A 244,827-nucleotide genomic window follows, 5' to 3' on the forward strand; every position below is an offset into this window, starting at 1 on the left:
TCAGCCTGCATGTTAAGTTAAGCTCCTCGTATCATTGATATATATGGTTGATAAAATTGTCACCCCTAGCTTTAAAGGGAACAGTATGACCTTATTTCCTTAATATGTATTTTGAATCTTGAATTTGATTTCAGGTAATGGATTTTATAGAGCAGATGACAAGTTCTCACAAGCAAGAAATCGTGGACAGTGGGGAAGATATCGAAGGATGGATGGAGGTCTTTTCTGTTTCATAAATTTTGATTATACTTGCTTTATCTAAGTCTCCCGACTTGCTCTCTGAAATTTTATATTTTTTGTCTTAAGGTATGGATTGTTCCATTTCTCAATTTTATTTTATTTGGTAGCAGACTTCTGAGGGAAAACTTGGCTCAGGTTTGTTAAAGTTGATAAATTTCAATGCTTTTACTTTATTTGAAATTTTTTCTTCTACACAGTTAGTCATTTCTTAATTAATATTGTTTTCCTCTCTTTTTTTTGTTTGTTTGGAAAACAACCAGCCTCTGACGCTGCCTAATTATTTTGTAGTTTTGTCTCCCAAAGTTATTGAGGGGCTGCCCTGAAAGCCTACAGTTTCTTGTTGAGTATCTTCAAGAAAACAAAGGTAAGAATCTTAGTTATTAACTTTTGTAAAAAGCAGAAAATGTTTAACATTTAGGAGCAAAGCTGGACTCTCTCAGGGTACACACAAGCTGGAAGAATTGAGAAATACAGGGTTTGAATTTCCTCAGTGGGAGAACATCTTAAAAAATAGGTGAACTCCAAAAGTACAGTTAAACAAATACTGGTGTTAATCAAGTTAAAGACTAATTCACATAAAATGATTACATTTTGAATTTTTTAGGAGTAAAAGAAAGTAACCTTGGGACCTTGGTTACCTGTTTAAAAATTGCTCGTTCATCAGGACTAATGGATTTTTATAAGACAGACCAAGAAAATGCTTCTTTTGGACATGGCTCATTGTGGTGTGGGGTGGTTCCAGAACAGCTTATGAGGAAGGCATTGTGTCATTTGGATGATCAGGTGTGTTGTGATCATGAAAGATGTAATTTAACTGACTGTGTACAGTTGATTCATGGTCACTCGTACTGTCAAGGAAAATCATAAATTAAAGCTTTTTTGGGTAATAAAGAAATTGAATTGTCAGAGGATAGGAGGAAACTGAGGAAAATACTGTCCACAGCTGGAGAGGAGTTCAAATTATTCTGAGAATTGGTATTTATTGAGTATGAACTTCTTTGTTGCAAAGTTTTTTGGGGTTTGGGATTTCATATGTGGTTTTTCTAATGAGAATATTGTAATTTATCTTGGTATAAAGTCCTTGAAGAAAGCTAATTTGCATCTAGTTTAACAGGGGTCTCTGTTTAAAATTTTTTGGTTTTCAGCCTAAAACATTTTAAGACCACAATTCAAAAGCAAATATCTTTTTGTCATATTCTTAATTAACATTTTAGTTTATAAAGGCCATAGACTGAAAAGCAAAAGCTCAAACTTAGAAATAGATTTCTAACCAGTGTGAATTTCGACGTTGGTTACTCTTCCATTTTTACCCTCAATTTGGTTTGAAATTTCATCACCTCTGAGCATCCATTTTATGGCTCTACAAATTCATTTGTTAGATTCGTATTGATGCCCTTGGACTGCTGTGTGATTCTCCACGAGCAACAGAGTTGATTACAGAGCTGGATTTACAACTGCTTCAGCTCTTTATACCACACAACATGAACAACCAGGCACCTTCCTTCAGACAACAAGCTAGAACACATCTAAAAAGGGTTGGTTGTTTTGTATATTCTGAAAATCTATTATTTAATTTTCCATTTCTTGTACTTGATTGATCATAGAAATTAAGTTTTGAGGCTAGAATTGATGAGGCTCAATAACCAACTGCTTTTTGGGAAATGAGCCCAACTACTCATTTAAAGTCTCTTTTCTTGGGGGAATTATGACCAGACTTGAGAGGGCAGCAGAAATCCAGCCGAGAAGTACTATGCAATAACTACATAACTTAGAGCATCAGAGTGCAAAAATCCTTAGGTCTAGGATTTGACTCCTTATGTGGAACTCAGATTTTGTTTGTCTCAAATTCTCTATAGTTTTGCTGAGTACTTGCCACATGTATGCCTACCTTTTCTTCTAGTTGCTAATGAGACTGAAAGAGTGCATCAGGATATCTAACAAAGCTGTTAAAAAGATGAAAGATATCAGTGAGAAGAAGCAGTTTCATGAACAACAACTCACTTTCTATTGGGTAATACTTTTTTTATGTTGCTATGATTCAACATACACATAATGTATACATCACTATTTCAAAATAATTTTGTAATATCACTGTCTTGTTTCAGACATTTCTGCAGTGGTTTTGTGCCTATCAGTTTGATTCCTTGTTCCCAAGTGCATCATTTACCCGTCGCACAACAGCTTTGAGCAATTTGATGCTCATCAAGGACATATTTGGTTTTAAAGAAGATGATGGTACATTTAGACAGCTGCTTTCAATTAAAATGATAAGTTATTCCTTAACTGGCCATATGCAGGCCATGAAGTATTAAGCTGAAATGATACATGTAGAGGTTATCAACCTAATGATATAAATAAATGTTAAATCCATGTTTTATCCCTGGAAGTGATTTGTTTGTGAATTGACATTTTCTTTTGGATTTGCAGATTCTATAGGGAAGAGTTTTAATATGAGTGAGGTCATGTCCCCAGATAATATCCATATTCTTCTGGATTGCCTGAGTGATTCCTATCAAACCAACAAGACAATGGCATATGACTTACTTGTGGCATCTCCCTCCAAGCAGCTGCCATTTCAGGTATGTATACATTAGCAGCACTGGTGGAATATTTTATTCATTATCACTCTGATAAAGGGCTATGGCTCAAAACGTCAGCTTTCAAACTCTTTACAGTGGCCAATTTATGTTATCGCCACAGTTGATAATACTAAATTACCTTGATATACTCTCCCACTGACTCAGCACCACAGTTTCTTTAGAAATTTACCCCCTTTATTCCAAAAATGGTTTGTGAGGAGGACATGATTAGGTCACCTCTAATAACAATTATAATAATAATAATAAAACTTTATTTAAATGCAATAAATATTTAAAGCAAGAGGCTTGTGGGGTCATGTTGCAACAAAATTATTATGACATAAATAATATTAATAAATAATGATATACATAAATTTATCTAAACGTTGATGGCCAATGTTTTCTTTGCCTGCTGCTAGTCTTTTATAATTGATAAAGTTGATTGGTTCATGGTTATGCTTCACTTTGATGAAGCATCATGCTTGGCTGTGATTGGTGTATTTCAAAGTGTGTTTCTTTAGCAGTCTGTTGTTGTATTAATCTCCCGTTGTGGCCTCTTCATCGTGGCTTTCATGTATCTGGAATTTCTTTTCCATCTACCCTGTTGATATTGTTGAGATAAAGTTTTATGTGAACAGCTTCTTCTACCCTGCATGGGTAACAACAACATATACCTCCTTCACCTTCCCCCTCCCCTCTTTCAAGTCTCTCGCATGTTTAACAAGAAAAGGGAACTTATATTATAAAAAAAAATATTAACATATACTTCACAAAGCCTGACTTGGTAAAATTCTAACTCGTTTCCTTCAGGAAGAGAAGTCTTTGCTTGCTTGGCAAAGCGTGATTGACCAGTTAGTTTCCAGTCCTCGCGCAGTGGATGCTTCAAGTGCTGCAACATTGCTTACCCTTCTGGTGGAGAAGTGTGAATTACCGCTGACATTTGTTAAATCTGAGACTGAACAAGAGTATGTAGAATCGGAATCCAATGCAACATGTCCACAAGCCCTGAGGGTGGTGAAGTATCTTACTAATTTGCTCGAGTCACATCGTTCAGCTGCTTCAAAGAACCTGTATTTGACTGGCGCCCAGGCTCCTATGCATGGTGTTCTTTATTGCCTCAGAGCAGTCCTGGGTTACGTCTCATTGAGGTAAGGTTGGGGCTACAAATGATAAATTTTTGTCTTGTTTAGTCAGAAAAATGACTTGGCGCAGCAGTTAAAGTTGGCTGTTCGAACCGACTAGTTATCACTAAATACCTAAAAAATTGATACAAGAATAATCGTGTACAGTGCCATCAATTGATTTATGGACACTTACCTACTCACACTAAACATTGAATTCACTGTGACACCGAAGTATTTCAATTTGACGGTTTTTTTTCCATTTTAGCTCTGTTTCAGACGATAAACATTGGCAGAGTCTCATCTCACATTTAATAGAAAAGTGTATTTGTACAGCAGACATTGTTTCCCCCGTTGTTACGAGTTCATCGCCTGAAGGATTTATGATTTATGATAGTGAAGGTAAATATACAATTATTGATACTGTTGTACACTGTGTACAAAGAATATTATTTCTTACGGACTGGTAAACTACCGCCTCCCTCAAATGAAAGGTGGATCCTTGGGGTATCCTCAACCCCATAGATAGAACACTGCCTGCTTGGCTTGCAAACCCCCGCAAAATAGTCATGAGTTTCCATTCCAGGCACCCCTCAACGCTGACAAGATCAGTGGAGGGTTGCAAGAGGGAGAGTGGGGAATGGGAACGCTTGTAAACGCCCAGGACTGTCGAGGAATAAACTGTTTGGGACGGAAGTTGCATCGTTTCGTGTGAGCCTTCGCTGGTAACAAAGACCGCAGAACGGAAGAGCCCGCCGTGCTGTAGCCCGTCAACTTTGTCAATTGTCATGTAACTGAATTAAAATGTTGTAGGATATTCAGTGAAAACTGGGGCAAGGTATCCAATGAAAAATGACAGAAACAGTTCAGGATTGATAGATGTGGGAATTTAGATAAAGGAACTGCACCATAAAAAATCGTCATTTTAGTTCTTTGGCAATCTCTTGTAATGTCTATTTAATTGTTTCAGACAACACAAACCAGATCCCTCAACAGTCAGTTTTGGAAGAAAGTCATGTAATGGCCCCTGCAGCCCAGATTCTTTTGGTCTGCTGCTGGAGGACCATGAAGGAGGTAGCGCTGTTGTTGGGAGAGCTGGTTGAAAATGCTCCAGTGTATCTTGAAAACAGCAAGCATGGTTTAATACCTACAAAACAGGTACTTCAACCAAATGAAAAATTCAGTAATCGTAGCTTAGTTTTCGTTTCGCTTCATCGGAACTAAAATCTGGAATCCAATCGAAGAAGAATTTGAATCTAATAGTCGACTACTTGTCTCAAGGATTTCTTAAAATAATCCATCTTTAATGGCAATCGATTGTACATAAATATTTTATAAAGTTAAGTGAAGGAGTGCATGCACAGCCTTACGCCATTTTCTGTTTGTTTGTTGGCGAGTGCTTGTTTGTAAGTAGGTGTATTTCTTATTTTTTTCTGTATTTTAACCTGTTTTTTAACGTCTTACCTGGGCGCTTGACTCGACATGCATAAGCGTTTTACAAGTGGGTGAATCGAAGTAGTACAGGATCCGCCCTCTCGCACAGTATTGTGCCGTTAAACATCAGTTCTCCAGTGGAGAATTTAGCCACATTGAATACTAATTCGTTATATACAACAGAAATATTTGTCACTCTATATGTCATTCGCTCTCACATGTCATTTGTACCAGAAATAACACCGTACAACCCTTAAATGTTTTCAGATATGTAACATCGGAGACTTTTTCACTAAAGTTCTCCTGACTTCAAAGCACAGGGGAGCTTTTGAGTTGGCCTACACTGGATTTGTGAAACTTTGTACAGTGTTGTGGAGGTATAATACTGCACATAGAAAAAGAAACATTAAATTTAATGAACTAATCGAACTTGTTATGTAGGACCGATTTTCAATTGATTGTTGAAAGTAATCCGGGATTTGATTGATTTTGCTTTACTGTGCTCTGTGATTGGTCCAGAATACTCGCACCACCATCTCAACCAATCAGATGCAAAAATTAAAACCGAATGCGACTTGCCCACTCGCGTTTTCCCGGGCTTTGGACAGAATTCTTGTCTTTGCTGTGAGTTGTCATCAATTGGCTTCTTGTGACATTTTCCCTCGCTCTGATTGGTTGTTGTGATTACTTTGGTTCTGGTTTTACGATTCTCAATTGATAAGCGCTGTAGGTAGGAGCAATTAATTCAAAATAATTCCTATTATGTCTTTACCGATAATAGATGCATATTAGAGACGAAAATATTCAAATAGGAAAACTGCATCTTCTTTTTTTCCACGTAGGAGTACAGATACAGAGCTTTGCGAGTTACCAGCGCAGTGGCTCCAGAAGTTATTAGAGGATCTTACGAGTGATTCACCTTCAGAAGCTTTGTGTGGGACAAGGCGAAGTGCTGGTGTGCCTTTCTTTATTCAAGTAAGTTCAGTTATTACATTAATAGTCTCTCTAAAATGTTCTAAAATAATTACGGAATCACCTTTTAGTGGACTCTTAAGTCTTGCAGCCTGTTAACGTCGTCTTCCAAGCGATTTTACCCTGGGAACAAAGTTGGTAGCCTGTGTGAGGCAAAATTGTTAACCTCAGGTTGACCAAGGTGCACATCATACTAAAGAAAGAAATGTTTAGGCTGACCTGACACGTGACGTGCCTTAACGTAAGCAGATCGTCAATAACTCGACCGGAGGAGTGGTCATGAAACCTGGCTATTTTTAAACATCGTGTTCCAGAGCTTAAACACTGCCTCAAGGACACATATTTCTTGTCGGTAGCTGTTAGCTGTACAGGCTGATCTAAAAGTACCAGGGTTTGTTGCACAGCGTTTTACTGACTGATACTCTATACTGCAGGCTATTGTGACAACTGAACCGTCTGCTGCTGGAAACAAGTGCTTCAGACAAGTCACGGCTGGTAAGAGGCCTTATGTAAAAATTTTCCCATATCCTTTTCCTCGTTTCTTGCTTTTCGTTTTCTGAGAGTGAAGCTTAAAGAAAACTTTGAGCTCCGAGCTCTTTGCCTAAGATTTTATTGTGAATTTAAAACAGATCTAGTCTTGCAGTTCTTAAGCACTTAAAATCCCTTTTTTCCTTAGAATTATTGCAGGTTGCTGCCAATCCCACTGACATTTCCAGGATTTCTGATTCAACCCTTCCACAGGTTTGCTTTGAAAAATTAGAATTCAGCTTTAGTTCTAGTTAGTTAACAGTAACTTCTGATGAATTGTTATCATGGCTCCGTTTCCTTCCCAGGTTCACGCTTGCAACATCCTCCGCGCCATATATCGTGACACCAAACTTGGCGAGGCCGTGTTTCCTTTTGTGTCTGAAGGGGTAATTGTGGCCATTGATGGATTCCTCTCTGAAAGTTGGGCAGTAAGTACTCACCTCTGTTGTCATCAGACTACATTTTTGATGCTATTGTTTGATAATATTTTGATATTTGCAGTACGTGATCCTCATGATTGATTTACATAGGTACGGAACTCGTCGACTATGCTGTTTAGTGCACTGGTGACCAGGATATTTGGAGTGAAGCGAGGAAAAGATGAACATTCAAGAAAAAACTGGTTAGAAATTGAAATCGTCTAGTTTTTTTGTCCAAGCTAACAGAAATGAGGCGCTCTTTTTGACTTACTTCCCTCTGTCGCTTGTTTGCTTTAAAGTCAGTTCTTTCAGTCCTCTTTAATACAAAATCTGTTTTTTAGCCCTGGAACAGTTTGTGGTGTACAGCGCCTCTCGATTATGTCAAGGGTTGTAATAGCAACCAAGTAGCGTTAAAAAAGATTGACTTATAGGAATAAAAAAGCAACATAAATTGGAAAAGACCTCAAAATGCGGGAGAACGCTACTGTATGAATCTAGGAGCTCAAAATTTCTCAGAGGAGCCCGAACCTCCTTAGGAACAAGAGGTATCCTCTGTCTTCAAAAGTACTCGGCTATTTGTAGACTAGACTACCTTTAAAGTCTTTAAACTCTTTATGGTGGCTAATTTACGTTTTCAACTCAGTTGTTATACACTAAATTACCTGTTAAACCTGTTATACGCAGCACAACAGTTTCTTTAGAAACTTAACCCCTTTATTTACCTATTTGTACCATTTCTTAAAGAAAACTACTCTGTTAAAACAGGTTGGTTGTGTTCCCTCAACACTTCTCAACTACAACATAACATTTTTACGTGCACAACTCTTGCAAATTTTTCGTTGAATGTTGTTTGTTTCAGTATGACAGGAAGAGAGTTCTTCTCCAGATTTCCAGAGCTCCATTCATTCTTCCTCCGTCATTTGGAAGTTGCTTGTCGAGGAATTGAAAGGTTTGATTTTCCTTAATAACTCGAACCTGATGTTACTCTGCTGTGTGAATCACCAGAGGTGTACAGTAAACCGAAAGCAACAGATACTTACTCCTTAAACCGTTTTTTTAGGGAGGAATAAATCACTAAAGCAAGGATATCGTTAACCATCTTATCTCATCTTCACAGGGACACCATCCACGCTAGCATCCATCCAGTACTTGTTATGTTGGCTCGTCTGTATCCATCACCTATGGATGGTGTTGACTCTACACTCAATATGGCGCTGTTTGTACCCTTTGTCATCAGGTGATTCCAAATAGATATTTTACATTTAGCAATTTGTTAAAACTCTCAGATGCATAACTGCAGATGAATATGTCTTCATTTCTCAATACCTCGATTAAGGTCACTTTACAGTATAACGTCCCAAATGCTGTCTTGTTTCTCAGTTTCTTATTTGGGTCATTTGAGCCTTTCATCTAAATATTATTATTTATTTTTTTGTTGATGGTATGATTTATTTCCTGTCATGGAGATACGTTTATCGTAAGAGTCTTATTTGTTTTTCAAATGCTACAAAATCTCTCAACATAGAGTGATTTCAGTTGAGAGTCGCAGGGAATCTAAGCTGAAGCTCAGCATCATTACTTTTAGTTGTAGAAAAAGTTTGGTTATGAAGACCAGGATTATGTCAGCACGTGCTCTTGTTCCGTTAGTGTCCGGTGATCTCTTGATTCAAACTCTTCAAGAGCTTTTCGTTTCTCTTCCAGTGAGGTTAGTAGAATAGATAGCAGCAACCTTGTTCGTGATTTTGTTTCAACAGCAAAGGCAAAAATGATCACCAAGTAACATTGGGTTGCGAATTTTCCTGAATCCATTTAATTAATCAATTTACTGTGTCAAATATGATCATCCAATGGGTGCGGAAACCTCTTTTAGTATGCTATGTTTTTGTATTTTGTATTTTTAATTTTTTCCTTAGTTATCGCTGCTGCGACCTTATTTATTGTAAAAGCATCTCTCTTCCAGCTTTCTCCTCCCTTGTATCTTAAGTTCACTTATCTTAATGCCATTGCTTTAATTTTTTTAAATTCGTGTAGATGTAAGAATTCTCTCGAACAACAGTTTTTTTCACATGTCTCATCAGGTTCATTTTATTTCACAGCTCAACTGGTGAAATAAGACAGAATCATGTTCATGGAACTTTACTCCATGTAAGTATTAAAAGAAAAACTCGCTTTTGACCCATTGAGACCAATATCTATTTCTTCTTTTAAGTGTTTGGCATTCGATATATTTGACCGTGAACCAGGAAGACTGAGTCTAGTTCGCGAAGACGAAGCTTAGAGGTGATGAGCAATAAACTTGCCTACCGTAAGCGTTGTTTTTCGAAAAAAACTTGTTGATACAGCACCTTTTTATTTTTTAATGGCTCTGAAACAAGTATATATTCGACCAGTGTTACTTATATCGTGTTCTTTAATCATGACTAATATGCAGTTTTTTTGGCTTAATGCACAGATTTTTCATTTATTAAGTGGCCACGCCCTTGATGCAACATTGTCCGCCACAATTAAGACGAAGATTGTGACCAATGTTCTTCCTCAGCTGAAGCATCCGGCATGGCTTGGCACACGGTACGTGGCTGGCTTTTATTTGTATGATGTTCTTCATCGATTAGGTTTCTTATTTTTTTTCACGAATAATCAGGTTTTGTGCTTTATTCCTTATCCTTATGTCAAGTGGCTCATAATTGTTGTTGCTTTTGTAGTACTAAGCGACAAGGAGCATGTATACTCCTCCCCGGATGGAATGCCAGTCCATCGCCGGGCTCCCCTTCTCTCCCCCCCCCCCTTCCCTCGCCAGAACATTTTTTCGGTTTCCTCTAAAGTTTACGAGCACTCATTTTTACTCATAGGTTGAAAGTGGCACTGTGCATGGAAGTGTCTTACTCAAGAACTAAAAGAAACCTTACTTTGCGTATTCTTTACTGTTGATCATTTCTTGGACAATTATTAATGTTTTACATACTCGGGCCTGAGAAATCCTTTAATTTACTAAAGAGAGTTAATAAAGATTTCACGGAAAACCTACTTGCAAGTAATTGCTTGCATACGTGGTTTTTCTATTGTGGAAGTACGTTTCGTTATGTCTCATAATCTCTCTGTAAGACTCTCTCCTGTTTTGTCCTTTTTTGTCTTTTTTTCTGGCAGGTCCAACCCCTGTGCAGTGTCAAGGTCAGTTTTCTTGGACATTGTTCTTCATTTTGTAGTGGACTGGTCTTGGATCGATCTCCCAGGTATTTTTTCTATTACTTTTTCACTCAAAACCTCTTTTAAAATGATTGAAATGTTAAGTTGCGTCAGCATATTGGCCCATGATTAGTCAAGGTACCCATCTGTTTTCAGGCAGTGCAGTCAATGTATTAAAGTTAACCTTGATCAACTCGACAGTGTCACAACTCCTCGAGATATCTACACTGATCGACTTAATCTCGGCCATTCAAAACTTATCCACGAAAAGTAACAGATAAATGCATCTTGGAGCACACCACTTATGCGTTGTTAACACCTTACAAATATTTACGGGTGGCGTTCTCTACTGCTTTTGTTTCAGACGTATCTAAGAATGGCTTGCTTAGCCTGAAGCAATGGTTTGAATGCGTAGCAATTGAGGAAACTGTGAAAAATCAAACGTCCTCAGCCGTCATTGGAGACGTTTTTGTAAAGAAGTCGGCAGCCGAGATATTTCTCAAAGCGTGCGAGGAGTTACCATCTGCTCCTAACAGCAAATCTCGCATACCAGTAACATCACAGGCTCAGGGTGATAACCAGGGCTCTGCTGAAAACTTGGTAACCACGGCTAATTGTTTTGAAGTGATTCAACATCTCCTACAGTCTTCAGAATACGAAGTGCGACTGGTTGTACTTCAATTCATCGTCTCTCACTTGCCCTCTAAAGAGAACACTGACTTTGAGACTAAAGCTGAATTAGAAGAGAATACCCCTAATGAAAGAGAACATCGCTGGATATTTTTGGAACTTGAAGAAAATATAAAAAGCCAGTTGTTTACAATGGCTGTGAAGTCAGAACATCATGATGATTGTTTAGTACAGGTAACGACTCAGGAAATCTCCGAAGATCTTGAATTGTTGTATACGACACACAAGAATCCTTCGACATGGAAGAAAACCACAAAATAGTGTGATGTCCAGAATAAACAAATGTTTCTCGGGAGGTTTAGGAGGGTATCACAGCTAATTTAGTTGCTGGTGCTTCTGCTCAGCCCAGTCTACGGTTTTAGAACCTAAAGCTATCTGTAATGTAGGTGAAAATTCTGTTTCCCGGGCACAATATTCATTTATTAAAGCGGGCGGGGGTTACAATACAGTGATGAAACCGTAACTTTTTCATCTTCCAACAAAGCCTTTTGACTTTTCGCTGTTACAGTATCATGCTTGTGCTAGACAGGAAATGGACACTGGAAAGTTTTGTTGTCTTTCCTATTGTTTGGTTTTTTCAAATTACTTGTTACGTTTTTATCTACCGATGTTACTTTTTGATTAACAGGTCTTTCAAGCCTTGTACAAACTTCCAGACTCCTTGTCTTTCCCTTGGAAACTGTCTTCAGGAGATAAAGTCTCTTGTTTTCAGGTGGGTGAATGTTAAGTGAAAACAATTTTATCTAGAGAAGATGATCAGTTCCCCATTTGAAAGATGTAATTATTCAAAGTCAGGTTCGGAATTGAAAATCTATCTTCATGGCTAAAACACAAATTCTCACATTGTGAGTTCGAATTTATATGGGATTTCTGCGGGTAGTAGCAATTTAACCTATTTCTTCGCATGGTTTTTTGAGGTGAGATAGTTATAGCCTTATGCAACACATTTTCATGGATCTATTGTAAAATAATCTTACGTTATACCAATAGGATGCTATTTGTTTTTCTTTAGTGCTGGAAATTCGTTGCAGACCTTGCTACCTCACCTAGTCAAAGGTAACTAAGACGTATTACTTTTGGAATTAACAAAACTGCATGATTTCTGTTGGCCTCAGCCCGATAAACGTTTTATATTTCAATGCAAATTTCAACCAATCAAGCTCTCCTCGGGTGGCAACGGAGACATTGGTTAATATATACTGGATTTAGTCTTCATGAGTTACATATTCAGTTTTAAATATTTTGTAATCGTAGCTCAATTTTTATGAACTGTGAATGGTATAAGATCCTAGCATAATGCAGAACGCTTGTCGCATAAGAACTTTGTTATGGCCTCTCTCGCCATGGAGTTGTTGGTAGCCCAGTGGTCGAGCATCGGAGCGAAAATCCCTAGGTCTGGGGTTTATTTACTTGTGAAGGAACCAGATTTTTATTCGTCCCACGTTCATTACCAAACGTATAACAGCTTTCTCTTTTGGAGAAATCGTGACGCGATGTAACTTTTTTCCCTCTTCTACTTTACTGCGTGATGTTTACAAGGAATTTCCTTATTTCCCTAGGGATGATCTCAAGTGCTCGCTGTTAACGTTTTTGTCCAGGATGGTTTCTGTAGTACATGGAATGACCAAAAGTGAGGTAACCACAGTCATATGTAAGGTGAATATCAGAGTTCTAAAGGGAACTCTGCTGTTGGCACGGGAAAGGACTGTCTCAGTTTTGGTGTCTGAGAACAAAGGATAGTTTTAAGTTACATGAGTTACCACTCTAAAAAGCACTGTGCTCTCTCGAGATCACTTTGTGGCGAGAATGAACCAGATTGGTCTTTGAATATGGCCTCCAATCTTCTACAAAACTTGCTGTTGATTCGAGTCAAAGTCTCATACTCATCGAAATATCGTGTTCAAATAACGTCTTTATACCATGAACAGTATTCATGGTATAAGTATAACTTTTTGTTCGGAACAAAAAGTAATACTTATACCATTAATACTGAACATCTCGTTCACAGGATGAACTCAGGGGTAGAGGTGATTAAAAAGTATTTTACTTTACATTTTAGGACCCAACCATTGCTATGGAAGCATCAGAAGCCCTTTCACAATTCTCAAATATAACTCTGCATACGAGTTTACCTTCTGAAAGAATGGAGCTGCGGCTATGCACAGCACAGGTCCTGGGCGATACAACAGTTATTGGTGTGATGGTGGATTTAGGTACAACTTTGAGTGAGTAAGACAAATCACCTTCGTTATTTGGAGTTCCATACCATCAGGACTGCTTGTCTATGTCTACTGCGGACTATCAAGACTTCAGTTGGCGACATAAAGACAAAGCTTTTTCCAACGTTTTTCCAGTCAAGATGTAAACTTTTATTCTTTTTGGAGGAGGGGGGATCAGGATTGATGTCGCATTGATCCTGTCAATAATATTTTTTCCTCTTTCCTTTAAGGTGACGTACGCTTTCATCTGTGGACTGTTCTTATAACTCTGCTTCAGGACGATGAGCCCCTGGTCAGAGACAAAATGTCTTACGGGTTTTCTACTTTGTTACAAGTAATTGAGACCTCGACTGTGGGTAAGTGAAGAAACTGAAACTTTTTGTTCAAGCGAACGTCGAATGACCAAATCATACTTAGCAGTGGACATGTACCAAGTGGATTTTCTCGTCCGGTGTCTCTGCTTTTTCCTTTTTTGATTTTTTTGTTTGTTACAAGGAAGGGAAACACCCCGTAGAAAACACCCTTGTTGAAAGACAAGGAAACAACAACAAAGTTAGTTTATTTGTGACGTCAGGATCGGGAATCGGACCCAGGCCTCTACGGTTAGAGGCGAGCATTCTCATCTCTGCACCATCTGTGCCCCCCCCCCCCCCATCTTAAGATTTTTTTTCTGAAAACCTTCTTATAAATTTTGTTCTGTGTGTTGCAGTTTGTACCTTACCCTTTGGAAGTTTTGCCGTAGTTGCTCCTCTCTCACTTGAGAATGCCATGTTTTGTGTGTGGTCCTTGTTCTTTGATGAAGAACCTGTGGCTTGTGTGTTGTGGATGTTGGATTGGATTTGTGGCGACCTGGTTTGTGACAGTGAAGACTCTGATCAGGCAACTCTCATTTCAGACATGGATCGTCTCTTTGAAAAAGGACCTCTCAACATTTATTCTGAGGATTGTGTTGTGACGCAAGTGGCCTGGGAAACTGTAAAATATGGAATGGAACGGAAAAACGGATGTGCTCTATTGACTCTTCAGCAACACAAATCAACACTGACTATCTCCTTGAAAGAACGGTTGGAAAATTGTCTCTTATTCCTTGAGAATCTCATGTTAAATAACTGGAACGTTCCTGCAAATTTTAATTACTTTTATCGAGGACTTGTTGGAATTGCTGTAATCGCCTTGTTAAAAGAAAAACTGGAAGAAGGAATTGCTTCTCCTCTGACGAACAGAATTGATGCAATAGTTCATGCAGTTAAAAAACCTTCTGATACTGGAGGAATTTTATCTCACCCAAAGACACAGAAGTGCCTTGAGGAATTAAATAAATTTCTTACTTCTTGAATTACTTAGGATACATGGTGTATTCGTGTGACACGACCTACAATCTGCTGCTTAAATGTAATAAAAACAACAGATGTTTTTAAGATATAATCTATTGTCGTTGCTGTACCTTAAACATATGACTGTTACCAAATCCTTTACAGCCGTTCCATGGGATGTCCTACTGCACTCCCCCGTCCCCAAATAAAAACATACTCATCTTGAACATATATATAAAGATCAAAAGACGAAAGAGCTGTCATTTAGATTGTTAAGACTTCAAAATCTTGAATGCTGATGAAACTCAACAAAATCGATTTGGAACTTTCCTTTGATTTTTTACGCTTCCGTCCGACCTCAGACGCCTGCGTTAGATTTCGGCCGCCTCCGTCTGATTTTGAACGCTTCCATCTGTCCTCGGACAGTTACGTCCGATTTTCGGACGCCACCGTCTGATTTTGGTTACGTCCAAATTTGGACGTCTCTGATCGACTTCGTACTCTTCGCTCTGATTTTGGAGAGTTGTGTCTGATTTCGAACGCTTGATATTCCTTGGGCCGACTACTCCTTGAATGGAACGATTAAGGGACATTTCAGGTAGTCTTATACAACCGATAGGAGAATAAGACCTCACAAGAGGTGCCTAGAAGTCCTAAAAGTAATTATTTTGCTGGCAGAAGTAGATCATTAGGATCCAATGGAAAATCAAAAAACGGGTTCAAAAGAGGGCTCCGTGGAAAACAAGTTTGACTATGACGTTGTGTTACTGGATATTGAAGGAACAACAACGCCAATTTCGTTTGTCAAGGTACTTGATACTAATGTGGGCACACTTCGCTATATATCAGTAAGATATTCAATTTGGTAAAGCATGCATTATATCAAATTTAAAATCCTCCTTAAAAACAGCAAGAATGGTAGCTCATGCAAAATCCCTAAAATTATACAAGCCTGCTGGTAAATTTGCTGGATATGAACAAGTATTCCGAAGGATCAAGCTCGCGTGACGTGGACCAACAGGTGATTTGAAATTCAGCCACGCACGCCAAAAAGGAAAGTTTGGACTGGATTTGGAAACAAATGATTTATTTGAGACAGCATGGCACCTATTTCTTTCAAAACATTTAGCTTAGTAATGATGATGAGTTCGCTTCTGTTTTGGCCGACAGGATGTTCTTTTTCCATATGCAAGGGACAATGTACGTGCCTTTTTAGAGAAATCTTGGGGAACTGATCGGTGTCAAGAGGATGTGAAGGCTTTGAGAAATCAAGTATACTATATAGAATTTTATTGCATTGTGTGTAGCATATATCAGACAGGCTTGTTTGTAATGTGTATGGTTAATGAAGTCAAAATACTTTTTAGACTATACATGTATCAATCCAAGATCTTATTAGTAATTCTTCTTATTGTCAGCTGTACAACTTGTTTGACTGAAGTTCAAAGAATTTGGTATTGAGTCAACTTATAATCCCCTTATTGACATTTTTCTTTATTCTTGTCATTTGTCTGCTTGATGTTGATATTGTGAGGAGAAATTCTGTCTTGGTCACTCATGGGAGTTGAAGGGTTAAAGATTTAGTCACACTGACTGCAAGCTGGAACTATAAGTGCACAAAACAGACTGATTTTACATGAATATTTTACAATTCCAAGGCCAAGAAAGACAAAGATATGGAAGATGTTGTTTTAATTCCAGATGAAGAGGAGAATCTTTCTCAAGATAATTCTTGGATAAGGTATATACATTATTTAATTTGCCTATACTTCAAGTATAAGATTATAGCACAGTCAAACATCCAGTACTGGCCATCTCTCTGCCACAGGCACTTACAACCTCTCAATCGCAGTGATCATAAAAGCATGTATATCCCAACAGGCCTGCTTCACCTGAACTTTAGTTTTTCAATGACCCTGTGCATGTTTTGGTAAAATTGTAATTGGTTGTTGTTCCAAAGGTTGTAGTTGTGGTGAACAAGCTTCAACCATGTGCAGTGCAACCATTTTGTTTGTTTTATTTCAGTAAGGAAACCATCATGGATGCTGTTGTTGCCAATGTCATCTGGCAGATGAATTCAGATAGAAAAACAACTGCCTTAAAACAACTCCAAGGCCATATTTGGAGAAAAGCATTTAATGATGGTTTTATTAAAGGAGAGTAAGTAACACAATGTTCCATGTTGTTGCTAAAGAATTTCAAGCAATTTGAAGATGATTACTTTTTGTTCTAAACTACCAAAATATTTCAGAGTTTTTTTGTAGCATTTTGAAGTTTGAGAAGTTTATGACTGTCACACTGTTGTAAACCACTTTAATACAGAAAGGGTTTTTCTCATTTGATTAAACTCTTAATCAAAGTGTGTTTTCCTGATTTACTGCAGGGTGTTTGATGATGTTGTTACAGCATTCAAAAGATGGACTTCAAACAAAATCAAAATTTATATATACTCATCTGGAAGCACAGACTCTCAAAAGCTTCTGTTTGGTAACTCTAAGTTTGGCAACATTTTACAGGTTAGTTTATTGGTTTACCTTAAAAATTCATAAAATTGAAAAAATAATTTAACACTAACATCAGTTTGTATATTCTCTCTACTGTTCTCTAAACATTTCCTAAGGTGCTGACAAAGAGAATTTATTTAACAATCCAGAGCTTCTTTAGTTGGTGATGATTTCCTTTACTCTCATGGCCTTAATGTGTGATTTGTGAGTGATATTGTAAGGAGAAATTAGATGCTCCCTGGGCTCAAAGGGTTAAATCAATGCAAACATAGAGATGAACTAGCGTTATGGTGATAAATATTAACATACATGAAAAAATTACACGCATCTGATCGGCTGAAAATTAGTGCATTTTTCATATAACATGTGCAAAGCTGTAACACAAGTGCAGATTCCAAATAATCTGTCCTGACTTTCTAGGATACATTTTTCATGTAAATTACTAACAAGTAACAATGCAATTTCTCATGCAATTTGGAGTAAATAAGCACAAATTTTAGAGGCTACAATTTTCTCTTACTTATTGACACCAAATTGCACTCAAAATCATGTTGTTTCCTATACTAATTAAATTTTGCCCTCCTGTTGTTTCACAGTATATAAGTGGACATTTTGACACCACAGTTGGAGCTAAAATTGAGTCAGAGAGCTACAGTAAAATTGCTGATGCAGTAGATATGAAACCCTCAAGAATTCTATTTATCACTGATGTTGTTAAAGGTATGTATTCCACTAATAGCAATATTTAAATTGATCACCGTAATTAGGTCTCCTGTGCTGGGCCTTGATCTTTGAGGTAGATTGTGTGACCACTTCAAGGAAGGTTTGCACAAAAGGCTCTGTGTTAGGTTGACCTTATGGTTGAACCAGGGAGGGGTCTCTGGAGTGAACTTAAGTGCTCATCAGTCATGAGAAGCTGTTGTTAAGCCAGAATTATTAACATTATATTAATTTTGTATTAATTTATTTGTCTTCTACAAAACATACACAGAATGTGAGATGAATTGATGTCCATGAAATGTACCCCCTTCACCCTCCCCCTTCTTTTTTTTTCATAGGAATTGTGGCTCAAGGAAATCTCATGAGATCCATTTTCAAAATTAGTCTTTCAAAATAGAAATAGTGAATGTCACTTGCTACCTATTAAACTTGAACAATTTAATCTTTAGGTAAATGCCTTGTTCTAATTTAATTTAATTTATTTCTACCCAGAATCAAGAGCAGCATTTAAGGCAGGATACAGAACTGCTATTAGTGTTCGGCCTGGCAATGCACTATTGACAGATGAAGATAAAAGGGACTTTAAAGTGATATCTACATTTGATGAGTTATTTGAAGACACTGAAGAGCTGAGTCATGCAACAAAGAAATCAAAAGTTGCTGATTGATAATTATTTCTGTGAACCTTTAATATCAAAGAACAAATGGTGGTGGGGATTTTTCCTTGCAAGGGAGTTAAGAAAGATGAAAGGCACTAAGCTTGTCAGTCACAAGACTGCATCTGACTCAGTCCCAGTCCTTTGGGAAGCATTCAAGAGGCGAGGTGCATGTGAAGGAAGATGGGAAGGGGGTGAATCTCCTCTCTCTCCTCCCCCTTCCCAGGGACCCTTTCACATCTGTGGTGACTGACCTAGACTGCATATGAAAAATAAGCAACCACAGGAGGGAGATCAGAGGCTGCATTGAAACTGATGATACAAACTCAACCAACTGAATGCTGAATGTTGTCAACAGCAGGATGATTGGATCTGATTGTTTGGTAACAACCCTAATTCAATAAAAACCGATTACATAGAAATGAATTTTACCTGTTGCATGACTGGTTTAGAACATCTTAACTTGTTCTCAGAATGAAAAATGTGTAGACATTTTAATAACTTGTTCTGTTACACTCATGTGGAGGGAATCTGATGCTGAGAGTTCTCTAGTTAACACAAAGTGTCATTTTAGACTGATTTCTTTCTCTGTGGTGTGTCAGGGTTTTTCGCTCCAGCACCTAATTAAAAATACCCAAACGAGGATTTACACCTGATTGGTGAGGATCTCCTTGAAGGTGCTCAGTACAATCGCAGTCACCTTCTAGTCACCCTGGATGGTTCATAATTGCTTCAATGTTCAGATGCTTCCCTCACTTGGAAATTACCATCAACTTGATGCTAACTGAGCAGTTTCTTTGTTGTGTTGTCAAAATTATCCTTCATAGTCCTTGTGCTCCAAGAATAGATAAATAGAAAATAATGTAAGCTTATTTGGTGTGAAGATAGAGGAGGAGATTAGAGAATCAATTTTTGCTGAACCCCATATCCTCCTCTATGGGAGTGTCTCCTGGGATCAGAACAATCTTCTGTTTGTGGTTTAAAGAAATGTTTGATGTTTGTAGCTGGGAAGGGAATTTTTGTTTGTAATCAAGAAAATCACATCATGGCTTTCAGTTTGTTTATTTCAAATACCAGCATTTTTGCCGTTAGGAGTGGCTGAATTTTTCCTATGGTGCCAGCAACTTCTATAAAAATCATATCAAAAACTTAACTAAACAACAGCCAATCTGAGACACTAAAAAGTATCCACATCCATATGGCCAACATTGTTACCAGGGTCTTCTCCCCTCAGGGAGGAAAAGAGAGGACCCTGGGAACGAGGTTGCTATAGGACTACGTCGTCGTGACGTCAGTTACGATTCAAAGCAGCTTCTTCCAGTTGGACGAAATATCACGTGTGAAGAGATTTAAGGTTAAACCTTTCATAACTTTGCTGTGTTGAGCCGTTCTGTCTCGCGATTTCTTAGCACCCGACGTAGTATCTTTCCACTAGGTGATTTTGGTATCTGATCAATAAACTCCACACCACCCCTGAGCTTTTTCTGTGGTATCACTCTTTTAGCCACAAATTCCATTATCTCCTCTGACGTCACAGAACCACGACGAACCACGAAAGCCTTAGGGAGCTCTCCGGCTTCGAGATCGGGGACGCCGATGACAGCCACGTCGTCAACGTTTGGATGGGAAATCAATAAAGCTTCGAGTTCGGCCGGCGGAACCTGGAGTGCGGTGCGGAAGACAAAATAGATCTAATTAATAACCTGATTTACGTTACTTAACTCATTGGAATTTCATATAAAGAATAAATTAATATTGATAAGCGCCAGCTTTTTCTTATGAGTTGCAGAACTTGCCTGAAACCCCTTGTACTTTATAAGTTCCTTTATTCTATCTACGATAAAGAAGTGTTCATCCTCATCATAATGTCCAATATCTCCTGTGTGAAGCCAGCCATCATTGTCAATTGTCTTTGCAGTGGCCTCTGGGTTTTTTGTATATCCTGAAAGAAAATTCCGACCAGTTGAGCCTACAGAACATTCAGAATTTTTTTTTTGCGCTTTCACTGCCTCCGATAGACTGAGAAACAAAAGATTTTTGCTTGTTCTGCACGCTAAGCGAAGAAAATAATCTCGGCCTTTCATACATCGCCTTCCACAGCAGCCACGAGCAAGTTAATCAACAGTTACTGATCACTAAAGCGTTTCTTTACTAGTTAAAAAATTATGATAAAGATAACTAGCACTTTTTAAAAACAATAAAGTGCTGGAAATTTTGTCAGTCTTAGAAATGGCTGACGTTGCTACATCGTTCCCATGTTCTTTTCTTTCACTCCCGACGAGCAGCCCACCCCCTCCTCCCTAAGGCCAAGGGCGACAGTATGAAAGAGGGCTGGGGACGAGGTAGTGCCAATAAAAATTTCTCAACGAGGTTTAACTGCATCAACAACAGTGCACTTATCAAGCCATCTATGATTTCCATGTGATAAAATTCTCACCCATCATAACCAAGGGACCTTTCACACAGATTTCTCCATCCTGGTTTGGACCGAGAATCTCTCCAGTTTCAGGACTGATGACCTATTGACATAAAAAGAAAACAAAGTAACAACACTGATGTTAAATCTCACTTACTAAATGTGTTTTATGAAATTGTGTGGATGGTTCATGTTAGAGGTTAAACAATGCTGTGTTATCTCCCTTAAAGAAGCTATCGATGAGCTCACCTTACATTGCAGGTTTGGCAATAGTAGCCCGACGGATCCAAATTTGGTTTTACCTTCAGCTGGAGTGCAATGGGATGCTCCACAGAGTTCTGTCATACCGTACCCTAGGATAAAGAAAAGAAAAAAAAAACGCGAAAAGATAGTCATGCAAATGTAAAAATAGTTTGCACAATTAGTTATAGAGACCAACTAACCGATAATATACATATCTTATTGGACGTTTTGGTACTTAGTATCGCTGAGTATTTTACGAGTTGTGCCGTATTTTGACGAGCCCGCAGGGAATCCACCGAAAGGCAAACTCTCAAAGACATGGGTGAGCTCTAAGCATACAAAAAAAAGAATTTCCAAAACTACATTTCATTTTCATCATCCGACTCAATCACATGGCGACGACGCTTCACAGGAATTACTGGCGGAACTTGAGGAGCAGAAGGCTGTGAACCAATAACGATTGAACGCTTGTTAAATACGGCACAAGAGAAGGCAAGTGTACAACATCGCGGGTATTTTTACTCCATTCAAGCGTTATTTGTACTCTACTTAGTGTGGTTGGATAATCAGGGATTAATCCCGGTGTCTTTAGCATGAAATTAGCAGTGTCATTATTGAATTTGGGGAACATGCGAGATTTTTATTAATCTGGGCCATGCCTTTTTCTTGAGGGTACTCATATGCGCCGAGGGACCCTACTCAGATACCCCTTTCAGGCTCTTCAGAAGAGGACACGTCTCTAAGGTAGACCTGCTGTCTTTTGCAAAGGTACGGTCCCCTGTAAGTAATTCGGACCTTATTTTATCCTTTTGGCTGAATTTTCTTCCGTTTTCTAACCTTGTCTTATTCTCTTGACTTGAGTAAGCCGTTTTAACATGGCTGTCTCCAGCTCCTTGCCAAGAGGCGCGGCCCCTGAGTTCACACGCTCCAAGCTTGACAAGTCGAACTTATCCACCAGCGGATGCTTGGCCAAAAACAGAATGAGCGGTGGAACAAGTGGGGCGTCTGTTATCTGTCACGGATAAATGGCGAATGAGAGAAATTAGAGTTGCCTGGATAATAAATACCGTAAGTTAAATAAGTTACCTTGGGTAAAATAGAAAATTTCTCTGTGCGCTCCCAGAGCGTTAACCTCTCGGTTTTAAATGAGGTGAACACGTCTTAGTTGTATTTGCAGCCTTCTTATTTCCTTTCGTTCTAGTTTTTTATGGGGCTCAAGTCTGCGAGCACGCGCGGTACTCGGGGCCTATTGACCACCCAGTCAGAGACGGGGGGGGGCGGGCGGGGAGGGGAGAGGGGCGCAAATGAATCTCACAAGTGAAAGATAATATAGGTTCTCACTGAAGTAAACGAAAACCAACCTTGTAATCTTGCATAACTTTCAGGAATGAGTCAGGTTCAAAGCGCATCATGACCACAACCTTACATCCAAGTTGTAAACATCCTCCCATCATGCAAAGCAGGGCGTAGATATGATAGAATGGGAGTAAAGTTAAGACAGCCGAATCCGCGGGGAAGACATCACACGAAAATAGAACGGACAGCCCAGCTACAAGATTGTGATGTGTTATCATGACACCTTTGGACAATCCTGTCGTTCCACTCGAAAATGGCAGTGCAACGATATCCTTCTTTGGATTGATAGACACAAACTCCGGAAAAGCTGTTCCATCGTCAGCGAAAAAGGACGACAACGGCTCGCATCCTGGCGCCTCACCTACAACAATTACAGAACGAATTCCTTCCAATGCGGCAGCGTCTTTGGCCTTTTCTGCCAGTGGGGGAATGGTAACAATGTATTTTGCTTCTGATACTCGCAGCTGGCGCGCTAATTCCTGGGACGAGTATGAAGGATTGACAGTCGAGACTGTGCCACCCAGAAAAGCAGTGCCGTAGAAAATTATGGGATATTCGATGACGTTTGGGAGGAACATGGCCAGGACGTCTCCTTTCTTGAAGCCACGTTTGGCCAATGCTGAACTAAATCTTTGCGTCAAGTTTTTAAGTTGTTTGTAGCTGTAGGAACGCCCAGACAGAGCATCCACCTTGTGAGTAGAAAAAAAGTTAATCCAAAGTACAACTGAAACGCAAACATAAAGAAACTTAATACTTCTGTGAAAGGAAGATCCCTTCACCTCATTATTTTTTCCTCCAATAAGACTTCTTTTGTATAAGCTTAAAAACTGAGGCTCCATACCCTTTTGGCCGCAAAAGATTGAAACCAGTTTCAAAGGTTTGTGGAGAAAATTGCTCGCACAGCGCAAGGCATCACGCAACGGCAGGCTGAAAATGCTTCATATGTTGTGACCCAAACAACAATCGTCACGTAACTTGCGTGACAAGTTAAGAAGTGACATGTAAGGTTAAGTTTCATTTAAACTGAAAGGTTAAAAAGCGATCGTTCGAAACTTCCACTTTTTAGATGACAGTTTGCCTTTAAACTAGATAGAAATATAAATAGATAGCGATCGATCCCGATAGATAGATATACTGTATAGATGTAAATAGAAATTTATTTGCATATGAACAAATTGACCATGGCCTTTTGATTCAAAATCTTCGCTATCAGACAGATTGTGCTAAATGTGGAATACTTTTATGCTCTGTTTTAGGGAATATACATAACGGCGTAATATGCGACTAACACAGTCTATATACTGTAGGATTTTACGCCACTAACTCAGTCGGTGATTAAATTATAATAAATTAAAATATAACTAAATTATATTACTGGCGCAAAATGTTACATATGTATCACCGACTGGAAGAAATTACGCCGTTAGTTACTGGCGTAAAATCTTCCATATAAGACTACCGACTGAAAGAAATTACGCCGTTAGTTACTGGCGTAAAATCTTACATATAAGACTACCGACTGAAAGAAATTACGCCGTTAGTAACTGGCGTAAAATCTTACATATAAACACAACCGACTGGAAGAAATTACGCCGTCAGTTACTGGCGTAAAATCTTCCATATAAACACAACCGACTGGAAGAAATTACGCCGTTAGTTACTGGCGTAAAATCTTCCATATAAACACAACCGACTGGAAGAAATTACGCCGTTAGTTACTGGCGTAAAATCTTCTATATAAGACAACCGACTGGAAGAAATTACGCCGTTAGTTACTGGCGTAAAATCGTACATATAAACAACCGACTGAAAGAAATTACGCCGTTAGTTACTGGCGTAAAATTTTCCCTATAAGACAACGGGGCGACCCTAAAAGCTGGAACGGTGGAATGGCGGTATGGCGGTGTGGCGGAAAATGACCCCAAATCCTAAAACACGGAACGGCGAAAAATGACCCTAGATCCTAAAACATGGAATGGCGGAAAATGACCCAAATCCTAAAACACGGAACGGATGTCAGGGCATGTTGCACAAATTTTGTACAAAAACACTCGAGCGCGTGGCTCATTCATCCCCAAAAGTCGCACAAACCAAACCAGGGATCCTCGACCGATAGCCTCTTTTGTGTCTCGCAACTGCTTCCATGCGAATAGTGGTAAACGCCATGAGAAATTCCCGCGCACGTGACACCCAGCAAACCTCTCTTCACCAAGTGTTACTCAAGTCCCCAAACTTATTCGTGGATGAAAAAACGCTCGTATTGAAGGGCTCGTAACGAGGGCTTGCTCTCACGCTAGTCTAAATTTGGAGCTGGGGCTGAACGTTGTCATATTTTGAGAAGCCTGAAAACGTTCCTGTGATGTTCTCACATTTACAAGCATATGAGATATTACTGTTTCAATAAATCAATGTAGAATTGACCAGGAAACGTATCAAAGCTACAATTGTTCATTGTAATGTGGTATGTCAAGTTGGTTTTCACATGCTGTGAGACTTTTTATGGCGCGACTAAAACTCATGGCAAATTTAGCATAACAAAAGGTAACTAAACAGGTTCACAACGCGAAAACGCAGCTATCTTTCATGCATAATGGTTAATTATTATTTATACCACACAGTAAAAGGAAAAAAAATTAATAACGCTTAATTTTAGTCACGCGCGTTATCGTCGTGGGGATAAATGAGCCAAGCGCTTGGTGTCTTTGTACAAAATTTGTGCAACATGCCCTGACATCCGTTCCGTGTTTTAGGATTTGGGGTCATTTTCCGCCGTTCCGTGTTTTAGGATTTGGTGTCTTTTTCCGCCATTCCACCATTCCACCATTCCACCGTTCCTGCCTTTAGGGTCACCCGGTTGTCTTATAGGTAAGATTTTACTCTAGTAACTAACGGCGTAATTTCTTCCAGTCAGTTGTGTTTATATGTACCAATTTAAGCCAGTAACCAACGGCGTAATTTCTTCCAGTCTGTTGTCTTATATGTAAGATTTTACGCCAGTAACTAACGGCGTAATTTCTTCCAGTCGGTGATATAGATATGTAAGATTTTACGCCAGTAACTAACGGCGTAATTTCATTGTAATGTGTTATGTCAAGTTGGTTTTCACATGCTGTGCGACTTTTTATGGCGCGACTAAAACTCATGGCAAATTTAGCATAACAAAAGGTAACTAAACAGGTTCACAACGCGAAAACGCAGCTATCTTTCATGCATAATGGTTCATTATTATTTATACCACTTATTTATATGTAAGATTTTACGCCAGTAACTAACGGCGTAATTTCTTCCAGTCGGTGATATAGATATGTAAGATTTTACGCCAGTAACTAACGGCGTAATTTCTTCCAGTCGGCAAATTACATACTGTAATATTTTACGCCGTTAGTTAACGGCTTAAAATCTTACATATATATACACCGACGCACTTAGTGGCGTAAAATCTTACAGTCTATAGACTGTGTTAGTCACATATTACGCCGTTATCTAACTACCGCTCGAATCGAATGAAAGTCGATAAAACGATCTCTTATGAAAACATTTCATGAGGGAGTATGCAGAGGATCAATTGATTCGATCCTTATTAATGAAGATAAAAACTCTGCAGTACGCAAATGTTTTTAGGTCGGCTATTTATCATTTTCTTATCTATACTTTCTGAGATTTAATGCTTGTTAACCTTTCTCATATGATCAATATCAAAGCGCAACCATCAAGGAATTGCGAAACTTAGTAAAATCAAATTCTGGGTCGCCTGAAATGATCTTGAATCATGAAGTATACTTACAAGCGCAGTTTTTTCGCCAAACTTATCAAAATTCTGGTAAATGAACTGAGGCCAGGACACATCTTCTGGGATTAAAATGTCTGCGTACTTGCTTTTAAGCGCCATTATCCAATTACAATGCTCGCTGGAAAACAACTATCCAGTTACGAAATATTCGTAAGTGTCCTGTGAAGTGCCCTATGTAACCAGGCGTCACGAGACAGTCAGCATGAAATCAAGAGAAGGACTCGGCCCAAAGAGGACGGTTTACCAACCATGGAACACGGACTGCGGGAACGAATGAAACTTGGACCTGAAGTTTAAAACACGGACTGATTTTTTTCTCTTTAAGACCTGTTCCTTAAAACTAGAAGGACTGAGAGAAAAAAATTCACAGATTAAAGAAGAGCTTCAATCTAAATAATTTGATATAATGGTGACTAAATTTGCTATGTTTGCTTTAATTTCACCAAGAAGCTTGACTCGACCTGAGTGACGCCATAGTTTCCCTAACAAGAGAATTACCTGCTTCATTTCATGTTACTGGTTCTCTGTTTTGTCTATTATAATCTTGACATTCCGCAAACATAACGAGCGCTTAAATTGTTGAATACAGTGCAATTAAGCTTGTGCAAGGGACTGAAAAAAATTGAACATTATTTTGTAGTTCGGGCTGTGACTATATTGCAAGGTATCAGGCTTTTTCCACTTCATGTATGTCGCAGTTGTCATACATACGATTTCTTATTCTCACTTTCCGCTTAGATTTGTTCATGAATTTGGGTGTATACTGATCAAAGGACGTGGGGTTTATTGCCCTCATGACGAAGAAGAAGATGCCGTATTTTGCTAGCGGGGAACTAAGCTGGGCCTATTTGGGCGATTTTAGTTTGCACACAAAAGGAGTAAAATTTGCTTAAATTTCAAGATGGCGACCGCAGTCTTGCAATGAACCGACTTTAGTGATCAACTCTCTTCCATGCTGACTTCCCGTAATGCCCTGACTGACGACCAAAAGAAGAATACGCAATGGGAAACAGGTTGCTGTATGTTTGAGTTTTATTCAAACTGAAAACCTCAAGGTGTAAATAACATGAACGGTTTATGAAGCTAATTGGATCGAGTTATGTTAGAACCGTCACACCAGCGTGATGTCGGTTGCTAAGCAAGTCAACCTGATGTTAGAAATCATCTGGTTGTTCAAGGAACGAATCAAATTTTTTTTTGTTTCCTTTGAAAACATGTAACTTCAATTCTTTTGGAGGACGCAATGACTATGACAGTTGCGTCCAAGGCATGAGTTTTTGTATATTATTGCTATACATTTTTTCATAATATTGCCATATGTAGAAGATTTGAATAGATAACCCTAATGTTCATTGCGGCTACTGAAGGATATTTTGCGCGTTCTTGGTGAATTGTTTCGTCAATTAAAAATTTTTTTCGTGTGTATTTTGTACAAATGTTTATGCCCTATGTTGATATGAAAAGGTTATCTTGAATTAGCTCGACTATCCTCGATGTAGTCATCCGTGTTGAGTGAATTGTCTGTACCATAAACATTCTTTCAAGCCCGCGCCGTTTATTAGAGAGGAGGGCTTTTTAGAAATTTGAAGTTCTATTCACGGGGGAAGGGAAATAATTTTAATTGCCATAACCACACTCAAAAGAGCGCTAATGGTAAGAAAGAGATTAAGGATAATTTAGATCTCGATCAGCTTAGTTATGTTAAATAATCAAACAGCAACTGGATTTTGGAGCCACACCCACGGCAGTTTTAGCTACTCCTTCCGAGTTCCCGTTCGTTACTTTCTTGTCTGCGTTTTGTCGCACGCTTCTTTTAAAACTTCTTTTTCTCGCACCCGAAGGGCTCTCGACTTTGGAAAGTTTTTTCAGTCTGTCTTTCAGTTCTCGACGAAGAATTTTGCCGCTCAATGACTTTGGAATCTCATTTATAAACTCCACGCCGCCTCTCAGTTTTTTGTAAGCTGCTACATTTTCATCAACAAATATATGGACATCCTTTTCAGTGAGTGTGACATCAGCTTTACGCACCACAAAGGCCATTGGCAGCTCGCCTTCCTCTGCATCCGGAACTCCAATGACTGCTGCATCCTCTATGGCAGGATGTGAAATAAGGAGGGCTTCAAGTTCAGCCGGGGGGACCTGGAAAGAGCCGGATATTGAAATCACAAAAACCGAAGAATTATTACTAATGCAAAAGGCAATTAGTCCGTCAGTGATTCAGTCAGGTGGTCAATCATTTTACGTTTCCATACCTGATATCCTTTGTATTTTATTAACTCCTTAACTCTGTCAACAATAAAAAAATGTTCATCCTCGTCATAATGTCCAATGTCTCCTGTGTGAAGCCAGCCATCATTATCAATTGTCTGTGTAGTTGCCTCTGGATTGTTGAGATATCCTGTTGATAAGAGGGTTAGTTAATAAATAATAAAGAATTCATTAGTTATTAATAACTGTATCTCTTCGTGAGACGATATTGCCGCTATGCACGTATTAACTTAGTGTACGGCCAGGGTATTGGTGAGTCCTCTTCAGATCAATTGGCAGGAAGACACAAAAATTTACTCAGGTTTCTTTACTTGCGAAATTTCTTTTTCACTATATTGTCTGTTCTAACCTTTCATGACTGTTGGTCCTTGGACACAAATTTCGCCATCACGACCAGGACCTAGAGCCTCCCCAGTCTCCACGTCAACCACCTACGGACGAGAATAAGATAACTCTTGGATCGAGGGAGTAATTGTGGGAATTTTTAAATACCTTGCCTACGCCTTGCCCAAGAACAAAACGAAACGAACCAGCCAGTGCTCGAACCCAGGCCCCTCGAGCCAGAGTCCAACAAGCTAGCCGCTGTATCATCGTGTTCAAAGGGGAGTTGGGTACGAGTTAGAGGATACAAATTAAATTAATTCATGGAATCAGCTATGTTCACATAATATCTTACCTTGCACCGTAAGTTTGGCAGTATGCACCCCACAGAACCGTGTTTGTTGTTTTCTGCAGGAGTCATGTGACACACCGGGCTTAGCTCGGTCATTCCATAACCTAACGGGGGGAATAATGAGAAAATCATTTTCATAATTCAAATTTTAACATACTTGAATTAGTGCTGTTCAATTAAAGAGTTCATTTTCTAAATATTCCCGCGAAATATCGTTAAGTATCTAACTATTTCAGATAATGGCTGAATTTTGGATGCACTTTCCTAGAGATGTAGAGAACTCATGAAAGTTCCCTCCCCCCCCCCCCACAAAAAAAATTCTTAAAGACACCTTTTCGCCATAAATACTGCATACACATTTATCATCAATTCTCCTAAGAGTTACAAGGAGAGATTATGACTTAAACGGTCAAGAAAGAGGGAAAAATAGTTCTACATTTAAGCCTATTAATCATATTTCCCTCCATTTTCAGTTAGCCCTCATAACTTGCTCGAGTTCATCCATCTCAGCTGAAAACCTGTCCACAACGCATTTTTCGATTCCATTGGAAGTCAGAAAACTGCCATTACCATTACCATTGCCATTATCAGAATACACTTACCTTGTCGCACGCTGCTGAGGAGCGGAAGTCTGTCCATTAGAGCTTTTGAAACTTGTTTTCCCAAGGGAGCGGCTCCATTTGTGACTTCAGTCAGATATGACAAGTCAAAGTTATCAACGGAGGGGTGCTTAGCTAACAAGAAAACCACAGGGGGTACCGCGGGAAGATGGGTCACCTGGAAAATGGAGAAAGGCACGGTAAAACGTCTCTAAATTACATGTTATGGATCATATTCACATCAAAAAAAGCGATAAAAAAATCAAGAAGACTAAGAATGATGACGATTTAGACCGATGACAGGAGACAACTCTAAATTTTTGTGGCGTTACTTTATAACTAACCTCATAGTTCTCTAGTGCGTGTAAAAACTTATCCCGCTCAAATCGTGACATAGTTATGATGGTGCTTCCACAATGAAGACCCATTGACATTATAGCCACCATTCCGTAGACATGAAAAAACGGAAGAAATGCTAAAAGAACGGTTGTCTCGCTGAAGCTTAGAAAGTCTTCTGTTCGCATGATACTTCCGCATGAGACGAGATTGTAGTGAGTGAGCATAACCCCCTTGGGGTGACCCGTGGTCCCGCTTGAAAAGGGAAGAACCGCTATGTCTTCTTTAGGGTTTACTGTGACGTCAGGAACGCTAGAACCGTCATCTTGGAGGAGGACTGAAAGCGACTCACATCCGTCGACGTCACCGATGACGAACACATTCTCTCGTCCCAGATCCTGCATGGCTTCTTTTGCTCGATGAACCAACTGGGGTACGGTAAGTATCCATTTGGCATCAGCCAGTTTTAATTGTTTGGCAAGTTCTTCGGTTGTGAAGAGTGGATTTGCTGCAGTGATTACACCCCCTGCCTTAAGCACACCGAAGTAAATTATGGGAAACTCGGGCAGATTTGGTAAAAACATGGCAAACACGTCTCCTTTTTTAAATCCTCGCTTGTTTAGAGCAGATGAAATAGTTGTGCTCAAATCCTTTATTTGGCGATATGAGTATGAGCGGTCGGATATGGAATCTCTCTGTCAATAGAAGAAATATTTCAATTATTGACTTATTTATTCAATATTACAAGTCTCTCTTAGGAAATAGATAACTAAGTCGTATTATCAAAGATTCTGTGACAAATTACTCCAACGTACCCGAAGGCTTCGCGTGACATGACATTTTCTCTCGTTACTACAACCAAGCAGGAGTAAATCTTTTCACAACAAAACTGCTCAACGTATTTGAACAAAGTTTCTTCACGAGCCAATTTTTTTTCGCCTACGATAATGTTTACCTCTATATTGTTTTGTAATGCTGCAAAGAGAAGAAAAGGTATGAACGGATAATTTTACGCGTGTTTTTTTTTTTTTCGGAGGAGCACTTTTAAGAAATTTAAATAAGTTAGTTAGCGAGGATTTTGAACTTAAACGAGGAATGATCTTAATCCACACCTATTCAGACTTTTTCCCCTCTTTACGACTGGCTAGAAATCAAGTAAAATTTTATTTGTTTTAGCGCTGCAGGACGCGCGTTTCACTGCCCGCAGGAAGATTTGAAACAAGTCGTAGAGAGGTTTGCCTGGGGTCTGGCACTAAACCTCTTGTCGGTTCATGCAGCTCAAGGCCTCATAATTTACCGCGGTCGAGGAAACGCACGTACTGAAGAGTTAAAAAACTAGGGCCTGTTCAGAGGCTATATGTAAAAAGGAAAATAATGATAAATGATAGAAGACTCACGATGGCTTCCCTGTCCGCGTACTCATCAAAGTCTTGAAAAATATATTCATTCCAAGACAGATTGTCTGGAATCTCTACATCGGGATTTTTACTTCGGATAACGTTTTTTTCGTCTTCGTTGTTTTTATTTTCAGTAACTGTGGTTAGTCTTGTCATAACTCTCGCCTTAAGCTCTCTTCGTAGTATTTTACCGCTCAAACTTCTTGGTATTTTATCGATGAATTCCACACCGCCTTTTAATGTCTTATGCGGTGCCACTCGCTCTTCAATGAATTTTATTATCTGTTCTTCAGTGATCCTTTCGTTGGTCTTCTTTACGACGAAGGCTTTTGGAAGTTCACCTGCCCTTTCATCTGGGACCCCGATTACTGCAGCATCCTCTATGGCTGAATTAGAGATGAGGAGAGACTCGAGCTCGGCTGGAGGAACCTGGGAATTAGGAATAGAATGAACAAGAAAACTGAGTCATTTATGTTGAGGAGATAGAGAGGAGGGGAGGGGGGGGGGCGGGGGCGGTGAGTGGATGGCTACAGGATCAGGACAAACTCATCTGTCACTAAACGGAAATAAAGTAAGTTGAAGAAAATTTATCAGAACCAGTCCCCTGCTGACCGCTTTGGTGCAAAAAGAGGAAAACAAACCCGATTTGACTTTGGGACTACTGAGAGCCTCGTGCAAGAAAAAAAATCAAGCCAACAAGCAAATTAAAATGTAAGTCACCTGAAATCCTTTGAATTTGATAAGTTCCTTGAGTCTATCGACAATAAAGAAATGTTCATCGCCATCGTAATAGCCGATGTCCCCCGTGTGTAACCAGCCATCTGCATCAATTGTCTGCGCGGTGGCTTCTGGATTGTTAAGGTACCCTGCAGAGAGTTGGGGTTACTAAGACACAGCGTTGTAAACCTTGCTTTAAACTGGTCGTGAATCATAATCAGACAAATAATCTTAGTAGATAGGTCCTTACGCTAGATAGGTCCTTACGCCGTATAATTCTCACTGATGAACTTAAATGTGCTTAGAATGAAATTATATGATAGATTTCTCTTTGAAAATACCTTTTAACAGCATTTCTTTTAGAAATCGTTACTTTAAACCAGGTAGAAATCACCTTCAAATTCCTTCTTCAAATTAAAAGGATAACATTTAAAATTTGATGTAGATTTGGCATTAGGAGTAGTTTCCAAAATCAGTTTAATTTGGGATATACCTTTCATAACAGTGGGTCCTTTGACACAAATCTCGCCTTCCTTATTGGGACCCAGCTCATCACCATTCTCAATGTCAACAACCTGGAGAGAAAATTAAAATATCATTTTAAGGACTGATGTCCTTTGCAACGAAAAGTCAGAGTGCTGTACATATTGTTGTGACCAGATTTGTGAATTGCAGATACAAACGAAAGCAGAACTGTTCATGTTTCCTTAGCTTCATGGTTTAAATATGAAGGGAATTTTTTTAAAATAAAAGTTGGACAAATATGACTTACAACTATGAAAAAAAAAGACCTCTCTCGTAGTTAAAAGAGGGTTTCAAATGATAACTTTGGATTTTTATTAAGTCTGTAAGTTAAAGTGGTGAACAGGCATTAGAAAAAAACGCTGAAAAGAATATTATTCATTAAGAGCTTTTTTTTAGCCTTTTTCGGAGCTGCACTTACCTTGCACTCAAGATTTGGTAGCAGCATTCCCGCAGATCCATTTTTAATCTTATCAAATGGTGTCACGTGAGATGTAGGACTCAACTCTGTCATGCCGAAACCTAATCAAGAAAAAAATTATAAACTTGTGTCAAACAGATGTAATTAACTTCTTGGCTACGAATTTGCCTCAAGTAATTTTATGCTTGTTCTCTCTTTCTTTCCTATTTCACTGTGAAGTAAGCTCATGGAGGCACTGTGGATGTAAGCTAAGAGAAGAGGGGATGAAAGGATTCTGTCTTGTATCGAATGAGACTTCTGCCTCTAGAATCAATGTTTCCTCAAATATTCCTGTATTACCCACCTTGCCGGCACCATTCCATTGATGGAATACGCTCCTTAAGCGCATTCATTAATTCGCCTCCAAGAGGTGCTGCCCCAGATGTCAAATCCTTCAAACTGGACAAGTCATATTGCTCGACAAGTGGACTCTTAGCCAAGAATAGCACAATTGACGGTACAACAGCTGCATGGGAAACCTAGCCAACGAAACATTGATTTAGAAGGTAAACTCAGTGCTGTGGCCAAATGATCCACACTGACGAGGCTATGCGGGATATTGTAACATGAATGCTGGTCCTCTGAGGGTCAAACCCCCCCACCACCACCATTTTCACCAACCGGCATTTCTTCAGGTGGTATTTAGCCGGTAACCATTTGTACTCCTGGGTGGAGGCACTGTGTCTTACCGAAGAACACAACATAATGATCCGGCCAGAGCTAGAACCTAGACCTTGTGACCTGGAGTCGTGCACATTAACTCTTAGGCAACCGCGTTTCCCATTCTTGACTTAGAGAGAGACAAGCAGGGGGACTGGTAAATAGCAAGGAAAAAGAGCTAAGTTAGTGAGGATAAACGAAAGGAAGGAAGGTAAGACGCAAACCTTATAGTCTTGAATGACCTTGAGGAAGGACTCTGGTTCAAACTTTGGCACACACACAACCTTCCCACCTTTAAACAAGGCACAAGACATCGAGATAATTTGTCCAAAAATGTGGAAAAAAGGTAACAGGCCAAGTACGACTGGCTCGTCGTTGTTTAACATGAAACTATCATGAGTTACTATCGAAGCCTCTGCAATCAGATTATAATGAGTAAGCATTACTCCTTTTGGAGGACCTGTAGTCCCGCTCGAATATGGCAAGCAGGCAACGTCCTCCCTCGCGTTGATCTCGACATTTTCCGGAAAATCTTCTCCTTCGTCTTCGAGCAAAGACGAAAGTGACTCACAATTTTCGGCCTCTCCAACAACGTACACTGTATTAATTCCAACATTCGAAGCGCCCTGCTTGGCTTTGTCTGCAAACAGTGGAATTGTTATGATAGAAGTAGCTCCCGCATCACGGAGCTGGTGTGAGATTTCGTCCACTGTATACAATGGATTTAGTGTCGTTACGATCCCTCCTATTAAAAGAGTACTGTAGTAAATTAACGGAAACTCTGGCATGTTTGGGAGCATGATGGCGAAAACGTCGCCCTTCTTGAAGCCTTTCTTTGTAAGGGCCGACCCGCATTTTCTGGTCAACTGGATTAGCTGCTGGAAAGTGTACGAACGGCCTGATGGTCCGTCGACCTGAAGAAAACAAGAAACAGAATAAACTGTACAATGTACCTTGAAATTCTGCCCAAACTATCTCATGATACATGGCCGCATTTTTGAAAACAAACTTGCTTTCTCGACCACGCTTGTCAGAACCCGTTGAGTTTTTTTTATCCTAAAGGGCTTCGTGATTCTACGTATGAGCTGCTTCGAAGAGATACATACTAGAAGTTGATTGAGCTTATTGTTTTCTTGAGGAGTAGAGTACACACTACATAAAACCGTTGTTAAGAAATCTTTGTCTTTAAAAGAAAAATAAGCGCTTTACACCACCCACGATAGGATCATTGTGTTCGTGTTACTCTGTCACGTAATATGCCAAATTCTGAGTCGATGAAGGAAGCGTTTATGCAGGGAATCCACTCGGTCAATAAGGTGGTTTTCATGATATCGTATTAGTAAACAATTACCCAAGGACTATCTATCTGTAATAAACTAATTAAAATATAGAAAATCAAATAATATAAAATAGCGATACAGCAGCAATCGAAATACACCGCTGTTAACAGCGGGACTTTCTTGGTCAAAATAACATTACCATAGCAACAAAAACGATCTAAAGTGATACAAACAGCAGTAAGACAAGTAGCAATTAACTGAACACAAACGTTGCTGCAAGTTATTTTAAGTGTATTTTAGTTACTACTTAGTTAAATGCAGAAGACGATTTTATGGTGCAGGTCCTAATTGGTTTTCTGTGAACTTTGAATTTATTCTGCACGCTTTTTGCTGTAATATTGCGTGTGCATAAAGTTGATAGAGTTTAAAAACAGTCGATTTCCTATGTCAGACCCGTTAGAAATGACATTTGAGGTGTATATAATTTTTTTGGTTATGAGAATGGGGGATTTCTTGTTCTTCCGTACGAAGGACTGCAAATGATACATTTAGAATCCGTCAGAGAAACAGAGTTAGAGACCCAGAGCACAAGAAACAAAACAAACACCTTCGCTGCGTCTAGAGTTAATCGTAGAAGATTAACAACGCTTTTTACAAATATAAACACGCACATGAATTGCTTTACCGACTATGATTAATCCTCAACGGGGAATCGATTTTCTTCCATTTCGTTCGACTTTGTGAGAATTAATTCAACGATTATTTGATGACCAATTCAAAACACCTTAATGTGCCGATCAAAGTTGACCATAAAATCATAACAATTGATTTTACTTCCCATGAACAATCTGTTTACATACTGCATCGTTCACGAGTCCTAGAAGTTAAACGTGACTTTTCACTGAACAAGACCTAGCAAATGACAGACTAAAATTTAATCCCGTTTCACTGATATACTGTACTCACAATGGCCGTCTTGTCTCCGTAGTTTTCAAAGTTTTGAAATACAAACTGTGGCCACGAAAGATCTTCAGGAATGTGAACGTCCGGCACTTTGCTTTTCACGACCATTTCCGCTTGAGAGTAGCACGTTTCAAATGAACCTGACACTGTATTACACTTGAAATAAAACGACCGTCAGTTGATGGTTTTCAACTACGTGGGTCAACTGAGCGAAGTAATCTGACAGGCAGTTTTGCTGATGTGATTTTCAGTTTTCAAGCATGAATTAACAGTGGCTATTGATTGGGTATTTGACTTATTGTTCGGTGTGATTATGCAAAATGAAGTCGTAATTACACTGATCATTTAAATTCGCTTTTCTCAGCTTGGACAAAGAAACAACAGTTAGCTGGTTGTCACGGAAAGTAGATGTAAACAATTTTGAAAAGCTGAAAAATATCTATCCATATTGAAGTTCGTGTTGATTTTGGCACCTCTTCCTACTGAAAACTAAAGATCTTGAGGTATCACTTAGTCACGATCAATATTTATCACAACATTTGTTTTAAACCGCTTTTAATTAAATGACTGACAGAGAACGGTGTACTTGAAAGTGTTAACGTCTAGGAAACCTTTTTAGCCGAAGTGTTGGGTTTGCGCTTCGATTTTTTTAAATCAAGTTAAGAAGGCAAGCTGTCACTGATATGGTGTTATTTTATTAAACGACAATGAAGAATCACCAACATTAGCGAATTACGTGTGAAGTCTTCTACGTGACGTGATCCCTTGGTTAAAAAATGCTAATGAACAAATCCTGGTGACGCCAAACGAGTAGTCGACTGGAACTCAATGAGTTAACCTCACATTGCTCGGGGGCTTTGTGGGTTTCGCAATGGTGGCCGGTCACGGAGAGATCGCTGCCATTTTGTAAACCAAAGAGGTTCAGAGACGAGGTTGAAGTTGGGGAACAGTGCTTGCGTGATAACAATTAAAATCCAGAGAATGCGAGCTGTTAATGTTCTCTTATTCAAATTCATTACGTTTGTTTATCAGTGAAAGGAAGAAAACATGGGCCGTTGGCCAAAGGCTTGCAAAACACCCATGATCTTAAATTTCAGATACCTCCAGAAAATGATGCTTTTTGCACTCATTTTGGTAACACTGAAATAAAATAATAGGGATTCAGTTTCTCCCTAAATGCATCACGCGAATTGAAGTCATTATCCATCGCGATATCTTTCATATTTAAAGACGTCAAGCCATCATCTTTTCACTTCACCCATCTTGCTGAAGTTGAATGTTTTAGAGACCTGATGATGATGAGGAGGAGAATCTTTTTCTTTTTTCCTTTTTTGGTTGAAACAAATTTTCCCTTCTACACCTTAAAAGAGAGGGAAAACTGCACTTATTTCTCTTGAAACGTGCTTACACGTGGTGTCTTTGGTAATTTAATTATTTCATTTTTTCTTCTCGTTCTATAGATATCCCTTATTCGTTTCCTGTGGTCACTCGTGCCTGAGGATAAAATTCGTACCTTTGTCAGCAATGAAAAAGGAATGAAAAAGTTAGCCTGAGATTAGATCTAAAGAGTAGAGTGTTGTGACAGAGGCACAGCGGCAAATATTTAAGATCTATCCCATCATGTCAAATGTCAATAAAACTTACACATACACTGTGATCGTGTGCAACTTTTGCCTTTTTTTTTAATTAGAGAGAAACAAATTCCGAATATAAAAGCAATTAAGATATTTAAACAAGCAAGTACTTTTGTCATTTATTTTAAACGACACTAAAGTAATTAAAAATGGTTGAATGGCTTAAAAATTTCTTTAAATAAACAGGAAGAGGAAACTAGAGAAATTTAAGTATTTCTTTTGTCGTTGCAAATATTGAAATCGATACATAATATCTACAAAAGCTCTGATGGTTCAACCTAAATGGCGGTTTCGGGTAAAAGAACAGTCCATGACAGTTGGTTTTGCTTTGAACATTCTAACACAGCAGATGAAACAATGGCCGTCATCACGATAGGCATGCAAGCCAATTTAATACGTAAATTAATGTTGTGTCGCTGAACTTTTCTACCTTTTCATATAAAAGAAAACCAATGATGAGATGTGGAATTTATTTTGTTAAAATTTTTAATTTCTTGGTATATACCATTCCACTAAACGATAGGTTTTTGACAGAGTAGCGCGCTCACAGTATTTCTGTTATTTTATAACTGAAGACAATTAAACATTGGCTGTTATGGCAGTGGACCGGTTTTTTTTGTCATTTTTATTTTAAAGAAAACTTTTCGTTGTAGGTCGGAATGAAATGTGGAATTTATTTTGTCATTTTGGCACTTATTAGTTTCTACAAAAGAGAAGATTAATTTTTACCAATTCAATAGATATTTAGTAATTAGAGAGACAATATGGAATTTATTTTGTCATTTTGGCACTTATTAGTTTTACAAAAGAGAAGAATAATTTTTACCTATCTAATAGATATTTAGTAATTAGAGAGACAAGAGCTCTGCAAGCAATAATTATGAAAATTGATAAACAGTACACTCACTGCTTGGTCTTATATACGTGTCCCCATTTCAATTTGGGCCGCACATTTAAGAGACAAACAGGTAAGAACCATTTGAGATAAATTGTTCGTGCTTTATCTGTGGAACGCCCATAAGGTCCTTTTACCAGTAACAGTTGGTAGCTGGAGCATTAGATAGGTAGAGTTAATAACGTCAAAAATCTTTTTTTACGATCACAGTTTCTCTTACAGTACTCCTCAGATATTTCCAAGATCATGGCTTCAACTGAGATGAAGATGTTTTTTTCCTGTGTTATTCTGATATTCGCCAACGTGATAACGGCTACATTTCCACAGGTAAGACAAGAGGAAAAACTATTCATAATATTCTGTAACTCCAGACCACAAGCGTAAAGTGACGAGTTGCGAAAACAGAGTGTCTGGGGTTCGGCTCCTTAGTGGAAGCTTAAGATTTTTCTTTATCCAACTCCTTTGAGAAAAAAACACGGATATCCTTCTATATTTGTCGACACAGCTTGAACTTACACCCACTTTCTTTACTCACTTGTGTCGTTTAATTCCCTTCAGTAAGAGGACGCTAACTGTTAATTTTAGGCATTGCCATCTGTTTCAGCCATTGTATCTCACACGGCTTTTGCTGTCTGGAATTCAGAATCAAGTCTATAGTTTTATGTTTGAAAAATTAAATGATTAGTCTAGATCTTTTCCAACAGAGAAGGTCAAATGTGGATTCTTAACTCGTTGACATTCTAAGAAAATCTTCATCGAAAAAAAGACTCTAGAAAAGAGAAAAATTAAGATTTAGTCATGTTCTCTCGAAAGCAGGTGAGAGAATTTCATAATTTACAGTATAAAACGGATGCCCACTAATTCTACGTTATTGTATCTCCAGTCGAAGGTTTACGCTCATATCGAGGCCATTAATAAAGGAAAAGTTTCCTATCAGGCTGGACAAGGTTTGTTGAAGAGACTTTGCTAACAAAAAAGGACTGTGCGGAAAGTGTTCAAGAACTTGCAAAAAATAAAAGGAACAAAGACACTTGCGTAATAACTTTTGTGGTTGTCGCCTAACATATGCGACCTAGTGACATTCTTTGCCGAAATATCTTCGTCCGCAATTAGTAGTTATTGTAAAGTGTTACATAATGTGATAGCATGAGTGTTTCTTGGCTCTCGAGTTCCGTAGCGGTTCTGAAGGATTTCGAGATAAGTTTAGGTTTAGATCCGATCCGAAGGGTCTCAGTAGTAGTGTAGTGTAGTAGTTTGGTGTTTCGTCCAACTAAGGTTGTTCTATTCGTTTCTTATTGCTTTAACAACTTTCTCAATCTTACTAATTTTCGCCTCGAAAATTGCCTTACAGTGATGAAAGACTGGACTTTGGCAAATACTTTCAGCCAGCAATCGGGTGGCATGAGATACAGTAATGGACAACTGTGTGTTCCTACCGCTGGACCGTATTATATCTACGCACAACTATACTTTCACACCAAGGGGAGGGTGGAGATTCGTAAGAATAACAAAAGGGTCACTATGCTTCAACCAGCTGAAGGCACAGGTTACTTACCCCTTTATACAGGGGGAGTGTTTCTCTTAAGAAAAGGTGACGTCATATCGCTACATTCGAATGACAACGTCGTGATTTACATGTCTTCTGCTCACACTTATTTTGGGGCGTTTTTGATTTGACCTTCACGCTAACATGTAAAGTCTAGAGAGAAATTGCACCATGATTTCAATAAAGGATACAGTCATATTAAAAGGGGTCTAATTGTTTTTAGTTACGTTGTGTTGTAATTCTTACATAAGACCCTGTTCTTTCAAATCTCCGAAAACTACCTAGCTAATCTTCAGTTAAAGTCAGTTAAAGGATTTATGGAATAAATCGTCTTTGAGGGTCATTGACACAATCTAAGCATCGACAGGTTGATAAGCTCAGTAAACGGTAAAATCCTAGACAAAATTTGCGTTTTGTCTTTCACTTGAAATTTAAAAAATGACTCAATTCTTTTACTTTTCGATTGGCTCTGGCGCTTTGGGCTATTATAATTTGACTTGCTACTGTGTATGTGGTTGTGTGAGATTGCGAAATTTCCCTATTGCTTCAGTGACCGTAGTAGTATTATGTGATATCCACCACATTTAAAACGATTGTCTCGGCACTAGCGAATTTCTTTTAAATTTGAAAGCCCCTGTGGGTTTTAAATCTTCTTTTGCTTTCAAAGCAGCAAAAAACATTCATGATCAAGAAATGAAGATTGTAGTTTTTTTTAGTACATGGTATGGGGGAGGGTGATGGTGTGGGGGGGGGGGTGGAGGATGAAAGGCAAAAGAGGATATTCTTTGTTGTGTTCTTGGATGACAAATTTCGTTTTCTATAGGTCATCTTACGAAAGTTGTTCTTCCTGTCATTTTTAGCGTCTATCACAAATTCTAACTCTGCGCTTCTTCCCTAAAAGAGTAAGAGGTGCTAATAACATAGGTTCCTCTTTTAATATGTCTGCTGAGTTCGTAGTCGACAAGTTTGGTGTTTCTCATTCTTAAATTGTTGTTTTTATTCTTGTTTAAGGCAGTTGATCACAATCACATTCACATGGTTCAGTTTTTTATGTATTTTTTTTATAAAAAAAAATCTCTCTTTGTTAGCGTGTAGAGTGGTGTGTTACTCGCGCCAATCAGATCGCCACATTAGGGTTTGTATCTCACACCAATCAGATTTCCGCATTAGGGTATGTATCTCGCACCAATCAGATTTCCGCATTAGGATATGTATCTCGCAACAATCATATCACAGCATTCCGATATCATGCACCAATCACAGCGTTTGGGTATTGTTTTTGAGTTATTTTTTTTGTCGCCTCGTGTGACATCGTGTTTGATTGATATGCAATGTTAAGAGGTGTTTTTATTGAACAATGATTTTTCTACGAAAGATGGCTGACTTTTTCTCCTTGGTGATTTGGTTGCAGTCAATTTCAGAAGTTTGGACAATTGCAAGTGTGTTGCAAGGTGGATTTTGCGTCATTATTGGCTGTTGAGGGAAATTTTTTGGGCTGTTTCGAGGGTAATTTTGAGAATACTAGACGAATGGAAATGTTTTCGATGCCTGTAGAAGGTGATCTTGTGGTGTCGTTTATGTTTGGCCAAGGACGAATTCAATGCCATCGTGAGCATGTTTATTTGATTCTGTTATTTGGAATGAATGATTTACGGAGGTAAGTTAACATTATGTGATCTACTAATGCTGAAAATATATCAAGTCGAAGGAACAGTTTTGGTCTCGGTCCGCATTTTGTCAACAAAATAAACACATATCGCTTAAAAGATGATACTACGGACCACGTGGAAAGCTGTCAATGTTTCTCGAATATTGCGCGTGTGAAATATTCAATAGTGACGTCTCATTTACATCCATCTACATCTACTTTTATTAAGTTGGTAAAATCTGTACAGGCATCACACCAACCAACTCGCACGCAAAGTGAAAAGACTGTATGAAGGCTTGAAATTGTATTAAGAAAGATTTTGATCAAAAAACGGACCAGGAATATTCCACAATAGTGCAAATAATCGTGAAAGCTGATCACGGAAAAGCGATTACGTGACGCTCAGTAAGTTGTAAGATGACATGTTATCACATACCAGACGAAAAAACGTTTTAAATTCTCAGTCTGCATTTTGTACCCACCCTGCAATCTGCACTCTACATTTTGTATCTGGTCTGCAGCCTGCAGTCTGCATTTTGTACTAACAATGAGGTATCCGTGGCACCAATACAGTTTATTTTTGGTTACAGTTATTCGCACAACACGCACAATCTACCACAAAGTACCTGTATGTGAGTTAATTTGACATTTTCGTTCTTTTCCGCGTTAATACTCTTCTTTACTTTTGTAAAAATGTGGACATTACTTATAGTGTTTCAATTAATCCACCCACCCGAAAAAAATAACTTTTCCATGCATAGCATGCCTATGTTCTTATAAATGATGTCATATAATAAGGGGGGCCTCACAGCGTTTGGGTATTATTTTCTTGTGATCGATGTCATGGAATTAGGGGGGCCGTGCACAAAGGATGACGTTAACCAGAAATTTTGGACTCATTTGATAAATGTTGTGGTTGTGGCCTTCGCAAGAACCTCCTCGATTGAGGTCGAAATTTATGGGGATATGAAAAGTTCGCGTTTATTTTTATTGTATCATTTTAAAGTTGAACGTGATTTCCGCCTCTTTCCCACAACGCACACACCTAACAACTTACATTCCATCACGTACATGAACAGTGGGGAATTTTTTACGCGCCTGAATTGTATTCTACCGATCAAATTTCATTTAGCCACATTAGACTTCGCTTCATCACATGCCATTTCCTTGTAAACAACCTGAATTTTATCACGTATTCTAACCGCTTTATCCAACCCCACTGAAAAAAGACTCACCTGGAACTTAATGCTACTGATAGCAAATTTTCCACGCAATTCTCCTGCGTTTTGACTTTTCTTTTTTTGAACAGTAGGAAATTTTTTACCTGCCTGAATTGTATTCAACCAATCAAATTCCATTTAGCCACATAAAACTTCGCTCCATCAGATGCCATTTCTTTTTAAACAACCTGCATTTTATCATGTATTCTAACTGTATTATCCAACCCCTCTAAAAATATCCCCTTGAAACTTCATGCTACTTATAGAGAATTTTCTCCTGCGTTTTGACTTTTCAACGGATAAAATTCGCTTTTAGTTGGACCTCACCCAATCGCGTGTTAATTCCTTGTAAACAACCTGCATTTTATCACGTATTTCACTCACAGATAGCAAAGTTCAGAAATGCAACAACCAATTAAGGAGCCCTCTTCGAAATTTTATCCTTTCTCTTGTTCAACGTATCTTTACTTATTCGAGATCGCAATATATCTTTGGGTAGAATAGAATCTATTGGAGATACAACAGTTTCATTTTGCTTTTCGTAGTGAAATTACATGGAATTGTATTTTTGAGGCGTCTAACTATAGACGAATAATTCTGATTTTCTCAATGTCAGAGGAAATCAAAATTGTTGTAAACGCAGTCACTTTACTTGACTCTTTCGCAACAGTTATCTGGTCCCGTCACGCAATGGCTCTCTCTCCAACAGGAAATAGAGGGCGTTGTGTGACGAGACCAAACAACGGCTGCAAAGGAGACCACAGTAAACGTGGTAACGATGCATTTTATTTTTGCTCAGAAGTAATACGGTTTTTGCTTAGACAACAGAGACAATAGACCACCAAATACCTGTGTGAGTTAAGATAAATTAGGCTTTTTCTCTTTCTCTTATGCGATGTTTTTGTTCCAACAGAATTAATAGACAAAATGATTCAAGAAAAAACAAACAGGTAGACAAGAGATTTTCTTCAAAGAGAGACTGTTTACCGGTGACTAGGATTCTACCACGAAACAATGGCACTTTTTTGGAGGAAAAATTTGAATAGGTTACGCGATCAAAAAGCTGTGTTGTATCATGCAGGGAACTCGTGCTTTTTCACATGGGCGATAAGCAGTACCGCTGGATGTTGTTGATGTATCAGGGCTTCAGTCGGAAATTCAGTGGTTCCTGTTTATATTGTGACCGCTGTTTCTTTGGGGATTTGTTGCTTTGTTAAAGATTACAATACAACATAACCTTTTTGATATCATTCTATTATTATCGTGGTACAATTTCCTTCAAGGCTTTTACGCGCTTTTGCGGTGAAGCTCACTTAAGCAGAAATGCTCCAAAGTAAGAGTGAGCAGTCGCCATGTAAAGTGTGACAGGTGTCGCGGTTTGTAACTCTATGGTGTCACCAGCCTCTAGATAAAACGCTCCCCCTGCATAGTGGGGTCCTTCTGGTACGTTGTGGGAATGTTGAAGCATGGTGATAACTTCGTGGTGATTCTTGAGAATCAGCACTCTCCCGCTGCTGCGAAAGTACAGTTGTGCGTAGACATAATATTCTCCATCTCGAGGCACAATCAGACGTCCATGACTGTACGTCATGCCGTCTTCGAGATGGCTGTGCACATTTCCCGCATCCCAGTCTGTAATCGCTGTAAGGAAATTTTCGAGTTGAATATTAGTAAAACTGAGAAAGCCGTTGAAGCAACAAGGAAAGATTGAAACAACCTTGCCCAACCGACCTTGCCCAACGCCGTAGTGAGTTACTCTTCTCTCGGTGGCTTCGATGTGAGCCAGAGGCTGATAATAGTCCTACAATAAGATAAAGAAACGAGTATCAGTTTTACACTGTAGAATATGAAACTTTCTTACCCACACTTGCGGGTGCTTGACTACATCTCAATTTTCTAAGACTGTAGGATTCCTACGTCTTATGACTCCCGTTTTCAAATTCTCTTTTGAAAAAGATTTAGACCAAGCATTTATTTTTGAAACAAATGCGAGACTGTTGAACTTGATTATGAAAGATAGCAAAAACTGTCTGTGATAGAATGGTGGAAATAGATAGCAATACCTGAAATCAATAGTTATTGTCCCCTTATTGAAGTGAACGAAAGACATAAGTTATTAAAGAAAGGTGATGAAATATAAGCTGGATTGTCAATGAAAAAATATATGAGTATTAACTTCTTACGAGTGAGGGACAAAGAAAAAAAATCTAACCTCCAACGGGGAATCGAATCATGAACCTTCTGTTTTCGCAATCTGACGCTTTATCATTGAGCTACAGAAAATTATGAACAATTTTTGCACTTGTCTTACCTTTCGCAATCGACCCGCTTCCACGTTGGTGTATATCAGAAAAACACAAGACAAAAGAATCTTCACCTCAAGAAAAGCCATGATGTTGGGAATATCTGAGAGATACTGTGGAAGGAATTGTGATTGTTCAGAAGGATTTTTGCACGAAATTAAAATAGCTTTCTAGACGAAACCTTACACCAGAAACTGAACTTGCTACTAGTTTCCTCTTTTAAATGTAAGACCAGAGCAATATGTCTGCTGTAATAAGATCTCCTCTCTTAACGATCGTCTGAGAATTGTCACAATACTCTCGAATTGCGATATTAACATCCATTTTGCGGGAAAGCGTACTCCGACATCCGTCGGAAGGAGGTCATCTCGGGTAGATTTCCGATTACAAAATCCGAGTTCGCCCGATGTTGTCTTCGTGATGAAGGCCCTATTTAGCATATTAGACCCGCAAAACAGAGTAGAAACGAACACGCGCTTCGTTTTCGCTCATGACTTCGTAATAGCCGTAAGATATTTGCTTCTTTTTTTTTCGTTGCTTACCTTTATTACAGACTCCACAAAATTTCTGCGATACCTCCTTTTCACGGATGGCCGATTACAACTACAACATAGTAACACCTACACGAAATCTGTCAAAACTGAAAAAAAACTTATTCTCGGAACTTCCCGTTAATTGTTTATTATCAAGATAATCGTCGAAGTGAAATATATCTATGTAGTAATTTTTATCTATGTAGAAGTCAGCTAAAACAATTTTTTTATTCCCGAGAAACTGTTTCTTGTAGATCTTTCCCTAAGTACGCTCTTGCGTTTAGAATTGAAAATCCTCATCTAAATATTGTAAAAAATATTATCGTAGAATATTTTCAATAATGATCATGGCACAACGCAGATAGAGAAAATGTAATAGGTGAGACAAGTCACGGATTATCCTTGTCGACAAAAGTAATATCGCCTGCTACATTATATTCAAACTTAATCTCCGTCCAATCGTGGTAATGTAAAATTTTTTTATCAATTACCATATTAGAAATAACAATATATCGCTTAAACTCTGAACGTAACTGCGTTAAATTTATTTCAGCAGAAATCCAGAGGTTTCCGGTGTTTTAAAATCCTACTTTTGACAGATTTCGTGAAGATGTCATTACGTTGTAGTTGTGATCGGCCATCCGTGAAAAGGAAGCGTCAAATGTATTTTGTTGAATCTGTCATATAGGTTAGCAACGGAAAAAAAATGCAAATATCTTAACACTAATACAAAGTCATGAGCGAAAACGAAGTAAGTGTTCCTTTCTACTCTATTTTGCGGCTCTAAAATGCGAAATAGGGCCTTCATGACAACATCGGGCGAGCTCGGATTTCGTCATCAGAAATCTAACCGAGATGACCTCTGGTGTTTTAACATCCTCCTTTCGACAGATTTCGTGGAGGTGTCACTATGTTGTAGTTGTAATCGGCCATCCGTGAAAAGGAGGCATCGCAACAATTTTTTGGAGTCTGTAATATAGGTAAGCAACGGAAAAAAATGCAAATATCTTGACGCTAATACGAAGTCATGAGCGAAAACGAAGCACGTGTTCGTTTCTACTCTGTTTTGCGGGTCTAATATGCTAAATAGGGCCTTCATCACGAAGACAACATCGGGCGAGCTCGGATTTCGTCATCAGAAATCTACCCGAGATGACCTCTCCTTCTGACGGATGTCGGAGTACGCTTTCCCATTTTGCGACTGTATGTACTGGAATAGTATTTTGCATATGTATTGGGAAATATTCCTCGCACAGACGACTAACGAGGGGCTAAGGGACACTCCCATATTAAAACCATAAACAAATTGGAATTTTTTTACTGAACTCACCTTTGGAAAGGCTTAGACACAAACAGTATGAACTCGGCCAAGTAATGATTATATTTGCTCGATAAGCTCCCAGTTATACAAAACGCCCTTTCCAAACTTGGAAGCATCTATTTTCACACACCAAGGCATCAGTTGACGCTAAAGCTTAGAAACTCAGCCTAGTGTGAAATATTATATCTGAATTAGCTGGCGAGTCGACCAAAGCGAAGGAGAACAATGTGCGTATACTTTTTGACTAATAATTTTTAAATAGTGCCCCCTACTACACAGTTACATAAGTTTTCAGAATCTCTCGATAGCCATTGCCAGTTGTGTCTTAGTGCGTAGGATTGACTCAAACGTGAATAGAATTAAGCCCCAGGCAAAAAAGAACATTGTTGTAGCGCTAAATATGGAGAGCTTTTGCTCTAAGTCAAAATACAACTAGCACGAAACCATCCACTCACCCACAAAACATATTTCATTCTCTCCTCCTGGAAAAAAAAAAAACCTGAAAGTTTTCCGCATTCACCTCACCTTTTTTTCCTCTCAATGAAACAAGAAACTGGTGATTACGAGCGCGAGTAACTCAATATGCCGCTAAGTCAGTGCATGCTAACGACTGGAAACAGCTTTGAACAGACTCGTTTTGCAATGAAGCTCTTTGTGACACAAAATTTTGTCAGGAACTATATAGTAAATAATCGCCCTAAATTTCAAATGCAATCAGAAACATGTTTCAATCTGAGAACGATTGGTAGGAGTTATTTTAAAGCTTTAATTTCTATGCAATGTTTCGTTTTGATAGTTCGATACAAATCAAAAACATTAGATCAAAGCTTCTGCCGCCTTTTATTTCATGCTGTTAAATCTTCAAGGTCATTGACGATCAGTGGCTTTATCTACCTGTTTGTAACAGATTGTAGAATGATAAATCACCCAACCGTTTGCCGCCTTTTATTTCATGATGTTAAATCTTCAAATTCATTAACGTCAGTGGCTTTATCTATCTGTTTTTAACAGATTCTAGAATGATAAATCACCCAACCATTTGCCGTCTTTTATTGTTATGATAAATCCTTAAAGTCATGGTCGATCAGTGGCTTTATTTATTTGTTATTAGCAGATTCCAGAATGATAACTCGATAGACCATTTATCTGTATATCTTTTATTTCACGTGCGTGATTATTTCCTCTCTTGTTATGTTAACCCTTAAAGATCAATAAAATTTCAAAATTTAAGTAACCTTGCTTTCATACCGCTTCCCTTTGCGTTCTGAACCTTACACTTATGCTGTTTGCTCGTTACATTTGTCTCGACAGTGTCTGCTATTTTCAAGGAATAACCCCCGCCTTTGAGAATTAAATCTTTAGTTGGGGATAATGCAGTTCGCTGCAAAGTCGGGCTAATTAGTTAGACTCACTTCTTTAGCCATTAATAAGACTCTGGGCCAAAAAACAATAACCTTATGATTTGAGCGACAAATTTAGAGAGCTATTGCTTTAAGAAGGTTCCATAGGGTTTTTTGAACGTGCGAGATCTGGGTGCAAATATAGCACGAGCTTTAAAAGTACCAACATGCAACACAAACATGGCGGCTCGATACAATCGCACGATTGTTAAAAGGTGTGTTAAAAACAGTTGAACAAAGTACATTTTTTATGTGATGGAATCCAGGGTTTCCAGCAACTACACCCGTAATATTCATTGGCCTTCTATGCTTAAAAAAGAGGTCAACCGGAAAGAAGACACCCCAGTAAGTAAGTAAGTAAGTAAGTAAGTAAAGTAAAAATGGTGAAACAGAGAATTAACTCTGAAGTGTAAATTAAAGTGCTATTTAAACCCATGAATAACCCATTGGGCGTTAGCCCTAATAAAGGGAAACAGGGAACCACACGAGGCAAAGAAAAAATCTTTTGACCTCGGTGGGAATCGAACCCACGACCTCCGGATTAGATCTACCGTTACTCTGCCGACTGAGCTACGAGGTCGCACAGAGAAAGTCGGGGACGATTTAGGATGGTGAATCGCGGCGAAGAGAAAGTAAGGGTACATATGAATGTTGTGCCGCGTAGCACTGGGAACACAAATGGTGAAACAGAGAATTAACTCTGAAGTGTAAATTAAAGTGCTATTTAAACCCATGAATAACCCATTGGGCGTTAGCCCTAATAAAGGGAAACAGGGAACCACACGAGGCAAAGAAAAAATCTTTTGACCTCGGTGGGAATCGAACCCACGACCTCCGGATTAGATCTACCGTTACTCTGCCGACTGAGCTACGAGGTCGCACAGAGAAAGTCGGGGACGAGGTCAAAAGATTTTTTCTTTGCCTCGTGTGGTTCCCTGTTTCCCTTTATTAGGGCTAACGCCCAATGGGTTATTCATGGGTTTAAATAGCACTTTAATTTACACTTCAGAGTTAATTCTCTGTTTCACCATTTGTGTTCCCAGTGCTACGCGGCACAACATTCATATGTACCCTTACTTTCTCTTCGCCGCGATTCACCATCCTAAATCGTCCCCGACTTTCTCTGTGCGACCTCGTAGCTCAGTCGGCAGAGTAACGGTAGATCTAATCCGGAGGTCGTGGGTTCGATTCCCACCGAGGTCAAAAGATTTTTTCTTTGCCTCGTGTGGTTCCCTGTTTCCCTTTATTAGGGCTAACGCCCAATGGGTTATTCATGGGTTTAAATAGCACTTTAATTTACACTTCAGAGTTAATTCTCTGTTTCACCATTTGTGTTCCCAGTGCTACGCGGCACAACATTCATAAGTAAAGTAAAAGCTTTATTAATGTGTCAATGTATTTAGTTTTCACAACTAATTGGGGACACGAAAAGAAATCAATAATTGGATAAATAAATAGATAAGATAAAATAGAATTATTTACAAATAGGAAATTATGAAGGATGTATATATAATTCATGTGAATAACATGTATAAATTGTGCAATGAACAATAGTTATATAAAAGGTGGTCTCTAAGAGTTGCACAGATTACAGCAGCTATTGTTGTTGTTTAAGAGTGACGCTAGGTCTTTTTTCTTAATTTTCTTTTCAAAAGATTCAATATTCAAGGAGCCTTTCAATTTATTATCCAGTTTTGACCATATATGAGGTCCTTGATATCTAAGAGAATGTTTTCTCTGGGAAAGGTTGCGAAAAGGCGACAGATTCGAAAGTCTATGCATGCTCAGATACCGATCTTGACGAAGTTCGATTCCATGACGAAATGTTTGGCCTCAAATAAAATAGAGATCTTTCGAGTAAGATTTATCGCGATTCCTTCGGTGGAATATTCTAAGATTTGCTGGATCGTTAAACATATCTGTGCCCTGCTGAGTTCGTAATCCACAAGTTTGGTATTGCTCACTCTTGTAAAAATGTTGTTTAAATTCTTGTTAAAGGCAGTTGATAACAATCACATAATCGCCTTAAATTAAAATGCAATCAGAAATATGTTTCAATCTGAGAACGATTATTATGGGTTATTTTGTCGCTTTAATTCCTATCCAGTGTTTAGTTTTGATAGTGCGATACAAATCAAAAACGTTAGACTTATAGCTTCTGTCGCTTGCGTTCCATTATTGGGATTCTGGTAGAGAGAAAATCTATATCCAAAAAAAATTAGCTAGTCTTTGTTTAAGACTCCAAAACTTTTTGACCTCCCAGGGCTGTTTTCCATAAAAATCACTGGACCTATGAATGCTATTAACTACTAACAGATTCTAAATTGCAGATAAATCACCCAACCGTTTGCCGCCTTTTATTTCATGATGTTAATTCTTCAAGTTCATTAACGTCAGTGGCTTTATTAATCTGTTTTTAACAGATTCTAAAATGATAAATCACCCAACCGTTTGTCGACTTTTATTGTTATGTTAAATCCTCAAAGTCATAGTCGATCAGTGGCTTTATTTATTTGTTATTAACAGATTCCAGAATGATAGCTCAGCAGACCATTTGTCTGTATATCTTTTATTTCACTTGTGTGATCATTTCCTCTTTTGTTATGTTAACTCTTAAAGATCATTTGCGGTCAATGAAAATTCTAAAGTTCAGAAACCTTGTGTTCATACTGCTTGCCTTTGCGTTCCGAACCTTTCACTTATGCTGTTTGCTCTTTACATTTGTCTCGACAGTGTCTGCTATTTTCAAGGAATAACCCCCGCCTTTGAGGATTAAATCTTTAGTTGGGGATAATGCAGTTCGCTGCAAAGTCGGGCTAATTAGTCAGACTCACTTCTTTAGCCGATAATAAGACTCTGGGCCAAAAAACAAGAACATTATGATTTGAGCGACAAATTTAGAGAGCTATTGCTTTAAGAAGGTTCCATAAGGTTTTTTTAACGTGCGAGATCTGAGTGCAAATATAGCACGAGCTTTAAAAGTATCAGTGCAAAACAAACGTGGTGGCTCGATCGATTCGATTGCACGATTGTTATTTGAAAAGGTGTCTTAAACACAGTTTTATTTGATGGAATGTAGGATTTCCAGCAACTGCACCCGTAATATTCATAGGCCTTCTACGACTAAAAAAGAGGTCAACCGGAAAGAAAACACCGTGGGAAAGATTGCAAAAAGGCGACAGATTCGAAAGTCTACGCATGCCCAGATACCGATCTTGGCGAGGTTTTATTCCATTACGAAATCTTTTGCGACAAATAAAATAGGGATTTGTCGAGTTTGATTTATTGCGTTTCCTTCAGTTGAATTTCCTAAGATTTGCAGGATCGTTAAACATATTTGTGCCCTTCATTGTGCCTGTTGATAAAAGTAATTCATACGGGACCAAATTTGAGATGGAGGAAGAAAACACAAAGCGACAAATAGCGAGGAGACTGCCTTTGTAACCCATTTTTTTCGGCTTGTTAATGAGCGACAGGACAAGTTTTACAAATTTTGAAAATTTTGAGAGATTTTATCGGAGCAAATTGAAGAAAATCAAAGGCAAAGCCAGATTATCGCTGGCGAGCGCCTCCCTTTGTGGAGCTTAAGCTTCATGATAACGAAAATCGTTTTGATAATATTTACTACAGCAAACGATAGCACAAACCTTGCTCAATGCCTTTGATGGCTTTTAGTGACCTTGAAAAGCGAAAAAATAAAAATTTTTTAGAAAAATATAACGCTGGCGGGCGCGCCAACATTGAGCAAAAACCTTACGAAGCCTCGTTAAGTCAATTTATGACCAGCACAAAACCCACTCACTCACCCACATCCACACCCACAAATCTTCAAGTACATTGACGATCAGTACTATCAGTGGCTCTCTTCATCTTTTATTGACATAGTAGAGAATGATAAATCAGACAACCGTTTGCCGCCTTTAACTTTGGTTTCTTTGGACTAAAGTATCTGATTAATCTTTTGTTTAGTCATGTTGAAAATATTCAAGGTCATTATCTTTTATTAACAAATCTAGACTGATAATTCGGTCATATCCTTTATTTTACGAAGGTCATCGTTTTCTTTTTAACTCATTCATTGCGCAGCAATGGATAAGTTATTGTGGAGAGGAGAAAACGGCGTTTGCAGAAGTCTGTGTAGTCAAATGTGGCAGCTTGAGCAGAAATAGCGGAGGTGACGTAATAAAGTGGTTGAACGTGAGGAATGCTAGCCATGTAACCACCCTGCCTTAACAGCAAACAAACCTCTTTCTGGATGATTGCGAAACACCTCGACGGAATTTTAATTTTTCAATGTAGGTACTCGATTTTTCGGTAAATAAATCTAGTCGAAATAATATTTCTCCTCCGAACTGGGCCCGCGTCTCGCGCTTCATGCCCGTGAAGGCAGATATATTTTAAGAATTTTCAACTTTGTCTTTCACACGTCATTTCTGTAAGTAAATTTGCTCTATGTGCCAATTCACTACAAATACACAAAAAGTGAAGTAACCTAGAATCTTACCAAAACTGTTTTAAAAACGCAAATTTCGATCAGGTTCGACGGTCGCGCGTAACAAACTGCCGAACGTTCCAACGGGGAATAGAGGGCGATGTGTGACGAAACCAAACAACGGCTGCGAAGGAGACTACAGCAAGGGTGGTACCGATGCATTTTATTATTGCTCAGAAGTATTTAGACAATAGAGCACGATATACCTGTGTGAGTTTAGATAAATTAGGCTTTTTCTATTTCTCTTAAAGTGAAGTAATTCGATATTTTTGTTCTTTTGAAAGTTATGAAAACATTAGGAACACAAAGTGTCCCATCTCGACCTACCCAGCTTAAAGAATAATATAGGTATGCTACGCATGCCTATTTTTTAATTCCATTCCCAGGTCCAGGGAAGGGGAAATTATTCGAACAGAATTAAGAGACAAAATGATTCAAGAAACAAATAAACCGGTACAGAATCCAGGAAGACAAGAGAGAAACTTTTCACCTAGGACTAGGATTCCTCCACGAAGCAATGATACTGTTCTGAAGGAAAACCTGAACAGGTTACGCGATCAAAAAGCTGTGTTACATCGTAAAAGGAACTCGTGCTCTCGTACACGAGGGATAAGCAGTACTGCTGGATGTTGTTGATACATCGTGATCTTAAACGCCATATTTAGTCAGGGCTTCTATTTCGAAAATTCAGTCTGAAATTCAGTGGTTCCCGTTTATACTGTGAACCCTGTCTTTTTTTTGGATTGGTTTTTTCGTTGAACATTACATTACAGCATAGCTTTTTGATATTATTCTATCCGTTTTTGATATCGTGGTACAATTTCCTTCGAGGCTTTTACGCGATTGTGAGAAGCTAACTGTATCAGGAACGCTCCAAAGTAAGAGTGAGCAGTCGACATGTAAAGTGTGACATGTGTCATGGTTCGTAACGCTTAGGGTGTCACCAGCCTCTGGATAAAACGCTCTCCTTGCATAGTGGGGCCCTTCCGGTACGTTGTGGGAATGTTGAAGCATGGTGATAACTTCCCGCCGCTGCGAAAGTACAGTTGTGCATAGGCATAGTACTCTCCATCTTCAGGCACAATCAGATGTCCATGACTGTATTTCATGCCGCCTTCGAGATGGCTGTGCACATTTCCCGCATCCTAGTTTGCAATCGCTGTAAGAAAATTTTCGAGTCGACTATTAGTAAAACTGAGAAAGCCGTTGAAGCAACAAGAAAAAATTGAAACAACCTTGCCCAACTCGGTAGAGAATTACTTTTCTCTCGCCGGCCTCGATGTGAACCAGAGGCCGACAATGGAACTACAATAAAATACTAGTTTTATACAGTAGAATATGAAACTTTCTAACCCACATTCGCGGGTACTTGACTACACCTTAATTTTCTCAAGACTAGAGTTTTTGTCTATGAATATTTCTATAGGATAACCTACGACTCAATTTTTCAAATTCTCCTTTGAAAAAGCCATGATGTTGGGAATATCTGAGAGGTACTGTGGGAGGAATTGTTCTTGTCCAGAAGGATTTTATGCACGAATCTAAATGGCTTTCTACACGAAACACTACACCAGAAATTGAGCTTACCGTGACTAGTTGTCTCGTGTAAATGTAAGGCCCAAACTGGGAAAGCAAGCAATGTTTGCTGAAAGAGGATCCCACTAAAGACAAATTTGGTTGAATTGAAGAGCAATTAAGATATTAATCAAACAAGTACTTCTGTCAATAACTTTAAACGACACAAAAATAATTAAAAATAATTGAATGACTTAAAAATTTCTTTAGGTAAACAGGAAGAGGAAAGTAGAGAAATTCAATACTTCTTTCGTCGTTACAAAAACTGAAATCGATACATAATATCTACAGAAGTTGAAACAAATTTTTCCTTGTACATCTAAAGAGGGAGAAAATTGCACTTATTGCTTTTCAAATGTGCTTTCACTTGGCGTCTTTGGCGGTTTAATTACTTCATTTTTTCTTATCGTTCTATAGATATCCCTTATTCGTTTGCTGTGGTCACTTGCGCCTGAGGATAAAGTTCGTATATTTGTCAGCAATGAAAAAAGAATGAAAAAGGTAGCCAGGGTTAGATCTAAAGAGGAGAGTGTTCTAACAAAGGCACAGCGGTAAATATTTCAGATCTATCCGATCATATAAAATGATATCAGTAAAATATATTAAAGTTCACACGGCAACCAGGTGGACAATCAGACATAGTTTGAAGCTACACTGGTTTGCAGATTTAATGAATGTAACCGAAGAAGTTACAATTCATAGACCCAACGTTTCGACACTCCTGTCTAGTGCCTTCATCAGGGGTGATCTAAACGCTGCAACAAGAGGTCCTTTTATATGATCACTAATTAGCGGCCTTTTTTCTGACGAGGTGTAAATAAGCGTCAGGAAGCAGACCGCCATCGTCACGATTTAAAGGAGCGTGGGCGGAGTTAATGTGCCAAGCCTCCAAACAAAGGCGCTGGTGGTAACGCCGATTAGTAGTGATAATTTTAGAATTATCCCACCCAATTGTATGGTTGGTTAGGCAAGTATGCTCCGATAAAGCTGAATTTTCCTTTTTGCAAAAAAAACCGCTTTTTGGTGCTCTTTTAACCGTGTACCAAACTGGCGTTTGGTCTGTCCGATGTATTCGTTATCACAGTCATTGCAAGGAATAGAATAAATGGCGTCGGTTCGTTGTTCTTTCGTGACAGGATCCTTAGGTTTGGCGAAAATATGCCCCAAAGTCTGAAAAGGTTTTTGAGCAACTTTAACGTTGTGGCTATTCAAAATTCTCTTGATGGGTTCAGTAACACCCTGTATGTAAAGAATAACAGCAAAACCAGTCGCTGGTTCTCTTTCATCAAGAGCGTTACTATTTGTAACTGGTTTTTGGCAGTTACGGAGAAAAGTTTTTGTATAGCCATTTGCCTTTAGGACATTGGAAACATATTTCCTCTCCTCAGCCTTCGAGTCGAAACGTTGGGTCTATGAATTGTAACTTCTTCGGTTACATTCATTAAATCTGCAAACCAGTGTAGCTTCAAACTATGTCTGATATCAGTAAGTTTGTGAACGTGTAAAACTTTTGCATTTTTTTAATTAGGGAGAAACAGACAAATTTGGATGAATATAAAAGCAATTGAGATATTAAACAAGCAGAAACGTTTCTCAATTATTTTAAACGACACTAAAATAATGAAAAATAATTAAATGGCTTAAATTTTTTTTAGGTAAACAGGAAAAAGAAAAAAAAAAGGAAATACTTTAATTTCTGTGAAATTAAAGTATTTCTATTGTCTTTACAAAAATTGAAATCGATGCATAAGTTCTGATGATTTAACTCAAATGGTGGTTTCGGGTAAAAGAACAGTCCATGATAGTTGGTTTGGCTTTGAACATTCTAACATAGCAGATGAAATAATGGCCGTCATTACGATGGGCATGCAAGCCAGTTTCATACGTAAATTAATGTTGTGGCGTTGAACTTTTCTATCTTTTCAAATAAAAGGAAAGCATTGTTAAGATATGGAATTTATTTTGTTATTTCTCTGCAACTGATAAGTTTTTACAAATACGAAGATTATTCAAGTTACATGCCACACTTTCTATCGGTTTACCAGCGTAATAACCCACACCGGATGTTGGGAGAACACGAAAACAATGTGTGAATCACGAGGCGTAGGCGATTGCATAATTTACAAACTTTTCGAGTATTCTCTCTTCATCCAAAGTAGGTTATTACGCCGGTAAACCGATAGAAAGTGCGGTTTATCGCTTTAAAAAATAAACCTTTAATTTCTTGGGATATATTATTCCATTAAAAGATACGTTTTTGACAAAAAAAAAAACGCGCTCATTTTATTTCTGTTATTTTCTAACGGAAAACAATTAAACAATGGCCGTTATGGCAGTAGACCGGTGAGTTTAATCTTAAATGAATGTCATGTTATTACAGTTTTTGTCATTTTTATTTTAAAGAAAACTTTTCATCGTAAGTCAGAATGAGATATGGAATTTATTTTGTCATTTTCTGTGGGACTAATTAGTTTTACCAATGAGAAGATTAATTTTTACCTATCCAAAAGATATTTAGTAATTAAAGAGACAAGAGCTCTCCAAGCAATAATTAAGACAATTGTTTAAAAGTTTAAAAAACCGATATCGAATAACAGTACACTCATTGCTTGGTCTTATATACGTGTCCCCATTTCAATTTGGGCCGCACATTCAAGAGACAAACAGGTAAGAACCATTTGAGATAAACTGTTGGTGCTTTATCTGTGGAACGCCATAAAGTCCTTGTACCCGTTGATAGCCGGAGCATTAGATAAGTAGAGTTAATTACGATCACAGTTTCTCTTACAGTATGTCTCAGATATTTCCAAGACCATGGCTTCACGGAAAGGAAGATCTTTTGCAAAATAGCGAGGAAACTGCCTCTGCAACCCCTTTTTTTCGGCTTGTTAATAATCGGAAAAACAATTTTCTCAAATTTTAAAATTTTGAGAGATTTTATCGAAGCAAATTGAAGAAAATCAAAAGCAAAGCCAGATTATCGCTGGCGAGCGCCTCCCTTTGTGGAACCTTAGCTTCATGCTAACGAAAATCGTTTTGATAATATTTACTACAGCAAACGATAGTAAAAACCATGCTCGATGCCTTTTGATGGCTTTTAGTGACCTTGAAAAGCGAAAACATAAAAATTCTCTGAAAAAACATAACGCTAGCGGGCGCGCCAACCATATGATTGAGCAAAAACCCTAACAGAGCCTCGTCAATTCAAGTCAATTTATGACCAGCACGAAACCCACTCACTCACCCACAAAACTGTTTAACCCGGCATGCCACCAAGTGGCCTATTTTATAATTCTCAAATACTGACTAATCTTTTGTTTCGTCATGTTTAAAATATTCAAGGTCATTATCTATTAATAACAAATTCTAGACTGATAATTCAGCCATATCCTTTATTTTACATAGGTCATCGTTTTCTTTTTAACTCATTCATTGCGCAGCAATGGATAAGTTATTGTGGAGAGGAGAAAACGGCGTTAGCAGAAGTCTGTGTAGTCGAATGTGGCAGCTTGAGTAGAAATGGCGGAGGTGACGTAATAAAGTGGTTGAACGTGAGCAACAGCTAACCATGTAACCACCCTGCCTTAACAGCAAACAAGCCACTTTCTGGATGATTGCTAAACACCTCGACGGAATTTTAATTCTTCAATGTAGGTATTTAATTTTTCGGTAAATAAACTAATCAAAATAAAATTTCTTTCTTCTCCGAATTAAGCCCGCGTCTCGCGTATCATGCCCGTAAAGGCAGATATATTTTGGAAAGAATTTTCAACTTTGTTTGTCTTTCAGACGTCATTTCTGCGAGTAAATTTGCTCTATGTGCCAGTTTTTCATTTGCTCTAAAACGTACTACTTAACAAATAGAGAAGCCTTGACTGTGCTCTGTTCTGTTATAAAGCACTTAGGAAGCGGCTAGAGCACTCAAGAAGTGGGAAGAAACACTCGACTACGTCTCGTGTTTCTCCCTACACTTCTTTCGTGCTCTAGCCGCTTCCTAAGTGCTTTATAGCAGAACAGAGCACATTCAAGGCTTCTCTATTTGTTTTATAATAAAGAATCCGTTAAATTACCCAAGAAGTACTTTCAATTTTCAAAACAAACTTTATTTCCAAAGCGAACAACAGTGTCGTCAGCATGCTCTATACTCTCCTAAAGCACGCTACAATATACCAATCGGAATCCTTGTTAGAATGGTTCAAATAATCTGATTGGCTGTACAAGACTAAAGCTGTAAAAAGTGTCAAACCATCAAAGTTCACATTCTACGATAATTTACAAACTAAAATAGTTCGGCAAGTCAAATTTAACAAGTCTCTAATACAGAATCTTGAAGTGAAATGTTCAGTGAACTTCAGCCGAGTTATGGCTCATAAAAACACGCGAGTTTTTTTCCACATGACAAGGTAGAAAACAAGCTGTTCAAGGCGAGTGTTTTTTGAATGAACGACAGCTGAATTCACCGGAACATGAAGATCGCTCGTGATGACAGCGCCGCAAAACTCGGCTGCAGTGACTGATGTGAATTGTCACTCAACGTATCGGAAAGGATATCAGAGCAAGCTCTTATTTTTTCATTCGAAGGGCGGCCGATGTAGTTTCCGAGGTTTGCTTTACTGTGATGACCTGAGATCGCCATGATGAGCGAGCTGCGATGAACTTCAGCATGATCATATTCGCTCAGACACCGTCATGATTAGTATGAATTTTAACAATTATGTTTTGTTCTGTTTTGTTTTTGAACACTAAACTTTATATACTATAGGAGTGTTAGCTGTGTTTGATTTTTATTACCGTACGTAAGCTTGCAATCTAACTCAGCGTGAAAATCTTTAAAACTCGGAATGTTTATTTTGTTTTTCCTTTGAGGATTTTCGTATCTGCCCACGTTTTAATAACGTAAATTACGGCGCCTGGTATGTTTACAAACCTTTATTTGATTCTTCTGTTGCTACTTGCCGGCTCGCTTCAGTTCCGAAATTTCACTTTCAATAATCGGAAAAAAGCTAAAAAGAAGTCCCAGGAAAGGTCGAACATAGTACAATTGGCAGATGGCGTGACAGCTTTAGCTCACCGCTATGCTCTATACTCTCATAGAGCACGCTCTTTCAACCAATGACAGCGCGTGTTATATCCGAACTTTATTATAAAAATACACAAAAAGTGAAATAACCTAGAATCTTACTAAAACTGTTCATATCAAACTTTGCCTATTGTTATGGTTGGGATTTTTTAATACAATGGGCCTTTTGTTATCCATCCTTGGGGACTTTTCTATTTAGTATCACGAGCTTTTACTCGGCTTGATTCGGATTCATTCGGCAAATTGTCGGCGATGACATTTTTCCCCAGCGGTAGTCTACTTGGGAAAATTTGAACAGACTAACAGAGGGTTAGTCAGTAATTGTCCAGGGTAACGATTGTCATACAGTGTTTGAAACGAGCGGACCGTTAATGTATTTTCTCTTGAAGTAACTTCCTCTGACTTCTTCAGAAGCAAGATAAGCCGTCAGTATAAAATAAATTGGTATTCAGCCGCTTGTGACATAATAGTTTGTTTTCAGTTCATGTTTTCACGGCAAGGGGCCGCGAGTAGCTTGGAGTGATTGAAAATGCGGTCTAGAGCTTATAAGCCAGGACAGGACGCAGTTAAGCTGTGTTCGCTCAATATTTGTTTTCCTTAAGGCCCGTTTACGCAGGCAGGCCTTAAATACAGTAAGGACTGATCGCAAAAGTCTAAATTGTATTCTGCTGAAAATTTCTTCTCGCGTTGTCAATGTTCAACCACTGGCGCGATGAGTATAAAAGAGTATGCAAGCCAAGAAAACAAAAAGGTGTTATTTTCGCACCTTTTTACGTTTGACTGATTTCACTTTTTCCGCTTGAAGTGCGCAAGTTTTTTGGTCTATTGAAGCAAATAAACCTCACTGTGGAAGGCAAAACAATGGGTGCGATTTTCGCACCTTTTTCCGTTTCAGTGACTTTATTCTCCGGTTGGCCACAAGTTCTTAAACAAAAAATGTTCATCACTGCATTAGGTGAGTGAAAAAAAAATGGTGACTTGTTTGGACTTGCTTGTTTAAACCGTCGTTTTTTGTTCCTTTTTTTTTCGAAACGACTCCCTACCTTGCGCGCGCTCACGTTTCTCGTAGATTTGTTTTTTTTTATCCGCTCACGCGATTTATCAGTGGTACTTGCATAAAAAAGGCCTCGTAAACGCAAGTCATAATCACTTTAGATTATTCCTTGCTTAGAGAATAGCTAAGAACACAAGCAAGTTTTACGAAGTCTCGAAAGTGCTCGATAAGCGTACAGACGCCCACGGTCGCGTTCAGTACCTCGTCCGCTGGCGTGGCTATGGAAAGAAGAACGATAGCTGGGTGGATGAAGCCGACACAAACGAGCGCCTTAAAAAAGTGTTTAGGACACGCCACCAAGGAACTCCGGGCTTGCTGCAGACCTTAGCTGTGTTAGTGGCAGAAAAGCTGAACATGAAGAAACCGCCAACAACCTGCATCGTGAGACGTTCGTCTGTCACCATGCCGATGGATGCCGAGACCTTTAAAGAGTTGTTCGCTGGTCTTCCTTCCGCGCCAAATCTTTTGCAAGCGACCAAGTTTTCTGTGCCCATTCACGAGCTTGACGCCATAATGCCTGCCGGATGGTCACTAAATACCTTCAAAACCTCCACGACTTGTCGGTTGCAGCCCGGTTGGGGTTCAACCAGTCAGGTTCGACAGTTGCGCGTAACAAACTGTCAAACCTTCCAACGGGAAATAGAGGGCGATGTGTGACGAGATTAAACAACGGCTGCGAAGGAGACTACAGTAAGCGTGGTACCGATGCATTTCATTTTTGTTCAGAAGTACCTAGACAATAAAGACAAGGAACCACAATATACCTGTGTGAGTTTAGATAAAATAGGCTTTTTCTCTTTCTCTTAAAGTGAAGTAACGCGATATTTTCGTTCTTTTGAAAGTTATGAAAACATTAGGAACACAAATTGTCCCATCTCGAACTACCCAGCTTAAAAAGTAACTCTTATATGCTATGCATGCCTATATTTGAATTCCATTCCCAGGTCCAGGGAAGGAGGAAATTGTTCGAACAGACCTAAGAGACAAAATGATTCAAGAAACAAACAAACCGCTACAGTATCTAGGAACACAAGAGATTTTCTTCAAAGAGAGACCGTTTCCAGGTGACTAGGATTCTACCACGAGACAGTGACACTCAGTGTTCTAAGGGAAAACCTGAACAGGTTACGCGATCAAAAAGCTGTGGTACATCATGAAAGGAATTCGTGCTTTCTTACATGATCGATAAGCAATACCGCTGGATGTTGTTGATGCATCGGGGCTTCAATCGGAAATTCAGTGGTTCCTGTTTAAACTGTGATCGCTGTTTCTTTAAGGATTTGTTGTTTTGTTAAAGGTTACAATACAGCATAGCCTTTTTGATATCATTCTATTCTTTAATGATATCGTGTTACAATTTCCTTCAAGGCTTTACGCGCTTTTTGCGGTGAAGCTCACTCAATCAGGTACGCTCCAAAGTAAGAGTGGGCAGTCGCCATGAAAAGTGTGACAGGTGTCGTGGTTAGTAATTCTATGTTGTCATTAGCCTCAAAATAAAACGCTCCCCCTGCATAGTGGGGTCCTTCTGCTACGTTGTAGGAATGTTGAAGCATGGTGATAATTTCGCGGTGATTCTTGCGAACTTCCACCCTCCCGCCGCTGCGAAAGTACAGTTGTGCGTAGACATAATACTCTCCATCTTGAGGCACAATCAGACGTCCATTACTGTATTTCATGCCGTCCTCGAGATGGCTGTGCGCGTCGTCCACGTCCCAGTCTGTAATTACTGTAAGGAAATTTTCAAGTTGACTATTAGTAAAACTGAGAAAGCCGTTGAAACAACAATAAAAAATTGTCATTAGCCTCAAAGACAAAGTACTATCAACCGAAGTTAACACCTTCAAACGCAGGATAAAAGAAGCTATTCAAATTAAACTTACGAAACCGGCGTTAAACAGAGACAATGGTTACGAATTAGCAGCTATCTATGACACAATTCTAACCCCCAAGAGGCGTTAAAAAAACCTTTTTAAAATTCATCTTTTTAACATTCATATCATTGACTGATGAAGTCCGGTCGAAATACGGACGAAATATTTCATAAGTTTTAACTTTTAGCTCCGAGTTTGGAAAAAATTTTTAACTTTTATTATGCTTCCGGAGCAGGAAATTAACGTTTTTGATTGAATAAAAAATTGAAACAACCTTGCCCAACGCCATAGGGAGTCACATGTTTCCTTTTGGCCTCGATGTGAGCCAGAGGCTGACAATGGAACTACAATAAGATAAAAAAAGGGGAGTATTAGTTTTATATAAACTTATATAAACTTTCTAACCCACATTTGCGGGGACTTGACTACATCTTAATCTTATAAAGACTAGAGTATTTGTCTGTGAATATTTTTATAGGATGACCTGTGACTCAAGTTTTCAAATTCTCCTTTAAAAAAGATTTAGACTAGTCATCTATTTGTCGTTTAACTTTTCTGTCTTTTCATAGAAAAGAAAACCATTGATGAGGTATGGAATTTATTTTGTTATTTCTCTGCAACTAATAAGTTTTTACAAATACGAAGATTGTTTAAACAATAGACCACACTTTCCATCGGTTTACCGGCGTAATAACCCACACGAGATGTTGGGAAAACACGATAACAATGTGTGAATCACGAGGCGAAGGCGATTGCATGATTTACAAACTTTTCGAGTATTTTCCCGACATCCAAAGCAGTTTATTACGCTGGTAAACCGATGGAAAGTGCGGTCTATTGCTTTTACAAAAAAAAAAAGACTTTTAATTATGTCGGGTATACAATTCCACTAGACGATAGGTTTTTGACAAAGTAGCGCGTTCATAGTATTTCTGTGCTTTTATAACTGAAGATAGTTAAACAATGGCTGTTATGGCAGTGGACCGGTGAATTTAATCTTAAATGAATGTCATGTTATTGCAGTTTATGTTATTGTCAATTTTTATTTTAAAGAAAACTTTTCATCGTAGGTCGGAATGAGATTGGAAATATGGAATTTATTTTGTCATTATCTGTGAGACTAATTAGTTTTCACCAATGAGAAGATTAATTTTTTCTATCCAAAAGATATTTATTAATTAAAGAGACAAGAACTCTGAAAGCAATAATTAAGACAATTGATTAACAGTCTTTAATCAAAGGGCTCTTGGAGCCAGCTCATTCTTGTTATGGGTCAAGTTTGAATTGATTTCTTGGACTTGTTGAATATAGGTACAGTTGAGTTCAGTTTATGTGAACTTTAAAGACCTATGGAATAATTTTATTTTTGGGAAGTTGTGTGATGAGAAAACTTGTGCATTCGTCGTGATGGGAATTGGAAAAAAGGTGGTGTGGGCTGGAGATGGGATGTACAGAGGTCATTAGACAGAAAGTGTTCTTTCTGTTAGTGTGTGTGTTTGTGGGGCCGAGGATGGGCTGGGTGGGCATCATCAGGCATCCAATGTTGCTCTAGCAGCAAAATGTCAGTAACCCTCATCTTTCACGATCATTTGCACTATTGTGAAAAATTCCTTGCCCATTTCTTGATATCTTTTTTTTTTTTAACAAAGCGGCCCGATTGCATTTGGTTTTTAACAAAGCGGTCACAATCGTTCTTGATAGAATTTCAAGCCTTCAATATGGTCTGATTTTCAAATATTAATATTTGCGTTGTCACCAAACAGACGAGAGATGAAACCACCAGAAAAGTAAACAAATGGCCAGTCACGAAAGCAACGTTTCGCTTTTCCCTATAAAAATTGGCCGGTTCCCCATGTAAGCCAAAAACAATTTGAGGCACATATTTGAAAATCAGTGCGTGTACACCCCTGAACGTTGAAAATATATCAAGTCGAAGGAACAGTTTTGGTCTCGGTTCGCATTTTTGTCAACAAACTGAACACATATCGATTAAAAAGATGAAACGTACTGACCACCTGCAAAGCTGTCAACTAATTCTCGAAAATTGCGCTTGTCAAATATTCAAAAGTGACATCTCATTTATTAAGATTGAAATGTAATCAGAAATATGTTTCAATCTGAGAACGACTATCAGGGGTTATCTTATCGCTTTAATTTATATCCAATGTTTAGTTTTGATGGTACGATACAAATAAAAAACGTTAGACTAAAGCTTCTGTCGCTTGCGTTCCATTATTGTGATTCTGGTTGAGAGGAAACCTATAGCCAACAGAAATTGACCAGTCTTTAAGAATCTAAAACTTTTTGACCTCCCAGGGCTGTTTTTCATAAAAATCACTGAACCTATGAATGCTTTTAACTACTAGAAGATTCTAAATGCGGAAAAATCGATCGCCCGTTTGCCGCCTTTTATTTCATGATGTTAAATCTTTTCTGTCGTTAACGTCAGTGGCTATCTATCTGTTTTGAACAGATTATAGAATGATAAATCACCCAACCAATTTCCAAGTTTTATTGTTATGTTAAATCCTCAAAATCATAGACGATCAGTGGCTTTATTCATTTGTTATAAACAGATTCCAGAATGACAACTCGGTAGACCATTTGTTTGCATATCTTTTATTTTACGAAAGTGATCATTCCCTCTTTTGTTATGTTAGCTCCTTAAGATCATTTGCGGTCAATGAAGTTTCCAAAGTTCAGTAACCATGCGTTCAATCTTCTATGTCATTAACGTAGTGGCTCTATTAATCTGTTTTTAACAGATTATAGAATGACAAATCACCCAACCATTTGCCGACTTTTAATGCTATGTTAAATCCTCAAAGTCATAGACGATCAGTGGCTTGATTTATTTGTTATTAACAGATTCCAGAATGACAACTCGGTAGACCATTTGTCTGTATCTCTTTTATTTTACGAAAGTGATCATTCCCTCTTTTGTTATGTTAACTCTTTAAGATCATTTGCGGTCAATGAAGTTTCCAAAGTTTAGTAACCATTATCTTTCGTTGGAGATAATGTAGGTCGCTTTAAAGTCGGGCTAATTAGTTAGACTCACTTCTTTGGCCGATAATAAGACTCCAGGCCAAAAAACAAAAACATTATGATTTGAGCGATTAATTTAATTAGAGCTTTTGCTTAATTTAAGGAGGCTCCATAGGGTTTTTTGAACGTGCGAGATCTGGGTGCAAATACAGTACAAATTTTAAAAGTATCAACATGCAACACAAACATGGTGGCTCGATACGATCGCACGATTGTTAACTGAAAAGGTGTGTTAAAAACAGTTTTTATGTGATGGAATCTAGGGTTTCCAGCAACTACACTCGTAATATTCATAGGCTTTCTACGCCTCAAAAAGAGGTCAACTGAAAAGAAAACACCGTGGGAAAGATTGTCAAAAGGCGATTGATTCGAAAGTCTACGCATGCTCAGATACCGATCTCGGTGAAGTTCTATTCTATTGCGAAAGGTTTTGCGAAAAATAGAATAGGGATCTTTCGAGTAAGATTTATCGAGTTTCCTTCCGAGTGGAATTTCCCTAAGATTTGCTGGATCGTTAAACATATCTGTGCCCCTTTTCTTAGTCCCTGTTGATGGAAAAAATTCAAGGACCAAATTTGAGATAGAGAAAGAAAACACAAAATTGCAAATAGCGAGGAAACTGCCTTTATAACCCCTTTTCTTTCTGCAATATTGAGATTCTAGTTTAAAGAAAACAAAAGAAATTAGCTTGTTTTTGTCTAAGACTCTAAAACTTTCGAACCTCCAGCGGCTGTTTTTCGTTGAAATCACTGAACCAGTGATAGCTATTAACTACTAATAGATTATAGAAGGCGGAGAAGCGGCCGATCGTTTGCCTACTTTTATTTTTATGCTAAATCTTCAAGTTCATTGACGATCAGTGGCTTTCTTCATCTGTTATTGACATTTTAGAGAATGATATATAAATCAGCCAACCGTTTGCCGCCTTTAACTTTGGTTTCTTTGAACTTAAGTATCTGATTAATCTTTTGTCTCGTCATGTTAAAAATATTCAAGGTCACTATCGTTTATTAACAAATTCTATACTGATAATTCAGCCGACCACTTGACTGTATATCTTTTATTTTACGTAAGTCATCGTTCCTGTTTTCTTAAATAAATTCTGCATCATTTGTCAAACCATCTGTAACATCAATATTTCGCGTTAATTAATCATATTTTGCACCAGTCGCTATTTCGAAAAGTGACTATCGCCTCATTGTTTCAATTGGGTCATCTTGGACTTTTGCTTTCAGTTGTTTTTCAGATCATCAGAAAGGTCTCTAATGATAACATCTATTGCTTTGCCCCTCTTAGAGCCCTTTTTCTGAAGTTTCATCGACCGAAATCACGACCGCCTCGATCTGGAGGTTGTAGTAACTGCATGAAGATTGCATTTGCTTTTGTCCATTTCTGGCACTATCCAGCGCTGATCATTAATCTATAAAAGTATGTGTGGTTGCATATTTTGTATTTAATGACTAGAGCTCAAAGTTAAGCATGTTGATAAATGAATTTAGAAATGCACTTCAAAACGTTTCGTTTATCAAGCTCGTTAACTTTTAATTCTGTCAAATTGGATGAAAGTAAAGTGAATCGTTTTTGTGTTTGGATAGATAGATATTCGCTTGGACTGGCATATTAGCTGTGAATGTGTTGTTTTGTTTCTTCTTCGACAATTCACGTTTGCGAAACAAAAAAAGCAAAATATACTCTGTACGATACCGCATATCAAGGCATCAGCTAACCAATTAAGTTTAATTGTAATTACAGCTAGAGAACTTTATTTCAGTTAGGATTTTGGATGGAAGGGGTAAAGGCTTAGGTTTGGAATATCTTCAACAAGGGATTACATTTTGACTACAATTTTTGTCATCAGTAAAAATGAGCTAGCTTTATATTAAAGTTCACATGGCAAACAGGTGGACAATAAGACATGATTTGATGCTACTTTGGTTTATAGATTTAATGAATGTAACCGAAGAATTTATAATTCATAGACCCAACGTTTAGACACTCCTGTCTAGTGCCTTCTTCAGGGGTGGACCACCCCTATTTCCTCTTAATTTAATACCTCGAAGCTTTCACTCGCTCCACGTCTTTTTCTTCTTAAATAAACGATAAACTGGAGGGTTACGAGTAGCCTTACATGCCACCAATGGGCTTATTTGATATTGCCCAACGATTATGAATGATTTAACGAGCAGGCCACTCTATTAAATAACCCGCAAAAATTTTAAGTTGTTTACGTTGTTAAAACATCTCGTAATCTATTGCCAGTTGTGTGAAAGTGCATAATAACAACTTAAAACGACTTTGAATCGGCTCGTGTTGCTTTTGACAAGTGTCAATCTCTTGAAGCTGCTCTATAGTATTTACTTTTGATAGTACGATAAAAGTGGAAAGCGTTTGACCAAAGCCTCCGTCGCATTGTGCTCCATCACAAAAACAAAAGAAATTAGCCTGTTTTTGTCTAAAACTCTAAAATTTTCGAACCTCCCGGGCTGTTTTTCGTTGAAATTACTGATTACTAATAATTTACATTTTTTTATTTAATAATTTACTAATTTAATTACTAATAAAAGCCATTAACTTCTAACAAGTTGTAGAAGGCAGAAAATCGGCCGACTATTTGCCGCCTTTTATCTCCATTCCTAGGAACTCGAGTATGCTTTGTTATGTTAAATTCTAAGGTCATTGACGACCTGTGGCTTTATTACCTGTTATTAATAGACTGTAAAATGATAAATAGACCAACCATTTGTCTGTTATGTTTTATGTTACGTAAAGATCGTTGCCTTTTTTGTTATGTTAACTCCTCAAGGCGGTTTACGGTCAATTAAATTTCTAAAGTTCAGTAACCATACATTCGTGCAGCTTCCTTTTCCGAACCTTACACTAATGCTATCTGCTCGTTGCGTTTCTCTCGAAAGAGTCTCTCTCTTTCAAGGAGTAGCTCCCCGCTTTTGAGAATGAAATATTTCGTTGGGGATAATACAACTCGCTGCAAGGTCAGGCTCTTCAGCTCAGCGACAAATTTAGAGAACTTTCGCTTCGGAACCTAACATGATGACGTAAATTAGTTCGTCTCCGGATAATCGAGGTTTAACTGTAGCGTATAACCCACCCACACATTCACCCACAAAACATATTTCAGCCTTTCATTCGCCCCACGCTTTTATCTCCTCAATTAAACGAAAAACTGGCAGTTACGAGTAACTCAACATGCCACTAAGGGTCTTATTTGATATCATCCAAATACTGTAAATGATCTTATCACGCTGCTATACATCCTGCAAAAATTTCAAGCTATTGTGAGAATCTCTTATTAGCTTTGCCAGTTATATAAGATAACCTCAATTATCCGTACATTTTGATCGGTTCTAACTTGTGATCTATTGTAGGACAGATGTACAGATGAAGTAGCCACCAACAACATTTTGCTTTTTTATCATATAAAACAAATACATGTTGCTGTGCGTCTGTTCAGAAATAAATCCCAAAAGACGTCAAAGCGTAGTACGAAAGTGATGGACACACTCGGCTGCTCCTCGTCTTTTTTTCTCTTATCACATTTTCCAGACTTTATTTACGAATCTGTGATCTATTTCTGAACAGACGCACGGCAGCACGGAATCTAAAAAATTTCCTAAAACTATATAGTTTCCAATTTATCTGAATGTGAATAAAGGATTTTTGGGAAAATCATCAGTTTGACACAATCAGATAAATTTCGACAGCTTGATGAGCCCAATAAGCGGATAATTCGTGAGTATACCTTAATGATTATTTTGCAGGTTTGAAGCACCTTGCACCAATGATTCATTGCAGTGAAGTCATCCCTCGCTAAATCAATTCATATTTGAACTCAGAAAAAATGACAAATCAAAAAGACCCGAAAAGGAGAATGTAGGATTTATTTTACTATTACACTTTCCTTCGCTTAATTTTACACACACAACTCTTTTTACATGCTTTGTCAAATTTGCCTCAGGCTTATTATTTTCTTTTTAAAATGTTATAAATTAACATTCTCGATATGAAAGGCAAGTGGCACTTCGCCATTCGTGAAGCTTGTAAATACGGCAAGGTATTTACAACAAACAAAGATAAGCAGACTAAATCCTTAAAGAAAGAGCAGTCACAGTATAAATGGGAACCTGTGAACTTCAGGGAAAAATTTTCATCCAATGAATGACATTTAAAGGCTTTTCCTTATTCCTGAAATAGAAACCGCGGCCAAATGAAGCCTTTATAATCAATGCATTAACACCATCCAGCGGCATTATCTGTTATTCATGTAAGAGGGCACGAGTTCCTTTCATAATATAACACAGCTTTTTGATCTTGGAACTTGCAATTGATCGGATTCTTCCTCCAGAATTGTTTCATTGTTTCGTGGTAAATTCCTAGTCATCGGTAAAGAGTTTCTCATTATAGAAAATCTTTTGTTTTCCTCGGTTCCAAAAAGCGACCCTCTTCTCATCTGTACTGGTTTGTACTTTCCTTGAATCATTTTGTCTCTTAATTCTGTTCGAAGGATTTCTCCTTCCTCAGACCTGGGAATCGAATTAATAAACATTACACCTCCTCGAAGTTTTTTGTGAGTTGCTGCATTCTCGTCCACGTATTGAATAACTTCCATTTCAGTCAAATCTTCTTCGTTCATACTCACAACGAAAGCTGTAGGCAATTCTCCAACTTCAGGGTCTGGGAACCCAATAACAGCTGCGTCAAATACGGCCGGGTGGGTCTTGAGGAGAACTTCGAGCTCTGAAGGAGACACCTGATTGAAAAGAAGAGCGCTTACAAATTCAGGTTCTCTATATTCATTCATTTATTGTAAGATACTGTGTTGGGCAATAAGTCGAGAGAGACAAATCAGTTAAAAAAATTTCAATAAACTACGGCAAATCAAAAACAAAGAGCAAACGTAGCAGAATCTCTACGAGGACACGAACAGCTCACGTACCACCACGCGTGACGCACATGAAGGCAAGGCAAGCTGAAGCACTATCCATTCGTGCCCGTTCTCCAATTACAAAATTCTTATCGGCTACGTTTCAAATACAATGCTTTCTACTGTACCAAGTATTTTTCAATGCATTGCGTGTACACTTAAGGGGGTCACGCCCACAATTTCCTACGTTACACATATTTGACGATATTCCCTGACTGACATGAATTAAGAAAACCGACCTGATCTCCTCTGAACTTGATCAAATCCTTGAGTTTGTCCACGATGAAGAAATGTTCATCTTGGTCATAGTAACCCAAATCTCCCGTGTGAAGCCAGCCTTCGCCGTCAATAATTTGTTGTGAAGCGTCTCGGTCGTTCAGATAACCTGTCAATCAGCCAAGAAAGTCATTTATTATTGGCTTTCTAAAGAAATTCGAAATGGCCCTCGTCTCATTTCCTTTCCCTTTGTAATTGGTCCAATTATTTGATGGGGTAGTGCGAGTTTTAAAGACGTGGCGACTAGGTAACTCGCATTTCCCACTGGCTCCTCTTAAGATGTAATAACTTTTCCTTGGTTTCCAAACTATTAAATCAAAATACGTGGTAAAATTATCTTTTAAATGAGCAATTCCACTTCAACGCTGTAACAGCATGATGCAACTAACCTTTCATCATTGTCGGACCTTTGACACAAATCTCTCCTCGTTCACCAGCCCCAAGAACCTGGCCAGTCGATACATCGCACACCTTAACTCACAAAAATTATTGTTACTTGATATAACAAACAATGATAAAATAAGATGAGTACACAGCTGTTAGCCTGCTTTCCGTACCACGTAAGGAACCAATCATAATTGAAGGCCATAATTGGAGTATTATAAAAATTTGACTGCTAAGTTTAGGAGGGGGACTACCAAGTTTAGGAGGGGGGGGGGTGAAGAATCCTAAGAATGTTGCAGAGCCTTATGGAGGGATCGGGTTAATTTTAATGTGACACAAGCAAAGTCTTCCGAACCCCACAAGGTAATAAGTAATGATCAGTGAAAAATGATCGGTGCCTTAAGCAAGTCCTTTACCTTACATTCGAGATTGGGAAGTAATACTCCAACAGAACCATGCCTCTCCTCCAGCGGGGGAGTCATGTGACTCAGTGCTGTGTTTTCTGTCATGCCGTAACCTGAAACATTGTTTTATGTTTCATTTCAATACATTCATTTATCAATTATCCTTAAATTCACTTCTTGACTAATTGAAACGCAATCTGAGAATTTGGTGGAACGCAGTGGCCCTATGAAAAGGACAATCAATTTATTACTCATAGTACAGCACCATGCCACTGTTTCCCTCTCTCTGAAAATATCTATGCAATAAAAAATTCTGCAGCTTTTCGAGCATCGGTTAGAGGCCTAGGAATGCTACTGCTTGTCTTTGCGACCACATCATAAAAAGTGTATTCTCAGTCCTTACCCAAGATTTATCGTTAGTACGCCTTTTCCACAGATCAAACTTTTGTTTATTAATGGACGGTCTTACAACTCTGGATATGGACCAGTTTAATATTGTTTAAGGCCAAGGAGCTGTTTCACTTACACTGATTGATTCTTTTGAGGTGAGGTAATCGTTTCCTGACACTTTTGGACGTTTCTTTGCTTAGTAATGACGAGGTGGATATCACCTCCGCTAGCGACGACAAATCGGTGTTATTTACTGCTGGATGGATGGAAAGGAGATGCACTACTGACGCCTCGGTTACGAAAAGTGTCACCTGTTAGAAAAAAAGAAAAGATGTGTGTGGGGATGCTTTTATTTGACGAACAATGGCCCCGGCAGGAATCGGGAGCGGAAGGCCTGGAACTGTCTAAACCTTCAAGGGTATCCGCTCAATTCGCCACCACAAAACTCGCCACCACTGAGAGTCAAATCGCCACCTGAGGTGATTTGTGTTGCCTGTCGTTTGTAACTTACATCAAAGGAAAGATAAGATGTAGTAGTATATTGCGAAAAGGGAAAAGGACTCAGAAGTTATGTGTAACCTCTCAATTATAGAACGTGAACCGTTAAATGCAATAAAACATGTTGATATCCCGAAGATTATGATCAGTTTGCGGAAAGCGAAACCAAGGTGATTTTCCGCCGATGCTAATTAAACCGCATGAATTTACAGCAAATGAAAGCTAAGGTGCAGTAGTATATTGCGACAAACACAGCGAAGTTTACAGAAACGGACTTGACTTCCTTCCTTTGTGTTAATCACATAGAATGTGGACGCAACCTGTAACACGAGTTTCTTTCTTATGAACGCATTTCGTAATCAAATCTAATGAAACTTATGTAATATGAAAGGTTAGACCTTAAAGTTTAATTTGGTTTTAATGATGCGAGATTAAAAATGCGCACAAACACAGTGTATTAGAATAATAAATAGCATGTCGGCGGTGTTTCCCTGACGTGCGGCTTTAAGGTGCGTCTACGGTATTACAATGTGATGGATATTTCATGTGGCATTTAAGGGTTAACGTGCAATAATTGAGAGGCTACACATAATTTATGAGTCCCTTTCCCTTTTCGCGATATACTATTGTATCTTAGCTTTCCTTTGATTCATACAACTGGCTACACATAACGTTGAAGTCAAATCGCCACCGGTGGCGATTTGACTCTCGGTGGTGGCGAGCTTGTTAGGGTGGCAAATTAAACTTAAACCCCTTCAGGCCTCGCTCAGTAAATACCGAGCCGTGACGTTTGCCGTGAAATAATTTAGGGAACGTCTCTCGGCGACAACAACGTTTTTACCCACTCAATCTTCCCAGACTTTGCACAAACAACGAGGAAGGAGAGACGCCTGGAAATTAGGCTGAGTCACTGATAAGATCCAATTGAAAGAGGAAAGTGGAAAATCTTTTTACCCACTCACAGCTACGATTGTATTAAAAAGTCTCAAAACCGAAAAAATGCTTTACCTTGTAATCCTGCAAAAGATTAAATATTCTGTTTTGTTCGAATCTTGGCACTGAAACTAAGCAACTTCCTTGTTGTAAACTGAGAGACAGAACAGCTATTAGGCCGAAAGGGCGGTGAAATGGAACAAAAGCTAGAGTAGTAGAATTCTTTTGCTCTGTAGTAATTTGTTTAAAATCCATAAAGCCATGTGCAGTCGCAATGCAGCCCAGAGCAACCAAGTTATAATGTGTTACCATGGCGCATTTCGGAAGACCGCTAGTCCCACTGGAGTACGGAAGAATTGCTAAATCCTCTTTTGGGTTAAACGTGACGTGTGGCAAACTCGACCCGTCATCATTGAAAAGGATTGAGACCAAGTCATACCCATCTTCAACGTCATCTCCAAGAACAAACATGTGGTCTATACCCAGTTTCTTCGCGGCTTCTTTTGCCCGATGTTCCAACTGGTGAACAGTGATGATACATACTGCGTCAGCTGCTTCGAGCTGATTGGTCAGTTCTTCGGTTGTGAAGAATGGATTGACACCGGTCACGACAGCACCAATTTGAAGAGCTCCAAGGAATACAATGGGAAATTCAGGAACGTTCGGAGCAAACAGGGCAACCACATTTCCCTTGCGAAGTCCTCTTTTGCTTAAAGCCGAGGCGACTCTTCTGCTCAAATCCCTTACTTGTGAAAACGTGTATTCGCGTTTGGTTGCGCCGCATATCTACGAGAAAAATATCAAGAATGATGGAAAAGAAAGAGCGAGTTTTCAGATCGGGAAAAGTACAAATGATTGGCGAGTTCTTAGCTGGAGTGGAATGGGGGAACAGTTTTGCTTTTCTCCTAATCGTGAAAAGTAGATCTCTCCTGGGATCAAGAATTGTTTTAACATTGCAATTATTAACATTGTTGTAATTATTAATATAACCACCCTCAACAACAAACGCTTTTGATACCTCGCTACTCAAAGAATGGTTGGCTGATTTATTGAGCAATCTTAAGGTACTGTATACACTAAACCCAACTAAACTAAACCCATTTTCGAAAGCACCCTCCATCAGTGCTTTCAATTTAAACAGTCCCTCCTTGATTTCGTGGTCAGGTTAGATATCCTGTGGAAATTCTACTTTGCTACTAGATTGTCAACTTAGGATACGTCACCAATATAATACTCATTACAGTCGATCGATCGAGAGAAAAGTTTTACTGTTTCACGATGAGAGAACGTGTCTCCTGCTGGCCCTGTTATGCATGAAAAAGCCCTCAAACAAAAGCAGCATCTTCATAAAAAATACATCTTTTATCAGTTCGAGAACTTCTGTTAAGTAGTTTTATGGATATTGGTGTCAAACTTGCGTGATTACATTCAATAACTGAAAACTGATGATGACGCTTTATTTACAAGCCTCGTTTATGCGTCAATATATCCTGTGCTTAGATCTTGAAGAATCCAAACTAAATATTGTTAATAAACAAAGGGCACCTTTTACTCTGTTGTGAGTGTTAGTAGTTCAGCATTTGTACAGTGGCCTCTCTCTGCACACTTCGTACCAAGAAAGTTAAATTTCCGAAACTCACCAAGTTATTGAAATCTGAACAGTGATCGACAAAAATTTGATATACAAACCCTTAAGTTTCGATTGGAACGTGACGGAGTAAACACGTTTTGGCTTCTTCGTGACCTCATGGACTCGATGTGTTGATGAGTGATTTTCGCTGAAATTTCAATGTCGTTTTATTTTGTTTTATTTATTATGAAGTTAACTTCCGCGTTTCTGGGTAATTGATTAAAAACGATGACCATAGTCGAAAATGGAACTCGAAACTGAATTTTCCCCAAGTAGAAACATGTTTGAAATACAAATAAACGAAACAGATAAATTTGTCAGTCCATTTAGTGAATGAATCATAAAGGACAGTTCTTTCTTTGACATAATTAAGTTCACACATTTATCTGTTTGTGTAATATGTTTAGTGGCTCTTCTGCCGCTCAGAATACCTGTGTGGAATAAAAGACGAAGTCACGAACACCGAGATTAAAGTTGAAAGATAAAAATAGCTCTATAGTTATTACCGAGGATAAATTTATTCCTCGTTGAACGACTTACGATAGCTGTTTGATTCCCATACTTCTCGAAGTCTCTAAACACAAAATCCGGCCAAGATAAGGTTTCAGGGATTGATACGTCCGCATATTTGCTTTTCAACGCCATCGTTCTTTCGCAGTTGTCAGAATAATCGAGAGTGAAAATGTGACATAACGAATGCGTCGAAACGCGTCTACAAGAATTTAACAACATCAAATCGACGGTTCGCGGATTTAATTACTGAATAAATAACCATATTGCTTCAGGGTAATTACAAGAAGGATTTGCATTTTCTCCATTGTGTTAACGCACGGCCTTCTTCGGCGGTAAGAATTTTAAAAGAATTGATTTTTGAAGGTAGTGGAATTGAGATATCAATTGGCATAATTTACAACTGAAAAAAAATCAAATGATATGGAAAACTATCCAAGAAGTCACATTAAGTCTAAAGCGCCTCTTAATTAACTGTAAGCCTTTTGTCATTTGCAAGCTTTCATTCTTGATCAACTGTGCGATTGATTATTAGCGTCTGATACTGACATCATCGCAGGTCAGTCTCGTGTGGTGACATGCTCTCAGGAAAGTGTTAACTCGAGGTAAGAGAGTGTTGCTCGGAACAAAGTCAACTGCTCATTGATTGAGCGCAATTGTCCAGTGCGAGAAATCGCAAGTTTGCCAATCGCGCCTTGGTTTGCTGTTTATTTCTGATTGTCTGAGAAAGTGGGCGCGAGTTTTAACCCGCTCACAAAGCTCTCGAGGACGTGAAATATTTCACTGAAAATGGAAAAAGCAACAAAAACATACGCAAGTGCGTAACACTTTTTTAATGAATTTTTAACCATTCCAGCTACATTAGGAGCAGGCGTTATTCGTCCAATAATTTACTGAGAAACTTGAGAATGTTTTCAATGAATCATTTTGTATGTACAATTCTCTGTTATAAAATATAGACACTATATGGTAACCTTAATTATTACAAAGCAGTCTCCAGGTTTCTCTTAATACACGAAAGTTTAAAAAATAATCTTACACATATTATTCCAAAAAATTGCCAAATAATGATTGCTAAGAAAATTACGAGAAAAACGGGATCAATGTCAGCATCTGAGCGACTACGCACGAACCCCTCCCCTATTACAACAACAGTCAACTGATTCAAATTTTTGGTAAGTGTTGGGTTAGGGGAGGGGTAGGTGAGCAGTTGCTAAGATACTGACGCTGTGCTGGCTTAATTGAAACTTGAGTGTTTTGCGGTGCAGGCAATCACACATTCAAATTCATTATTATGCAATGACTAACCATATTGAAAGTACCCTTCGGTATAATTTGTACGAGGGAGAAACATGAAAAATTTGGAATTGCACTTGGGATTCTGTCTCTTAGATAGGGTTCAGTTACAATGAAAAAAAGGGACACCTACATGCGAATATAGTGCATGATCTCATGTACACAAGTCTGTGAGTCGTTCTTGCCTTTTTCGTGGCCTAATGTGATTTCTTTTTATCTCCATATCTCAACAACATTTAACCAATTCCAGGGTCTCGGTCAGGAGAGACGAACGAAAAGCGAGCGAGCGAAAATCGTCAGTGGTCTGGGAAGAAGTTCCTATTCGATATTTCTTTCGTTCGCCCCAGATTCTCACTTGTCCCCACAAACAGGCTGCTTGGAACAGTTCAAAATTAATGTTCTTCGGTCTAGTTTCTAACACCCAATTTAACTGACGGCGGATGAATAGTGGCCATTTTTGAGTGAGTACCAACACAGAAACCTCATGAAACTTATCTTAAATTTCTTAATTAACTTTCCCAGAATTAAATCACAAAATTACAGTCCAATAAAATAGGTTTTCTTTGACCAAGTTTACTCGCTATCAGCTGCGTTTCCAGTGGCACTTTGACTTGCCAGCTTATTTCTCCATCGCAGTGATAGTCTCTTTCTGTCTTGCCGAGGATTCGTTCCGTCAGTACCTGCCTGGCCACCTGTCACGTTATCAAGACCGTCTGGGAGAGACGAAGTTAACGATGCGAATTCCTCTTCCACGACTGCGGAAAAAAGCAAACAAAGAACTCTACTGTCAACACCAAAATTCCATCAAATATTCCTGGCCAAGTTACAACTACCCCATAGACACTAAGATCAGTCTACTGATACACAATCGCCGTATTCAACCCACCTCCTACCCAACCCCCTCTCCTAACCCGATGTAAAGTTTACCCATTGTTCACCCCACGTCACCCTACCCATTCCCAATACAAAGACTTTCCCCACCACATTTTACTACACTACTTCAACACTGTCCTCAAGAGGATGACGAATTCTTAAACTGAACTATGACCTCCCTTTTCAAACAAATTAGAGACTTATATACCTTTGGGTCATCGCATATCTCTTCCCCCCTCCCTCCCCCCCCCCCCCAAGCAAAGGGAGGATTTAATCAGGGATTTCTGGCAGTATCGGAGGGGAGGGGAGAGAGGCACTTTAAGAGTGACGTATCTTCCCCAGGGACGTTAAACGATGGCTCGACCGGGCTTTGAACCCAGAAGACTCCAGACACGCACCCTGGCTGTATATATTGGACCATTCAAAATTAAATACGCTCTGATAAATCTCTAAAATAAAAACGATTAAAACAAAAATATATGCATGACAAAATGAAAAAAAAATTGAATAAATGAAAGAAAAACTCACCTAATTTGTTGTTGAACAATCTTGGAGAGGTCACAACACTTTTGGATCGATTTCGCAAGGATGTCTTCTCGCTGTCGGATAAACAGCTCGTAGTAGGTGCCGTCTCCGTCCGCAAGATTAGATGTCGTTCACCCGCTGATAAAGTAGGAGTGGGGGGCTCACTTCCCGGGGGTTTCGGGACGGGACAGAACACCAGAGATGCAAAGTCCTCGTAGGTTGTGGGTTCTTTGTGATTTTTAACTATTCGCTCAATGCATGCTGCTCGCTCTTCAAAGCTGAGATCAACAATCAAGGAAAAAGAAAGACGTGGAAAAAGTAAGAACAATTTTAACTTCTTTAATTAGATTCAAAAGAGAAGCTTTATACTGAGAAACATGAATTTAGAACTCTTTTGACACTAGGACACTCCACCAAACACTGCATACCAAAACAAATAGGACTACACTCAAGCCCAGTCTTCCCCACAGTCGTTGTCTGGCCTCATCGCACAACTCGACGTGTGACAAGGTTGATCTTGCCTGACATACCCATCTGACGACTGCTACGCTGAAAAATTGGAACCTCTTTGGGTCGGTATTTTTTTAACAAAACAGACACGATTTCCTGATAAAAAAGGATACTATCTCTCATAAACAGGCAAAAGTTCTCTAGTTGCTCGGCTGGCGTTGATAGCGGTCGCTCTCACAAGGGTTGGTAAAACTTTCCTGTCCACCAAAGCACCGTCGAACAACGGTCCAAACATAGGTACCTTAAAAAATAGTGCCAAGGGAAACATTAACCCGAGTTTTACACAGAATACTTGATCCTATCAACTCATTCCCGATTTTAAAGGGCTATTTACGAGAAAATTTCCTTATCTACAAACATCTAAACCTAATCTATAATTAGTTTTAGATTCAACTTCTAAACATTTTAAGACGCTTAATAGTGGTCAAAACCGAGACCTTCAGCTTGTGGTCTAAACTTAGGTGTTAGATCGAGGCTCTAAAGACGACATAAAGCGGTAATTCTGTTAATGAAGGGAAACAGAAATGAAGCAAGAAACCACACCCTGTCTCACGGCTGCAATTCATATCACGATAACAGAAACCCCGACATCGTAAATATTTTCTCTCTAACCTTGGGTTTCTTGATGATTTGTATTCTGAACAAATGGTTCCTCAATGGATAAATGACAATCAGGACATGCGCAAAGTCAGTATTGACGATGCCATGTCTGTAATCACGGTAATGTTCTGACCAAACAATATGAACCTCGTCATTTCCAATATGGCGAACCTAAAACAAACAAGAAAACGAAGGCAACGTGAACGAAATTCCAAACATTTTCCAACAACTTTGAAGCAATTAGTTAAACTCGCCACAAATAACCATCGATGATTGCTAAATTCTGAAAAGAATATGATCTGATACCCAAATCTCCTTTCTAGTTGCGGTACAATTCCCTTGAAATTGGTAAAGAGAAGGTACTAATATAACAACTTCCAACTGATAAAATTATCTGATTTCAAACATGTTTCTACCCTGGGTAGAGACTTACAAAAGTGACCCAATCATTGCCTCTCGCGAAAGAGTGAGTTCAACGCGATAAACATCGTGCACGGACGCCTAACTTACCATTACAGAAAAGTGCAATCAATCTTGTTAACTTCCATAAACTTGGTATCCGAGAAAAGCTATATTCATATACTCATGTATACTGATAATAAAATTGTCGTCTGACCTTTCGGTTAAATCCAGTGTTATCAGTCGCCAGTGGCATTCTAGTAGACACATGGAACATGACTTCGGTAGTTGAGTTGCAGTAGTACGGTGCTGTTGTGCCAGTCGAAAGATTCTTCTCCAATCCACCCAAAAATCCCGTGTGCTTAGACAAGTCAACCTAGTCCATATAAAACAAAAGTCACTTGTGGGAAATGTTTAATCATGCAAGCATTGTGGTAGGTCACACAAGCCTTAACTGTATGTGCTACACCAATATGGTCAAATAAAATATACCGGGGCATAATGCTTTAGTCAGAGCACCGAAAATAATGTAGGCATAATGATGAAAACTTCTTCAAAATTCCCTTGATGTTACAGTTTAATATGAGGTTAATTCTGTAACCTGAATACTGTCAACAGTGAGCCTTCTTTTTTTTTCCCTAACTTTAATAACATTTGCACCAATAAGATTTTGTGTGTTGAACTTCGGTAAGCCTTTTACTCTTCGCAACTTTTATCTGTTAGTGATAGGAATTGGAGGGGGGAGAGATTGGTTGAGGAATTCTTAAAAGCTAATATTTTGAATCGTTAAATTGAGCATGATGAAACTTTTATTTTTTGGGGTAAAGCTCAAAAGTTTGCTGCTTAATTTTCGAGGATAATTCATCTGACCCTAAATACCAATGGTTGAAGAATGACGCATACCTGGCTGACTCTCTTGAATTGGTTCCTTTTTTGGAGTGATGCAAATTTCTGAGTAAAATTTGTGAAATATATCTCACCTCCCAGGCCAGACCGGCTACAAAGTGCTCAAACTGCACACTTCCCACACAGTTGGACATTATAGACGTCTTATCCTCCTGACCGTGCGCCACGTACACCAATGCTATTTTATGCGTCTCACGACTGTCGATAAAACAAATCAGCGACACTTATTATGAGGAAACCAGTTTGGAAAAAAAAAATACTAGTTTCCTTTGTAGACAAACTAATTCCTTTAGCAGCAATCTGGAATTAATGCCTTCGCACCCTTCTACCACTCAACTTTTTCCCGCGCTTGTCCTTTTTCTACCTTTGTCACCTTCCGGCAATCTAACTTCCTGCGTTTTCATTTTTCTCCGACTTGAGCAATTGAAAAGCCTTGTTAATAGCCTTGCGATCTACAGCGCTTGTTTTAGATCTACAAAACTGAGCTCACCACCGTCTGTTATCCAAGTTCTTCAACTCACGCAAGAAACGGTCAGTCTTTTTCAGGAGATCAATCTTCGTTCTGCGAAACGAAATCAATCACGGGAGAGTTAGAGACTCCTCGTACTATAGAACTCAAGCAGCTTGAGGTCTCTCTCACCTTTTTTCGGAAGTCATCATACCGGTTTGACTGACCACAAACCGGCTCAACTGGAATGGCGACACGGGAATTCCATATGGAGGAGGACTGGATGCCAGAGACGAAAGACTTATAGAAAGATGAGAGACAAAAGATACGTGACGTAGGTTAACAAGGAAATATCAACACCTATTTCTTGCTTCTCACAATGAAATATTATCGTGCGCCAATCACTGTTTTGCGCTTAGTGCATCAGTGAAAATTCTCCCACTAAAATATTGGTCTTCAAGTCTTTAAGACGGACATAATTTCCCAACAAAACACTGGTTTCTCGCTCATTTCAAACAGCAACACTTTTCGCGCCTTTCTCTTGTTCCCCTCTATTTCCAATATTCCTGTGCCTCAACTGGATACGAACTTTCCCTGCTTTCGAGATTTCACTTTAGAATTTCATTGGTAAACCACAGTAACTAACGGCTTCACTTAAAGAATTTTGGAAAAAGAGAAAGTACTCTAAAAAAGTAAAGAAATTAAACCTTGGATCATCCATGTCGTTCTCAACTCGTTTCTTCACACTGGCGTCCTGTTCAAGCACAGAGTCCATGACGTCATACTCCATATCACTTAATACGTTCTCCGGGCACGGACCGGGCTCATTTAGAGCGTGGTCTGGGTACAACAAACACTCACGGCTGGACACCCCGATACCACATAACAACTGAAAATTAGAAACAAATCGTTTTAACGAGTAAGTGTAAAAGCACAACGTAAGGCGGAAGTACAAATTTCTGTTGAGAAATGGCGAGTGAGAAGTGACACCAAAGCGTGGAAATCATTTACAGCAGTCGGAAGATACCTTTAGAGCCAACGAGAACTCAGAGTAAAATCAACCAAATTGCCTTAAGCGCGGGAAAACGCGGGTGACCGAATCGTGATTGGTTTTAGTTTTGCATCTAATTGGTTGAAAGAGTGACGCGAGTTTTCTGGACCAATCACTTTGCGAAGTAAACCAAAACCAAATATGAACATGAACACTTACATCATCAAGTCTATCTTCAGCAACAGGAGTCGAACATTTCTTGAATTTAGAAAGCGGATGATATGAAACGTCGGATCCTTCCCGGCTTCCATCTTCTTGCGTTGGAATATCATCACTTAGGTCGGGTGTTTTAACTAAAAGAAAAAATATATCCAAGAGCTGATTGGCAGGGATGGTAAGGACATAAAACACTGTAAGGCAATTCCAATGGCTTACCGCTAGCCTGGTAATCTTCATTTTCCCCTTGTAAAGATCCGTGTAACAAAGTGTAGTCCCAAACGTTTTTCCCTGTCATGTCACGCGTGATAACACGAACTTGAGTGGCTGCGGTGCTCGCGGGAACTTCCTGAGCGACTGAATCCTTGTGAAATGAAATAAAAAGCCACGTCATAGGATTAGAAATGCTCCTGCGTGAAATTCTCATTTCTGGAGTTAAATCCTACCTCAAGAGGAAGCTCCACCAAAGATATCAAAACGCTGTCATTGAGCACGAAAAACTGAAACAAACGAAGAAAAATATATATTACATTTACAGGTAGAGGAAAAGTTTCCTTTCCGAAAGCGCAAATGAACTAATCTTCAGCGTGCTATCAACTCGATCAAGCACCAAAATCTTGAGCGAGGTAATCTAACGCTGCTGCTCACAACCCTTATATGTATGGTATTAGTTGAAAATTAAAACAAAAACCTGTTGGAAAATGTTGAGGTGGGTAAAAATGTCCGTTTTTTTAGACATGGAAAATAAAACAACCAGAGGGTGAAAAACACTGACGAACAAAATAAGCATAACGATGAAAATTTTGATATAGATGCTGGTAAAAAGCTTACAAAAAGCTAACCTGTACATTAGGAGCGTTGAATATACTGGCTGACAGCTCATCGGTGTCTACATTAGGATTATCTTCGTGTTCGCTGATTAAACTGTCCACTCTAGATGGGCCGGCACCGAGTGGATAATGTCCTATATGGTTTACTATATGCATCAACACCTTGATAAACGCAAAAAGACTGACTAGCATCTAATTTCTCATTACAGTATCACCCCTGAATCACAAAATAATGAAAATGATCACCAACTAAAGAAGCTCTTGATTGTTATACGAATTCTCCTTATCAGTGCCAAAGGAAATGTAAAGAGGCGAGTAACGAGAATGTGGATACTGATGTTAGAGTGTAAAGGGTTGGGTGCCATGACATAAAAGCACCAAAAACTGAGCAAACGGCATGAGTTAGGGAAGAGCATGTGCACTAACTCTTTTTTAAAGACTTAGAATTTAAAACGAAAATTTATCGTCAAAAACGAACGCTGTGTCAGTGGTAGCACCTATTTTCGTACTTAAACGACCGAGAGTAAACTTTCCATGTTGCTGATCCTATATAAATCATATAAATCATGTAAATGACTTTCCTCCTGTCGACAATCAGTCGCTCTACACTTGCAGCCCACACTTTCTTGCGATAAAGAAGAGCAGAACACAGACCACTTTAAAATACCGCGCCACAGTTCACAAATACGAATGTTACTTACTGCTTTAGCTGTAAGCTCCACAGAATCCGACTTGGGAGGAAAGTCAAACATATCTTGACCGCCGGGATCTAAAAAATAACAACAGCTGTGAAATAATTGGAAAAGGAAAAGTAGGAAAGAAGGGCTGGAAGAGGGGAGGGGAGGCATAGAGTCCTTTTTAATGAAATACCGCGAAAATAAAACCTTAGTGTTCAAAACGACCAACCAGCAGTAAAATCATAAAGAGCCAACGGGAGCTCAAAGTGCACGCTCGTTACTGGCCTGACGAGCGAAATGGTCCAGTTGCAAGTTGCGACTGGTGTTCTGCACCCCATTAACTGAGAAGGTGGTTGGGGTTTTCTAGACAAACAATGGGTATAGAAAATCGAAACCGATGCAATCCCGCAAGACTTTCGACATTCGATTGAAAGCTGCTGGTCTTGATAATTTAACGTAGAGAATAAACCATTTTTAAGCGACCAACCATCTTCCTGTACGTCACCACCGATGTCTGTCAGACTATCCACAGGGCTGCTCGGCCCAGCGCTGGATGATCTGTTCTCCTCCTGTATACGGGCTAATCTGATCGGTCTGCCGTCGCCACTGATGATGGTAGATATGTTTAGTTGCTTGGTTCGTTTCTTTGGTCCCTTGTTCGCTGCGGCCATCTTTAACACCTACAAGTAAACCACATAAGAAAGCTTTTCAATTTAGTGGCAAAATGACCGCGTCAACTTCAAAACCAACGTTGAGGGAAAAATCAGCAAATTAAAGCAAACACTCGCAAAACGAAACGCGCAAATCAGCTACTTCTCTCCTTAAAGAAAGGAAAGATGTTGCTGTTCTGCGCTGCTAGCATAAAGGAGGACACAGTATTCTTTCTGATAAGGTGAACAATTGTGCATCTGGTAGGAAAAGATTACATGAGTAGAGATAAAACTTCATACCTGGAATACTCTTGCAAGTAAAGTGACATTGTCATCCTCATTTGTTTTAGACAACAGCTTTGAGACTGGTATCACCATGAGCCAATCCAACAGGCACATAAGAACTGACGCCAAAACCTACAAGATACAAAAACAAACCATGTCATAGATGTCAATGCCACCAATAGATAAGGTCAGTATACGAGTAAGAGGGCTCATATTTACCTCAAACTTGGTGTAGTAATGTTGCAGATATTTGTTCTTACCTTATGTTGTTCCTGAATTTGTGCCGACTCTCCCCCAGGGAGAAGATTTACAATGGCGTGACACAGAACCTGCAGGGTTAGCATACATTTAAGAGATACCAAGAAATAAACCACCGCAAATAAAATGAAAACATCAAAATAAAACCAGCAGGTCAGAATTTTAAACAGTGAACCATTTGAGAAAGCCTTGGAACAGAAGCGCTGTTAACCCGCTAATATCAGTATGCATATTCTCCATACTGTTCTCTATACATTTTCTAAGGTGCCGACAAGGAGAATTTGTTTAAAAATCAAGAGCTTCTTTAGTTGGTGATCATTTCCTTTATTCTTCTGACCTTCATGTTTGATTCAGCGGTGATAATGTAAGGAGAAATTAGATGCTAGTCACACTTGACGTCAATGAGATAATTATTGAACGCAAATTCTCCAAAAAAGTTTCAATGACATGAAGCGTTGGTTACTTCAAGAGACAAACCTCGACAATCTTGAGCGGAAGATCTTTTTCAAACGCGACAAGCTCCTTGTAATACTCAGATAGCAGATGAATCACACCGCAAGCCACGTGACAAACGGATCTGTTGTGAAACTACAAAAAGCAAGAAGAAGCCTCTGTGTTAGATAATACGACTTTGAAAAAAAATCTATAGTTCTACATATCCACCAGCAGTAAATATGTAACCAAAGTAAGGTAGATCATCACGCAAGTGCTCAGCGGAGAGACAATCGAAGTAAATGTTGCGTCTTTACTTTCGATTGAGGCAGACGGAAAACAGCAGCTAAAATGAGTAAAGGCAGGTGAAGCTATAGGAAGTCCACAAATTTACAGCAGGTAAATTTTACAAGTTGCCTGGCAATATAGTTGAGGGCTTCAAGAAAATTTAAGTAGACCGCGAAAACTTGCAGTTTAACAACGGCCCATAGGAACTGACCCATAGTCTTTTCTTTTTGCGGGATTTTCTTGCCGTAATCGTCTAAATAAACTCTGTAAGCCACAGATGGATGCTTTCTAACACGCTACACGTGAAAACACGTACATATTATACAAAAAAGACTAATCTATACTCACAGTTATAGAAGCTAAAAGCACACAAAGGCATTCATGAACTTTAGGATGTCCTTGGCAATGAATAAGCTCCTCAGCTATGAAGACACCAAGGGCATTAAGCGCGATACATCTGAAAAAAAATTAAAATATTAACATCAAAAGCTCGCAGCGTCAGTGGGATAGAGACAACAGTGATTTAACCAACTTTGTTACTGAGACAGACGTATAATTAATTGCTTACTTTACCTTGCAGAACAAGACGGATCTAACTTTGACGCTCGTAACAACGAGCTGATAAGTTTATCCTGAAACGAAAGGAAATAAAATTACAGTTTTACTTCTACTTCAACCTTAAACCCTCTCTACCTCAACATCGGCATGCATATTCTCCATACTGTTCTCTTAACATTTTCTAAGGTGCTGACAAGGAGAATTTGTTTGACAATCGAGAGCTTCTTGAGTTGGTGATCATTTCCTTTATTCTAGTGACCTGAATGTGTGATTCAGTGGTGATATCGTAAGGAGAAATTAGATGCTGGTCACTCTCAGGGGTCAAATGGTTAAGTTCTATTGCAGTTACGATAGAAGTAAACTTTTCAGGGTGTTCAGACCTTGACGTCTTTACATGTACTTTTTGGCTGATATTCATTCGTTTGATGTCCTGGCTGATGTAGGGGCATATTAGCGACATTGTTTGGAAAACACAACAACGATCCAATTAGAGTAACCGCTTCTTCTCTTGGTAACTGTTGAGAAAAACACAAATGAGATTACTATTGACACACATGAACACTGCATTGCTAGTCTGCTCTTCAAGATCAAATCACAGCACTAGTGGAAATCTTGACGATGATCATTTTCTGAGCCTGATTTAAGATGAATTGTTATATTTACCTCCATGTTCTGACTATTAACAACTCCATTAGTTGCCTGAATGAAGTCAAGAATCAAAAGACTGGAGCTTGGTAACATCACAGAGAAGAAATTTGCACAGCTGCTGATAATGGCGCTGGTGACATTCTGAAAATCACAAGGAAAAGCATAAGTTGTACAGGTACTTAGCATCTCTTCCTGTTCGAATGGACTGCGCTCAAAACTTTCCCTCTTTCTATTTTGTTTTTAATTACAAAAGGACGCTTTAGAAATTGCTCATTCTTGCAGGACGCCAGTCATTCCACCCTACTAGTGCGATTTCCGATTGAATGTGGTAGAAACAAAACCAAAGAAATCCCAAACGCCAATCAAAACAAAGGAAAATATCACAAGGAACCAATGAGAGCTCAAGTAAAAGCGAGCAAACTGCCTAAGTCGCGGGAAAACGCGGGTGACTCAGTCGCTTCAGTTTTACATTTGATCGGTTGACACGGTAACGCGAAAATACTCGACCAATCACAAACTGTATTAAAGCAATCCCAACGTAATTCCCTGATGAAAATTGCTCTCTATGGCCAAATTTAGAGATGAGTCGGCATAGGCACCAGTTGTTGGTGAATCTAACCATGAAACGGTGCCTAACTGGAGTTTAAATCCTCACAGAGGACTAAGATTTGCCCTTATTTGACGCTCGCGAGAATTTTTGAATCCACCTTACTTCTTGTGAAACCTCACCTGATCAGTTCCCGTGAGTCCAATGTGCATTAGTCGGTAAAAGTGCGTTAAGTATTCTTGTGACAGCGGCATATCTTGACGGCTGACAGTCATGGCGCACATCAGTTTGTAGGCGAGAAGACGACCGCTTTTAAATTCATTGTTAATGGACAGTGAAGCAGCCTGAAAAACAGAAAAACAAAAAGCGAATAAGTTGATAACAAGACACATTTGCAAAGGGTTACATAGGAGAGTTCTGTTACAAAAATTGTATATTTTCCCTAGTAATCAAACAAACTAAAGTTGATCGAGATACCATTCACCGAATTAACCGCATAGAACGTTGTCAGCTGACATTTCGAGAGTTGGCCCTTAATCCTTAACACCCGAACATCAGTATACATATTCCTATAGCTGTTCTTCATACGTTTCCTAAAGTGCTGACAAGGAGAATTTAACAATCAAGAGCTTCTTTAGGTAGTAATAATTTCCTTTATTCTCGTGATTGAGGAGTGATACCGTGAGCAGAAATAAGATGCTTGTCACTCTTAGGGCCAAAGGATTAGTCTGTGTTAGTAATCAATCTTTTTACGACGGTTGCTAGCGATCAAAACGTCAGCTTTTGTAAGCCTCTGTCTCGGTTCATTCACCAAAATAAACGTGCGCACTTTTTATTGTGTTTTTACAGCCATACATACAGTAAAAAATGCCCATGATCTAAAAAAAAAAAAAATCAACCCAAATGAACCTCTTACCACTTTCGTTACATGTTTATATTTCTGGTAATCTACAAATCGTATGAGGGACTTGAAAAAACAAGGAACCAAACAACGTAAAAAAAAAAAAACAACCTGAACAACCTGCCGCTCTGCTACTTAATAAATTGAAATACAAAATACATGTAATATACAGACCTCAAAAACCCACGTAGCCATGTGCTGTAAAGGTGGAAGCAACACAGGAATGGGTGGAGTTGACTTGTTATCCAGTGAAATGCCCTGATTCAATCGGATCTACAGCAAATACAAGCGAATTGACGCAACAATTTAATTTGTCTGATGCTAGCGAAACAAGTTAAGTTTAGAAAGATATGGATTCGCTTTAAAAAAAAAAGAAGCCTTTTGACACTTTTTATGTGCAGGGTCAAAAACGCGGGTCTATCATAACTTCAATGTCGTATTAAAGGGAGGTGAAAGCTTGATTTACCTTTGCCAACATATTCCAGATAGCTGTAAGACATTCGAACACTTTAGCGTGGATTGCAGGGTCTTTTATTTTGTTCACATTGCCCAGAATTCCCAGCATTCTGCGCCACAGGACAACTGCTGCCACAGGACCCCAACCTTCTCTGTACCCTCCCGCCACCACACTGGTGTCTTCCTCGTGAGAGTCGTCTCCAACGAAGTCGTCATCAAGAAGCCCTTCATGGGTCTCTTCCAGGTGGGGCTCAGGGGAGGGGCTACGAGAGCCTGGTGCGAGGATGTCAGGAGTTGCTAAAAACACCGATAGAGGCGAAAATTAGCTAAAATATTCATGTTTTCATGCAGTCTGAAAAGCTGCTTTCAGTGAAGCACGCGTTATGGTTTTCCGTGTGCTTTTGAAAAGGACAGCGTTAAAAATTCGAACTTTCCGCAGAGTTACTCTTTAGAATTTCAAGACGCGATCGGTGAAATGAATTGACATTGACTGCAATTATATCGTTTCAGGTGCATAAATCTCCTAGAAAAAAAAATGTAACCCCTCATATTCCAAGATCTGATTGTTAATTCTTCTCTCTATATGCTACACACTTCCTTGTATATTAGTTATGATGAATTTGTGTTAGATCAAGATAACAACTTCTACCTGATAAGTTTGAGTATTCTCATTACCTGTTTGCTGTGTAATGTATGGATATTACAGGGAGAAGTTACATTTTTATCACCTCCGCGAGTTTAAGGATTAAAAGAAGATTGATTTAAGATACAAACCTCTTCCAGATGATTCTGCAGAGGACCTGCCCCCGGTATCATGGTTGAACTCCTCTTTCACTGTGGTCAGAGGCTGCAGGACACCTTCCTCACCTTCACCCAGTCTTGCATCGCGGGAAGGAGTAGATGTCCTGTACACTGGTCGATGCTGACTGAGTTGCAAGTCCTCTAATTTGGACTCCAGACTTGATTCATCGATCTTTCCCAGCATCTTTGGTGATTCAGAGCCAGGTGCATACTTGGAACATGGACTCACGTCGAAGTCGAGACTACTGCCGTACCAGGCCATAGATTTCATGTTGTCTTGGCTTGACAAGTAACTGTCACTGCTACTTAAACGATTCAAACGTTGTCTAAATCTTCCATCTGGCATATTTTCAGAATCTTCATTAGCCATAGCACCAGCGTCCTCATCAGCTCTAGACGGCATGTCAAGGCTTTCCACGCTGTCTGTATCACTTGCAAGGGTGAAGCTCACTTTGGGTTCCTCAGTAGAACTTTCTTTGCTTTCTTTGTTGGCATCTTTTGAAGGCTGAAGCTGGCCCGCAGCTTCAGTGTCTTTTCTTGTTACTGTACCTACCAAAAACAGAAAAAAAAGTTAGGAACATTTATTTTAAAGACTGTTTACGAATGAAACAGGCCTGCACCAGCTCTGAGTAATAGCTAATATACCTTTTCCCAGGCTTTATTTTTACTACTGCTCAAGTAGTATTCATTATTGCGATGATCACTCTCGTCTTAATGTATCAAGTAGAGTAGTTTCCATGTATTTTGACACACAAATGGCCAGAAAAATGCCCAAAACATCTTAAAATTCAACTTTTGCGGGGAAAAACTCAAGATGGAGTCTTGAAATTGAAATTTCTGAATATATGGCTCCGTCTATCCTAAATCAATTTTCATTCTTTGCTATTTTAATGACCAATTTGCCAAATTATGCACCACGTTTACAGACAGCATTACTCACAAATAATTCTGGAAACTAACCTGCAGTAAAAACGGGAGAGGAAGCAACTTTTCTAAAGGGAGACACCTTATCCTCTGCTGCACTTGAGGGAAAAAAAGTACTGTTGGCTGTTGGAAACACCTTAACTTCTGGATGTTTAGGAGAGCTGCTTGACGAAACTTGGCCACCTTCTTGACTTGATACGAAAGGCCTTTGTGTCTTTGGTGACATGGATTGTTCATACTTTTCACTATGTATAGTTTTATCAACTTGGGGTATAATTTGCTTAGGACCATTGGATTTTTCCAATCGACTCCATCTTGAGAAAGACGACTTGGTAAACTGAAGCCTTTCCTGTTGTAGGTTTGGTCGTCTTTTACGTTTCTGCTCAGTTAGTCTTTCCAGAGGAAGATCTGCCATGTCCAAACCATATACTGTCCTAGCCATCACTCTGGTTAAAGTTTCCATTGTCACCTAGATAAACACCACGAGAAGACGTTATTATGCTTTTCAGTAGACTGTGAACTCTGAAGAAGTAAACCAATCCTTAAACAGTGCGTTATATATTTATTGTCCATTCTAAAGAAAAATGTGTAGTGTTTTCAGAAGATTTAAAACGACATGCTCACTGTAATGTGATTAAACCTTGTTCAGATGGCCCTTATGCTACTAATTACTTGCAACATAAATGAAATTACAAATCTGGCCTTTAATTCCAGAGTTGGAATGTTAAAAAGAGACAATAAGGTAGTAATCATAGGAATTATGGTCATTTCGCCCCCAGTCACTTTGCTCAAACCAAAAGCAAGTTTGCTCCATAGCTGAAGTCACTTTGCTCCACACAAAAGTTACTTCACTCCATGTAAGAAATTGGTGAATTTTTGTCGTGAATGAGCAGAAGAAACCATCAGGGATGTGGCTTTCCTCTAACTCAAAGTCTAGATCTAATGGGTTTTTCGGTTGTAGCTGCTGGCGTTTTCTATTAATTATATAATTATAAACATGTCGTCAAGGTCGTATAACATCAGTAAGGCAAATACAATCTTGTAAGCATATATACACCTGACTTATAGCATGGAGCAAAGTAACTTTTGTATGGAGTGAACTGACTTTTGGTGGGAACAAAGTGACTGGGGGCAAAATGACCATGGGGCAAAGTGGTCGTATACCAATCATAGTATCAAAATGAAAACAAAAAGGTCCAGGATCAAAATTATTACTAAAACATTTTTGTGGTTTGAATACTTACACTCCATTCAGAAATTATCTCCTCCCAGTGAGTTGCAGATGAAATAACTTCTAAACACTTATCCCATAAGTAAATAGGAACATTCACTTTAAGATTTGCTCGAATCCATGTCACAAATAGAGTCTGTTGAGTGTGAAAAATGAGGAAAATAATACTTTAGTGTTCAACCCTTAACACCCTAACATCAGTATCCATATTCCATTACATTTCGTGGAAAGCTGTGTTCTTAGTATAGTTATGCCAGGGAAAATGTAACAAAGCAGCCCCATGAAAGCCCACCAAAGACTAGCTGAGGTGGTGGCTCAGTGCAGCTGGAATCCTAAAAAAAAGTGGGAAAGAGATACAAAGGACAGCGATAGCTAGAGAGCCATGTGCCATGTGCCAGAAGAGATGCCACAGAGGAGAAATGGAGGAGAAGAAAGGCATCATCTTCCTTGAGCCCCTCTACCCAAGGATTCCTATGCTTAAAGTGTGGCAAAGTGTGTAGATCAAGAATTGACTTGCACAGTCACCAGAGGGCATGTCAACAGGAATGCAGGAATGACCTTTCCCCTGATCCTCAAACCCAAGGAACCAGCCGTCATCATCAGAATCATAAACATCAAAAAACTAAATTTAAAAAAAATCCTAAACATTTTTGTTAGCAAGTGTCTTCATACTCTTACAAGCAAACAAACCTGAAGTAAACTCCCAGCTGTTTGTCTAGCTATTTCCCTAGCTTTGTTCTGGGATTTATCAGGTACCAGTAGATGTCTTGAAGCTTCAAGTAGAGCTTCCAGCATCTGTTCCCTGTTGAAAACAAAAACATTTTGAAAAGAAAAAAGGTAAGAAGTGGAATGACTGTGATTTTGGCAGAACATTTTATTCTTAAACTGCTGATAAATCTTAATCAAGTACAAGAAATCATTTACTAAATTTATACCAAGTGGTTGATTCCATTGGAACCTCTAGAACAATGCTTCGATAGAGATGGACCACTCGTTTGCAAACATCAACCTAGAACCAAAATATACAAAAATCTAGTTAGATAATAAAGCCCCTAAAACAAACCCTCCTATAAAGATTTGTTTGCCTGACCATCAACCCTGAGCTCTTGAATCTTTGCTTGGTGAACAGTTTAAGTTAATTACCACAGATGTGTAAAAGAATCTGGCTGACCTGTTTATCCAAATATTCCTTTTCATCTTCTACAAGGAACACTGCAGCTGCATGTAGAATAAAAAGCCTTAGATTTGCCTGAAGACCAGCTCTTACATCTTCACAAGGAAGTCTGAATGCTCTCTCTCTTTCTTTATCTACAGCATAGGAATATGAAAATGTTCTGATGGGACTTTGTGGACTGTAATTGGACTCCTCAACAGAAAGAGAAGGAAACACACCCTGATCAGGTTCGAGCATGAAGATAGGTCTTTCAGGACTCTAAAACAGAAAAAATGGATGTATTAGCTGAAAAATGAAATGCAAAAGGCATAATCACAAGGGTGTATGGACCAAAAAGTCTGAGCTTTCAAGAGCCTGGGTAAATTTGTTGTGTTCTTGGGTGAGGCATGACACTCTCTCACAGTGCTTCTCTTAGCTTAGTCCAAGCATTTTGTAAAATGGTGTATCAGCAAATGAATCATATCACTGTCAGGAAAACTTCATGTAGCTCTAAAGAATAACCTGTGATGGGTACCAGAAACCTAAATCTGGCAGAGTGGGTGTCATGAGTTACATGCCAGACATAATTGTTAAGCTTTAATCAAGGTGAAACATTTCCTCAGCATTTAACATACAGTGTATGCCACTAAGGAAACATTTGTCTGGACATAGAGGAAAGAGGGAAAAGAAAGGATACCTAAATTCAAAGCAAACTACCAGTATTTAAAAAATAGTGGAATATTAACCCTTTACACCCTAACATCAGCATATGTATTCTCCATACCATTTTCTATATGTTTACTATGCTGCTGACAAGGAGAATTTTTTCAACAATCTAGAGCTTCTTTAATTGGTGACATTCTCGCAACCTTAATGTTTGATTCAGGGGTGATAATGTTAGAAGAAATTAGATGCTGGTCACCTTTAGGGGTCAAATGATTAATCAACTTACCTTAAGCCACTCATGATACACCAGCAGGACCTGCCTGATGGTGCTTAAATGTTTGGCTGGGAGACGAAATGCCTAAAGAAATAATGAACAAAAATCAAGTAGATTGTTTAACCCTCTACACTCAAACATCAGTGTGCATATTCTCCATAATGTTCTCTACACATCTCTTGAGCAGCTGATTTGGAGAAACTGTTTAACAATCAAGGTCCTCTTCAGTTTGTGATCATTTCCTCAATTCTCCTGACCTTGATATATGATTCAGCGGAGATCTTGTAAGGAGAAATTAGATGCCTGTCACACTCAAAGGATTACAATGTATGTGTTACACACCTACAGTTATAACTGGTTTTGTTAGTGATTGAGTTATTTAATGTACCTGACGCAAGACCTCATGAAGAAGCCTGATGTTTGCCTTGGTGGAGTACAAAACCTTTCTTATCACTTCACTAGCATCCTGTAAGTATTCTCTGTTACGTGCTAGACTGAATTTGACTGAATCAGGGGAGCCTGGCTCAATACTCTCTGTTGATGTTGATGACACTTCTGATTGATTGACAGCTAACAATGATTCTGAGGTGCTGTTACTTCTCTTAAATCTGACTGTGAAGGCCACAAACCATCGTAAAACTGAGTCCCTTGCACTGGTCATCGACATTTTAGACTCACTCTTCTTAGGTCTACTGCAAGGAACTTGTGCAGCTAAACAGAAGACAAAAAAATAAAAGTTAGACATGAATGCCATGGAATGAGGATAGAGGTAGAGTGTAGCAAAGTTGGATCTCAGTTTTGGCTTCTTCTGTAAAGCAGTTGAACAATCAGTCAGCTGACTGGTGAGCTGTCAATCTAGTAATAATCATCCAATTATTTATTCAATCAATCAATCAACTGATTGGCTGGTAATTGTAGAAAGCACTCTTTCATAACAAAATGAGAAGCACTAAGGTGAATGTACTATCTCCTAACCAGGGTTGGATTGGTAGAGCAATCTTGAAGGATTCCAGTCCTGAAAGATGTGTGGCAGATAGAATCTTTTGAAGTTTTCAAACAAGAAATAGAATGCATGCTCCCTGCTTCTCCTGTCGGTCCACTCAATCTGGACAAGCTAAATATAAAAAAATAATGAAGTTAATACAAACACACATGAACAATCTAGGATTAGTTGACACATTTATGTCTGAGATCAACTGCCGCAGTAATGCCCAATGCAGTACTAATGAAGTCCTCAAAATGTACCTGTGTACTCATACAGTCCAACACTCTGTCCAGGAAGAACTTTGTCAGTGTCTCTGGTGGAAGTATCCTTTCACTCGGATTTGCTGGAAGGACTGGTCCTACCTCATCTGAGAAGCACCAGTCTTAAAATGAAAGAGATGAAAGAGATGAAAGAGATGAAGAGAGTTATGGGTTGGGTTTCTGTGAACTTACACTGTCATCCTATTATATATACATATAAATCAACGGTTGCTGATTTCTACAAATGTTGTACCTTCCATAAATAGGAATTCCACCATATGCTTACTGCAAAAATATTTATTTATGGTCTGTGCAGCAATGTGTAAAGGATACTAGAGAATGCTTGCTATTAATGAGGGAATCAGCAATAATTAAATCATTCATAACATCTGCAGGTCTAAGACATCAATTTTACCCAACCAAACCTTAGGCAAGGACTTCGAAATTGGGGGTTTTAAAGAACTCTACAGGAGTATGGCTTATAAAAAAGCATTAAATGACCATTATTAACAATGTCTTCCTTACAAAAGTGTATAAGTCTTTGAATATATTCTGTAAGTCAATAATACATTTCTTTAACTGACCTTCACTCTCTCCATCAGCAGATAACAAATGCATGTTGCTAGTTGAAGAAAGCAGATCCCTGGATGCCATGTCACCAATTGACAGATATATTTCCTCAGCACAAGCTTTGGATAGCTTGTTCTTGCTCCAGTCAAGACTATCGACAGGATTTGGAAAACCAGGAATCAAACATGCATAGATAAGCTGACACAATTCATCTGAGTTGTCCTGTAATGCTTGGAACCACAGCATGAACAGACGAACACCCTCCCGCCGTAGCTGTTGAGACAAATAGGAGAGAAGTGCTTTAAAAGGGTAAGCCTGTCCTTGAGTTAAGAAAGCCATCCAACCTGAACTTATATATATATATATATATATATATATATATATATATATATATATATATATATATATATATATCTGTTTCTATAGCATAAAGCGATTTGGACCTTTACTACTCCCCCATTGATGGGATAAAAGTACATTGCAAGGTTACCTCCCTGCGTTTCATCAGGCTTCCCTGACAACTTGCCACCACCCATTTACACTCTTCAGTAGAAAGAGGTGCCATCAGAGTAAAGTGTCTTACTCGAGAATACAAGATAATGCAGGGCGTGAAATTAACTTTTTTTTCTGATAGCCACTTGGCTCCTAAATTCTTCAAAGTGGTAGCCAATTCAAAAAAAGTTGGTTGCCATTTTCAAAGACAAACAAAATCTTTCTTTACGCTGTCAGCGTTCTAGATAGACCCTCCAAAATTAAGTTAGGGAAAAGATCTTTAACGTGCTACAAAGTGGACGCTAGGATGTATGATATACAATGTTCAGGCTCATCTAAATCCAAGATGGTGTCTAGTTATCGATCGAGATGCATGTGCTACGTTTTGGAAACAAACTAAATGAGGAAGTTTGCCGCGGATTTATCTTTGCAAATTTATTTAATTCACTATATCTCTTGGTAAGGTTATGACGAAACATTGTAGTAGCCAATTTGGCGACTAACTTTCAGGATTTGGTCACCAAAGTGAAAAATTTAGTCGCATTGGCACCTGTATTAGGCGCAATTTCACGCCCTGTAATGATCTGGCTAGGTCTTGAACCCAGACCTCTTGACCCAGACCTCTTGACCTAATGGTTAGACCATCACAGCAACCACAAAACCCTCTAAAAGTCATTATATTTCTGTTCTCATAATGCAATACAGCTTAGTGTGACAGACTGGTTCTGGCAAGGGTTATTCTGATGTGATTTTCACCTTAAGTACTTCAAAATACAGATGACAACAGCATAACATTCTTGCAGGAAGGGGGAGGAAAGGGGGAGGAAAGGGGGAGGAAGGGGGGAGGAAGGAGAGAGGAAGGGGGAGGAAGAAGGAGAGAGGAAGGGGAGGAAGAAGAGATGAAGGGGGGAGGAAGAAGATATGAAAGGGGGAGGAAGGGGGGAGGAAGGGGAGGAAGGAGAGAGGAAGGGGAGGAAGGAAAGGAAGGGGGAAGGAAGGACAGAGGAAGGGGGGAGGAAGGACAGAGGAAGGGGGGGAGGAAGGACAGAGGAAGGGGGGAGGAAGGACAGAGGAAGGGGGAGGAAGAAGGAGAGATCAAGGGGAGGAAGAGATGAAGGGGGGAGGAAGAAGAGATGAAAAGGGGCGGAAGGAGAGAGGAAGGGGAGGAAGAAGAGAGGAAGGGGAGGAAGGAGAGAGGAAGGAGAGAGGAAGGGGGGAGGAAGGGGGGAGGAAGGGGGGAGGAAGGGGAGAGGAACGAGAGAGGAAGGGGAGGAAGGGGGGAGGAAGGGGGGAAGGAAGGGAGGAGGAAGGATCAAGGAGTAAAAGGCCAGGGTGAGGATGCTAATATGGAAATAAAATTCTCAAATATCATTTTGAGATAAAGAATGCCACAGACCCAGAAACCTTGTAACAGCCTACGTTTTATTGAAAGTTAAACTAATGACTTCCCCTTCCAATAAGAGCAATATATTTAAAAGATGTGAGTAACATCTCACCTTTAGGACATTTCCACGATGAAGAAGCTTTCGCATTACACGTGCTGTGTGGAAATTAAAGGCCAGAAAATGAATTATCATAATTCATACAAGGCAAGAACATAGGTTCTTCCTGTCTTTCCAAAGCAGCTATGTTAGATTATCAACATTAACAAACATGTAAATGATATATGGAGTCTCGGTCCACTTTTAACATCACTGCTGCTAAAAATGTAGGCTTCTCCAAATCAATTTGAGGTGTTTATCAAACAGCTTGACAGGATTCTGAGTGAGTCAAGCTTTAATACAAGTAATAAACACCAGCAAAGTACATTTAGCTGATCAATAGAGATTTTCCACAATGAAAATTGTTGGCTTATCTAGTTTCCATGGCCTAAAATGGAAGAAGACAGTGAAATTCTCTTTGTTTAAGTCTCACCATGGTAAAGCTAGAGATTTTTAGACAGGATATGAATTTAAATTTTTTTCCAAAAAAAAAAAAAGAACCTAATTATCACCTCTCCTTGGGTAGGAGGAAAGCTGTCAATAGTAAATTAGAGCTATACTAATTAGAGGAAATGTAAACAAAAGATATAATAGGATTACTTAAATCACTGCGGAATTTCGGACTAAATGGACATATGGCTGCTTGAATTTTTTATTTGGCGTTTAGAGACCTACTGAAAATATAATGTTATGGATTTCAAAGTTTAATTTTGTATCAACGTCAAACAAATCAGCATATTTACCAATACTGTTGAACTGCCATCGCTTTTGGATTAACTCGGGAAGATAGCGCAATATTCTCTGTTCAATAATAATAAAAATAAGCCATTACTTCAAATGCAACATGAAAACGAACTTGACTGTAAGCATTTTGATATCAGTTGCAGGCAAACCATAAACAAGCTTATGTTTATCACAAACTTAACGAAACATTCTGAACGCTCGGCATCGCTAGAATTACATTGCTGTGATTCATAAATACATAAACGTTATCATGAACAAATATAAGCTAGTGACAAATATGTTTAGAATCCCTCCGCCGTACCTCTAAAATGAAGAGAACCGAATCGAGGTCTCCCGCTTGCGATTTGTGGCCTAAAAAAATAAACAGAAAAATGAGAAGGTTGCGCTCTACATTTACACGGTCACAAAACTGACAGTCTAATTAGTCGTTTGCAACTCGACTCTACCTACGAGCTCTAATAACCAAAACATTCATCTTGACCAATTGCAGGACTCTCAAGCACACCGCTGTAATATTGTGTCCAATATCTATGCAAAAGGACAAGTCTGGTGAAATTTCTTTCAAAAATACTGACCTTTAGTCTTGAGGTTCGTCTCAACCATGGAAAATACATCGTGAAATACGTAGAATATTTCCGAGTAATGGCTTTTGAAAAATATCCTCGAGTCAGACGGATCAAAGTAATCTGAGGGAAAATTGCAAACGCAAATTAATTGAATGACGCTATGCATGCAGATCTAAAGCAGTATTAGAAATTTTCACCAGTTTGCAAGATGAAAGATCGCTCGCACCTAACAGAGTTCGTAAAGCCCGTAGCCGACTTTGGCTTTCCTTTTTGGGATCTATAAATCTTTGCGTAGTTTTCTTGATATCCGGATGGGCTCTCCCTTTATGGAACATATTTGTGTCCCACACATCGAGATGAAATTGGAGAAAGTATCACCAGTAACCTCTCGAAGTTCATTCATGACGCGGCAGCCATGTTCATTTCCACTTCCAGATGGTTACAGATCTGCGCATGTGTTACATTGTCAAAATATTTACTTACCGGGATGGGGCGCGGGCGGGTGTATCCTGTTGATTCGAAATCCGAACAAAAAATTGGACAAAAAAAAATTTTTGGGGGGGATGAAAAAAGATAACTTGATAATCTAAAGACAAATGCTGTATACACAGGATGAGAAAATAAAGACGAATATGCATATATTCCAACAGAGCAACAAGCAAGATTTTCATTGATAGATAACTCTGTAATGTATTTTTTTCGGACGACTTCTAGACGAAGTGTTAAAAAAATAAGAAATCATGTCAATAGCGTGAAAAAGTTACAAGCTTTGAGATCACCAAACCTGCCGAAACTGACGACAAGGTCCCGAAACTATCCCGAAGGAGTCCCGACATCGTCCCACGAGACTTTCAAATCTCCCGCCTTCTATGCGCGCGCATTAGCACGAGGTGAGCTCAACGTAGCCATTTGAATTGCTGAAAGTTCAGAGCCTTTTTGCTGTTTCTCTGTTACCTTGGCTCTGTTTGGGCGAACGAAAATAACAACCAAGAATGCCTGCAAGGAAACGCCAGATAAGGAAAAGAAAGGCAGAGGAGCCGGCGAAAGAAGCAGTCAACAAGAAGAAAGAGAAGCGAGGTCTGCATTTCTTACTAAACATGCACCTATTACTTGTGTTGCCAGGATCAACCTTTGTCTGTTCCTGGTTTCGTTAATTTGATGCTTCTTTGACCTGTAGAGCTAGCTACATATCATCTGTTGGAATTTAAATAACTGAATTCAAATTGCTTTGCATTTTTAAAGCTTACACAGCATAAAGATTTCGGATCATGTTCACTGTAGGTACCGATATAGCGGTCGAGAGTTGGTCGATACTCGACCGATATGTCGGTCGACAGTCGGTTGACAGTCGGTCGACAGTTGGCCGACAGTTGGCCGACAGTTGGCCGATAGTCGGTCGATAGTCGGTCGATAGTCGGTCGATAGTTAGTCGATAGTTAGTCAACATAGCGACCAACTATCGGCCGAGTGTCAGTCAATATACCAACTGTGGGTGGTACATCGGTCGGTTGTCGGTCAAATATCAGTATTGAGTATCAATCAAGTGTGTTAATTCATAATAGTAATTGTACTGAGTGGAGTGCAATTTGGGCTGAAATTATACATGTGATTTCAAATTCAAATTAGCACACAGCACGAGTTCAATTTGAAATCACAAGTATGATTTCAGACCAAAATTGCACGACACAAGGTTCAATTACCAGTTTATTACATCTATTTTGAAATCACCCAAGTACAGGACTTGGTCAGTTCAAATGTTTTATTGACGCAGTACTGAGCTGGTCTGAAATTAAATTCATGTCCATTTTTTTGGGGGGAAAAAGTAAGAGTTAAGAAACAAAAGTTGCAAAATTTGCCACATGATACTCTTTGTTTTTCATTTTCCTGCAATTTGATCAGTTACTTTAAACAAGCCTTAAAATCTGATCAGTTATTTTGTTTTTAGTGTAGCCTCCTCATTGGCTGGGAAAAAGATGCGATCAAAAGCAAAAAATGCTTCAATTCTTTAACAAATCGCATCAATTAGAGCCAATCAGATTACGGGGACCACCAGTGATTTCAAAATGGGTGTAATAAATCAGTCCAATGGCTTCCTTTTTAAGCAATGATGTCATCAACTAATGCTATCATGTGATGGGGGAAAATGTTTTGGTGTGGGGCTAGACATGCAGTCTCTCTTTTGCTCAAAAATCCATAGGGAAGAATGCAAAACAAGTTAGTGTGTGTGTGTTAGTCAAGTAGTGTTACTCAAGTAGTCTGTGGACTGTGTGTTGACCATCAACTGAGAGTCTATCAACTATCAACCAATACTCGGTGAATTGTCAGCAAGGTATTGGTGAAGTATCCGCAAAGTATCAGTGAACTAAAAGCTATATCGACCAACTGTTGACTGAGTATTGATCAACAGGCAACCAATGTATCGCTCGAGATTACCAACAGTAAACAAGATCCAAAATTTCATGCGTGGCAAAAATGTATATTTTTTTTAAGTATGAGAAACAGCACTGTATACTGAATCATACAATAGAGCATTGGTTTTCTTTAAACCATCTTATATAGAGAGCATAAGATTTTTTTCTGTTTTTGATCACAGATATTAAAGTTATTATTATTTGAGCAATAACTCTGTTTTATTACAGAAGCTACAAGTGTTGACCTTAGAGAAACTGGGCATGTCTTGACACTTGGGCAGGGTGATGTGGGGCAGTTGGGTTTGGGTGAAGAAATCTTGGAAAGAAAGAAACCAGCCATTGTGAAAGGACTTGATGATCTGGAAATTGTGCAAGTGGAATGTGGAGGAATGCATACTGTAGCTCTCACAAACAGTGGAAAGGTGATATCATGTTTCATGATTTATCAACAGTGCTATCCTTACCTTTTCAACCCCTATCTAATGTCTAATTTCTCCTTGCATTATCACTGCTGAATTAAACATTAGGGTAATGAGAATTGAAGAAATGATTTCTTGTCATTACTGTAGGAAATGTATAGGAAACAGTACAGAGAATATGCAAAGTGATGTAAGGGTGTTATGGGTTTAGATGGTATTTGGTGAATTGATTTCTGGGTGCTTAGGAGTAACCACTGAGGGAGTTAAACAATTAATAATGGTAATAGGACCGAGTGGAGTCCAATTTGGTCTGTAATCATACAAGTGATCAACAAAATTGGATGTCTGTGAAGCAAGAGTCCAATTTGTCAATCATGAGTATGATTACAGACAGAATTGGACGACACAAAGTCCTGTTACCAATTATTGTATTTACTTGTGTACAAGTCGAACTTGTGTATAAGTCAACCTCCATTTTCAAGGTCAAAAATCGGATTTTTCATCATTTCTAGTTAAAAAAGTAAAATGCAGACAAATAGGAATTTCCCAAAAAGATAATCTCTTATTTCTGAGAATGTATTGAAAACACGGGGAATTCAAAAGGCTGCAGAGCAAAATGTAACTGTGTGGTGTGAAGTATTTTAGCACTTGTTTATATCACCACGATTTAGACATACATGAGCACTTCGATTTATTGGAGAAGTATCTTACCATATTTTGTAATTCACATTGAAAATGAAATATTCTTGCATTTAACTAACCTTTATCTTAATGTTGAGTTTGAAAGGAGATTAAGTAGACCTAAGGAACACTGAAAAGCTTTGAAGGATCACGCGTAACAAGCAGGACCGCGTGAGACAAAAGCATTTCCCAGGTCACTAGGCTACAGAAATCGTTTGATAAAAACAATAGTTTGGCACCACAGACAGCAGCAAAGCTGCAAGCAAAAATGTCTGCCCTACAATCCAAAGACACAATAGAAATCAGCTCCAGTAACTTTGTGTTCAGCCACTTAAAATTTATTATTTCAAACATTTTTGTTGATGAAGAATACACTGAAAAGTGACGAAACTCGAACACAGTTAGAACTGGTTTTATAAACTTGGTTTTTCTAACCAACCTCAGGCAATTGTTATGCTAATTTCTTGGATTGCTTGGGTCAGGTCTTTGTGTATGACTCATGTATAAGTTGAGGGTGACTTTGTGGTCATTAAAGATCAACTTATACAGGAGTAAATACGGTAATCATGACCATTACAATTTCCAAAAAAATATATATATTTATGACAAACATCTCCACTAGGGACAATGTCTAAAGCAAAAAAATTGGGAAATCTCCCATTCTTTTTTTTTTTTTTAAAGAGGAAGTGGTTGTTGCTATGGTTATTGTGATCAATTCTGTGATTGGTGGATTTAGTTGAGTGGACCTAGTATGATTGGCTGCTTCAACTGTGCGATTACAGGTGTCCAATTACAGGCAACTGTCCAATTACAACTGTACAAAGTGATTAGTGAAATATAAAGCAGCTGATGCACCAATCACATGTGAGGAAATTGTAATGGTTTAGCTTCCTACTACACTTCTTAATAACAACTCTGTACTCATTAACAAAGGAAATGGATCATGCTGAGAGAATAATTGTACAGATCTAGAGGGTAAAAGTTTAAAAGTTAATTAATATGAGTGCTGTTTTCTTACACAGGTTTATACCTGGGGTTGTAATGATGAGGGTGCATTAGGCCGTGTTACTTCAAGTGAGAATGGTGAAGAGTTTACTGCTGGTCCAGTAAAAGATATAGAAAGTCTAAATGTTGTCATGGTGTCAGCAGGTGACAGTCATACAATGGCATTGTCCGACCAAGGAATAGTATATGGTTGGGGGACATACAGGGTAATTATCAGAAATAAATTTATTTAAATATGAATGGACCTTGATGCCCCATGAAGAAGAGTGATTGAATTAAATCAAACAAAACTTGTAAGTTGTTATTTTTTACTAAATGTCACATATTCTGATGGAGGACTTTTATGAACCCAGTACTTGTAGGCAGCAAAGTTATTTGTTCATTGTTAAGCTGTTTTGTTTTTGTTGTGGGCAGTTTTAAACATGCAGGTGATCATCATCTTGAAGTTGATAAAATAGATAAACAACTGTTTCATATTTTTAAAGTTTGTTGCTTCAAGTACAAGTCTTTCATTAACTGAAGTTTCAGGTCTACATTTAACTGACATGGTCACCAATTTCCAAGCTGTTACAGGAGAAAGTCAGAGGCATTGGCTTTCCAACTTTTATGGTCTGTCTCTTTCCCTAGATGTTCCCATATTGTGTCTTGAAAAACTAATTCCTGTTTAAAAGGCTTTGTATGAGTCACTCTTGAAAGTGGAATCAACAAATCCTACTTGATGGTACTTGGGGCATTTTTCTCTGTCCCTCAATTCTATCTTTGTTGTTTTAAGTTATAACATCATGGTAATTGCCATAATGATTTCAATTCATGTGTAGGATGCAAGTGGACAAGTTGGTCTGCAGGCAGATGGTATCAAACACAAGCCTACAGTTATCCTATCCCTTAAGAGCAACCCCATTATCAAAGTAGCATCTGGGAATGACCATACAGTTGCATTGACAAAGGAAGGAAATATTTTCACTTGGGGCTGTGCAGAACAAGGCCAATTGGGAAGAATAATGGGATGCTTTACTAGCCGTGGGGGGCGTAGGGGTTTGCAGTACATCTTAAACCCAAAACAAGTTCGTGACAAGAAAAAAATGAAATTTAAAGACATTTTCTGTGGTAGCTACTCCACATTTGCTGTTTCTCAAGATGGTGGGGTATATGCATGGGGACTAAACAACTATGGGCAGCTAGGAACTGGAGATCTTGAAACTCTTTATGCTCCAACAAAGGTGGAAGCACTTACATCCTTAAACTCAGACAATGACAAGTGTGTCAGTATAGCCAGCGGTCAGCACCACACAATTGTTCTGGACTCAAGCGGCAAAGTGTATGCAATGGGAAGAGCAGAATATGGAAGACTTGGTTTGGGTGAAGATGCTAAGGAAACCACCTTCCCAGTTTTAGTTGCTGCATTAGAATGGAACCCTATTTGCAAGATTGCTTGTGGTGAAGCTGTCAGCTTGGCTGTCTCAAGCAAGGGAGATTTATATTCATGGGGTTTTGGAAGTTGCCTTCAGCTGGGTACAGGAGAGGACGAGGATGAATATTCGCCAGTGAAAGTGGAAGGGAAGAACTTGCAGTCTGAACATCATGAGGTGTTGGGGGTTTCTGCTGGAGGACAGCATACAGCTTTACTAGTTAAAGACAGGAAACAATGAAATGACGCTAATTCTCTGTAAAAAACATGAATCTGTGTGGCAGATTTGAGGAATGTGGCACTGAAGTGGCACAAAAATTTAATCACTGTTATTTTCTTTGCAAAACATCTTTTTACTTTGCTTTTTCTTTTTTAGGACAAATGAAGTAACCCATTAGGCAGTGGTAACTGTCTTAATTTTGGCTAAGAGTTAATAATGTTCATTATTGAACAAGCTTAATTTGTCATTTCTCTAATTCACCTGTATCAGCAGGGTAAACTTGATTTGGATGAGATAGTGCAATAGCTTTTAATAATACTTAATAAAATAAATTCAAACAATCTGTCATACCTTCTTTTCATCTGTAACAAATAAATGACATCAAAAGAAGGCTACTGAATGAAACTCAATGATTTGTATTCTTAAATTAATTGTGCATCAAAAGGAGTTCAATATTGTTTTTTTACTTTTTTTATTTTCTCTTTCTTTATTTCCATTTTATTTAGCTTATTTGTTATATTAAGACTGGTATTCAAATTTGTCTCTCTGAGATGCAAGTTTTAGCATTCGGTGACATTTGAGTAACTTTATTTATCCAGACATTGATGTAAGAATCAGTTCGAAAATACCTATTTTCTGTCTTTGACAACAAGTGGAAAAGTCATTCAAAATGGTCTGACAGCTGATGGGTTTCTGCCTTGTACCTGCTCTTAGTGACAACCCTGCTTGGAAGAGAGAGGGTTAAGGAAAAAAACATTGCTTTTCAGGTCAGACTGAGCATTTTTGTGCAATGTAAATCAGCCAAGATGGGTTTTTTGCAAACTAATGTTGGTATTCATTTTAAGCACTTTGGCATGAGAGTTTCTTCACCTGCTGGAAAGTATGAAGCATTGATAAACACGAGTTAGTCAAGCAGTCATTATTAGTGCCAGGCCCCTAACAAACCTCTCCCCAACTTGTCTTAAATCTTTGCATCTTGCAGTGATTCTAATTAGGGCCTGTTTGGAGGCTAGCTTGTACAATGTAAATTTGACTGTACGGGATGCCCAAATTTTAGGTCCTTCCCTTAAAGCCAATGAAAACCTCATGAAATGGAACTTTCTCTAAGGACTCTGACTTGGCCCCTGAACTTTACTGTCTTTGAATTGATCTATTTTCTTTTTTTTCATTACAAATCTGTTCTTTATATCCATGGACTCCCTCAGTATCTATGTAGTAGAAACAAGATGTGCTTGGGAGGTGAGGTGCAAAGACAATCTGCAGACATCTCTTGATCACAGGGTTCCTTTCCTGTGGGTTAAAATACATATGTAAGAAAAAAATTTGCCTTAAGCTTGTATTTCACCATTTCAAAGACTTTGTCTCCTTTGCAGTTGTTGTTTGGTCTTGTCACAACACATGCTCTTTCCCCCTTTACAAAACAACTGCTGCAAAGTAGACAGAGAGAAAATTTCTCATTTTGAGGTGGTAGAAATGATTTTGATAAAACCAAGGGCTTACACCATCATTGGGCTGTATCAATTGCTCTGTGCGTGACAACATCAGTCTTGTAGTTACCATACTTGACCAAGCTAGTCCAAGGGCTGGAATAACAGTTTTATTTCCAATTCTTGAGCTGATGAAAGGAAAATCGGATGATAATGAGGGAATTTTAAGATGGTAGAATTCTCCCCTTTGCAGCAATAATTTAGTATTATCTAAAGAAATTACAGTGGCATAAAAACATCACTTTTAAGAACAAAGGTCTTTTGAAGTTATTTCTATTTCTGAAATTTGGTGAAGTTGTTCAGAACAAATTTATTTAATACAAATTTGTGAGCACTATTCTTACTCGGGTCGATTGGTATATTTCCATTTAATCAATGGATACAGAAAAATGCAAAGATATGATGAAATAAAGATCATACCCGTACCCCTCAGTTTGAATTACATCAGAGACCTAAATAAAAGGAATGAAAATGATTAATTACATGAAATATGAATCACTGAATAAATATTTCATTTCCATGTAATGTCATTTCCTCTAGGATGCAACACCAAATTCTCAAGACTTGACAGCAAGAAATATGTTGTCACTAGTTAGAAGAATTTTCCTTCAAATCTGAGGGGTTTTTAAAAATGTTGACTAACTTGTCAGTAAGAGGCAAAAAATGTAAGAAAAAGTATGGCTGAAATACAAACCTGGTTTACGCACACCACTGGAATAGAGTGAAGATGGCTGAGTTTTTGAAGCTGTGCACCAAAAGATCTTAAAACCTTTGCCCTCTTGGAAGTTTCTCCAAGTGAATACTCCACACGAAAAAGAGCTGTAATGGAGTCAATAATCACAAGCTTGATAGCTCCTCTGTTCAGCAGCAATGGCAGGCGATGTGTAATGATGTTTTGCAAGTCATCCTGTCAAATTGTGGTTCAAAACATGTACATCACAGCTTTGATTTTTTATCTTGTGTGTCTAAGCTTTACGTTCCTCTTTTCACTTATGCTGTTCTCCCAAGAATTAATGCCATATGCCAAGAAGTCTCCTGTCAATGTCAGCTTTGGAGCAATTGCACATCTTCCTCTCCTAGCCCAACAACAGTCAACTGATAACAAGGTCAGGTTAATGTTGGGTTAGGGGAGGGGCAGGTGAGCAGCTGCTCAGACAATGACATTGATCTGAAGTCTTGCACATATCAAAGGTGAAAAAGATCAAAGATCAAATTCTTATTACCAGAACTTACCACATCAGCTGCATGTTCAATGAAAATGTTATCGTTGAGATTCAGTTTACAACTTAATGGATGAAGTACTTGACTCTTGGTGAAGCATTGTGTAAGCTGATGCAGTCTCTTGCTGGGGAAAACATCCTCAGTTGAAATGTAAACTGCACCTATTGTGAACAGAGACACTGTAATGGGTAAACTTGAATTGTAACAATGAAAAATTATAATACCGAATTTCCTTGAATAAGCATGTAGGTGCTAGTTTAAAATTTCATTTTAAGGCACTCATTGGAAGGATGCTTAATTGAACGGGCGCTTCTTACTTCTCCTGTGCTGATTCTGCTTAAGCTTAAGCTTAAAAAGTTACAAAGTGATAGTGGAAAGAAGTTTTCCTTGTATTTAGAAAGTGAGGGAGGAGGAAGGGGGCCCTTATTCTAGCAGGGGGAGGTACTAGTTTGACATTATCTAGGGGCAAGGCACTTTTTTGGGGAAATATAGTAATAGCAAGGAACAATTCATCCTAAGCTTCTCTTAAAATTGACTGATAGAGAACTTAAGTAATGGAGTAGAAAGAATTATGAGAAAGAAGGTCATCAAGAATGAAGATGAAGGGTTAAAAAATCTTGGTCACAGTTGCTGGTAAAAGAAATGTGATCATTTTTGGAAGCTAAATAATAAAAAATATTTTAGACATATTACATTGATCAAACCAAGTACTATACAGCCAACAGAACTATTAAAGGATGGACAAAAAAAAACTAACCTCCTCCAAGACCACCTTGTTCATGAGGTAACTGAACTGACAAGCAAAGTTGAAGGCAAACTTGTGTTTTACCAGAGGAGCTAACTCCTGTAATCTCTGTGATGCCTTCACTCAGGATACCCCCATGCAAGAAACCATCTAATATTTGGCACCCTAGAGACAATCTGTGTCCTTGTGAATTTTTATAAAGTGACAAAGCAGTTCTCATGGGTGGACAAGGAAGTGAAAGTGAAACAGCTTTAAGAAGAACAGAGACATCAAAGGAAGAAAGTTTTGTGACTCTTTCCAGATCTGCAGCTGACATACAGAGAATTGTGGTCTTGTTTGCTAACTTTGCTGAAATCAAAGTTGTAAACAGACCACTGTAAGTGAAAATGTCAAAATAAAAAAATAAATAAATAAAAAAAAAGCAATACTTGTCAGACTGACTGATGAACTGATAGATTGTCTGATCAATGGACTGACAAAGTGACTAACTGATCAAGTGACTAGCTGTCTGACAGGCTGATTAGCTGAGTGATTGTCTAACAGTCTATCTGACTAACTGTCTGACAGGCTGATTAGCAGACTGATTGTCTAACAGTCTATCTGACTAGCTGTCTGACAGGCTGATTAGCAGACTGACAGGCTGATTAGCTGACTGATTGTCTAACAGTCTATCTGACTAACTGTCTGACAGGCTGATTAGCTGAGTGATTGTCTAACAGTCTATCTGACTAACTGTCTGACAGGCTGATTAGCTGACTGATTGTCTAACAGTCTATCTGACTAACTGTCTGATTAGCTGACTGATTGTCTAACAGTCTATCTGACTAACTGTCTGACAGGCTGATTAGCTGACTGATTGTCTAACAGTCTATCTGACTAGCTGTCTGACAGGCTGATTAGCAGACTGACAGGCTGATTAGCTGACTGATTGTCTAACAGTCTATCTGACTAACTGTCTGACAGGCTGATTAGCTGACTGATTGTCTAACAGTCTATCTGACTAGCTGTCTGACAGGCTGATTAGCAGACTGACAGGCTGATTAGCTGACTGATTGTCTAACAGTCTATCTGACTAACTGTCTGACAGGCTGATTAGCTGACTGATTGTCTAACAGTCTATCTGACTAGCTGTCTGACAGGCTGATTAGCAGACTGACAGGCTGATTAGCTGACTGATTGTCTAACAGTCTATCTGACTAACTGTCTGATTTACTAACTCACAAACTGTCTGACTAACTGACTGACCTATTAAAAAGAACCAACAAATGAATGAATGAATGAAAGTACAAAATCAGTATACAACTTATGCGTAATCGCAACAAAGAATTATTTTTTTCATGGTCTCTTCTAATTAAAGTAGAGACTTCTCGAGCTTTGCATTGTAAAAATAGCGCTACCTCCTCTTCATACAGCCCTGGTGAAATAGGCTGGTTTTCCTTGATCTAAGAAAACTAATAAAATTCACTTTTAAAAAAATCCTAATAAAGAGCTGTTCATACAATTCAATTTTAAGACCTCTTGATTCTAAGATAAGGTTACGTACTATACTAAGCAAGATAGAAAACAAAATTTCCAAATCGCTCTGGTTCTTACTCTTTTTTAGCGCTGATATTATCCGAGGATGAAGATCCAGTCTTTCTATATTATTCATTATGGATTCCTTTTCCCTTAAATTGAAATGGACTTTAGTTTGTGGGCATGGATGAAAACCTTACATGTTTAAAACGAGCGCCTTGCCGCCATAACCTCTCGCAGGGATTTGTGGGATTGGTGTAGTTACCAGGTCCCGTTTGTTCCAAGCTTGGATGGTATCCACTGGATGAAACTCTAGACGGTGGATAAAGCTATACGTGTTATTAGGGACCTTAAGCAGTCAGGACGGCAACGCCAAGGAAGAAAATTTTCAAATTTTCCCGTCGCCGACTGAGGCAGCCGCAAAGGGTGTAACGTAAGCCGCCAAATAAAACTCAGTCGATACAAATATTTTTCAGAGCTTTTTTTTATCAGACAATTATTTGATGAAGCTTAAAATATGAAGATCCTTAAATCAACGAAATAGCAAGTTCATCCTATCGACGCTAGATTGTTTTTTCTTCCCTCTTGGGGAGGACCAGGAGTCCACCTCCTGAAAAGATGCAAGGTTTCTGTTCATCCCACCCCCCCCCCCCCATCACCATCATCCTCCTATTCAAATTAATTATGGGGGTGCTATGTGTGACTAACGGCTTGTTCATACATCGAAGGTAAGGGGAGGGGAAAGAGTGGAGTTTGAGCGTCTTTGAGTCATTTTGTCTTAGCATGCAAGTAACTATTGGAGTTTACATCAGTTTTCTTCTCAAGGAAAATGAATATTTCGTTACGGCCCCCCCCCCCCCCTTCCTCTCCCATGAAGAGCGAAAGTACATATAGAGCGGTTAGCCTTCTGGTATTTTCCTTGAGAAAGTTATTTAATTTCTCTTAAAGGAGCCGCATAGCCATAAAATTTAAGGTAGCGCTGCCTCTAAGCAAGTATCGTAATCATTTTGAGGTAGAGGCGATCGTAGGGGTACATAGAACTTTCAAGTTGGCCAGAAGTAATTCTCTTGTAGTTTACAGGGTCTGTTTCCCTTGTAGTTTACAGCATTATTAGGGAAATCAAGAAGCTTAAGGAGAAAAAAGTTTGCAAGAACGCCAAAAAATAAACACAAACATATGATGGATCAAAACTGTCCTGATACTTGTTCTTGTGCTGTGTCAATATCAATAATGATTTTATCGTCGATATCACGCGACGCATAGCCTTGCTTTCTCACGCGATTTGTCCATTTTGTCCCTTATATTAGCTTGGGATCAAAATTATTTTACTTTTGAAATCAACTTTGAAATTAATTGATGGTCAGAGATTGGTTGTAATTGAGCAGCCATGCAAAACAACTCTTTAATATAGCAGATTTGTGGCTTGTCTCGTGTACGCAAAGTCCTTATCTTGAAGTCGGCACTTGTTACCAAAACAACCACCCACTGATGAGAGATTTTATGTTGTTTAAATTTAGAGTGTTTAGAAATAGTAAGAATAATCGACTTTCACTTACTCGAGCATATTACTCAGAAAGTGGAATGAGGTGATAAAGAGGCTTGATGGCAAATTTTCAAACAAATATTAGCCGCGTATTTGTGTCTCAAATTCATGTGTGTTATTGTTTGAACACATTCACGCCTTTGAGTTAAGACTACAAGCTCGCCCGCCCCTTTTCAGTTGGAGACCGACGAACTTTCCTTTGTCTCAGTCTATTTATGTAGTGGTAGTTATACCTCTTTGCATAAGTTAGATTCCAGCATTATCTTATTTCAATCATTTTCGAGATTAACTTTTCAAAGGGATCATCTGCTAACGAAATCGACCAATATGTGAGGCCTAATTTCATCAACACTGTTTTCACTGCTCACTGCACAGCTCGCTTTCCGTCGTTTTCTTTCGAACAGGTCAGAAAGCTTTGTGGGGTCTTTTTTCCCCTGTTCATCCACCAGCTCGTCTTGAGTACGGTAAAACCGCCAACAAGCCACCTGCACTGTCAGGTGACCTCGGATCAGATATTGACTTGCTAGGCGGGTGGTAAATTGCTTATTGACCGAGTCCTACTAGTCAGGCGTGGCAAGGTGATGTAGTCTAGTGGCGTTTACTATTCAAGGAGAGCCGGTTTCTCCGACACTCGTGCATTATATACCTTATGATCGCGCAAATTCTCGCAAGAAGGGCAGAGGGATTATCGTGTTAACCAATATCGCAATATATGAAGTTAAGCTTTGAGGGGAGCGTCCCTGGGAACTAGGTTGGAGGTCTGGCAAATAATAATAATTAAAACTCTTATTGCGTAATACAAGAAGAAAAGCATGTGCTAATCTGTCTCATAACGACAGACAAGAGGGTGAGGTTCTGTATTCGACCAAAGAAAAATCAGCCATCGTAATTAAAGGGTTCTCAATTCTTGGCTTTGTCCGGCTAATGTTCCTGATCGATGGGAAACCGAGAAACGGAATCCAAGGGAATCGAAATTGATCGCCTTTCTGTTAGAAGGGTTTGAAAGTCTTTAAAAGATACAATTTATCTCAAGGGAATTATAAAATATTTCGTGGTTTTTAAAATAAATTATCCATATGTTAAGCCGAAATTTTAATGGCCATATCGCTCTCAAACCAGAGGCAATATTTCCACATTCCTGTATCATTAATGGGTTTCCTCGACGCAATCAAGTGCTTTTCAAGAGTCGTCTCTTCTCGGCACGAAACTGTTGAATTTATTTTCTTAATTCAACAAAAGGTGACACAGCCGGAAGCGATTACAGGTACATAGAAGACTATGAAAACTAAATAGGATTAGTCTTTATTGTCGTTTGAACAATTCGCATAGATGTAATTTTTTGTAAATTATTTCCCATGGTAACAGAGCTTATGTCGCCCACATGATTGGATTAACCGCTTCATTGCCTTGAGCTACAGTCACATCTCGGCAGGTGTGTCACGCTCTATTGTAAGGGTCACGCAAACCATCAAAGTATCGATCAACGTTTGCCTACACTTGCCAATATAAATATGTTCCTTCGTCGGTCAAGCAGACAAAAGATACTGTCATAGTTTTTTCCGTATAATCAGTCATAAAGACATGATAACTACTCTTTATACCACCTACACTGAGGAACCACGCGCAAGGGTGAGTCAACAGGCAAATTATTTGACATCATTACAAAGTATAAAGCAACATTTGGTTGTTCAGCCGGCTGTGAAACTCCAACCAACATGTGTTGTCATCCATATTAATAATTGGACTTGTTTTTGAAGGACGCAAGCACAAAAACGGCGGTCGACGCGGAAAGTCGCAGGAAAATGGTGAGTTTGTCCGTTTTGTTTCTATTTCTGGGTTGCCTAAACCGCATCTAGCTGTTTTCGGCCCACCACGACTAAGAGTAAATTGATCGGGAAAAAAAAATCCCTAATCTACCCCCTTCGGTTTTGTGCTTTCGCGTGAATCCTCGCTGATAATTGCGAGGTAAAATGCTCACAAATTATATGACTGCAAAAATCCCCAAACTCATGATGTTTATGGAATTCTGAAATGTTCGGTCTCCCAGAAAGAGAAAGTAATCAGAAAATTCTGTGGCGAAAAGTTTGACGCTTCCGATCCTGTCTTGGCGCGAGTATAGGATTATACTATGCTACACTACTATCGTAATGAGGGTAAATGAAGGACTACTTAACACATATTTATCAACTGTTTATATCCATACACACAAGCGAAGTTTATAATCACTGCTTCAAATTAAAGACTACTGCTGAAGTTTCAAGTTTTGTGAAAGCAAAACTGTGTCTAAAAAAAGCCAAAAATGTAAGATTCCCGGAACGGAAGCTATGCGTAATATTCCAAAATCCTCGGCCTAAGCAAGGTCGCATCACGTCATATCAGCTGATTCCTTTCATATAGCGAACTTTTGACCTCGTACTATTGATCGCAATACATGGCGAATGAAAATGTTTCAGCATCAAAGGACAGAATATATTCAGAATAAAAAGACAGTTCTCCGTTTTTTAGCATCGAGCTCCTCAGCAGCATTTACTGTTCGTCGTGAGAAAGCGCTGTCTTTCGGCTGACTTAACATATTAGAGCTGCCCTTCCCAGAAACTGAACATAATTGATTTTACACAGTTTCAAGTTGAGTGACCTTAAATCGTACGCCGTAAAACAGAGAAGCCAAACTCATTGATCTCTCATAGTCTCAATTTGCATTGTCTAAACTTGATCGGGTCGATTCATTTCCTTTGAGGAAATTTTAAAAAAAAATCGTTGTACTTGTCCAAGATGTGCTCGGGTTCGCCGTCTTGAAGAGTCTCGCATTTACCGGCTACCGCCCACAAATCAAGAATTGAGTCGAAGATATCACGTACATGACCCGGGATTCTAAGAAACGAGAAATTGATGAAACCGTTCGCAACGAAGTCTTTCGCAAAGAAGAAAGAAATCATCTTGTTAGAGATGTTATGAGCTGACTGAGTTGGAAAGTGACCCCATAAATCAGACTGCTAATATAAAAGCGGATTTATCAAAGGACATAGAGGAGACAGTACTGTTCTTATTACCCAACACTGCAATATACTCGAACAGGAAAATGACGAGATATACTGGTAAGGAAAGGCGCGGGTACCAATCAAAACATCAGCCAAAGGGCTTGGAAGTAAGGTAGGAGTAAAAGATGGGAAGGAAGAAAGAACAGAGGCAACAGCTATTCAGAGACAGGCCCTGTATTTCCGGTTTCTCCCGCATTATTCACCCACGCCAAAAAAAAAAATTATCAACTCCGATATGGACCTCAGTGGGCCTTTAATTGTGTAAGGCGTTAGTTGTATTGACTTTGTGAAGATTAATAAAAGCCTCCCTTTTCCGATTACACGAGTGTAGTTTTATCGTTAAGGGGAGAATAAATACAAAAATGTGGACACAATGAACGAATAAAAATCATAAATAGGCTGGTTTTAGCAATGATAGTTCGACGGGGTGGCTGTGCTCCAATGCTTTCCACTTCGATTTGGAATATTTGGTGCTGGTATTCGAATCAAGGAGTTCAGCAACCCCTTCAAAGCGAGTGTTCTCTTCTGATTAATTGTTTACGCTACATGATCAAAAATAAAGTATTCCGCGATGTTTAAGCTTATCAGCCAAATATATTTTCTTAGGGAACAATCACAAAGAAATACCTGAAGGAAAAAAAAACAAATAGAAGGATGAAATTAAACGAGCTTCAACTAAGCTTCTCGTAATCTGGTTTCAGCGTTCGTCCAAAATGTTGATCCTAGCAACGGCGGCTCAAAATTTTCACTTACTTCTCTTTGTTCTTTTGAAAACGGTGGAATCTAAAACAGGAAAAGAAGGATCAATGCAAACTTTTCTGGTGTTTAAGAAAAATCACTTGTTTAAAAATAATTAGAACAAAAGCAAGAGATAATCTCTTTGTAATCAACATGGTCAATTAAAAACTTGCTAATCACGAGTATCTAAATTAACGGTCTAAGAGGGAAGTAAAGGGCGAATTATAAATAACCATGACAGAGCCACTTTAATCAAGTTTGCCGCTTCTTTTGTCAGCATAAATAATATTTTGATGAATTATATAAATGATTTATTACTGAGTGCGTCTGTTTTCCGGCAATGCTCTGTAAACTGAAGATGAAGTTCATACATGAAATCATTCTAGCGTTTATTTTAAGGAAAGATTTACAGAATATATAATTTGGTTGAAAAAAAGCACAGCTTTTGCTAAACACATACAAATTGAACTGTGAAGCATAAGAAACGAAAAACTGGTTGCAGCTGGTACGTACTACATGCAAATGTGGTGGTGTTAAGCGCGGGAAAATTGAGCGAGATCCCAACACGTGATCACATTTTGACCTTGCTTTGATTGGTTTGTAGCTATTGCGTGCTTTATTTCAGCCAATCAGAAAAAAAACTCAGGAGAGGAAAGTGTACGCAGACTGGTGTGTGGATTTTTAACCGTTATTCAGTTCCAGCAGGTGAAAGGAGTGGATGCTATCAAAGTTGCATGTGGTTAAGATGACTTTCTATTCTCAAGTCGCAAACTCCTCAAAGCTGTGTGAGTTGATTCCCTGTTGTTGAGGTAACAGGTGTCGTAGCCATCAACCCTGTTTGCATGTTTACCATGTAAGCAAATTATTATATGCAGTTCTTAACCACAGTACATATGTTTAGACCACCGCAGTGACCACATGTTACATTTGCAAATAGCCTCCTCAAGATTAATATAGACATTGAGTTTTTATTGTTGCAAGTTTTCTCAAGAAGTGAAGTTCTTTTTAGATCGATCACTAAAAATTATTTTGTTGGTCTTTGGTCGAACTTCGTGAAATGTAAACGAGATATTGTCTTTCTCCATTCGGTCTATGATATAAGATTATGTCTCCCTCGACTGGGTTTAGCTAAAATGATTTAGTAATTTACCTGCATGGTGATATCTCCTCTTCTCGAAAAAAATTTGAGCTGGAGAAAGAAGACATTCCTTCAATCTACAATCCAGAAAAAAAGTTTGATTAGTTCACTCTTGTATGAAAACTGTTATCTTGAATTTTGATTAAAATCTGACAACAACCACTTTCCCGGGCGTTCTTTATATAATTGTGGGTTTCAAATCAATAAACCATGTCATAAATTCATTTAAAATAGCAAATTTAAAGCTATTTGTGTATTCTGTCTCGAAAGGTTTCTCCTCCGGAAAGTGTCCTATGGGACTTGCAACTGTCAGGAGAGATAAAAAAAAAATTGGAAGCGCGGAACGGAATTTCTGAAAGATCATACAACGACAGAAAGACTTACTTTTATGTCATACGATATGAGGAAATAGAAAGAACTTCGTTAAACAAGAGTTTTTGATCAAAAAAAAAAAAATTGAAGAAAAGTCAGTTCGGAATGTTATGAAAATTAATTTTTTTTTGTCCTCGGTATCTAGCCTGGCATTGTATTGATTTCAGTGCCACAGGGGTTGCTGGGCAACAAATTGCCCGCGAGAGAGATGTTAATAGCTTTCCCATTTACACTGATTCATATCATTTGTTTGACAAATAAAAGAGCAATATTTGATACTTATCGAGTCATTCGTTTCAAGAATGAACTGAGAATATGAATTTCCATCTATCTTTTAGTAATATTTTGACTTCAATCTCAGTTTTTTTCTCAGTGGGAGTTTCAAATTTCCGCTGATAAATGGCGAAACAATAAGGAATATGACGACAGTAATGAAACGCGTAATATCATCGATAAACAACTGCAAAGAGGTGTCACGAAAGCTTAAATTGAAGAGAAGAGTATCGAATATCGAATCATATTTGAGAGCTATATACCATAGTACATGATCACGTAACAGTGTGGTAGTTTTTACTCAGCTTTAATTCAGAACCTTCGATTAAAATTCTCTGTTTTTAAATTTCAAGATTAAATCTTTGACATTCGATCGCATTTGTCGTTTTCTTCTATTTCAAATATATAATTATTAAAAAAAGGTAATTCATGGAGAAATTACAATTTTCTACCTCCGATTTTGTAGAAAGGCTTTTGGAAACAAGAACAGATTTGCGTATCCCAGAAATCTCTGCCGGTTCTCTCTTACCACTGAGTCTACATGACAACGTATGCGTTCTCCTATCAGCTATAATCTTACTGCGATTGTGATCATTGTTTTTGGTCGTAGACATGTTATGGGTGATCGAAATATTTTCTACTGCTCCATGACAAATTCTGGATCTATCTGTAAATCTGGTGCTTTCAGCATAGAGCGATAATCCTCCAAATCATCTATAAGCTAGACAAAAAATCTTACCGGAAATTTTGTCTGATTGGGAGTTATGTGGACATTAAGCTAAAATAACCTCACTTTACAGTTGACAAAGCCTTTCTTATTTCTTCAGATCCGTCAATGGTCGCATTAAATTTTGCGATGTCGTTCAGTGCGTGGGTTTTATATTGTAAATGGTTACTTTCTATACTGATATTTGATCGTGTTACTGTCAAACACTTCCCGCGGATGATTTCATCCGAATCGGCTGCATTTATATGTCTCCAGACATCTGACGCCAGCGGCGTTTGAGTTCTATTTTATACTTAGGAAATGTTTACCATTACTTCGTCGCGAACCTGGGCAAAACAAACAATTTTTAATTACATAGAATTGAGTTATCACCAAGTTCTTTCCTCTTCTTTCTTCCTCAAGAGTTGTTTGACTCATCTACGATTTAATTTTGGAATTTGCAACTCTGTTTTGTTTTGTTTTCTTCCTTTTTGTTATATTTTCTCTTCTCAAAAAGCTTAGTAGATTATCGCATTCTGTATCTTGTTTTCTTTGCATGATAAAGTTCTTCAAATTTTGAAGCATTTGTGTTCTGTGATTGTCGCTTTGTGAGGTAAAAATCTGGTCAGTGATAATTCAGCAACATTCTACCACGCGGAAAAAGAAGAAAATTGCCTATTTTCTGTTTTGTTGGTTTCTGCATCAATTGATAAGCTTGAGCCTGCAATGTTATTGAAGAATGTTATTGAGAAACAAAACGGTATCATGATCTTTATGATCACAGAGTTGCAGAGGCCATTCGCATGATATACCGCTGGCTTTCCTCTCTCTTTTTCATATCTCTAAGAGGCGATGTCAGTTTAAATTTTTTGATCCGCCTTAGTTATACACTAAACAGAAGTTGAAATACTCTTGTAGGTTACTTAAAAAGCTAACTACAGGGCGTTTTCTCTTCTAGCAGACTTCTGAATTGCGCTTTAGAGAGCTTTCCTATCAGACCGTCCTTTCACACATTGGGTGCTTTCTGAGTGTAAACCTTTTGAAGCTCATATTGGTAGATTTACAGTCCGATTTTGTGGTAGAACATGGTCCAGAAGTGTCACAAATAACTCTGGTTTAAACGCGAATGAAATCAGAATTTACTGACTCAATGTTTGCGCGCGATATGTTAATAAAAAGAAAACATCAACGAGTACTTTAATAGTGTAAGAATAGCACTGACACTTCCCCTGCACGAAAAGAAGAATGAAAATACTGACCAGACTTAACACCTGTTGACACAAGGAAGTACTTCGAAATCCACCAGTGATTATTTTATCTGAGATATATTAACATCTGCACCACGTACCACAGGTAGATAACAGAGCCGATGGCATAGGTCTTGACCAATGACAAGAGCGTTAAAATCGATGTCCTTCATTTCTTTCGGCATTAAGAGGCAGGATATTTAATAAAAAATATTTCATCATTCAAATGTTCTTAGAGACTGAAGTGCTATGACACGATTTGGAGAAATGAAATTATCAAGCACAGCCTGAAATTTATTCCCTAAAAATTCAAGCTTTGTCAGGAGCCCATCCAAGTGATGGGCTCCTGGCTTTGTGTGGGACTTTTCTATCTTTTTTCTGAATGACCCATTTAAAATAATGTTAAAACTATTATCATTATAAATAAGTTCAAGAAAAAAATCATGAGCAAAACGAGTTCAATTCAGTTAACTTATATCACCTTTGAAAAGTATCGACGTAGTCTGATATTGGAACCCGGACAAAAACTAAATTACTCAGATCAGCTCGAGTCTCTGCAAGTTAAGTACCGTAATTGATCTATAGAATTCTTTGCAAAGTGGATTTTCAGCTTCTGAGAAACGGAATGTGTGACTAGAATATTAATTTCTATTAGTCCCGGCCCACGCTTTCCATTGTCTAATAGATTAAGATCAGTATCTAAAGTACTTTGGTTTACAGAATGGTCAAGAAGTACTTCTTCTGTAATTATCAAAAACTTAGTTGACAAATAAGACTGCTCTACTGAACGACATTAGCTTCAAATGCTTTTGCATTTACCTCAGCACCTAAGGAGAATTATTTTGGTGGTTCTCTTATACTCATCCTTCTCGTTCTGCTTAAGAATTTCCGCCGAAAGACTTTTGTTGAAAATTCATGTTAGTTGAGAATATTCAGTACTAACCGCAAGAAGTCAAACAGACCAATATATACCACACCGGAAATAGCAGATCATTTTAATAACCGCAAGACTAGATTATAACCACGTGAAACGCAGAGTGATTAGTAACCTTTATTAGGAAACTCAAATATTTAAAGGGATTTTGCTTGGTGGTCACAGTTATTTACTTTGTAGTGGGGACATGTGCTTCGTTAAGTTTTTAAAGGTCAAATTATTAACCTGTAATTCAATTCCACAACTAACCGATCAAGATTAAACAACACTCAGTTCAAAAAACCTTCAAGGTTTACCAAATGCCAACAGCATCTTTTTCAATTTCGGGATCTGAAAAAGGAAAGGTCAAAAATTTAAAAGTAGGTGTGTAGAACTTAACATCCGAAACCAATAAACAAAAGTTTACATCCGTTCGAAGACTGAAGGGAGATATCTCAGGTTTTGTCGCCCATAGCTGGCCACGCCTATATACCCTTTAACTTGAACGCTCCCGAAATTAACTCATTGATCGGAAATCAACATTTCCTTCAAGGAAAAGGAGTAAACTTTTAGGAATTTCGAACAAGGCCGCTTTCTAGAATATCCTTTGTATTTCCCGCCTGTATCCGTAAGCCATACTATTTCGTTTCCGATTGAGTTGCTCCAGCCAGTCCTAATCATAAACCAATGAGCTTCATATGCCCAGCAAACTTTGGCCGAGGGGCGTGTGACGAGAGCCTGGGCCGGCTTCGTGCAGTGCGCAGAGGCCGTGGCACTTCACAATTTCCCGGCCTCCATGTTTGAACCGAGACACTAACATTTGATTTTTGTGGTGTTTTGAGGAAAAGATTGCTGGAAAGACGGAATTAAAATACGGCAAGGCGGCAGCACGGCTTCGGGCGGGCTGAGAGCACTCTTTGCCCATGGAACATAGTGGCCCAGAGCGAACAAGGGTCCGTACTACAAAGGTGAAGTTCGAAAATTCTGGCTTTGTTTCGTCAAGACGCCGTATTTAAACAAGATAGACAGTTTTCGAGCACGGGGCATCGAGTCTTACGTGGTTTGCGGCTTTTTTTGGTTGAATTCAAGTTGAAGTCTTCCTGTAATTTAATACAAGAGGCTTTTCTGGAATCGTTCGTCATTTCAGTAGAATTCATTGAGGCGGTTCGAAGCGAATCGAATAGAAACTTTCTTAGAATGTCGTTTCGTCCTCAGCGACAGTGTCATGGGCCAACTCCCGACAAGGTCCTCCATTGAGTCGCAATTTTTCGTCCGATTGTCAATTCATCGATCGCTATAGTCCTTGTTCTTGATCCTTTGATAGCTGGCGAAGGTATAATCCTTTATTTGCTGTCATTTTGATCTCTCTTTAGGTGCCCGATGGCCACAGTTCGTCATCCTCTAGCTCTAGAGCTGCTAGGAATCGCTCATCCACCTCGAGCGCGGAGGAAGTCCATATAGGCAAATATCGTTTGATAAAAACCATCGGTAAAGGGAATTTCGCCAAAGTAAAACTCGCCAAGCATGTGCCAACAGGAAAAGAGGTAAATAAGTTATCCTTCTCTATTTACAGTTGCAAATTTGGTTGTGGATTCTTCCGTTCGATCGGCTCTGTTATTTGCTCGCTGTGAGGGATAGTGTAATAGTTAAACACAGACCGGTTCCAACGCCTTTTACTGAGTTTTATTTTTCCCCTTCTATAGGTGGCAATCAAGATTATCGACAAGACACAACTGAACCCGAACAGTTTGCAGAAGGTATGTCCCAACTTCTTTAACGGCCAAATGATTTGTATTCAGAAACGTGTGTCAGTTCCCTTGAGTTTACCCTCGATTGTAGCTTGTCGCATATCATTAGGTATTCGAAAGCACTGTTGAACCTTCGGTTTGTTTTGAAGAGAGCTTCAAACCCAGTAAGTTACATTTCCGTACGGAAAAGTTTTAAATTTGTGGACTTAACTTCAGAAATCCACTGATGTGATCCAGACCTTATTGTGAATCCTGGGAATATTGTTGAAGTCGAAATCTTCGATTATTCTTCTGCGAGCGTTAGGTTATGTCAAGGGGGGAAAATATTCTGTATTCTAAACCGAAGTCTTCGTTTACATATTATTGTTAGTTGATGGAAATCTCTACTTACCTTCGCATTAGAGTACTATCGGGTATTATTTTCATATTTTCGTTTTTTTTTGCATTTTGATCGATGATTTTCAAAGTGAAGAACCAATGGCTGGTGAAAAACTGTTTCTAAAAGTGGACGGTTAGCCTTGGTTGTTTCTACAAGATTACTTTATTTACACAATTTTCGCATGGAGTTACATTAGGACAAGGTCGCTTAGTATCCAGGTGAAAATATCGCACCAAGGAAATCGAATATTGTGAGTGCAAAATTCTCAAATGATGACGGATCCATACTTTCCTATGTCTGGACAAAGATTTGTTGTGATGCGAACTGAAAAATTCAGTCCGTAATCCATGTTGTGTTTTATTAATAAAGTGTTAGTCCATTTTGCATTGCACGTGATGGTAAGATTTTTTAGGCTGACTAATACGACTTAAACGCCAGCGAATAAAAAACGCGTTCAAAGTCGCCACAGATTTACTTGTACTTTTTTCTGGATCACTTCAAATCGCGTGCGCATTTTTCGAATTAATGGACGTAATTTCTACTATAATGTGCATGGGATTGTATTGATAAAAATCCAATCGTTGTGTAGTGTTGTGTACAAACTCTGCGGTCAAGTAGCGATTTTGACGAAGGTTTTCGAGCGACATGTCGATGATATAATATTTTTTGTTGGTGCTCTATTGGAAATCCAGCTCTCTGCATGCGTCTTAGTAGGGCTATTTACGTCACAGTTGAAATGTTATAAAAGGTGTTGGAATTTTTTCCCCCCACGGCAGTTGAACCCCAGCTCGGCAGAGAGAAACGAGTTAGAGTTGCATTTTTTGACTCACCGGCAATCCTTAGGGTCCAGTAGCAAATTTAGATGATTCTGAATATTTCTACTTCCTTTACTACTAAGTGTAATAAAATGGAAACAATGTACTGCCATTTTATTCAACTCAAATGTCTTTGTACTTTCCAGGAGCTTAGGATATTCTTTATAGACAAAACAGGAATAATAGTATAATTGAACTTTAGTTCACAGGTGTACACTGTCTTGCCTTTTTCACAAGTGAATTCAGGAAACCAAAATTGTTAAAATATTTTCTCTCTACCATAAGTGATCTTGTGCTAGAATTTCTGGACAAATGTAGCATTGTTATGGTTACATAACCTTGCTCTCAAGTTATCATACCATCTGATACAGTCTTCTCATCAGTGCACAAGTTTGTGGACATCTGCCCCCTCTGTTTATCAAAACATGTGACTACAATTGGGTTAAAAATCACACATAGAGTCATGTGGATAATTTTGGTTGCTAGTCAAATTCATCCTCTTGGCTGCCATGTCTGTGAGGGAGGTTTTTTTTTTCCAACTATGACTCTGAGAATATTAATTAAAGAGGCTTTTTCTTCTTCAAGCAATGATAATATTTTATAAATATTTGATTTTTTTTGCACATGTGTGGTAGTTATTTTCCTATGATGGACTCATTTTAAGAAATTTTGATTCAGTTATTTGGAATCTGTGAAGCTTTTTTTTTTTTAGCTGAAAATTCTTCTGCTCTTAATAATAATATTATTGTTAGTTGCACATTTTGTGGGTGTAATAATTGTTTTTCTCAACTACAGCATCAGGTATTGCTTTCTATATCAGATATAAGACAAGCACATTCAGGGAAAAGGGCCTAATCTGCAGCAAGATGTTGTTGAAAAGTTTTTTTTTTCCCCCTGAAGCAATAACTTAATGTGCTGATGATTTACAGTATTGCCTTAATGACAGTGAAGAGATAACTACTAGTTAATGCAATGTGCCACTTGCATTATTTTGAATTGGAAATATTTCATTGGTATGGTAGTAAATTTAACAAGTGTCCTACATGTACACTGTACGCAGTAATTCACACAGAGAATAATTATTTTGTTGATGGGTAAGCTGTGTTTGAAGGATTTTCATTGCTGTGAACAATTACAATATTAAAAAAGGAAACAAGGAGATTGTTCCAATTTGAAGTGCTTGTATATTGATGTGTTTTCTGTATGAAACAGTATAAATATCATGCTATCCCTCCATTGTCATATCCAGCTTAAAGCCACTTTTGTGTGTATATTTCCTTTTGAATATACATGCACATCTAGTTGAAGATGTGTATATGTTTATTACAACTTTGGCTCTTATATGACTACCCACTTCACTGTTCAACTAAGCGATTGATTTATTAGTCATTTTGTGAACACATATAACTCTGTTAATATTTTAAAATCATATCAGTACTTATTTGATGATCTTTTTACAGTTGTTTCGAGAAGTCAGGATTATGAAGTTTCTTGATCATCCCAACATTGGTAAAGATGTTTGATTTCATTTATTCTGGGTGTGTTATTTCTTGATCTCTCTTCGTGTCCTGTTTTTGCCTGTTAATAATAAATTTCTTCTTTTATCATTACCACACAGTGAAGTTGTATGAGGTTATAGAAACAGACAAAACCCTGTACCTTGTAATGGAGTATGCAAGTGGAGGTATGGGTGATGTTGTTTAAATAACAGTGTAAACAGAAAGATTATGATTGTAGCATGTTGCTGTAGAAACTGTCTTTGGCAACATCTCTGCATGTATTCATGATTCTCTTCACAAGGAATGCAAACTTGTTTCATACCCAAAAAACTGCTCCCATCATGAAGTTGTATTGGTTGCTTTCAATGAAGGGACACCTTTCCAGGGATTTTCCCCTCATCATTACTGTAATCAAACTATAACTAATTGTCTGTTTGTAATTTATATCAGAAAGAAGGATGAAACTTAAAATATTATTTTGTTTCTAATTGTGAAGGTGAAGTGTTTGACTACCTTGTTGCACATGGCAGAATGAAAGAGAAGGAGGCCAGAGCCAAATTTAGACAGGTGATTGTCTAATATTTGTGAAGAAATGAAAGTGATAGTCTCTTGATACCATGCATTTCGTTTCTACTTGTAAGCAGAAGTAATGAGTGGGGTTTGTAATTTGTGTGAACAGGTGTAGGGTGCATTTTGTTGTTTAAAAAAATCCAGATCTGGAAAACAAAATTGTTTGGCAAATCTGTTTGCTGCCATGTGAAAGAAGTATCGATTTTTTTCCATCATATTTTTAGATTGTATCTGCTGTCCAGTACTGCCATCAAAAACATGTGATTCATAGAGATCTCAAGGTAATGTGTTATCTTCAGCTGTTTGTACTTGTAAATGCAAAAGCCTTGTGTTTTTTTCCTACAAGAATAACACCTTTAAAGAGGTTTTTTGTATATAATTAATGTCTTGTTGTGATCAAATTCTAACATCTCCCTGATTGTTAATACCTGTGAATAAGGGGAGAGCAAGTTACTGAACATATCATTTAAAGGGATCAATGAGAGAAACCTTTCTTTTTGTGGGATGAATTTAATTTGTTTATTGATTCTTTACATTTTAGGCTGAGAACTTACTGTTAGACGCAGATATGAACATAAAGATAGCAGATTTTGGTTTTAGTAATGAATTCACTCCCGGAAATAAACTGGATACTTTTTGTGGGAGTCCCCCTTATGCAGCACCAGAACTGTTCCAAGGCAAGAAGTATGATGGACCAGAAGTAGATGTCTGGAGTTTAGGTGTAATTTTGTACACTCTTGTCAGTGGATCTCTTCCATTTGATGGCCAAAATTTAAAAGTAAGAATACATTTGTCATAAGTTTCTGGATGGTTTTATGCATTTTAACCATTTTAATTTGAGGAAAAACTTTTACTGGATTTTTGTCAGTAACTGTGGAAGAAGTAGGTTCTGTGGTTGGTATGGATAGTGTTACATGGAAGCAACATACATATGGTCTAGACCAGCTCTAACTGTCAACACCAATTTCACTAAATGTAATGGAATATTGTGTCCTTAATCAATTCTTCATTTTTCTTTGCAGGAATTAAGAGAAAGAGTCCTTCGAGGAAAATATAGAATACCTTTTTATATGTCTACAGGTAAGTCAGCAGATGCAAAGCATTCTTTTTAAGAATTTTTTTACATTAAATACTTTTAATTTAAATTGGACTCAAACTTTCTTTCTTAATCAGCTCTCTGTTTTTTTTTGTTTTTACAAATATAGATTGCGAGAATCTATTAAAGAGATTTTTAGTGCTAAATCCAATGAAACGATCCCGACTAGAGGTGAGTATTTGTTTATTTCATAAGTTTAAAAAAAGTAATATCTTTGTAATGATGAAAGGGTCACAGAATTAGGAAACTTATGAGCTTTTCACGGATTTATAACATCAAGAGTGGAGGGTCTACAGTCTTGACTCACATGAAGTTATTTTTTTTAGCTCAGCTCAGTGTACCACAATTTGAGGTTGATAGTTTAGGCACACAATTATTTAGTGGCTTGTTGTATGGTAAGTTGTGCTAAGTTTTAATGGACATACATGTAAATTTTTTTTATAGCAAATTATGTCAGACAAGTGGATGAATTTAGGATATGACAATCAAGAACTCAAACCTTATAGTGAACCCACGCCTGATTTTAAAGATGAGAGAAGAATAGGTAAGGATTCTCTGAAAGTGCATGGTGCATCTGTGTGTTTTTTTTATCTACATTTAAAGTTCTTTAAAGATTTTTGTCCAAACTCTCTGTTAACTTTGACTTTTAGGAAAAGAAGCATTGAAACATAGTTAGCATGTAATTTATTTCTAACCCTTTTGTAGAAATTATGCTGCAAATGGGATTTTCAAGGGATGAGATTGGAGAGGCTTTGACAAATAACAGATATGATGAAGTCATGGCTACCTACCTTCTCTTGGATGAGAAGAGACAAAAGTTAACAGTAAGTAACTGAACTTCGCCTTTCAATATGTTAAAAAAAATTGCCCAAACATTTAAGCCTGATTTTTTCTGGCATTTTTTTCTACAATTGCTAAAATTGGAGCTCACCTGCAAGGCTACTTGGTGAATCTGCTTAACCTTTTACACCGTAACATCAGTATGCATATTCTCCATGTTGTTCTCTATACAATTCTTTAAGTGCTGGCAAGGAGAATTTGTTTAACAATCAAGAGGTTTTTCAGTTGATTATCATTTCCTTTACTGTCATGACTTAAATGTTTAATTCATGGGTGATATTGAACGGCAAATGAAATGCCAGTCACTCTCAGGGATTAAAGGGTTAATAGGGCAGTGACATTTCTCAGAAAATATCAAGTTAAGCCAGCATTGAAGGTCAGTAGAATGCAGCACATGCCCTTTGCTTTGTGTAGCTTTGTTGGCAAAAATTTTGGAGGCCTCTTGGGTACTCTCTCTTGTTTCCTGTTTGTTTTCAAACACATGTATGTACCCTTATATACTTGGTTGGGCCTCTTTTTAAACAATAAACATCATGTAAAGGGAAAAGTGTACGTAGACTTTGTCCAAAATCATCATTAAAACTCTTTAAAATCCCTCATTGTCTCTGATGTAACTAAGAAAAAGAAACAATTTTTTCTCTGCAGTTGAATGGGTCCAGTGACCCACTTATGGAAAACACCAGTGCCCCAAGACCAAGTACATCAACGCCGTCTGGTGTTCCTGCACCCATTCGGCCTAGTCGTGCAAGTGCGCGACGTGAGAGAGGAGATAGGGAGTTACCTAGAAGGTATACTGAGGGTCGTGTTCCTCATAGCACAGGCCACACTGTTAGCAGGCAAGCATGACTCGGTTGCACTCTGTTTATTTTTTTTACTAACCTATCATTGTTATTTTTATTTGTTTCTTGTTAAGTTTTGTTTTGTGTTCCTTTTATTTTTAGCTTTGGTTTTGAAGCCTTATCCATCTTTTTGCTTTACAATTTTGTGTTGATGCTAACATTCAATAACCTTGCACTTTTTCACTCTAAGCAATTTTTTTATCACTTGGGAAAGGGCTTCCTTATGGTAACAAAGATTTTCCAAAGATTCTTTCATGAAGTTTTGTAGGAGTTCTAAAATTGTTTATTTAATGAAGGCTTTTGTTCACCAAAGCAGCCATGCACAGTATGTGAATAGTTTGTTTTTTGATTGGGGCATTCTGGAGTGGTGTGATATCTCCTCTTTCTGACTGAGTGAAATTGGATCCCATTGTTTGCTGTGGGGAGGATGATAATGGGCCTATTATTTAACTACAGTAATGGTGTAGACAAAATATGGGTGTCTATTGCAGTTGCCTTATGCATTATGGAATCTGTATGATTGGTTGACAGTTTGATAAAGGTTAATTAGAGTTATATTTGGGGCTTAACAACCTCTATTGATCCATTAGTAACAAGCAGAACATTCCCAACAGAGCGGCAACTGAAACAGGCGGAACAGTGTCCAGCCAAGGAAAACCAATGGGAAGAGGGGAAAGAGAGAGAAGTGGTGTAATAAAGAATGCTATCCCTAATGATGAACGTGTACCCAATTCTATTGGAAGAGCATCAAACCCAAACAAGGCTGAAATACCTGAGCGAGCTGCAGATCGAAACAGAAGAGGAAAAACCCAAAGGGTAAGCATCTTTGGACAAAGTAGCATTTAGCTCAGTTTACATACACATTGCAACCAGGTCTCTAATCATATCCAAGAGTTAAGGGAATTATTAAACACAAGTTATTATTAAAAATCTACATACTGGTTTAATTACTTTCTTTCGCAAATAAAAATATCTTGTATTTCCTTCAAATACACTTTGGTAGTTTTGTGTAGTGGAAATATGATGTTGATTTAGTTGCTTAATTAACATCTTTGACTGCATAGATTACATACTTGCATACTCAATTTGAGAAAGACAACTAAAGTAATTTTTCTTTGCATTCCACTAAGTCAGACATGGTTTATATTTACTTATGTACTGAAAAAAACTTGTTAATTATTCTCTCAGCAACAAAGTATGCCAGGAAGCATCATCAGACGCAACACTTATGTTTATGGAGAGAAAAGGGCAGAAGACAGGAACAGCACCTCGCAAACACCATCAAGTCAAACCAATGGAAAGGGAGAAAGGTGTGTAACATGCTCATGCAAAAACATTGTACAGTGACAATATATCCCAAATCCAATCAAATTGAAAACTGTATTTAAACCATAAACTCCAAAGATCTGATTGTTAATTCTCCCCTCCAGCTGGTACACATTTCATTGAAAATTAGTTACAAGAATTTGGTGTTAGAAGAAGAAAACGAATTTAACCTGATAAGTTTAGGTATGCTCATTTCCTGTTTGCCAGATGATATATGGATTTTGTAGGGAGAAGTTACAGGTTAATCACTTCTGAAAGTTAAAGGGTGTTAAAGCAATGTGAAGAAAAAAAGATATGATGTTTTCAAAGTAGGCAAGTCCAAACAATAAAGAAAACACACTCCAAGCATACATATATAACTGCTAGTTTGAGAATCTAGTCACTGCAGTCAACTTAGAAGTACATCACAACATATGTTTGAACTATTGCAACCACTACTCTCTGGAACTTTTACATTAGCATCTTTCTTCTCCCAACTTCCGATCTGCAGCTCTAGTAGCCAGCTCTCTCTTGCTTGCTTAGGTTACTACAATTTTCAGTTGAGTGAGGCATGACCAAAGTTTGGTGATCACTGTTTGACATAAAAAGCATCTTGTTGCTGCAGGCAACTTGCTTTGTTTGTAGTAGCAATGTGTCATTTGACCTCTTTTGGCAGGCTTTTATGTTTGGCAATTGGCCACACTCTGCTCTGGGAAATAACGAGGGTTGGCCATGATAACACTGTTATTTTATGGTCAAAACCTCATCACCAAACTTTTCTGCGCTTCACTCTACTGACAATCATAGTAATTTACATGTAACTGCTAGTAAGCTCTTCAAAAGAACAGTGTATCTCACCTGTTCATCTCTCTTCCTTTTCTTAGCATGACAGAGCCAGGCCCTAGTGGCAGCAGTGTGGCTTCTGGCAGGCCTATGTCTAAGCAGCCCCCACCCGATCTGGGTAACAGGCTTTCACCCACACGTAGATCTCTTCCACCAGTTGCTATACATCAGGAAAATAGACATAGAGCTGGGTGAGTCAGCAGATATCAGTTTACAATAACCAGACAAGCCTGCATATTTGTCAAGTCTGTGTTGTATTTAGCTGGGCAAAAACAAATGTGGACATCCTATTACAACAGTAAACTAGCTCTTTGAAACACAACATTTAATCAATGCAACCAAATGCTCACACAGGCTCTGCGCTCTTTCAACACATTTCATATTTGCTGCTGGGAGACCCCTCCCCCCCCCACAAGAAAATTAGAGTAAAATCAATATCTGCCTGTACATTTTCAACTGTTGTTCTTTGTATTCCTTGTACTTTGGTCCTCTCACATTGTGGTGCATCTTAAATCCTCACCCATTTCTTCATCAACTTTAGTACCTTGCATGAAACACTGCATCTGTGCGCAAAAAAATTGCTTAATCTTTGGAGTCGAATCTTGAATATTCAATGTTTCAGTGGGTGGTACAATGTGGCATTGACCACTTTTTCTTTCTCCTGCAGGAGAACAAATCCCAACACTAACTCAGACATACAACCCCCACCATCACGGTTAGGACCTAGAAATGTGACAGCACGTAGCACGTTCCATGGTGGTCAGACACGACCTCGCACTCAGAATGGACCTGACAGATCCATTGACCCTAACAGCCCTGGAGCAAGGCAAGGCTTTCTTACCAAGCTTACATCAAGATTTAGTAAGAGGTTAGTGAATAAAGATGGTCCAGGTGAAAGTACAACTTGGAGTAGGTTAGAAATACCTTGCAAAAAATTGCAAATGAAAGAAGCTTATTAGGAATGCGCATACCTCTATTTCCATACAAAGAAAAACACAATTTTGGTTTTTTTTTTAAAGCAAGGTCTTTAATTTGTAATTGCAAACTGTATTACAAATTCTCACTGTTACAGCAATGTGAAACGGAGAGGTCAGGGTAATGAAGAGATCTAGCTAGTTTTTGTCAGGTCCCTCTTGATGCACTAAGCATCATGCAAATGTTTTCTAAATGGAACTATTGTTGACATTTTATGCATTTTTTTGCACATCAAGTGTTTTAACCATCTTTGAGCTTGTAGGGAACATTAATTCACTAAACAACCATAATATACCTCTATGAAACCACAAAATGTACTGCACTTACTTTATGTAGAACAAAGTATGTTTTGAGAGGCATTTGCACATGATAAATCTTGGAGGCAGTGTTGTCTTGAAACCTTCATGATATCTGACTTTGAAGCAGGCAGCTGTCTAACTAGCGTGCTGATTTCAAACCAGATTTAATTGATATTCTGGAATAAATGTGCAGTTTTAACCATAAAGTAAAAATTTGTACTTTGGCCCCTGATGATGCTCATTGGCAGAGTATTCAATTTAACCCTGTTTGGCTTCTTACAATACTCAGTCGACAGTTGGACCCCACAATGACCTCAAGGCCTGGTCCCCAAGGACAACGGTCAGTTTATAACTTGTCAAACTTGTGTAAAATTGGTTAATTCTTTGAATCTGTTGATCTATACTTTGAGAATTTTCCATCTGCTGCTGAACCTTCTTTATATACAGTATTTAAAACTTAAACTCTTCATTAGTATACTGTTAAAGTAAAAGGAACAATTTAAGATAAAAACTTTAAATGCAGTAAAAGTTTTAATGCTGTAGGCTTCTTGCTTCTTTGTGTTGTCAATAATCTACAACTTTGTATAAATAAAACGTTTGGTGTTCTTTCTCTTTTAAAAACCAACAGTTGTAATGCTACAAACCCTTTTACTGTCTTTTATTATTCTTAGATACAAAATAAATGCTGTGTGAAATAGTGTAAGAACAACAATGCATTGTTGAATGAATGACAAATGTTTAATAAAGATGTGTCGGTTCAACTTGGGTTTGGAAAGAAATGACTGTTAGATAGTTTTTCTGGTATAGAGTTACTGTCAATCGCCTGAGGAAGACTAGATGTTAAACAGCAAATATATCTTTTTTTCTAAGTTTTAGTGACAATTCAGCATAGAGCTGAAATAAATGGTTCTTATGCAAGTGGTTGAGTGTTCCACAGACTAGCATGTTTAAACAATTTATCATGAAAATTGATAATTTTTTTGGAAGAAGTGTTTGTTGTATTTTTGCTTGAGTGGAATTCATTCTTATTGACAAGGTTTCGCTTTGCAATGATAACTGCGCCACTTTTTTCTTTCAGGGATGAATATGTTTTACAATTGCAACAACACGCTTTTGACATGATTAATTTTTCTCATAGACCAATGGATCAAGCCCTGTCTCCAAGGGAACCAAGAGAAATGTCACGTGGGAGCATGGAAGGCAGTGGTCAGGGGTTAGTGGAACTTCTCAGTGCTTCTAATACTCAGTAACCTTAGCAGTAGAAAGGTGGTGTTCCAGTAACAAAATAATAATGGGTTGGGATGTGCAGAGAGCTTGATTGTCTCAAATTGAACAATTCTTGCTCAGCTTAAGGTTATAAGCAGAGTGGTGAAAGTATTAAACACAAAATAAACACTGGAAATGAATTTAAAAATACATGTAAAGCTGAAGGGAACCTGTAGAACGCTTGTCATCGTGTTTACAATTTTGCTACTTGAAAGTTCTTGGCCTTCGTTTATAAGTTCTTCCTTTGTTATCCACTGTTTGCCAAGAAGAACTTAAGTATCCTGTTTAATTCGGAAAAAAGGGTTGTGAAAACTTAGCGTTAGCTCAAGCGATGGAGAATGTTTGTTCTCGTGGATTTAAAATTTGGCGTATTCTGGCTGTGGATCTGATCTTCCTGAAGTGGGAGTCCATTTTGGCGGAAGCATCTAAGATAATGTTTAAATTTGGGGAAGGGGAAAGAAAGAGAGAGAGGGGGGGAGGGGGTATGGGGGGAATTTTTTTCGTTATTTGCGGGGTTACGTTATAAGCGCTATTTCCACATCGTTCGTACATGCAAACGTAAACCGTAAACGTTCCTTCAAGAACATTTTAATTACGCGTTAATTAGTTTTGCAAGTCATACGCAAGTGTTTTCTGTCGATATGAACACGAACATGTAACAGACCACAAGGAAAGTTTTTCTGAAGCATTCAAAGCTTTCAAGCAGAAGCTGTATTTGAATTTTCTTTTTCCTTGGCTGGGAGTCTTGTTTCATTATCAACTCAATTTAGTTGGTCGAGAAGAACACGTCAATAGCCATTTTAACTGCGGTCTCTTCGTTTGCTCGCTTGGCTTTTCGGCTGCATTTAAATTCAGAAGGTTGTACTGTTCCGTACCTGGATGAGAAAATAAAGTTTGACTCTGCGTAATACCAAAACTAAAGCCATTAAACTCAAAGATAACTTGAATGAAGTATCCGTGTTTAAACGACGCTTGTTGTGACAAGAATTTGAAACTTGACGAGTCAAACCTACGTTATACTCTTTTGGGGGTAACCTTTTTCTTTAATTTTATTATATTTTGCCGTGCTTGTAATACAGGCTCAGTTAAAAAAATTAAGCCATAATTTAACGTTTGATGTAATTGATGAGATTTTCGGGGGTAAGTAAACGAGCAATATTCAGTTTTATGATTGCTTCTTTAAATGTATAAAAACTGAGATTTTAAAACTCGTTTTTTCGAATACGTTTGACTGAGTCTATCTGCAGTTCAATCAAGGGTCTTGGTTTGTAGCCGTTGTCATGTGTTATAATAACGTGATAGTTAATCTGTCTTGGGATTTTTTGTGACAGCTGAAGCTGGTCACTGTAATCTTGACGTTTGTTTGTTTTAAAAATGCGTAACGTTAACGAGGATTTGTTTTTAAAGAAACAGGTATAAAACAATGCATTTAGATAAAAATTGTTTTACGATAATATCCTAGTCATGACTTTATCGAAGATTAAGTGGTAAATAACATATTTGGCAACTTCCTACTGCCATAGTTAAATGCTTTAAACGTAAATAGCGGTAAAGCTTGGAGCTCGGAGAAGGCCATTGCTGCATGACGTTGCAACAAAAAAAAACTTGTTTGAAAATCTGCCTCATAAAGCTGATTCCATCTCGAGGCGAAATCCTCATACAAAGGGAACGGTAAGTCGCTTTTGCCGCTATGCTGCGTTCGGTTCGCCGGAAGTGACGTCATGTGGTACCTTCTCTGGGTTGGATTCTGGATGGAACAGTGCAGCTTGGAAAGCTCAGCTTCAGACCCCTCGCGGACAAAATCTTTCACGCGAGCTGGCAATGCTAGAAATTTTTAAGGAATGTTTCATAGCCGTGACTTCTGTGCATTGTGTTTTTTTTTTCCGAAGTGGTGTGGTCTTTTTACTGTGATAACACTTAATTAATCATTTGTTGCCCAGTCTAATATTGGCGCGGTGTCTAATCTACTAACGGTTGGCTTTGGTGATGTGCAGACGGAGTAATATAACAGTAGATTAATTAATAGCTGACTTAATCAAAACTGATGTGGACTAATTATTTTAATAATTGTCATGGTATAACCACTTGGAGAGGGATTGGTAACTAATGTGTGATTAAGCTCATGATCATGTAACACGCACTGTTGGGGTCTCAAAACCTTCCGAGTACACGTTGTTTTGTGTTTCTTCACCGCTAGTTATTTTTTCACTTTTATTTTAGTCAGATCGTATTATTATTTCAACCATCACATGCGTTTTCCAGTGCACTCCTCACCCATATCATCACTCACTGCATCGTCCTCGGTTTTACTCGTTTATTTTTATGTTTTGGGACATGTTATGATTAGTCCACATACGATTTCATCAGCTATTAATGAAAAATTTTCAGTTTTTTCCCCAACATCTGTTACGTTTTTACTTTGAAAGTGCAAACACCATCCGTGTTATTTTCGAGCATTCGGTAGCAATCTGAGGCTGCCTCGTGAACGACCGAAAGCTTCACGATCACTTCTAACTTTTCCCCACTTTGGCTCTAACCGTAACCTGCGCAACTGTTTTACCAGCAGTTTTCGGGCTAGGAGACCTCAAGAGGAGTTTCCCTTCACTTGAACCGAATGTTAGAAAATTTAGTCGTGGAGAAATTATTTAAGCGTTATGCACAAGCGTTATCGTCATTGTTTGCGCGAGATGGTCGTCATTCCTTGCCGCACGGGTGTTGTACGCACTTTTAACCCCACAGTAGTAGAATAGTTGATTGTTACTGTTTGCACCCGGAAGCCACTAGCACTTGAATTCTGTTTTAACAATGAAAGCACGGTGTATCGAAGTCACGGCTGTTTGCCGGTCAGATTAAGTCATTGGGGTTCAATTTATTGTGGCTTACATGGCGAGGGGTCTGACGAGCTGTGTTGTTGCGTTCAAGGGCCCGAGGTGGTAGTGCATCTGGGGTAAAGTCCGCCTATCCGGACCCAAAGTCCCGTATGAGCCCCAGGCGTAAATCTCTTCGAGGAACGTTTGCTAGGCTGTCGCTCAGAAAGCACAGAAAAAGGCAGGTGTTGGCAAATCTGCGCATGTGCAGTTGGACCAATCTCTCGCTAGTGCTAGTCTATGCTTGTCGCGCGAACGCCCTACACTGTCAGTGAACTGAACCTAGCAATTGATTGGTTCAGCGGCGTGTGTGCCATGCTATTTGAGACCAGTACTCGTTCCACCAATCAGCTGCTTGTGCTGCTAAATTTAATTTTTGGTTGGACCAATCAGCGGCTTATTCTAGTGCTGTGCAAATTTCATTTGCCAAGCCTCGCTTTGATTGTTTCAGTGGCGAATGGTTCAGGTTACTGGATTTACTATATAGTGCTATCGCGGGTGTTAGGGGAAGGAACATAGTTTCCTTCGTGGCCCTTGTGTCTGATTGGTGCAATGAGTTAATTGTGAGCAGTCAGGCAAGAAGCTGCTTTCCTGTCGTAGTTGTCAAGCATCGAAGTTGGCGCGTTCAGTTTGTTCTTACACTAATTAAAAACGTGACCATCATGGTGTGCCTGTACTTTCTTTTTTCATAACATAGCGCACGTGGGTTGACTTTGAGTGTTAAAATCTTATAATTTTTGTAGATGGTTTGTTCCTTGACTCGTAAATTACAGTTCTACAATCTTTGTCTTTTCGTTATATTTTGCTGTTGACTCTTTGTTTCTTTGTCTCCTTTTCTGGTAGCAGTGAAGGAATTTGCAAAGCTGATACATAATTTATTGTTGTTTACGGTACAGATCAATGAATGATACATCACTGGGCGAGAAGCCTCGCTCTCTTCGTTTCACGTGGAGCATGAAGACTACAAGTTCTATGGAACCACAAGAAATGATGGATGAAATTAGAAAAGTATTGGAATCTAACAGCTGTGACTATGAACAGCGGGAAAATTTCCTTTTATTTTGTTGCCATGGCAATCCCGCTGACGCCAATCATGTTCAGTGGGAAATGGAGGTTTGTAAACTGCCTCGTCTGTCTTTGAATGGCGTACGTTTTAAACGAATCGCAGGCACTTCGATTAATTTCAAGAACATCGCTTCGAGAGTAGCGAACCAGTTAAAGCTGTGATGGAGAATTTCTCATCGTAGGATCGCTCGACTTATTGAACTCGATCGACGACTCACCCAACTCTGAGGACAGTTTAGAGTATTTGAAATACCTCCCTTGAAAATGACTGCGCAACAGGCCACTAACTTAAAGATAATTTGGGTTTTTTAGAACTTCGCAAAGTCGCTCAAGAATGGAGCTTCAATTTTGTTAAGGCGGGCGGAAGATTTTGTTTGTTTTGCACTTTATTGTCTGCGTCAGTTCGACAGTGTTGCGAGATGGTTTTTACTCGCTACAGAATCACGGTACATACTAATGACATGTTTCTACGAGTTTGGAAAATTACCAGAGGACCGAGAACTTGTAAGTTCGTGTAAATAACCATAGGAATTATTTAATTTTAATGGAGGGTAGTAGAAAAAGCTGCCCGCACGACCCCTGACTGTAGTGGGGTAACATGTTTTCTTTGCTACTTGTGTTTCACTTAGCAGGTCTTCGTTGTTCACGTGTGAAGTGCATTGAAGCCTTTACACCAACCAGAAACTAGTCTCTGGTTCCCTCCTTTCTTTCGGCCGGGTAAGCTGAAGAGCTTGGAGCAGAAGACCGCTCCACGAGCAGATTGAGTGAAACTACAAGAAATTTTTCAGTTGTGGAATGTTGCCGCATATTTCGCCTGAGTTACGCAAATAATGATGAAAACGTTTCATCTGCACGCAACAGTCCTTTTTTCCACAGATATTAGGATTGCCATCGGAATTTTTCTTCTCTACGTTCGTGAAGCGTTTTGTCCTGGGTGAAAATTCCTTAATACTAGTTTATTATTTGGCAAGCATTTCACAACTGAATTATCGAAATCTAACTTCGCTCTGAATGTGTTTTGGTGCTCTACGTGAACAGAAATTGCCTCGTTAATTTAATGACCGTTAATTATTTTTAATTATAAAGAGATACTTCATTGCCCAGCACAAGTAGAAATTTAGTGACAGATCATAAGTGTTTACCTAATCCGAATACGGCGCGAGTAAGCTTCGCGAGTGTTCGGTTGGCAACGAAATTCTGTTTTTTTTTTCTAAGGTCAAAATTCTCACAACAACCCCTTGAATTCAAACGTTTTCTTTTGTAAAGGTTAAGATGGTACCACTTAATATTCGATCTTGTACGTGCACAAAGCAAAAGCTATGGTGACCTTGAATTTGTTGTAAATTACACAACATCTCCCCCCCCCCCCCCCCCCCACCGTTGCAAAGTTAATAGTCACGCAAGTCCGTCTGTGGCTAAATTTTATTGTGAAGGGTCAACGCACTTTTACAGATTGGAAACAAAATAACTTAGATGCAATTAATTAAACCATACCTCAATTTGGATTGATGTTGTACATTTTCATTGCTGGTAGGATCGTAATTCATTTCTGTATGATCTTGGTAGAATAAATCGTAACTTGATGTAACAGAACATCACTTTTTCCATGAAATCAATTTTTTTCCTCAGTGCTGCGTGTGAACATTTTGGAAAAACATTTGAAAAGGACTGGATACCTGAATTCATTTATTGTTTGTGTCTAATGAAGGCGTCAAAAAAAAATGTCGCGTTACTCTAGAGTGACTCGCAACGGCAAGAGATGTGTGGCGTGACTTGTGTCACGTGTTTAGCTTGGGTTAATTGATTGGACTGCCTGAATCACGTGGAATTCTTTCTTTCATTCCTCGCCACTGACTCTGTCTTTGTAAATATTATTTCTAAGGATTCCAACCTATTATAAAGTGCGAGGCAATTTCTTGGTATGTAAACGGTCCTTTGTCGCTTTTTAGTCAATTTAGGGTTATCTATAACAAATATATTCTTAAACATGGAAAACGGGTTGTTTTGTTTGGTCTTATGGCTACTAGGCAGCGCGAAGCAGTGGCTCTCTTGATTCATATCTCCATTTGAAACCTGGGCCCCCAGAGTGTTCCCCTCCTGGTTTCTACGTACTATGGGAAATAAATTCGTTCGTTTGCACAAACCAAACCTATCACTCGACTGATGAGTAACTCCTTAATCAGTTGTGGTAAGGCCTACCTATGCAGGGCAGCTCATAATGAACCCAAAAGGGAGGGGAGGGGGGGGGGGGCAAGAGGGTCTTAAACCTAACCCTTAACTCTTCAACTTCCAGAAGTGATTAACATGCAACTTCTCCCTATGATATCCATACATTATTGAGCAAATAGGTAATGAGAATACTCAAACTTAGACAAGTAGAAGTTGTTATCTTGATCTATCACCAAATTCTTGTAAACAATTTACCAGGGAATGAGTAGAAGTTAGAGGGGAGAATTAACAATCAGATCTTGGGAGTTAAAGGGTTACGCGGGCCTTCGTTGATAGAGCTATAAGACACGCCTTTCTCACATGGAGAGCTTTACAACTTGGCTCGCGTGGCTCAAGGTCTGAAACATACTCTCTTTGCCCACGAGAAAGAATTACTTTCTGCTAGCGAAGAAACGCTTGTGCCGAAGCGCTTAAAATGAGCGCCTTCTCGCAGGCTAGCGTGAACCGAGAGTTTGATTACACTCGTGTTTGTAGAGGCAAGACTATTATAATTCAATTGCAAATCAAATCATAACCTGGACTTTTAATAGGTGTTCGTCATCCTATCCACAAAAGTCACGACACTCGTCTAATCATAACGAAGAAATTCTTCTACTGTCTGATGAGAAGAGGGCCTCTCGGCAACGTAAATACATTCTTTGTTCTGTAAGGTAGCTACAGGCTTGTTGTAGAAGCGAGTAAAGCCATTTTCTGTCAGCCAATTGCGGACTTCCTCGTCATACTGGCTTTTGAATGTGTCTACGTCTCTTGCCAGCACAAACAGGGTAATCTGTAAGTTATCTGTGACCACGGAGTACTGGTAAAGACCTTCACCAAAAGTAGGAGGTCCTAGTTTTACCACCCAATCTGTTAAGAAAACATTCATTATATTTATTGCCAAGAGATGGCGGAATGACGAAAAATTTTTTGGGGAAGGACATGGCTTTCGGGGGGGGGGGGTGACATGGTTCTCAGCAGGAAGTGAGGGGGAGTGGCCGTCATCAACAAAGTACAGTAAAGAAAAAACTAAAGAAAAGCAGGGACAAGGAAATTTTGTGCGATCGCACAGCATGATTGTTAGAATCGTTCCCTCCCACGTCAAACCTGTGGTGTAAAAGTGACAGGTTACTTGCTTTGCCTGACAGCTTCGAATTGACAAACACTTACACGGAGCGTCAACAGGTACTCCTCCAAGATGAACTTTGAGCTTCCCTGGTTGGTTAGGGTCGGGTATGTAGGCGTAACCCGTGATGTTCTTTCCCTCTCCGGTCGGTGTACGGAGTCTTTCACTGTTAAGAACGCCCACTTTTCCATCTTTCTCAAGTGTATCTAAAGTATTAGCAGTAAGAGCAATAAAAAATTGGACTTCTGTTTCCAGTGGTATGCTTTTATATGCCGTCTGTAAGCATAAATGTACACTTACAATCCGCTGTCACACATACTGCGTCACGCTCAAAAGTTGCCATGACTGAGGGGTCGGCATACATCTATTTAAACGCAGAAAATGAGACAGGAAGAACAAAAAAAACAAGACGTCAATATAACAGCATTTATGAAATATTTACACAAACCAACATGAAGAATTCATTACAAGAATCGCGTGATGTAATAGAGCACGGTATATCATGTGCTTTCATATACTTGGGTCTACCTTTAAAAGAACATCTTCACATCCCGGCAGCCTTCAACTACCATGACATCACATAACTCTGCTCGAAGGCAAAAAACTAGCAGCGCTTGCAAATGAGCTCTGAGGTTTTTAATAAGTCTAGAATCTATAAATGCAGTACAATTATTGTAAACAACTCCTTCCTGTTTTGTATAAAGGCTTTGTTACTACGCGCTACACAAAAAGTACTGTGCCTCGGGTTACCGTTAAACCATGCGTTCTGTCTGAAGTATGGAACATGAAAGGATTTTATTAAAAGTAATTAGTTGCTTTCAGTTGCGCTGTAGCGTATAAGGTCATGTTCAACAAGTTGTCTTCTATAGCCCTCATTCAGGCTCGTCTCGTGCTGCGCGATTTAACATGTTTGAAGGAAATGTTAGAAGGCCTGATAAATTCTACTCAAAAGTTGCAAAATATACATGATTACAGAGAAAAAAATCGGTAAGAAGTTGCATAACAGAGCCTTCTACCTCAAGATATCGATCCTACAAGCTTTACCTATTACGTAATCATTAACACCAAAACGTACATACACACATTCTTTACCTGATACCAGCGACCGAGGTATTTTGTTACATTCAAAGAGGGAACGGTGTCTATCCCAAAAGCACAGCTGAAAAATACAGCAACTAGAAACACAGTGTACTTCATGTCGACTTCTGAACGGCAATGCTACAAGCCAAGCACTTCTAAATGGTTACGGCGCGTGTGTGAAAAGGACACAAAATTGGTCACTCTGAGGTTTATACGAAACACTATGTCTAAATAAGGTAACATGTAGCAGTGACTGTGCGGCCCGCCTCCCGTTGTATTTTTTTAAATTTTCAATCCACTGGGGCCAGGTGGGGCATTTTCCCTGATCATTGAGCCGATAGCGTGGTTGTAGTTATTTCAAAATCCAGTAAATACTCTTCTATTGTATGTATAAGTACGTATGTCTGTCAGCGGCTTTTCGGAAGATTTCGGAGCAATCTGACGAAGTGAGACTGTCGAAAACACCTCGGGAGTGATTCAAACTCCTTTTTTATAATTCATACTTGACATCGTTTCATTAAACATCACCTTGGAGTTAAAGAAGAAACCGGGGGGGACAGTTAAAGCCTACTGGCTGAATTATTTATCGTATATTTTTAATGTAAACACAGTGAAAAATTGAAATTTTTATTACATCGACGGCAGTAGTGTCTGTAGTTGCAAGAGATTATCGTAAATCAAGAGCGAATCAAATAATGATTTAATTGCTGTAAGCGGAATTTTTATGATAGCTGTGATAGAGTGTACCAAATCTTTTCAAATGATAACTTTGACGTTTCGTGGCTACGAGTCTTATCAACATTTAAACCGAGATCAAGTTTTATAACGTTGACCTCTCCTCTGAATTGTGGTTTAGACTGAGGTGTATCAAATCACATCTTTGATTTTTTATTTGCTATATTTCTTTTCATCTTCAAAGCTACAACTGTGGCCGAAATGTCTATTCATATCGAAGAAATTCTTTCACTGTCTGATACGGAGAAGGCTTTTCAGCTCCGTACAAACATTTCTTGTCCTGTAATGTGGCTACAGGCTTGTTGTAGAAGTGAGTAAAGCCCTTTTCCTTTAAAAAACTTCTCACTTCCTCATCATATTGGCTTTTGAATGTTTCTACGTCTCTCGTCAGCACAAACAACATAATCTGCTTGCTATCTGTGACCACAGAGTACTGGTAAAGACCTTTTTCACCAAACGTAGGTGGTCCTAATTTTACAACCCAATCTGTTAGGAAGAAAATGTATCCGTTAGCTTTTGCTTCTCAGTAAATACATTATTGATTTCATTTTTTTTTACCTTCTCGCATCGGTATGCTAGCGACTGGAGCACAGGCTACAGTACCCAAGCATAAAAGACATTGCGATATCGATGTTTTGCAACCGGCTTTTAGTGCAGTTGTTTGTAATCATTGCTTGCTGTCTTGCGGTATTCAGAGATCCCCAGTCCCTCTCGTTCGTTCGTTCACGTTCATGATAGTTCGGATCGTTCCCTCCCACCTCAGACTAACCATGTATGTTACGTTCAAGGGAAACGCTGCATCCCTTTCTTTTCGTAATAGCTTAGCGTCGTCGACACTTACATGAACCGAGGAAAGGTACGCCGTCCAGATGCAGTGTTAGCTTTCCTGGTTCTTTAGGGTCGGTCATGTAGGCATACCCAGTGATGCTGCTTTCCTTTCCTGTCGGTGTGTAGAGTCTCCCTCTATTCAGAACTCCTATTTTTTCATCTTTTCGGAGTGAGTCTGAAAATAATTTTGGTAAAAAAAATTTTAAATTGGGCTTTGGTAACCAGTGGTATGCTAAGCAATCTCTTCAAGTACGAATGTTCACTTACAATCCGCTGTCACGCAAACTGCGTTACGCTCAGAAGTTGCCATGACTGCGGGGTCGGCGTACATCTGTTCACACACAGGGAAAACAAAAATAAAGAAAGTGAAATTGAAAGGACATCAAAGAGAAGGTGTTGATGAGAAAATTTCACTCTATTACACCCTAGGGAGAATAATCGCGTGATGTGCATGCGCACGCAAGAAACGTGAATCAAAGATTTACGATCCACTTTAACGTGACTACCAGCCTATTACATAACACTGCTCAAAGAAGAAAAACGAGCAGCATTTGCTGATGAACACAGATACTTTAATTTTTCGCCAGACTTTGACTACAGTACCTGGATTCCACTTATCACTGCCGAATAAATACTGTAAAGAATTACCTTTCTGTAAATAGGTCTTGTTAACTTCCTGTTGGCCTTTACACATCAGACGAAAGTACATATCAAACGACGGCTTTTTGCAAACTAGTGCTCAATGTCTATTGTATGGAACATGCAGTATTTTTTGGGTTGACATTTTGTTTCCCTGCAGAGCATAGGGTCATACGCATGTATTCGACAAGTTTGTAACCTTCATTCAGGCTTGTATCGGCCATGTCATGCAGTGCGAATAAATGGGTTTTAAACGGCATCGTTTATGCATAATACAATCCTAAAATGTTTTTGACATACGTTATTGCACAGTTGAAACATTGAAAAGCGTTGCGTTGAAAAAGACTTCGTCCCTCAAAGTAGTCCACAAGCTGTACATGCAGTTACATAATCATGAACATCACAGTACACAGCTTTACCTGATACCAGCGACCAAGATATTTTGTCACATTCAAAGAGGGAACGGTGTCTATGCCAAAAGCGCAGCTGAAAAATACAGCAACTAGAAACACAGTGTACTTCATGTCGACTTCAGATGGGTAACGCTACAGGCTGAGTGTTAAGAGTTCCGCTGCCCGTGTGAATAGGACTGAATATTTGATACCCAGGGGATTATATGAAAACACCATTCTAAATATAGTAACATGATGGTGCATAAGGATGGGGAGACCCGCCTCCCGTTCCATTGTTTTCAATCCAGTGGGGCATTCTCACCGTCGATTGAGCTGTTGGCGTCGAAGATAGCCTACGTGTAGCCGATTCCTTCCCCCTCCCCCACCCTCTGACCCTTGGGAGGGGAAGGTACGGCTACACGCAGGCTACGTCGAAGATCGTTTTTGTGGTTAACAAAAAAATGGAAAGGCCATTAACTACTCTGCTATCCGGTTTGTAAGAAAGTAAGCTTGTGACTTTTCGGAAACTTTCGGAGTAACCTGACGACACCTCAGGATTTACTTGGGACTTGCTCGACCTCTTTCGTTCGATTTCATCTTTAATACACGAATTTTGATCCACAAAAACTACTTGCTTACAGTTCATACTTAGCGTGGTTGCTTTAGTCCTGGTCTTCGAACATGTTTTGCATCGCAGAAACTTTCATGTCTGTTGGTAATTCATTCCACATTTTCCTAAATAACTGCGTAAATTTGCTAGTCTCTTGCAACGATGGTCTGGAATGAGCCGTCCACAGATTAATTTAGTAGACTGGGAACTGAGCATGCCCTTGAAGAATGCAAACAGCTTTTTGATACTGAACTAGCTAAGGGCACTACTTGCTCCTGGCACTAGTAAAACAGTGGACTGATTAAAGAACAAAAGGAAAGAAGTGAACAATCCCATTTACGCCTACCTTTCGTGACCAACTTCAACAAAATGAAAAAAATGTGACAGTAAGATAAGTGATACGAAGTGTGATATGGTGCATCGAAACATAGCAAAGAGGAAAGCTAGCTTTAAAGAGCTTTATATTTGTGCTCCGTTTTCTACCATCGACGGGATGTCCCGAACAACTTGACGGTAAACTGATGAAGAAATCTAACAACAATGCATACAAGAAGTGCAACTGGCCTCCAATATGTCGCAAACCCTCGTGAACAGAACTAAATAAAAAATGAATTGTTTAAAAAGATTCCAATTCACGCGCGAATAAACATGGAATGAATGTAACATGAGTGCCCTTCAATTTATCATTGAATTTCTCTTCGTCCCCTCCTCGAAACGGAAGATACACTTTGGACTTCCTGTTTTCCCAGAAAGGATGAATGATTGACAACTTGTGGAAATTTAGCGTAATGCGGTTGCGAAATTCATTGTTGACCATGCATATTAAGAAAAACAGTGTAACACCAGCGGGAATTCGTTGTAACTCAAATTAAACAATTACGAAAATAATTTGTATTCGTGTCCTTTGTCCAGATGAGGAAATGACTACCTCTTTTTCAAAAGGAATGGGAATGAAACATTGGCTTCTTTGTACTTGATTAGTACATACATTGGCGTGACGGTAGAGTTTAAAAAGGCTTGTCTAGGAGAGGTTGCGACGTTAAAAAGCTCTGTTTGTTTTTTCTCATCCATAATGTATTTTCTTTCATGGAAACCTTGGAGGGAACGGAAAGTCCCGTTTAAGTGTAGCGAAAAATGGGTAATAAGCAATCCACGATGCAAAAAGTGTATGAAGCTGCTCGTGATGGTTCTTCTGATCTGACTAATCATTTAAAGCGGCTTAACAGTGAAGAAAGGAAAACTGCTCTCGATTCCAAGACCAAAGATGGCGACGAGAATACAACTCCCCTCATAATTGCTTCTCGAAATGGAAACCTAGACTGTGTAAAGATTCTTTTGAGTTTCAAAGCAGATGTTGAAGAACGAGGAACTGTGAAAGTTAACACCGACGAAGCCGTTGAAGGTTGCTCTCCTTTGTGGGCCGCTGCTGCTACTGGTCATCTAGATATTGTGAAATTGTTAATCGAACACAAGGCGGACGTAGACGGCAGAAATGCAACAAATTCGACTCCTTTGAAGGCTGCTGCTTGCAATGGAAATCTTGATATTGTTAGTTGTTTAGCTAAGAACGGAGCTAATGTAAATGCAAGAGATGAATTTGAGAGTACTCCTCTGATGATAACATGTTACAATGGTCATATGGATGTTGCTTCCTATCTAATCGAACATGGCGCAAATCACCATTTGCAAGACAAGACTGGAGACACATGTCTTCACTATGCTGCAGAAAAAGGTCACACCGAAGTTGTCGGTAGGCTTCTTTCTCTTGGAGTAAAAGAGAGGCAAAATAAGAAACGTTTGACCCCACTACTAGCAGCCAGTAATGAAAGCAAATATGAAATGGTCGAGTATTACATCAATCGACCCGAATGTACCAAGGAACAAAAAATTAACGCTCTCGAACTTCTTGGTTCCTCTATTGCAAATGATCCTGATTCTTATGACGTCGAAGAAGCATTCAGTTGTATGAAGCGTGCAATGGAAGAGAGGTATCAGGACCCGTCATGTCCATTGCTTAAAAAGAACATAAAACCTGTGGAAGATTATGAAAATAGAACAGAGAGTCAAACTCTTGAGGAACTTTCTCTGTTAAAAGATGATAACCATGCTATCCACATGGAGGGACTCATGATCAAGGAGAGAGTCCTTGGAATTGACTCTGCAGCACTTCTGAAGGATATCAGATCCTATGGGACTGTTCTAGCTGACTCTGAGCATTACGAACCTTGTATTGGTCTGTATAAGCGATCGATGGAAATAGCCATGAACTGTGATGAACCTATTACGTACGAGCTTCAAATGTTACCATGGCTTTTTATATTGACGGCCCTGGAACAACGGTGCTCAAATGGAAAACACATTAAGGCAGTATTCAAAAAACTGACAGAAAAACTAGAGACTGGGAAATTACAAGAGGGGCAAGAAAATGAGGAAAACGAAAAAATGCTTTACTGTTTTCTAAATCTTCTATTGATATACACCAAATTTGAAGTTTTAGAGGATAACGAGGATGAAATGGAAGAAATAATCAACTCTGTTCAAAGAATTCTGCGTTTAGACATTCGTAACCGCGATGGAAATACATTACTGCATCTAGCGGCATTTGATGCAAAAACTACGGGAATTGTGTGCAAGCCTCCCTGCGTTAAAACCACAAAGCTAATTTTACATGCAGGGTGTGATGTGAATACCGTAAACTTTGAAGGAGAAACTCCTCTTCATTTGGCTGTGACTTTTACGCCGGGGGATAAACAGGTGGAGACTTTGAAACAAATGCTGGAAATATTGCTCGATATCGGTGCAGATACAAAGCTTGTAAATAACAAAGGTCAAACACCACTGGAATGCTGTGAGAGCGACGTGGCTCGAAGGATCCTGTCAGAGACAAGAGCAGTGGGTGCCATGGACGTCGTTACCAGAGATGTAAGAAAGTTTTAAGTTCTGAGAGTTCTTTCGTCCGAAAAATAATGATAACATTTAATTAAATTCTACTTTTTTTAAACTGTTATCCGTCTCCTTATAACAGAGAGCACTTTTGTCGATGGGGAGATCTATCAACTTTGGAAACTCAATCCAAAAAATTCATTTTGTACAGTAAATATAACAAAATTTGAATTTGCATTTATATCTTTTCTAATCAAAGAAGCTCAGTACATTAAGTTAAATTTACTGCAAATTGGAATAATAGTAATAATAATGATGATTATGATAATAATAATAATATCCGTGCTGTTGACTGTTTTTTCAGTCTTTATCTTTCGATTTTATTCCTGTACTTTGAAGAGTTATCATGAGATAACTACCGGTGCATCATACGTTTATGGCTCCAGGCATCTTGTTTGGTGTAATTTAGCTATACAGATGATCGAATTTCAAATGTTATTTAAATTATTGACTTTTAAACTTGGATGTATGTGCATTATTAACATCTGATATGTATTTTCAGCACCATGTATAAAGAAACTGTTACTGTTACTATTGTTACTATTAATATCATTATAAATACTCATAATGATTCTTATCATCAAATCATTTTTTGTTCTCACCAAGGACGGAAAAACTGGTAGTGAAACTGACTCTAAGAAGTCTCAGAAGGAGAAATCAGGTGAGTTGATTTTCATTAGAGGTGAATTTGTCATGATGAAATTTTGTAATTCATCTGCTATGGCGCCGGTAAGTGGTAGTTTCTTCACCGCAATTGCTTATAAATAGACATGTTGAACCTTATTATGAGCTGATAGTCGACCGAAAGTAAGGCCATTAACCCGTCGGCTCCGTAGATGACCCAATCAAAAAGCAACCAGCAAAGAGGGAAGGCTTTCGATTGTTCCAGCTCTCAATTGGTTCAGGTGTTTTTACACGTTCACATGCTTATTTTCATTACTAAAATCCAAAATGATTGAAAGGCCAAAAACTTTTACAAGATATTACAGATAAGTTATTTCGACCTTCAGTTGTCACTACGAATTATAAATTATTATAGAATCAAAGGCCTCTTAGAGCCAGCTCATTCATGCTATGGCTTAATGTTAAGTTTGTATTGAGTTCTTGGACTTGTTGAATTTAGGTACAGTTGAATTCGGTTCATGTTAACTTTCAAGACTTTAGGAGTAAATTTTATTTTATTTCTGGGCAGTTGTGTGATAAGAAAACTTGTGCATTCGTCGTGATGGGAATTGGAAAAAAGGTTGTGTGGGCTGAAGGTGGGATGGGCAGAGGTCGTAAGGCGAAAGAGTCATTTTTGTTGGTGTGTGTGTGTTTGTGGGGCGGAGGGTGGGCTGAGTGGGCATAATCAGGCATCCAATGTTGCTCTAGCAGCAAAATATTAGTAACCCTCATCTTTCACGGTCATTTGTACTATTGTGAAATACTCCTTACCCGTTTCTTGATATCTTTTGTTTTTACCGAAGCGGCCATTGCATTTGGTTTTAAAGAAAGCGGCCACAATCGTTCTTAACAGAATTACACGTTCACATGCTATTTTAACAGAATAGTCCAATTCTCACATGATAATATTTGCATAGTCACCAAACAGATGAGAGATAAAACCACCAGAAAAGCAAACAAATGGCCAGTCACGAAAGGAACGCTTCGCTTTTCCGTATAAAAATTGGCCGGTCGAGCTCCAATATTTCGGTTCGGACTTGAGGCACGCTTGAACAAAAACAGCAATACCAATCCGGTCGGTACAAAATGTACATTGCAGACTGCAAACCGGGTAAAAAATGTAGACTGCAGACTGGGTACAAAATGCAGACTGAGAATTTATGTTTTTTTCGTGTGATTCGTGATAATATGTCATCTTACAACTTACCGAGCGTCACGCAATCGCTTTTCCGTGATCATCTTTCACGATTATTTACACTACTGTGGAGTATTCCTTGCCCGTTTCTTGAACACAATCGTTCTTAATGTGTGGAAATGAACCCGCTACGGGTTCCCTAGGTGTAAGGACTTAACTTAATTAAAGCTTTAAATTGATTAATTAAAGCGGGAATCCCGCGCGGGAAAGTTGGGCGTTTTCGCAAACACTTGTTGGTTGGCTTTTCTGCGATAGTAAGGGCAGCGTGTCTTTTTATTCTTTTGTAGTGGAGTCGTTAGATGGATGCATCAGTAGCAACACTAAAATAGTACCTCCTTGCTCACATTTTGTTTTTTTATTAGGTGAACGAAAACTCTCCCATGACCAGAAAAATGGCCCCGCTGACTCGGAAGAGCTAGAAATAGATGAACTGTACTTTGACACGGACAGACAATCGCAAGCGAGAGGGAAAGAAACCGTAAATTCGCAGAAACCGTTAACAAGGGAGGAGGATCAAATGCAAGAAAGACATAAAAAAATGACGGAAATGAACCAGTGCGGGATCCGTTTCCAAGCACAGCTGCAAAAGAAAGAATTGGAAGATGATAACCTGCCGAGGGAAAAAGAAAAACGAGAGGAAAGTTCACAGAGAAAATTGTGCGAGATAGGAGAACACGCGCAGTTACAAGAGAGCGAAGAACAAGAAGTTAAGTCCAAAAGACAACTGCACGAGATAGAGAGGTATATAAAAGACGCACAAGTTGAAGTAACTGGAAGTGGATTTGATGAAGGAAGAGGGGGAAGATTTGTTCCTGAAACCGAAAAAGACCCAAATGAGAATTTTGAAAGGGAAACGACAGAGATACCAGGTAAGAGGATATTGTTGAGGAACAAATAAGTTAATAAAAAAAGTTGTAGGGAAGACTTGCGAATTCCGTTATGAGCTTTAAGGTAACAATATTAGGTAACAGAGAAGAACTGAATATATTACATATATATTTCACACGGGTAGCAGGCTAGGTGCCAAGTAATCGAAAATAAAGTCTAAAATGATTCAGTTCCTAAGTTTAAACGTTTTTTGATATAAAACTGATTCAGAGAGAGAGAGAGAGAGAGAGAGAGAGAGAGAGAGAGAGAGAGAGAGAGAGAGAGAGAGAGAGAGAGAGAGAGAGAGAGAGAGAGAGGAACATGTTTTGGGTTTTAGGTTCACGCTCTGTGAGACAAGCTGAAAAATTCCTTGTTCTATTTTCATTATCTAAGGAATATTCAGGGAGTTGACACAGCAGCTGGAAAACGTTCAATCAAGAAACAGAGATGGAGAACTGAGGGAGATGACACAACAGTTGACTGATGTCCGGAGGCAACTACAAGAGAGAGATGGACAACTAACAGAAAAAGATCGCCAGCTAAGAGAGAGAGATGGAGAACTACATGACAGAGATGAACAGCTAAGAGAGAGAGATGGACAACTGAGAGAGATGAGAGATCAGTTGACGGATGTCCAGAGGCAATTAGAAGAAAAAGATGGACAACTGAGAAACAGAGATGGACAACTAAGAGACAGAGATGGAGAACTACAAGACAGAGATGAACAGCTAAGAGAAAGAGATGGACAACTGAGGGAGATGAGAAATCAGTTGACGGATGTCCAGAGGCAACTACAAGAAAGAGATGGACAACTAAGAAACAGAGATGGACAAGTTAGCGAGATAACAAAGCAGTTGACAAGTGTCCGAGGGCAACTACAGGAAAACACTGAAGAATTTACTTCTTTGGAAAGACTGCTGAGGGCCAAACAGCACGAAATAAAGGAACTGGAGACGTCTCTTTCAGCAGCTCGAAGGGCGTTAAAGGAACGTTCACGCCATCAGACCCCTGATTGGGTCATTCCACGTGATCAGATTCAACTGACGGACAAATGCCTTGGAAAGGGAGGCTGGGGAAGGGTCATCGAAGGTAAATACTGTGGCTGTGCTGTCGCCGTCAAACAGATACACGAGTTGATTCTTTCTGATCACAACCGTAGATTGTTTGAGCGAGAGATGAGCATCGCCGCCAGATGCCGCCATCCTTGTTTGTTGCAGTTCATTGGGGCAACAAACGATGAAGGAAGTCCTTTGTTCGTAACAGAGCTCATGGAATCTAGTTTACGAGCACTTTTAGAAAAGCGGCCTCTTTCTTCACTTGAAGTGTCTGTCATTTCTTTAGATGTTGCTCAAGCATTAAATTACCTTCACTTAAAGAAACCATCCCCCATCATTCACCGCGACATCAGCAGTGCCAATGTGTTACTGTGGCGGCAAGCCGACCAATGGCGAGGCAAAGTGTCAGATTATGGCACGGCTAATGTTTTGCAGCAGACCATGACAGTTGGTCCTGGTGCTATGATATACAGTGCACCTGAAGCGCATACTAAATACCAAACCGTCAAGGTATGTCTGAAATTTGAAAATTGGAGTTATATTTCTCAAATGTTTGACTGTGATTGCTATGAAGTTTATTCGTGATAGGATCGAAAATTAATCTGTGAAGCGCTGAGGACAAAAAACTCTCGTCTGATATCTTACTATAGATGGACCCTCATCCTTGGTAAACTGGTCGGATGCTTTATGTAATATCAGTCTGTAGGGAACATGCTGCAGGACAGATCATGAGAAACTCAACTTTAACCAGCTGAGAGAAGTCGAACCTATTTCTCCCTTCGCTGAGCTAAAATGAGTGCAATGCTTGCATAGCGACGAGGCAACGTTCCTCTGACGTAAGCAGACTGCTAACACAAAAAAAAACAAAAACAAAAAAAGAAAAGAGAGAGGAAGGAAAAGATAAATGAAAATATAGCAATTTAAACTAGCTGGCATGTTCATGCATTTTCAACTTTTCATTGTTATTTTCTTTTCGAGCTTAGGTTGATGTGTACAGTTTTGGAGTTCTCTTTTGTGAGATTTGCATCCGGGAACTACCGGATCCTGACAGGCGCGACGAGCAAGTTGCCATGGTGACAAACCGTATGCTTCGAGCTCTTATTCGGGGATGCCTGCAACAAGATGCTGATGAAAGACCAAGTATGGAAGACATCATTGGTGAACTCGAACAACCAATATAAGATTGGTTTGGAAAAGATCTGCTTTCTATCTACACTTACAATCGAAAAGAAGAGAAACATAAAAACCTTCGATCTAAAATGGCCTGTGTAAACTGGCTTTTTCTTGGCTCAGTGCGAATATGCTTTATTGTAGGACTTGCTTTTTGAGACGCCGAACGTTTCATCAGCCGAACTTGGAAAGTTGAACCAGCTTTGATTTGCGTGTTGTTGCCTTTTCATGACCATTCCAATTATCGAGTCACTCAAAGAATTTAAGGACTTTTCGGTTGAAGAAGACAAGTAACGATTAGTTATGCAATTGTTAGTTACACAAAGAGTTCGGCACATGATAAGTTCGGCATCAGAATTAAAGTTAGCTGTTTAAAGTCTAAATCCTTTGCAAGCTAGGCGAGAAGAATAGTGTAGGTGTTCAAGACACGAGACTGTCAGTTTATAATTCATACTTGACATCGCTTCATTAAACACCACCTTGGAGCTAAAAAAGAAACCGGGCGGGGGAACAGTTAAAGCTCACTGGCTGAATTATTTATTGTATATTTTTATTGTAAACACTAGTGAAAAATTGAAATTTTTATTACATCGACGGCAGTAGTGTCTGTAGTTGCAAGAGATTATCGTAAATCAAGAACGAATCAAATAACGATTTAATTGCGGTCTCTTTCAACTAACTGTCTAACCGGGATTTTTATAGCACCTTAGTCCTATGATTGTAAATGGGTGGGGGTTGTCATGCGACCATTCTTGCCTATGCCTCTTTTCATTTTCAACGGTTACTTAAAAGCGGAATTTTCATGATAACTGTAATAGAGTGTATCAAATCTTTTCAAATGATAACTCTGACGTTTCATGGCTACGAGTCTTAACATTTTAAATCGAGATCAAGTTTTATAACGTTGACCTCTCCTCTGAATTGTGGTTTAGACTGAGGTGTATCAAATCACATCACATCTTTGATTTTTTATTTGCTATATTTCTTTTCATCTTCAAAACTACAACTGTGGCCGAAATGTCTATTCATTTCGAAGAAATTCTTTCACTGTCTGATACGGAGAAGGCTTTTCAGCTCCGTACAAACATTTCTTGTCCTGTAATGTGGCTACAGGCTTGTTGTAGAAGTGAGTAAAGCCCTTTTCCTTTAAAAAACTTCTCACTTCTTCATTATATTGGCTTTTGAATATTTCTACGTCTCTCGTCAGCACAAACAACATAATCTGCTTGCTATCTGTGACCACAGAGTACTGGTAAAGACCTTTTTCACCAAACGTAGGTGGTCCTAGTTTTACCACCCAATCTGTTAAGAAGAAAACGCATCCGTTAGCTTTTGCTTGTCAGTAAATACATTAAATTATTATTATTATTTTTTTACCTCCTCGCATCGGTATGCTAGCGACTGGAGCGCAGGCTACAGTACCCAAGCATAAAAGACATTGCGACATCGGTGTTTTGCAACCGGCTTTTTGCACAGTTGTGTGTCCCAGTCCCTCTCGTTCGTTCGTTCTCGTTCATGATAGTTCGGATCGTTCCCTCCCACCTCAGACTAACCATGTATGTTAAGTTCAAGGGAAACGCTGCATCCTTTTCTTTACGTAATAGCTTAGCGTCGTTTACACTTACATGAACCGAGGATAGGTACGCCGTCCAGATGCAGTGTTAGCTTTCCTGGTTCGTCGGGGTTGGTCATGTAGGCATACCCAGTGATGCTGCTTTCCTTTCCTGTCGGTTTGCAGAGTCTCCCTCTATTCAGAACTCCTATTTTTTCATCTTTCCGGAGTGAATCTGAAAATAATTTTGTAAGAACAATTTTAAATTGGGCTTTGGTAACCAGTGGTATGTCAGACAAACTTTTTAAGTACGAATGTTCACTTACAATCCGCTGTCACGCAAACTTGGTTACGCTCAGAAGTAACCATAACTGCGGGGTCGGCATATACCTATTCGCACAGAAAAATAAAGAAAATGAAATTGAAATGACACCAAAGGAAATGATATCAAAGGGGAGGTGCTGATGAAAAAGTTTACACTATTTCACGCTAGGGGAATAATCGCGTGATATACATGCGCAGGAAAGAAAACGTGAATGAAAGATTTACGATCCACTTTAACGTGACCATCAGCTCAAAAGATGAAAAACGAGGAGCATTTGCTGATGAACACAGATACTTTAATTTTTCGCCAACTTTGATCACAGTATATGGAATTTTACTAATAGTTGCCGAGTAAATACTGTAATCAATTACCTTTTTGTAAAAAGGCCTTGTTAACTTCCTATCGGCCATTACGCATCAGAGCCCAGCTGTTCGAAGGCTGATTAGCGCTAACCCAGGGTTAAAATTTTATCTTGGTTTCTTTATACCTTTGTTTGAAAGTCTTTCTCTAATAATTTTCTCTCTTCTTTGAAGGGCATCCAGTCATCAAGTTGTAGACAAAAATAATTGTATTGAATTTTCTTTTAAAGCTTTCAGATCTTAAACTAGATTTCTCACTAACCCTGAGTTATCTTAACCAAGCTTTGAACAACCAGGCCCAGACGAAAGTACATATCAAACGACAACTTTTTGCAAACTAGTGCGCAATGTCTATTGTATGGAACATGCAGTATTGTAAGGTTTATATTTTGCTTTCATGCAGAGCATAGGGTCATACACATGTATTCGACAAGTTTTTAACCTTCACTCAGTTTGTATCGGCCATGTCGTGCTGTGCGAGTAAATGGGTTTAAACGGCATCGCTTATGCCTAATAAATTCTCAAAAGGTTTTTGACATACATTATCGCACAGTTAAAATGTTGGAAAGCGTTGCGTTGAAAGAGACTTCGTCCCTCAAAGTAGTCCACAAGTAATACACGTGGTTACATAATCATGAACCATCACAGTACACAGCTTTACCTGATACCAGCGACCAAGATATTTTGTCACATTCAAAGAAGGAACGGTGTCTATGCCGAAAGCACAGCTGAAAAATACAGCAACTAGAATCACAGCGTACTTCATGTCGACTTCTGAAGGGCAACGCCACAAGATGAGTGATGTCTGTTCCGCTACGTGTGTGAATAAGACTAAATATATGTTACCCAAGTGATTACATGAAACATCATTTCTAAATATAGTAACATGACAATGCGTGACGGTCGTGAGACCCGCCTCCCGTTCCATTGTCTTCAATCTGGTAGGGCATTCTCACCGTTGATTGAGCTGTTGGCGTCGGAGAAATAAAAGAAATAGAAAAGCCTGTGACTTTTCGGAAACTTTCAGAGTAACCTGGCGACACCTCGGGATTTACTCGGCACTTACTCGACCTCTTTCGTGTCGATTTCATCTTAAATACACGAATTTTCATCCACAAAAACTACTTTCTCACAGTTCATACTTAGTGTCGTGCACCACCTTTCGAGTTAAAAAAAACCGTGGGTCCAGTCCATGCTCACTGGCGTTGTTGCGTCGAACACCACCTTTCGAGTTTACAAGATATATTGGAGGAGTGATTGCACGTATAGATAAATCATCTCGTTGCGTGTAAGAAAAGGAAATGTTACGCCTAAACTGTGCTAAATCAATGACGATCACACAAAGTCAAAAAAGCTAAACATCAACGAGTATGAAGGGGTAGGGAGGAAGTGATGGGTAAAATTTCTCAATACGTAATAATTATAATCATCAAAAGGAAGTGACTTAGACTCAATCAGATCAAATGAACTTAACCGGTGATGAGAAACTGAGTACTAACGATATGTAATATTTATGATGAATGTCCTGTAGACATTACGCATTATTTTGCAAAAAGACAAAACGTTATTTACTTTTATCTGATGAGTAATGGCCTATCCGAAGTTAATAAGGCCTTGTACCAAGAAGTAATTGTTTACAGTATTTGATATTTGCTCTGCAGTAATTAATATAATCAATATTTCAAAGTGTGGAGAAAAATTTTAGTGTCTGGGTTCCTAAGAAAATGCGCGTCGTTTTCAATCTTTGAGCAGTGTTATGTAATGTGATGGCTGACTCACGTTTCCTTGCGAGCGCTCGCAAATCACGAGATTATTAGCCTAAGCGTGTTATAGTGTGAAATATTTCATCAACACCTTCACATCAACTGAATGTTTTTTTTCTTATGGCAGCTTCTGAGCGTGATGTAGTACGCGTGACACCGGCCCTTACTCCAACCCTAACCTCACCCCTGCATAGACTCTTACGTGACCAATATTATAGACCCCCTCTCAGTCACCAATAGGCAAATGCTACTTTTTGCCATCCCAGCTTCGTCATTCTCTGTTTATGTTTCCAACTTATTCTTAAATACCTACTTAACAGAATCGTCTTACCCTGAAAATGTGTGACCCCACATTCTAGTAACTTTATTGAAAATGTAGCCCTAAGCAACTGGTTGGCACATGTTGGATCGACATCAACAGGCAGGCTGTTCAATCCTGCTGGGTGGAGGACCTTGACTGCCTCATGATTCTAACGTCACGGAAGGGTCCAAGAGCAGCGGAGCAAAGGAATCATTGAGTTCACAAGTTTTTACACTTTCCAGTGAACGTCATACCACAATAGAGGGATCAGGAACATTTTCTTGGAATGACAATGACAACTATTTTTCTCACTCTCTTGGAATACGTTCACGACTTACTCCTCAGGCGACGTCATGCTTTTAAAAAACTACTGTCGACATCATCAGCTCCGGAGATCAGGAGATGCAACATGGGGCGGTCTCCACCCATGACTATTACGTTGCATGTCACCTTATTTTGAAACAGTGTACAATACATATCCCATTACCTGCTGTATTTCGTGCTATACATTAACGTAATGGAACTCCTATCCCTCAGCTTGCAGGATTACCTTCAGAAGTTGACATGAAGTACCCTGTGTTTCTAGTTGCTGTATTTAATTTTTCAGCTGTGCTTTTGGATATACATCATCCCCTCTTTGATTACATCAAAATATCTTAGATTTTTATTGGGTCACGAAAACAAAATAGCCCTGATCCCCCCCTACAAGAGGGTCTCAATGGGGTGATGGCTTTTGCGATTGAGATTAAATTTTTTGGCCATTTCACGGCTACGGTTAACCCAAAATGACACGAAAGGATACATTGTTATAAGGAAAAATGTTTACGGTTAACATTCTTTGCGACTAATAGTTAAAATTTGTCAATTTTTACACCCTAACGACTAAATTTCACTATGCTTCTCACCAGGGGTTAAAGTTAGGGCTTGGAGAGTTAAGGTCGGCGATAAAAACTGAATAAAGTATACGGGAGAGCGACGAAATCGGTGATTCTGTCAAATTTCAAATAGGAGGGAGGAATGGGGGGTAGGGGGAGGAAGCGGGCAAGAAGCCGTTCGTAAAAAGAATTCACAGAGAACTTGTGCAAAACCCCGACGAAAAGTGTAGTTTGTACCTAAAAGTAGAAGTCTTTCGTCCAGTTACACTAACATTATTGTGTTGTGACGATAATGCACCCGGCAGCGAACGCAATGCACCGGGCATTGCCCAAAATCCAGCGCGCGTTAGGCCATGATGCCCCGCGTACCAGGGTAAATGCATTACACGCTGATAAGCCTCGCTTTAAACTGAAGACACAAAACCCTAAGGGGAAAGCTATAGTTTAAGCGATCTTAGGGTAAGTGTATGTAACTCTTCGTTGTGCACAATGATAACTGGAATCTTGGATAATGCTTTGCATGTGTTGTCAGCAACTAACTCCCGATTACAGATCGTTCCTCGGCCCTAACACATCCCATTGTTTTGTCATTTCATTCCATAAGATTTTTTGATACAGTGTGCGGAGTTCCACCTCCACAGCTTTAAGGCAAAATTCAACAAATAGCAGATGACAGCATCGACGAATTGTTCTAGAATTCTACTAATATTCTGTGTACATAACTGATAATCGTAAATATTTGTATTATTGGATTGCAATTTTGGGTTAGAGCTGGTCGATTATTTTGTAACATCTGACAATACTTTCTCGTCGTCCTTCTTATTCCCGTGGACTAAAACTGTTGATCATCCTTTAAGTAGAGCCATTTTGGTGAAATTCTGATAAAAAAAAAAAAGCCTGCGTCTGAGGTTTTCGTGCGCGGTAAGTTTAGCTGTTAGTTTGACCAATCGTCATTAGCTCTTTTGAACGTTTTCCTTTACTAAGGTAAGTGACAGTTACTGTTCTTGCGATTATTGCATTCAAATCACAAATCAATGGGCTCACCGCATTGGAATTTTTTTTTCTGATAATTTTACGGATTTCATTGTGCGTGGCGCGCACACAGTCGACTTGCTCCAGAAACTTTCTTCCCGGTGGCTATTACTTTGCAACAAGTTCAAACATGGAAACAGATTACTCGCTTTCTGGCTTTGTGTTTGAGACTTCGACAGTATCATTTTTAGTGGAGTGTTTTAGGAAATGTAGGTTGAACTGTCGATGCATCTCGTTTAATTAAGAGTGAGTCCGGACAACTGTGAGCTGAATGAAGCAAACAAGTATCTGAAGGCGAATGCTTTGCAACTCAAACAAGGAAGTCAATACTATGATCTGCTCATTGATTATAATGTTGTGGTGAGTCAAACAATTCAAGTGCACAATTTTTTACGGATAAAAATGACCATGTTACCAATAAGATGATTTTAACATGCATTACAAACACTGCTTAGATATTTGTATATATTTGTAGAAATAGCTAGATTTCATTTATTATTTGGACTGAGATCTTTCATTGTACAAAAATAGCCAAAAATTAAAATACGAATGGCACAGCGCTCGTAAAATGAACTTTTCCCATTACCAAACAATACGAACGAGTCATCCTGCAAATGAATCTCGGTCACGATTGGTGTTTAGCTGCAGGAATACTGACTCGATCCCAGTCGTGTCTGAGCACATTGCGCCGGGGGAGATGGGAATTAAAAGAAGCTACCTTCCCACCGTCCTCTTCGTTCCTTGTTATTAGCACTCGTTCCCATCTCTCGCGCTTCTGAGTACGAGACGAGACCCTTGTTGATGAGAAAATCGTTCGGGTGCAGGCTGTAAAGGAACATTTAAAGTGTCGTTTCTGAGTTATGAATTATGTAATTGGATTATGTTGAAAGGAAGCTAAATGTATCATATCAAAGCAAACACGTCACATGGCCTAACATTGTCATTTATTGTTGTTTTTTTTTAGTATTATCATCATTATTTTTTTTTTGCTTTAAAAGCAGAGTAGAAGTCATTCGTCAGCTTGTCACAACGGCTGTTGTCATTCACAGCCATGCCTCAATGGGAGAACATGTCAAGAGTTTTGTGACGATGGGGCTGCAAACCGGCGAATACTTTGAATATTCTTGCAGTCTTCATCAACATTGTTTTGCCAACAGATGGCTTTTCATTTGATTCCCAGTGTGGGAATAACACCTTGTTTTGTGGCCCACCGGGAGTTTCCGTTGATGACATGGAGCTGCAGTTCAAAAATTTGACTTCTCCCCTGGCCGTCAATGCAAACCAAGAATTGCATATGTGGTTCGGAGAAGATCTGTTTGACTGTTTTGAGACAGACAATGGCGGCAAAACATGCGCTGATAGGTATGGACTGTATATGTAAATAGAACTGTATCAGGTGCTGTATGTGGTGCACCAATAATCCTGTCTTTGCGGTTCATATACAACTACCTTGTAACGTCACTAATAATTCACAACTCATTATACTTTTCTCAACTTCTAGATTACGCAACGGGCTGTCTATTGGGTATAACTTGTCACAAAAGATCTAAATGCACTTATTTCGTGGCTCAATCCTCCGTGACTGTTGATGTATTATTTTTTATAAATTATATATAACTTCAGGAAATGAGAGATAAAGGAAATAGGGAAACTCAAAAGCAATCATTGGAAAAGATATTAAAAATGAAACGCAAACGAATTTGGTCGATCTGCTTATGCTGCTTATGTCCATATTCAAATAAAAGTTAATATATCATTAAGGATATGGGAGCCCAGGGAAATGTCTGAGATATTAAACTTTTTCTCGTTATCCAGATATATGATTGAGAGAGTAATTAAAACCTTCTTCTGTCTTTGTTTGAAATAAATTCTAGATTTTAACTTTTGTTCTTAATAAACATCGTCACTCCCAACAACCTATTTATTTGTAAAAAAAGAAAGACCCAATAAGGGAAGCGCAACTAAAACCGGTTTGGCCCGAATTAATTAACATTTGAAAGGAAAAAAGCTGTTTTTACGGTTTAATTAAAATTATCTACGGTTAGTTTTCAAAACTTAGTGGTGACCATCTGCAGCAAGTCATTTTTTTTTTTAAGACATGTCTCGATTGTTGTCGATTGTAATTTTCTTGGATTTCATCTTAGTTGTTGTCTTTTCGGTTCACGATAATGGTGAGTAAGTTTCGTTTGAATCGCGTTTTCTTAAACTTTGAATAAGTTATTCGACTTTAGAGTGGATATTTCCGTTTGACAATGTTTTATCAGGGATTGCCATAACAGCATACTTGAATTAATCATTGCAAAAAGTTTATTTTTAAGAGTTTTGCGGGATTCCACTCTCCACTCACAAGAACTGACCGGTGCTCAAGTTTTTCCTCTTCTATCTCACTGGCGGTTATGAATATTTGATTTTGCACGTTCTCAGTTTAGACTCTAGGATTTATTTCTACCATGGGCAGATGCTTCTTAAAGCTATTTCCTGAAAATAAGATAAAAAATTTTCCTTTTGTAGCCATGGAAACGTTTCTAAAATCCCTGATATTCATCTAAATCGCCAAAAAAAAAAAATAAATAAATAAAGCGAAATTTCTTCAGCCTAAAATTTTCGAAACATTTACAAAATGTTGTCTTTATTCGATCTCTTGTAACAGATAACTGTCGCCAGTTAGACTTTGATCTTCCAATATTTGGAAAGGCTTTGGCCAATCACGTGATCCGAACTATCCAAGTCCCGGATGTCCTGCTCTGTCAGTTGTATTGTTTTCTGGAAGCGGATTGTGTGTCGGTGAATGTAAGAGCTGCAAACCATAGCCCAGAAAAGATCTGTGAACTCAATAACAAAGATGCAAACAGCCATCCTGAGGATTTGATTCTCATTCACCAATCTTCATTCCATGGGACAAAAGTAATGGGATTTTTCTGAATATTTGTCAGTTTTTTATCGAAAAATGAGATTACATGAAACAGTGATCAGTGAAACGCTTTGTAAAGAAACTAAACAATTTCGCTGAATAAAATCAATATCGCTAATCTTTCCATTCGCGGTTTTTAGAATGCCTGCTCCAGTAATCCTTGCTTGAGTGGCGTCACGTGTCAAACTGGATTCACCGAAAAAGGATACCGCTGTCTTTGTCCAACAGGTTCCTTTTGCACAGAAGGTTTGGTCTTACTTATGTTCTTTTCAGCAGAGTTATCGAAATGTCCTCAATAGCCTGAATGAAGCAGCAGGTCACTAGATGGCACCACAACTCGGAAAAATACAAGGACAATAGTTTCACGTATCGAAACATTATCGAAAATCTTCTTCTCGTGTTCAATTGTCCATAAAAATGCCAACCTAAATTCTGTAGTCTTTCTACAATAGGACCACTTCTTCTGATAGGGCAAAGCATGATTCCCTTGGAATTAACTTTTCACAATTGACCCGAAAAAGACAACATTTCTTCTGAGCTCAAGAAGGATTTGTCAAAAATAAATTCCTCGGCACCACAAGACATCATAACGGTATCCTTTTCTTTGATTTGATCTTTCTTCAGTTCAGTGGATAAAAATAAACACTTCACCAGTCTGTTTTGGTGCTCGTAACAATTCATATGGCGTCTTCAAGATTCCATCAGCTGGTCGCGTGATCTCTTTTAAACTGGTACATCTATTTGGGTACGTGGTCTGTAGTAAACGGTCAGGCAAGTCAAAATGGGGATGCAAATTCAGATATCCTCCTAAGCTGGCAGTTTTTGTCACAGATCGTCTTCAGCGGCCGATTTTGCCGCCAGATAATACGGTGTTTCGTAGGTTCAATGGGGCGCATAATCAGTGTGCAAATGGAATTTATTATGGCCTCCCTGGATTCAACGAAGACTCTCGGGAACTGAGGTTCAATAACTTTTCTTCCCCTATGACGGTCACAGAGGGTCAAGAATTTCAAATATGGTACGGAGAGGATCTGAAAGACTGCACTGAAGACGACAATGACGGACAAAGTTGTGTTGACATATACGGCTTGTACGTGTAGGAGACTTTTTGTAAGGGGGTGGTCTGACATTTAGATTATGAAACTCTCACTTTTCAGATTGCTGCGTGCTCTTTACGTCAATTCCTCTTACTCTCAAGACCGGCTATAAAGGCACCCTCTTTGCATAAAAGTTTTCATTTAGTGAACCCAACTCAGCTCCGCGAAGATGAGCTAACATTTCTCCAGCTTTTATCTCAGCTTTTTAAAACAGTTCTGTCGCAATTATACGAATCACACACAAAAAAATTGTTAAAACCTGTAAATATTATTACCTGAGACTCGTTTTTGACTGAGCATTTCTTTCGGTTGTGGTAGTTTTTCGATAATTGTCGTCTCAGAAATGTTTGTCCCAAGAATATATATATATATATTTAAAGTTTGCATTAATGGTTTAGTAGTAAATAACAATGATCACATAAAAAGCTTTGCCAAAGGTGTGTTTACTAAAGGATTTCGACACTTCCTGTCACATGACTATCACGAGAGGTTTAATTTGTTTTATCTCAAAAGACACGAAGAGCAAACTAAATGAAACTGTACAGGAAGTATTTAGGCTGCTATTAAACCAGTTACGGCTGTGTACTCTACTGTTTCAGCAAAATTCAGAAAATTATACCGTTCTGCGTTCTGGCTCATAGCACTGGCATGTCTTGTAATTCTGTGTTGGTGATAACAGTCGTACTTGTTCATGGTTAGTGCAATCATTTTAGTTAGTCTACGTAAATCGTTTTAGATATAATCAGTACTATCAGGTATGAAATGTCAAAATTGATACCTATTGCTTTTGGGTTGTTCTTCAGTTACTTCTGACGTGTCTGTTGTCAGAAATATTTAAATAAAAGATGTTCTATGCTCTGCCCTGTGAGCATTGATAGCATAGTGAGTACTGTTTGTGATATCAGTAGTTTAAGTATAATAATTGTTAGGTCATGTCGCGTGTATCATTTCCGACGCCAGGAGAATTATATATCTTGCAGTATGTAAATAGTCTCAAATTAAAAATCGATTAGAATCCATGCTTCTTTTCTTACTGAAAGGCTCATCGACTGCTTGCAAAAGAAAAGCAAAGGCTTCGTTGACGTTCGGACGAAAGGAGTTAAGAGCGAATTTTTTTTATCACCGCGTGGGAGGTGGCACATGATCGGAAAAATCACTATCCTCATATTTCGCTCAGAGATACATTAGGGTAAGTCTATAAACGTGGTATAATTTTTTTGTTCAGAGCTGTTTTTATTTTCTAGAAAATCACCAAACACTGTATCGAGCCCCAACCGCCATAAAATGACCGAAATGAAGTCGACGAGTAGGGCAACAAAACCTTTATTCCTCAAAAGCGCAAAAGAAAGCAAGTCTTTCTGAATTTTACCTATTTGTATACGAGGTATTAAAAAATGATTTGAATCTAATAACGGGCTTGTTGACTTAACTATGAATTATTGGCGAATATTTGAAAATAGCCAAAATTTGATTGATTAAAAATTACATTTTGGAGCAGTTTTTCAATAAAAATTCTTCCTACCTGGTATAACTCGGAATCACTTGAGATGAGCATTTTTACAAAGTGGAAAGAATGTTCTCTCCATGGATATAAAAATTAATTTGGGGCTCTTAATTACTGCGAAGAAGTAGCCCGGTCTATTTCGTGCAAATCGTAACGCCGCCATGTAAACAACCGCAGATAATCCAATTAGGCTTTTAATTATCGAAGCCATAATTCCAACAAAATCTTATCGCTTTCACCTATACTAGATTGTAAACTGGATTTCTTAGGCTCACCTGGCGAAAAACACCTTTCTAAGATTGGTTCCTTGCCTCAATCTTGTTATAAAGAGACTTGACAACAGCTTCGATGGTACAGCACTACAGGCGGTGTATACCAAATCACACTGAAAACATCTCACGAAGGTTCCTGCCGGAAACGTCGCATTGCTGGACAGTTATAACCATATTTCAGCTTGGAACACTCACATTTTACAAGTCTTCCTTTCACAATAAGAATGGAAGTTTGTTTTTTATAGAACGAGCCAGAGCATCCTGACAGATGAAATGAATCATTGACGTTCGTTTTTTGCGATGGTGTCACGCAATAACATGTCACTCGAAAGGAGGCTCGGTTACCAATACGCTCTTATTTTCTTTCCTTCTTATCCCCTATTTTTTATTTCCGGGAAAAAGTTTTAAATCCAGAATTTAAAATTACCGTTGTTTGCATTTTTTAAGCGCGATACCACTCATGCGTCACCCTAGACTGCTAAATGAATTAGCTATATGTTACTACAGCATAGAGGAAATTTCACTGCATTAATTTTTAACGACGTAAAAAAATGTGTTATCCTATTTTGTAAATTGTGACGGCTTGCAGGGTAGACAGGTGCAGGAGTGGAAAAATTAAATTGGGAGTAGCTTTCTAAAATACTCAGCGCTAAAAAAATAAATTAGATTAGGCACAGTTTCTAACCATATAATGAGCGTCGCGCCATAAATTTTCCAAAGCAAACTAAAATGGTGTTTTCGTTTGGCCGCCGATTTTTTTAAGAGGTGAGCGTACCAAATGGAAATCAATTGCTCCTTTCAAAGATTAGTTGGGGGATGCTGCTCCCAAGATAAGCGAAGTCGAGTTGCAGGAAAAGCTTCTCTTATAGTCCCTCTGCGCTTATGTGAGAAAGACATCTCAGCACACAAACAGGCTGTGGGCGTGAATGATGTTGAATCGAAAGTCAATCTCATTTTAGCACGGGCATCGATATTCACGTTGCCTTCCAATATTTCGGTATCTCGATATCTCCGTTCATCGTAAGCTGCCTTACGTGAGCAAGGTCGAAGCCCTTTGTTTTAGCTGTACCTGTCAGCAGTGAAAAACTACATGTAGCTTGAATATTGGTTTCATTGACCAGGAAAACACCTAAAGTATATGACACTGTATTCTTTTCCTTTCCTTACTTTCTTTCTTTCTTTCTTTCTTTCTTTCTTTCTTTCTTTTTTTGCTTTATAAAACCCATTCAGTTAGCTGGTATGGAGGAACTTCCTGATTTCTTGAATCTCCGAGCGTACGCCGCCTCTGTCTTGTCGAGAATTCGGGATCTCAAAGAATGGCCGATTAATTGTTTGATTAAGGGACGGGAAACAACTTTTTTCCGAGTTCGAGTTGAGAAAACTGTCAAGTTTCTAGCGATGGCCATTATCATCGTAGCAATCAAGGTACAAAATCGAAAGGTTTAAATTGATGAGCACGCTATCGTAAGGAAAATTAAAAAAAAACGACAACAACAACAAAAACAAAAAAAAAGAGATTGTGTAAGTCCAAAGCTTTAAAAAATGTGATTGTAATGACCTACAGTCAGGCGATATCAAATGACACGTAATGTCTCGCGGCCTGATACAAGCGGCCGACTTTGTGACTCGAAGATTTACGTTTTTAGTGAAGTTTAACGTTCAAAGTGCATAGATAAAGCACGAAATTGTTAGTCTGTTGTTCTGTTTACATAGTAGAATTTTTCCAGTGTCATTAGAAAAGAACGCCTCACCGTGGAACCTGTCTGCCTGCCACTGAAGGTCATGGTAGACCTTATCGATCCACTAGGGACACGTAGGTGATGTATATAATCACGGAGCACTAGACAATTAACTTCCAACTAGTTGTTTTAGTTAACTGGGAAGTTCGTCATTTGAGAGGTTACGCATGACGTTTGTTTTTCCGAACGTCAAAAATTCAATTTCTGTCGTCTGTCTCTAGGCGTGTGTGCACGGAATTAAGTAGGTTTGATTTATTTTATTTTATTTTTTGTGCAGGATTTTTTTAAGAATTCCATAAATAGGTAACAAAATGAAAGGCAAGCTTGCGTTTGCCGTTTGCCGTTTGCCGTTAAACGTCATGCTTAAAGTGCCTATTGATAAATAGAATCTTTGCAAGCGCGTAGTCGTGGAAATAGAGTCGATAACAACGCATGTATAGTCAGTACCAGGGGGTGACTAAATTTACGAAAACGTCAAAAAGTAGTTTTTCAGAATGGCACTGATTCAAAACACTCAAAAGAGATCTACTACGTTTTTTAAGTGAATTCGCGCAGGTTTTTGTTTAAAACATAACACTGACTAAGAAATAAATATTAGTTGGCCCTGCATTCGGTACAGCGATGTCTGCAGACGAATGCCTGTCTGGGTGTCCTGTGCACGTTTAGCGTGATTGCGTGACAAACATGAATGATGACACACGACTTCGTTGGTGAACATCGTTGTGCCATTTGGGGAGCCAAACGTTTCTTAACTGAAACTGTAAGCAATCAAAGCATCTTGGTTTATCGTGCTAAAAAGACTTTTGTGTATACTGGAGTTGTATGGAAACAGAATATAGAGTTGCGATGGTTTGCGATGATTTATGAACAGCTCCGAGTATTGTAAATGGTCAAGCCGGACGTTGTAAACACTTTTCAAGTGAACATGGCGATTTGAAACAAAAATAATGGAAACATCACTCCTTAATCACTGGTTTCAGAAGGTAAGGGTAACATATTAAGTTTCTGATAAAGCACAGCTCAAAGCGATAAGATTTTGAAGAAATTATGGCTTCGATAATAAAAGAATAATTGGATTATCTGCGGTTGTTTACACGGCGGCGTTGCGATTTGCACAAAATAAATCGGGCTATTTCTTCGCAGTAATTAAGAGCCCCAAATTAATTTTTATATCCTTGAAAAGAACATCGTTTCCAATTTTCAGAAATGCTCATCTCAAGTGATTCCGAGTTATACCGAGTAGGAAAAATTTTTATTGAAAAACTGCTCCAAAATGAAATTTTTAATCAATCAAATTTTGGCGATTTTCAAATATTCGCCAATAATTCATAGTTATGTCAATAATCCCGTTAGTAGATTCAAATCATTTGTTAATACCTCGTATACAAATAGATAATATTCGGAAAGACTTGCTTTCTTTTGCGCTTTTGAAGAATAACGTTTTTGTTGCCCTACTCGTCGGCTTCATTTGGGCCACTGTTATGGCGGTTGGGGCTCGATATAGTGTTTGGTGATTTTCTAGAAAATAAAAACAGTTCTGAACAAAAAAATTATACCACGTTTATAGACTTACCCTAAGGTATCTTTGAGCGAAGTATGAAGGTAGGGCTTTTTCTAGGCATGTGCCACATTTTTTTGATTTCACGCGGTCTCCAGAAAAATTCTCTCTTAAGTCGATAGGAGTAGAGTCGTCCCAGTCTCTTCTCGAATAAATTATACCTACTGGAAGTTAAACCTTTTTAGGTTTCGTTGTGATTATTTCAACGAAAATTCTTCCCTGCTTTTTATCTATTCATCCCTAGAGACTTTATTACCATTAAGAACATGGGTAGTGGTTTATCTTTTCTTCAACCTTGGTAACTCTATGTAAACATAGTCGGCTTTTCGTATTTGTTCCAAAGTCATCACGGTATCACTTATTCATGACGAGCTTTGCCCACCAAAATAATTTATGCAAATTAGGCTAAGCCGGATCTGAGATCCGCCTGGCAATTATTAACTGTAACAGAAGATCTCATTTCGCACCCACAGTACGTTGGAGGTGTTGCGGTTGAGGTCTCTGTAATTACTTTTTTGGCACTTTTCGGCGTCCAAATTGCATGGTTTGAGTAACCCAAAACCTTTAAGCTGACCTTTCTTGTCATAACACGAATGTTTTCCAGATAGGGACACGCGGTAATGTCGGCGTCACTCGCGTGCAGGCATTTTTCAAGATTAAACCCTCGCGTGGAATCAACAGCTCATGTTTACTTTAACGCTCCTTTTAATGCGCACAATGTAGGCCAGGGAAATTTTACATTTTATCGGAATTTTTGCGAAGGATAATAATATTTCGACGCCGACCTAAATTATACGTTGAACAAAACGCAAAACAGCATAACATGTTTAAGAGGAAACTTGAAAAAAAATACAAAGTTGCAGAAACCCTAAAAACCTTCGAATTTGATGGAAGGAAATTTTTAGAAATCTTAAAATTTGACTTCGGAGAAATGTTTTGTTGCGAACATACTTGGGAGACGAAAACGTAAAGCGAAATTATAACATGCTATAATCTAAATGGAGGTATTTTACACTATAAACACTCGAAGGACTTGCTCACTAGTAACAGGAACGTTTGAATTTATTGAACACACACCGATTTCTTCGGCATTGACATATTGGTGAGTTGGAAATAAAAGCGCTTTTATTGCGCACTAAAAGCTAAATGGAAGAAAAACTCAAATTTGTTAAGAAACTAGCCGATAAATTAGAAGAGAACTATCCGTATATTTCGTCATTTATATATTCAGAGTGCCTCTGAAAGTTCCTTTAAAGAGGGGCGTTTTGCTGGCTCTTCGCAAAGAGCAGTTCTGGCCACCTTCAACGATCTTGCTGTCGCTGTTGGGAGCAAATCTAATACTGCCAAAACTATTTTCCCTAAAGAAAATGTCAGATTGGGCACTCTGCCTGCCACTCCCGTTGACAATTTCGGAGGCAATGTGTGGATATTGTTCTCGATACTTCTCCTGTTAATGGGTGGACAAGGACATCGCCGGCTTGGGATCTGACGAGAAACGAGCTTTCCCAAAATCGATGATCACAGGATTCCACTCCTCTCCTCGTTGCTCCATTACCACGTTGTTGCTCTTCACGTCGTTGTGAAGAATACCACATGAATGAATGTGGTTTAACGCCTCGATAAGTTTTTTTAAAATTTCAAGCCAAGTAGGCTTTTCTAATGTTTCTTTCTTTATGGCTTTGTGTAAAGTGAGGCCTTTGTTTTTGTTCCCGTGGAACTTGGTGACAAGTCGAATGGGCTCGCTCTTGGTTATGATACCAAAGAGTAGAGGGACACCACGGTGATCTTTCAGGTGTTTGATCATGGTAGCTTCGTGGCACACTTCGCTTCTCAGGTGAGCGAGGTCGACGTTCTTCCTCTTTTTAAATTCTTTGACAGCTACCACCATATCTCTGTAAAAGGCTAGGTAGCAACTGCCAAATGTTCCAGCGCCAAGAAAATTCGTCGTCCTCACAACTAGCGATGGGTTAATTTCTTTGAACTTTCGCCGCTCCTTATCTTCGTTGCGCTTCTTCTCCTCTGCTAGCTTTTTCATCGCTTTCTCCGCGGATTTTTTTTGCCTCCACCTCTTTCGTGCTTCCTTTCTGATCTTTTTCAGCTTCTCTTTGTCCTTTACTGTTCTTCGTTTGTTCCTGGCCATAGCAGTCTTCACGAACACTTTTACCAGATATGCAATTCAAAGTAATCAGCAAAAAACGAGAGTGAAATGTCCAGCTATTGAAAGCGTTGCAAGTAATTACACTAATGCAGGTATCAAAGCGCTATTGATGAAATTCTAGAAGTTCTGCGTAGCTCGGAAAACCTCCGGAAGAAGAGGTGTGAAAAGACCTCCTTAGAATGAAAAACGGCCTATTGTGCTTTTTTAGTACTAGTTTACTAGCGGCCTTAACGTTCGTCCATATTCAGCACTTATCTCAAACATGGCATCTTTAGCTATCTACAAGACGCGCTGCGATGTATGTGCGTCCAAGTTCAACACTACAACTGCGCTACTGAGACATAGAGAGTCGAAACATCACATTACCGCGCTCGAGGCAGAGTGCGTTACATTCGTCAAGTTCTACAATGGACAAGAGATCGTTTGGCCTCCCCCAAGAATAAGAACGGGAAGGTCTATGAGTTACAAGCAATGGATAAGTGGGATTGTAGAAAGTATCAATTCCTCCCTACATCCGAAAGCCGCTGGTATGTAATTTTTCTCTTTTTCGTTCTTCACACGCTCGAATAGTTGTTAAAATTAAAATTAATTGTGTAATCAAAATGCCACGTCGCCAAATATGGTTTTAGTTTAACCAGCGTCTAGTGAGGTGCTTACGCAAAAAGTTTTTCGAAGGGAACAACAGTGCTTACCGATTTAATATTTTCTCAAGAACATCTCAGTCTATCAAAACACAGAATTAAAAAATAGCAATTACTGGTTCATGTTGAAAATCATCTGGGAACACTACTTATTTCAAAACTATCCTCGAGAGCGCTGTTACTTTGCTCTAGTTGTTTATAGTGACTTACTCATTATTTTTATTGTCTGTGCGCGCTTCCTTCGACGAAGTACGAGACATAGAAGAAATCGTTCTTTAATTCACCTCAAAAACAAAATTCATGAGCTCTTCTCCCATTTGGACACCAAATTAAATTGGGGTCGCGAATTCCCACGTAGACTCTGTGACCCCCTTCCGCAGTATGATTTTATTGTGTCAGCGGTCGTCCCACTTTAGTAATAACTAACTAAGGGGAGCTCAACTTGGGGACTAGGGTTGAATCAGCTGTTAATTATAACCAGCGGCAAGAATCCCGCGTTATTACTTAAAGTCACGTCCCTATCAGGGCTCATGGGCCTTTCCTTGCTAACGAGATGTCATCCGAATTTTTTGCAACGCGGGCTACTAGCCTTAGCTGTAATCCAAATAGTTCTGGCAAACAATCTACGCTAGTTAAGAAGGAAATCGAGTTTCTTCATGCAAACCTCTGCGAGGTACGCGTTGATAGTGACTACGGTTACGGGTTTTTAGATGGGACAGAGGAACGGAAGGAAGATCTCATTGAGCAATTCACCACATTGAATTCTACATGTTTTGTGCGCTCCACAACAGAGGTCAAGGAAAGGTCGCGGAGATCATCCGAAAATAGTATTTTCAATCTTCTTTACTTTTTCTTTTGAGCATTTTAGGTTTGCAATTTTCGGGAATAGGAAAACGATTGCGCAAAACAGAGGACGAATACAGTCAAGGAATGCCATGCCAGGGTTTTCATGTTTATATTACAAAACAACTTGACCTTTCGCTGCCTTTTGTTTGTTAAGGGCGGAAATATGCTAGTCATTTATGGAGCCCAGATGCGACGTCCATATCTTAATGAAGAAATGAAAGCGAAATATTATGTCGCAACAGTTCAATAAAATTTAGCCATCAAGTGGCCAGGATTTTAATTTCGGTAATTATCCGAAGGCATTTACAGCATCCGTTCCACACGTGCGTTGACAGACTATTGCACAACTTTCACCGGTGAGAAAATGAGTACGAAGAAATGCTAAATCATCGTCATAAAAGTCAACAATCATTCACAGTTGTCAAGATTTAGCGACTATTTAATAAAGCGTTTTTCGTAGTCTAAAAATGATCACATTTTTCTTTAACCTCGGCCCGAAAGGTTTTTAACAGTTTACACGGGTTTGGAAGAAAAGACAAGGCGCTGTGAAAAACATGCGCGTGTGGACCAGATCTGTTTTGTTTGCACTCTTTTTTCTTTTTTTTTGAAAAACAAAGAAAGCAGCCCAAAATTATGAAAGCTTGAGTCTCCAGAAATCTTTAATTTAATTTAATTTCTGACTTGCTAGCCACTCTTCCTCCTGGCACTTTATCTGCAAAAGAAACACAGAAAATTAAAGAGGAGATGCCTAGTTTTGTAGATGGATGGTTAACTGATACGGTGAGCAGTACTGTATTCCAGTAACTATTCGAAAGATTAATTTTGTATATCTTCAGTTGTTAAATTCGTTGTGTTTCTCTTTGCAGATCGTTGATGCTACACTGTGGAAACTAACAAAAATCTTTGCTGCTGACAGTACCCTTTGTCAGTTGGTGAAACATGGGGCAAGTACCCGTAGATTGTGGATGGGCGAGAGGTTCCATGGAATTGAAAAAATTGTTATTCCAATGAATATCACTGGACATCACTGGACATTACTGGTAAGTCGAGGATGCTATTCATACTGTACATTTTTTTTTTAAAAATAGTCATCTCTAAAAATTTGTATTATATTCTTTAGATAAATTGAACATTGTACACATGACTCAGGACTTCGTTTTGACGACATAAAATAAATGCGTTCAAAGATTTTAGATAACAAGGAATCTATCCGTGTCTACATTGATCCTATTCATGGAAACAAACATCCAAATGAAATAACAGCAGCTTCCAATCCCAGCCTGTACAGACTTATAAATAACATAAGGTGAGTTTCTGTATTCCCAGCAAGACCCTGTGTTTCATTGTTGTGAGAGTTATTAATGGCCATTGTACTGGCCACATTGTTTTTATGATTTTTCAGCTATATATATATGAGTAATTTAGTGACTTCATGTAACATAAACTTAACTAAACCTAACTTAATTGATTCCATCAATCGCCAGGAATTAATATTGAGACAATGTTCATAACTCATTTTTGTAGCTGTATCCAGTAGCATTTATGAAAATGGTTGCAATCTTTCTGTAGTGAGGCTGCTGACATCAAAACAGGCTGGAAAAGTAAAGAGTGGGCATGCCTTGAGCCACCCCATTTTCAGCAAACTGATGGATTCAACTGTGGAGTACTTATTTGTAAGGTAATCTTTAGAGTGGTATAAAGAATTAGATAAGTGAGCTCATAGGTACCAATTCCATCAATATCTTTGACATTAAACAGTCAAAACAATATGATGTCATTCCATAGCAGTTTTTAAAGAAACATAATCAGAATATTTACATTTTTACATCAACCAATCTTACATCATATATAATATAACTGCAAGATCTATTGTTAGTTTGCCAGGAACTTGTGTGATAACAGACCAATCACAAAGGTCAATGTTTCTATTGAGAGAATGAAGCTTCTATCCAACCTGTTTGGCAGCTGTTACGATGACATTTTGAGGTACAATAATTATGCCTTTCTTATCATTACAATCACCACTGTGTATTGTGTTTAATCCCAAAAACAAATTGACAATTAAGTAATTATTTTGAACTTTTACTTCACTTTTTGGCAGAGGAAGGGATGTTGTTGTTTGCAAGGTGTGTCAGATGGATGACAATGAAGACTGGCTTGGCTGCGATAGATGTGGACATTTCTTCCATGCTAGTTATTTAGGAGTGAACTTTGCCACAGCATTGCAAAATCCTTTCTTTTATTGTCCATGATCATACACTTAAAATACACACAAATAGCAACCTATCTGGGAGTCTTCTTTTCATTTTTAAAGTATGTGATGGAGTTGTGGCTCAGCTTGTTGAAATTTACATTCAAGGGAAAAAAATTGTGAGAAAGTGTATTTTCTAAAGCAAGCTATATAATTTAAATCATTTTTTCCCAAAGAATATGCAGTAAAAGGGCCCACGAGGTAACTGTTAAGAGACCAATCATTTAAGTCAGTTAAAATTTGACTGACTGAATGTGATCAGTAATACTTCTTTGTTATAGTCACAGCAAATGTTCCTTGATTTAGGCACTCATTTGCTGAGAAACTGATGAAATAGATATGTCATGTTCATTAAACATCTTTTTGGACAAAAACCATGGAACCAATATTTTCAGAAACTGTAATTGTAAAGAAAACAAGAAAGAACCAAAAGGCACACAAACAAGCAAAAGATAAAATACTAAACAAGAACTTAATGAAGAGAAAATTGAAGACACACTTCCAGAAGCTAGTGATAAAATGCCCTTTTTTACCCTGTACGTTCCAATCTGATTGATAAACCATTTACCAACCATTTACAAGACTAATGGCTGAAGTATTAACCTGTGAAAAATATTATGGAATTGGAGTTGACGATAAAATTTAGAAGGTCCGGTTCTAAATAATTCATATCCTTGTACTGTATGTTCGGGTATAACACATTTGTCACTGGTTTGTGTATAAACACTTTCTTTCCTAATTTCAAAAGCAATTCCCAGTATCTAAGAGTTATTTGGTGGGGGACAGGGGGATGGGAACCCATGAGAATAGGGGATGGAGGTGTACTGGAGGCAAGAGGGGTAGGAACTGGGTAAAATTTTTAGCAAAATTGCATAAACTTTTGCAATGAAAATAAAACAGAGGCAAGAGCCATTTAATAAGGGTATGGGAATCAGGATGTTCAGACCCCTCTGTCCAACTCCCCCCTCCCTGCAGTAATTTTAAATCCAAGTTTTCCCAGCTCATGCGAACACACTTGAGTCCCCCCTTCACCAACTCAAACTATTATTGTGAAGGACCTGCTCTTCACCATGACTAATTATTAATATGAAACCATTACATTTCCTTCTGCAATAAGCCAAGAATACCTTACTGGCCAGCTTCTAAAAGCTGCATATTTTTTACGATAATAATGCTTACTTGTTCTTAATTTTAACTGATGTCAACTACTAAGTTTTCAATGGGCCAGTAGACTGTTAAACAGACGAACCTATTCCTGATCTTAACGGCAAATTATATATGGCCACCTTGGAAGCTCAGCTTTTTTATTGTATTAAAAATTATAGACGGAAAAGTTCTGCAGTTTTCTAATAAAGCATTCCTTTTTACCGATGTACTTACCTCCTATTTGAATCTGCCATTCAATTCGCCTTTTCTTAACGTAAATTCTAACAAAATCCTGCAAGGTTTCAACTCCGGACCCAACTGATTAGAGTAGAGTAATCAATTGTGATACCGCTGGTTGACTGCAGGCATATCCTTGTCTATTATTACTAAAGTGAGACGACCGCTGACACGATAAAATCATACTGCGGAAGGGGGTCACAGAGTCTACGTGGGAATTCGCGACCCATTAAATTGTACAGTAATAATTACTACGCGAAGTTGCAGAGTGAGAGATTTTAAATACCAACCAGTCATATATATATTTTTAAAAATATGATAAGACAGTCGAGGAAAATAGTTCTAGTTGCTGTACAGAGCGATTGTTTCCATAAATTACCTTGCTACTAGAGGAATTTCTAAGACAAGAATTTCTAATCCAGGAAGGTTTTCAAGGAATACCACTAAAACATATGCAATTTCGTGATTTAAAAATAACTCGGGTTTATGTTTAAAAAGCAAATCATTTAGTAAATTTAACTTCCATTTTAAATAATCACTTCTTATAAAATGACTTTTGTTATTATTCCTTTGGTTTCAGGGAAATGGTGTCGAGTTGAAAGATACTATGTCCCTGAAACATACATCCAAGCTTTGTTGGCTAGCATGCCGAATGCTTTCATCAATAGTGCGAGGGAAAGAAGGCATTTGCGCCCCCCTGTATGGAGAGAAAAATCCAGAGTTTTTCACTACAAGGATCATGAAGTGAATGATGTTATTTCTGCCCTGAGTTATCAAAGTTCTGTACCATTAGAGTTAAAGAAAAGCTATTGGGGGAATATGGAGGTTGCTGCGAGCAATGAGTTGTTAACCGCTCAACAAGCTTTGCAGGCGGCTAAGGAAAGAGCAAGGAGCAAGAAATCAAGCACAATTCCCACCCAGCAAATTGAAATTGTTGTTGGAAATGGAGAGGGGAGGGCAACCAGAGAATTTGAAGTAATCTGGTGGCCTGATCTTTTCTCAGACAATAAACATGGAAAGTTAACCTTGCGATTTTATGTTTCTAAAGTGATACTTTGATTTAGCCACCATGTTTTTAAAACATTTCCAACAGTGTGTAATACAAAGTCTAGTTGATTTGCCTATCATCTTCGGGGAATAATATCAGTGGACTTTCACCATAATACGGTCACCAGAATGACAGAATATAATACAGCAGTTATTGTTCACTTAAGTCTTAATTCATTTAGCTGAAAGAGTCACTAGTTGAAGGGAACTAGACCATTTTTTCCCAAGCATCTCTCATAATTTATGATGTAAATAATAATAAAAACATTGATAACAACAATAATAATAATATTTATAATAGTTAAAACAATAATAGTCATGATAATTATAATTCATATAATTATTTCCATTAATCTAATTATTATTATCATTATTTCAGTGTTTATCTATGAACAAAATGGTGTTATTGATAGTCTGACTGACTAAGTATCCAAGTGATTGAAACTGGGGCAAAATAAACTCAAGAAAAGACAGGAAAACCCCAAAAATTTTTCTGGACTGCAATTCTTGAGTTGGCTCACTGTGAAAGGTTTTGGGACTTCATTAAGCTAGTGCTGTCTGTAGTGGGCCCTGTGTCAAACAGATTAGAATAGCAGCTGAATTAGTAATCATAATGAGGACAATAATAGCATTGATCGACCACTGTGCCAATGATTAATGACAGTTGATGGGTGACAGGCAGCCTAAGCAACACATTCTTAAAAACAAAAAAAGAGGGAAACTGCTTTCAGATAAAAATAACTTTCCATATAGGACTGACAGCCCAAGAGCAGGAAAAAAATTGGGACCGGTTCTGCCATCAGATAACAACGGTCCATAGACTGACTACCCAAGAGAAACAGAACAAGTTGGTGGTTCTGCCATCAGATAACAACGGCCCATAATGGACTGACTACCCAAGAGAAACAGGTACACATGTTAGTTCTGCCATCAGATAACAACAGTCCATGGACTAATTACCCAAGAGAGACAGAACCAGTCAGGTGGTTTTGAATCAGAAAACAACACTCCATAATGGACTGACTGTTTAAGAGAAAGCCCTCTGAACAATGTGCCTTAGAAAATCTTTTGCATTTTAACAATCTATTAAAGAGAAAAGCCAACAGAAACACTGACAGTTCTGCTTGGGGGAAGGGGGGTGGGGAAATTAAATGAAAATTTACTTGCCTCAGCATGCCATCCTCATTGAGCAGCCTATTTCATTTTGAAAATGATGATCCCAATTGTAAGGATAATGATAATGATAATAATAAGAAAATTAATAATAATGATAATTACAATAATTACAACAATAACTACAACGAAAAAGTCCGTGTTAGTCTGGCCTCTACCTTGCAGAAAATACACCCCATCAATTGGAGCTGAATTCCTTATAGGAATTGTATTGCAGCTGGTCATTGAGGCACTCAAGCCACCTCACCACGACAAGGTACGGACATTGAGGTGGAAAAAAGGGGTCTGTACCACCGCCTTCAGATAACAACAGTCCACAATGAACTGACTACCCAAGAGAGACAGAAGTGGTTGATACATTACAATAATATGATTTATGCCAAAAAATGGTTAATAAAAATGATAAAAAAGGATAGTTCTGCCATCAGATAACAACAGTCCACAATGGACTGACTACCCAAGAGAAACAGAACTGGTTAGTAAATATCAGTCAAAGTTTACATTGACAAAAAAGAAAACAAAACAAACAAGAGCAAAAATAAATAACAATAACATATTAGTAAAAATAGCTCTGCCATCAGATAACAGCAGACAATGATAGCCTGACTACCCAAGAGAAACAGAGCTGGTTGGTATAAAACAGTCATGGTTTATAAAAACAAGAACAAAAACAAAAACAAAAGCAAAAAGAAAACAAACCAAAAATTAATTTTCAAATTTTTTATAACAGTTCTGCCATAAGATAACAGCAGGCCATGGATGGACTGATAACTCAAGAGAAACAGAACTGGCTTTAAGGTGTAGAATAGGGTGTGCACTAAATCTTTAATGGCCATGACTTCCAGCTTGGTCTCTCCACTTCAGAATCTGAAGCATTAAGTCTTTCCTGTGCACATCCATCTCACAGTATTGCCATTGAAAGTTGTTAATGGACAAGGGACCATCAAGTATTATATCTTTCGCTGCCATTATCACCCCAATACCACAACTTCCATCACCAATCATTCTAGAATCAACTGGTGTCTGACATGGCATGCCAAAACGCTGAAATCTGTGACAATTGTGCCAAAACTTTGCTTGAAGAGCTGCATGACAGGGGTATATTTCTAAGAGCAATCCTAATGATCTTTTGACTGAGGAAAGGGCTATGGGAGGAGCGGTGGACTTAAGTCCATCATCAAAATACATTTCCCTATTGACTAGATCCACAAACATCAATCCCCAGTGGTTGGGCAGGTAGACTGGCACCAATATTTGCTGGAGGTCATTGACTTGTTTCAGCTGCTCTACATTTTCTCTCAACTTCCGCTTTTGGAATTCTTTGTCATTTGACCTCATCCAGTCATAGAACTCACTTGGAAAGAAGACAGTGAAACCCTTTCCAACTTCTCTTGCTTTGTCTAGAAACTTGCTAATGCAAATATCTATGACAAAACTGTCAATGTAACGCTCCTCAACAAGATCTGAAAATGAGGTGGAATCAAGGTTCTTTGTACCATGCTCCAGTATTGGTTGACTAGCTGAAACATTCCAAAGGGCATTTTGCAACTGTACAAGATCTTTAGGGCTGCATTTCATCTGGAAGAGCCATTTAGCCTCTGCAGATACTTTGTGGTGGGTGTCTACTATTTCACAGAAACGCCGTAAGATAGATAAGGCATTTTCAGAGAACTGCCCAATACCTTCAATCTTGATGCCACAAGGATTCTTACCAGCTTTTCGTTCATTGTACAAAATTTGGTGAGCCCTCTGGATGTCACCTTCACAAGGACGCTCTGCTACAGAGAAGGGATCTGAAAAGGCCAGCTTCTCATAAAATGGGTTTAATGCAGAGGGAGATCTTGATGGTAGTGGAGGAATAAGGCTGTAAAGGGCAGCTACTTCAGCTCTTGTTGTGGTCTTAGCCATTGCAGCTCTAAGTGCACATTGCTGTGGCATTTTAGGAACATCATCATCTCCAATAACAACAGAAGTGTCACTAACAAGCTTTAAGGATGTTTGGCTGCTCTTTATGTGTGTGGAGTCATCTCGGGCTCCAAGCATTTCAGCAAAGTTAAGCTCTGACGTGGACGGCTGGTAGATGCTAGATGAAGTGGAATCAAGAGTATCAAATTTAATTCGTTTAGGTGCTGGCTGTTGCGGATGAATATTGGCATGTGAATTAAGATGGATTCTGGGATGACAAAGATGCTTGGTATTGTCTTGTGGCTCTGGACTTTCTGCAGAGAAATGCTTCTCCCAGTACTCATGACAGTATTCAAAAATGTCACATTTTTTGGAATCATCAACTTTAGTTCCATGATCTTTGTCAAAACAGTAGGTTAAAAAGTCAGTTCCAAACATTTGCTCAAAAAGATCACTAAGAACAAACACCCAGGATTTCTTTTCTTCAGTCCATGATTTTAAATCATGACTCATACTTTTCCAGCCACATCCACGGTAGGAAAATGTTCTTTTTCCTGTGGGAAAAAAGGAATTATAACATAAGGGCTAATTTTATGTGTCACCATATTTTAAAAGTTCAAAAAGGGTAAACTAAAAATCTCACTGAAACAGAATTAAATAATTGTGAAGTTATATTTATTGACATATAAATTAAAAACTATACCCACCTACACTAATACAATTTCGTGCTTCATAGAATGAGTACCGCAAGGATAGCAGCATAGTTGCATACCAGTGGGTAAGGATTTGATTCACTGGAAAGAAAAAGTGAAATTTTGATAGGTTCTACAGCCATCCAAATCAGATGTTCATTAATATGTGCATTTTTTCACAATTGTATGAGCATCAAAATAAATGTTTATTAACTCACAAGACTGGCTGGGCCCAGATGCATCATGGTTTGTTGCCTTAGAATACAATTGGCGGTGTAGCTTGTGGGAGGACTCAAATCCTTGCCCTGAGTACTTATAGAAAGAGCGGAAGTGCCGAAGAAGCATAGCACTGTGATCGACAACTAGGTGTCCATAATCACTAGTGCCGAGATGGGAACCAAACATCTTCTTCAGCAAAAATCCCCACTCCTTGCACTTAAATGAAAAGACCAAGAAGATAAGAGTAGCATAAGTAAGTCTAACCAAAGAGAGATTAAGTATATTAATTGGGGGCCAGCAGTGTTCCTGAGTGTGTAATAAATAATTATCAACTTGCTGGTGATGGCAGTTTTAAACCAAAACCTAGAGCATATAATAGTAAAGCTAATGTATAAAAGCAAATTTAAATTATTTCTGGGTATCCTCATTTCAGACAATTTAAGTTCTTAAATCCATATTTGAAACATTGAAAAGGCAGTGAGTATAATGCAAGAAAAAAAAATCACCTTCACATCATAAATGTCAATCTGTTGTTCTTCATGGTCTTCAAAGACTCTCTCACACATTGTGAGAGCAATTTCTCTCCAATCACAGCAAACCTAGTATAAATGGTTTAAGGCAATCATCAGTCTTCAATTCAGCCCTGATTAATTGATATAAATTACCTGCAAAGTGACTTACTGCATCAGGCAAACCTTTAAAAAACATTTACTGATGTGGGATTTTAAACACAGACAATTTTCTCAACTTACCTTTGAAAACATCTCAATTTGAAGTTCAGCTGCATATTTGGCAAAAGAACTAGAGGACAGTTGAAACCCTGGCTGAATTTTTCTCCCTCTTTTTTGTTTTTTCTTGCCTGGCTCTTCAGCATTTGAAATTTCCTCTAGCTTAAGGAATGCTGTTTCCACCTCATTTTGTTTTTTTTTCCACCACTCTTCAAGTTTAAGCAAAAAGGCTTTAAGCTCTGTTGGAGAATGGACACAAGATTTACTTAATTTGAAAAATTATTTCATGTGAACACCACTACGAACACCAATGCAGGACAAACAACTAAGAAGAAACAATGAAGACAAAACAGTTCACTTAAGTGGATGGAAATTGTATACTTAGATTCACAGGACCTCCATATGTCACAGCCCAATTTTAGAGAAAAAATTGGAGTAAAATTGTAGTTCACTGTGTGACAGTGTAATCATTAATAGCTATCTACAGTAAATGTGATGTGATGATAGGCATATTGACCTCAGCAGCCTTTACCTTTTGTCTCATCAAGGTAAACTGTTTCCTTTTTAGAGCCATAATCACGTATGTAAGTTCCCCTGTCAAACAGGTCACTCACAAACTGTAAATCAAAGTGTTGCATTTCTCAATTAGCAAAAATTTAAAGATTATCATTGCTAGCAATTCTTTATTACATGGTTTTTGAAACTAAGCTTTATCTTATTTTCAAGGTATATTTAATTTTGACAGATTCTCCCTGGATTCAATCAAACAATCATATATTCCAATATACGATAAATAATGAGGCTGGGGTTCAAAAGGTGAAATGCATACCATTATGCGCTCTTCAAAGAAAGCAACATAGCTAAGAATAACATTTCTTGCAGCTCCAGGACTTTCCATATAATACTGGGTCACTTTCTCTAGGGGCAGTGATCTTTCTACTATGTCTTCAAAATTCTGTAGAACTGTTCTTTCAGTAGACCCTGAAGAACAATCATTTGTAGAATATTCATCTGTGAGTTTGGAGGAATGTAAATGTTATGACACACACTAGCAGTGTGGTTAGCATAAAGAGTCACAAAACTACATGGTATTTGTCAGGTAAATGGAAATTACCAGAAAAGAATATACCTTGTCTCTAAAACAAACTGGTTGTTCAAATGAGTTTCATGCTGTTACTGAGAATTAATACAGCTCTTATGTATGTTTCATATGTACTGAATTAGCTAATTCCTAATAAATAGCATTGGGAATGCTAATAAAAAAATTATAACTGGCCTAAGGTGAATGATAAACAAATATGGCACAATAAATTATATCAAATACAAACAAATGGCATACCTGAAAAAGATGCCACTTGAATGTTTTGTCTCATTATTTCTGTTTGCTGGCCTCTTCGTTCCTTGATAGTTACTCGTGGAAACCCACGGCAATTTTCAGGACCATAATTGGACAAAACCTCATTTAATTTATCAAGGCTTCCAATGTGATAGGCAAACAACCCCAATGAACCCAAAAGCTGCTCACAATTTGTCATCTCACAATGCAGAGAACAAAGATTAATGCTGCTTAATTCTTCCTCCAATAGGAAATTAAGGTCATCTCGAAGGCCTGAACACCTATATAGAGAGAAAGTAAAGAGAGTTGGTTGGGTTAGATTTGCCACACATGAAACTTGTCTGTATGATACCAATAAATTTTATCAGGTATCTCACCTTCCAATGTTTGCTTTTGACCTTAAACAATCTAGACAGGTTTCATCTGCATCAACTCCATGGCATGTACAGGCCTCAATGAAAATAAGTATTTAATTAAAATTCATTTCTTAGTTAATTTCATGCACTTTAACAACAGATATAAACATTCAATTCTACAAAATAAAGTCATCAATGGCTGTTTTTCACTACAGTCATGTACTACCTCCAATTTGACTTGATGCCATTCTACTTTCAGAAAACTGATCTGATCATAAATCGATGACATAATTAAAAGCAAGGAAAATATCAAGAGAAATAATTACCCTGATTGCATCACAAAATACACAAAATTCCACGCCATATCCTTTCCCACCAAGAAGGAAATCTTCATCATTTTTTTTTTGTTGAGAAGAAGCAGCAAGGCCTTGTAATCAAGAGTCACTGCAGAAAAAGGAAATGTAAGGAAAAAATTACAGAAAATACTTTGATGTTCATAACACATGAGACTTAACACATAATAAAAAAATTGTGTCTCAGGAATACTCACTTCTCCACATGATTTAACTTAATTTAATTAAACAATGACTCAATGTTATTGTGCAGTGAAGAAATAATAGGCTCTGTGTGGAATGTTTTCTTTTCCTTTTTTCAATGAGTAACTCTGAATGTTCAATTAAACAGAAAATTTGGCTGCTTTGCCTGCTTAATTCCAAACTTTGTCATTTTGCAGTATACTTTTCCTCTTAATTTTCTATCTCTCTTATTAAAAATTACCTGTGAAAGAAATGTTGTACTTTTTACCATCAACCCGTATTCCATGTTTTTTGATGACATCTTTCTGATTATTGAGGTTCTCAAGTAACTGCTTTAAATTTGACCTAATAAAAAAAGGAGAGAAAAAATTAAAAGAGAACACTTGCAAAAGCACCTTCATTAATGCAATCCCACTTCTCTGAGTATTCTAGTATTTACAGCAAAAATGATGGCAATAATGTAAGAGCCTTTAAAATTATTCAAAGTCTTCTCTTCAAAACCAGTAACATGCACTATTGTCTGCATGCACCAGCATGTGATCCAATACACATTTTATAACCGTATTTTTTATTTTTGTAAATGATTAGAAATGGTCATTGTAAAATTAGTTGTTATAATTTTTGTTCACTGATTATTTGACCTGATCGACTTACTTAAATCACCACTTACCTTTTCTCTTTACAGTTCCCAATTGCAAGGGGATAAATAGACAGTGCGCTCTCAGAGCTTTTGTTTTTAAAATCAATGGGTGCCAGGCCTACAGCTACTTGGTCTTTACCTGAAATAAACCAATACAAAGACACCTTTGCTTAATCTGGCCAGGATTACACTTTCATACTCAAGACTAACAACTCTCAAAAAATTTACTCAAATAAGAACACACCTCCTAGTGGACGTCCATCAAGTTTAATGTTAAACTCTTTGTCTTCTGAGTTGCATGAATGGAGGTGCTGCTCCCTAATTGCCCAGACAAGAACAGAATTTAGATGCACATTCCAAGCATCAAAATCTGCATCCTTGACCCTGGCAATTTTGAATGTTTTCTGCACTGCAGAGAAGACTAGTTTCTTCAGTGCCTTTATCTCATTTTTGGTGAGCAGTACAGGCGTGTCTCCAGCTCTCTGTAGAAAAAAATTATCCAGAAACAGGTTTAGATCAACTGTCACTTTATAAATGTTAAAAAAGGTTGACATCAGTTATGTTCAGAAATACATTCAAAAATAACCCACTAAAAGAAGTCTCAATAACTGCTTTATATATCGTGTTCTGATTTTCAAGCCATAAAACTGAATGAACAAATGTAATTCCCATCTCAGGAGGAATCCTTTGAAAACTGGATACCTTACCTGAGGTGTAAGATGTAATTTTACTCATAAAAAATCAATATGCTGTACGTCTCACCACGATACACAAAATCATCCTCATGAAATTTGAAATAAAACTCTTATGAATTTTGTCAAGTACAACCTTACATGGGGTTTACATTGCTGGTAAGAAAAAGGATCACATGACCGATAGCTCATCGCTATAGAAACAAAGCAATGAAAATAAAATAAATAACAAAATACTTAAATTTAATGAATGCAAAAACCTCTACGGTTAGTAACTCACCCCACTCTTTCCTAGTCGAGTCAAGTTCAGCAGAGTTTGCCAAGCAGAATCTGGGAGTCTTGTTTGGAGCTTAAGAAACAACAACACCCAGTCTGGTACACGCATGCTTTGGAAAACATTTGCGAGTGTTTGTGGCGAAAGAAGCTCGGTCAAACCATTCCTCGAACCCTTTGATTTTGTAATAATTAGATCAATGACTTCCGAAATGATGCCTTGTACTTTTTCCCTTTCCCCATCCGTTCCGTACCAGAAGCTGTTTCCGAGGACGGCAGCGATGGACTCATTGTACCTCTCAGAAACGTCATCAACGACAGCTGTTATCTTCCTGCACCTTTTAAGAACTTGTCTTTTCTTGTTTATTGTTCCTAAATCAGGTCGGTTCTTTGTGTCATCGATTGAACTACACGAGGAACTAGACGAACTTGACGGAGTAGATGAGCAACATGGGGAATTAAGGAGGGAAGAATCGTCTAAACTTGCCACCGAGCTCGATTCGAGATGGGAAATCCGTGCTTGGAGTTCCTTCACTTCCATTTCAAGGGAATTTATTCTGGCTGATCTTTCGGCAAGCAAGGAAACGAGCTCCTCGGAGTCTTGACTGGTTTTGGCGCCAAAAGATAAATTTTTCGCGCCCTCGGACTCAAAGTCTAGTGTGGCGGAGTTGACCAGATTTACGATTGCCATAAATCCCGCAGAATTAATAAGTTCGTCGGGAATTTTTTTATTGCGAAGGAGACCAGCAACCAGACCGAACGTGGACACAACGTGGACGGCGTCGGGAATCCTGTCCATCTCCACAACTCCAAACGATGATTTGGCGGGCTGAAGTTCCCGCGCAGCCACACTTTGGATTTCATTGGGAAATATCCTAAATACATCGCGTATGAAAAATTTACGCAGAGGGACGCCACATACCTCTTTCAAAAGTAGATACCAGTGCTTGGAAGGGTCAAGTGTGGCACTTGTAACCCTGCAAAGACTCTGAGCGGTAAAGTCAACCGTGAGCAAGGCGCACGTCGACAATCCGACTGCCTCCATGACTTCACTTTGAATGGTTTCGAAATCGAAAACATGATGCTTTTCAATTTTGAAAATCCCGCCGAAGTTTAATATTATAATATTAGTAAGAATTTAACCAGGATAGGTGGCTAAGTCGTGAGATCGCCACGGGTCTTGTTCGAAAACAATTGCTGGTTTTCACGTGACGTCACTAAATTTCAGACTTCAGAACTATTGATCCTCCTGAGATTTTACTTTCATGATGTATTAGAGCAGCTAAAAACTAATATTCAGACAAATTTTCACTCCAAATGGGCTCTTGGTTTAGTGATAGACTACTCTTGAATTTCTAAGCTTTTGCGTGACGTGGCCTTTACATGACGAGCGAGAGAGCTGTTATGTTGGTTTAAAAGGTGACTTATTTAGGGAAATTCAGCTATCTGAACAGTTCTTGTATTAGAATAAAGTATTATTGTTACGTTTATGAGTTCTTAGAGAGATAAATTCACGCTTTTGTAGCAAAACTCAGTGACAGACATTTCTACTGGTTTCCGGCCGCCAAGTTGGTGCCCATCTAGGTGGGCACCAGCATGGCGGCTCCATACAAATCTCTATAAATTTGGGAAAAACGTTTCTCCTCATATCTTCCGTAAGAAAAATTGCTGTGACCTGAATCTTGGCGAGAGTCTTTCCATATCTAGCTTCTTTCTATTTCCAGATTCTAGACTAAATCGAGTGAACGGTTTTTATTTTTTATTTTGATCTATTTTGAATGGCGTGACACTGAAAACCAGCAATAACTTTGATCGGAAAGCGTAAACATTGATCGATGCACTAAGTGGCGTGATACTGGAAATTTGATATGGTTGTTGCCCAGGTCGTAACGACACGTGAAAGTAACGATATCTTTTGTTGCTATTTTGTGGCAAACCAAGCGAAAGAATACATAAATAATTGAAACAGAGACTTTTATAAATACGGCGCCCGGCAGGTATCACCTCTTCTGTGAAAAGGGAGGATTTTAAAAAGACTACGTGATTAGAAACGTCATAATAATAAGGAAACAGGCGGGATCAGAAAGAACGCAGTTTTTTAATGAGCATTACGCATAGCAAATTTTCTAATATTTCATGATTTTTATTTTCATTGTTAATAAATGACCCCACGTTAACTCGCACGCAATCGCGTATCTCTCGCGGATTCGTGGGCGCCAAGTCTATGTAATTACATTGCGGTGTAATTTATGTGATGACATCCACCCAACACCTTCTTCCCCAACCCTCGGCATCAGTTTACAATGCCTGCTGCGAATTCTTTTCTTGAGCAAAGCTCGTCATGCTCTCACAGGCTTCAAAACCAAAGTCATTCTTGCTCAAAAAACAGAGCACTCATGGTGGGCCATTACAAAACAAAGTCAGAATCAAAATCAAACAAACTTCACGAAATGAAAAGCCCAAATGTAAACATTCCAAACACCTGTTATCAATTTTTTGGATTGAATCCTACCTCTTTCTTTACATCGCACGCGGATTAAGACCACGCTAACAAACATTTGTAATTGGTGCAGTGATTGTCAAGATGGCAGGGTCGTTAACTCGTCTTTTTTTACAACTTTTTCTCTACTTTGCCTCATCATATTGTACTGAAGGTAAGCCGGTTATATTGTCCCTTTTCGAGTTAAATTCAAACTTGCCTCGTCAGTTACGACGTCCTTTCTTGATCTACATATTTTTTGCCAGTTTCCAGTTGTTGGATTCTATTCCGTTTCATCCCCAAGACATTCTTGCATGTTCTCTGATCTATTTCCATAAACCCAGTTTCTATTTCCGATCAAATTCTTCTACATATATTACAATCAAGTTGTTTCCATAAATAATCGATACGAAGATTCAGCACTGAATTTTTTCGTTTTCGAATAAGTGTGAATCATGACTGATAAGATATTCAATAAGTTTTGATTTTTCAATTATAAAGCTCTCCAGCCAGTTACCTTGTGCACTCATTCAAATGATTGGGATAAATAGTACACAAAAGAATGTTATAATGATATTAGAGAATGTACTAGAATGATTGGTTTTTCTATTACACCGGGCCCGCCGTGAGCTTTAAAAGAAGTCTAACACTCATTTTATATGCATGACTAATAACAAACATCACTAAACAGTGAGTCGACAGATGAAAGAAATGTGGATTAGAATAGAATTCACGGCGAAACAGTTTTCTTAAACATTTCGAAATTAACCAGAATCTCATCTACGTGAAAATTTGTAATCTTCACATAAATATCATTCGTATTGAATACACCGAGTGCCTTTGAGACTCCTAATCACCGATTCAACCAAAACTGTTTAAAATAAGATATTTTCTTTTTTTTTTTATCATTAATCATTCTCCCACAGATTCGTGAGCTCGTCAAAGCTAACTGATTATAAATTCGTAATGATAATTAGGAAGTACTATGCCACCTTGAAAATTCTTGGGTCTATATGAATTTACTTTGAAACTTGAGAGATTTCAATGCAATATCAAGGCCAAGGACAGGTCCAAAATTACAATTGTTTTTTCAATGTTGATTATGGCTCCAGTTTTTTTTACCCCTAACACTTATTTTACAAGACAGTCCTTGATATACACATCATTCAACTTATTTCGAAAGGTAATTTTTTTCTTTTAAAAGTGATCGTACACTAAATTTTTATGGAAGGGTTTCCTTAGAAGTGAAATCTTCTCAATCTGGGGCATGATGTCTCTCGCTCAAGGAAGATTTTTCAGTCCTGCTCTTAGCCGGGTAGGCCAAGAATTGCCGGCACACTGTTGATTTTGTTTATGTTAGATATCAACAGGGATGTTAAAAAAAAACTTATTCAACTCTCTTACTTTGTAACCTATTAGACAACTGTCGTCATCTGCAATTCTTGCCGCCAATGAAAGACAAAGCATTACAAGGTCACGTGATACATACCAGTGACGTATCAGATCTGGAAATGTGTCAGTTTAAATGTTACTTGGCACCGAGCTGTATATCGTTGAATCTGGGACCGATCACAGCAAACAAGAAGAGAAGCTGCGAGCTCTGTGATGCTCATGGCGATGGAAATAAACATTCTGACGCATTAACCTTCCGAAAAGGATATCTTCATCAAGGGACGAATGTAAATATGTATACTGATGTTGTTGTAATTTTATTGTTTTTATGCGAAGGAGGTCGTTCTTTCTTTCCTTGTAATTTTCCCTTTTGTATTTCAGAATGTATGTGCACATGCACGGTGCTACTTGAATTCCACATGCCAGACTGGATTTACTGAAAAGGGATACCGCTGTCTTTGTCCTGCAGGCTTCACGGGAGAATGGTGTAACATTCGTATGTATCATCGTGATATTCTTTTCTACCCTGATAGCGGTCTTGTCGCGGGAATTCCTTGGTGCTAGTTCTTCCGGCGCCAATTTTGTCAGCTCGGATCGAATTATTTACCGATTCGATTAGACGTAGGTCTCCAGAATAATGCAGTCCGTGGGTAACACCAGGCCACATATATATACATTTTTCAGTCTTTCCGGTGGTGGAGACAATACTTCTCCGTAGATTAAGTGTCTCACTAGTCTGGTAACAGGACATGTCTAGCTGTTTTGCCACTAAAAATTTTCGGAAGCGGAGGGATACTTGCAACTTAGCAAGCTTCTTCGACTGCGCCCTTAATCTCATAAATACGAATAAATTATGGAGAAATGTTTGACTATTACTAGACTAAAATGTGAAAAAGTTGATAACGCTTATCATTTGCTCAGTCTGACATAGTACTAGTTTAGCCCTGTATGGGTACTCATTAGATAAGGATTCCTAGTTACCCTGGATTGTGATGATTAACATGAAACCTTTTTCGTTTAGGGATAACAAACGAAAAAGAAGTTATTTCTATTGATGTTGACGTTGACGACGAAGAAGATGATGATGATCACGGCGAGAATGTCAGTGCTAGCGGCAGCGGTGACGATTCTGTTTCTTGATATGGTATTTGATGTGGCGCCATAGGGTTCCAAGGATTTCAAAACCAATTTAACCTGACTTAATTTATTTTCAGTTCAAGAATATATAATAATATATAAAAATAAATAAACCAAGAGTTTTCATATTCTGATTTAAGTAACCATCCTTCTTCTTAGCAAAAACTGGGACAAAATGAAATAAAAAAGTCGCATTGGCCAGCGGTATCAATCAGCTGGCACGCGGCTATTTTTGCGACGGCACCTCGTTGGTCATTTTAACCCTTTAACTCGTATGACTGATCAACACATAACTTCTCTTTACAAGATCAATGCAAAATCAAGCAGATAAGAGATAAAAAAAGAAAAGATAAATTAGGGGGTTACGAGCGTCACAACAATTCTATAACAGACCGTGAGAAGGATTACTTCTAAAATCTTAGGATCGGAGTGGAAAGATTAATGTTTAGGGGGAAAAAATTTCATTTTGCACACTTCATCAGGTGACCCGACTATTTGTAAGTAGCTCTAGTCTGGGCTATAGTTAGGCGCGACTTTTTTTTAAATTGGTTCACACATCTGTGAGCCGATAAATTCGTGAGTCTTATAGTAGCTTAACGGCGTATCAAACGTATGAATATCTTGAGAACTGAAGCAATCATCTTATGTTGCGTCCATGTTGAGTTCTAGCCTGTTTTAGGCGTTTATTTCGTAAAACTGAACGAAATAGTAATCGGCGCTATAGTTGAAATGGGGCAAAAACGAGGGAGGTCTGGGGCGGGTTCATTGGTACGTTACTCGACCTAATCCTCGCTCGTTTTTCACTCCTCTTCTATTATCGCACCGTTTACTTCAGCAGTTCTCTTTATTAACTGAACGGTAGGAACAGGTTGGTTAAATCTATGAAATACTCATTTTTTCCTTTTTATTTCTAGTTCATTACCAGTCATGATTTGTTGTTGTATAATTCTTAAAATCATCCACATGTGTATGTAAGGTAAATACAGTGAGAGGCAAACAAAATATCTGTGACTCGTGTAGTCTTTAATAGTTTCTTCTTGTTTGTTTTGTTATATGCTCTAACAAATACCACAAAACGACCGAAGAATTTCAAAACTGCCCTCAAAAGATACGGTGGAATCAGTTAGACGCCTCATCATCGTCATCAGCTGCAGGAGCATCGACGAATAAGTCTTCTCCCTCAGATTTATCTGACACGTTATTGCAATAGGACCGCCTGAAGGATCCCTTTGAAACATTTTCGCGGAAAAAATCTGGAGTGTTCACATTTCCACCTCTTCGGTAACGAGCCACGATATATGTGCAGGTCCAGCCATTCCGCCTGCCTGTATATTTTCCTATTCCGAGCTCTTCTGAGTCTTTCCAAACCAACTGGGAAAAGTGCCCAAGGCCGGACTGATAACGATGAATGTTAAAATTATATCGACATACTTCATCGTACCTATGAAACAAATCAAACGAACAGACGCATATGAACTCACTCAGAGAAATAAAACTGAGAATATCTCCATTCATCTGCCAAATTCACTGTTGATGAACACAAAATACTGTGGATGAATTTTTAAAAGAAGTCACGAGCTCAAGCATTGATTCACAAATACACCTTATGTGCAAAGTCTCTTTTCTCATTAAATGCGAGTGGCACCCTTGGACCTACCCCTCCCATTAGCTCTGCCTTTGGCCTTTAATCACTTTATAACGGTTGGAAACTGGTTTACTGCTGTTACACTTACCAAGCCTTAATTGCATCTTCGACAGACCTTCCATCAACCCCTGTTTGAGTTGTACATCCTGATGCCAAATTTTCTCCCTGGCCCTGGCGGGAACTCTTGGGGGAGTGTTTCAATTCGGTGGTTCCACCGAACCTCTGGAACAGATTGCGGGCATATCGATCAGCAGCCGCATTCATCCCCTCGTCGAGGGTCATGCTCTCGGCGTCATGAATCGCACGCAGGCGGTTGTGTTGTCTTAAGGCTGCCTCCCTGTAATCTAAAAACATAATCGACACCTGTCAATTTGACCTAAAACGCGAACCTATTGTTTATTCAACAGGATTTTACGGCTATACTTCCTTTGGAGATTGAATCGGTAGGACACCCTGGCTTTATCGCTTGAGATCAAAATGTCATCAATTTTAGAAAAATTAGGTCGAGATGCGTCTGATTTTTAATGGGGGTTATTTAGGACGTGAAAGCCTTTTCAGGAAAATGGGCGATTCTTCAGACAAGTTTCATAATCCTAAACAAGTCACAAAACCTAGTTAACTCATGTGAAACTCTTGCACCATTTTAATTTGCCATGAGAGGTTTGGTTTTTTTGACGAGATAATCCCCATACAAAATCTCGTGAAGACCATGAAGGATGTCATGGCCATGAAGGCTGCCATGACCATGAAGGCTGCCATGACCATGAAGGCTGTCTTCAGGTTATTTAAACAACCGTTGCCTTCTTTCTTAAAGGTCTCAGTAAAGTGACTCTCAAAAGATGCTGGGAGAGACAAAAAATGCCGTAATTTTAATTTATTTTCATGATTTCTCTTTTGTCTCATTTATCCGTCAAGTGTAAGTTGTACTAACCTGCTTTCACCACATAACCCAAAGCAAGAAATATCAAAGCACTGAAAGATTTCATCTCCGCTCTGTGAAAAAATCTCTTTACCAGCAAACAAAGAAACAAACAAGGAAATAAAAAAACAACAAAATATTTTAGAAGGGAAGACAAATCTTCAATAGCGTTGTGAGGTTATATCGTCCGGGATTATAACCATAGAATTATAATCAGGTCAAAATATTACAAAGATCCACTTCCTTGCTTTTGTAGTTGGATAAGTTATCGCAAGTTGTGGAAATGCCTGAGTTTTAAACTATCATTTCTGGCTATTCTAGAAGATCAAAGTTGGATCAGAAAAAGACCAGGTAATAAAAAATCACGATTGATTAAGCCTTACAGACCAAATGATTTGTTACATAATCGTGGTTTGTTTAAAACTTTGAAAAAATAATGCATTTTGCCCTTTCATTGAGCGGGCATCAATCAAATCATTCAATCTTTTGGGGAAACGAAAGGGGAAAACAATCCTCTCCATCAAGAGAGTAAGCAAATTTCGAAAACAAATTCACATTTAATAATGTTGATTGGCTCTCCCAATTTTTTTTTTCAACTGTGTAAAAGCAGGTTAGATGGTTAAATTATGTTAGTCTTATTAAAATCTTACTCACCACGATACCAGTTGATCTCTCTCTTCCAGAGTCCGCTTATTTCTACAAAATTTTGTTCGCTGTCAAGGCATTTAATCCCTAAACTGGCATGGGTTCACGAACAAGCAAGATTTGTTTTTAAATAATAATGAGAACATTTAATTAATTTGTCAAGGTTGAGTAAAACAACAAAAAGTTTAATTAGTTTTTTTGTTTTTGTTTGTATTACTTCATTGTACCAATCTTAACTCTCATATAATTTTTCACAGTTGTCAAGTTTGTTTAAAAGGGCAATAAGATTAATTAGCTTTTGTGTTTTCGTTTGTTTTACTTTTTATTACAAATATTTCATTTATTATTTAATACAAAAGTTTCTCACAAAAAGAGCAAAACCAACAAGATAACAATCGTAAAATTGACAAATTACGCCAGTAACTCATACAACAAAATAGGGACAATGATACTTTATCAAACTTCAATGTGTTGACTTTCTTTGTCAGCTTTGCTTGTTACCCTCAGAATCCTCTGCGGAGAAGGGAAGGTTTGAAGAGCAAAAAGATTGAGTTTTCTCCTCACCTCCTCTGTTCTCTCAGTGTTTTGGTAGTTTGATACAAATATTTCGTACTTCTGTCTGTAACCTTCTTTTATGTCAATTTCATTTGCCCCAAACAAAGGAAGTTTAATTCTACGCCTGTGAATTCATTGAATGACTGATTATCTTATTTAACAGTTGTTTGTTTTTCTATTCGCAAATAGAAATTGTAATATAAGTTTAATAACTTCGTCTAATGTCAGTTGTCATTTCAGTTGATGTAATTTCACGCTTATGAATCTACTAAATGACAATTCGTTTCATTTACTAAGCAATTCTCTGCTTTTCGTTGTAAGGGCTTTTTCTCCATAGGAATCGTATTATTATTTTTTTTACGTATTAGAGACGACATAATTCGAGCCATGATTCGAGCCATAATTCGCGGACTTTTCTAAGGCATTCGATACGGTCGACTACTCTGTTGTCATACGTAAACTACATGCAATTAGATTGTCCAAGACAGCTCTTCTGTGGTTTCTGAGCTACCTAACTAACATTCAACAGTTTGTACAAGTCGATGACAAACGATCTAGTCTTGCAAATGTCCCATTTGGAGTTCCACAGGGCTCGATTCTTAGGCCGTTCTCTTTAATCTTTATGCGAATGACATGCAAGATTGCCTGCAAGATAGCTCCTTGCGGATGACAAAACGGTGCTTCATCACGCCACTCCCAAAGACCTTGATGTCTGTGTAGACAAGGTGAAAAAGACTCTCAGCAGCATCAAGTCGTGGGCAGCTGATAGTTACTCGCTATTGAATGAGACCAAGACTAAGCACATTGTTATTTCCACTAAGCAGATGTCTAAAGTGCATAATCTTGACGGAAACACCCCACCTCTCACCTTGAAAGATAAGACAGTAGATAGAGTAAAGAAATTAAAGTTGTTAGGAATTTAGCTTAGTGAGAACCTTTAATGGACAGAACATGTTAACGAGGTCACATCATCATGTTATAAAGTGTTAGCCACTCTCAGGAAGATCGAGAGTATGACATCACAAGAGACTAAGAAGTCTCTTGTTCAAAGCCTCGTGCTATCATGATCCAAACTTAACTTTAATGACTCGTCACTTATCCTCTTCCCATATTTCAGCAGAAAAGAGTACAAAGCGTTCAGAATGCTGCCGCTGGCTTTGTCTTGAATCGTTTCTGTTCAGAAAGGGACGTTCTAGAGCTTGGCTGGCTACCTACACTAGAAAATGTGCAATTAAACATTCTTAAGCTTGAACGTCGAGCTCTTTCTAGTGCATCCTTGCCCGAATAACTTCAACTGCCTCGGCACAATCCCTAATGTACACTACGCTCTAGTAATGCGCCTCTGATAGAAATTTCTCTAGTTTAGGGTACTTTTCAGGACTTATTAGCGACTTAATTCAATACCCTACCCGCAAGTGTGAGGCGGTGTCCAGACTTCAATACTATTAAAAATCATTGTTGTACAATTCTTAAGAGCAGAGCAAACATATGTTTAACCTCATAAGTTGTCTCGATAAGGTTTCATAGTTATTGTCATTCACGGTATCTATAGTATTTTAGGTTATGTAGTTTTTGACATTTTTTAAGTGCTTTATGTAAATAGTGAATGTTTCTTGAATAACATTATGTGCATTATGTAAGTCGTTAGTTTTTAGTTAGTATGACGGATGTAGAGCTTTCATGTAGAAATACTGTCAATAAATCGTTATTATCATTATATCAGCAGTGTTGCACATCTTAATGCTATGAATCCTAATGACATAGTTGGGCGCGAAGCGTAGCCTAGAGGCCATGTCATAAATTATCCAAATTTCCTTGTCAATATCTATCCATATATATACTCATAAATATATATTATATCTCTTTAACAATGATTAAATAAAGCTGCTAAAATGAATTAAAAACATTTTAAGAAAAACCCTCTAGCATCCTCTTATAAAATCTAAATACGAAAGAAAAAAAAATACAAATATACGATAATAATTCTCATAGAATTAAAAAATGATCAATACTCTATCAAATATATGTGGCGGGTAGCTTAGCCACTCCTGAAGAAGTTCATAGAGGAAGAGATCCCAATTATTTAATCTATATAGTCAGTGTTCATATGTTTAATGTTCCTCTCTGATTGGTTGGCGCCATTTATAAGTCTTGAAAGTGCGCGCAATGTTCATGGTAGTTGAAACAGCTTTCTGCATCTTTTGGAGTACCATCTTATTATCATTATCATCATCATTGTTATTATTATTATTATTATTATTATTATTATTAAAACGAGGACGGAGTGAGACTTTAAAGAGAAGTACCTTGACACTATTAGTCAATCTAAGACTTTCGGTAACTAATTGGAAAATGGTGCAATTGTATGAGACGTTCTAACCTGATGAGCAGATCGATGTCAGATCCAGGTTAAAAAAGTACCATTTCTTATCCTATGTGTGGTGTTGTTATCTTTCGGTAAACTATCGGACACGGACATTGATTAGGCTTGGCGAAAAAAGCTGTGATGCATCCCTGGGCTCCGCCCATCGTTTCCAGTTCCTCGCAAACCTTCAAAATTTCCCACTACAACGCATGCTCAGTGAACACGTGCAAAGTGGAAGGGAAAAAAATGGCTGATGCTGCCAAGGTATACCAATTTTAAAGTATTTGTATTGGTAACTAATGGGGAATTTTTTTGAACAAGTACTTAAAACGCAAATTTCAATTGTCTTGCAGGCAGCCGAGCTGAAAGACAAAGGCAATAAATTTCTCCAAGCTAACGATTTCGCCAAAGCGATCGAGTGCTACACTGAGGCGATTTCACTTGACCCGTCAAATCATGTGCTCTACAGCAATCGATCGGCTGGATATGCTAAGGATAAAAAGTATGAACAAGCCTTGAGCGACGCCAAAAAGTGTGTGGAATTGAAGCCAGATTGGGGAAAGGTCAGAAATAATATCGATTTGATGTATAAAATTACTTATTAAATTATGATCTTATCTTGAGCATGTACAAAGTAACTATTTGGCTCTAACTTTTAGATTACTTGTGCGGAGGCGATTCACTGTGCCGTCACTCTGACTTTTCTCTTCCCATCGATTTATTAATTCTGTATTGCTACAGTTACATTGAAATGTACGTGTCTGAGTGTCTGATGTGTTGTGGCTGATTCTAGAAAATACGTTACTTAGACTCGTGTGTCATTAGCATAGTGATTTTTATAATATTCTGTTTTTTCAGGGCTACTCTAGGCTTGGTGCAGCTTTGTCCTTCCTGAAACGCTATGACGAGGCAGAAAAAGCATACACTAAAGGACTTCAGCTAGACCCTGAGAATGCACAACTAAAAAGTGGTTTAGAGGAAGCCCGAGCTATGGCGCAGCGTAAGTACTATTTAAAGATTCTGATCATGAGTGTTTGTTTTGCTTTCAGTTTCTATCATTTTCCTGTTTGCACTGTTACCCTTTAACTCCTATGAGTTACAAAGCTAATTTCTCCTGACAATATCAATACAATATGAACAGACAACTGATGAGAATGAAGGAAAATAATAATGATAGGGATTATAGGCTGATCTAACACCAAATTCTCCAAACTAACGTGCTAAGAATTTTATGGCAGACAGTAAGGAGAATTAATAATGAGATCTTGGGAGTGAAAAGGTCAATTTTAGATCTTGACTTGTGGTCTGGTGTTTGCTCATTTTGTTACTCTTCCTCACACTAAATATCACCACATTGTGTTGCCAATAGGTATTTGGGATATAGGTTTTTTTTAAAAATAAATGCGATAAGGGCTGTCAATAAGTTTGAAAGCAGGGAAAAATAAGTAAAAGTATGTGGCGACGTTATAGTGGATGCCATCATCTGATCTAGTGGATAGCGATTTATCCATTGGATAGCATTATCCACTCAATTAACCACTGGACCAGATGTTTTATTGTTGGTTTTCACTATCTGATTCATTCTTTTTTCGTTTACACAATTTATAGGCAACAATCCAATGACAAATCCATTTGCAATACCAGACTTATACGTTCGTCTTGCAACTCATCCTAAAACCAAAGCTTTTCTGGATCAGCCTGACTACAGATCTATTGTTGAGGCTCTTAGGCAAAACCCTCAGCTGCTTGGAACGTAAGTTGTTGTATTTTGATGCATGTGGAAAAAAATCACATGATTTTAAATTGGTGCTGAAAGAAGTGGTGTGTGGTGTGTGGTGTGTGGTGTGTGGTGTGTGGTGTGTGGTGTGTGGTGTGTGGTGTGTGGTGTGTGGTGTGTGTAAGCTGCATGATAATTACCTTCTACCTATCTTCTTGTTTCATTCAAAATGTACCATTTTTCTAGTGATGTAGCTTCTCCAAAAAACCCAACTCTGAAATGTAAAATTTTCAGTCTGTTTGATATTGATCATTTTTATTTTTTTGGAATATCAATGTTCAAAAGATATCTCCAAGACCCCAGAATCATGCAAACAGTGGCTATACTGCTTGGGATTGAATCTGAAGTTGCAGACAATGAAGGTATTCAGTGTTTTGAATGAAATCTGTTCTGTAAGACAACTTTAAAATCAAGTGAAAGGGCATTTTGATTACCCATGAAATTTATTGAGATATTCTTGAGACTTAAAAAGAGACATTTCAAAATTAATTTTGTTATGTGACATTTAAAGAGCCTGCATCATCATCATCATCAGAAGAAAAACCAGCTAGTGAGCCAATGGAAACAGAAAAACCACAACCAGAACCTGAACCAGAAGTTGATACTTCAGTCCAAAAGGTTGATATGCATTTGATGAATGTTGTGACTCAGAAATGTTTTCTTCCTTCTTCATCTTCTTCTTTTTCTTCAAATGTTGTCTTCTTTAATAGCTACTAGTAATGGACTAGGGATCTTTTTGACTTCATCCAAATATTTTCTTTGTTTGCATTGTTTTTTCTGCAGTCTTTGGAGGAGAAGGAATTGGGAAATGCTGCATACAAACGGAAAGACTTTGAGACAGCTCTTGATCATTATGGAAAAGCTATTGAACTTGATCCCACAAATATGAGCTTTCTCACCAACAGGGCAGGTTTGTTTTGAGAGTTGTTAATCCAGAGCTTTTGATTAAATTATACTGATGGAGAAAATTTAAATTTCCTTCAGCGGTCTATTTTGAACAAGGAAGGTACGATGAGTGCATTGAACAATGTCACAAGGCAATCCAAGTGGGAAGAGAAGGAAAAGTGGACTATAAATTGATAGCTAAGTAAGTTGCAAAGTTAGTTTGTAGTGTTATTGTTTTGTTATAACTATAACTTATTCTGAATTACATTTTTTTACTTTTTACTTACCTACTGGTATTGGAAATCCTACATTTACAATGATGTAAATCATAATTTTTGTTTTTTTTTTGTTACACCAGTAGTTCTGAACCTGGATTACGTTACAAAAGTACTTAATATAACAACTGTTTTCATATTGTGAGCTTGAATAATGTTACAGTAATGGTCATCCCTTTTTTGATGATGAATCCCTCCCGGTCACAATAGAATATATGTTTGTTGCACTTCTCAGAGCTTTTGGCAGGATAGGAAATGCCTATTCCAAGCAGGAAAAACTCAAAGAAGCTATTGAAGCATATAACAAGTCTTTGATTGAGCACAGGTCTGCTGATGTTTTAAAGAAGCTTCAGGAGGTAAGGAGATTCATTTCTGACGAATGAAGTGCCACACCCAGAGCACATAGTGACAGGGTTCGTCATGCAAAAGCTGGAAAGTGATGGTATTTAACTGTTCTTGTCAGGAAAGTTATAAAAAATGAGGGGAACACTTTTTTTCCCAATGAAAATAATCAGTACACACAGGATTTGATTGGGGTCTGGAAAATCTTGAAAGATGTGGGCTTCCACAATATCATATTTAAGGTCTGGGAAGTCATGGAATTAAATTTGAGGCATGGGAAGTGATGATAAAAATTGACAATAATAGCAGAGCTCGCATAGCATAGCCCCATAATTATATAAAATAGTAGTAACCCATCAAGCTGAAGAAAGTTGGATGTACAACTGTACAACCGTCCAACTGTACGACTGACCGTACAAGGTGCTACTTTTAGCATGCGAGGCCAACTGTACCATGGGCACTATCTTATAATCAGTCCTCTACATGGACACACAGAGAAGTTGTGAATGAAACTCCATTATTATTACCATGCACTTTATCCATAGTAGGGGCTTTAGTTTTGTTGAAGAGACATGTGGGGGAAAAAAATGCAAGCTCGGCTTTTACTTACTTACTTACTACCCATCATGTCTGTGTGGCACATAGGGCAGCAACGAAATCCTTTCAGCTCGGCTTTTAGGCTTGCCTAAATCTATATATTACTTAAGATAACAACAAAGAAAAAATACCTTCATTAAATGATCATTGTCACATAATTTTGGAACCAACTTTTAAGAGATTAAGGAGAACACTGAAAAGGTGTGGAAAAAACATGGAAAGACATGGAGTTAAATGATGTGGTAAGAGTTTGTGCCATGTGCACAATATCAAATTGATTAAGTGAGATAAATGATTTGATTATACAGACAGAGAAAGCAGTGAAGGAGAAAGAGAGACTGGCTTACATTGATCCACAGAAAGCAGAGGAAGAGAAAGAGAAAGGAAATGTGTTATTTAAAAAAGGTAGGGTTATGGGACTCTTTTTGAAAATCAGTTGTATGTAAGAGAATATCTTTGTCCACAAATGATATCTATTATTTCAAACAAAAGGAACTACATGTTGATCTGACGTCAAGGTATTATGTAACAATAAAATGGTACAACTCTCTTGAGAGCTTGTTGTTTCTAGAGTTTTACTTGGTGATTTTAACATGATTGTGGAGTATGCAATGTGCTAATACACTGTAGCTAACTCCTCTTCCAAAAACTAGTTTTGAGTCCATAGCTCCTTTTTGCCTTCATAGCAAGGCCAGAGTGAGTACAAATTGTACCTCACACAGTTCATCTCGGGCTTAAGTTCTGATGCAGTCATTGATGGATGCTCTAGGGTGAGATGTTTTCCTCACACAGTGCCTCCCTTTGCACAGGATGTATAATAAATTCTGACAGACTGTTAAGGAATATGGATAATTGCCTGAGGGTTGTGTAAAAACAGAAAATGGGCTAAGGTCTCGTAATTTGCTAATCACCTGGAAGGAAAAGGAAGAAGCTTTGGCTGATCAAGTCATCTAGATTGTTGACAAACTAAAGCATTTTATTTCTCCTGAAATGAACATACTATTGCTGTTTGCTTTTTTCTTGAAGGGGATTTCCCAGAGGCACTGAAGAATTATAAAGAGGCCATCAAAAGAGACCCAAACAATCCAAAACTTTACAGTAACAGAGCAGCTTGTTATCAAAAATTGGCTGCATTTAACTTAGCTTTGGAGGTATGTTATATGTAGATTCTGTTTAAGTTTGAATGCATGAATTGATATGCAATAGGCAAGATGGACAAGAATAAAGATCATGAGAAAAAAAGAAATGATCACCAGCCTAAGAAGCTTTGATTGTTAAAGAAATTCTCCTTGTCAGTACCAAAGGACCTGTTCAGAGAAGAATTTGAAGAATAGGGATACTAGTGTTAGGGTTAATGAATGTTTGCAAGGTATTAACTCTAAGTAGCTCACCCTGCTAAAATTTGCAAGCAAATCTAATTTTTTTATTTGTTTACCTCATTATTGTTATGTGCAATATCCTCATTTTTGTACTTTCTCTTTAGGATTGTGATATGTGTATCAAGTTGGATCCTTCATTTGGTAAGTGGTACAAACTTGAGGCTCCTTCATTCCTGTTGTTTGGTTTTGTTGTTTTTGTTGTACAATGGTATAATTTTTCCACACCTTATTTTCATGAGACTGAACAACAAAGGGGACTTAATAAATTTCATAATGATACTTTTTATGATGGTTACTTCTAGAATAAATCAAAAGTTATCTCATTCTCTCTGTTGTGTTCGTCTTTCCACAGTTAAAGGATACACAAGAAAAGGAAGTGTCCTGTTTGCACTGAAGAGATTCAGAGATGCTCAGAAAACCTATGAGAAAGCTTTGGAACTGGATCCTGAAAATAAGGTTGCATTCCAATAATTAGTAGATATTAAGATCTACTCCTACCTGTCAGTGGTGTGGGAAAATAAACCTTGGAACAAAAATAAGGGTGTCATACTTTCTAGCTTTTTTCTGTTGCAGCTGATAGTTTGATTGTTGTTTTCTTCCCCACAGTATGGTGTACTACAAATATTCTTCTTGTTGTAGGTTTTTTTTAAGGTAGTAGGATTGTGTTTGCTTACATCCTTATGGTACAATACTTGTTGTTTGGGTTTCCAGGAAGCACATGAAGGCATAAGAGCATGTAATTCAGCAGTGATGCAACAGCCCACAGACCCAGAGGAAATAAGGCAGCGAGCTAATAATGATCCTGAAATACAGGTACAGTGATGCTAGAACATGAATCATTCTGAATTGTCCTGGACAGTTAGTTGTGCACTGTTTTTAACATTTCTTCCTTCACAGAATTTGCTTAATGAAAATAACTGCTGAGGAGTTGAATTTAATGAGAGGGATTTCAATACAAATGAAGGATGATCTTTTCCTTTAAGGGGTTACTTTTCACAGTTGTCTTTTAGCAAGTAAGCTCTATGAGGATGCTGATTGAATTTGGCATGTCAGTAGCTTGCAAGAAGGCCCTTTACATTAGGGCTGTAGGAAACGCTATTTTTTGCCTGTAGGAAGATTTGAATAAGGGAGAGCTTTGCTAGCAGCCAGACCTCTTGCAGACCTCTCACTTGCCAGCATCGCTCAAAACTTTATGATTTCCCATGGGTGAAGAAACTCCTGTGCCAATGCTTATATTGACAGCCTGCTCACAGGTTACCAGACATGACCTGACCTTTTTTTGTGGAATAAGAGATTTAATATACTCTTGAAGTACTTCTGTGCCTGTTTTGACTTGGTATTCAGTGTGAGGAGTTGCTCTAATGAATGTTCCTCACAACAAAACTCAGGCCAAGGTAACAAGCTTTATAGTTTATTTCTCATAGTTTCCATTTGATGTTCTTTGTTTAGGAAATTCTCACCGATCCGGCTATGAAAATTATACTTGATCAAATGCAGGAGGATCCTAAAGCTGCCCAAGAGTATGTATTTGATTTTTAATACTCCCTGCCATACTGTCACCTATAATCCTTTAACTCCCAAAAGTGGTGAACATGTAACTTCTCCCTATAATATACATACATTATCCCGCAAACGGGTAATGAGAATATTCAAACTTATCATGTAGAAGTTATCTTGATCCAATACCAAATTCTCTGTAACAGCTAGAGGAGAGAATTAACAATCAATTTGTGGAGGTAAGAGGTTTGAAGTTACACATAAGGATTCATCCATCCATTCTAAGATACATTCCAAAATCACCAACTGTGCCACTCATTTTTGACCATGTCAAAGAAGAGTGCTAAACTAACTAGAAAAATTTCCTTAATTGATTTGGATCTGGCTTTTTTTTCCTTTTTACATTTAGCTCATTTATTTTCAACCTTATTTCAGTGAGGTGTAGTTTGATTTTCTTGACTTAAAATATACCTCAAGTGAGATTTTATTTTGCATGTCTTATGGCAGCAAAGTGAACTGAAGGGCTTGTATTTGTTTTCTTGTAAGGCATCTCAAGAATCCAGAGATCCGTAGCCGAATACAGAGGCTGTATGAAGCAGGAATCCTGAAGATTCGCTGATTAATGTTCCTTGTTGTTCAAGTGAAATTGTGAATAAAGAGGGAAGATATGGCAAGGATTGTTCCAGGACAAAGATAGCATCTCTAACCCATATCTGCTACATTCTGAATCAAAAGATTGTCCCAAAAGGAGTCTGCTATAAAACTACAATAGCTCAACCTTGGCTAACAACGTTTGTCTGTTAGTGGTCTTTAATAATGCATATCACTGACCTATTCTTTTTTTTTCCTTGCTAGTTAATGTTTGAAGCTCTGTTTGAACAAGGCATGGAAATTTTTTTAGTTATTTTTTCGGAGAAATAGGAAAAGGAAAATGGATAAGAGGAACCAACACCCCAAAAGTCGTAACTGATATAAACCACATAGTGAGTAAGCTAAACCACAGCTGCACGTTTTGAAAAGAAAAACAAACAAACAAACAAAAGAAAACAAAAAAACTTACATTTTCTTTGTGATGTAGCCACAGTTGCAAAAGTTGTTAATCATTGATTACTTGTTGAGGAAAAAAAGCTTTGTTTGCAGGGTTTTCACATGTATTAGTGGTAGAGTGGTGCTCATTAAAGGTTTCCTACAGGGAACGTTATGATGCTTTGAAAAAATTACCTTGAAGTAGAGCCTGTGAGACAAGTTGCTTTTTCATTATCTACAACACCCTTTCCTCTCCAGACAGCATGCAACATTGTGCGCTAGAGAGCCTATTTCTTTTCACTTTGTTCTCTAATTCGGGCAAGGAGGTCGCCAGCCAAATCTTCAATCCACTCTCGAGTCCAGACTTATCCAGGGGTAGCAAAGGGGGTACTTTCTCGAGAGGACTGGAGTAAGAGAAAAAACTGGGAACAATACCTTCTGTCACGCAACGCCAGGCCAAGTATTGCGTCTCCCACAAAGCACAATGGGAAAGTAAAAATATATCGCAAGTTCCTCGGTCTGCTTATATTTGCAAAGTCATCGGTCAGAGCTCCCTAAGACAGTTCAGTTATTCTTTTAGTCAGAGTGTTCCGCAAAATTACTCTCCTCCTTCTATGAAACACGATGGAGATGTTCGTGGATTATCGCTGTGAATATCAAGGAGAAACAGGCAAAATCAAACTTTCGCTCCCTCGCTTCGAGGGCATCAGCATTAGAGATGTAAAGTTTGCTATTCAAGATGCGATTCGTGCTCCGGTGTGTGACCAACGACTGTTTTACCAAGATCGATTATTGACAGACGATAGCATGCTTCTCAGCAGATTGTATTTCCGCGAGGGTGACTGTTTTAAGTTAAATTTTCTCTCCCCTGTGGATATCAGCGGCATGAAAAACGAATTAAATGTCTTAAAGGGTGCTGCCAAAGAAATTGTGGATGTGCTAGAGAGACAGCTCCCCGATAACAGCCGCATAGAAAACGACTATATTGGCCTGTTGAGATTTTTCTATCGTGTGCAGATTGCTTTGGAGAAACTTGCAGCTGAATTTTTCCATCCCTGGAAATGTATTAGGACTGATGCCCACAGGCACTTCTTTGTACAAGAAGGAGGGTTTGACGCATTTCTTGAAGTGTTTAAATTTTCGCGAGAACTGTTCATGAATGAGTAAGTTTCAAAAACTTAGTTATTTTTCCGTCCCTATATGTTGGCTGCTACAATATCTGACCTCTACTTAAACTTTCAGCTTCCTGTTGGGGATGGGGGTGGGGGTGGAGTGGTTAGGATAGGACAGTGGTCGGAAGGGGCCGTAGCGCTGTTACGACCCTGTAAATTTCTGAACTCAGGATACCAATAGTATGACCTTGTGTGAAAAGGAATATTGTTGTGTACATTTATCACATTAAGATGACTTTTATGGGAGTTATCTCACTAAAAAAATCATATATATCATTCTGTAACTTTGAGGCAAAGGAACTCTTAGCTGTCTCGAATGTTACTGATACCATTCTTGATGAGGGGGGCGTGGGTAAGAGGGGTAGGGGAGATTTGAGGAAAAGGGGAGGGAAGTAGGAACTTGATGAGGCCAAAAGAGAGAGAAAAAGAAACAATAAATCATTTATTAAGATGTTATCCTTTGCAATAAGAGGAGGAGAAGGGATTGTATGTTCAGAGGAGTTAGGGGAGCAAGGTCTTGGAATCTGTGTATTCCCACACCGTCCCTTTCATCCTCCAGTTTATCCCTGCTGGTAATGGTTGATAATGGATCCAGGCCATTTTGGAGTTGAAATTATGACTTAAACACCCACCAAAATTTATTTTTTTTTAAGTGACAGATTATTAATGTATTCATTGTTTAGGGACAATATTTCTTTTGTAGAGTCTCACCAATCCACTGGATGGAAAGTATACCCTTTTAATGTAAATTTGTTCAATGGACATCCTGTGGATTTGATTATTATTTTTCATATTTTCTTACTAGATTCACTTGGCAGTCAAACATTCAATTTTCACTAGGCAGTGTATAATACCATGACATTACCCACTGTAATTGCCTTAATTTTGATCATCAAAAATATCTGTTACTCTTCACATGAAATTATGAATTGCTTTGCATATTGTGGTGGTAAATCTTTCTTTTATCTAAAACTGTGGCCATCATTTGGCAAATATTACAGAATGATATAATCATCTCTGGCCTGATTTGGGTTTGAGTTTTCCCTTTGTTTTTAAATCTTAACCAGTTTTGCTTTTACCTCCTGACTTTATACTAGGGACGAGATTGAAGAGGAAGATATTCTGGAGCAACGCAAGTACAACTTAAATCGAGTTCAACTTGTTCTTCAACAATGCTGCCTAGATCTTTTGTGGGTTTTCTCAGAGAGAGCACAAGACCGAGAGTTTGTTTTATCAAAAAGCATTCTTCCCATGCTATTCAATGCACTACTACTTCCACATCCTTATCCAGTGGAAAGTTTCCCAACGTTGCATGATGGACGCCTTGCCACCTTGGTACTTCAAGTGAATGAGGCGGCCATTGGATGTGTTGGAGGGTGAGTACAGGCTGGGCTCTCATTTCTGTTGTAAGTAACAAAGTGTTACTGAAAGAAACTTTGATTTCAGAAGAGTATGTGAATTTTATTAGACCCTAGTAGGTGAGCCTGACTTTATATCAAGCATTGTAACATGTTATGGTGATTCTGATAATTGAAGTACACATGGCATAAACTTGCCTTCAACTATTCAGTTCATCGCTATGAAGCAAACTGATATTGCTGCAGATTTAATAAAAATCAAACATCCTTGTTACAATTTTGATGACCAATCTGTTTATTTTATTCAAAGCTAAAAAAATTAATTTCGTCTTCTGTTATTTCTTCAGATTAGTGGAACTAGATCCCAATGCTCAAGAGGTAGTTTCCAAAATGTCCCAACTGATTGACAAGCTTGTATTTATGATAGACAGGCATCAATCAATGCGAGCAGGATACTCACTTTTTTCCAGCCAAGTTGCAGCAAACACTTTGTTTTATTGCACTTTTAATGTTAAATCTGCTACAACATTAGTGGATTGTGGAGCACTGGATAAAATTATTGACATCACAACAAACCTACTAGATGAAATGCATGGAGATACACCTCTCAGGTGAGAATTATTCAATTAAATCATTACCCCTGATGTTGCCCAAGTAACTAGGAGAAATTTTTTATTTGGCCTTTAAAACAAGAGGCCTATAATTTTGACTCTTAATTAAGTTAACCAGGGAGAATGTTGTCAAATTACAGTCTCCAGTGAATCAGGACAAAGGCATCATTATAATTGCCAATCCCCTCACTGTAAGGAGACATTTTGTAAAATACTAAAATGAAGAGCACATTCAGATTCAGTGAAATTGCAGGACCTTAAAGTCTGTAAATTATTATCCATGGTTTACAGACTTTTTGTAATGATGCTATTAATTCTCTCTTTTTTTTATTTGCTCTATAGGTACTACTGTTGTTTGTTCCTTGCAAGAATACTCTCAGCTCCATTGGCTAGGGTGGAGAAAGACACTAAAAGTACTGTTGATGTACTTATCAACAAGTTTCTGGAAAGGCATATTCCCAGTGAAATATCGGAATGGGAGGAATCATTGAGTTTTGAGTGGGTCACAATTGTGCCTTTAGTTCATCTTGCTTTTGCAGCAGGAAAGGAATGGAAAAAAACAACTAATCCAACAATTCAAGAAAAGAATAATGTTGAAAGTCATTTCGCTTCCCACAGTACAAACATGGCTACTTTAGACTCAAGCAAAATGATCAGTGATTCTGATACCAATCTGGATATGAATACTTCACCTCTGTCTGGAATTAGAGGTTGTGAAATGGTTTGTTTAAGTAACCAGTTCACTTGGCCAGGCTCTTCTGCAATTCAGAGGCTTGGAATCTTTTCTCTTGTCCACATGCTCTCCATTAAAGACAACCAAAAGCTAGCACTGTCTCAAAACCTTGTCCCATACCTGGTTTGTCTGTCATGGCAGCTGGATCCTGAAAATAGAGGCAAGCTCATTGCAAGCCTGGCTAATTTCCAAAACATTTCACCCCCTTCTTTAAAAATTACTGTTAAATCTGTGCTCTCTTTTGTTAATGGGTTTGATATGGTTTTTAACTTGTAAGCTATCCAAAATTCACCTGACAAGACTTAATTAAATTGAGGGGTAAATTGTGGGTATTAAGTTAAACAAATAATACAGAAATCTCAATTAAATCCCAAATTCACATTTCTTTCAACTAGAGAAATGATTAACTTAACTTATGTGTAAGCATTAGCCAGGTCAAATTCACAAATTGCAAACTAGTACACAGAATCAAGCTAAAATTATTTAGCTGTAAAAAATACTTATTACACTCGACAGATATGTTTTAAATGATGGAATGGGATAAAAATAAGAAAATATTTTTAGAAATTATTTGTATTATATTTTATTTCAGTTTTGCAATTGGTATGTCATGATTTGCTTTTTGCCATGCACTTCAAGGAAATAAAACGTGCATTCTTATGGAAATGGTCCTAACTACTTTAAAATAGGTTGTCTTTATGTTCTTATTCAGTTGTGTACTAAATTCTTAACTCAATCAAAGAATATTTCGTAACCCACACCACTTAACTGAAGAAATGGAACTTATACAGTCAGAGATTATCATTATATTTTTTACCTTGATATTAAAATTTGCATTCATAACTCAGTTTTACTAATGATTTATAAATAGTTTCCAATGATGACAGAGACATTTCTTTCTTGAAATTTCTTTCTTGAAAAGTTGTATTTGATTATGATCAACTGGGCTCAAAATTAAGCAAAAAATAAAAATTGAAGGAACGGCAATGCCCATTAATTTGTTATAAATTAAAAAAAACAATTAACAATCCTTATCGGCATTTTACCACATCAATGACCCTTTTCTCCTTTTATTTGACACAAGGGATCTCTAAATAAGAAACTAGTAGAGCCTTCCCCCTCTTTTTGAAAGCAAAAGCTGAATCATTTTGTAAAGTCATCACAAAGTTTCTAAAAATTGCTATGATTAGAAGTTTTTAGAACGTTGCTGAAACGTTTCTTCCCATATGTTCCCAGAAACCTTAGAGAGCGTGATTGGCGCGAAACATCAAACGCGCCCACACAAAATCACCAAATATGGAGCAAATTCAGCAAGATAATTGTGATGTCATAGCAGTTGTCATGGGAACTGATGGATAATTAAAGGATCGTCGTCTTTACGTTTCTCAAACGCAACTCGAGGTCTATGAGGAACCGGGACGCACGGCTACAGCAGAGAAAATTATTAACTACGAAAGACGGATTAGAAACAGTTTAGTTTCTCTTGACTCTGTGTTTCGAAAGAATTCTAACTGTGTTTTAAGCTTTTATCCAGACTTTATTTCCATGTGTTTGAAACCGACCATCGAAACCTTCACTTGTGAGATGTCTGTCGGAGAAGCAAAGATGGATCCTGAAAACGTCGTTTTAAAGCCGCAGAAACGAAAGAAATTACGAAGACTTAAGAAAAGGAAGTATTTTACTCCTCTGGGTTTCGACTTAATGCAGGAGAACGGGAGACCGATGAAGCAAAGGAGAACAAAAACCGCCGCGCCTCAGAATACCACGCAATTCATCATGGAGGATAAGGAGGTGACCGAACCGTTTTATGTAATTTCTTCTCCTTCCACTTCACCAGTTAGTCACTGTACAAGTTCTCCAGGGTCAGTACGAGGTTCACCTTTATCGGACAGAGACTTAGCTTTCGATTCTACTGAAGAAGATCTCGTTCGCGATTTCGAGGACCTTGATTTCGATTTGGATTTTTTCCAAAAAGATTTCGAAGCCACATACAATCGTATTCAGGAGGAAAGCTTATTGGAGCTCTCTAAAATCGAACTTGTTAATAAGTTTAGAGAGCTTGAAGGAAAAGGAGAGATTCTTCAAAAACGTTGTGAGGAAATTGGAAGAGTCGGCACTCATGGACAGCAACAGTCTTCTACGGCAAAATATTCGTATGTTGTATCACCAAGCGCTTTTCCCGCTCCTGCCGAAAAATCAGAGGACGAAAGTACTTTGCTTTGTTATCTGGAAGAGTTACGGCGTGAAAATAAATCATTGGTGGAAGAAAATTTGAGGTTAAAGTCTGCAAAATGTTCATTAGGACTTTCTCGGCTTTCATAGATACTATGATTTTAAATTACTAGTGGAGGCAAATAATGATGAAATTGATGTGGAATGTGATAGTTCTGATGTTGGCGGTGCTTTTTTCGTTGTATGACGCTTTAACATTTTGCCCAAAGACGACTGACTTCAAGTTTTTCAATTTATTGTGTAGAATACTAAAGCATGGTCTGGAATTTTGCGAGGATTTTGAAACGTTTGGTAATTTTTCCTTATTCGAATTGTTGAGTTGGCAGGTTAATCTATTATTCATGTTGACTCAGTTTAATTGTTTTAGTTTGGTTAGCGCGGGTTCGGGTTATATTGTATAATAAGAAAATGTGGTTTTGGTTTTGGTTTTCTTTGGAACTTATTTTATTATATGCATCAGAGTACCTAAATAGGTCTGTGGAAGCAAGGAGCTTTTTTTCTGTGGTTTTTTTTCTTTTTTAATCAGGAAATGATGATGAAACTTGTGTACTTCGGTTCTAAATTTGTTCAGCCTTTTTGTGTCAAGAAATCTCATAGTTTTCTTTTGGGTAGACTTAGGAGAAATTGCAAATATAGGAGAAAAAAAGCGAATTGTTTTTACAGCAATTATTTACTTTACATGTATTTGCTTTTACTTGAATGACTTGGGTGGACTAAAACTACAAGTTTTCCACCTTGTGATTTAGGTGATGTGTGGTGCACTTGGGTCATGAATGATACCAGTGGCATTGCCTGTGGATTACACCACACACTCCAGAATTAAAGGACAACTGATACTTCCTTCCTATCAGGTAAAGGGTTGTTTCATGCTTTTACCAGGAACTTGTTTTCAAGACATTAATATTGATGAGCAAATATTACTTTGCTTGCTTCTATGTTGATTAAAACAGCCATTGAATTATAATTATAAAATAAAAGAAGGTGATCACAACTTTGAAGGACTCAAGTTTCTGTGACAGAAGGATCAATTTAGTGTTTGATCTTTTTTCAAAGTAGTCCCTCTTAATGGGTGTTAAGCAAAAGTTGAAGAATGTGCTGGGGTATTCAAAAGATCAGAGGTTTCATTTCATTGTAAGATGTTGCCCTGATACAGACTGTCACAAAGCACCACCATCTGTTGGTATTGCCTATGCTAATTGTGTTGCTTTTTGTTTCAAGCTGAGTGTTGGTGGATGGAACCTGGAGTGTCCATTACCCAAACAACACCTGCTGCTCAGAAACAGCTAAGTATGATCTTGCTGTTGTTCTCTTGGAAGTGGCTCTTCCGTAATGGGTAGTGGGTTTATCTGAAAAAGGGACCTCGGTTCATTTGAAATTGTTTGTATGTGATATCCTGTTCAAAACTACCCAGTCAGGAAGCTTCTGTTGTTTCTCAATTCCAAGGTCATGTTAGACAGGACAAATCTGTGAATGTGTTATTAGAATGATAACATTTTCCACTTTCACCTCATAGCAAGATAAGTAAATATTTGGTCCTTAGTGCAACCTGCCTAGAAAACCCCATGGATCTGCTATCAGCAACTCTATTATGTGACATGTTTATTTCACAAGGGAAGAACTGATGGAAATTTGGCGTGTAGGGAGGGGGTGTTATTATGTGATTGTGCTGTATTTGCTTTGTTATAGAATTGGAGAGGGAAGATTTGGATATGCAGCCCTTTGGCAAGATTGTGTTGAAATTTTGGTGAAATATGACATTGATTTACCTCTAAATGGCCTGTGTTATCTCTGAAAGATAAGAAAAATAAATGAAACAGTGTTCTTAACTGACTCATGACTTGTTCATTTAATTTACTCAAGCTATCATTTAGCTGGTCCAAGGCATTCAGTTCATAATATGAAGCCTGATGGTAAACAGGCAGGCCATCCTATGAGGGTAGCAAAGGGTAGCACCTGATCTGTTTCTCTCACACTTTCACTAAACTTTGCAGATCATGTATAGCAAAGGAAAATTTCAAATCTGTCCTTGTGTATAAGGTCTAAGAGAAATCTTGAGGTTTGTTAATTCCTGAATCCTGCCCACTTTGGTGAATTTCAAGTATTTATGTTTGGTCTTTAGTGTATGATGCTTAGAAATCCTCCTAAGAAAGAGTACAATGATTTTATGAAACTAGTTCTAAAATTAATGAAGGTTGTTCCTCACATGACGCTGTATTAGAACGAGTAAATCTCGTTTACTATTGTATCGCACTACTGTTTTAGACAAGGTATTTATACCACTTAAATTTAAGAAAGAATGAGTAGAACATAAACCACATTTTCTGTAAAGTTCACGAGCCATCCTAACTTAATTTGCCAACTGCTTTCCAGGAATAATCTGTAAAAAACCTCTTCAATTTTTCAAATTTGAAAATTCTTAGCTAAAACCGTGACCCCAAAAATATTTCTCACCTTACCTGAAAAATTTTTAAAAGAAATTTTCAAAATTTTCACAACTTTACCTATTCCTGCTCGTAGGTCCAGCCAAACCCATATGGTCATTGGCCCCCGGAATAGCCGCTCACTATAGCTTATAAATGTAGGCGTTTAATCGTAACTTGTAAAACTCCCTGAAGAAGTTTATGACAGTCAGACGAAACGCGTCAAAGAATAAAGAAGTTTTACAATTGCTGTTCGCACAGCGCTGCTCACTAGTCTAGTTTTAAATTTAAAAAAAAAAAATTTTTTTTTAATTGTTTGAAAAGCTATTCCTGTCAGCGGTGAAATACAGGAATGGCTCCGGTCTCTGGTCGTCCGCCTGAACTGGCTAAATGAGTTTAGTCAGCAGATGACTTTTTCATCGCCGGAATATCGCTGAACGACTTCGATGAACAGGAAAGGCAGCCTTCCCTTCGCAAGGTAGGTAACCATTTCTTGTTTGACACATCGGTATTTTCACTCGCATTGACATTTCATTGTTCCGCTTTGATACAGGCGGTTAACAATACTCACGAGTAAGGAGTTAAAATATAACTTATTAACTTTTACTATTTTTATCATCCAATCACAGGTCGGAGCCATTCCTGTATTTATTCGCTTGTGATAAATGCGTATCGAGTCCTCGCAGAAAAAAAAAGCTCTGGTCTCTAGACGAGGAAAACTGACACCATAATAAGGTGTTGTGCTTAGGGTTGTGTAACAAGAATAATAATTGAAGTTATCATCAACAGGCTCACCCTTGAAACCTGGCAGCATGATATCTAATAGATGCACAGCGCCCTTCCTCCATAAATTGTTAGTGTCATTAATATATATTTTTACCGAGTAGCAGGAAAAAATTGAGTTAAAGCGAATAAAAGTAGACGAGCCTCGAATTCGCATTAATCAATTTATCAGTTGTGGCAAGTTTGCAGAATATTATACCCACCACCTCCCGCTGAGTCACATTTTATTTGCACTATCGGGGAGGCCCAGTCCGGTGTCAATTTCTTGTTTATCGTTCTCAGGTGGTTTTATCGTTGTGTTTTACATTTGGTCTTCCTTCATGCGACCGAATATGTGGCTATGGGCTTTCATGGAAAGTTGAAGTTTTGTTTTAGTTTAGTCGCCGTCGCCTCGACTGCTGCTGGAATTTTTTTCATTTATGTGTGCTCGCGAATCAGTTGTCAAAATGCGAGCAAAGGAAGCAGCATGGCGGAATATAGAGCTGGAAGGGTTAATTATTTTGAAGGAAACATCGGAAAAGAGTTTCAATTCGATCTCGAAGGAAATGATATAATTGTGTTCTTGCACATGCAGAAAACCGGCGGAACGAAATTTGGTAAACATCTGGTGAAAAACTTAGACATAAAACATCCATGTGACTGCGTACGTAGGAGGAAGAGGTGTGATTGTAGGCGACCCAACTCAAATGAGATATGGTTGTTTTCACGTTACTCTATGGGATGGCCATGTGGACTGCACGCCGATTGGACTGAATTGAAAGTTTGTGTTCCAGGGCTTATAAACAAATCGGAAGGTGGCAAAAGATCTAGGAAATTCCTTTATATAACGATCTTACGCGAACCTGTATCAAGGGTGTTGAGCGAGTTAAAGTGTTACCAGAAAGGTACAACATGGAAAATGTCTTTGCACAAGTGTAACGGCAGAGTCCCAACTAAAGAAGAACTTCCACCATGTTATACTGGAGAAAACTGGGAAGATGTCACGCTGCAAGAATTTTTGAACTGTTCATCGAATCTGGCCTTCAATCGGCAAACGCGGATGTTGGCTGATTTGGAACTTGTTGGTTGTTACAACAGAAGCGCGATGTCACGCGTTCCGAGAGAGGAGATTTTGTTAGAAAGCGCTAAGAGAAATCTTGCGAGTATGGCGTATTTTGCTCTGGTGGAGTACCAGCTTGAAAGTCAATATCTATTCGAGAGAACCTTTGGAATGAAATTTCGACAACAATTTGTGCAAATGAGTAAGGAAGAAACTCGAGCGGCTGAGGTAGTTCCTAGTTCTAAGGATCTTGCGCGTATTCAAGAACTTAACAAACTAGACAGCAAGTTGTATTCCTTCGCCAAAGAACTGTTCTTTGAAAGACTGAAATATTTTAAAGAACGGGACAAGGAAGGCATATCTCAGGTGTGATCTTCTTTGTGAAGCCTCCATACGCCATCACTTTCTTTCCGCACATTTATTCATTGTTATAATTTTTTACGCAATCCGACACCTGAACGAAATTAGGTTCCATATGAAACCCGTGAATTTTTTATCATTTATTCAGACAAGATTATATTGCGATTTCAACTTTGTTCCCTCTAAATTATGTAAAAGCTTAAAAGTGCCACTATTTTGCTTTTGGAATAGAAATTTTTTTATAGTAAATGTTGGTAAAGAGGGAGGTTAATCAGGTGATTTTGCACATCACGTATTTGCGTCGACCTTATTCGAAATGGCCCTATTCCTAGTGGAGTGTTCTTAAATTTAAAATCCTTGGCTCGAACTGGCCAGGGTGAAAATAGAAGGTTACCAAAAAAAATGTAATAAATGAATCTTTGGTGGTCTCTCAGATATCCAATACAGTCAGGCATTTTAAGGTTCTTTGTTCCTTTCGCTTGGATTCTTAGGCCTGGTGCAGACCAATGGAACCAGTTATTTTAACTTGCCTGATAAACAAATTAAGAAATATAAACAAAACATGAAAGTGATCTAAGGTGCTGTTCCTTGAAAGTTGAACTGAAATTTAAACCGAAATTGGATGAAATCCAATACGGTCTCAACAAGTTTTTGCTTCTACACGAAGGCTTACTTTATTTTCATTTTAAAAGTCTCCTCTTGTAGTGTTATTTTGTTTTCAACATAATAATGGCATTCCTCCTCTGGGAAGGGAGTGTGTTGCATAAAGAGCTGAGCCTCAAGTAAAATGAAACATGGGAGGAAGTGTATTGCATAAAGAGCTGAGCCTCAAGTAAAATGAAACATTTGACAACACCATTAATTGCAGGAAAAATTAATAAAATTTAAAGAAAATTTTTTTGGGGTTAACCCTTCACCCTCTAAAATCAACATTTACATTCTTTAGAGTCTTCTCTGTACATTTCCTTTGTTACTGATAGGGAAAATTGTTTTAACAATCAGCGCTTCTGAGATTGGTGATCATTTCCCTTATTACTGTGATAAGAAATTGGATGCTAGTCACTCTTTAAGTTTAAAGGATTATAAGTATTTTTTAAAGAATTTTGAGAAATTTTTCATTTCAAGGACAATGGCTTGTAAATTTATTTTTTCCTTAAGCCATCTTTAAAATGAATGATATATTATCATCATAAAGTTATTTTATTTAACATTTATCAATATATTATATATATTTATGCCAAAGAAACTCAAACTCAGAATTATTAAATAGCCCAGCACGACTTGTGTTTTGGCAATTTGTCATTTTGGCCTGGACAGTGCCTGGGCATTTGACATATTAAACTTAACATGTCTTTAACAAATGTATTTTTCAAAGGGTCATAACATTGTAATCGGAACCTTATTAATTGCAATGTAATCCTAAAATAACTAAGGCCTTTGCCTTTATTCTCGTGTAAAGAGTCTCACTATCATGCACAAACAGTAAGGTTCTTTCAGTCATAGTTCACAAAAAATTAACAGGACAGTCAGTAAGAATTCCTAGAAAGAAGGCTTATAGTTATTACTGTAATGTTAGACATAATCATGCTCTAATGATTTTGTTGTAAGTTTTTATTACATTCTACTCAGTTTGTGCAATATATATTTTTTATAAATATCACTGAATAACATTGTATTTATATTAACTTGTCAGTGTCTGAGTGTTTCTATAAGGCAGCAGTGGTAGAATGGTAAAGTATCAGCTATAATAAACCCTTCTCTGATTGTCATCACCTACAAAAAAATGTCCTCTGTTACCACCTTTCTCTCCCCTGCCTCCACTCCAGCCACCCCCCTGACCTCCTTGTGCACCTCTATGTGCACCTCTATATGACCAGCCTGAAAATGTGAAAATAACGGTACAGTTATGTGTTATGGGAGATACCAGTGTAGTAAATGCAAAGATATGTAGGGTAAGTGGCAAATGCAGATGTAGAACTAAGAAAAAAAATAATTCTAGCTTGTTTGCTCCCCCAACTGAAGTGTATCTACATCCATGGATTCTAACCACTGAATTTAGAGCAATCACCACCAAGGCTTAATCATAACTGGATCAAAAGTAAAGCAGAAAGCAGCATTTGTTTCATATTGACCACATGTCCATTTTTCAAGTTATTTGGATCTGCAAGGTAGCTGCTTTGGCTAATTCTTTCCACTGATGACCATGTTCTTCTTTTAATTAATTTCATGTTAGTACCAAGATAATTACTTGACTTCTTGACTTTGAATTAAAATTGTAAAAAAAAAAATTGTCTAATGAACACTTCTGAGATGCTAAGATTGACAGCTTGATTAAGTAAAATCAGTTGAGGTTCAGTAACTCACCCCCTTGAACTTTGTCTCCTCTTCCTCCTCGTCCACCTCCATAGCCATCTACAGTCAACAAAACAGCAATTACTTCACACTTAGTGTTATTACAGTGATAAAATTTCCTTGGGCAACATGCTTCCATACATAAATAGTAACATAATTATGCTCTAAGGCTAAAAGGCTTAGTGTATTTCATGGTTCCACCAATTAAACTGCACTCAAGAAACTCTTCACAGGTAAGGAAGGGGGGAGATATCTCTTAAACTAGCCAGGTTTAATCAAAGAGAATAATAATTTAAGGATAGCAATATTTTACTTGAACGTCTTTGGTCCTTTGGAGCTGGCTCTGTTCTCTTCTTGAAAGATGGCATCTCCACTGGTGATCCAACATGTGATGGCCTCCCACCACGATCAGGGACCTGAGAGGGTGGAAAGTTTGAAATATTGACAGAGATACCCTCATTTCTCTGAGCTATATTTGATTTTGATTTTCATATTAGTTAGTAACATACTTTGCCCATCATGATCTTGTTTATTTCACATTGTGTTTTGTCTCTTATGTCACCACTGCTTGTTTTTGTCAACCTAAGCAAATCTGCAATAAAAAAATAAAGCATAGAATAAAAAGGTGTGAATGGTCATGTGAAATCTGGCAATTAATCCTTCAGGTACAGAGACTGAAAATAAAAGGAATTCCAGCATTTCAAACTAACACATACCAGATCATTGATACTATGAAATTTGTTTTATTGCCATTTCACTGAACATTTATAATAATAAAAGAATGAGTATCTTAATATTATGGTAATTATACAATTGATGTTAAGTAATATCTAATAAAATCAGAGAAGTGTAACTTTGCTTGCCTGATCTTGCAGCAATTATATCTGGAATGGTTACTGGGGCCGTAGCTGATAGAGATTTTCTTAATGGATGAAAAACTGCAGACATTTCATGTTTTTTAGCCTGGAAATGTACAAGTTAGAGTAACTTTTACTCTCACACTAACAATGTGATGTGCATACTTTTATTCAATCAACATAACTGAAGATGACTGACAGATTCATACAAAGTTGACCAAGTTCATTGTAATGAGAAAATTCATATAAAGGGAAGTGCAAACCTTTGCCCTGTCAGACCAACCAAAGGATTGGACTGTGACATCTAATCTCTTCAACAACATTGAACGGCGCAGCGTGTACTCCTGATTCAGCTGTGAGTTGATTTCTTCTACTTTGCTCTGAAGGAAGAAGTAAGTCACAAGTTTAACATTAGACTGTGAGATATCCTGACAAGAAATCATATGAGTATGTTGTAAAAGGAAAGGAATGGAAACATTTATTGCATACCCACTGCTTGACTCCCAGGGTCTCATTTAATAAAGGCTGCCCAAGATGATCTTTAGGAGCTTTACTTAATAGTTCACGCACCTGCATGCACAGAGAAATAATTTGTTAAAAGTAAACAAATAAAATAATTATATAAATTATACTAAACCTTGTTGTTAACTCAATACAACTGTATGTGGTGTATATAAAGCAAAAAAAAGGACATAAAATTTGCCAATATAAAATAATAAAAGTTTTGGCATGGTAATGATATCACATGATTATAATAATAAAAATAATAACTGTTACAATAATAATAAAAAATATGAGGGTCATTGATACTGATGAGTTTATTGTGAATAGTTGGCAGTTTTGTTTCACTAACCTTGGTCTCGATCTGAGTAAACAAATCAAACACAGTTGATTCTTTACATGGTTGTGGCAAATCTAAAGCATGTAAGATGGCCTTTAGCTGATCCAAGGCTGGACTTGCTGCCTGTCAATAGAAATGATTAAAATCAAGCTGTTTTATTACAGCAGTAAACATTATGTTTTGGCCTAAAGAATGAAAAAAACAAATGTCAATTATACACACATTTTTTTAAAATACTATAATCATTATAAATGAGAGTTACTTGATTATCAATCTCCATTTTTTCTTCTTCTTCACCTCCAATCATTTTCAGTGCTTGAAGTTCTGAGGTCAGATAGTCTGAAAGAGAGTCAGAGGGAGAGTTTAAAGTCACTATAGGAATATTCCACTCTCACTCAATAACTTTTTTTAGCTGAAGTTACCCAAAAGAAGCAGCCTGTTTGCTTGAGAGGCAAGCCCATTGACTCCTAAAAGCTGGGAATGGGGACAACCTGTAATAAATAAGGGGACACACTGAAAGTTAGGGAAGTGTGCAAGATGTGGATAACATACTCTATAATCAATCACAATACCTAGCTCATTTAACAGTCCACTCATTTCCATGCGAAATGTTTCTTCATCCTCTTTCTCTGTTTCAAACCAAAGAAAAGTAACTGGTTCAATATTGAATGTCAATTGCCAAAAGGTCTGGATAGAAGCAAATATGTAATGAATTTAAGAAAATGAATGACACTTTTTAAATTTGAAAACCTGTTTCGTCAGTTCTTCTGTCATCTTCAGTTCTAATAGAAAAGAAGGCCAATATGTAAGGTAATTTAAAATAAAGGTTGGTAGTAGTGTACTTCTAACTTTTGTACCAATAGTACTAACTTTTATTTTAAATCACCTTACATTAGCCCTTTTTCTGCTGTCACACCAAAAAGTTGGTTTTTTCATTGTTTAAAATAGGCAATATGTTTCGTGTGAAAGACCCTATCCCTTGTGGGCTCTGTACGAGTGTAGTTTTATGCGCGGGCTGTAATGCCTACTCAGGGCGTGAAATTAATTTTTTTTTCTGATAGCCACTTGGCTCCTTAATTCTTAAAAGTGGTAGCCAAGTGGAAAAAAGTTGGTTGCCATTTTTGAAGACAAACAAAACCTTTTTTTAAGCTGTCAGCGTTCTAGACAGACCCTCCAAAATTAAGGGAAAAGATCTTTAATGTGCCACAAAGTGGACACTAGGATGGACAATATACAACTTTAAAGCTCACCTAAATCCAAGATGGCATCTAGTTATCGACCGAGATGCATGTGTTGCGTTTTGGAAACAAACTTAATGAGGAAGTTTGCCGCGGATTTATCTTTGCAAATCTTTTTAATTCACTATATCTCTTGGTAAGGTTATGATGAAACATTCTAGTCGCCAATTTGGCGACTAATTTCCAGGATTTGGTCGCCAAAGTGAAAAATTTAGTCGCATTGGCGCCTATATTAGGCGCAATTTCATGCCCTGCTACTATGTTGGCAAAACCTCTCGGCATTCATCCACATGTGTACGTGAGCACTTGGTCAGTGATAGGACCTCTCACATTTTCAGACATCTACATAATTCTCCACAATGTTGCACTCTTTGTTCTGATGAGTGATTTAACATCTTGGATCACACTTCCACAACTTTTCAACTTAAAATCAAAGAAGCTACCCACATTCAATAGGAGAAACCTGCACTTAATCACCAACTTTATCATGTTAATTAAACACCTTCCTAGTAAATGCATGCATTGTTCTGTTTCTATTGTTTGTTTAGTCCAATCAGCATTTTGTTACACACTATAAATTCAACTTTGTACTATGTATTATTCAGAACTGAAGATGACAAAAGAGCTGTTGAAACATGTTTTCAAATTTAAAAAGTGTCGTTCATTTTCTGAACGTCAATTATATTGAAATATTAACTGGAAATTAGATAACATCAGCTCTGCTTTGTTGTTATTAATAGTACCTGAAACATGTTCCTGTATTGTACACAGACAGTTCAGTTGTTCAGTTAGCGAGACACATAAGGCCATGAAGTCAGCTGTGAGACACTCCCCTTGGGTGGCAGTAGTTAGAGCACCTTCTTCCAAAAGTTCACCAGTAAATCTTCACAACACAAATTTTAAAAAATTCAGTTTGTTACTCTTCGCTTATTTATAAATACAATTACGAAAATTGAAAGATAAATTATTGTAGGTATCGTTTGAAACTCACCCGAGGTCTTCTAGTGCATCCTGGATATCACTTTCCATTCTAGAGTATGGATAAATTAATTTCAAACTGATGGAAAGTTCTTCGACCCTCGTGGCAGAGAAATCCTGTACTGCTTAACGAAAATTACCAGGCGTTGCCTTGAAACTAGAATCTAGTCCTCTTCGGATTAAAATCCGTGGCGCATAAATTACAACAGTAACCGCTGAGCTTAATAACTGCTTTCCATGTGACTCGGCAAAAAGAAAAAAATCCAAGATGGCTTCCCAGACTGGTTTGAAAGAAGTTGTGTCTCTTTATCAAACTCTCATAAAGGAGTGGAATAGAAAACCCGTTGATCTTGAGAAAGTTGGAAAGCTTCTGTCTGGAATGAAGGTGAGTTACATCTTGTGGGTTTCACCGTACTTTCCAGCGGAAAAACATGAGACATGGTTGGAAATTCACATTATCTCGAAACCATGCTCCATATTTCTTGATGAAATGTCCTTTTAATATTCTTAATTAACCCTTAGCATGCTGACTTTGAGTTCAGGTTACAATCCCTTAAACTGACTTTATTTTTAGAAACGCACTCATACACGACAGTTGATCCTTTCAACAGCATTGAAAGCTTTACTTTTCATCAAATCCCAACAACCTATATATCAAATTAAAGCTTAAGAAATTTCCTTTCTGATTATACTATTATAATAAACTTTGAAGCTAAGTTGCTTTTAAAATTTAGCTATGAAATCATGTTTTTGACTAAAGTTATACATTAACAAATAACACATCATATTAATTTCTTCCAAAAATCATCTGTACAAGCCTAAAATGGCAACCAGAGTTAAGCCTTAGTCCACCAACTTGATAAAACAATTCCTATGACTGTGACAGCATTTTTTTTTATTTATTTATTTATTTATTTAATGGATTCGTACAAGTACAAGTACAGGTGCATAACAATAGGACATGAGTCCCCTACTTGGTTAATACACCCACACCCAGCCCCATAAAAAATATCCTGAAAAGAAATATCCCGAAAAAAGATCCCTTCCCTGATCCGACTAAACTACAATTCAAATAATCTAAATCACACAGAACATTCTAAAGTATACAAATAAACAACTTAACTTAACTTAACTTAACAAGCACAGACAGAAGAAGTATTTACATGGTGACACTAAGGAGAAGTTAATTTAAAAGAACGAAAATTGTCACCATCAAAAGCATTCAAAAGTCTAGTAAAATAAAATGATGTGAAAGAGCTTATAGTGTCTGATTCCTTGATATTTTTAGGTAAACTGTTCCACATCAAAGTTATTCTGTTGAAGTAAAAGTCTTGAAAGGAAGACGTAAGACAGGCATTTTTCTCAAAACAGTAGCAAGATTGCATATTTGTCAAGTTGACACATAATCAAATTAGGAATTTATATACAATGTTTGGTTTTGAATTAGTTCAAACAGTCAGCTCAGTTGTATGGGTCTATGGTCTAAATTTATCTTTTTCTGTGTTTCAAAACCTAACAAAACCCCCCCCCCCCCCCAAAAAAAAAAGATGAATAATGGTTGTGATCAGTTAATCAATTGGTTTCAGCCTCCACATTGTCATTATTGGCATCATGTCTTTGAATGTAGGCAGCAATATAGTCCTCAACAGTGTGGTACAACTGGAAGCAGTCTTGCATACAGAGTGCTACTTTACAGATACTGCACTGAAAGCTAGACCCTTTTCTGGCCTCTTCCTTTTATCTCCTGTCCTTTTTAAAATCTTCTTTTGGGCAGGAAAGCAAGCCACACATGCCCGGGTGATGTTGGACTTCTTCCCAGTCCCCAGTATTTCCTCTGGGAAGTGACCTCCAACTTGAAGGTGGGTTAAGCCTTCGGCTGACCTCCTTGGGTGGCCTCTTGGAGTGAGAGAATGGGAGATGCCAGAATTCCTAACAAGCTCCTTCACAAGCTCTCTTTGAAAGGTCCTTTGCAGCACTGGTGACCGGGTTCTTTGCTTGTTCAGGATGTAAGCATTCAGGATGCTGAAGGAAAACAGATGGAAGAACACTTTCTTCCACCATTTCATGGTGTGTCACCTGAAGCAAGAATAGGCCACCATCTGATCACACTTGTCAACTGCCCCCATGAACTTGTTGTAGTCATGTACAATCTGGGGTTTAGTGATTGGGCGCCCAGTTCCAGGGTGATTTTGGCCAACTTCTACATCTGCAATGGAATGAACTGATAACAGCATCTGGAATACTTTGCGGTCCTTAAATTTAACTGCTAGCAAAGTTCCATTGTTCTTGACAAACTTGTCACCTTTTTTTTTCACTTGTACCCTTTTAAATTCCTGGAGAATACCTTTCCTGTAGCAGGCTATTCCCAGGCTCCAGTGTTCTGCCTATAGAGCTCAGCAAATAAAGTAGGTGATGTGTAGTAGTTGTCAATATACAAACACCTAACCACATTCAAATAAGGTTGCATGAGCCTCATGACTAAGTTATATGTTTTACCTTTAACACTGGGTGGTTCTTGGTTTACACCAGTGTAAATTTCAAACCTACAACAATACCCATTACTTGAGTCACACAACTGGTATGACTTAACACCATACTTATCTGGCTTGTCTGGATTGTACACTTTAAAGTGCACTTTTCCTCTGAATGGAATCACTCCCTCATCTATGCGAATATTTTTGCTTGGCTTCCAGACATCTGAAAAATTCCCAGTGACAACACTGTATATAGTGCCAGGCTTGTGTACTGGATTATACCCTTCCTGTCCTAGAGGAACATAATTATCATTATCGCACAAGTGGAAAAAGGTTAAAATGTTCATAAATTTGTCTCTTGACATAATTTGAGGGAAAAAGGGAGTAGACAAAACCTCGTCGGTGGACCAGTAATCCTGGATATTCTCTTGAATCATTAGGCCCATTGCAATTATGATGGCAAGAAAAGCTTTCAGATGTCACACCATCCTCAGGCCAATTTCTAAACCTTGAGTACTGAGGTAAATGATCTCTTCGCTGTAAAGATGTGATTGTTTCTGTTGCATAGTTATTTGTTTGGATGCAATCTCATCGAATGGGTTTTCAGGGAATAGGAGATGAAAGTAGTCAGAGAATGATGGATTGTCAGGAAGCTCCACATTCAACCCTCAGTCGATCAGCTGTGAAGTCAAGCCTTTGCGAGATACGATCGCCAAGGACCCAGTTGTCTTCTTTGGTTTCTTCTTTGCTCTCCTCCTTGCCATCACTGTCTTCTTCTCTTCTGTCATCTTCTTCTTCGCTGCTTTCAGAATTATTGGTGTTTTCATCAAAATCGCTATCCTCTCCACCAACAACTTCATTGATAGTTCTTTCATCAACAAATGCAATATTGGCTGCCATCTTTGTTTATCAGTGTTACTGCTCAACAAAACATATTTCATGCGAATTAATTACTCGGATCTTTGAAACTCTGTCGGATGCTTAATTTATGTCCCTTGGGTAGGCCCATGACCATAAAACTACAGAAGTCTGACATATTCTGAACTTCTCTGTCAATAAAACGATGATGTTCGGAAACCCAGAATATTCTGGGACCCATCCACATGGGTTAAGTTTAGTTTTTTTCCAAGACCTGCCTTAACATTCTTAGCTGAGGGTAATGTGAAGGAATATTGATTCATTTGACAAATATTGCTTGCACCACAGTTACCATAACTTGATAAAATCAATGATGAAAATTAATTTTTTGACTTCTAGATGGCTTTGATCCAGTTTTCATTCTTACCAACTTCTTCAGGCAAGCCAACTTACCAGGAACTTCTTTTAGCAAGTAAGTTTCAAGACTGATTCCTTCAACAGTTCTGATTGTATGACTCTACCTTTTTCAACAAGGTTTTGTGTAATTTACACCCACATAGGAATGTTCATGTTTTTCTGTACAAAAATTTTGTCCATAGGAGATGCATTAGAAATTGGTGTTCAATGGAGCATTTTAAAAAAGGACATACCATCATTTGAAAGATACATGGCACAGTTGAAACCATATTACCTTGATTACAAGTAAGGGTATTGAATAAAAAATGTAGTTTCTGTGTTAGGTTATGGACAAGTAAGTATCCAAGTTTAATGCTTCATACATTTAGAAAAGAGACATGGTGGCCTTGAAGTGGGTTCACTGAACTCTGTATTTAAAAGGCCTGGTTCTACCCCCTCTTGCAATGATGTTGGGTTTTGTTCTTGAACAAGATGCTTAAATCTCACAGTGTATGCCTCAACCCATTCAGGAGCATTAATGTTGATGGGTATGGAAAAATTGCCAGGAAAACTTGTTGATTTGTAGTAGGGTCACCAAAAATGGAATAGCTCTCTTTATTCAAAAGAAGAGAAACTTCACTCCCTATCATTTACCTCATGAGAATAAGCTGCAGGGGCCAGTTATACATGTATCTATGGTGAATAATGCTATCCAATGGATAAATGGCTATCCAGCTGATAAGTGATAACAAAATATGCTGTGCTATCCACTGGATAGATATTTATCCAGAGAATAGTACTAGTATTATCCAACCTTTTAAAAAACTAGGGCCAGCACAGTAGGTTACGTGTCTGAACAGAAAGTAGTAATGTTTAAATATCTTTAAAATTTTTGGGAATAATCTACTTGATAATAGTTTAATCTTTGTTGTGTGAATTCCATAGTTGCCATTAAGTGTAGTAACTTAAGCATTGGACTTGTTTAAATTTCACAGGGGCACTTTGGAGGAATCAGTTTATATGTATCAGCTTCTTGGGCTCAATCTGTTGTCTCTTCTTGCACAGAATCGTCTTGCAGAGTTTCATACAGTGAGTAGTAATAAAAAAGGATGAAATGACATTATATGCTTTGTCTTTTCCACTTCAGAAGTTAAATACTTTCAAGAGGTTATTGATGCTAGAACCAAGTCTGAATATGCCAATTGGTCTGACAAAAGTTGCCGTTGTTCTAATAAAAACATTATCTATGATGAGATCAATAGCCAACTGGATGAACCTTTTTAATTCCCAAGATCTGATTGTTATTTCTCCTTTCTGGCTGCTAAACATCTCCTTGTAAATTAGTCATGATAATTTTTTGTTAGATTAAGATAACAAGTTTTACATGATAATTTTGAGTATTCTCATTATCTGTTTGCTGGATAATGTATGAATATTATGGGGAAAAGTAATTTGCTTATCATGTAAGGGAGTTAAGGGGTTAAGATGCTTATATTTTGATATTTTTGTCCTACAGGAACTGGAACTTTTACCTGCTAAAGAACTTCAGAGCAATGTGTACATTAGACATTCTGTCTCCCTAGAACAGGTAACGGTCATGTGATTATATATACTAAAACATATCCCTCAGTTGTACTTAACAACTACCTAAACTGCCACTTAAAATTCAAATATAAATTTTGTTGATACATATTCTATCATTTGAAAAATTGATTTTTATTGAACTTAAATATATGACTCTTCTGTTGTGTGAAATGGGTTTCGACCTTTTGATGCACAGTGTAGTAGTTAAATGTTATTGAAATGTGTTTTGCATTTTGTTTCAATAGTATCTTATGGAAGGAAACTATAACAAGGTATTTCTGTCACCACTAACTTATGTTATGGTATAGTGTTACTTATTTTTAGCTATTGTTACTTGTGTAGGTTATGATTTGTATTTATTTTTGTAGGTCTTCCTGGCAAGGGGAAATGTACCAGCAGACAACTATCATTTCTTCATGAATATTCTCCTGGATACTCTAAGGTAAGTGAGCTTTAATGACACAGTAAATGGGTGGCTATCAAAGCTTGGACAGATAGGGTCTTTTACCCACTGTTTATCATTTGTACTATCTGTTAGTGTCTGTCTGTCTGTCTATCTCACTGCTTGTCTCTCAGACTATCTGTCATTGATTATCTGTCCAACTATCTGGCTATAATTTTCTGTTTATACTTTCCCTTTCTGTCTATTTGGTTTGTCTGTTGGTCATTCAGTCAATCAGTCTGTGGAAAGCATATGTTTGTTTCTCTGTCCAATGTCCCTGTACATCTCATATGGGGAGAAGACATTCATGCAACTGATGTATCTACAGTTGTCTTTAAACTTATGGTATTTGAATTTACTTGTTTAAGAGATGAAATAGCAGCATGTGCAGAGAAAGCATATGAGCATATATCCTTCCCAGAGGCTACCAGGATACTTTACTTTGAGAGTGAAAAAGATATGGCAGCATTTGCTCAGAAGGTAACTATTATACTTAGCAATATATGTAGGGTTGTTACCTCTGCATTAATTTTGTTTAAAAAGATACTAATTAGGTACTGCATTTATTAAGAAGCACACACCAAAACAATATATTTTAAATTTGACCAGCACACGTATATTGTTTAAACTCATGTAGTATATTCAGAATGTTAAATGCTTGTGTACTCTTTCCTTTAGCGAGAGTGGACTCTAAAGGAAGATAAATACTACTATTTTGAACCAGACCCAGACAAAGAGATGAAACAAGAAATTCCTGCTTACAAAATGATTAAAAACATGCTGGAGTATGCCAAAGAACTTGAGAGAATAGTTTAAAAGAAGATGTACGAGGAAACAACTTAGAGATTGCTGAGCAATGTAGAATACACTTTTATTTCATTTGTAGTGTTTGTTATGCAAGTGAACAAATCAAATACAATTATTCAATACTAAAAGGCATAACTTAATTTAACTTTTAATTTTCTAACTTTGGAACTGGTTTTGTACTCAAGGTTGCAAATGTCTTTAGTACTAAGTTGACCAAATCAGCAGTTCCCAACCCTTTTAATATGCTTGCAGTAGGTGTTACAAAAAACACAACAATTGTCCATCAATAATTATACTTAAGGCAATCACATTGTAGAGTAATTTTGTGTCATTATTCTCCACTCTGAGCAAAACTCTTATCATTTCCTACAACAGTTATCATGTTATTGAAATGAATTCCAGCTTTATAGAAGATCAAACACAATATACCCCCTCTGCCAACTTGTTAAGAAATTTAAAATCCATAGCCTGTGGACCCTTTTTTTGCTAAATGAAAAAGCAAAAATGCCAAATCTAAAAATTTGTTGATGGCATTGCAATGCACACATTAACAACACGACCAATGCAGTATCCACCTGGAAGAGAGAGAAAAAATTGCAATGTGAAAAAAGAGTGATTTAGAGACTGAAAGTATGTCTTTAATAATACATTTTTTTCAGAGTACCCTCTTAAACTCTGGCAAACACTTTTACTAGAAAAATCAAATTATTGATTTCAAACACAAAATGTTGCTCAGCATGTACAGCTTGCATTTTTCATGATGTAGCCCTTAACAAACTTTGAATGAGAGGGGGTAGACATTTTAGCTTACACAAGGTCTCCCACATTCAGCAAATATTGATTGATTCTGTTAATCCAGTATTTCAATATTAATGTACTAAATTATTCTGAAAGACAAAAATCAATGTAATTGAGTATTTCTTTTACCTTGTTCATAAGCCTTTATGTGGAAGGAATTTGTTGCTCCTTGTATGTCACCATATATCTCATACACATTCTCAAAAAGGATCACAAGCCTTACTGCATCATCAATCACAAAGTTGATGCAGTCACCTAAACACAAAAGACATCATTATTTTTAAGTTTAGGACTGCAACATCTTAACACTGATTTTATGTTCCACAGTGCTGTCAAGTCTTGTGCATTGAGCTTGAGACTCAAGCAACTGAATTCAATCTTATTCATGCTTTCACACTAGAACTATTATATTTTTCTTGCATTTAAGGTTTTTTATATAAACTGTTGATTTTTTGATAGAAAACTGCTGTTTTGGTTAAGTAACTATGAAATTAATTCTCCTTTTAAATATAATTTACTTGTTCCCTTGGTATCGCTTAAAACATTTTTCACCAATGGAAATTCTCACTCAGAATTAAAGAATCACCTCTTAGCTACTTGATTTGTTCAAAATTTTCGGGGGGGGGGGGCATACCCCAATAACCCCCTTCCCCCAAAGCTGATGCCTGGAATGTCACAATTAAAGGCTAAGGTCCCATTTTTACTTCAAGTGGGTTAACTTACTTCTTCATATGAGTTGATTATTGAATGCTAACTAGTGGAGACACTGGTCACTGTTAATAGATATATTGACAGTATATCACTTTCAGAGAGAAAATCTTACATTTGATAATCATTATTTGTCACATTTACCTATATTGGTGAATCTGCAATCTGTACAAGTTTATACACTTCCAAGTTAATTCCTAAGCTATGGTTACCTTTTACACATTTTATGAAATCTATGGCCAGTTTTTCAATTGCTTTGGCAATATCAGTCTCACTGCAATCTTTAAATGCCTTCACTATGTCCAAAAGTGCTGTGCCAAACAACTGCAGTCCTTTGAAAATGTTTTTGTTTTGTAAGGCATCAAATGATTCCTTGAACGCTGCTACAGTTTGGTTTCCATCTTCAACACATTTTTCAAAATTAAAGCCTTCTTTGCCTAATCCTGCAGCAATCCCTCTGTAAACTTGAACCCACTCTTTGTCTTCTGTGCCATTGAATACAGTCAGGCTGGAGCTCACTGCATCAAAGAATCTCTTATTTACCCTGGGAGAAAATGATCAAAGTCAGTCAATACACCCTGTAGAATGTTCGATCTTGTTTATTTATTCCCATGAGGTAAACATACTTAGCAATGGCTGTATAAGGGGTGCTTCAATTGTGATATCATATCCACAAATGGGGCTTTTTCATTATTGTTATTAGCTAGAGTTGCAATTTGGAGTGCTGATTTTTTAGAAAGTTTGTGCTGATACTTGAGAAATAGGCAGTAACACCCACTTACTCAACAGTACCCATGCAGTGTTAGATGATTAATTTTAATAAAGAACACATACAGGTAGCGGTAGTCATATTTGCCATTGGGAAGATAAGATTTGAAAGTCAGAGATCCTTTAGGTAGTGGGTCTGCATTTGGATTCTGTCCTCCTCCAACATATAAGAAGTCCACATACATTTCATTGTCAGCACCAGATGGGTATACACCTGAAGAAATCAGTGCAAAGGCAATTGTCAGGGTAGATTTTAGCAAAAGACTTTTTTTTTATTACAGCTGGGTACCCAGATATATTTTAGGAGATAAAATAGCCTAACTGACCTATCCAATCCTTGTGTGTGGCCTCATCAACTGGTACAGACCATGAGACTTTAACTGGACTTCCAAATGCTGCTTGTGTTGTTGACAGGACTAGAGACCGATTCTGCTCAATTATCTCAACATCATCATTAGCACTTAACTGGAAAAGCGAAAATTAAGTATTATCAACAGAGTTGATAACATAAATTGGCCATTGTTAAGAGTTTAAAAGCTGACATTTCAATTGTCAGCCCTTCCCAATCACTCTGACAAAGGGCTAACACTTGAAAACTCAGTTCATAATACTAAATTACCCTGTTATACTCTCCCATTGATGCAACACCACAGTTTCTTTAGAAACTTAACCTCTCTGTTATTTTGAACACTTGATAGCAAATCCTCAGTGATGACCAGCTCATTTAATCTCACTAAGTAAAAATTTTATGAAAATCATATTACCCTTAAGGTCTGAGAGAACGATATAACTGAACTTACTGCATATGCTGCCCACCATCCTTTGTCATCATTTATGATGGTGGAATGACTAGTCAAGGCTGATACAGGACGCCTAATATATTGCCATGGGTTCCACTCCTTACCACGTTCAAGCTCCCACATGTGCCACAGGCCACCTTTGTTTCCCACAGTGAATATCTTCAAAATAAGACAGTCTTTATAGTTTTACAAACTTGATCAAAGTAAAATGTCATTTAGCAATTTCTCTAAATAACATGGTGTTTCAAAATGTGTTTATGTTTCAATATTGTTTTAAAATAAAGTTATAATAGTATACTTTATTTTATTTCTTTGACATAGTAATTGCCATTCCATCACTCCCTTAAGGAAATTATGAAAACTGTGCACTCTTTAGTCATCTCAAGATATTTAACCCTTTGACTCCAGAGTGACCAGCTTCTAATTTCTTACAATATCACCCCAAAATGACACACTGAGGTCATGAAAATAAAGGAAGTGATCAACAACTGAAGAAACTCTTGATTGTTAAGAAAATTCTCCTTGTTTAGCACCTTTGGAAATTTTGAGAGAGTTGTATAGAGAATATGGAGTTATGCATACTGATTTTAGGGTGTAAAGGGTTACAGTATTCTGGGGTTACAGTATTTTTCCAAACCACAGGGTAGTAAAAACTCCATGCTTACCTCAATTCCAAGATGTATATTAGCCCCAATACTCAAAGGATTATAAGAGGGGCCAGTCATTGGAATCTTGTCACCAATCTTGTACCACAAACTCCACGTGCACCAACCCCAAGGGTTTGGAACCTTATCACAGGTTGTTTGCCATATATGGTGAATGTAGCCATCATCACCATATAAAAACACATTGAGGACACCATTGAATGTACTGTGGCTCATTTGGTGCACCACTGGGGCATGCTGGGTCTCTGGGGCACCATATCCTGTTTCATCCCAGGAAACCCATTTTGTTGGACCTAAAGGTTTCAAAATGTTTTGAATTTTAAGGTATGATTCAGAGCTTGTTTGAGTATTGTATCCTACTATATTATCACAGAAATTGACTTTTTGTACCTGTTTGCCAAGTTCTATACATTTTGTTGTTTTCCATGATGGCAAATGCTTCCAGATACTGAAGAAATAAAGATGTATCATAATTTTCTACAAACAGTAAATGGTTCCTACCAAAACTAATAAATAAAAGACTTATCCAAGCATTATTGCATTTAACTTGCATTACTATGCACTCTGTTGAATAAACCCAGACTGACTTTCCATACCTTTGAGAAACCATTGTAAGCTATTGCCACATCAGATTTTAATGAAACAGATGATCCACCAATAAGAGCCCAGTCTGACCAATTACCATTGACTTGTTGTGACCAGTACAGATGGGAGGATTTTGTCACTGATCTTGAGAAGACAGTCAGCTTATTCTGATAGTTCACTACAGACAAAGTGTCTTTTCCTTTCAGAGTCACTCCTTGAAAGCAATATTTTTTTTATAGTTTAAAATCTGCAATTCTTAAAATTAGAGTTAAAACTACAAGATTTTTCACCAGACTTGAAGATTTAACTATGAGGGAGAGAGGGATCTTTGGTACATGTTGGGTTTCTACATGTCTATAGGGCAGTTGGGGTTGTGGGGTTTATACAACCCACCTCCTTGTCAAGTTAGGTAAGTAATTAGAAAAAAACAGTTCATATGCCAGTAAGCCTAAAGTAAGACCCCCCCCCCCCTTTCTTAACTGAAAAAATCTTGTTTACACCCCTGAGATTCTTCAAACTTCGTGCCTCAATCTTCCCTTTCATGAGAATTGCCTAAAGATTTGAGAGGCTCCCCCTTTACAACCATTTTGGGTTTTGACAATGAAGTTATATCAATGTTATAATGTTATATACCTGCTTCAAATGGAATTTTAGCACTGATTGAAAGCCACTTTCCAAACTCAAGAGCTGTGCCATCAGCCTCTTGTTTGAGGAAGTAAACTTGTCCATCATCACAAAGACAAAATACAAATGTCTGATTGTTGGAATCATGGATGGCAACTGGGTTTGAAATTATTGATTTCCCTTCAGGAGAGCCCATATCGTGCCTGAATTGGACAAAGGGTAAAATGAAAGACTGGACAAAATTAAAAAAAATTATGCACATTATCCTTCCTCTCCTCTTCCCCTTCTTCCCTCCCCCCCCCCCCCCGGAAACTTTAGCTTTTGTTTAAATATTTACATAGTCGCTGTGCCCATGATTGATTTCGCACGCTTTGGCAGGATATCGTTTGGAGTTTAAGGTACATATACACTGAGAATGTATCTTTACTTAATTAACAAACTCACCAATTTGACCACTGCTCCTTGGCATACTGCTGGTATCTCAATTTCCCTTGGTTTGCGTGGAAAGCGAAAACAACCTCCATTGGAGGTTGCTTGCTTTTTAGAACGGCTAGACGGTCTTCGATGCTCGCTGTTGGCGTCTTACGTTGATATGATGCACTTATGGAAACATTTATAACCATTAAAAGAAGAAGTAGCCAGCAAGAGGACATTGCAACTCTTCTATTTCTCCGTGACAAGGACCGCCAGAAAATGTGACTTGTGTTGATGAACGGAGACGATAAACCGGAAATAAATTGTTATCACGAGACTCGCTAGCCAACTTGTAGCCGTACCCTCCCCCGCAAGGTAAAGTGGAAGCAAGAGAACCTCGACTCCGTTTCACTTTGGCGGGGGGAGGGTACGGCTACACGTTCGCTGGAGACTTGGACGCGGCTAGTCATAGGTAACCCACTCAACCCTGATCCCTGAGGTGTACGTTCACTTGCAGCATACAAAATGCACCCAAATTTCGGTGATAACACTTTCATCAAATCATTTTACAATTCAAACGCCTTGCATCCAACAACTTTACTTTGATAAGCTTTCAAATCATGTCTGTTTCCATTAGATAATTTGTTACAAAATGTTCTGTAAGATCCTTGTGGACTAATCTCCCCGTAACACACCATGACAAACTAACAAATTATGTTGAATTTCCTCTTGGACTAGGAATCAAAATACAAGCATGTTAGCGAGTGTACATGACTTCATTTCTTTAATGATGATAAAATTGATAAAAATTGTAACGATAATATTAGTGATAATAATAATGATGATGATGAGAAAGATGTTATTGATAACAATTATCGCAGTATGTCTTCCAGTTCTATTCCACAGGTTCCTCTAGGTAAATGTTTTGCCTGGAAATTTACCAAAATTTCGTTAATTTATTTCATCCAAGAAAGCTTATTATACATCTTCAACTTCCCTACTTTCCTCGACTATTTAAAAAAGACGGCTAACGCTCAACAACGTTTTACGTCTTCAACAATCTTCCTCACATCTTTCCAGCTTAGATTCAGCAAGTCACTTGCGCTAATCAAACTTCTGCTAAAGTCCTCAATCTCTGTCCTGCACACCACACAGCGGTGCGATGACTTCTGAAGAAACGCAAGCTTCAACGACTGCCAAGCGCACCAACTGCACACAACCACGTGTTCGCAAGGCAAAGTTTGGATGCACGCTTCAGCTTCTAAACACACTGCACAGCGCTTTTCCACCCAACAACTCGCACTGTCCTTTGTGTAGATTTCCTCCTCACCACGAGGACTTCCTCCGTATAGCTCTAAAAAGCGATCAATGATCATTGGAATCTTTTCAACCTCTATGGAGTAAAGCTCTTTGAGAAGATGTCGTTGTTGTCTTATCCCACGATCTCTTTGTGCACGTTTAAATCCGCACCAAAATAAAACCAACGAGGAAAAACAAAGAATGTATACCGCAATCATAGAAATTATCGAAAGTCCACACAATTTGAAAATTAAGATACTGGAAATGTGGTTGAAACCTAAAAGACCTGAAAATGCTGAGAAAACTTTAACAAAACTCCAAAATCGAAAGAAGGACCCGGAAGGTGAATCCATATATTTTTTCCCTTGGCTCTTGTCAGGAATCCAAAAGATACGTGAATCGATTTCAAAACTTAAACTCCAATTTTCTTTTTATGGCAAGATCCTTTGACTATCCAGCTGTTAATATTAATAGGGAGATTTAGCTTTGCACGAGACCCGAGCCTGTTTTTCCACCAGTCAGCCATGAAAAGAAAATCTATACCACCTGTAGTCTGTGTCTTACCTTTGGTAGAATGAGAAGCACAGGTCGAACTAACTTCAAACGGAGGCTTCGCAATACAATTTTATTTCACTCCTTTTTTTTATTTGGGATGAGTAACGAGAATTACGTAGCATATCACAAGGTCTTCATTTTATTAGCGCCGCATGATAGATTTGAGACGAGTCGGGGAGAGGTTTGCCGGGAGTCTGGCACCAATAGTACCCATTAGTCAGTGCTAAACGTAGATCCTTTGCAGTCCTCTCGCTCGCCTGCGTTGTTAGCACGCTTGAAAGATTAACAATGAGGGTCTGTACTCAGACTAAGATTTACGTCAATTTTTCACAATCCCTGTAGATCGATTCGTGCGCAGTCGTGCGCGACTCTGTTTGTCCTTATTTTGGTCGAGAAGCATGAATGTTAATAAGAGTGATACAACGTGATAAATTGTACCGAGTTGTGTGTAATTGTAAACAAGTACGGCTTAGAGGTAAAAACGTGACTGGTGAGGAAGAGCCACTTCATGATGATGTCATATGTCATCCATGACTTCTAATGAGGTTATGCTGAGAAGCATTCATCAGATAAGGGACCATTCATTAATTATCGTCTGGGAAGGGCGAGGGGAAAGAATTGTGAGGGAGATCATATGGTTTTAAGGGAGAAAGGTAACGGAGGGAGGGAGGGTAAGTCGACGCCAACAGAGCATAAAGAGCGAATTGATTGTCAATTAACTCTCAGTAAAGGGAGATCATAATAATAGTATTTTATCATGACACAACAAAAATCCTCCACACCCCTCCCCCTTCCCAGATGATAAAACAATGACCGAACCTTTATCTGAGGAAACTAATGCTTCTCAGCATAATCTTCGTCCCTAAGAAGTTCTATTTTTGTTAACACTCACGTTTTGTGCCCTTAAATATAAAAGGTACTAAGTTATATTGTGCAACCTAAATTTATATTTCAAGGCAGACATTTTTCTGTTTACGGGTTTGTGAAATATGTTTGAAATGCGTTTCCAAACTCTGTCAACTGATTTCCTATCCTAAATGAAGCGTCTGTATTCGAAGTGTTTTATATTTCTGTGATACACAATACGCATTTATGCACCAGCCTGCATGGAAGACAGCTTAAAACAACTGGTTGACTTTGACCTTCGTAATTGAAGTTGCTCTTGCGTGGGCGAATGACGTCACATGATCATGAATTTTTTTTTTCTATAAATGCGGCAGCAGGAAGCCCGGCTTTTAGTACTATCTCAGGTCCGTTATCATGGCTGCCTCGTCTTATCAGCAAAGCTCAGTTACAGTGCAACTGGAAGGTGGTAAAACGTTCATCTGTAAGGACGTACTTCCACAACCCGGAGGTGTCATCTTGGATCTGGGCTGTGGTACTGGTGAGCTGTCTGCGTTCCTTGCTGAGCTTGTGGAGCCACATGGACATGTTATTGCTGTTGATCCTGACACCAATCGACTGAATTTGGCCAAGGAAACTCATCGTCATGTAAAGAACCTCTTCTTTGTGGAAGGGAACTCTAATGAGTTTCAAGGCATGGGATCTAAAAAGTATGACCTGATTTTCTCCAACTTTGTGTTTCATTGGATACCGGACAAGGGCAAGGCGTTCAGGAATATGTTTGACAGTTTGAAAGCCGGCGGGAAAATTGCCATACATTACATAGACGCCTTACTCCCCTTTATAACTACTTCATTTGAAGTGCTGAACCCGGAGACAGCGGAAAAATTCAACAAAATGTTTTGCTTCGATACCAGAGATAATATAGATTGCATGTGCCGCGCAGCAGGATTTGATGTCGTGAGCAGCTATTACGCCTATGATAAAACGGTCGTTTATCCCAGTGTGGAAAACCTTCTACAGTGGCTAGTAGGTACTTCACATGGAGTTTTCGATCTACAGCTTGTCACCCAAGAAAGAATTCAACAACTGTTCGAAAAGTTCGGAAACCCACCGTTCGACTTTACTGCCGATAGCAGGGTGAGTAGACTTCTAGCTGTGAAGCCGAAATCCCAAGCACAATGAACACAAGCAGCCCAAGCCCACGCAGTCAATCGTTTGCTAGAAAATGCTGTTCAAGCTGGCTTCTTAAGAACTCGATTTGGTTCTTTGTACAGTGGTCCGACTTGAGATGGAAATTATAATTTTCTAATTATCATATTACTTTAATTTTAATTGTACACTCCTGGAATGAAAATATGTCAGTTGATCTCCCTAATCGAGTCTTATTCTATTGTTGACCAAAATACACCACGCAAATTGTATTTGAGCGGCTCAATTTAACAAGTAGGTACATTCTAGGATAATTTTAAAAGTTACTACCATCTTAACTAACCAGCAATACAGGATTATATTCTAGTCGGAATACAATGAAGATTTAATTCTGCGTTGTGCTAATCCAGCCAGTTTTGTACGCAGCACATCAATTAGCTGAAAGAGCATGAAAATTTGTGCTGTGTTTACCAAATTAGAGAAGGGGGGGGGGGGGGAGGGAGGAGGTTGCCCATCGTTCTTTCTAATTTGTACATGAGCTTGAACACCCGCTTCTTCTTCTTCTCATATAGTGTGGACACGAGCTCATGTTGCAATTCGTGATTCTCGATCGTTTATTTTCATTAAAGCATATTATGTACCGCTGTTATGGAAATTTAATGTAACTGAGTTATAAGTCTTTGTTTTTTTCATTTTGATGACTGTCACATAATATTTCAATAAAAACAACATATCCTATATGTCTGCTCAATACGTGAAACACGAAAAGTCATCTTTTTTTGTTGATATTTAGTAAATAAACCCGTCCCGGAAGCAGGTATGTCGGCTGATGATGTCTGCGGCCGAGAGACTGCCCAAAAAATAGATATTTGTCCGAGATGCAAAGCTTCGAGGGCAAATGTGACACTCTTATGCTTCCCTTTTTTCCATTGGTTTTGTTTCCTTTCGGCGGAAATAATTGAAGGACAAATGTCAACATAGACAGTGCCTAGTGCTTGATAACTGTCCTTTGAGTGTGCACCACGTGATGTTGACGAGCCAATAAAATCATGCATAATTTTTTTGGCGGGTTATAAGTGGATGCCGTATTTCCTCGAATAAGTGCCCGGGCGCTTAGGATTTAGGGTTTAAGGTTTAACGAACGGGCGCTTATTAAAAATTTCGAGTAAAAGGAGGGGTGCTTATTGGTCCTTGCACTGGACGAAAAAATGGATTTACGTTGGTAGCAAATCTATAGCAAAACTGAAGTAAATACCACATTTGTACATATTTGCCTCAGTTTGCCAAAGAACAAAGATCGATTTTACACCACATTTGTTACCCGTAGCAAAGATGGTAAATGCCACATTTGTCAAAGATTTCCACTCTTGCACAAAAGTATTGTGCAGCTATGAATTTTCGTTTCATTTGCCCATGGGGCAAATGTGGATGTAAATGTGTTTATTTGATGCCTGTTTACATACGAGGCAAATTTATGAGCAGATCTCTTTTTTTGCGCCACGTTTGTTTCCGATGTAAAAACATGCAAACTTATGCACATGGAGAAAAGATATATTTAGGTGTCCTTAAACATGGATTAATCCTGTCTTAAACTCAGGTTTAATAAGTTTAAGTTGATGTTTAAGTCACTTATACCTAGATTTAAGTTGGACTTAAACCTGGCTTATACTATCTTAAGGCTAAAACTTAATGCAGGTTTAAGTGCACATTAAATGTGTCCAAAACATTCCTGTATGTTTAAGTACTGTTTAATTGAAGTAAACAGAGCTCAAACATTTAATGTTGTCAAAGTACCATTTAATGCAAATTAATCTGCTCAAAATTTGTTGCTTATTTTAGTTTTGAATCAAATTTGTGAAATCAGTGAAATATTATTGTTTTGTTGTTTCATTACTAAACTGCCACCCACCAGGTCACATATCACACTAAACAATATATGTTTCAAGTTTCTTTTATTTTAAATTCACTGGTACACATTCTTAAAGCTACTGCCTATTTGTAATTAACCCTTTAACTCCCAGGAGTGATTAACAAGTAACTTCTCCCTAAAATATCTTGAACTTATCCAGCAAAGAGATAATGAGAATTCTCAAACTTATCAGGTATAGGTCTTTGTCTTGATATCACACCAGATTCTCATAACTAAGTTACAGGGAAATATGTAGCAGCTAGAGAGGATAGTTACCAATCAGATCTTGGGAGTTAAAGGGTTAAAATGTCACACATACCTAGCTTATTTATGCTTGACAGGAACAAATTTTCCCCATCATAAGTCAATAAATTTAACAATACTTGGAAGAAACTATCCCTGTGATCTAGATGACAATAATTTGTTCTAACAAAACAATTACTTCAGTTTGCCATTAAATACATGATAAATAAATGAATAAAAAGTAAAAAAAGTGTTAAGTATTTTTTCAATCACGACTCTTTGTTTATCTGCCTGACAGCCCAAAGTGGGCCAGCAGGTGCAGGCCTCTCTGACATGCCACCAACACTCCTTGGCTTAGCCATTGCCCTGGCATGGGGGGTCAAATTATTTTTGTAGGTTCTGTCTAGCCTGGCTTTTGCATTTGTCAAGCTTGTTCTTTCCCATGATAGCTTCTTGGTTACATATCTTGCCAGTTTCTTTTCTTTTTCACCAGTTATGAAATCTTCTTGCTCCTCATAATCTGATTCTTTGCTACTCATATAATCAATGTAAAGGATTTCACTATAATACTGTTTTTCTTTTGGTGTCATAGAAGCTTGTAGCATCTCATAGGATGACTGACACCTTTCCAGTTTCTAATGGAACAAAAAGCAACAATTTAGTCATTATTTAGTTAATAACCAGACCAAATTATATCTATGAAACATATAATTTATTGTCAAATAGAAATACTTTTCTAACTCAAAATGATATCCCACAAAAGATATAAAATATGAAAATAACAATCAGCAATAAATAGAACTCCCAGAAAAAAATTCATGCTACAAAACAGTACTAAATTAAAGCAAACCCATGTTATTTGGTTAACTACCAGCAAGGTTGACTTTCCTAATTAATGTGTATTTGTACACCAGTTGTAAACATACCAGTCCTACTTACAGTGTATGACAAATTTGTGCATGGCATTGTTTCATTTTTTGTTGCTGTATATTATCCCACATTGTATTGTGGTACAATGCCATGCACAAATTTGCCACAGTATTAAACAACACTTGTTGTCAAACTGAATTGAAACGTTTGATTCAGAAGCCATGCTTCAGCCACACTATCTTGAAAATTTATTCTTGAATATAGGTTTAGCATGGCAAAAGCAAGACAACTTAGCTAGTCCTTACATTTAGCAAACGCCTGCTCCTTTGGCACTTTTCTTTATGCTCTTCATTTTTCCCTTTTCTTATCCTCTGCTCTCTTTCTTTAGTTGTTTTGAAGAACCGATAAAACTGAGCTGTTGAGTTAAAAACAATAATTATTATCGCTGCATGATATCCTAAAATTACAATACAATGACAAGTCTATGTGTATATGTAACATCAGCTTATGGATATATATTAATTAAAAGAATTAATGATGGTAATATTGTGTTTTCCCTCTTAGTTTTTAAGTTTTCTGTCCAACATATTTCAGAAAATTTGTTTGATTTTGCACAAGGTAAATGTTTCTTGTTCTAACTTGCACACAACATTAAAACTTGATTCCTGTAATGTAATACCTTCCATTTGTAAGTCAGTCCATAGGCAGCTTTCTCCTCCATGCTCTTTTTTCAGTACTTCTTTCACTTTTGTAAAAATACTCTAGTTTCTCTCTGACTGTGGACTGTAATAAAAATGAGAATGTTATTTTTGTTTTAAACAATAGCCAGAGGCAGTTATAATATTATTATTATTATTATTATTCAGCCAAAAAAGGAAATAATAATTCAAGTAAAGCAGTTATACAAGAGGGACAATTTTCTAATCACTGCTGGTACAGTGCAGAAGCTACATGCTTTTTACACCTTCAAACTGACATTAGGATTTCTGGTTCCTGGAGGGAAAAGATTTCTCAAAACAAAAATTTGCATGTATTAATCTATCAGCAACATAATAGTTGAAATAACAGATTCTAAAAGTTTACCACCTCCTACTCCCAATTTGAATATTTTACACTGGCCCCAGACTCTAAACACTGGCCTCAAAACAGATAACTAACAGTCCCTTAGAAGAAGCTGGTCAGAGAGATATTTAGTTCTTGGTGGTAAAGTTTTAATTCTAATATCTTGCATGCCATCTCTCTTAGTGCCTTGCTATTTAAATACATCATCTTATGTATGGTAAAAAAATAACATACTCCTCATCAATGATGAAACCTTGTGTCACTTTTTTTTCTACCATCTTTTTGTAGATGAACCGAAACCGTTTCTGGAAGATAATATGGAAGAACATCATATGTCAAAAGTCAATTCAAACCACAAACTTGTTTATTTCTTTAATCAGGGTCAGCAGGGTTTTTGGGTAAACAGTACACAGTGGAATTTTAAACTGGGTAAACAGTATTTTTGCTAAATGCTTGCAAAATAGGCACAAGAATTCAGCACAAGGATGTTCCAACTTTGTGATAAGCACTAGAACCAACATCTACACATATTGTGCTTTAAGTTAACATAGAACACGCGTGATGGCGGAATGGCGGTGTCTTTGAAGACACGTTTTATGCTTCTGATACACCGCAACTGAAACTCTCAAACACAACTTAACGGTACTAAAGTTGAAAAAATTTATATCCTTAAAGTAATTAAAGAATATTTACCCTTAAGTCATTTGGAATCACAACATTTGATTCTCTGCGAGAGCTTTTAGAACGTTTGTTGCCTTTCTTCTTTGCCTGCCCTTCCAGACTCGCAAGTTGGTTCTTCAGCTTTGCATTTTCTTGCCAAAGGACTGCATTCGTATCTTCTAGTTTCTTTTGCCCTTCGAGAATCGAATCAATCCTTCTACTCATTCTTTCCATAAGAACAAGCTGTCTCTCTTGAACTGGATCGTTTGCAGCCATCATCCTATCGAGGAAGAATCCAAACACGTGCCCGCAACGAAACGAAACTCGACCGAGTGAACGAACGACAGTGAAAGATCAAATATCCCGCGATTATAGTTTTGGACATTTGATTGGCGTTCATACGGTATTTGTCATGCGCATAAGGATCTCGGCCTCACTCTGAGGACGAGACAAACGTTCAGTTAGAGATGTCTGGTGACGTTTGCAGTTCAGAGCTGTGTACTTCATGCTCAGAAACCCCGGTTTCCTTGTTCAGCAAAACCAATGCTTGGGAAGTTTTAATACCCTTTGTGTGTGGGACGCAAATAACTTTGAACCTAGAGCATCAAGCTACTTTTTGCCTGTTTATAGGATACACAGTCTTTTTGCTGGAGCTTATTTAACTCTTGACAATGTAAAACTCATGGCAGTTTGCCCTATTCCACGCCGTGCCATTATTTTACCAGCCAGTTATTAACATCAATCTACATTCACATGTCGTTGTTGTTTTTAATATATTTAACAATAAATATTATTCCCCTTAGTGGTGGTGGATATTTAATGAACTGTGAAGTATATACCAAACCAGTGAGATAAAAGAATTATAAATTTATATCTCAGAACACTGCAAAAAAAAGTTTTTCACACTTCAGCTTAAGCTGGGAAGTGGATAGCACATGCATGTACTATCCTGAGTTTGAGTAGCCAATCAGAGCATGCAAAAAACACTGTCCACTGGTTTGGTATATACTAAAATTATATGGTTTTGAAGAAATGTACCTTATTTGCTCAGGTTAGTCAAATTCCCTGTGCAACCACCTTCCTTTAGTGAAACAGTTTCCAACACAAGAAATCAAGTCTCTTGTTCACAATCAACAAACACAGTTTCATTAGCCAAAGAATTGAAAAAGCAATAAAATCAGTAGCGTGAAATATTGTGGCTTTACTAAATACATAATATTAATATTAATCTATGATTAATTCATTGAAGGTTGCTGGAGGCTGCTCTCGTATGGTTTCTGGTTCTGGTGAGAGATTATGTCAATAAAGTAGACTTGGTGTACACCAAAAGATTTGATGTGTTTTTAAGGTCCTTAAACACGGCATAAATATTATGATAAATTTAATGTTGTATTTAAGGCTCCTTTAACTAGACCTTAAATCTCCCCAATAGGTTTAACGTTAGATTTAAGGTGGTTTAAAGTAACCCTAAATCCTTCAAAGGATTTAAGTACGGTTAAAATGACTTAAACATAGCTTAAATCTCAATGTCGATTTAATTTGCATTTAAGAATGCTTAAACCTCGCCTAAACAAAGGTACATTTTTAAGTCATGTTTAAGTTTAGTAAACATGGCTTAAATTTGTCTTTGGGTTTAATAGTTGTTTAATTTTACTTAAATGACACTAAAATTTGGCATTTTACCCAGTGATGATTACCAGCAAGCTCACAAAACGCTGTAAATGTGCTCAAAAGCGTAATTTTGGAGTGTTTATTTGGATCAGCAAACATGATCAAACTCGTAGAATTGATGAGGTTTGCATAAGCAGGTAATTGATGGCAAATTCTTGGTATTGAGCAAGTTTGCTCCGTATGGCAAATATGATCAAATTGTTAGTATTGAATAAGTTTGCTCAGATAATAAAATGTTGACAAAATCAAAAGTTTGACCCAGTTTGCTTGGTATGGTAAATGTGAGCAAACTCTTGACCAAAAAAGCATGGACCAACTTCGCTCTGTATAGCAAACATGATCAAATTCTCAGTACCGAATAAGTTTGCTGCTGAAACATCTAACTTTGCTTATAAGGGAGTGTCAACTTCAGCTTACTGGGGTTAACAGAATATTTAGAACCACTGTTATAAATAGTATAGATCTATATATTAGGTTTTAGAACTAACCAGTCAATTACTTTTTAAATAGTTTATTTGTCTTTGTTCAATTGGACCACAAAAACATAACTTGACTTATAACTTCTGATATAAACAGCATTGATCTTTAAAGTAGGTTTGAGTACTGACATATAGCTACCAATAACGTTTTAAGATATTTTATTTATATCATTTTTCAATTTGGTAATAAAAACTGTCATACATAAATTTGACTGCTACACTGTTAAGCACATTAACAGTAGAGTATTGTTTGTTTGAAAATTCTTGGATGATTCACTTATGCATATATTAATTTTTTTCCAATATTTACTCCAAGCTGTATGTAAGAAAGCAAATTGAGTATTTATGCATGCTATCATACCACATTATTTTTATCATTTAAATTTTTAACTGTAACAATAACTATGATGGCATTCTCTGATATTTTCTAAATTACTTTCTACAAGTTCTAAAAAAATTGAAAAGCGGATAAAAATGTTTGAAAGCTACACTGAACAGTAACAAAAAAGAAACCAAATGAGCTTTATGAAAATTTCTGCCACACATTTAAAGCATAAGTGCCTAAACCTCAACTAAATATTTTACAAATGATATTCCTGAAAACCACAAGATGCTCCAGTATTTGCCTTGTTGTAAGGAAACTACCATTTAAGCAAAGAACACTCTAAAGTTTCTAAAACTTGTTTTGACATGCTTTTTTTCACCTCAGTGATGGATTGTTGATTGCAATATTCATATCAATACTACATTCTAGATACATGTCTAACATAAGAACAGTGAACAAATGGCCAAACTCAGTGAGTCAGTAGTTATTACTTGGGTATCTGGATATTGGTAATTGGATAAAACTTGGTTCACTCAGTTTTGATATTGCATTTACATTTACTTTTAGTAAATCTATAGTATAAATTGAGATTTTGGTGCTATCCTATAAAGCACAGATGAAGACACTTTGCAGTTACATCAGGACATGCATGATAAATATTTAGATCTTATATCACTTTCTTCAAGAAATTTCTTTCTCAGGTGATCCTGTTGAAACTGTATGCTTCTGAATCTGAATGGTGAAAATTTGTAAGGGTCATCAAATGGCACATCTTGTAACTCAGTGCTTTCAAGTGACAGAAGTCTTTCTTCTACCCATTCTTTAATTATATACCAAGGTATTTGATTTGTAAAGTTATTTATTTAGTTTAATTGTATATGAGAGTTTCTTAGGAATTATTGTGACTTGATTTTTGAAGACATGATCTATATAAAACATGATTTATATTGTAGACAATTTGTTCAGCCCAATCAAAATAATTTGTCAGTTTTGTGTGATAACAGCTAAAATAATAATAATTTCCACATGCAATATATGTTTGCAGTGTTTATGAAGACAATAAAATGTTATATCTGTGGTAGGCAGAGGCCTGCCACTTTTGTTTGTTCTATTAGTTTTTTTTAATAAGGAGTGGATTACATGAGCTGAGTTGACTGTTTTCTAAGATCACATTATATGGGCTGGCCAGCCTGACTCTTGTCATCAGCCTCTAAGTGGATGATTGACAGGCCTGTGGCCTGAATTGTTACTTCCCTCAGATTTCTAGCAAAGGTAAATAGATCAATCTCATTTACTTCCAATTTCATCTATATAAAATTTTATTCTGAATACAGTCAAACCCAGTTAATCAGCCACCCTTAGGGAACTGGCAAATGGCCACTCAGTAGGGGTTTTATTTTTGTTTGTTTGACATCAGAGCAAATTTATAGCAAATGAACAGCTTTGCTCAATTAGCAAATTAGAGTGTATTAAGTGCAAAGGTACTTATTTCTATTGCAAGTAAAT

General features: G+C 38.1%; 30 protein-coding genes, 2 long non-coding RNA genes and 3 pseudogenes across 99 annotated transcripts in view; 15 read left to right on the forward strand and 20 right to left on the reverse strand.

Moving 5' to 3' along the window:
* The window catches only part of LOC113667143 (tRNA (32-2'-O)-methyltransferase regulator THADA-like), a 23,252-nt gene extending 8,442 nt beyond the window's left edge, over positions 1-14,810 (forward strand). For 3 of the 4 annotated variants that reach the window (XM_089211808.1, XM_089211811.1, XM_089211810.1), the window contains 30 exons: positions 135-218; positions 307-375; positions 529-604; positions 845-1,023; positions 1,620-1,775; positions 2,141-2,251; positions 2,346-2,475; positions 2,668-2,819; positions 3,630-3,967; positions 4,209-4,342; positions 4,911-5,098; positions 5,642-5,751; positions 6,217-6,349; positions 6,781-6,841; positions 7,023-7,087; positions 7,180-7,302; positions 7,405-7,496; positions 8,153-8,242; positions 8,411-8,530; positions 8,879-8,998; positions 9,390-9,438; positions 9,746-9,861; positions 10,438-10,523; positions 10,841-11,340; positions 11,795-11,878; positions 12,179-12,222; positions 12,726-12,801; positions 13,226-13,391; positions 13,616-13,741; positions 14,095-14,810. In XM_089211808.1, the coding sequence (XP_089067934.1) occupies positions 135-218; positions 307-375; positions 529-604; positions 845-1,023; positions 1,620-1,775; positions 2,141-2,251; positions 2,346-2,475; positions 2,668-2,819; positions 3,630-3,967; positions 4,209-4,342; positions 4,911-5,098; positions 5,642-5,751; positions 6,217-6,349; positions 6,781-6,841; positions 7,023-7,087; positions 7,180-7,302; positions 7,405-7,496; positions 8,153-8,242; positions 8,411-8,530; positions 8,879-8,998; positions 9,390-9,438; positions 9,746-9,861; positions 10,438-10,523; positions 10,841-11,340; positions 11,795-11,878; positions 12,179-12,222; positions 12,726-12,801; positions 13,226-13,391; positions 13,616-13,741; positions 14,095-14,720 (4,404 nt within the window). In that variant the 3' untranslated portion in view covers positions 14,721-14,810. The remainder of the gene's footprint in view (positions 1-134; positions 219-306; positions 376-528; positions 605-844; positions 1,024-1,619; positions 1,776-2,140; positions 2,252-2,345; positions 2,476-2,667; positions 2,820-3,629; positions 3,968-4,208; positions 4,343-4,910; positions 5,099-5,641; positions 5,752-6,216; positions 6,350-6,780; positions 6,842-7,022; positions 7,088-7,179; positions 7,303-7,404; positions 7,497-8,152; positions 8,243-8,410; positions 8,531-8,878; positions 8,999-9,389; positions 9,439-9,745; positions 9,862-10,437; positions 10,524-10,840; positions 11,341-11,794; positions 11,879-12,178; positions 12,223-12,725; positions 12,802-13,225; positions 13,392-13,615; positions 13,742-14,094) is intronic. The other variant, XM_089211809.1, reaches the window with a different exon arrangement.
* Positions 14,811-15,309: 499 nt separating this feature from the next.
* Positions 15,310-19,000, forward strand: LOC113667145 (enolase-phosphatase E1). The gene is made up of 7 exons (XM_027182933.2): positions 15,310-15,507; positions 15,869-15,970; positions 16,357-16,439; positions 16,724-16,858; positions 17,082-17,214; positions 17,799-17,922; positions 18,415-19,000. Exons 1-7 carry the CDS (start codon positions 15,397-15,399, stop codon positions 18,588-18,590), a joined length of 864 nt encoding a protein of 287 aa, XP_027038734.2. The 5' UTR covers positions 15,310-15,396; the 3' UTR covers positions 18,591-19,000.
* A 624-nt stretch (positions 19,001-19,624) lies between these two features.
* On the reverse strand, positions 19,625-26,564 carry LOC149043288 (uncharacterized). Of its 2 annotated transcripts, none has more exons than XM_089211813.1 (7): positions 26,378-26,564; positions 22,599-23,317; positions 22,075-22,249; positions 21,244-21,347; positions 21,016-21,097; positions 20,375-20,520; positions 19,625-20,239 (listed from the first exon to the last, which is right to left on the reverse strand). In XM_089211813.1, the coding sequence occupies exons 2-7, from the start codon at positions 23,169-23,171 to the stop codon at positions 19,943-19,945; spliced, it is 1,377 nt and encodes a 458-aa protein (XP_089067939.1). In that variant the 5' UTR covers positions 23,172-23,317; positions 26,378-26,564; the 3' UTR covers positions 19,625-19,942. The 2 variants fall into 2 exon arrangements, with proteins under 2 accessions (XP_089067939.1, XP_089067938.1); XM_089211812.1 differs by having other exon boundaries at positions 22,599-23,282; positions 26,378-26,555.
* An 833-nt stretch (positions 26,565-27,397) lies between these two features.
* On the reverse strand, positions 27,398-32,477 carry LOC113667144 (uncharacterized). Its single transcript, XM_089213720.1, has 8 exons — positions 32,439-32,477; positions 31,657-32,085; positions 30,268-30,954; positions 29,927-30,101; positions 29,328-29,428; positions 29,001-29,082; positions 28,636-28,781; positions 27,398-28,522 (listed from the first exon to the last, which is right to left on the reverse strand). Exons 1-8 carry the CDS (start codon positions 32,475-32,477, stop codon positions 28,085-28,087), a joined length of 2,097 nt encoding a protein of 698 aa, XP_089069846.1. The 3' UTR covers positions 27,398-28,084.
* On the reverse strand, positions 32,475-36,519 carry LOC149043289 (putative 4-coumarate--CoA ligase 1). The gene is made up of 6 exons (XM_089211815.1): positions 36,262-36,519; positions 34,240-34,929; positions 33,660-33,834; positions 33,317-33,417; positions 32,867-32,948; positions 32,475-32,573 (listed from the first exon to the last, which is right to left on the reverse strand). Exons 1-6 carry the CDS (start codon positions 36,364-36,366, stop codon positions 32,569-32,571), a joined length of 1,158 nt encoding a protein of 385 aa, XP_089067941.1. The 5' UTR covers positions 36,367-36,519; the 3' UTR covers positions 32,475-32,568.
* A 2,205-nt stretch (positions 36,520-38,724) lies between these two features.
* Positions 38,725-40,537, forward strand: LOC149043290 (tumor necrosis factor-like). Of its 3 annotated transcripts, none has more exons than XM_089211817.1 (4): positions 38,725-38,860; positions 39,010-39,114; positions 39,671-39,734; positions 40,139-40,537. In XM_089211817.1, the coding sequence occupies exons 2-4, from the start codon at positions 39,034-39,036 to the stop codon at positions 40,462-40,464; spliced, it is 471 nt and encodes a 156-aa protein (XP_089067943.1). In that variant the 5' UTR covers positions 38,725-38,860; positions 39,010-39,033; the 3' UTR covers positions 40,465-40,537. The 3 variants fall into 3 exon arrangements, with proteins under 3 accessions (XP_089067943.1, XP_089067942.1, XP_089067944.1); XM_089211816.1 differs by having other exon boundaries at positions 38,801-38,914; XM_089211818.1 differs by lacking the exon at positions 38,725-38,860 and adding an exon at positions 38,892-38,956 and having other exon boundaries at positions 39,031-39,114.
* A 3,902-nt stretch (positions 40,538-44,439) lies between these two features.
* Positions 44,440-48,040, reverse strand: LOC113667221 (tumor necrosis factor). Of its 4 annotated transcripts, none has more exons than XM_089211819.1 (5): positions 47,814-48,040; positions 47,368-47,525; positions 45,513-45,617; positions 44,933-45,002; positions 44,440-44,842 (listed from the first exon to the last, which is right to left on the reverse strand). In XM_089211819.1, exons 3-5 carry the CDS (start codon positions 45,591-45,593, stop codon positions 44,511-44,513), a joined length of 483 nt encoding a protein of 160 aa, XP_089067945.1. In that variant the 5' UTR covers positions 45,594-45,617; positions 47,368-47,525; positions 47,814-48,040; the 3' UTR covers positions 44,440-44,510. The 4 variants fall into 4 exon arrangements, with proteins under 4 accessions (XP_089067945.1, XP_089067946.1, XP_089067947.1 ...); XM_089211820.1 differs by having other exon boundaries at positions 47,884-47,940; XM_089211821.1 differs by lacking the exon at positions 47,814-48,040 and having other exon boundaries at positions 45,579-45,617; positions 47,368-47,521.
* A 5,353-nt stretch (positions 48,041-53,393) lies between these two features.
* LOC149043291 (uncharacterized) lies at positions 53,394-54,909 on the reverse strand. The gene is made up of 2 exons (XR_016188274.1): positions 54,838-54,909; positions 53,394-54,409 (listed from the first exon to the last, which is right to left on the reverse strand). It is a non-coding gene; the product is annotated as an uncharacterized LOC149043291 (long non-coding RNA).
* Positions 54,910-62,346: 7,437 nt separating this feature from the next.
* On the reverse strand, positions 62,347-63,588 carry LOC149043292 (tumor necrosis factor ligand superfamily member 15-like). The gene is made up of 3 exons (XM_089213721.1): positions 63,514-63,588; positions 63,105-63,174; positions 62,347-62,685 (listed from the first exon to the last, which is right to left on the reverse strand). Exons 1-3 carry the CDS (start codon positions 63,586-63,588, stop codon positions 62,354-62,356), a joined length of 477 nt encoding a protein of 158 aa, XP_089069847.1. The 3' UTR covers positions 62,347-62,353.
* Positions 63,589-69,757: 6,169 nt separating this feature from the next.
* LOC113667266 (uncharacterized) lies at positions 69,758-76,074 on the reverse strand. Of its 2 annotated transcripts, XM_089211824.1 has the most exons (8): positions 75,873-76,035; positions 75,392-75,763; positions 73,778-74,488; positions 72,408-72,582; positions 71,894-71,994; positions 71,483-71,564; positions 71,057-71,202; positions 69,758-70,643 (listed from the first exon to the last, which is right to left on the reverse strand). In XM_089211824.1, exons 2-8 carry the CDS (start codon positions 75,449-75,451, stop codon positions 70,179-70,181), a joined length of 1,740 nt encoding a protein of 579 aa, XP_089067950.1. In that variant the 5' UTR covers positions 75,452-75,763; positions 75,873-76,035; the 3' UTR covers positions 69,758-70,178. The 2 variants fall into 2 exon arrangements, with proteins under 2 accessions (XP_089067950.1, XP_089067949.1); XM_089211823.1 differs by lacking the exon at positions 75,392-75,763 and having other exon boundaries at positions 75,873-76,074.
* Positions 76,075-76,660: 586 nt separating this feature from the next.
* Positions 76,661-99,737, reverse strand: LOC113667164 (ral GTPase-activating protein subunit alpha-2). Its single transcript, XM_027182953.2, has 41 exons — positions 99,510-99,737; positions 99,293-99,403; positions 99,019-99,068; positions 98,717-98,774; positions 97,989-98,032; positions 96,015-96,273; positions 95,431-95,552; positions 95,161-95,299; positions 94,574-94,896; positions 94,198-94,269; positions 93,264-93,524; positions 93,028-93,101; positions 92,783-92,894; positions 92,106-92,228; positions 90,898-91,330; positions 89,911-90,486; positions 89,147-89,433; positions 88,855-88,953; positions 87,962-88,123; positions 87,248-87,373; positions 86,965-87,099; positions 86,600-86,658; positions 86,375-86,483; positions 85,784-85,894; positions 85,309-85,377; positions 85,064-85,180; positions 84,601-84,793; positions 84,138-84,205; positions 83,449-83,598; positions 83,053-83,106; positions 82,826-82,970; positions 82,610-82,743; positions 82,107-82,288; positions 81,592-81,699; positions 81,442-81,513; positions 81,026-81,149; positions 80,263-80,421; positions 79,659-79,817; positions 79,160-79,287; positions 78,540-78,814; positions 76,661-77,893 (listed from the first exon to the last, which is right to left on the reverse strand). Exons 1-41 carry the CDS (start codon positions 99,616-99,618, stop codon positions 77,712-77,714), a joined length of 6,273 nt encoding a protein of 2,090 aa, XP_027038754.2. The 5' UTR covers positions 99,619-99,737; the 3' UTR covers positions 76,661-77,711.
* Positions 99,738-100,150: 413 nt separating this feature from the next.
* Positions 100,151-105,817, forward strand: LOC113667250 (regulator of chromosome condensation). The gene is made up of 4 exons (XM_027183059.2): positions 100,151-100,360; positions 101,923-102,116; positions 103,817-104,005; positions 104,618-105,817. The coding sequence occupies exons 1-4, from the start codon at positions 100,276-100,278 to the stop codon at positions 105,446-105,448; spliced, it is 1,299 nt and encodes a 432-aa protein (XP_027038860.2). The 5' UTR covers positions 100,151-100,275; the 3' UTR covers positions 105,449-105,817.
* Positions 105,818-105,885: 68 nt separating this feature from the next.
* Positions 105,886-110,638, reverse strand: LOC113667229 (DNA repair protein XRCC3). The gene is made up of 7 exons (XM_027183034.2): positions 110,474-110,638; positions 108,893-109,228; positions 108,148-108,296; positions 107,609-107,821; positions 107,335-107,366; positions 106,928-107,042; positions 105,886-106,717 (listed from the first exon to the last, which is right to left on the reverse strand). The coding sequence occupies exons 1-7, from the start codon at positions 110,529-110,531 to the stop codon at positions 106,559-106,561; spliced, it is 1,062 nt and encodes a 353-aa protein (XP_027038835.2). The 5' UTR covers positions 110,532-110,638; the 3' UTR covers positions 105,886-106,558.
* Positions 110,639-113,235: 2,597 nt separating this feature from the next.
* Positions 113,236-138,764, forward strand: LOC113667139 (MAP/microtubule affinity-regulating kinase 3). Of its 50 annotated transcripts, none has more exons than XM_089211826.1 (22): positions 113,236-113,567; positions 113,696-113,743; positions 121,737-121,907; positions 122,067-122,120; positions 124,766-124,814; positions 124,924-124,989; positions 125,301-125,371; positions 125,599-125,655; positions 125,916-126,152; positions 126,397-126,454; positions 126,580-126,641; positions 126,915-127,014; positions 127,176-127,294; positions 127,956-128,146; positions 128,740-128,965; positions 129,338-129,459; positions 130,339-130,488; positions 130,965-131,165; positions 131,861-131,911; positions 132,710-132,784; positions 135,760-135,885; positions 136,601-138,764. In XM_089211826.1, exons 1-22 carry the CDS (start codon positions 113,520-113,522, stop codon positions 136,929-136,931), a joined length of 2,613 nt encoding a protein of 870 aa, XP_089067952.1. In that variant the 5' UTR covers positions 113,236-113,519; the 3' UTR covers positions 136,932-138,764. The 50 variants fall into 50 exon arrangements, with proteins under 50 accessions (XP_089067952.1, XP_027038725.2, XP_089067953.1 ...); XM_027182924.2 differs by having other exon boundaries at positions 128,764-128,965; XM_089211827.1 differs by having other exon boundaries at positions 127,956-128,098.
* A 737-nt stretch (positions 138,765-139,501) lies between these two features.
* On the reverse strand, positions 139,502-141,553 carry LOC113667227 (uncharacterized). The gene is made up of 4 exons (XM_027183031.2): positions 141,193-141,553; positions 140,401-140,464; positions 140,145-140,306; positions 139,502-139,844 (listed from the first exon to the last, which is right to left on the reverse strand). Exons 1-4 carry the CDS (start codon positions 141,295-141,297, stop codon positions 139,567-139,569), a joined length of 609 nt encoding a protein of 202 aa, XP_027038832.2. The 5' UTR covers positions 141,298-141,553; the 3' UTR covers positions 139,502-139,566.
* Positions 141,554-141,791: 238 nt separating this feature from the next.
* On the reverse strand, positions 141,792-144,015 carry LOC113667226 (uncharacterized). Its single transcript, XM_027183030.2, has 4 exons — positions 143,802-144,015; positions 143,011-143,074; positions 142,757-142,918; positions 141,792-142,401 (listed from the first exon to the last, which is right to left on the reverse strand). Exons 1-4 carry the CDS (start codon positions 143,904-143,906, stop codon positions 142,121-142,123), a joined length of 612 nt encoding a protein of 203 aa, XP_027038831.2. The 5' UTR covers positions 143,907-144,015; the 3' UTR covers positions 141,792-142,120.
* A 416-nt stretch (positions 144,016-144,431) lies between these two features.
* Positions 144,432-152,936, forward strand: LOC113667224 (uncharacterized). Its single transcript, XM_089211825.1, has 5 exons — positions 144,432-147,306; positions 147,934-147,988; positions 149,548-150,054; positions 150,446-151,617; positions 152,091-152,936. The coding sequence occupies exons 1-5, from the start codon at positions 145,519-145,521 to the stop codon at positions 152,286-152,288; spliced, it is 3,720 nt and encodes a 1,239-aa protein (XP_089067951.1). The 5' UTR covers positions 144,432-145,518; the 3' UTR covers positions 152,289-152,936.
* Positions 152,937-153,262: 326 nt separating this feature from the next.
* Positions 153,263-155,360, reverse strand: LOC113667225 (uncharacterized). Its single transcript, XM_027183029.2, has 4 exons — positions 155,175-155,360; positions 154,156-154,219; positions 153,903-154,064; positions 153,263-153,579 (listed from the first exon to the last, which is right to left on the reverse strand). Exons 1-4 carry the CDS (start codon positions 155,277-155,279, stop codon positions 153,299-153,301), a joined length of 612 nt encoding a protein of 203 aa, XP_027038830.2. The 5' UTR covers positions 155,280-155,360; the 3' UTR covers positions 153,263-153,298.
* A 3,126-nt stretch (positions 155,361-158,486) lies between these two features.
* On the forward strand, positions 158,487-162,627 carry LOC113667146 (uncharacterized; annotated as a pseudogene). The gene is made up of 7 exons (XR_016188880.1): positions 158,487-158,844; positions 159,486-159,573; positions 160,479-160,503; positions 160,803-160,851; positions 161,065-161,388; positions 161,536-161,641; positions 162,020-162,627. The product of XR_016188880.1 is annotated as an uncharacterized LOC113667146 (transcript).
* Positions 162,628-168,792: 6,165 nt separating this feature from the next.
* On the reverse strand, positions 168,793-169,771 carry LOC149043293 (uncharacterized; annotated as a pseudogene).
* A 1,092-nt stretch (positions 169,772-170,863) lies between these two features.
* LOC149043294 (uncharacterized) lies at positions 170,864-173,835 on the forward strand. 3 transcript variants are annotated; one of them, XM_089211876.1, is made up of 6 exons: positions 170,864-171,037; positions 172,077-172,250; positions 172,398-172,516; positions 172,780-172,888; positions 173,087-173,196; positions 173,312-173,835. In XM_089211876.1, the coding sequence occupies exons 1-6, from the start codon at positions 170,918-170,920 to the stop codon at positions 173,460-173,462; spliced, it is 783 nt and encodes a 260-aa protein (XP_089068002.1). In that variant the 5' UTR covers positions 170,864-170,917; the 3' UTR covers positions 173,463-173,835. The 3 variants fall into 3 exon arrangements, with proteins under 3 accessions (XP_089068002.1, XP_089068004.1, XP_089068003.1); XM_089211877.1 differs by lacking the exon at positions 170,864-171,037 and adding an exon at positions 171,933-171,990; XM_089211878.1 differs by lacking the exon at positions 173,087-173,196.
* LOC149043295 (uncharacterized) lies at positions 171,453-175,074 on the reverse strand. Its single transcript, XR_016188278.1, has 2 exons — positions 174,842-175,074; positions 171,453-171,922 (listed from the first exon to the last, which is right to left on the reverse strand). It is a non-coding gene; the product is annotated as an uncharacterized LOC149043295 (long non-coding RNA).
* A 2,619-nt stretch (positions 175,075-177,693) lies between these two features.
* LOC149043296 (uncharacterized) lies at positions 177,694-185,569 on the reverse strand (annotated as a pseudogene). The gene is made up of 14 exons (XR_016188279.1): positions 184,449-185,569; positions 183,721-183,958; positions 183,507-183,615; positions 183,078-183,181; positions 182,627-182,744; positions 182,322-182,395; positions 181,948-182,225; positions 181,438-181,589; positions 181,141-181,225; positions 180,633-180,847; positions 180,387-180,479; positions 179,880-180,096; positions 179,677-179,763; positions 177,694-179,523 (listed from the first exon to the last, which is right to left on the reverse strand). The product of XR_016188279.1 is annotated as an uncharacterized LOC149043296 (transcript).
* A 1,361-nt stretch (positions 185,570-186,930) lies between these two features.
* Positions 186,931-189,575, forward strand: LOC149043297 (uncharacterized). Its single transcript, XM_089211881.1, has 4 exons — positions 186,931-187,095; positions 188,340-188,599; positions 188,694-188,808; positions 189,334-189,575. The coding sequence occupies exons 1-4, from the start codon at positions 187,026-187,028 to the stop codon at positions 189,450-189,452; spliced, it is 564 nt and encodes a 187-aa protein (XP_089068007.1). The 5' UTR covers positions 186,931-187,025; the 3' UTR covers positions 189,453-189,575.
* An 878-nt stretch (positions 189,576-190,453) lies between these two features.
* LOC113667237 (Golgi-associated plant pathogenesis-related protein 1) lies at positions 190,454-192,773 on the reverse strand. The gene is made up of 4 exons (XM_089211880.1): positions 192,668-192,773; positions 192,026-192,101; positions 191,183-191,438; positions 190,454-190,890 (listed from the first exon to the last, which is right to left on the reverse strand). Exons 2-4 carry the CDS (start codon positions 192,078-192,080, stop codon positions 190,569-190,571), a joined length of 633 nt encoding a protein of 210 aa, XP_089068006.1. The 5' UTR covers positions 192,081-192,101; positions 192,668-192,773; the 3' UTR covers positions 190,454-190,568.
* Positions 192,774-195,750: 2,977 nt separating this feature from the next.
* On the forward strand, positions 195,751-203,289 carry LOC113667239 (stress-induced-phosphoprotein 1). Its single transcript, XM_027183047.2, has 16 exons — positions 195,751-195,842; positions 195,932-196,141; positions 196,437-196,578; positions 197,187-197,331; positions 197,641-197,717; positions 197,867-197,973; positions 198,139-198,265; positions 198,340-198,442; positions 198,751-198,871; positions 199,763-199,859; positions 200,481-200,605; positions 200,938-200,974; positions 201,186-201,289; positions 201,545-201,646; positions 202,283-202,353; positions 202,877-203,289. The coding sequence occupies exons 1-16, from the start codon at positions 195,825-195,827 to the stop codon at positions 202,947-202,949; spliced, it is 1,659 nt and encodes a 552-aa protein (XP_027038848.2). The 5' UTR covers positions 195,751-195,824; the 3' UTR covers positions 202,950-203,289.
* A 542-nt stretch (positions 203,290-203,831) lies between these two features.
* On the forward strand, positions 203,832-208,073 carry LOC113667238 (uncharacterized). The gene is made up of 4 exons (XM_027183046.2): positions 203,832-204,519; positions 205,626-205,904; positions 206,234-206,497; positions 206,840-208,073. Exons 1-4 carry the CDS (start codon positions 203,981-203,983, stop codon positions 207,504-207,506), a joined length of 1,749 nt encoding a protein of 582 aa, XP_027038847.2. The 5' UTR covers positions 203,832-203,980; the 3' UTR covers positions 207,507-208,073.
* A 544-nt stretch (positions 208,074-208,617) lies between these two features.
* On the forward strand, positions 208,618-211,292 carry LOC113667240 (uncharacterized). 4 transcript variants are annotated; one of them, XM_027183048.2, is made up of 4 exons: positions 208,618-209,506; positions 209,707-209,753; positions 210,209-210,313; positions 210,681-211,292. In XM_027183048.2, exons 1-3 carry the CDS (start codon positions 208,776-208,778, stop codon positions 210,283-210,285), a joined length of 855 nt encoding a protein of 284 aa, XP_027038849.2. In that variant the 5' UTR covers positions 208,618-208,775; the 3' UTR covers positions 210,286-210,313; positions 210,681-211,292. The 4 variants fall into 4 exon arrangements, 2 of the variants coding, with proteins under 2 accessions (XP_027038849.2, XP_089068005.1); XR_016188281.1 differs by having other exon boundaries at positions 209,707-210,313; XR_003445867.2 differs by lacking the exon at positions 209,707-209,753.
* A 1,713-nt stretch (positions 211,293-213,005) lies between these two features.
* Positions 213,006-215,749, forward strand: LOC113667267 (heparan-sulfate 6-O-sulfotransferase 3-B). The gene has a single exon (XM_027183078.2). The coding sequence runs from the start codon at positions 213,006-213,008 to the stop codon at positions 214,074-214,076; it is 1,071 nt and encodes a 356-aa protein (XP_027038879.2). The 3' UTR covers positions 214,077-215,749.
* Positions 215,080-220,504, reverse strand: LOC113667263 (protein FAM98A). The gene is made up of 13 exons (XM_027183074.2): positions 220,344-220,504; positions 220,096-220,235; positions 218,687-218,743; positions 218,537-218,605; positions 218,377-218,453; positions 218,127-218,237; positions 217,763-217,843; positions 217,537-217,653; positions 217,280-217,379; positions 216,926-217,008; positions 216,730-216,832; positions 216,429-216,476; positions 215,080-215,942 (listed from the first exon to the last, which is right to left on the reverse strand). Exons 1-13 carry the CDS (start codon positions 220,379-220,381, stop codon positions 215,803-215,805), a joined length of 1,164 nt encoding a protein of 387 aa, XP_027038875.2. The 5' UTR covers positions 220,382-220,504; the 3' UTR covers positions 215,080-215,802.
* A 62-nt stretch (positions 220,505-220,566) lies between these two features.
* LOC113667175 (26S proteasome non-ATPase regulatory subunit 8) lies at positions 220,567-228,285 on the forward strand. Its single transcript, XM_027182964.2, has 9 exons — positions 220,567-220,715; positions 224,062-224,134; positions 224,262-224,364; positions 225,054-225,147; positions 225,575-225,646; positions 225,888-225,914; positions 226,011-226,084; positions 226,453-226,564; positions 226,763-228,285. The coding sequence occupies exons 1-9, from the start codon at positions 220,599-220,601 to the stop codon at positions 226,898-226,900; spliced, it is 810 nt and encodes a 269-aa protein (XP_027038765.1). The 5' UTR covers positions 220,567-220,598; the 3' UTR covers positions 226,901-228,285.
* LOC113667173 (uncharacterized) lies at positions 226,931-232,616 on the reverse strand. The gene is made up of 11 exons (XM_027182963.2): positions 232,284-232,616; positions 231,849-232,042; positions 231,227-231,429; positions 231,021-231,078; positions 230,631-230,923; positions 229,966-230,124; positions 229,492-229,630; positions 229,232-229,379; positions 228,610-228,941; positions 227,819-227,944; positions 226,931-227,466 (listed from the first exon to the last, which is right to left on the reverse strand). Exons 1-11 carry the CDS (start codon positions 232,490-232,492, stop codon positions 227,405-227,407), a joined length of 1,923 nt encoding a protein of 640 aa, XP_027038764.2. The 5' UTR covers positions 232,493-232,616; the 3' UTR covers positions 226,931-227,404.
* Positions 232,617-232,835: 219 nt separating this feature from the next.
* LOC113667244 (uncharacterized) lies at positions 232,836-234,029 on the reverse strand. Its single transcript, XM_027183054.2, has one exon. The coding sequence runs from the start codon at positions 233,903-233,905 to the stop codon at positions 233,288-233,290; it is 618 nt and encodes a 205-aa protein (XP_027038855.2). The 5' UTR covers positions 233,906-234,029; the 3' UTR covers positions 232,836-233,287.
* Positions 234,030-235,042: 1,013 nt separating this feature from the next.
* LOC113667272 (uncharacterized) lies at positions 235,043-236,837 on the forward strand. Its single transcript, XM_027183086.2, has one exon. The coding sequence runs from the start codon at positions 235,368-235,370 to the stop codon at positions 236,133-236,135; it is 768 nt and encodes a 255-aa protein (XP_027038887.2). The 5' UTR covers positions 235,043-235,367; the 3' UTR covers positions 236,136-236,837.
* A 1,591-nt stretch (positions 236,838-238,428) lies between these two features.
* On the reverse strand, positions 238,429-241,176 carry LOC149043298 (uncharacterized). Of its 2 annotated transcripts, XM_089211883.1 has the most exons (5): positions 240,880-241,176; positions 240,421-240,491; positions 239,804-239,907; positions 239,430-239,539; positions 238,429-238,889 (listed from the first exon to the last, which is right to left on the reverse strand). In XM_089211883.1, exons 3-5 carry the CDS (start codon positions 239,808-239,810, stop codon positions 238,524-238,526), a joined length of 483 nt encoding a protein of 160 aa, XP_089068009.1. In that variant the 5' UTR covers positions 239,811-239,907; positions 240,421-240,491; positions 240,880-241,176; the 3' UTR covers positions 238,429-238,523. The 2 variants fall into 2 exon arrangements, with proteins under 2 accessions (XP_089068009.1, XP_089068008.1); XM_089211882.1 differs by lacking the exon at positions 240,880-241,176 and having other exon boundaries at positions 240,421-240,564.
* Positions 241,177-244,827: the final 3,651 nt, after the last annotated feature.

Source organism: Pocillopora damicornis, chromosome 7, assembly GCF_964200805.1.
Source record: "Pocillopora damicornis chromosome 7, jaPocDami1.2, whole genome shotgun sequence".
NCBI lineage: Eukaryota > Metazoa > Cnidaria > Anthozoa > Scleractinia > Pocilloporidae > Pocillopora > Pocillopora damicornis.

What these genes read in the sequence shown, in the direction of transcription:
- LOC113667224 (XM_089211825.1), top strand. Translation starts at nt 145,519, where the DNA reads ATGGGTAATAAGCAATCCACGATGCAAAAAGTGTATGAAGCTGCTCGT. An exon ending in TGGACGTCGTTACCAGAGAT is followed by an intron (nt 147,307 to 147,933) that starts GTAAGAAAGTTT and finishes GTTCTCACCAAG; the next exon opens with GACGGAAAAACTGGTAGTGA. An exon ending in CTAAATACCAAACCGTCAAG is followed by an intron (nt 151,618 to 152,090) that starts GTATGTCTGAAA and finishes TTTCGAGCTTAG; the next exon opens with GTTGATGTGTACAGTTTTGG.
- LOC113667244 (XM_027183054.2), bottom strand. Translation starts at nt 233,905, where the DNA reads ATGGATTCACCTTCCGGGTCCTTCTTTCGATTTTGGAGTTTTGTTAAA.
- LOC113667227 (XM_027183031.2), bottom strand. Translation starts at nt 141,297, where the DNA reads ATGAAGTACACTGTGTTTCTAGTTGCTGTATTTTTCAGCTGTGCTTTT. An exon ending in ACCTCGGTCGCTGGTATCAG is followed by an intron (nt 140,465 to 141,192) that starts GTAAAGAATGTG and finishes GCGTTTAAATAG; the next exon opens with ATGTATGCCGACCCCTCAGT. An exon ending in AGTATGTGTGACAGCGGATT is followed by an intron (nt 140,307 to 140,400) that starts GTAAGTGTACAT and finishes CTAATACTTTAG; the next exon opens with ATACACTTGAGAAAGATGGA.
- LOC113667221 (XM_089211822.1), bottom strand. Translation starts at nt 47,474, where the DNA reads ATGCTTCCAAGTTTGGAAAGGGCGTTTTGTATAACTGGGAGCTTATCG. An exon ending in GTTCATACTGTTTGTGTCTA is followed by an intron (nt 45,635 to 47,380) that starts AGCCTTTCCAAA and finishes CTTCTGAACAAT; the next exon opens with CACAATTCCTTCCACAGTAT. An exon ending in AAGCGGGTCGATTGCGAAAG is followed by an intron (nt 45,003 to 45,512) that starts GTAAGACAAGTG and finishes ATCTTATTGTAG; the next exon opens with GACTATTATCAGCCTCTGGC.
- LOC113667239 (XM_027183047.2), top strand. An exon ending in AAATGTGTTATTTAAAAAAG is followed by an intron (nt 199,860 to 200,480) that starts GTAGGGTTATGG and finishes TTTTTCTTGAAG; the next exon opens with GGGATTTCCCAGAGGCACTG. An exon ending in AACTGGATCCTGAAAATAAG is followed by an intron (nt 201,290 to 201,544) that starts GTTGCATTCCAA and finishes TTGGGTTTCCAG; the next exon opens with GAAGCACATGAAGGCATAAG.
- LOC113667240 (XM_027183048.2), top strand. Translation starts at nt 208,776, where the DNA reads ATGTGTTTGAAACCGACCATCGAAACCTTCACTTGTGAGATGTCTGTC. An exon ending in TTGGTGGAAGAAAATTTGAG is followed by an intron (nt 209,507 to 209,706) that starts GTTAAAGTCTGC and finishes TTTATTGTGTAG; the next exon opens with AATACTAAAGCATGGTCTGG. An exon ending in CGAGGATTTTGAAACGTTTG is followed by an intron (nt 209,754 to 210,208) that starts GTAATTTTTCCT and finishes CTTGTGATTTAG; the next exon opens with GTGATGTGTGGTGCACTTGG.
- LOC113667175 (XM_027182964.2), top strand. Translation starts at nt 220,599, where the DNA reads ATGGCTTCCCAGACTGGTTTGAAAGAAGTTGTGTCTCTTTATCAAACT. An exon ending in AGCTTCTGTCTGGAATGAAG is followed by an intron (nt 220,716 to 224,061) that starts GTGAGTTACATC and finishes TTTGACTTCTAG; the next exon opens with ATGGCTTTGATCCAGTTTTC. An exon ending in ATTCTGTCTCCCTAGAACAG is followed by an intron (nt 225,647 to 225,887) that starts GTAACGGTCATG and finishes TTGTTTCAATAG; the next exon opens with TATCTTATGGAAGGAAACTA.
- LOC113667144 (XM_089213720.1), bottom strand. Translation starts at nt 32,477, where the DNA reads ATGGCTGGTTACACACGGGGGACATCGGCTATTACGATG. An exon ending in GGACATCGGCTATTACGATG is followed by an intron (nt 32,086 to 32,438) that starts GCGATGAACATT and finishes CCTAATTCCCAG; the next exon opens with GTTCCTCCAGCCGAGCTCGA. An exon ending in TAAAATACAAAGGATATCAG is followed by an intron (nt 28,523 to 28,635) that starts GTATGGAAACGT and finishes GGCTCTTTCCAG; the next exon opens with GTCCCCCCGGCTGAACTTGA.
- LOC149043289 (XM_089211815.1), bottom strand. Translation starts at nt 36,366, where the DNA reads ATGGTCGTGAAAAGCAAAGTGCCGGACGTTCACATTCCTGAAGATCTT. An exon ending in AGGTCATTCAAGACTATAAG is followed by an intron (nt 33,835 to 34,239) that starts GTTTGCGTCTTA and finishes TTCGTTGGCTAG; the next exon opens with GTTTCCCATGCAGCTGTTGT. An exon ending in TACCAAATCTTGAGTGCAAG is followed by an intron (nt 32,949 to 33,316) that starts GTAAGTGCAGCT and finishes TTTTCTCTCCAG; the next exon opens with GTTGTTGACATTGAGAATGG.
- LOC113667145 (XM_027182933.2), top strand. Translation starts at nt 15,397, where the DNA reads ATGGAAAATCAAAAAACGGGTTCAAAAGAGGGCTCCGTGGAAAACAAG. An exon ending in CGCCAATTTCGTTTGTCAAG is followed by an intron (nt 15,508 to 15,868) that starts GTACTTGATACT and finishes TTTGGCCGACAG; the next exon opens with GATGTTCTTTTTCCATATGC. An exon ending in GATGGTTTTATTAAAGGAGA is followed by an intron (nt 16,859 to 17,081) that starts GTAAGTAACACA and finishes GATTTACTGCAG; the next exon opens with GGTGTTTGATGATGTTGTTA.
- LOC113667226 (XM_027183030.2), bottom strand. Translation starts at nt 143,906, where the DNA reads ATGAAGTACACTGTGTTTCTAGTTGCTGTATTTTTCAGCTGCGCTTTT. An exon ending in AGTTTGCGTGACAGCGGATT is followed by an intron (nt 142,919 to 143,010) that starts GTAAGTGAACAT and finishes AATTATTTTCAG; the next exon opens with ACTCACTCCGAAAAGATGAA. An exon ending in CGTACCTTTCCTCGGTTCAT is followed by an intron (nt 142,402 to 142,756) that starts GTAAGTGTCGAC and finishes TCTTCCTAACAG; the next exon opens with ATTGGGTTGTAAAATTAGGA.
- LOC149043292 (XM_089213721.1), bottom strand. Translation starts at nt 63,588, where the DNA reads ATGCAATCGCCTTCGCCTCGTGATTCACACATTGTTATCGTGTTTTCC. An exon ending in TCGTGTGGGTTATTACGCCG is followed by an intron (nt 63,175 to 63,513) that starts GTAAACCGATGG and finishes ATCTTATTGTAG; the next exon opens with TTCCATTGTCAGCCTCTGGC. An exon ending in TCCCTATGGCGTTGGGCAAG is followed by an intron (nt 62,686 to 63,104) that starts GTTGTTTCAATT and finishes ATTTCCTTACAG; the next exon opens with TAATTACAGACTGGGACGTG.
- LOC113667263 (XM_027183074.2), bottom strand. Translation starts at nt 220,381, where the DNA reads ATGGAAAGTGATATCCAGGATGCACTAGAAGACCTCGG. An exon ending in AAATGGAGATTGATAATCAA is followed by an intron (nt 218,238 to 218,376) that starts GTAACTCTCATT and finishes TTCTATTGACAG; the next exon opens with GCAGCAAGTCCAGCCTTGGA. An exon ending in ACAAGATCATGATGGGCAAA is followed by an intron (nt 216,833 to 216,925) that starts GTATGTTACTAA and finishes CCACCCTCTCAG; the next exon opens with GTCCCTGATCGTGGTGGGAG.
- LOC113667272 (XM_027183086.2), top strand. Translation starts at nt 235,368, where the DNA reads ATGGCTGCCTCGTCTTATCAGCAAAGCTCAGTTACAGTGCAACTGGAA.
- LOC113667139 (XM_089211826.1), top strand. Translation starts at nt 113,520, where the DNA reads ATGATAACTACTCTTTATACCACCTACACTGAGGAACCACGCGCAAGG. An exon ending in TGAAACGATCCCGACTAGAG is followed by an intron (nt 126,642 to 126,914) that starts GTGAGTATTTGT and finishes TTTTTTTTATAG; the next exon opens with CAAATTATGTCAGACAAGTG. An exon ending in GAAAATAGACATAGAGCTGG is followed by an intron (nt 130,489 to 130,964) that starts GTGAGTCAGCAG and finishes TTTCTCCTGCAG; the next exon opens with GAGAACAAATCCCAACACTA.
- LOC113667267 (XM_027183078.2), top strand. Translation starts at nt 213,006, where the DNA reads ATGGGCTTTCATGGAAAGTTGAAGTTTTGTTTTAGTTTAGTCGCCGTC.
- LOC149043288 (XM_089211812.1), bottom strand. Translation starts at nt 26,482, where the DNA reads ATGGCGCTTAAAAGCAAGTACGCAGACATTTTAATCCCAGAAGATGTG. An exon ending in TTGGCGAAAAAACTGCGCTT is followed by an intron (nt 23,283 to 26,377) that starts GTAAGTATACTT and finishes TCTACTCACAAG; the next exon opens with GTGGATGCTCTGTCTGGGCG. An exon ending in AGGTCCCTTGGTTATGATGG is followed by an intron (nt 20,521 to 21,015) that starts GTGAGAATTTTA and finishes ATTTTCTTTCAG; the next exon opens with GATATACAAAAAACCCAGAG.
- LOC113667237 (XM_089211880.1), bottom strand. Translation starts at nt 192,080, where the DNA reads ATGAAATCTTTCAGTGCTTTGATATTTCTTGCTTTGGGTTATGTGGTG. An exon ending in GGGTTATGTGGTGAAAGCAG is followed by an intron (nt 191,439 to 192,025) that starts GTTAGTACAACT and finishes TTATGTTTTTAG; the next exon opens with ATTACAGGGAGGCAGCCTTA. An exon ending in GAAGATGCAATTAAGGCTTG is followed by an intron (nt 190,891 to 191,182) that starts GTAAGTGTAACA and finishes TTTGTTTCATAG; the next exon opens with GTACGATGAAGTATGTCGAT.
- LOC113667238 (XM_027183046.2), top strand. Translation starts at nt 203,981, where the DNA reads ATGGAGATGTTCGTGGATTATCGCTGTGAATATCAAGGAGAAACAGGC. An exon ending in CGAGAACTGTTCATGAATGA is followed by an intron (nt 204,520 to 205,625) that starts GTAAGTTTCAAA and finishes ACTTTATACTAG; the next exon opens with GGACGAGATTGAAGAGGAAG. An exon ending in CATGGAGATACACCTCTCAG is followed by an intron (nt 206,498 to 206,839) that starts GTGAGAATTATT and finishes TTTGCTCTATAG; the next exon opens with GTACTACTGTTGTTTGTTCC.
- LOC149043290 (XM_089211817.1), top strand. Translation starts at nt 39,034, where the DNA reads ATGGCTTCAACTGAGATGAAGATGTTTTTTTCCTGTGTTATTCTGATA. An exon ending in TAACGGCTACATTTCCACAG is followed by an intron (nt 39,115 to 39,670) that starts GTAAGACAAGAG and finishes TTGTATCTCCAG; the next exon opens with TCGAAGGTTTACGCTCATAT. An exon ending in TTCCTATCAGGCTGGACAAG is followed by an intron (nt 39,735 to 40,138) that starts GTTTGTTGAAGA and finishes ATTGCCTTACAG; the next exon opens with TGATGAAAGACTGGACTTTG.
- LOC149043297 (XM_089211881.1), top strand. Translation starts at nt 187,026, where the DNA reads ATGGCAGGGTCGTTAACTCGTCTTTTTTTACAACTTTTTCTCTACTTT. An exon ending in ATCTTCATCAAGGGACGAAT is followed by an intron (nt 188,600 to 188,693) that starts GTAAATATGTAT and finishes TTTGTATTTCAG; the next exon opens with AATGTATGTGCACATGCACG. An exon ending in GGGAGAATGGTGTAACATTC is followed by an intron (nt 188,809 to 189,333) that starts GTATGTATCATC and finishes TTTTTCGTTTAG; the next exon opens with GGATAACAAACGAAAAAGAA.
- LOC113667266 (XM_089211823.1), bottom strand. Translation starts at nt 76,064, where the DNA reads ATGTTGTTAAATTCTTGTAGACGCGTTTCGACGCATTCGTTATGTCAC. An exon ending in ATCTTTTGCAGGATTACAAG is followed by an intron (nt 72,583 to 73,777) that starts GTAAAGCATTTT and finishes TTTTTCTAACAG; the next exon opens with GTGACACTTTTCGTAACCGA. An exon ending in TTCCCAATCTCGAATGTAAG is followed by an intron (nt 71,565 to 71,893) that starts GTAAAGGACTTG and finishes TTGTGAGTTAAG; the next exon opens with GTGTGCGATGTATCGACTGG.
- LOC113667173 (XM_027182963.2), bottom strand. Translation starts at nt 232,492, where the DNA reads ATGTCCTCTTGCTGGCTACTTCTTCTTTTAATGGTTATAAATGTTTCC. An exon ending in GATGGTGGGCAGCATATGCA is followed by an intron (nt 229,631 to 229,965) that starts GTAAGTTCAGTT and finishes TCGCTTTTCCAG; the next exon opens with TTAAGTGCTAATGATGATGT. An exon ending in AAATATGACTACCGCTACCT is followed by an intron (nt 228,942 to 229,231) that starts GTATGTGTTCTT and finishes ATTTTCTCCCAG; the next exon opens with GGTAAATAAGAGATTCTTTG.
- LOC113667250 (XM_027183059.2), top strand. Translation starts at nt 100,276, where the DNA reads ATGCCTGCAAGGAAACGCCAGATAAGGAAAAGAAAGGCAGAGGAGCCG. An exon ending in CAAGAAGAAAGAGAAGCGAG is followed by an intron (nt 100,361 to 101,922) that starts GTCTGCATTTCT and finishes GTTTTATTACAG; the next exon opens with AAGCTACAAGTGTTGACCTT. An exon ending in CTCTCACAAACAGTGGAAAG is followed by an intron (nt 102,117 to 103,816) that starts GTGATATCATGT and finishes TTTCTTACACAG; the next exon opens with GTTTATACCTGGGGTTGTAA.
- LOC113667229 (XM_027183034.2), bottom strand. Translation starts at nt 110,531, where the DNA reads ATGAATAATATAGAAAGACTGGATCTTCATCCTCGGATAATATCAGCG. An exon ending in AATATCAGCGCTAAAAAAGA is followed by an intron (nt 109,229 to 110,473) that starts GTAAGAACCAGA and finishes CTTTGATTTCAG; the next exon opens with CAAAGTTAGCAAACAAGACC. An exon ending in ATTCAAACTGAGGGGTACGG is followed by an intron (nt 107,043 to 107,334) that starts GTATGATCTTTA and finishes TCCTTTCATCAG; the next exon opens with CTCAAGAATTGGAAATAAAA.
- LOC113667164 (XM_027182953.2), bottom strand. Translation starts at nt 99,618, where the DNA reads ATGTTCCATAAAGGGAGAGCCCATCCGGATATCAAGAAAACTACGCAA. An exon ending in GACTCACGGGAACTGATCAG is followed by an intron (nt 87,374 to 87,961) that starts GTGAGGTTTCAC and finishes TGTGATTTTCAG; the next exon opens with AATGTCACCAGCGCCATTAT. An exon ending in ATGATGACTTCCGAAAAAAG is followed by an intron (nt 81,514 to 81,591) that starts GTGAGAGAGACC and finishes TTCGTTTCGCAG; the next exon opens with AACGAAGATTGATCTCCTGA.
- LOC149043294 (XM_089211876.1), top strand. Translation starts at nt 170,918, where the DNA reads ATGTCATCCGAATTTTTTGCAACGCGGGCTACTAGCCTTAGCTGTAAT. An exon ending in TTCATGCAAACCTCTGCGAG is followed by an intron (nt 171,038 to 172,076) that starts GTACGCGTTGAT and finishes TTCTCTTTGCAG; the next exon opens with ATCGTTGATGCTACACTGTG. An exon ending in AGACTTATAAATAACATAAG is followed by an intron (nt 172,517 to 172,779) that starts GTGAGTTTCTGT and finishes ATCTTTCTGTAG; the next exon opens with TGAGGCTGCTGACATCAAAA.
- LOC113667225 (XM_027183029.2), bottom strand. Translation starts at nt 155,279, where the DNA reads ATGAAGTACGCTGTGATTCTAGTTGCTGTATTTTTCAGCTGTGCTTTC. An exon ending in ATCTTGGTCGCTGGTATCAG is followed by an intron (nt 154,220 to 155,174) that starts GTAAAGCTGTGT and finishes CTGTGCGAATAG; the next exon opens with GTATATGCCGACCCCGCAGT. An exon ending in AGTTTGCGTGACAGCGGATT is followed by an intron (nt 154,065 to 154,155) that starts GTAAGTGAACAT and finishes AATTATTTTCAG; the next exon opens with ATTCACTCCGGAAAGATGAA.
- LOC149043298 (XM_089211883.1), bottom strand. An exon ending in GGAGCAGGCGTTTGCTAAAT is followed by an intron (nt 238,890 to 239,429) that starts GTAAGGACTAGC and finishes TTGTTCCATTAG; the next exon opens with AAACTGGAAAGGTGTCAGTC.